The following is a 288,358-nucleotide window of genomic DNA, read 5'->3' as shown; positions in this document are numbered from 1 at the left end:
GGGGGTCTATATATAGATATATTATAAATCGATTATAAATAGGCTTGGTTTTCCTTCCACTCTTTATTCCCAATACTAATTCCCCATTTGCTGACACTCATCAGATGCCCTTTTCTTACAATCTTACATGTTCCTTATTTTGGAGTTCTTCAAGTAGCAGCTCTTAATTGTAAAGGGCCGTATGTGGTAGGATTACTCATGATACAAATATGAGAGGTTAGTAAGAGGATATGGAAGCTGCTCATGTGTCTGGGGTTTTGGACAAGATGTAGTAATGAACATATGTAGTTTGTGCTGCTACATCTAGTTTGTACTCAAGGGTAGCAATCGTGGGACTAGGGCTAGAGTAGCCCCCAGTGGGACTGACTTAGACCTGAAGTTACCAAAGGGTGGTAATTTGTACAGAGGATGTTTCTGTAGTGTTATATGAATGCTGGTAGCAGAGAAGGAACAGATGGTCAAATGGGAATATGACCTGCTATTTGACATGAGGGAAGATGTGAGAAATTGGCTGTGATGTAAGTCTATTTTCCAGTTACTGTTTAAAAAAGAGGGAGACAAAATTATGATGTAAGGGCTAAGAACTGCCTTAGGAGATCAAACCAAGGGTTGGTTTCCGCAGATTCTTTTTGTTAGAGGAGATGCTTTCCCCGACACAAGATGCTCATAAGAATGTCTTCATCAGGGGAAGGATCCTTCCACAGAGGAAGGTGCCTCCAGGAGCGGAATGGATTTGTTTGATCTCACCTGAGACCTGTCAAAATTCAACGATGTTTCCCATGTTGGTGAAAGCAGGCATGGAGGTAATAACTGTCCCTAAGTATTATAACAAACAGGCACTGATACTTGTCCATGAAATTTTGTGATTCTTTTTTTAAAAATCTGAGGGCAATTCATACGTTAGTGACGATTAGTTGGGAAGGTAGTGTTATATCCCCCACCCCGGCCCACAATATGGTTCCTACATCCCAACTTTCCTGAAACCGACCTGCTACAATTGCCAGAGCTGTCCAGAAACCCCCTGTGATGATGACAGAGAAGCCCCCCGCCCATGACAGTGGCATAAGGCAGATCAGCGCAACAGTGGCAATACATTTGGGGCCCTTTAAGGCCCCAACACAGCTGCAGCTGGCAGAGGTTGGGGGTTTAGAAGCATTCTAGGATTCCCCTGAAGTCTTGCAGGACTCCTAGCTCTTGCGAGACTACGGGGAAGCTGACTGGACATACAAGGCCTGCTCCACTGGTCTCAATATGGGCTTTGAACATAAGAAAGGCCATGCTGGATCAGACCAAGGTCCATCAAGTCCAGCAGTCCGTTCACACAGTGGCCAACCAGGTGCCTCTAGGAAGCCCACAAACAAGACAACTGCAGCAGCATTATCCTGCCTGTGTTCCACAGTACCTAATATAATAGGCATGCTCATCTGATCCTGGAGAGAATAGGTATGCATCATGACTAGTATCCATTTTTACAAGTAGCCATGGATACCCCTCTCCTCCATGAACATGTCCACTCCCCTCTTAAAGTCTTCCACGTTGGCACTGGCAGCCTTCACCACATCCTGGGGCAGAGAGTTCCACAATTCAACTATGCGTTGTGTGAAGAAATACTTCCTTTTATCAGTTTTGAATCTCTCACCCTCCAGCTTCAGCAGATGACCCTGCATTGTAGTATTATGAGAGAAGGAGGAAAGCTTCTCCCTGTTTACTCTTTCCATACCATGCATAATTTTATAGACCTCTATCACGTCTCCCTTTAACCACCCTCTTTCCAAGCCAAACAGCCCTAAGCATTTTAACCATTCCTGATAGGGCAGTTGCTCTAGTCCCCTGATCATTTTGGTTGCTCGTTTCTGCACCTGAAGCAGGCCAGGGACAAGGTAGCTTGGCTTACTCCATGCCATGGTGCATGGGAGAAACTTACCAGAGATGAGGAGGGACCAGTTCTGCAAGCTCCCTTCCTTCTCCAGGGCTGACACCTTGCAACGCAGAAAGGGGCACAACAGATAAGGGAGCTTCTGAGGCCAGGGACGCAGACTCCCCTGAACCCCAAAAAACTGTAAAGCTGAGTAGAAAGAGACCACAGGGGAGATGCCATCATACTCTTGCTCGTCACCTATGAGTTGCTTCTAAGCAAGTGCCCATCATGAGTTGTGTGAATGATAACATGTGTGAAAATGTCACTGCCCATTTATAAATACATAATCAGTGTGGTAGCCTGAGGTTCTCAGAGCTCAGAAGCTAGGCAAGGTTGGCCCTGGTTAGTACGTAGATGAGGGACCATCAAGGATGTCCAGGGTTGCTTTGCAGAGGAAGATAATAGCAAGCCACCTTTGCTTATCACTTGCCTAGAAAACCCCATGATGAGTCATCATAACTCAGTTGAGACTTGACGCTTAATTATTATTACTGATCTCCGTCGGGCGGACCTATAAGTCGTCTTCTCAGGCGGGAGGGGTGTGGATGTTTTGAAGTCTTGATCAATTAGAATCCAACTGCCTGAGAAATTTCTGAAATGTTTTTTGACTTCCCTCAGAATTTCTCCTCAGATGTTTTGCCTGAGGGCGGAGAACCCAGGTTCAAAAGACATTTTTCTTCAAGACTCATTGGCAAATCTAGTTCTATGCTTATTCAGGAGAGAAAAAGATACAGGAGATGCAGGATCTGGTTACTTCACTTGTATACCCCGAGAACCATTGAAATGTTTTCCTCCAGTTTAACAGATATTAACAGTTACCAGTAATTTTGGATATTGAGTTAAACTCTATACCAAGATTGAACTCTCCAGTTGGAAATCATCATCACACACAATGTCACAGTAAATGTGAATAAAACCGGCCACAAGAAATGCACTTGATCATTACCGGTAAATGATAGAGCATATATCCTTGAAAGTATTACCATCTCAAGTGTTTCCATAACCAGAATCAGTTTCTGAAAGGTTCAGATTCTGTACTTTCATCCTGGGTTTGAACCAATTAAAACCGGCTTTGCCCTTCACCTGTGAGCTTGTTTCTTGATGGGGTGTTTATATTTCCAACCATAGACCAATTTGCTGAAGATGAAGGAACTGAAGGAATCAGGAATAGGCGAGAGGGAGCTGTGAATCTCTACAATATGCAGGAAGAGTTGTGATTACAACAGTTATTAAAGTAATCAGAAAGCTTTTTGAAGAAGGATAGCTAAAACAGTCGTTTGAAACCTGGCCCTGAAGAGCAATTTTTGTCCTTTGAAAAGAAACTATTTCCTAAGAAGTGTTTTTCAGCCTCCCCCCCCCCCCCAATTTCAAATATTCCTATAGGGAAAAAACATGAACAAATGCCCCCCATTTCTCCATTGTATTTATGTAAATATGTGTATCTCACTGGTCAAGGTCTTAATTAAGGGATCAGGGAGATTAGTTTCTATATCAGATTTGTATTTGGCTGGGCACACTTTTTCCCCACGATTCTGATTCTGAAGATGGAAACATCTTATTCTGAAGACAAAAACAGTCTTGATTCACTCATAAACTATGCATTAGATAATATTGTGGGCCCAATGGTAACTCCTCCAGCAGTAAGATCAGCGGGGGTTCAGACAGACAATGCTAGGCTGATTGCTCAAAGATGTCAAACTAACTTACAGACGGATATCTCTGTGAATAGCAGAATAGCAGAAACTCAAACTATGCCTTATTAGCAACAAAAACACTTTTAGGGGGTTACCGCACTTGTATTCCCAGCGATGTATTAAGAGTTTGAAAACATTACAAAAAATACTGTTCGCACTTTCTATGTATCCCCACCGATGTATTAAGAGTTTGAAAACGTTATAAAAAATACTGTTCGCACTTTGTTTGGCCCCTTTAGCTGTGAAGACGTCTTCCAACCATTTATAAGCCGTGGAATCCAAAAACCCTTTTAAAGCGATGTTTTTTTACAACATTTTCAAACTCTTAATACATCGCTGGGAATACAAAGTGCGGTAACCCCCTTAATTTCTGAAACAGTCCAAACATTTTTTGCGGCTTTGAGGTCAATGGCTGATAGTATCGATAAACTACACTCAACTTGTATAAGGGAGGTAGTAAATCAATGGGCCTCTCTGAAGAAAAAAGCAGGAAATAAACCATTATATATATATATATATATATATATATATATATATATATATATATATATATATATATATATACATATACATATACATACATACATACATACATACATACATATATATATATACATATACATACATACATACATATATATATATATATATATATATATATATATATATATATATATATATATATATATATATATATATATATATATATATCCCTTATTTCCTTATGGCCGAAGATGGCTTTCTAATCACAGTGTAAAATATAAAGAATAAAACCACAACTCCCACCCCCCAAAAAAAGATATCTGCAGTCTATACCTCATTACAAGCCCTGGCAGGCGTCACAGTGCCTCCTAAGAGTTTCTAGAGATGGCAGCCCCCTCATCTCCTCAGGGAGTTTCTTCCGCTGAGTGGGTGTGACAGTAAAAAAGGCACGGGCTTTGGCTGATGCCAGGAAGGCTGCCCTATCCTACAACTAGTTACAAGTAGCAGGTGGTAACCTGAAGGGACATACGAGAAGAGATGGCCCTTGAGTTATGCAGGTCCTAGGCCACAAAGGGCTTTAAAGCTCTGAACTGAGCTTGAGAACAAACCGGCAGCCAATGTAGCTGCTTCAAAATAGGCGACCTGCGTTCCTGTCAGCTTACCCTGACAATAATAGGGCTGCCGCAGTCTGAACCAGCTGCAGTTTCTGGGTTGTCTTCAAGGGCAGCTGAACAGAGATTATTTCTAAGAGTGGCACATACAATGGAGCATAAGGAAGGATAGGAAATGCCTACAATTGAGTCACTATAGGCAACACAGCCCTCTCCACCTGGGGTACAAGGATAATCAATCTGATCCAGAGTAGTGCAGGGTACATATGGAATATAGGCATGATGTTTCAGGTATGCAAAGGCAGGCAGAGGTGCAATCAAGTCACAGCTGATTTATGGAGAGCCCACAGGCTATTCAAGGGAAGAGATGAACAGAGGTGGTTTGCCATTGCCTGCCTCTGTGTAGCAACCCTGGACTTCCTTGGTGGTCTCCCATCCAAGTACTAACCAGGGCAACTCTGCTTAGCTTCCAAGATCTGATGAGATCGGGCTAGCCTGGGCCATCCATGTAAGGGCCCTGATACATTTACAGGCATACCTCGCTTGACTGCGCGTCACAGACACTGTGTTTTCGAGCAAGTAAACGTTTTTTGATCAGCATGTGCTCACTTTGTGTGTGTCACATTTTAGTAATTCTCTCATTATTTCAAACTTTTTCATTATTATCACAGTACATTTTTTTAGACATAATGCTATTGTACATTTAATAGACTACAGTATAGTGTAAGCATAACTTTTATATGCAGCGGGAAACCAAAAAATTAGTGTGACTCGCTTTATTGCAATATTCACTTTATTGCAATATTCACTTTGCAGTGGTCTGGAACCGAACCTGAAATATCTCCAAGGTATGCTTGTAAATGGAGATTAAAGGACCTTCAGGAACTCAGGTAGAAGTCTTTTGTATAACCTTGTACCTGATACTTTTAATTGGAGGTACCAGGGATAGAACCGGAGAATGTGTGTCTATAAAGTGCCGTCAACTTGCAGCCAATTTATGGTGACCCCTCATGGAGATTTCAAGGCGTGAACAGAGGGGGTTTGTCATTGCCTGCCTCTCCACAGTAACCCTGGACTTCCTTGGTGGTCTTCCATCCACCAGCTGCTTAGCTTCCAGATCGGATGAGATCAGACTAGCCTGGACCATCCAGGTCAGGGATTTTTGGATATATTTGGTTTTAGGTATACGAAATGTATTATTCTGGACTCTCTTCATTCCACCCCTCCCCCGGTTGTATAAGGCTTCCAATGATCGTTTCTCCATTTGCACAGCAGCATTTTGGTGTTAATTTGGATGAAAAGCTGCGAATTGGCGCACAGTTTAGTGGATCTATGACAAAACAGTACGCAGGACTAGAATCTTAAAATTTCAGCTTGGATTGAAAGCCTAGATTTGTTTTTTTTTTTAATCAAAAGAAACAACTTTTGGAACAATTTCTGCAGGCAAAAGGACAACTGTTGTTCCAAGAAGTGGGGGTAATGTTTTTTGTTTTTTTTTGTCAGAGAACAAACATTTGTGGCAACCAAACCTAACTTTTATCAAGGTGTGTGTGTGCGCAGGGGAGAGCAGCTCCTGTTGTGGTGCTGACCCTTGGAGCTGGCAGAGACAGCACAAGAGACTCTCCGCCTTCACGGCCTTTCTTCTTGCAAGTTTTCTGGCAGCCGCAGAGGGCAAGGGAGGGGCCCAGGGGCAACCACAAATTATGGTTTGGCTAGCAAGCTAACCTTGCTAATTTGCTCAGCTGTTTCCAACATCCAGCTCATTACAACTCTTTCCCTCCTCAGCAAAACACCTCCCTTGGCCGCAAGTGTGGATTTCCCTCTTCTCCTTCCTATTGCTATCCTTTTCCAGATCCCTTTCCTTTTCAAAGGATTCTTCCGATAGATCTTGGATTCCTCTCCCCCACACACTCCCAGCATTCTTGTACCCTCCTGATAACCCCATCTTCCAGCTCTTCCGTTCCTGGCAGCAGTTGGGTGTGCCTGGGTGTTGACATTTAAGATTTCAGTATCTAGGCCTATCTTTGTTGGGCATCTAATCCATCATCAGTAATGCTGTTGAGGCAACAACATTAGGGGAATCTGGAAAATTAGCATGCCCTTGGTGCTGTTTAGAACTGGGATTGACAATGCTTTGGGAATCCACTCTCGCTTATCATCAGCCTTTGTTTTCTTAGACTGGAGATATCTTTTCTGGTCAATGACCGTAATAACAATAAAAGTGAAGATTGGCGATACCAAGATCTGAAGGGGGAATGAGTCATAGCTCTCACTCTTCTCCCAGCTGGCAATGATTAAACAGGTTTGGCAGGTTTTGTTTAGCGCTTCAAATAACTTCAAAACTTGTTCGGCCAGAGATAGTGAATGGAACGAGTATGCAAATGATGAGTCTGCCTTCATACCTGTGACCTCTTCTACAAAAGAAATGTAATACCTTTCATCAAGACCAAACAAAATAACACGATGCAGTGTGCAAGTTTTCAAGTTCTCCAGGACTCCTTGTCAAGCTGGATGTTGAAAAAAAAGAAGAAAAATGAAGAGGGGAAAAAAAGTTGTTTCAGTCTGCTGCTCTTAAGGCTTTATCAGCATGCTGTGTAGGTTGTTTGGCTGGCTTCAATGGGCACGGGGTGTGGCTGGTATCAAGGGAGCACCCTTGGCATACCAGAACGAGAAGCAAAAAAAGGAGGCCGTTCAGTTGAAAACATAAACAATCAACAGTTGAACAGAGTTCTTTCTGATGACAAATGGACCACCCAGTCCCTTAAGAGGTCAAGAGCAATGGAAAAAACATAGTAATCCTTATGTTAGCAACACTGGAGATCCATTGTAGTTGATGAACTAAGGAAAGCGTCAAAATGGCTGATCAGTCAAGCCAGCAGCAAAGATGCAAAAGCCGCATGGAGCCAAGGTCCATTGGCCATGTGACCCAAAAATAGGCTTGTGCAAAATAGTCAATATTATTCAGAGGAAAAATGTAGAAAGGGTCTTGTTACTTTAACAGACAGACAGTGGCATTAGCCTCTGGGGTAACTTGCACAATGAGAACAGTTCTTTCAAAAGCTACATGAAAAGCATTACCAACACCTCACCCAACTTCACTGTATCTGTGTAGACCTTTTCTATGGTCTTGGGCTGTGAGATGGATTGTCAGCAGATTTCTCCTGAAGCGAAATACAGAGGTGAATCTGAAAATTTCTGCTGTTGAAAAACACCAGAAGAATTTTGATGGACTCTTTAGAGCCAAAAGCAGCAATGCTATCATCAAACATGTTGTCTAAGTGCCTATTTTTATCAGCTACCACTGAATATGGCCATAACAAACATTCAAGATGAATTTGGAGGTTTCTGTTTGATGAAATTCCAGGAATGAATTAATGTGTATGTGTAAAGTGCCGTCAAGTTGCAGCCAATTTATGGTGACCCTGTAGGGTTTTCAAGGCAAGAGATTTACAGAGGTGGTTTGTCATTGCTTTCCTCTGCACAGCTACCCTGGTATTCCTTGGTGGTCTCCCATCCAAGTACTAACCAGGGCCAACCCTGCTTAGCTTCTGAGAACTGACGAGATCAGGCTAGCCTGGGGCAGTGTCCAGGTCCAAATAATCCAGTGGGAAGAGCAGCAAAGACGCACACATGTGTCAAAGTGCTCCATGGCTGCAAATCTGAGCACAATTTGGAGGTAGAGTCTGGTTCTAGTTATAGGAAAAGGTTTGAATTAAAAAATAGTAAAAATGGGGGAGGGGACAGGGTGGGCATTCAAGAGTACTATCTGATTGGCCAAAGTGGAGGAGGGAGGTGTTCTGAGGGCCTGAGAATTACCCCCCCCCCAAAAAAAAGGGAAAAAAGGATAAAAGATGAGAGGTCTCCAAGCAAGGAGAGGGGTGCATGGAAGCAGGCTTGCTTTTCTCATTGAACTGGGGCAATTAAAACTCTCAAACTTACACTACAGGGACCACCTGACCTGTTTCTGAGAAATGTTAATGTGGCAGGATTCTTTTGTGGTTAACAGCATATTAATTAATCATTTGAGAAGCATGAACCTTAAAAAAAAAAGAATGAACCATTTGAGAAGCCTCGTTTAACTGTTTGGTAGCCTGATATTGGCTTTACTCCTGCCCCAAGCTCTTGGTTTTTCAAAGTACTAATGGCTAGAAAACTCTTTTACTTGGCCTGGCCTGCTAATATTACCAGAAAGCAGCTGGTGTCGTGTCGAAATGGAGGGAGGTGAGAAATGTAAACCAAAATGGAGACTTGAAGACACTCAAGGGTTCAAATCCCCACTCCGCCATGAAGCTGACTGGGTGACCTTGGATCAGTCACCTGCTTTCAGCTTAATCTGCTTCACAGGGCTGTTGTAACAAAAAAATGAAGAAGGGAAAATCACATACTGAGCTCCTTGGAAGAAGGGCAGGATAAAAAAGTATTATATCAACAGAACATGGTATGTGCATACAGTTAGTACCTTTGGGAGAAGTGTGCATACATGAGTATTACTAAGCTTGTTCCTTATTTTGGAATAGGAATTGTCTCAGCAATTAAGGAAGTTTTCAGCAGTGAGATCTTTCCATTTGTTTTAAAAAAGGATCCAGTTTTGTTATTGGTAAAGTTGGCTTTTGCCATTTAGTTTCCTGTAAGTGGCTATACACACCATTGGGCAATGCTTTATCCTGAAATGCTTATAGAGAAGTTTGGACCATTAACATCAACCATCTGGAAAGTTATCTCCAGTGGTCTTAATTCATAGGGTTGCCAACCACTAGGCTATTGCAACTGATCTCCCAGTTACAGGGATCAGTTGACCTGGAGAAAATGGCCGCCTTGGAAGATGGACTCTCTGGCATTACATAGGTTCCTTCCCTTCCTTCCCTCCCAAACCCCACCCTCCTCAGGCTCCACCCCCAAAATCTCCAGGAATTTCCCAAACTGGAGCTGGCAACCCTACTAATTAACAACAAAGAGATACCTAGTCCATGTAAAAAAAAATTACATCTGGATGTTCAGTGCTTTGGTCAGGCATGTTATACTTTTAATAAAAACATTGCATGGTGTGCAGTATACACATTTAAATCACTGAGGAAGGCCTCACGCCCCAAACACATTTAGTTTAATTTACGTATTCTATGTTATCTATAATTGTACCTGTCACAAGAAAGATGATAGTAAGAGTATGATATCCCCATATGTACAAGTGCAATTTTACTATAAACGTTTTTGACTCTAGATGAATACATATAAATGTAACTAAAACTGATGTATAATGCACAGTTTTTAATATTTATAATTTACAGTTTTTAATATTTATAATTTGATTAAAGCTTCTGGAATATAATTGTAGCTTTTTTGGAATTGACATTTATATTTCCATATATTTCCACATATTTCCATATTTTATATTTTTCAACCTTTTGGGTTACCTAATCTGTTCTGGGTAAAAAAATTCTCTCCCTTTTGTTTTGTTATATTTACTATAGCTTCAAACAACTCATATCTTGCTTTGGCATTTGCGGTTTCCTGACAATTCTCCTTCATTATCCATGTTTAGGCATTTTTTGGCCTAGTGATTCAGTACAAATTTAGTTTTCCCTTATAAGTCATTCCTCTCACCCTGTTTATCCCGTTGGTTGCTTTTGCTAAGAAATCCTTCCTGTTTGTTCAAATGTGTTACGGTCAGAATTTAAAGATAACATTCACAGTTATCCCTCTTCATTTTCTTCCCAGCCATAGTTGCATTAGGTATAATCCACTGGAGACAGGGTTGCCAACCTCCAGGTAGTAGCTGGAAATCTCCAGCTATTACAGCTGATCTCCAGCCGACAGAGATCAATTCACCTGGAGAAAATGGCCGCTTTGGCAATTGGACTCTATGGCATTGAAGTCCCTCCCTAAACCCCACCCTCCTCAGGCCCCACCCCAAAAATCTCCAGGTATTTCCCAACCTAGAGCTGGCATCTCTAACTGGAGAGGTCTCCTGAAATAAATGGGGAGCAGCATAAGAGGGCAATTTCTGTAGGAGAGTTCTCTCTCTCTTGTTCATATTAAGTAAGGTTGCTAACCTCCAGGTAGTTACAATCCGAAGCCAGAGGCACCTCCGTGCTTGTACCAATATGGTTAGGAAAACAGCACCGAAGACCAAATATACAAAAGTAGCAAAAATCTTATTAGTGCTTAAACATCAATGACAAAACAAAGAGGAATACATAAACAAGAACATGTCAGAAATATATACAACACGCGTTTGATGCAGTCTCTGTGCAACAGAATAATGCAATCTTCTTGGTATATATTTCTTGAATCAATTTTCCAAATTGTCCAATACTTGGTACACAATCAAGAAATCCCAGAAATACAATTAATGGGAGAAGATGGGGGACGGCCGTTTCAAAGTCTTTTCTTCAGCCCCAAATCCAGAGCTACACTTTGGAGTATCCTTCGGGGAACTAGGAATCATTTGGATGATAGAACAGGCAGAAATTTATTTGGAAACATAAAGTTGAATGGATTTGGGGCTGAAGAAAAGACTTTGAAACGGCCGTCCCCCAAAAACCTCCAGGTAGTAGCTGGAAATCTCCCGCTGTTACGATGGATCTCCAGCCAGTAGAGATCAGTTAACCTGGAGAAAATGGCCGCTCTGACAATTGGACTCTATGGCATTGAAGTCCCTCCCCCAATCAAGTTTTAAAATATTAATTTCCTTATTATCTGTCTAACTGTCTAGTTCCTTTTTAATTTTGATTTTAGTGTGACACTGTTCAGGGCCTAATTGGCCATATGAACAGTATCTAGGGTTGCCCTCTTCGCCACCAGCGGGAGGTTTTTGGGGCAGAGCCTGAGGAGGGTGGAGTTTGGGGAGGGGAGGGGCTTCAATGCCATAGTGTCCAGTCGCCAAAGCAGCCATTTTCTCCAGGTGAACTGATCTCTATTGGCTGGAGATCAGTTGTAATAGCAGGAGATCTCCAGCTAGTACCTGGACGTTGGTACCCCTATTGCCAGTGGCAAAGAGGGACCTGGCAACCCTATTGATAGACCAATGGTATTACTCAGTATTACTTTTCTCAGACTTTACCCTTGGTGGAAGGAACTCTGTATTTTACCCTGCTTGGGATATTTGATATTGCAATATTCTAAAAGCTTACCCTACGGGGACTTTACGACATAGGAATTTATGAGACTTTTGTTACGAAGGACTGATGAAGACTTGAATCTTTGACTTCAAAATGATCATATCCTCTTGATGAACTTTTGTCCATTGACATCCTCTCGTCCATACATACCTGCTTCTGTGGATAAAGAAATATAGAAGGATTGTTAACTGATGTGTACTCACTTTATCTATTACTCACCTTTACGTCGGATATAAGTTGCTTTTTGTACATTGATGGTCATTGCGACTAACTTTGTATATTTTGTGCATAGTTGTAATACATTTTCAATAATATTCGCTCCTGTACTGATTTTCTTATCCTCCAGATAATTGTACAGAGGTGTCTTTTTTCTTCTCCCAGTACCTGGAGGTTGGCAACCCTAACAGTATTGTTAAAGTGAAGTCCCTCCTCTCTCCAAACCCCGCCTTCCACAGGCTTCGCCCCAAAAACCTCCCGCCGATAGCGAAGAGGGACCTGGCAACCCTAATATTAAGGGATGTTAAGGGACAATCTGTTAATGTCCATTAGTGGACTCAGGAGTCCATTAGTGGACTCAGGACTTATGAAGGACTTAAAATATTTGGTCGCCCTGACTCTTAGCTTCCTCTGCCCTACATAATGTGTACTCGAACATCGCCAAGCACTCTTATCACAGGCTTTTGGTTTCCTTGCCCTGCTCAGCGTCACTTGCTGTTGACACTGAGGGCAGGCAGCGAAGTGATGTCAGACTCAGAACATGGATAAGTTCTGCTCATGGTGGTCGAGGGGGTGGAGGAGAGCTAGACATAAAGGATTCCACGTTGGCAGCAGCTGTGTATTTAATGCAATGTGTACTTTGGACCACAGTTCCTTTATCCTGCTACTTCCACCTTGCAAATGTATTTCTAATATTCCTTTTCCAGAGTCCTGCCCCAACTCTCTCTCCCTCTCCCTCTCCATACCAAATCCCAGATTTCTCCTGATTATTTAATACTTGTGTTTCACATTAATTCCCCCCAGATGTGTTTGCTTGGAATTTTCCAGCCCGAACCCGTTCAAATGTTGACCATATTTTTTTAACCTTCCTTGATCATTCTGTCTTGTTGTTCTAATTATTAAGGCCCTGTTGTTTGTAAACCGGCCCCGGTTTAATACCGCCTATAAATTAAACTGCGTGCCATTGAGGGTCTCCCCGTCCCCCCACCCAGAGAATTGAGTGTATTGTTAAGGCCGGGGCTGATGCAACCCCAAGGCTTGCAGCCTACCCCCCAACCACTCCCCCTGCCTTGAAACATCATGGCTTTTTATTGTTTCTTAATGTTTTATTGCTGCCCATCCTCTGAGCGTGGAGTGGGTGGGTGCCGTGCAGCGGGGAGAGAGATTGTGTCTGGTGCAGCGTTTGTCTGAAAGCTGCCTCTTATTACTCTAACAGCTTCCATGCACCCACATTTCCTCCCCTTCCGTCCAGACAAATGCTGTTGTAAACTGAGATCATTTTTCTTGCCTACGGCTATGGTCATGTCATTCTCGCTCTTTGAATTCCTCCACTGGCTCCCTGTCCTCCTCCTCCTTCTCCCCTGCCTCCGATTTAAGCTTCATGCCATAGCTGGAAATAACTCAACCTTCTTAGCTTTGGTATGGATGTCGACACTTCTGACCGTCTGTCTGTAAGCTTCTCAGACAAACATAGTTGTGCCCCCAATTACCCTATTGCCCGAATCTCAAACAAGCATGTTGAAATTACTGTCCCGTACAATTCTTCTAAATCAGTGGTTCCCAACCTTTTTTTGACCAGGGACCACTAGGACTTTTTTGTTCGGTGCAGGGACCCCAAGGTTCAAAATAAAAATTCCGAGAATTTGAAAATAAACTTTAATCATAACTGTTAAACATTAAACTTAGAATAATATTTGAATATATTTTTATAATAGAGAACTTTTAATTGAAAATATTAATTTATTATGGGTTTATAACTTTGTTTCGCAGACCTTAATTTAGTTCTCGCGGACCCCTGGGGGTCTGCGGACCCCCAATTGGGAACCAGTGTTCTAAATGTATCCAAATTTCTGATTGTTTCATTTTTTGAAATTTACATCCGCGTTTAAAATTTACACCCTTTTGACCTGATCAGACACTTGAGGTGGCTTTCGGTGATAAGCGGTAGTTGTTTTTCAAATTGTTTATTACGGTCCTTTGACCAAACATCAAATATTTACAGGTGCATTGCCCTACCCAGAGCGGCAGTATAAAACAATACATTTTAATTAAAACACTATACAAAATGTTACCCTCGTTAAAAAAAAAACAACACTGGCCAACAATACAACTTAAGCGATCACGCCACTTTACAACTTTTCAGTCCTGTTTACATTTAGGTTTCCTATGATTAACTACTATTCTACATAACTTGGCCACTAACTTCGTGACCTGAGAAAATTAATCCTTAAGAAGAATGTCAACTCTTAACAACTTCAAGATAACCAGTACTCTTTCTTAAAAGAGGGCCAAGAATCCTCCCTGTCCTCCTTATAGTACCTAAATTAGGAAGACATGTTCCGATGTTTCTAGTTCCCCACTGTTGCAGGGGCAAAGCTTTTGTGAGAGGGGATTTTTTTGGAATTTTCCTTCTAGTACTGTGGAGGGCATAGCTGAGCATCGGGCTAGTGTAAATGCTCTCCTAGTTGTATTTCCTTCTAACGTCGAAAGGTATGTCGCTGGGCAAAGGCTGTACTTGGTTTTGGCAGATGCCCTAAAAAAAGGCGCTCTAGCTAGATCAGATTGCCTTTCGGTGTCTTTAATTCTTTGTTTTACTGCTTGTCTTGCTCTATCTTAACCTAAGGCCCTCCGATTCTCTGGGGGATAAGCGGTTTAAAGAAATTAAGCAGAATTAGAACACACATAAAACTTCCCGGTATCAAAGAGGCTGGATCCACCCAGCACTGGATATTGGTACCATCATTGGACTGACATAACCATTTGCCTCCTGGGTTTTCCTGCATGGTTTCAAGACCACCAAGAGGGGAATAATTATGATAGCAAAGCTGGATCACAATGTCTGCCAGCATGTGGATCCAGCCTAAGACAAAAATTGAAAAACAAAATGTCAACATTACCTATTTGTGGAGCAACACATCTCTCTCTCTCTCTCTCTCTCTCTCTATCATATTTATATCCTGCTTTTCTCACAGCAGCTGACATCAGTTAAGACCAAGCAAAATCTCAATTCACAGAAACACAAGTAAAAAAAAGCAGATGATAACTGCCACTCAGAGCACATTCAGAAAGCTCCGCTTTACAGAGCCTAAGAAACTTTTGCATGGTTGGGACCTTGCTGGGGTTTCCAGGTCCCTCTTCACCACCAGCGGGAAGTTTTTGGGGCGGAGCTTGAGGAGGGCGGGGTTTGGGGAGAGGAGGGACTTCAATACCGTAGAGTCCAATTGCCAAGGTGGCCATTTTCTCCTGGTGAACTGATCTCTAGTGGCTGGAGATCAGTTGTAATAGCAGGAGATCTCCAGCTAGTACCTGGCAGTTGGCAACCCTAGCAGGAATGCATTTCAGCATGTCCCTGAACAGCAGTATGTGAAGAGTGACACACCCCAGTCCTCTCCCTCAGATTCCAGGCTTAGAGTAGGACAGGCTCTGAGTTCATGTGATGTACTTTTGACGCACTCAAAAATGCAGGTCTCCTGCCATTACCTGGAGGTTGGCAATCCTATTTCCATATCTCCAGAGGGTGGGGAAGTTCTGGGGTCTAGAGCTTGGGAGGAAAGTGCTGCCCTCGTGGTCATATGAGTTCACTGCAGGATCGAGATCTGAACTGGGGACTTCCTTTGCTCAGAGCTGAGTGTCTTGGTCGCTCTACTTCATGCGGACTTGAAAGCTTACTTATGGGCGTTGTTGGGGCGACTCTGTGGAGCTTGTGGAAATGGGGGAACTTTCTTGGCTCTGGATTTATTAGAGTGTGTGTTGGAGGATGGGGGGGTCGCTTAATTGTGTCAAAAATGGGAATGTGAATACGTCTTGGAACTTCAGGGATGGAGTAGATGCCATGGGAATGTGTATCCAATTATTTTCAATGAACTGCGCTGTGGTCTGGAATAGGGGGTCCTTTTTTGTGATACAAAACATCTGGCATTCGTAGAGCTTTTTCTTTCTCCCTGTCGCACAGGGACACGCTTGCTTGATTCTTGACTCTATGGAACAAACTGGAAGGCCAGAGATTTCTGTGGGGAAACGATTTGCGGGTGTGTGAGGTGGGAGTTCGGTGGCCTGAAGTGAAGTTATAATGTTTTTTCAGGGGCAGAGAGGGGGAGCTGGGTTTCACACAGAGTAAGGACATTGTTCTCTGTGGCTATGGATGAAGAGTGAGGTACACATGAACACCTGAAGCTGCATTATACTGAATCAGACCCTTGGTCCATCAAAGTCAGTATTGACTACTCCGACCCGCAGCGGCTCTCCAGGGTCTCAGGTAGAGGTCTTTCACATCACCTTCTTGCCTAGTCCTTTTAACTGGAGATGCTGAGAACTGAACCTGGGACCTTCTGCATGCCAAGCAGATGCTCTACCACTGAGCCCTGGCCGCTCCCCAAGTAGGGTAAGTAGGACACCGGAAAGAGAATCAGATGGTTGCAGAGAGGGGGACAATGCTGAAAGGTGGGCTGGCTTTATATCACTCTCCAAAGCCAAAATCCGACTAATTCAGCTCCTGGATTTTCTTGCCTGATGCACACACCTCTCCAGATGCTTCTTACCAGAAATAACTAGATGAGGAAGGCGCTCCAAATGTATTGTGCATTGTGCGTATGCATCCTAAAGAGGCTGCTTTAGAGCACATGTGTTTATTTATTTACCGTACTTACTCGCTTCATTTGTACCCATGTACCCTGCCTTTCCCCTCAATGGGGACCCAAATCAGCTTACATTATCCTCCATTTTATGTTCACAACAACCCTGTGAGGTAGGTCTGTTTGAGTGTGTGTGATTGGCCCAAGGTCACCCAGCAAGCTTTCACCCAGAGTGAGGATTCAAACCTGGGTCTCCCAGATCTAGGGTTGCCAGCTCCAGGTTGGGAGATTTTGAGTGTGGAGCCTGTGGAGGGTGGGGTTTGTGGAGCGAAGGAACGTCAATGGGCTATAATTAGGGTTGCCAGCCTCCAGGTACTAGCTGGAGATCTCCTACTGTTACAACTGATCTCCAGCCGATAGAGATCACCTGGAGAAAATGGCAGCTTTGGCAAGTGGACTCTATGGCATTGAGGTACCTCCCCTCCCCAAACCCCACCCCGAAAACCTCCTGCCGGTGGTGAAGAGGGACCTGGGAACCTAGCTATAATGCCTTCTAAAGTGACCATTTTCTCCAGATGAAATGATCTCTGTCGCCTGAAGGTCAATTGTAATAGCGGGAGATCTCCAACCCCATCTGGAGGTTGGCAACCCTACCCAGATCCCAGTCTGACTCTTGAACTACTGTACCACACTGGCTCTGCAATACACATGTGAATATCCTGAAGATGCCATCCGTGCCCTCTTTACAACTGTCAGTTTTGGAGGACGTGCTCCAAGTTTTGCGCCACTCAAATTGTTCCATGTTCCTCAGCCCCGAGCTCTGTGGTGTCACAGAGGAGCCCCAGGTCTCTAAAGACAGTTTGCACTCCGTATATAGGACCCATGTGCTGGATCAAACACCCGCAGTGGCAGGAATGTATTTCTAGTCAAGGCTGTGGTAGTTAAACTATGGGTTTGGGGAGGGGGTGCAGAATTAGGCTTCAAGAAAAGCTCAGTCTTCACTTACGAAAGTTTCTAGCCCTCATGGTTATGAAGATGGTTGTCTGAAATTGTATGAGGAATCCTTATAGAAACCTCAGCAGGCAGAGGGCATGTGGAATATGATTTCCATTTGTGGGACTTCTCTGGTCCACATTTAAAAACAAAAGGAATTGTACAAATGTCTGCAATTCATAGAGATTACAACTCTTCTTGGTGCAGATTTCCCCCCTCATTATTAAAGCAGCGTGAATGCTGCTGTGCCCATATTATTTGTTGCTTTTGACCATGTAAACACTCAGAGAGGAATTTATTTCTAATGCCACATATGGTAATACGTACTCTAGAGTTACAGGAGCTAATAATACTGGTGCTGAAATAATGTCGGTGGTGGGTAAGCCCTCTTGGCTGTGAGCATTTCCCATTCATGTCCCTTTACCACCTGTGGTGTGTGAAAATATTTGATCACGAAATGGCCCTCCCATACACAACAGCAGCTGTTGCTAATAACTTTCTGTGGTTATTCGTCTTGTAAACAGTCCTAATAGGAGCTAATAACACTTCTGTGTATCAGCACGGTTAGAGAATGTGTTTAAAAAATGTAGGTCCAGGCCAGGCAGTATTAAAAGGCAACCTGTTTATCCCACGCTGTGATGCTGTGGTTCTTTCCGAAAGAGTATGAATGTGAGGCATACTTCGCACGCACACCCCACCTGCCCTCCCGTGACATGCAGTCCAGCCGTATACATTTCTACTGGCAAGTTAAGTCCCACTGAAGTCCAGGCTGTACCTCTTCAGGCATCAGCAGGGGTTTTCATGACTCTGATGCTGTCAGTGAAAAAGCTAGGCTAAAATACTTCTCCCTGACGTCTGGCTTTCTATCTGCAGGGAGTTCTATTGTAGTGAGGAGCATTCTCAGAACATTCTCAGCCCATGTGGAGGCAGGCGATGGCAAACCACCTCCTGTCTTGAAATCCCTACGGGTCACCATTAGGGTTGCAGGGTCCCTCTTTGCAACCGGTGGGAGGTTTTTAGGGTGAAGCCTGAGAAGGGCGGGGTTTGGGGAGGGGAGGGACTTCAATGCCACAGAGTCCATTTGCTAAAGCGGACATTTTCTCCAGGTGAACTGATCTCTATCGGCTGGAGATCACTTGTAATAGCAGGAGATCTCCTGCTACTACCTGGAGGTTGGCAACCCTAGTCACCATAAGTCAGCTGTGACTTGACGGCACACACCTACAAGCCTTGAGTTCAGTGGGGCTTACTCCAAAGGAAGTGTGCATGCAGCTGCAGACTTCAATGCTTAAATTACTTCTGCAGTCATAATTGACTTTCAGTGGAATGCAGGCATAGTTGTGTTTTTGGATTTTGCCCAGTGGCTCAGTGTTTTCAGACTTCCAAACTTCCAAGAATACTTTCCACATTTCTTTGTCCAGACATCTGTCATGGACACCTTGCATGTTGCAAGGGGGTTCTGGTGAGTGTTTTAGGGTGTATGCTCTCTTTATACCACTGGCTATGCAGGCCAGTTGGTGGCTTAAAAATCAATTCATGTGAGCAGTCGGAGCGTGTGCCTCAAGCCCACCCAGCACTCCCTTGAACCCGAAAGATGTAGGGGCAGATGGTAGTGGTCAGTAAACTGCTGTTCTTGAAATCTTTTCTATTATTGCTGCGAGTACTGAAGGTCATCTGATAGGATACTGAGGAACTCAAGATTCTCCGAGGAATAGGGTTGCCAACCTCCAGGTACTAAGTATACAATACCAGAAGGGGAGTGGTACCTGGAACGCACATATACAAAAAGTACCACTGAGACACTGAATATAATGGTTTATATAATTTCAAAAACGTGATTTCCAACAAATAATTCAAGTTATGCAACAAAACAATCTATACAAATTGCAACAAAACAATCTATGCAAGTTTACAAGGTTTCGCGAATCTTATCCTAGTTTTGCTAATTGCATTAGCTTCATCAAAAGTCTGTTGCTGCTGTACAGGAAAATGTTGACTTTCTGATTTTGCTCCTGTTGCTTTAAAACAGAATTTTCAACAAAAATTACACACATGATGCATTAATCCCTTAAAACTTAACATCAGTCCATATAGTTTTACCATAATACAATTTTAACTTACCCAAGCAGATTAATTATATTTATATCGGCAGACCATGCTGTTTTGTGCACAAGCCTCTGTTTCGCTATGTATTCATGTGTGTAATTTTTGTTGAAAATTCTGTTTTAAAGCAACAGAAGCAAAATCAGAAAGTCAAGATTTTCCTGTACAGCAGCAAAGAGACTTCTGATGAGGTTCGTGCAATTAGAGAAACAAGGATAACATTCACGAAACCTTGTAAACTTGCACAGATTGTTTTGTTGCAATTTGTATAGATTGTTTTGTTGCATAACTTGAATTATTTGTTGGAAATCACATTTTTTGAAATTATATAAACTATTATATTCAGTGTATCAGTGGTACTTTTTGTATATGTAACCTCCAAGTACTAGCTGGAGTGAAAGCACAATACCTCTTAATAATCCTAATATCCGTCTTATCATAAATCAAAAGTTTTCTATATTGTACTTCTAAACATCATTTTCAAATTGCACATTATTATACAACCAAATTATTATTAAAGCCAATAATTGGGTGAAAAATAACATATAAAATAAAACCTCACTTCTCAAAATACCGAAGGAACACGATGTTTGATTGAATTTCTTTTTCTTCCGTACAGTCCCAGTCATAACAGAAAAGAGAGAGAGATGTGGGGAAACCTCGGTTAATCAACTCCATCCTCCCACTTGGTAACTGACAAATTAAGATGGGTGACAAACCACTAATGTGGAAAAATTAGATGACAAAAATTTGCTTCAATAGTAAGAACAGAGACGGGGAATTTCAGCAATGCAGAGCGCTTTGAAGAATGTAATGTTTCTGACTGAGGATCCGGTCTCCTCATCCTAACCAGGAGTCCAAAGTAATTACAGGCTATTCCAACCTGATTTTACGAGTGTAACTGAAAACCGGTGTGGTGTCTCTGATAGGCTTCAGAACTGCCTTGCTGGACTGAACCAAAGAAATACCATGTCAGGATTCTATAAATTTTGGGTGGCCTTAGTAGCCAGCCATTATTTGAGGTTGCCACCTACTGTTCCCCTCCCCTGCATTCTCTGGTTATGGTTGTGGTTGAATGATGTATGATTGGTGCATTGTATTATGATTGGTTATTAATTCTGATTTTTATGTTCTCCAGTGTTTGTTTACCTTTTGTTGGAAAGTATTCTTGGAAGTTCTTGGCTTGGAAGTATTCTTGGCTGCCAGCTTGGAGGGCTTTAAGAGGGGAGTGGACATATTCATGGAGGAGAGGAGTATTCATGGCTATTAGTTAGAATGGATACTAGTCATGCTGCATACCTATTCTCTTTAGTATCAGAGGAGCATGCCTATTATTTTGGGTGCGGTGGAACACAGGCAGGATGGTGCTGCTGCACTCGTCTTGTTTGTGGCTTCCTAGAGGCACCTGGTTGGCCACTGTGCGAACAGACTGCTGGACTTGTTGGGCCTTGGTCTGATCCAGCAGGGCCTTTCTTATGTTCTTAAGTTTGGAAGTCTGAAAACACTGAGCCACTGGGCAAAATCCAAAAAAAAAACAAATTCTAGGCTTAGAGTAGGACAGGCTCTGAGTTCATGTGATGTACTTTTGCCGCACTCAAAAATGCCTGCTAAGCTGGGATGATGATGATGATGGTGGGAGACGAGAACTGGAGCCCAAGGCCCAGACTCAGCAGAGAGCACAATTTCTAAGTTCACATGGTGTTTTGGAAGTTCTGAACAAGGTGAAGTAAGGGATTCTTGCCGGAGGGTGAGAAGAAATCATCATAGTAAGCATACCCAGCTCAGCATTCTCTCACCAACAGTTAGTGCGTTAGATGCTTCTGCAAACTCAAGGCGGAACCAGCCACAAAATGATTGCCACAGCTTAACTTCAGTAATATGCTGTAGATCTTTGTGCCGTGGTAGCAGCTGCTGCCAAACCAACGTTGTAAAAAATCTGCACAGCCAATCAAATCTCCAGTAGTCAATCAGAAACCTTGCTGTACAAAACTCCTACCTGGCCCCGACTACTTCCTAAAAACACTTGGTGGGCGTCGGAAAAGGTGTCGGTGGGCGCCACGGCACCTGCCAGCAGGGCTAGTGCCCGTCATTTTTGCGCCCTAGGCAAGGCTAACTACTTGTGCCCCCCATTGTTAATCAATTTTCAAAAACAGATGTCTTGTAGAAAAAAATAAAAGCACAAAACTTTTTATAAGACTTTATAATTAATTATATTCCATAGCACTGTTGTGGTGTGTGTAAAGTGCCGTCAAGTCGCAGCTGACTTAGGGCGACCCCTTTTGGGGTTTTCATGGCAAGAGACTAACAGAGGTGGTTTGCCAGTGCCTTCCTCTGCACAGCAACCCTGGACTTCCTTGGGGGTCTCCCATCCAAATACTAACCAGGGCTGACCCTGCTTAGCTTCTGAGATCTGACGAGATCAGGCTAGCCTGGGCCATCCAGGTCAGGGCACTGTTGTGGTACTTATCTTAAAATAAATAATATAAATTGTCAGTTGCATTTTTTCAAGAAATAAATCTGTTTAAAACTGTGCCCTTCAGGCCAGTTCTGCGCCCCTCTGAGGTCTACGCCCTAGGCGACTGCCTAGTTCGCCTAATGGTAGCACCGGCCCTGCCTGCCAGCACCATGCTGGGACCCCTGACCTAGCACTATTTTAACTGACTGATTGGAACTGGCATAAGCTGGATAATACCAAAAAGGATTTTTTCTAGATAGATGATAAAGGTTTCTAAAACCATTTGTACTTTGGGCTAGGTGCTTGTAAGCAATAGTGGAGGTCCTGTCTGCTAAGGGGAGAGGTTTGTTGTTGTTGTTGTTTAAAGAGCCACCCAACATATGGTGCTTCCCGAAATATGGAGAGTGAATCTCACCTGTGATCGCTTAAAATACACGTTGCAAGGACATGGAGGTTTTTTTTATTTCTCAGCATGTGCAATTGTTGATGTCTGAGCTCTCCTTTTAAGACTACTTCAAATGCATCAAGTGGAAAAAACGAAATACCAAATATATTTTTCATTCTGGTTTTATATCCCTCACTTCTTGGCAACAGACCAGGAAAGTGAAATTCTGGCCAGGCCAATAATAATGAGGAAGCATTTTTGTGCATATTAGTAATTCTATTGTTGTGAAAGGCTTAGATATGTCTGCATGTGGGATCGCCTCTTCTGTTTGATGTGATGAAGAATCACCGTGAGGTGGGAAGAAGATTCTTCTGTTGCTTTCCAAAATAAGTCACAGAGAAATGTCTGTGCTAGGGACAAAGTCATGAGTATTTGGTAGTGTCTGAAACTGTGCTGGGACACCTCAGTGTGCCTTGAGGAAAAAGCTAGTATGCTGCAAGAAATAATGGCCAAAAACGCATGGTCCCTTAACCCACTTTATTCCCCGTTTCAGCCAGGATCAAATTGCCCGGGCTGGGGGGAAGCTGTACATTGCCTTGAAAAGCAGGGACGAAACTGTGTGCAAATCCATCCATGTAAACAGAAAGTGCGGGAGACGTGCACAGATCCTGTTTAGCTTGCAACACCCCCTCCCCTGGTGATTGGTCGTTTCCCGGGTCGGGGAAGGCTCTCATTGGTCAATTTGAAACGACCAATAATCGGGGGCATGGGGTGTGTGACAAACTAAACAAGAACTTCATGTCTCCTGCACTTTCGGTTTACATGGATCGATTGGCACAGTTTCGTCCCTGCTTTTCAAGGTAATGCGTACAGTTTCCCCTCCAGCCCAAGTAAATTTGATTTTGGCTGAAATGGGGAATAAAGTGGGTAAGGGACCATGCATTTTTGGCCAATAAAGCCTATGAGCCCAAAGCTCCCATTTAAAGAAGGGGGTTGCCTTCTCTGTCTATGAATGAGTTGCTGTTCTGGTCTTGCCTCCTTCCTGTTGGCCTCCTCTTGTGCCTCCTTATGCTGGGTGCCTCTTTATGCTGGGTGTGATTGAATAATCAGTCACTCCTGTTGTTTCCTAGTTGAGGGTGCCTGTTAAGTCACTGCATGAGTTACTGTTCTGCTTTCCCTTTGGGAGACATGCCCAGAATCATAAAACAAGGGCTCTACTGTGAGTAAGAAAATCTTACCGTTGGACATGCTCAAAGGAAACCTTTTCAAGTGTGAGAGTTAAGGGTGGCTCCAATTTTATTTTTAATGTGTTCCTCAGATGTTACGTTTGGGAGAATGTTATCGCATGGAGAGACAACAGTACAAAATATGTGAACACTATACTTAGAGTTTCATCAACCAAAAGGGAGAACGTAACCAAGAAATCAGAGGGAGATTGAGACTGGGAAGGGAGGCCATGAAAGAGCTAGAAAAGATTCTTAAGTGTAAGGATGTTGTCACTGGCAACCAAGATCTAGTTAATTCATGCCGTAATATTCCCTATATGTAGGGTTGCCAGGTCCCTCTTCGCCACTGGCGGGAGATTTTTGGGGTGGAGCTTGAAGAGGGCGGGGTTTGGGAGGGGAGGGACTTCAATGCCATAGAGTTCAATTGCCAAAGCGGCCATTTTTCTCCAGGTGATCTGATCTCTATCGGCTGGAGATCAGTTGAATTAGCAGGAGATCTCCTGCTACTACCTGGCAGTTGGCAACCCTACCTATATGTATGGGTGTGAAAGGTGGACAATGAAGAAAGGTGACAGGAAGAAAGATTCCTTCGAAATGTGGTGTTGGAAGAGAGTGTTATGGATATTGTGGACTGCCAAAAAAACAAATAAGCGGGTTCTAGATCACATCAAGCCTGAACTGACCCTAGAAGCTAAAATGACTAAACCGAGGCTATTGTACTTTGGTCATATCATGAGAAGAGTCACTGGAAAAGACAATAATGCAGCTGAAGGCAGCAGGAAAAGAGGAAGACCCAACATGTGATGGATTGACTTTATAAAGGAAGCCAGGACCCTCAGTTTGCGAGACCAGAGCAAGGGTGTTGATAGGCCGTTTTGGAGGACATTGATTCATAGGGTCGCCATGAGTGACTTGACGGCACTTCATACATGCATACCTAGAGTTGACATCCTTCAGGTGGGATCTAGAGTCCTCCTAGAATTACAATTGATCTCCAGATAATTTCGCTGGAAAAAAATGGATGCTTAGGAGAGTGGATTTTGTGTCATCACATTCCTACCGTGCTCCCTCCTTTCCCCAAACTCTCTCCTCCCCAGGCATGTCCCCGAACTCCAGGAACTGAAAATCTGATAATAACATGGGTAAGGGTTCAGTTTTGGAAGGAGTACATTTTAGATGAAAGGGCAGAAATTTAACAGCACAGCCCTTCCATTTTTTTTATTCTATTTTGATCCTGACATTATCATTAAAAAGAAAATATGAAAGGCAGTCTTTTTAAAAACCAGTACTAGCTGCCAATAGTACATTCTCACTTTATTAAATAGTACAGTTTCTCTTGAACACATGGAGCTGCCTTATACTGAGTAATACCATTGGCCTATCAATAGGGTTGCCAGGTCCCTCTTTGCCACTGGCAATAGGGGTACCAACCTCCAGGTACTAGGTGGACATCTCCTGCTATGACAACTGATCTTCAGCCAATTTAATCATTTCCTCTGGAGAAACTGGTCACTTTGGCAATTGGACTCTGTGGCATTGAAGTCCCTCCCCAAGCCCCGCCCTCCTCAGGCTCCACCCCAAAAACCTCCCACCGGTGGCGAACAGGGACCTGGCAACCCTAGTTGGCAGCCTTATCTATCAAGGTCAGCTTTGGCTTCACTGACTGGCAGCAGCTTTCCAGGGTTTCAGGTTGAGTTGTAATAGCTGGAGATCTCCAGCCACCACCTGGAGGTTGGCAACCCTATGGATTAATTGTAATAGGCCATTCAGCTAAATTCTGTTTTCGCTAGGTCAAAGTCTCATTCAAAGACTCCTTCCCAAAATAGTCCTCTTGAGTCGATTTAAGGTTGCCAGTGCTGGCTTGGGAAGCTTCTGGAGTTTTGTGGGGAGAGCCTGGGGTGGGCAAGGTTTGGGGAGGGGGGGAGCTCAGTGGGGAGGGGATGCTACAGAGTCCACCCTCCGAAGCTAAGTGTTTCCTCTAAGGGAACTGATCTCCGTTGTATGGAGGTCAGCTGTAATTCTGGGAGAACTGCAGTCTCACCCGGAGGTTGGCAACCCTAAGACAGCCTGGGAGCATCTTGCATGCGCTGTCTTGAACTCCTTGCAGAAACTGAAGAGTAAAAATGTAATTCCTGATAGACAGATAAAAAGGAATGACCATCTTACTTGTGTGTTTTATGTACTTTAAATTAGGTAGGAAATTAGGAGAATAATTCAGGCCAGAAGAAGCAATAAATGCTGACTGTAAAAAAAAATCATTCCTAAACTGACCTTTATAATGAGGATTAGTTATTGCCAGGTTAATTAAAGTCAGAGGCAATCCCAGTTTTAGAGTAATGGATAACTAAAGTAAGAGAAATCTTGATTATGCCAGAGTTGACCCAGCATCTGAAACTTGTTAGGTGTCAAGGAAAACCTCAGGAATTTCTCGTGATTGGGTTTCTTTTTTACTTCCTTCATAGAGGGTAGCCATCAAGGAGAAACCAAGAAAGATAAAACATTTACTGAATATGTTTTAAGCAATGATCCAGTGCACTGATTACCAGAAAAGTTTGGTTCTGTGGTTTTAATTATTTCATTTAAAAAAAATTGTACCTTTGAGCCATTGGCCCCCTCCCCGTTTTTGTTTGTTGGAGTACGGAATAGGAAGACTCATTCCATGCTCCACTGAGTGAAAAACCGGTGGGTTTCTCTGTAGGAGCAGGTACTAGCTGGAGATCTCCCACTATTACAACTGATCTCCAGCCAATAAAGATCAGTTCACCTGGAGAAAATGACTGCTTTGGCAATTGAACTCTATGGCATTGAAGTCCCCTTCCCTCCCCAAACCCCGCCCTCCACAGGTTCCATCCTAAAAACCTCCCGCCGGTGGTGAAGAGGACCTGGCAACCCTACTCTTCGCCACTGGTGGGAAGTTTTGGGGCAGAGCCTGAGGAGGGTGGGGTTTGGAGAGGGACTTCAATGCCATAGAGTCCAGTTGCCAAAGCGGCTATTATCTACAGGTGAACTAATCTCTATCGGCTGGAGATCAGTTGTAATAGCAGGAGATCTCCAGCTACTACCTGGAGGATGGCAACCCTGTGCAGGAGAGATATAGGGTTGGATGCAGCCAGCTTTTTCACTCAATCTCGCCCATTTCCCCTCTTTCCTACAGTAGTCCCACGTGGCTTTTGTCCACACAGGGTTCACAATGTCCAGCATATGGGGCTGCTGGCGCCCCTCAAATCCCTGGCACTGCTCAGTAGGGCAATGGGAGAAACAATGCATGGAAAATCACCATTGCTCCAACACTGAGATGTCACTCCATTACAGCACCAGTGATTTGCTCCTCACCCCCACCCCCAACTAGTGGCCAACACTTGGCTAGCAGTCCTACCAGCATAGCCTTTTGGGGTGAGCAAAGGAACCCCGTCTTCCCTTTTTCAGCAAAGGAACCCCGTCTTCCCTTTTTCAGCAAGAAGGAGCTTGGTTATATCCAACCAATATGACTGGCTTTCTTAATGACCTCCAATGGCTTGTTAAAAATATGTACATAATATAGCTTTTAATAAGTATTAAATCTGAAGAGTTGTATTTCACATCTATGAGGGCAATCTCATTTGCTGACAGTTTCCCTCCTGATGTAAATTCCGGTCTTAATATGTTTTGTTTTTCCTTCCCTTATATTGTTTACTTGTTCCCATTTCTTTCTCTCTTTTTGTTCTGCATTTTTTAATTCCTTTTCATTTGTTCCCATATGTTTTCAATCAATGCAATTCCCCTTCATTCCCCCACATTTCTTTAATATTCTTTCTCTCTCTCTCAGTCTGGGTTTATTATTTTGCTTTCCAAGATTTTGATTGCAGTCCTCGCTTTAGTATAATGCCACTGAACGCTTATTGTGTGAAACACCTTTTTTTAAAAAAAGTAGGGTGCCAATGGCAAGCCCTGTCCATTGTGACAAGCAAAGTATCACAATCTTCATTTGTGCACAACACTCAAGTTTTGTTCTTTTTAAAGGATCTTTCTTTCTCTATAACCTTTCGGCTTCCAGTGCTGATTGTAGCATTTTTGTAATTTGTTGCAGTTGTGTCACTTTACTAATTTTATGGTAATTGTAGGATAGTGATTAAAATTATACTGGGACATAAATCGCAGGATTTATAATAAATTCAATAATAAATGGAACGAGTCTGCATTGGCCGTGAGTGTCCAGGAAAAAAACATCTGACTTGGGGTCATAGTGTCAACACAGCATCAGTTTTGTACAGTGCAAATGGACCAGGCAAGTTCCAATTTAGAAATGTGTTGTTTTGAAAAGTAGTATACGCTGCCCTACCCAAAGGGCTTGGGGTAAAACAGCATTTTATAGTGTGCTAACAAAATGCCGGCTGTTGTGGTTGGAAATCTTGCATATAGAAATGGGTGGGTATAATACTTGGTTGTGGGCCCTGCCTGTATTTATTTACTTACTTCATTTATACCCCATCTTTCTCCTGAATGGGGACTCAAAGCGGCATACATCGTTCCCCCCTCCCCCTTTTTATCCTCACAGCCCTGTGAGGTAGGTTAGGCTGAAAGTGTGCAACTGGCTCAAGGCCACCCATTAGGGTTGCCAGCTCCAGGTTGGGAAATACCTGGAGATATTGGGGGTGGAGTCTGAGGAGGGTGGAGTTTGGAGAGTGGAGGGACTTCAATGCCATAGAGTCCAATTGCCAAAGTGGCCATTTTCTCCAAGTGTCAGCTGGAGATGTAATAGCGGGAGATCTCCAGCTACCACCTGAATACTGGCAACCCTACGACCCATGGCAGAGTGGGGATGCAAAGCTGGGTCTCCCAGATCCTACTCTGACACTGTAACCATTGGACCTCACTGGCTGTAGATACATCTGTACACGCATCCATAGGGTTGCCAGGTCCCTCTTCACTACCGGCGGGAGGTTTTTGGGGTGGAGCCTGAGGAGGGCGGGGTTTGGGGAGGGGAGGGACTTCAATGCCATAGAGTTCAATTGCCAAAGCGGACATTTTTCTCCAGGTGATCTGATCTCTATCGGCTGGAGATCAGTTGAATTAGCAGGAGATCTCCTGCTACTACCTGGCAGTTGGCAACCCTATGCATCCATCATACAATCCTTTTCTGGGGTGGGAAACATGACAGTAGGTTTTGGTGTTCCCAAGTTCAGTGGATTACAACCATTTACTTATATGGGAGGAAGGCATGGGATGTTTTTGGGGATACTACGTGGATGGAGGCAACCTAGCCTGCTCCTTTCTGCATAGTCCTGCCCCTTCATCTGCATACCCCCTTCCCAGGTTATGTGTCTAACAGTGCAGTGCTAAGTAGTGTAAACCTTCCAAATTCATTGAATTCAACGGGCTTAGATGGATTAACTCTTCTTACAATTGCAATTAAAGCCATGATCACAAGTTGCAGTGAATGCACTAACACTAGATGTACACTTGATTTTTCTTTGTATGCGTGCTGAGTAATTCTCATGTTCAAAGCATGTACAACTGAATGTGTGATTGAAACTCCACGTATATCCAGGGACTGGTTCTCAATTTCATTTGTAAAGTGAATACATGTTGTCTCTTTAGGGTTGCCAACCTCCAGGTAGTAGCTGGAGCTCTCCACTATTTCAACTGATCTCCAGCCGATAGAGATCAGTCGCCTGGAGGAAATGGCCACTTTGGCAATTGGACTCTATGGGATGGAAGTCCTTCCCCTCCCCAAACCCCACCCTCCTCAGGCTCTGCCCCCAGAATCTCCCTGTATTTCCAACCCGGAGCTGGTAACTCTGTGTCTCTTTCTTAAAACAGGTATACACGCATACATGCAAACAGTACATGCATTCACTGTAACATGTGAACGGCATGGATTTTGTTGGAATGCTAAGGACTGGCTTTTAGATACTGAGGCCCATGAATTTTAAAAGGTTTATCAAAAAACAGGCCACATACATGGACCCAGCAAGAAGAGAGGGGAAAAAGAAGAGAACAGGAGGAAAAGCAGCAAGTTATAATACCGATATGCCTCACCAAACTGTTGGAGTTTGAGAATGTCAGAAATTATGACAGGTGTGATACGGTAGATGTTAAAGGGTTGGATTTCCAAAAAGCTCTTGGCAAAGTCCCTCACCAATGGCTCTTGAGTACATTTAGTGCTCATGAACAATATCTTCTGGATTTGGTTCACTGTCAGAATGCAGTTTGGGTTTATTTTTTAGCATGGAACAAGTGTGAAAAAAACCCCAAAAGCTGATTTGCAGCATTGCCCTGTGGCTTACCTGTTTTCGCCAAATGCAAGTCTTTGGTTCAAAAGGAGCCCTGCGGGAGAGGTACTGAATGCAGTGGAAGTCTGAAGTGCAAAGGGATGGTTCCGAAATTAGCATTGGTTGAAGGAGATTTGCCAACATGATCTTGCGTGCAGGTTGTGAGTAAAACACAGCTGAGGAAAATGACACATGTCCGTGGATGAGTCACAAAGGTCACAATTACCCATGCTCAGAGCGGCCGGAACAAGAGGCTTCAGAAAGATTCATTTGTCTTTCTGTCTGTCTTTGCTTTGTTGTTTGCCTTTTAAACAGAGACATCCCCCCCTAAGTGAAATTCCCAAATGCAGATGTTCCAGCTGTGCTTATTCCCCAGGAACTGTCCCTGCTAAAACACTGGGGAAATAATGCAAATGCCTATTAAAAGCTGAGTGGGTTTGCACATCTGCACAAAGGTTCTTCCAAATTTTGGGCCCCATCCTGACTCTCCAAAAGCGATTTATTTATTTAGATTTTACTCGCCCTCCCTGGCCAAGGCCGGGCTCAAGGTGACGAACAACATTGAAATCAATATGCAAGCACAGTCATTCTATTTTTTTTAAACCTACAATCCTTCCTTTAAAACATAACCTAAAATATCGAATGGCGCTAAAATACAGTATTCACCGAGAGGGCAGATACAGACAACCCCACCCTTAATTCATACAACAACAGGAAAGGGAGGAGCAGGGAGGCCAACTCTGATGACATTCATGGCTGTCCTCAGTTGTAGGCCTGGTGGGAAAGTTAACAAGGCAATCCTATGCACACTTACTAAGAAGAGCCATTGGATGCAGTAATGTTCTTAGGATTGTCCAGTGCTTCATGGGAGTGGAGATGAGTAGGGTTGCCAACCTCCAGGAACTAGCTGGAGATCTCCTGCAATTACAACTGATCTCCAGCCAATAGAGATCAGTTCACCTGGAGAAAATGGCCGCTTTGGCCATTGGACTCTATGGCATTGAAGTCCCTCCCCTCCTCAAACCCCGCCCTCCTCAGGCTCTGCCCCAAAAACCTCCCGCTGATGGTGAAGAGGGATCTGGCAACCCTAGAGATGAGGCAATGAAGAAAGGCCTCAGGTCCTCTTCTGGAGTATAACCTTCCAGGGGTGTTGTAACATTACCGACAAACTAATATATGTGCTTTGAAAACTTGTGCTGTACATATGCTAGGTGTTATTATTTTTCATGTGTGAAATGTTGGCAAGTATTCCGTTTGATAAAAAGAGTATCTTTGGGTTGGGCCAGATGAAATAATGCCTTTGCTTTTGCCGATCGGCTTTTGGAATATTTCAGCGAAAACCAATAACTGCACTAGAGGCCGGTATTGTGTGGTCGTTCGTTGTAAGAGCTAAAAGTTGAAACAAATCTGTGAAAATGGCTATATTCGAACTTGCCAAGTTGAACTGCACTGTTACGAAATTTGCAGACTCTTGAAATGAAATGTCAAAGCCTTGAAAACCATATCTGTGTCACCAGAAGCTGAGAAAAAAATCCCTGATGGATCAGGTTGAAGGTTTCTTCTGGTCCAGGACCCTGTTTTATATTAAGGCCACCTGGGAATTTCTGGGATGCTCATGAGCGGGGTCTGAAGTCTGCCCTCACAATGTTTGTCTGTGATTGTTTCTAGCATCCAGGCATTATGTCTGTTGTCTGTCAGAACTAATAACTTTCAGATCCATCCATGGTTATTGATCAGGATAGCTAAATGGAGACCTTAGGCCTCTGAATACCAAGAAATCAGCATTTGTGAATCCCTCTATTTTCTAAGCCAATGGCTATTATCACATCGTATGGCTGGAAAGAAATTGTTCACTGTGTGAAAATGTACTTTCGAAACCTGGGGAGGAGGGGGAACTAGACTTTTCTTTCTTTTTTCTTTTTCTTTTTTGCCAGGGGGCAAAAGTCCTGAGGACGTTTTTGGGGAAAATAGAAAATTTTGGAAAGCACTGGGGAGAAAAATCTCCTTTGATATATTCTGCCTTTTGGAATGAGTTACATGCTTTTAAAGACAAGGTTTTGTAGTGTAATCTTAAGTGAAGTTATCTATATGTCTAATAGCGATGTGTAGTTCCCATCTGCGGATACCTAAATCTGTGGATCAGGGCTACATCGATGCTAAACAGATTTTTCTAAAAACCTGGGTTAACTTGGAGGATTTTGGGGGCAGAGCCTGAGGAGGGCGGGGTTTGGGAAGGGGAGGGACTCCAATGCCACAGAGTCCAATTGCCAAATTGGCCATTTTCTCCAGTTGAACTGATTTCTGTCACCTGGAGATCAGTTGTAATAGCAGGAGATCTCCAGCTAGTACCTAGAGGTTGGCAACCCTAATGGAGAGAATGGACAGAACACAGGGTGATCTGCAGAAGCTGGAGGGTGAGAGATTCAAAACAGATAAAAGGAAGTATTTCTTCACACAACACATAGTTAAATTGTGGAACTCCCTGCCCCAGGATGTGGTGATGGCTGCCAGCTTGGAGGGCTTTAAGAGGGGAGTGGACATGTTCATGGAGGAGAGGGCTATACACGGCTACTAGTAAAAATGGATACTAGTCATGATGCACACTTATTCTCTCCAGGATCAGAGGAGCATCCTTATTATATTAGGTGTGTTGGCCTTTCTTATGTTCTTATGATGCCGATGGAAGCAAATGCGGTGGTGATGCATTCACTTTGAACTCTGTGTGTGCAACTGTATGGTACCATTAGCCAGAACCCTTGAAATTGTGAGATTGGTTGGCGGTCTATCAAGGAGAGTAGTGAAGAGCATCGTCAGCCGGAGACGGGAAATCTGCAAGGAAGTTTGAAGAGTCTTGCTGTGTTATATGTTGACAAGGCTCGGCCCTCCCCCTCCCCCACTGATCTGGAGGCTCTGCGAAATTCACACGTTAAAAAACCCCGTGGGCCTAAGAAAACAGACTCGATCCGGACCTGTTCGGATTTCAACAACGGGGCCGCAGGTTCAAAATCAGAATCCCCCATAACCAAACTGAAACGTACGACCTTGGAAGAGCTTGGCTCGGAGCCAAATGTGGAAGGGGGTGAATTATCCAGTTACCAAAATCTCACAGGAGCAGCTGTTGCCGTTGAGAGCTTTCAGCCCAAGATGGTGGGAATCTTGCTAAGGAAAAAAAAAAAAACCAATCTGGCAAGATTTCAGCCGTTATCAAAGGTGGAATATAAAGTTGAGGGAAAACAAACCCTGTTTAGGAAGCACGCAGAAGATTTAGAGGCTCTTGACAAGCAAAGGCTCTCAGGCATCCAAGTTGCTCTTTGCCTGCGGAGTCCGCAGAGTGGATGCAGATGACAATCTGGTTCTTGTGCAAATGCTTTGAAACGGGTTGCTGAGACGTCCTAGCGAAGCCCGGCTGCAGCGGCGCTGCATGGAATGTCTCCCATGGACTTGTGCGATCTCTCTTCCCCTAACAGACCCCCTACCACACCAGGTGTGACATTCCAACGTGGCCGGGCAAGCCAAGTGGGGGGGGGGGGTCTGCCCTCAAAGTGTCTGACTGCTTTCCCAGGCCTTTGGCGGGTCGACCGCACTCAAGAATAGCAGTGGGACCGCAAATTGGGAGACTTGGGGAGAATGACAGGCGAAGTGTTTCTAAAGCACATGTGGAAGAACCACACTCTATTTGGAATACTAGGCTTTGCCCATTTGTGGTGTTCTTGTCTACAGCGTGGTGTAGTGGTTAAGAGCGGTGGTTCGGAGCGGTGGACTCTGATCTGGAGAACCGGGTTTGATCCCCCACTCCTCCACATGAGCGGCGGAGGCTAATCTGGTGAACTGGACTTGTTTCCCTACTCCTACACATGAGGCCAGCTGGGTGACCTTGGGCTAGTCACAGCTCTCTCAGCCCCACCTACCTCACTGGGTGTCTGTTGTGGGGAGGGGAAGGGAAAGTGATTGTAAGTCGGTTTGATTCTTCCTTAAGTGGTAGAGAAAGTCGGCAAATAAAAACCAACTCCTCCTTCTCCTCCTCCTCCTTCTTTTTCTTCTTTTATTAACAGAACCACCGATTTGCACAGAACTTAAAAGAGTAGCATAAGCATAAAAGACAGTCCACTGTCCCGAAGAACATACAGTCAGTTTTGGATTGTGGAACATACAATCTATATCTCAACAGTGGGGAAGATAACCAATATGTGTTTGATGGTGGAAGAGACAATAGCGCGGCCCCCACTGTTTGAGGCTTGTGGTCTACTTTTAACTAGGTTGTACATCAATCTCCTGTGGGGAGCACATGGAGGGGGAGTAGCCGTAACCCCACATTAATCTATCTCCTTTTGTAGACTCCCGTTGCAGACAACAGCTGGGCTTTGATAATATGTTTCTTGTGCTGGGAACCAGCGACAGATTAGGGATCTAGTTGGGGTCCCATTAGCCCAGCTGCTGAACGGGCTGTCTGACTGAGCTGGTCTTGTGTTTGCTGCTTGAGTTCCTCAGATTTATAACACTTGGGATATAAGGGCTTGGGGATCTCCATTCCTTCTTGTATCTGACGAAGGCAGCTCTGACTCGAAAGCCTATACCCCGAAAATCTTGTCGGTCTCTAGGATGCTAATGGACTCGAATCTAGCGCTTCTATTGTAGACCAACACGGCTACCCTCCCAAAACATCTTGTTGGGGGCGCAGCTGAGAATTTTTTGGCTGCCGGGATGATTAAGCTGTCCTGAGTTGTTATCAGTTATAAGCGTGGGGAAAGTGTGTGCACTGGATTTGGTTTTCTGCAGTAACAAGATCATTGGTGACTTGGTGGTGGTGGACAGGGCTGTCAAATTATGGCAACACCAACTTATGGCAACGTCAAAGGGTTTTCAAGGCAAGAGATGAACCGAGGTGGTTTGCCATTGCCTGCCTCTGTGTAGCAACCATGGACTTCCTTGGTGGTCTCCCATCCAAGTACCAAGCAGGGACATCGCTGCTTGGCTTCCAAGATCTGACAAGATCAGGCTGGCCTGGCCCAAGGGATACTTAAAGAAGAGCATGTGTGTGTTAAGTGCTGTCAAGTAGCTTCCGACTCATGGCGACCCAATGAATGAAAGTCCTCCAAAATGTCCTATCTTTGACAGCCTTGCTCAGATCTTGCAAATTGAAGGCTGTGGCTTCCTTTATTGAGTCAATCCATCTCTTGTTGGGTCTTCCTCTTTTCCTGCTGCCCTCAACTTTTCCTGGCATGACTGTCTTTTCCAGTGACTCTTGTCGTCTCATGATGTGACCAAAATACGATAGCCTCAGTTTAGTCATTTTAGCTTCTAGGGTCAGTTCAGGCTTGATTTGATCTATAACCCACTGATTTGTTTCTTTGGCAGTCCACGGAATCCGTAACACTCTCCTCCAACCCCACATTTCAAAGGAATCTATTTTCTTCCTATCAGCTTTCTTCACTGTCCAGCTTTCACACCCATACATAGTATTAGGGAAAACGATGGCATGAATTAATCTAGTCTTGGTGGCCAGTGACAGAGCATATCTGTTGTAAATCTCCCTCCAAGGTAAGATATCAGCTGGCTCCTGCTCAGTACATACATACTATAGAAGTTAACAAGCAAAGGTGAGTTTTCACCCTCGCTAGGGGTTCCATACTTCCCTTAGCAGCCCTGGAGGGAAAATTCAGGAGTCTCCCAAGAGGCCAGTGGGAGCGCCCCTGTGGGACCAGTGAAATTGAAGATTCTAACCATGTTATTCTTAGGTGTAACTGTTATAAGGACATTAGTCAGAAGTTGATTCATCCACTTGAGGATGGCCAAGCTTACAGATTCTTTACATGGTAAAGATATGGAAGAGTTTAAAAATTTTTGGTTAAAGGCCATCGCATTTTGGGATGAAATGGCAAAAATGAATTTTACAAGTATAGTTAATGAATTATAGATAAAATGTAATTTAGTTTATATAATATTAGTATAAGGTAATTTTTAATACTGTCAGAATACTTCTCCGGAAGTCCAGTGGAGGTGGGAGACACATTTAAGATGGGTGGTAGGTATGGGCACTGTTTATTCCATAATATTATAATAGAAGATATAAAACTGTAGAATAAGTGCTCTTTTTGTATTTTTGTATTTTTCTTTTTAATTATTTGTTTATATGATTTATAATTTGTTATGTAATTTTGTTCTTTTTTTAATTATTTGCAAAAATTAATTTAAAAAATTATATATATATATATAAAAGAAGTTGATTCATCCATTTGTGAACCTAAGGGAGTTTGTCTCAGTAGAAGAGGAAAAAAAAATTCTGCTGCGGGAAGGGGACACTTTTTGTCTTTCCCAAGTCTTTCCCAAATTTGCTCAGTGGCAATTAAGATCCATTCGAGAGAGATCACTAATGGGCACTATTAACTCTTATGAAAATTTTAGGACAACGTTTTAAAATGTAACTATTTTGTTTTTTAATATCCTTCTGTTACAGTAAGTTACGGAGATATTTTTAGATTTCATACCTCTCCTTTTACTATCCTGTCTAAGATTGTAATTGTTCACTTTGTTCTGGCAAAAGCTATAAATAAATTATTCATTCATTTATTATTTGTTGTAAACACATGTGGATATCCCTATACAGGTGGGGAGCAGTTAGTATGGTCCACCCTTGGCATGGTGGCCAACCTCCAGGTTCTGGAGGTCTCCTGGAATTACTATTGATCTCCAGACTATCAAAATCAGTTCCCCGGGAGGAAATTGCAGCTTTGGAGGGTGGACAGTACGGCATCCTATTCCCAGTGGGCTCCCTCCCACACCCAAATGCCCCCCCTCCCTAGACACCGTCCCCAAATTGGAGTTGTTAACTCTTACCCATGGAGGCTTATTAAGCCGCTAGTACTTTGGAATATTCTGAGGGGTTGATTGAAAACATAGCGATGACCCTATGGATGCCTTTGTTAAGTGCAGACTTTTGGATATAGGACTTCCGGATCTAAATAGTGCTGCTAATAAAACATGTTCCCCATTAAATATAGGGGTACCTTTTGATGTTTACCAGCCCAACCCTTACTTATCTCACCTGTGTGATCCTTCCCAATGTAGAGTCATCTCTCTGGCAGGATTACCATCTGCGCTACTCAAAGGCAGATTTCGGAAAACCCCTCTGTCTGACAGGCTTTGCCCTTGTGACAACAATTGTATTGAAACAGTTGCTCATGTCTTATTTCATTGTAGTTTCTATCCAGAATCTCGTAATGAACAATTAAGCCCCTGTTGGTTAACAGACAGAATGTCTCAGATTCCTTTAACGTTTCCTACTTATCGAACAGTCGTTCACCCTAAAAATTGGAGATGGTGGCTTATTTTTTAAGGTTTGTTTTAAAAGCCCGCCAAATAGTTAACTAGATGGCAGTATCAACAAACAGCGTTATTTGATGCAACTGTCTATTAACTATTCTATGAAGGGCACCTTTAATACTTCCATTCCTTTAGTATCCTTTTGTATTATGTTTTTTATGCCAGTGATGATGGATGGCTTTGTTAGTCATTGACTGTTCCTCAGGGTCCTATTCCTCACGTCATGGAGCCTGAGTGGAAGGAAAACTGACAGTGACATCACAGGGCATACTATAGAAACTATTGATGAGGTACCAATCTGAGCTACCAATCTGTTTTCTGAGGCTTCAATGCTGAATTGCATCCAACAGAATTTTTCCATGTGGTTCGTGGACGGTTAACGCTGACGTCTGCTTCCATAGAAGGCGCACCTTCAGCAGCTTGGTGTGACCGTTTCGTTCATTCCTTTGCTGACAAAATCACTTGAATTTGGTCAAGCAAAGTTCACTTTAAATGCCGAGGATATTACCCAAGGTGTGTGAGGCATCCGCTTGTCAACTTTCTATGGATCATTGTGGATTAATTGCCCTCTCTGCAGTAGACAAGGTACTGTGAGGTGTAAAGTAGGGTTGCCAGCTCCGGGAGGGGAAATACTTGGAGATTTTTGGAGTGGAGCCTGAAAAGGACAGAGTTTGGGGAGGGAATCAATGCCATAGAATCCAATTGCCAGAGCCGCCATTTTCTCCAGGTGAACTGATCTCTATCGGCTGGAGATCAGTTGTAATAGCAGATCTCCAGCCACCACCAGGAGGTTGGAAACCCTATACTGGATTCTTGCTCTTTTCTACTACCTGGAGGTTGGCAACCCTAGGTGTAAAGGCTGCCACCAGCAAATTGGATCCTTGGCCTTCATGGCTTGTAAAAATGAGGCAACAGGAATTAGGAGGATGGTTGGTTAAAACAATTAATACCTCATCATCTGAGGATGGATTTCTCTTGGCTTTAAAAGAGGCAGTGATCTGCCCTGCATGGTGGAGTGGTTAAGAGTGGTGGACTCTAACCTGGAGAACCAGGTTTGATTCTTCACTCTTCCACATGAGCGACGAACTCTAATCTGGTAAACCGGGTTGCTTTCCCCACACCTGCACACAAAGCCAGCTGGGTGACCTTGGGCTAGTCACAGTTCTCTCCGAACTCTCTCAGCCCCACCTACTTCACAAGGTGCCTGCTGCGGGGAGAGGAAGGTAAGGCATTTGTAAGACAGTTTGAGTCTCCTTAAAAGGTAGATTGGGGTATAAAAACCAATTCTTCTTCTTCTATTGAAAAAACCAAGTTTGGATAATTGGGAGATGGCCACCTTTAAACTTGTTTTAAATTTTAATTTAGAGAACAAGACAATTGAGCAGATCCTGGACTATCTGAATGAAACCTCTTCCCTTGATCTTTGTCAGCTGGGCTTCAGACTGGTCTGGATCATAGAAGTAATACCCCTATACCTCTTAATATTTTTAAGAAAGACCTGCTGTCTCTGGCTGTCAGCAGTTCCCAGAAGTTGTGGTCCAGTGTGGGCAAATAAGGTGAACCTGAATCCAGACATGTTGTTGAGCAGGGGTCCCCAACCCTTTTGAGCCTGTGGGTACTTTTGGAATTCTGATAGGGGCGGTGGGCTCAACCACACAATGGATGTCACAGGAGGTGGAGCTAAACGCAAAATACCAAGCAGTGAGGTGTTGCATAATTCTAATAGCAAATCTCCAACATTTCAGGCAGAAGCTTTTTTATTTGAGGGGATTTAAACACCCCTATGTTTTTTTTTTTAGTTTTTTTTTTAAGATGTCAATTTTTTCTGCAAACCTGGGGAGGCCCTCAAGTTTGCAGGATAATCTGCTTAGTGTCAGTGTGGCTCCGATCCGTGGATTTAGGTATCCGCAGATTGGGGCCACACTTGAGAAATAGCTATATAGATAGAGATCAGAGGGGCAGCCTTTTGTCAAGTTTCCAAAAGGGTGTAAGATATCCCTTTCTGAACAATCTTTTAATCCACAGGGAGTTCATTGAACCTGGAATTTACATGCTGTGACGCTGAACCCTAATCCAGGAACTTTTGTGGGTAGTTGCTTATTCTGCTTTGCTGGATTTGTTAGTTTCTTTGTTGTTAGTTGCACTGTAGGGCTTTGTACGTTTCATTATGTTGTTGTTATATTCTAGATGTCTTTGTAGGATGCATTAGGAAGGATATTAACTTTCTAAATCAATAAATAGCTCAATCAAATGGATATTGCCCTCCTCAAATCAGTATGGAACTGCTCTGTGAATGAAGTGTATACGTTGACTGTAGCAATAGCATGGACACTAACCAACCGCCATGTGAAAATTTGTATGAGCGGTATTTTTTTTTCCGGGGGAGGAAGGATCAGGTTCTTCCTGATACAGTTTGATGCTTGCCAGAATCTAAGAATCTTGATCACAAATTACAGCCAGATAGAAGAAACATGCACAGAGAGGAAGAGTAGTAATGGGGTTATCCATCAATCAGAAAAGGTTACAGCTGAACACTTCCTTCAGATAAGTTTCTTTTTTTAAAAGTAACTCATGTACACATAGGAGTTCCAGATAGTTTTGTACTTGTATGCTTTCTCCATCATTACAAAGTAATTCAACACACTAAGGAATGCTAGCAGATATTGGGAAGGGGGTCGCTTGCTACTTTTAGCGCAGACTTCAAGGAGGCAACGTTTCTTTGCTTTTGAATTATCCCATCGCTATCGACCATTAGCTTAGTTCCAGTTGTTTTTCCTAGGTTTAGCACATAAAATGTTGGAAGCTTGCCTAGCTTGGGAAATTGCATTTCCATTTCCACACCTGCTGTGCACTAGAATTTTATAAGAGGGATAAAGAGCCTCCCTCCCTGAACATTTCCCATTAAAGGGGAGCTACCTGAGCCCTGTGGCGCAGAGTGGTAAGCTGAGTACTGCAGTCAAAGCTCTGCTCACGACCTGAGTTCGATCCCGACGGAAGTTGGTTTCAGGTAGCCGGCTCAACATTGACTCAGCCTCAACATTGACTCAGCCTCAGTCAAATGAGTACCCAGCTTGCTGGGGGTAAAGGGAAGATGACTGGAGAAGGCTCTGGCAAACCACCCCGTAAACAAAGTCTGCCTAGTAAACGTTGGGATGTGACATCACCCCATGGGTCAAGAATGACCCGGTACTTGCATAGGAGACCTTTACCTTTTTACCTGAGACTCACAGTGCAATCCTAAGAAAAGCTGTATGCTGCTGTGTCCATTGAAGTGAATGGGCTTAGAAGCACATAACTTTGTTTAAGATTACACTGTAAATCGCTGCCTTGCCATCTTGGGCCATTGCAGCCCTTTCTTTTTCAGAATGATGTTTTGCATAATCTGTGCAATTGTTGCCTGAACACATTCTGTGCTGACTTAATGGTATCATCATGCTCTGCATGAAGGAAAGGGGATGGGGGCTCCTTGTTGTACCAGGCACCTAGGAATGTAGCTTTGCAAAAACAGAACACAAATATTATTAAGCCCTAAACCTTTTGCCTTCACATATGTACGACAGTCATTTTGTTGGCCTGTGTGTGTTATGTGCCATCAATAGGGCCGCCAGCTCCTGGTTGGGAAATAGCTGGAGATTTTGGGGGTGGAGCCTGAGGAGGGCTGGGTTTGGAGAGGGGAGGGACTCCAATGCCATAGTCCAGTTGCCAAAATGGCCATTTTCTCCAGGGGAACTTATCTCTGTTGCCTGGAGATCAGTTGTAATATTGGGAGATCTCCAGCCACCACCTTTGGTTGTTTCTCTGGAGCTAAACTGAGGGAATCACAATGTGTGCCGGTTTAGGCATTTACATCATGATTAGGGATCCAGCTCCTGGTTAAGAAATACCTGGAGATTTTGGAGGTGGAGCCTGAGGAGGGCGGAGTTTGAGGACGGGAGGGACTTCAATGGGGTATAGTGCCACAGAGTCCACCTTCCAAAGTGGCCCTTTTCTCCAGATGAACTGATCTCTGTCACCTGGAGATCAGTTTTAATATTGGGAGATCTCCAGCCACCCCCTGGAGGTTGGCAACCATAGCTGTCAAGTAGCTTCCGACTTGTGGCTGCCCTGTGAATGATTGACCTCCCAAATATCCTATCATTGACATCCTTGCTCAGGTCTTGTAAACTGAAGGCCATGGAGTCAACCCATTTCATTTTGGGTCTTCCTCTTTGCCTATTGCCTCCAACTTATCATGTTTGTCTTTTCCAGTGAGTTTATTTATTTATTTTTCAACTTTATAGCCCGCCCTCATTCCCAATCAAACCGGGCTCAGGGCGGGTAACAACCTCTAAAACCACATAAAACCATAAAACATCAAGAATAAAACACAGCAATCATAACAACTATAAAACAAGATGGCATTCGAATAAAAGGGTGATAGCCACTGTGGAATGGGCAAGCAATGACACATCTTGAACTCCCTGTATAAATAGCAGCTACCAGAACATAAGAAGAGCCATGCTCAATCAGACCAAAGGCCCACTAAGTCCAGCATTCTGTTCACTCAGCTGACAACCAGCTGACTAGTAGCCAGCTGACTAGTAGCCACTGATAGCTAGGGTTGCCAATCTCCAGGTACTCATTCTCAAAGAACAGTTATTGCAAATTCAAGCCTTGCAGGCATAGAAAATATTTTGCTTACTAGCTGATTGAATTTGTAAAAATTGAATAATAAGAACTTAACAAAGCGCTTGTGCTTACATGAAAAGTATTTTTGTAAATATGTCATGTTTATTTATGTATTCACATAGGTGGTAGTTTACGCACTTGTATTAGTTAGTGTAACTGTATTTATATAAATTTGTAATTTGCATATATCTTTGAGCCTAGTGCTATTTTTTCATATTAACTATACTATTATAGCATTGGTGTATTTTCCCCATAATTTCCAGGTACTAGCTAGGGTTGCCAATCTCCAGGTACATATTATCAAAGCCCAGCTGTTGTCTGCAACGGAGTCTACAAAAGGAGATAGATTAATGTGGGGTTATGGCTACTCCCCCTCCATGTGCTCCCCACAGGAGATTGATGTACAACCTAGTTAAAAGTAGACCATCGCTATAAGTTTTCAATCAACCCCTCAAAGTGGCCATTTTCTCCAAGGGAACTGATCTCTATCAGCTGGAGATCAGTTGTCATAGCAGGAGATCTCCAGCTATTACCTGGAGTTTGGCAACACTAGTAGAAAGTAGGACAGTTTCCAAAACAAACAAAGAATCTGGCAGTCTCAGTAATTCTCTGACCTGAAGCTATGACCCTTTCAAGACCCTAAAGTGATGCCCTCAATGAAACCTAATCCAGCTTTACCTCATTTTAATTTGGGACCACCTATTCATTTAAAGTTTTAATTTGATTTTAAGAATGCTGGCTCTCTGTGCCTCTGCTACTAAAGTCATGGTCTCTATATGTGGATGGGTGTGTCTCGGCTGGAGGCTGTGGCTGCAACTGCAGGCTTTATTCACTCTTCCCTTTTCTGTTGAACAGAGCAAGGAATGTTTACTTTGGGATCCATCTGCTTGTTCGAATGCAACACCTGGAAATATTAATTTCCTATCCGTCCCTACCATGAAAATGTCGTGTGCATTTGAATTTAAGAAACTGGCGACAAGAAGTCAGTTTTTCAGTAACAGGAAGCCACCATGCGTGAACCCCAGTAGGAACCCAATAATTGCTGAGGTCACAGCCAGGCAGCCCTTAGGTGGAGATGCTGTTTGTGTGAATGGACCAGAACTATCCGGGTATCCATTGTGATTTCGTCTGGGCTGCCCCCAGCAAAAGCCAATCAGACGTAAGAATTAGGACCCAGATGGACGTGATAAAGGGAGCCTTGGTTACTCACCATGAAGGCTTCTTCTGCTCCGAGGGACGAAGGGCATCTTCAGAGTGGGAATAATTGATAATCTTCAGGAATAATTGATTCCTGCCTCCCGAGTTAAGAGGAAACGGAAACACCCACTCTGAAGATGCCCTTCTGGCCCTCTGAGCGAGAATTAATGAATTTCTATCCATCTGTAAAGGGTAAATGGCTTGTGTGGAGCCACAATTTGGGTCGGGGTCACATGGAAACCCTGCTTGGATGTTATAATCAGATTTCCCAAGTTACCAGCGTTCGAAGGGGGGTGGGGAGACAGGTTTTTATTGCACACAAGAAAATAAATAGCCCTAATGAAAACATGGGGTGTTTGAGAAGCTTAAAGAGTTAAATTCCTTTTTGCCTTCCCTCATAGTCCCGATCCAAATCACAGCTGCGTGCACACTCTGTTTGCCTCTTACAGATGGATACAGACCATGATTTCTGTCATGTCTGTTTTGAAATCACTGTTTTTGGTGGTATCATATGCAGCCCAGCTTATAAAAGGTGTGAAAAGAGAAGATCAGTAACAAAAGACCAGCTTGGCTGAAAGATAGTTGGCCTATGAATCTCTTTCAGTCTTTGCTTGCAATACACAGCCTCAAAGGAGTGCTGGATCAGTTTTAGGACAGACTCTAGATCAGGGGTCCCCAGCTTTTTTGAGCCTGCGGGCACCTTGGGACCTCTGATACAGGGTGGTGAACGCAGCCACGAAATGGCTGCTGTGGGAGGTGGAGCCAACCACAAAATGGCCACTGGCGGAGGTAGAGACACACACATGAAGCCCAAAGGCAGGGGTCAAGAAGAGTAATTTTTAGAAATGCACCAGAAAAGAGGAGAGAGAGAATAAAGCTGACACTATGGTGGCAGCTTGTGCTAAAACAACGTCATTTTAATCTGCACAGCCAATCTGATCCCCAGTACTAAACAGAAGCCCTGCTGGGCCATGTGGCCCATGTGGCCCCATGTGGCCACACGCACTTTCTAAAAACACTTGGTGAGCACCACGGGGGTGGGGACCCCTGCTCTAGATTCACATGGACCAACAGTCAGACTCAACAGGACTGGCAGGTAGCTTAGATAGAGTTGCCAACCTCCAGGCACTCGCTGGAGATCCCCTGCTATTACAACTGATCTCCAGCCAATAGAGATCAGTTCCCCTGGAGAAAATGGCCACTTTGGCAATTGGACTCTATGGCGTTGAAGTCCCTCCCCTCCCCAAAGCCTGCCCTCCTCAGGCTCTGCCCAAAAAACATCCCGCTGGTGGCGAAGTGGGACCTGGCAACCCTAAGCTTAGAATATTCCCCACAATCTTATGCAAGGCACTGAGCTCTGCTGGCAAATGTGTAGGGATTCCTCAGAAGACAATTTGATATTGAAAAGGTTCCCTCGATACAGAACCTGGAAATGTCTAGAGTGATTCCTTTTCTCCGAGCACTTCTATGGCCTTGTTGGGAGACATTTTTTATAAATAGGAGTACCTTTGCCTGTAATCCTAGAAGCTGCCCTTATATTGCCAGCTATTATGGCTTGATCCAGGTAGGCTGGAGCGTTGGATAATTCTCACATTACCATTCAATGTATTTTCAAGATGTGTGAGCCGGCACCTCTGTCTGAAAATGTAATACAAGAAGGAACCCTAACTCGATCATTAAGGCATGCTGTTTTCCATGGCCTAGAAGCACATGGCGTGGCTGTAAGCAGCCCGACTTCCACTGGCTTTGATGTCCCCCAACACGGAAGGTCAGGTTTCCAATTTGCAACTCCTGAGGTATGCTTGTCTTCCCCCCTCTTACGGAATAGACCAAAAAGAAGGGTACCAGAAAGGGCCTACAAAAGAAAGTGGCGGTACATAAAAATGGTTAAAGAACTTAAGGAATCCCCTTTCACAAGGTGTTACAATGGCCACTGGCCTCAGTGGCTTTAAAAGGGGATTAGGCAAATTCACAGATGGTGCGGTGGAAACTAAATGGAACCTGTATGGCCACAGGCACCAGAAGCTGGGGAAGCACCACAGAGGACGGCCGTCCCTTTCCTGGCCTGCTTGTAAACACCCAGAAGCCCCTACTTAGCTAGCCCAAGCCTGCAACAAAATTCTGGATTAAACAGACCTGTGCAGTAAAGTCGCTCTTTTGCTTTCAATATTAGGGATACAAAATCCACCTCCCCTCCCCACCCCCCGGTTTTAATGCCTTAGAGTTTTGTTGTGGGCAAGAGGCATTTAAACTTGATAATGTCACCTTTGGGTGCTTCTCTGGAGATAAACTGTAGGATTCGCAACTTGTGTCGGTTCGGGCATTTGCGTCAAAGAACAGCTCAGTTCAGACATAACGCCTGGCTTATTTTAACCATGTTTGGTTTGCAAATCCGGGATTCATCTTTAGATGAGCATACAAACGCTGGTTTGCCTCGAGAAATGCTGGTTTCATCACCTTCAGGGAACAAGCCAGGATTAGGCCACCATGATATGAACTGCAGTTAAGAAAGCAGCTTCAAACCATAGTTTGGTGGACCCTAAGTGGTCATAGTGGAGTGGCCTACACTGCAGCAGATGATAAAGCTCTTACCTCCCCATCCCAGACATTTTCTCATGCTGAAACAGTGCTGATGGGGCGGGGGGGAGTTATGCTTATTTTCTACGCATATAGCATATTCATTTATTAGGGTTGCAAGTTCCGGGTTGAGAAATACCTAGAGATTTTTGGGGCAGAGCTGAGGAGTGCAGGGTTTGGGGAGGGGAGGGACTTCAGTGCCATAGAGTCCAGTTGCCAAAGCAGCCATTTTCTCCAGGTGAATTGATCTCTATCGACTGGAGATCAGTTGTAATAACAGGAGATCTCCAGCTAGTACCTGGAGGTTGGCAACCCTATTATTTATGGAGGAGCATTCAGTGTTGTGGAACGCCCCCTCCCACACACACATACACACTGTGGCCTGAAGCGACACAGACCAGACACTGGTTGCTACCCCCATGAGGCCTCAAATGCCATACAAGTGAAAATGAAAATCAGGAGTTTTTAATTAAAACGAGCAATTAACTTAGTATTGAAATGAAACTTCTACCAGCTGAAATCTGATTTGGTTGGTGGCCTTTCTATTGACATCTTCTGGTCAGCCCCAGAAGATTAAATTAGAAACAGAATCTGAGAAATGGGACGCTACCAGCAAATTTCCACAGAAATCTGCTGAAATGGGATAGGAAATGAATGTTCTCTGCTTGGCTTCTCCCATGTCAGTGCCAGTGCTGAGTGTTAATTGAGCAGCAAAGCGAAAGGAAAGGAAATGTTCCTTGTGAAAGCCATCTCAGATCCCAAAGGAGGCAAATTCAGGCTCTCCTATTCCTAAGTACTGTAGAGAACTTAGCAAAAGACCTCAGGACTGAGGACCAAACCAAAGCACGTAATGGCTTTGTTAGTTTGTTAAAAATAGAAAGTCGGCATGGATAGATTCCGGCTGAGTGGAGCCAGTTTGGGGACATGATCGAGCATGTGACGAGCGTGAGAGTGACATACCTCAGTGACAGATGATTGCTTTTGCGAACAGAAAAGTCTTAGGTTCATTGCCAGCATCATCGGTTGAATGATTCCAGGTAGTAGGACCTGAACCCTTGGAACGTCACTGCCCGTCAGTTCAGATAAAACTGGGCTAGATTTGTTTTTTAAAAAATAAATGTCCAGAGCATTTACAGAACAAAAAATGTTCTTGTACTGAGGGTGATCTGCTTACTCTTAACTCAAGATGCAAGCTTCGTTCTTACGTTTGAAAAGATGCATGTGTATTTTCTTGATCGGCTCCCAGAACCAAGCACAGCTAGGCATCCTTCCTGCAACTACGAGATAGCCCAGATAATTTTGCCTCCATGCTCTGGATGATTTGGACTCAGGCTGCCAAATCCAGGTTTAGAGATTCCTAGAGATTTGGGGGTGGAGCCTGGGGAGGGAGGGGTTTGGGGAGGGGAGGGACCTCAGCCCGCTATAATACTATACATTCCGCCTTCCAAAACAGCCATTTTCTCCAGGGGAATAGAACTCTGCAGTCCGGAGATCAGTTGTAATTCTCGGAGATCTCCACATCCCACCTGGAGGATGACAGCCCTAGATGGGACCCTGTATTCCAGAGAATGATGTTCTTGGATTCCTCCATGCCAGTCAGGTATAATGCCAAGGCTGCATCACAAAGTCTCTTCTTTGGCCCTTTGGGATGATGTCATAGCCCATAGTGATAGAGAAATGAGAAATCAAGACTCATTGGGTCTCCCTATTCCCAATGAGCATGCAATATGGTGGTAGGGTTGCCAACCTCCAGGTACTCAGGAGCGAAGCCAATTTAAACAAAGTGCAAAATACTTTATAAGCTACCACATATAGTTCAAGACAATACATGACAAATTATACATCAAAACCCACAAAAAATTCCATACATACATATGTACAGAAGTTGTCTAACATAATTGTCTCAATTGTGAGTACAAAATCTTCTTTGTTGATGACAAATATCAGGTGAAAAGCCAGAGATCATCAATTTGCTATTTGTCTTGAACTATATGTGGTAGCTTATAAAGTATTTTGCACTTTGTTTAAATTGGCTTTGCTCCTGTACTGATTTCCAAATCCCTTGATACTTGTACAGTGGTGTCTCCTTTGTTTTCTCAACCTCCAGGTACTAGCTGGCGATCTCCTATTACAACTGATCTCCAGCTGACAGAGATCAGTTCACCTGGAGAAAATGGCCGCTTTTCCAATTGGACTCTATGGCATTGAAGTCCCCTTCCCTCCCCAAACCCCTCCCTCCTCAGGCTACGCCCCTAAAACCTCCCGCTGGTGGCGAAGAGGGACCTGGCAACCCTATATGGTGGTCTTTTTTCCAAGGCACACGGCACACTAATGTGCCCTGGAGCACAATCTGGGAATCTCTACCTTATCTGCTCAGTGGTTGTGTTTTGTTTGTTTTGGTCCTCCATTCCCCTTCTTCCATTGTGCCAAGAAACCTGCAAACCTTTTGCTGAGTCTACTTTCTATGGGCCATGTTTGGGGACCCTCTCAGGTTTGCTGGGTCTCCACGTAGCAGCGGCGACAGCAGGCCGGTTGGACAACGGTCAGATTCCTACTCTTTCCCATCATGTTTTCCAACCCAGCTCCAAAGTCGAGACCGGCTCCAGTGCTGCACTTGTTCTTAGCAAACACCAGCTGTGGCCAATGAAATATGACTTGGGCGGCAGTAATGCATGTGGGATGTCTTTGATAATAAGGAGTGAGAAGTAAAGATTTAACAGACTCCCAACGACCACCGTACTTAGAGCTTGATTTACAGCTTTCGGGTCAAGTCCAGATTTTCATGATGGGAGCGCTGTGCTGGATGAACCACAGCGTGGTCTGCATCATCGCTAAAAAATGAAAAACTAAACATTTCTCCCATTGCTTTATGAAGAGCCTAAGTGCTCTATGAATTACTAGGATGTGCTTTCTGTCCAAAAATCAGTCAGAAGAGAAACCGAGAACCCTTGCGGCTTGCGGGACACTCCTTATAAGTCAGGAATCAGTGAGAGTAGCACGTATTTTTTTAGTATCTCGATATAGTTTTGTACGTGAGAGGACGGAATATAAATTATTACAGTACCTCCCCCCACTTTGCTGGGGAAACAACGCTATTTCGGTACTGGAATGGTCTGAATTTCCTCGTCTCCCATGGAAGCCAGATGGAAGTTAAATACTTTTCCGCACTTCGCAGGAATGGGGCTGTTGCTTTTAATGGGAAGGAAGGCAATTCTGCATTGAGGCCAGATGAGAGAAATCTGGAGCTTGGAAGCACCTGACTTGCTAACATGCGGCAGTGAGTGGTAAGCGGAAAGGAAAAGCTATCTAGAAGCATCATCCGTGATCAGAGCTGAGAGCTGTCTGATTCTCATATTTTAAAGGATCACCTCAGTGGTTCCCAAAGTGGGCAGTATCACCCCCTGGTGGGCGGTGGGATTACCTAGGGGGCATTAAGAGGTAAGGGGGCAGCAGGGGGGCACTAGAGGTGGGCCCCTTCAACTGTGCTGTTCACTAATTTACAATAGATCAAGCTATGGCACCATGCTGGCAAATTTGGTGGAAACTGATTTCCCCCCAGACTTTGAGGAGCTGGTACCACGGGATCAAGTGACTTTTCTACCTTAAGGAGTTTCAAAGCAGCTTACAATCACATTCCCTCCCTCTCCCCACAACCCGCATTTTGTGAAGTAGGTGGGGTTGAGAGTTCAAAGAGAACTGTGACTGGGCCAGGGTCACCCAGCAGGCTTCATGTGGAGGATTGGGGAATCAAACCTGGTTCTCCCGATTAGAGTCCACCACTCTAAACCACTACACCACACTGGCTAGATATATATTTGAAGGACCCAACAAACTGAGATCCCAAGTCAACCTTCCATGCTTATTTCTCACTGTCACCAGGAAAGGGTGAGCCTTGGACCACAGAAGAGAGCAAGTCTTTTTGCTTTTGCTGTGGGGGTTGGCAGGAGGAGGCACCTCTATTGGAGGACTCGATGCAAATCTCTTAACCAGAAACCACAAACAAACCTGGCTTTGTCTTGGCCATTCTAACTAAAGCCCTTCCCAATGTGCCTGTTTTGAATTCCGTGACTGCCTGGAGCCCCGAGGGCAGCTTGAGAACTCCTAACTTAATGGACTGTTCCTTTTTTGTGCCATCCTTCCTCAATGGATGTTCCTTTCAGTTCAAAAATATCTAGTAACGTAGATACTAGTGTCTCCATACCAAGAACCAGTGCCCACCTATACACCATGTGATTGCTCCCAAATGTTTGGACTTCCAGCCAAATGTGTGGACTGACTCTATTGGAAAGCTATGCGTTGGAGGTGACATCAGATGATACTGAACTTTGATCTGTGGGTTTATTTATTTATGTATATAGAACCATCAGTGTGCATGTTGCTTTGGCAGAGTGAAAGAAGGGCAGGTCCCTGCCCAAGGTTATGGGCTTCAACCATTGCAGAAGAGAGGGGTAGTGGTAGGGAGAATATTCTCCATTCATAGTGTGTTGTGTGTGTTAAGTGCCGTCAAGTCGCTTCCGACTCATGGTGATCCTATGAATCAATGTCCTCCAAAATGTCCTATCTTTGACAGCCTTGCTCAGATCTTGCAAACTGAGGGCCAGGGCTTCCTTGATAGAGTCAGTCCATCTCTTGTTGGGTCTTCCTCTTTTCCTGCTGCCCTCAGCTTTTCCTAGCATGATTGTCTTTTCCAGTGACTCTTGTCTTCTCATAATGTGACCAAAGTACGACAGCCTCAGTTTAGTCATTTTAGCTTCTAGGGTCAGTTCAGGCTTGATTTGATCTATAACCCACTGATTTGTTTTTTCCGGTTTTTTTGGCAGTCCATGGTATCCGTAACACTCTCCTCCAACACCACATTTCAAAGGACATTCATATTACATGGACTTAATTTAGTTTCAGGAGGGAAGAAGACTAAGGCCATTTTTGCATGGTAATTAGCAGCGGGTTCCAGGCTGAATTGCTTCGCAGATTTTTTTGAATTTTGCACGCTGAACCGTCATTCCGGAGGTGACTGCGAAGCCGGCGCAGACCTGCTTCGCATTACAAAAGAGCCCACTTCATGCGACCTTTTGTGTTTGCTCCGCCGCTGCTGCAAAGAATAACCAGAGGGAACCATGCAAAACAACAGCGGCGCGTTAGCTATGCACATGCTAATGGCTATGCAAACGAACGAAGGAGCAGGCAAGTGGGGGGTGGGTGGAATTTCTCCTTTTGCGTCGGGACCGTGAATAGGCATTTTTAAAGTTGCATTTTAAAAAAGAGCTTTGAATGAGCATCAATATTGACCATGCATAAATGGCCTAAGAGGTGAGACCAAAGTAGGGTTGCCAGGTCTCTCTTCGCCACCGGCGGGAGATTTTTGGGGTGGAGCCTGAGGAAGGCAGGGTTTGGGGAGGGGAGGGACTTCAATGCTATAGAGTTCAATTGCCAAAGCGGCTATTTTTCTCCAGGTGATCTGATCTCTATCGGCTGGAGATCAGTTGAATTGGCAGGAGATCTACTACCTGGCAGTTGGCAACCTTAGACCAAAGACTTAGTGGTAAAGGTAGACTTTGAGGTGGGTTTTGAAAGAAATGAGGGATGTCGTGCAGGTGGTCTGGGAAGTAGCTCCAGGCATACGAAGCAGCAAGGCAGAAATGACAGAATCATCTGAGAGAGCAGGAGATGGCTTCAGATGGCTGAGGACAGTGGAACTGGAGACGTGAAGGACTTGAGTAAGGATGGTCTGTTCTCTGGACAAGGCCACCCAAGTGACTGCTTGATGCAGCACATTTTGGAGGGAGCAGAGGCTCAGCTTGCTGGTAGTCATTAGCGGTATGGAAGGTTGACTGGCATTCCAACCTGACCAGGCCCAAGACAAGGCCCATGTAGCAGAAAGGTAGGTGATAAATACCTTGAACTGGCCCTGTCGGCATCAGTATATGTGCACAGAGAGATGAGGGTGAACAAGACCATGGAGGTCTCTGAAAGTAATAGTGAGAAGAATGTGCTAGAACAGGGTTGCCAGCTCTGGGTTAGGAAATACCTGGAGATTTGGGGGGTGGAGCCTGAGGAGGGTGGTGTTTGGTGAGGGGAGGGAATTCAATAAGATAGAATGTCATAGAGTCCACCTTGCAAAGTAGCCATTTTCTCCAGGCCATTTTCTCCAAGTGTCGCTTGGAGATCAGATGTAATAATGGGAGATCTCCAGCCACCACCTGGAGTCTGGCAACCCTGTGCTAGAGACAGGAACAAAGAGAAAGCTAGTGTAAAGATTTACAGGTGAGGTATCGCGTAGAGCAAGAGAGAAGAAAGGTTTTGGCAAAATAGCACTAGATAGAGGATCAGTGTTTTTGTTCAGGAGAATGGACAAGACTCATTTTTTCCTGTGTTGTAAAAAGAGAACTGCATGAGTTGGTGACTGATTGAATGTGAAGAGTAAGACCGGAATCTAAGCCAAGGCTTCATTCCTTCACTACGGTGAAGTTGTCAGTGGATATGGAGAGCGTACAAGGAAATGAATGCTTGGGAGGAAATCTGAGAAGTTCAGTCTTGAACATGTGGAATTAGGTGATGAGACACTGAAGCAGAAATATCAGACAGGCGACTGGAAATGCAAGATTGGATAGATGGAGAAAGACTGGGGGTTGAAAGGCAGGGCTGACCGTCATCAGCGTATAATTAGGACTGAAAGCCATTAAGTCACCCAAGGTCAGTATGTAGACAGATAATAGAAGAGGACCAAAGACAGTTTTCTGAGGGATTCAAGTGGATAGATGCAAAGTGCAGGAATCGCCAGTGTGGTGTAGCGGTTAAGAGTGATGGTTTGGAGTGGTGGACTCTAATATGGAGAACCGGGTTCGATTCCCCACTCCTCCACATGAGCGGCAGATGCTAATCTGGTGAACCGGGTTGGTTTCCCCACTCCTACACATGAAGCCAGCTGGGTGACCTTGGGCTAGTCACAGCTGTCTTAGAGCTCTCTCAGCCCCATCTACCTCACAGGGTGTCTGTTGTGGGTAGGGGAAGGTGATTGTAAGCCGGTTTGGTTCTTTCTTAACTGGTAGAGACAGTCGGCATATAAAAACCAACTTTTCTTCTTCTTCCCCCTATGGAAGCATTAAAATGAGCTTGGACTAACAGGTTCTCAGATAATTTGGAGAGGGCAAGGAAGCTGCTCTCAGAAGAAAATCCAAGGGTTTCTGTTGACATTGCTAAATTTTGTGCCACCGCATTCAAAATTAGGCGAAAATTGTTGGGATGACTTGTCTTATTATCTATGTACATAGTAGTGTCCTCTTAGGATTTTATGTAGTCTCCAGTGTATTTTATACTTGGAATTTCAGGTTTTAAGATTGATGGGATTTTAGACAAATGTTGACTATTTTTCTTTTGTATATGTCTGGCTATGTGCCGTACCAATAAATGACATGACATGACAAGTGAGCAAGTGGACAAGTAAGAAGAGAGTCGGCTGAAAACAGAGGCCTAGGGTGTGTGGGTGCCTGAGCAGGTTGAGGGAGGGTCTATAGATAGCCTGAAGAGGGGAAGAGGACTTGGGCTGAGAGGCCGGATGTCGTAAGAACCAGTTATCAGAAATCGGGATGCTGGAAATCTTGCCACTACCATCTTCAGCATCTTGAATTGACTTGGTTCGAAGGTGTCGGTCAGATGTAAGCCGATTAAACGGTCTATTCGGTTTGTGCCGATCAGCTGCCAGCTCCTGCCCAGCATGTTTGCATCCGGTTTTTGCAAAACTGTGCATGTGCAAAGATGCTGCAAATCCAGTCAGCAGCCATTAGCTTCACTGCTTGAATGAACACCAAAGACTGGGCCTTTATTTATTTATTTATGACGGACTTATAAGATTTGTAAGTGATTTAATTGTCTGCTGAGCAGAGCAGTTGCTCACTTAACAAATCTAGTGTAACTTCCAGTTTACGGTAAATTCCAGTCAGTGTCAAACTTTCTTAATTACACCTTTTCTCAACAGGCTTTATGAACCCTGGGGGAGCCTTCAGGGTCTGCCCTGCCCTCCCTCCCAGTGACCTGCTTCCTGACATTGCCTGCAACTGCCATCACAGTGACCTCAGAATAGGGTTGCCAACCTCCAGGCACTAGCTGGAGATCTCCTGCTATTACAACTGATCTCCAGCTGATAGAGATCAGTTCCCCTGGAGAAAATGGGAGAAAATCCCCTGACTAGGATCGCCAGCTCCTTGTTGGGAATTACCTGGAAAATTTAGGGGTGGCGCCTGAGGAGGGCGGGTTTCGGACAGGGGAGGGACTTCAACGCCATAGAGTCCAGTGGCCAAAGCGGCCGTTTTCCCCAGGGGAATTGATCCTGTCACCTGGAGAGCAGTTGTAATAGCGGGAGATCTCCAGCCACCACCTGGCTGAAAAATGGTATCCCTGCAGGGAACTTTGGAAAAGCTGTAAGGAAAGGAGTGTTTGATGAAATATGAAACTTGACATTGGGTCTATGAAGTGGAACTGACGAAGAAATTTGAAATGGCCATCTTCCTCTTCAACTCTTTTTTTAAAATAATGTTTTATTGATTTTTAAAGTATAAATTCAACAACAATTTAACAACCATTGAAAGTGTAAATCTTAAACATAAAAAATCTCCATTAGTTGTTCTAAATATAAATTTATTAATATATGTACTGACTTCCCCACCACCTCCGTCTACTTCAAAATAAAGTATTATGTTCTATCGTTTGTAGTTTTGATCCTTATGTAATTCTAAATACCTAATTTACCATTAACTCTTCCATAAAATATCTATTCTAGTTTCTCACCCAATTACAAAAGTAGTACCTTGCGGATCAAGTTAAAGAGTAACTTTCCATTTTCCCAAAATGTAATTCTTGTTCACAATAATTCCTCCAATCCTCCCATTCTCCCAAAAATTGTTCATTGTCTTTTTGGTTTATCGTTGCAGTTAATTTCGCCATCTCCACCAGTTCCAGCATTTTTAATATCCAGTCTTTTTTCTCTGGAGTATCCGTCGATTTCCATTTAGTTGCATATAGCAATCTTGCCTTCCTCTTCAACTCTTGATCTTCCTATTTTGACATTAGCCTACTTACCTGTAATTTGTACCTGCGAATAAGAAAAAGAAGATTAATATAGACTATGCATTTGTGTGCCTAGAGTGAACCATACTGACATTGAAGTTTTGTGTCATGGCTGTAGCACACTACGATCATGGCTCTGCAATTTGATGCAGATGTTTTGTAATAGTTGTCAATACATGTTTCTTTGTGCAGCTATATGGATTGTGTAGCCTTTCTGTGTTAGTTGGTTCTTGTAGGTTATCCGGGCTGTGTGACCGTGGTCTTGGTATTTTCTTTCCTGACGTTTCGCCAGCAGCTGTGGCAGGCATCTTCAGAGGAGTAACACTGAAGGACAGTGTCTCTTGTGTTAGACTTTGCGTAACTACATTTTATACACAGAGGTGTCATTTATTGTCACCACCTGGAGGTTGGCAGCCCCTACCTCTGACCATCCCTGTGCGCTCTTGGGAATTATTCTCCCCATGGGAGGTAGAGAACCAACCAGTCAGTGGCCAAGATTGAGCCTTCCCTTCCTCCAAGGCATGCTGAACTACAGCAAATCAGCTGATGCGGCAGTGTTTCTTTAAAGAGACAAGCTTCCCCGGTATTGACCATCCTCTTTCCCCTGCCCCTAGCAACTCCAGGAGGCTTCTCTGCTCCAGGACATAATGAATTCTGTTGTTTTCATCCCTGTTTACCCTGCATCCGAAACGTGTTCCTGGAAGCAGTCTTTCATAGGGATGGCCATCTCCTAACATCAGTATGATGATCAAAGACAGGTCACTGCCTCCAAGGAGTTTACGATCCATGATAAGCAGCCAGGAGAATGCATTAGAGCAGAAGTTAATGTAGGCAGCTGTTGCGAAAACTATTATGAGTGTGTATTTTACCTGCAGACGTGTTCCTCCATAAAGACTTCTCTATTAAATGGCTGCCATGCTTGTTTGCTGTTCCTATGCCTCGAATTCCCCTCTCCCTTGAACATGTATTTGATCATGCAACCTGCTGCTTTTCTTTCAACCCTCTCCTAAAAAACTGCCTTTTCTGGGAGGCTTTTGGCCTTCATCCCAAATTTAAGAATGCTTACCTCGTAGGGTTGCTAGGTCCCTCTTCGCCACCAGTGGGAGGTTTTTGAGGCAGAGCCTAAGGAGGGCGGAGTTTGGGGAGGGGAGGGACTTCAATGCCATATAGTCCAGTTGCCAAAGGGGCTATTTTCTCCAGGTGAACTGTTCTCTATTGGCTGGAGATCAGTTGTAATAGCAGGAAATCTCCTGCCACCACCTGGAGATTGGCAACCCTATTACTGCATAACTTTTTAACTTGCCTTTGCTTGTTTTGACCTCGCTAGCCTTGGTCCTCTGGCCTCTTGTTTTCCCAATAGCTGGTTTTGGAGGGCTGTAGTAGGGTTGCCCATTTCCAGGCAGGGCCTGGAGATCTCCCAGAATTACTGCTGATCTCTAGACTACAGAGATCATTTCCCCGGGAGGAAACGTCTTCTTTCGATGGTGGATGCTGTGGCATTATACAAGAGTTGCTCACTGTGGCTGAAGGTTTGGGGACAGAGCCTGGGGAGGGCACAATTTGGGCAGAGGAGGGAGCTCAGCAGGAATAGGATTCCATACAGTCTTCCCTCCAAAGCTGCCATTTCGTCCAGGGGAACTGATCTCTGTTGCCTGGAGATCATTTGTAATTCTGGGAGATCTCAAACCACTACCTAGAGGCTGGCAGCCCCACATTACACTCTGCTGAGGTCCCTCCCCTCCCCAGATCCTGCCTTCTCCAGGCTCCGCCACCAAATCTTTAGGAATTTCCCAGCCCCAAGTTGGCAACCCAAGGCTTAAAGATTTAAGGCTTAAATTTGACTGAGGGACTTCAATGCCATAGAACCCAATTGCCAAAGCGCCCATTTTCTCCAGGTGAACTGATCTCTATTGGCTGGAGATCAGTTGTAATAGCGGGAGATCTCCAGCTCGTACCCAAAGGTTAATAAATCACCAAGCTCATGCCAAAATGCAGTTGTGAATGAACAAAAAAATAGCACTGATGACTAAATGGAAGCTATGCAAGCAATATATACATACATGTTGCAATAAATAAATGCTATCTCAAACCACAATTGTGTTGTGTGTGTGTTTTAATCAAAAACCAAAATAGGGTACACTATGTATTTATATTTATATGCCCTACTGCCCAGTGATCAGAGTCTCTCAGATCAGCAGTTGGTGATGTACCTTTTATCTGATAGAAACCACTCTGTCCCCCAACAAGTAGCTAGTTTTCTCCTGTCTGCACAAAGGATTCCCGAGCAGTTTGTTCATATTTCTAAGTAATGTCATTTTAATGTAACCTGGGGGGTTACCGCACTTGTATTCCCACCGATGTATTAAGAGTTTGAAAACGTTATAAAAAATACTGATCACACTTTGTTTGGCCCCTTTAGTTGTGAAGACGTCTTCCAACCATTTATAAGCCATGGTATCCAAAAACCCTTTTAAAGCGGTGTTTTTTATAACATTTTCAAACTCTTAATACATCGCTGGGAATACAAAGTGCGGTAACCCCCTTTTTTTAACCATTTTCGCAACTCTGTTTATTGTATGCTGATGTAAATGCCTAATAAAGGTAATGATGATGATGATATTTATATGCTCTTCAAGAATCATAACTGACGATTCTTGAAGAGCATATAAATATAAATAATGAACCCTATTTTGGGTTTTTGATAAAAAAATACACAACACAATTGTGGTTTGAGATACCATTTATTTATTGTTACATGTATGTATGTATTGCTTGCGTAGCTTCCATTTAGTCATCAGTACCTGTAGGTTGGCAACCTTGCACAAAGCCCATCTGTCCTGGTCAAAGATCTGTTAAGGCATAGCACACTGTGAATCCAAAGGGTCTGGAAAGAGAATCCAGACTTCACCAGAAGTATGGCTGCACATCTATTATTTGTGTTACGTATTCTAGAGCAGCCATCATTTGGGGTTGAAGTCAATTTCAAATTTCCCTACAAGTACAATTGAGGACTGCTAAGGGGTGTAACCTTTTGCTCCATTGTTACTTTTGGATAAATGTCAGATCTTTTGTAAGGGTAAGCCAAGACTGTCTGTTGACATTTGGGGATGGCTTTTGCCCACAGCTGCCTTCTGAACTGCTAGCTTTCCCAGCTGGCATTGATTGAAGTCTCTGCTGAAATTGGCAGTATGTGAACCATTGCTGTCAGTATGTCAGCGCATACTTGGCACCACATGGATCGTGGCAGAGCTCCGGCCATTTTCTCAATAAAGCTCCGTTCCATTCTTGCTAAGATACTTGGCAAATCATGGATGATTTAAGGCTTAGATTTTATAGAAATAATTCCTTCCACAACGGTTGTCCAGTTATCCCTTGCCCAGTACCTCACATGCAAATAGGGTTGCCAACCTCCAGGTGGTGGCTGGAGATCTCCTGCTATTACAACTGATCACCAGCCGACAGAGATCAGTTCACCTGGAGAAAATGGCTGCTTTGGCAATTGGACTCTATGGCATTGACGTCCCTCCCCTCCCCAAACCACGCCCTCCTCAGGTTCCACCCCCAAAACCTCCCGCCAGTGGCCAAGAGGGACCTGGCAACCCTACATGCAAAAGAACTATGGGCGATGCAGTTGAGGCTGTTGGAAATCCAGGTATCCTAGGGCTTCTGGTAGCTGGTGAAGTTGAGGTGTGCTGTGGAAACAAAGCATTAGAGATCGGAGTGTTTACAGGGCAAAAATCTCTACAGCTTATATCTGGATTATGTATTTAGCAACTCCTGGAACTTAATTTTATAAGGGTTGTGATTAATGGTGGTGTTTTATAAGGGTTGGATGAATGGTTTGGCTGGAGTGGAACTGAATGTAGGGCTATAGGCTGGCCAGCTCTGAGTTCTGTTACTGAGCTGTAATTTAAAGGAGGAGGGGGGCTTTGCTGAACGGCATTTGTTTAGAGCTCTGCTTTTTGTACATGTAACAGCCAGCGTGTCTGGGTCTTAAAAAGAAAATCCACCTCTCATGAGACTTCTCGTTGCCTGACACTTTTTTCCACTCAAATAAATACAGGATAAAAGGAAGGGCACCTGAAAACCATGTCCTGGCAGTTACTTTTTTCCCCCATACAGTGCGATTTGTTTAAAGGAAATATAATTTAAACGATAATCACTGGGATGTCATGTAGGAGTGTGCAACTCAGGGTGAAGACAGACGTAACTTTTTGAAGAGAGGTGGTGGCCATTTTGACAATACTTCTGTTCCTGTGTAAATAGATGCACCTTTGTCTCTCACAGAACAAATCATGGCCAAAAAAATATCCAGTACTACAGGATGGCTTGAAGAGGGGAGTGGACATGTTCATGGAGGAGAGGGGTATTCATGGCTACTAGTTAAAATGGATACTAGTCATGATGCATACGTATTCTCTCCAGGATCAGAGGAGCATGCTGAATATATTAGGTGCTGTGGAACGCAGGCAGGATGGTGTTGCTGCAGTTGTCTTGTTTGGGGGCTTCCTAGAGGCAACTGGTTGGCCTCTGTGTGAACGGACTGCTGGACTTGATGGGCCTTGGTCTGATCCAGCAGGGCTTTTCTTATGTTCTTATGACGTCAGAGTGGTCCAGTGAAGTTATTCTGTAGGGTAAGAGGCCTATTTCAATGTGACCACAAGCCTGAACAAACTGAACTTAGGGTGGCTCATTGTGACCTTTTCTGGCTAGGCATGTTGTGAATAAAGTTGCTCCAACCTGCATTCCACATTAGCTTTAGATCCTATGCAGGAGTTGTCTGTGACTTCTGTTTAGGGTTGTCAGGTACCTCTTTGCCACCGGTGGGAGATTTTTAGGGCCATCTTTTGGGTTGAGAGATACCTGGAGATTTTTGGGGCTGAGCCTGAGGAGGGTGGGGTTTGGGGAGGGCAGGGACTTCAATGCCATAGAGTCCAACTGCCAAAGCAGCTATTTTCTCCAGGTGAACTGATCTCTATCGGCTGGTAATCAGTTGTAATAGCAGGAGAGCAACAGCTAGTACCTGGAGGTTGGCAACCCTACCTCTGTTGGTTGTAGTTCCTCAGATGAATTTCAGTTGACTTTCCTTATGAAGTGGACAATGTCCTTGGAATTCTCCAGCCAGCTTCACATGTGCTCAAACTAGTTTAGCAGAGCTGACCATATGAGAAGGAGATTTTCCTTCCTCTCCTCTAAAAGGAGGCAATTGTGAGACCTCTTGGAAACCATCCTTGGATCTTCTGGACCTGAATAATTATTGGCCAGTCTCCAGCCTGTCTTTCTGGGCCACATAGTGGGAGCACAGCTCTAGGGAATTCTTGATAGAACTGATTAGCAAAATCCTGATCACTCTGGCTTTAGGATTGTTGTTGATCGGGTTGTCCTGGTGGATGAGTTACAATGTGGGAGTAAGTTGTAGTTGCTTCACTTGGACTTTCAATGGCTTTCAGTTCCATCAAATGTGATATTCTTCTGATTTATATATTTTAAATACTTATATCCTGCCTTTTTGTCACCTAGTCATCTAACAATTACATACAATGCAACATTTAACAGGGAAGAAACACTTTTTTTAAAGCCAAGGAATCAAATCCAAATAAAAACAAAGGCATAAAATCTTCAAAGTTTCCCCTGGGGGGGTATCTTCAAAATTTTCTAGAAGGTGTGTGTGTGTGTGCGTGCCATCAAGTACCAGCTGACTTATGGTAACTCTGTAGGGTTTTCAAGGCAAGAGACATTCAGAGGTGGTTTGTCATTGCCTGCCTCTGGGTGGGCTGAGAGAGTTCTGAGAGAACTGTGACTAGCCCAAGATCACCCAGCAGACTTCATGTGGAGGAATGGGGAATCGAGCTGAGTTCTGCAGATTAGAGTTCACCGCTCTTAACCACTACATCGCGCTGGCTCTGTAGATATTCAGTAGAGATGGTCAAGTGCAACACAACTCCAGAAGGGGGGAATTCCATAATTTAAGGATGGATGCCAAGAAAGACTTTTCACAAGTCTCCATCAAATTAATATTGAAAAGAGTAGGATTCCCACAGCAGTCCCCTCCCAAAGATCATCTCAGTTCATATGGGTAGAAGCTGTCCCTCAGGTATTTTGAACCCCAGCCATTTAAGACCATCAAGGTCAAAACCAGCATGTTGTAACTGGTCTCTGAAAACAAACCATATGCACATTCCAGCGGCATGTATTTAATGTTCACACCCATTGTATTTTGAACCAGCTGAAGTTCCCAGAAGCATCTTCAAAGCCAGTCCCATGCAGAGAGGGTTAGAATAATCCAAGCTAAGTTTTTTTCAGGAACAGCCACAACTGGAGGTGAATTGAAGGCACTGCATTATGTTGATTCCTTTACTACCTGCAAGGAAGATACCAGAAAGTGGTACTAGGTATTTTGGTGTGGCAGGATTTGCCTTATGGGATTCCACACAGTTCTTTCCCTCTGACCAAATTCATACTGCCTGTTTTCCAGGTCTCTTGGTTCTCATTCAGATTGGCCAGACAAGGTTCACAACCTCTTTGTCAGGATGCTAGGGCTCAGCCTGGGGATGCAAGGGACCAGGTCAAAGCAAGAGTTGGTTTTGTTTTGTGAGTAGTCAGCTGACAATCTGAGGGTCAGAGGCAGGAAATTAAGTCGCAGGCAAGATCAGGGAAGGGCTCTCTTAAACTCAATCTCTTTGCGGCAGACTCAGGAGCCCCATGGCACAGAGTGGTAAGCTGCAGTACTGCAGTCAAAAGCTCTGCTCACGACCTGAGTTTGATCCCAGCGGAAGTCGGTTTCAGGTAGCCGGCTCGAGGTTGACTCAGCCTTCCATCCTTCCGAAGTTGGTAAAATGAGTACCCAGCATGCTGGGGGTAACGGGAAGATGACTGAGGAAGGCACTGGCAAACCACCCCGTAAACAAAGTCTGCCTAGGAAACGTCGGGATGTGACGTCACCCCATGGGTCAGTAATGACCTGGTGCTTGCACAGGGGACTACCTTTACCTTAAGGTCAGAGAAGGGCTCTCTTAAGCTCAATCTCTTTGCAGCAGACTGAAGAGATGGGTTGCAAACCAGGGCTTTATAGTGCTTGAGGTATCCTGATTGGTCCCAGGTGTCATGTGCTGAAATCCAATCAGGTGATGCCTGAGGGTGAAGTGGAGATTACAGCCCAGGAGGTGCTGTTGTGTTGCACAGGCTCCAGATCCTCCATGCCCTCTGTTCTGCAGCAGATCACACGGCCCATGTCATAAGGTGGTAGAGCCCAGAAGACCTGATTTCCATCCCGCTGTTCACTGTTCCCACGGTGCCAGTGGTATCAGACTATCCCGACAGCTGGAGCAGTCAATGAACACATGAACACAAGCTGCCTTATACTGAATCAGACCCCTTGGTCCATCAAAGTCAGTATTGTCTACTCAGCCCGCAGCGGCTCACCAGGGTCTCAGGTAGAGGTCTAGTAGTCACATCACCTACTTGCCTAGTCCCTTTAACTGGAGATGCCGGGGATTGAACCTGGGACCTTCTGCATGCCAAGCAGATGCTCTGCCACAGCCCCTCCCTCTTGATTCTTCAGGATTAGCACTCATTGTTTGTAGCCAAGATGTCATAGCTAAAGGGAGGCTTTGAGGACATCGGGGGGCATATTTCAATGCCACAAAATTATGTAGTTAACACAGTTTTGGGGGTTTCCCCCCTATGTAATAGCATTTGTGCAATTTGGCCAGGATATGACCAATTCCTATTCACCAGTTGAGCTTTTCTTCCAGCCAGGTGGCGTTAAACAAGAGCTTTGCCTTTGTGAACACCACGGAAGCTTGAGATAGGGTAAGAAACTGTGATCTTTGAAAACGATAATACATACAAGGCTCCATTTTATTTGGCTTCTGTGGCTCTCTGATGTTAGCTTTTATACTTCTCTGTACAACACTGATGCAAATGTGAGGTTCCCAAGTTTGTAGAGGAAGTCGGAAGTAAAGATTATGCATTTATTTATTTATTAAGATTGTTTTTGCCACATCTCCAGAGCCCTGTTTGAGGCAGCTTACAATTAAAATAATAAATTATGAATAGTTAAAAAGAAAGAAAGAAACAAGCCATTAAAATGAGCCCAGGGACATAAAAACAGGATTCATTTGTTGCTTAAGGTACTTGGTAAATCATGAATGATTTTAGGCTTGCGTTTGATAGGAATCATTCTATAGCTTCTTTAGAAATGATGCGGTTCAGTCTGAAATGGGACCTGGGCCCAGATTGTTAAAGCTGAGGAACAGAAGGATCATAGCTGAGGAACAGGAGGATCATAGCTATCTTTCTCTTAAAGGCCCGGCTAGTTGTGCTCAAATAAATGTTTTGCTAGGGGATAAGTCCCGAGGCAGGAGGCTCCAGCAGGGAGGAAGGGTAGAAATGGCATCACCAAAACACCTTGGCATCATTTCTGGCCTAAAAACCTGAAGTGATGTTATTACATCCCAGTGATGCTCTAGGAAGCCCATGGATCTCTATGGTTTGACTGTAGAGATCCGGGGGGAGGGGAGGTGCATCTGATTTATTGGCTGGAAAGGATATCAAGGCATAATGCAGTGCCATTTTCTGTTCCCTGTTTCTCCCTGCAGCTCATTCAAGCAGCAGTGGGGACCAGGAAGGATTGGCAGGGGTTGATCCTTCCAATCCCCACTGACCAGAAGGTCGGACCAGAACCAACAGGTTGACATTAAATCAAAAGAGTTTCCGTCTACACATTAGGAAGAATTTTCTAACAGAGAGGTTCCTCAATGGAACAGGCTTCCTTGGGAGGTGGTAAGCTCTCCTTCCCTGGAGGTTTTTAAGCAGATGCTAGATGGCCATCTGTTAGCAAGCTAATTCTATGACCTTAGGCAGATCATGAGAGAGCATCTTGGCCATCTTCTGGACATGGAGTAGGGGGTCACTGGAGGTGTGTGGGGAGAAGGTAGTTGTGAATATCCTGCATTGTGCAGGGGGTTGGACTAGATGACACTGGTGATCCCTTCCAACACTATGATTCTATGGAGTCCTCCTGCTAGACGCTGGTGACATCCCTACAATGTGTGCTCGTTTTTCTTGTGGAGTTCAAGAATCTTGACTACACCTTCCCATGCTTGGAAAAGGATCTGTTCCATCCCCCACCCCCCTATCCAAGGAGACTGAAGAATGATAGTGAACCTTAAAAAATTCCAAATGTTCCAATGCACAGCAGTCACATTCCTGGAGCCAGCTCAGACCTGCTGCTTTCCGGCAGGTTTTCACATTTACTCTGAAATATAGTGAGACCTCCAGAGCAGGCAGATGGAGATGTATTTGTTTCCCATTCCCTGATTCAGATGTCTTGGATCCTCTTGTCTTGGATGGAATGGAGCTGGCATTTGCAGAGCAGGTGAAGAGCTTCGGGGTGCTCATGGATCCATCCTTGCTGTTTGAAAAGCAGGTTGGTGTCGTGGCCGAGGGCGCCTTCTCTCAACTGCATTTGGTTTGCCACCTCTCTCTATCCTTAGTCTTAGCTGATTGGGCCTTGCTGCTTTTGTTACCTCACGCTGTAGGTTGGGCTTAGACTTACCAGGTCCCTCCTCTGCTCTGGCGGGAGGTTTTTTTGGGTGGTGGTGAGGGATGATCGTGTGCGCGCGCCAACGCGATCACATCACTTCCAGTTTACACCCGGAAGCACCGCATCGCAAGGGGCCGTTTACCACTCAAACTCCCCGTTTGAGTGGTAAAAGGCCCCTTGCGATGCGGCCAGAAAGTGGGCTGAACAAGAGTATTACATACATTCAGACTCACACATTGAAGGAAAGAATTTAAAGGTGGTGGACTGAGAGAGTTTTCAGAGAATCGTGGCTGTAATCTTCCCAGGCAGTTAAAGGCAAAGGGGAACCAGCCCCTACACCTGTTTGGTAGATTCAAACCACAGCTTTCAAGAGGAACTGGGAGACGTTTTCCTTTCCTCTTTAACAGTCATCTGTTGGGTGTGACCTGATTGATGGCTGCAGGTCATAAAAGCCTCCAGGAAAAATACCAGTCGAATTTGTAGTCTCTTACTACAAAAAAACACACAAAAAAAAAACACCCAGTCTTTCCAATCTCTTGTTTTATTTAATTCTGTTTCCATATGATATATAGACCATGTATAATTTGCAAATGGAATATCAATAACTGCTTCTGTGGAATATTAAATCAAGTTTTGCAGCGTTTTAACCCTTTCTTTAGCTTGTATGAATAAAGTTTGTTATTTGAGCCACTTGTTCCAGCAGGGAAACAAGCAGGCATCCTTGGTGAGAGGATGTAGGCTGATATCCGCAGTGAAACTATTGGGCCATTGTTGGAAAGATTCCCAGGGAGATCTAATAAAATCAAAATAGGATATCTCCTGTCGGATAAAAACCATCAAACAACACGAAGGGGTTGCCAGGTTTTGTGCCCAGGTCTATAACCTAAAAAACAAAAACAAAGAAGTGTTCTTAAATTAAAGAGTGGTACAGATTTTAAGTTCTTGGGGTGATTTTATTTTTAGTATTCAGTATGGAGTGTTAATATGTTAAACACACTATGTTTATCTGTATTCACGGTTGATGTGTACCATTATTAGTTTTAATTGTTCCCATTTTTTGTATTTTTGCTGTATTTGCTGGTCATGGACCGTAATAAATACTTTTGACTTTGAGGCTGATATCACTTTGGCAGATGGGGCTGGGGAGAACAATTGTGCTCCTACAACCCTTGCCAATTAAAAAGGTTATAAAGTTTCTTTGCCAGGCTGCCAGGAGGTGGCCTTGACTTGCCACAGCTGATGGTCTGCTCACAAGCCAAGCTTGGTCTCTCTTCTCAAAGACCAAGAGAACTGGAGAAAGGAGCAAGTTCTCCCTGCAGGTTCCTTAAGAGAATTTTGATGCAAAAACACACACAAAAAAAAAACGGGTGGTGATATGTATGGACATTTCTTAGGCCACATTTCACTAGTACAGTATGGGGTCAGAGTGGCTGAACATATGAACATATGAATCTGTCTTCTGATTCAGACTATTGGTCCATCAAGGTCACTATTGTCTACTCTGACTGGCAGTGGCTCTCCAGAATCTCAGGCTGAGGTCTTTCACATCACCTACTGCCTGATCTTTTTAATTGGAGGTGTCAGGCATTGAACTTGGGACCTTCTGCATGTCGAGGCACATGCCGCAGCCCCTCCCCTGGCTCCTGGTTCAAATTCTTCCAGGGACACAAACATCTGGGAGACACACTCGACTGGTTATTCAAGCGCAAGAAAGCAGGCCTGGGGCGTTAATCAGTTGACTGCCTGCATTGTCGAATATTTTGTGATGTCAGGAAGAATGCTGTTGTGTAAATGGGAGCCCACCTTTTTGTTGTTGTTGTTGTATCATGATGTTGCCTGACGGCAGGGGCAGGAGCAATTCTCTCTTGCTTCATAGACCTGGCAAGAGTCAAGGAGACAGATGTTCACACCCGGCGTTTCAGTAGCAGGCTTCCTCCCTGCCCTGCAGCTCTGAAGAATTTCTGCCCTCTTGCCTCACGATTCACTTTTCTAGAGACTCACTGAAGGCATCTCTGACAGGAACACAGTTGAGTAGAACGTGGGTGTGCAGAAGACATCGTCATGGTGGCACAGATCAGCTTGGAGTCAGGATTTATGACCTATTCCTTGACATCATAGAGCCAGGGTGGTGTAGTGGTTAAGAGTGGTGGTTTGGAGCAGTGGACTCTGATCTGGAAACCCGGGTTTGATTCCCCACTCCTCCACGTGAGCCTGGTGAACTGGATTTGTTTTCCCACTCCTACACATGAAGCCAGCTGGGTGACCTTGGGCTAGTCACATTCTCAGCCTCACCTACCTCACAGGATGTCTGTTGTGGGGAGGGGAAGGGAAGGTGTTTGTAAGCTGGTTTGATTCTTCCTTAAGGGGTAGAGAAAGTCAGCATATAAAAGCCAACTCTTCTTTTTCCTCTTCCTCTTCTTCCTCTTCTTTTTCTTCTTCTTGTTCTCTATAGCGAGACTAGGGCCCTGTGGGATTTGACATACTTGTAAGTCCAAGATGTTCCACCAGGCCTACGGTTGAGGGCAGCAACGGTGTGTTATCATAGCTGGCCTCCCTCGCCGCTGCCCCGGTCCTTTCTATTCCATCTTATTGAACTCAAGGGGGTGTGTCTTGATTGCTGTCCCCTGGCTTGTTATGGACCGGTGTGCAAATAATAGGTGCAAATTGGTTATTGATAAATTTCAATCTTATGTTGGAGGTTTTTTTTTTTTAATCTGAATTTTATTGGATTTTATGTGTTATGTGCTGTATTTTAACGGCTGTGAGCCAATCTGAGCCTGGCCTTGGTCAGGACAGAGAGCAGGCTAAAAATTTAATCAGTCAATAAATAAACCCAAAGCTGGAACACTCCTAAGAGACAGCTGTCCATCTTCTGCTTGAAGACCTCCCCAAGGGCTCTCCCTGGCTGGAGGCTGGACAGCCATCGGTCAAGAACGTTCAAGCTTTGGATTTCCTGCATGGGGTTGGACCAGATGGCCTGTGACACCCTTTCCAGCTGTAGGACAGAGAGAGAGGCATGTAAACGTAATAACAATTATGGACATATAAATGTAAAACATTGCAGAAAAGACATCGTAATTGATATATGTGGAAGAATAGTAGGTCTATTTTTTTCCTCTTTAACATGAAGTAGTCTTGGGTAAGGAGACTCATGCAATATTCTTTTGCACCTATAGCTGGCTAATCCAGAAACAGATTCTAATAATTTTTTAAAAGCATGGATGGATACGGGGTTAGTCTCTGTAGACTTGCTCAACTCTCCACATAACAGCAAAGACATTAAGGTTTTTTTTATTATTAAAAAATTAATTTTCCACAGGGAGGGTAAGTATTTCAAGCATTCAGCTGCGTTACTCTGCGGACTGGTTATGAAAGCGCCATTGGCTGCAAGTCAAGCAAAGCCAAAGGCCAGTGGTACTACTTATGAGTAAACAGTTTAATCATCCCAGGCATTGTTTGTTTGCTCAAATTGAGCAAGACAGCATCCAGCTGCGGCCCAAACACTGATACTTTAGCTTATAAATAAATGGGTGGACTACTGAGAAAATCGTGTGCGCAAGTGGAATTTTACGATAGGCTGCTAGTGTCCAAAGCTTTTAATCAAATTTTGCAAAAATGCACACAACTGTTCCTCATCTAGCCAGGGTTTCGCATGCAGAAGCTTGTTCCCACATGCCTCTGGCCCCTCGCTTGATGAGGTTTTTTATGTGCAGGTATTTATTTGCATGGAGGAATGCTCTATCGTGGGAGACCCTCATCCGCATTATGAAGCTGTACAGCCTCCATTTGTACAAGCTCAGTGAGAGCGAGAGCTGCCTTTAACATAAATTGTCTCTATTTGAGAAACTGGTACGGTTGAGCGGTTTCCAAAGTTTGAGCCTAAATTTCTTCGTCTTTGAATATTTTGGTACTACGGTTTGCAACATCTTTAGTTCTTAACACAGTTATTTATGACTGTGACGTTGTTTGGGAAAAATCTGTTCCTCTACTTAATTTTTGTTAAAGAAACGTGTGGAAAAAAACAATTCTTTATTTTATAGAAAACATTTTAAAATCGCCTTTCCACCCAACAGGGTCCACCGGGCAGCGAACTTCATGAAACACGTGATCATGAGTTAGTGAAAGTCAGCGAGGATACATCGAACAATACAAAAAACTCCTGTTTACTATTAAGTTATTTAAGTTATTAAAACATTTATGCCCCACCTTTCCTCATGGTTCAAGGCAGGCCTCACCTGCTGGTAGAAGGCAATGTTTGAGGAGGCAGACAAATCCACATGGAGAGGGAATTCTATAGTTTTGGTGCCACGACTGGGAAGGCCCCTTCTCAGGTTGTCGCTAGGGTTGCCAGGTCCCTCTTTGCCACCAGCGGGAGGTTTTTGGGGCAGAGCCCGAGGAGGGCATGGTTTGGGGAGGGGAGGGACTTCAATGCCATCGAGTCCAACTGCCAAAGCGGCCATTGTCTCCAGATGAACTGATGGAGATGGTGAACTGATCAGCTGGAGATCAGTTGTAATAGCAGGAGATCTCCAGCTAGTACCTGGAGGCTGGTAACCCTAGCTACCACCCACCTAGCCTTAGAAAGCAAGGACACCCAAATAAGGGTTGGCAGCCTCCAAGTGGGACCTAGAGATCTCCCAGAATTACAACTGAACTGCAGATGACAGAGATCTGTCTCCCTGGAGAAAATGACTGCTTTGAAAGGCAGACTCTATGGCATTATACCCTGCTGAGGTCTCTCCCTTCCCCAAACCCTGCCCTCCTCAGACTCTACCACAAAATCTCCAGGAATTTCCCAATTTGGAGTGGCAACCCTACTCAGGCATGGCCCCAATCAGTCCTCCCTCAAAGACCAAAATAGGCCTAGAAAGCCCCACCCCCTGCATTGTATCACAGAAACCAAGCTGGGAATACTGTGGTTCCCTAGCAACAGTCTCTTGAGGGAATCTGTTACTTAAAGCTACAGGGTGCTCCTTTTATCATTTTGGGGTTTTAAAATCCCCAATGTATTTTTTTTTAGATTTCAGATTTTTATGCAAACCTGGGGTGTTGTTCAGGATTGTAGAAAGATGTGTCTTGCTCATTCACAGCTCCCATCACTGGATTTAACTATCCTCAGATTTGGCCGACTTCGACAAATGTTAACTGAATGGTAGCAAAACTGGCCTTATCTATGGATAGCATTCTGTATTGAGAAGTAAGCTCCCAATGGAGACTCAAGGGAATCTCCAATCTTCAGTGGCAGTTTTCAAGTAGCAGCTAGAAAAACACTTGTCAGGGATACTTTAGGCTGATCCTGCATTGAGCAAGGGGTGGGACTAGATGGGCTGTATGGCCCCTTCCAGCTCTATGATTTTATGGAGCCATTTTACTTCCCTCTGGAGCCTATTGCATAACTTGCAATGCTTTTAATAGAAGTCAGCTGCATCCATTGTGGAATCTTGCACCTGATAGCTAAGGGAATCTTCAGTGGGGGAGTCTTCGGTGGGGGAGTCTTTGGTGGGGGACAGCCATGCCTACAATTGGATGTTCTGCAAATCAGAAGAAACCCATAGGCTTTGCAGAAAAATAGTAATTGGGAGAAAACAACCTCCCACTGCCCAAACCTTAAGAGCAGTGTGTCTGCCTGCACAGGTATCATGACTAAAGAAAATCACCTAGAGTTCGTTTTGAGTTAGTGTAACACATGTTGTACCAACACAAAGTCACACTGGACAACGTTGCAGCTGCAACCACCTCTGCCTGTCTTCCAGATCCTAGCCCTGCACTCTAACCACCACACTACACTAGCTCTTGTGTCCAGTTTCATCCAGTTCTCCCAGCATTTACAACTGAGACTCGCTCCAGTGGCCATGGTTGAGGGAGAGGCAAAATCAGCCTCCGTCTAGTTGCTTAGGGCTATGTAATGTTGGAAGTCCAGTATCCTGTCCTTGCTCTTCTGGTGCTATCGATTCACTGGCTCATGCCCTTTTGGAATGCCGCTTTTACGAGGAACTTCGATCATATTATATTTTCCCCTTTTTAACTTACAAATCTAATGCCTCTGTGTCTGACATAATGCCTTTTCTACTAAGTGATAGGGATCCCAAGGCTACATTGTCAGTGGTAAGATTTGTTTCAGTCCTTATATCCCTCAAACACTAGTTATATGCTGCTCAAGATCAATGGATCAAGATCAATGGATCAAGGAGCTCAAGATCAGTGATCAAGGAGCTTCTAAGGGATAAAAGGAAAGGAAGTCCAGTAGAATCCTAGGGTTGCCGACTCCAGGATGGGAGATGGGAGATTCCTGGAGATTTGTCAGTGAGGTATAATGACATAGAGTCCACGCCAAAGCAGCCATTTTTTTCCAGTGGAAATGATCTCTGTAGTCTGGAGATCAGTTGTAATCCTGTGAAATTTAAAGGCCACACCTGAAGGTTGGCAGCCATATTATCTGCACCATCAAAGAAAAAGAAGAGTTGTTTTTTATATGCCGACTTTCTCTACCACTTAAGGAAGAATCAAACCAGTTTACAATCACCTTCCCTTCCCCTCCCTACAACAGACACCCTGTGAGGTAGGTGGGGCTTAGAGAGTGTGACTAGCCCATGGTCACCCAGCTGGCTTCATGTGTAGGAGTAGGGAAACAAATCCAGTTGACCAGATTAGGCTCCTCCGCTCATGGGGAGGAGTGGGGTATCAAACCTGGTTCTCCAGATCAGTTGAAGGGGTTGATCCAGATTGGGGCCACAGATCTGGGGGAAGCGGTTTTACTTACTGCCCAGAGTATATTTATTATGGCTACTTTGTTTTTGATTACTGACACTTAAACCTTCTGGGGGAGGGGGCGGTGTTCAGGGAAGTACAGTGGAGGAAAAGAGTTTAGTGCCATGACCCCAATCCAGGTGTGCCCCCCCCTGGGCTGCTTGGAAAAGATTCTTATTTGCCATTCAGAAGTGGCAGTTTTCTGTTAAACAATACTGTGGGTTCCAGAAGTACACCATAGATGCACTGGATTTCCTCTCCCTTTGTGTGAAGGTCAGAAGCGCACCCTTAGGCATCGCTATGCATGCGTTGGGGGAGGGGGCTACAGGCCAATCAGGGCGCCCAGACACATGTATACATATGTTTAAGTGCACACATCTGTTAGTGATATTTTCCGTGTTTGCTGCGGGAAATACGGGTGTCCTTGTTTGAAAACGCAAGCACCGGAGGAAATGTGGAACCACTCTGGGCGATGCACTAAATGCCAAGGAAGATTTGGATGGGATTCTTTGCAGGGGGAAGAGAAATTGTTGTGGTCAGTCAAACATCATTTCCAAAACTAAAAGAGTCTAATCAAACTATTAACCCAAGAAATAAGACAACCTTAGAGCTTAGCGTAAACGAGATCATGCAACGGGAATTCATCATATGGACTTCATTACCCAGAAACATAACAAATGTGATAATGATTTCAAGAGCAAAAAGAACAAGGAACTGAATGTAGAAACTTCAAAACAAAAGGAGCATCAAAGGGATATTAATTAATTTTCTTGCTTAGGGGTAGCAGAGTGCTTTTGGGGCACAGGGGGGGAAATTCACCAGTCTTTTTTCCTGCAGTGACTGAATCCTGTGTTATTTCTCCTCCCCTTCTCTTTTCAGTTTTTTTCCCTTCCACACTATATGGGAGGGATTTTGTCAGCCAACAGTGGCCTTTCATGCATAGCTGTTTCCCTCGTAGTCACCCCGACGACGACTTTGGGTCTTTCTTTTGATCATGCATGCCGTTTCCAACCGTCAGAGGTCACCTCGCTCTCCCCCTGCATTTCCCCGCATTTTGCCCGTGTTTTCAAATTTGAGATAAAACTGGTCCCTGAAAAAGCGGGCGCAAAATGTGGGGAAACGCAGGGGGGAGCAAGGCAACCCTCTGACGGTTGGAAATGGCATGCATAATCAAAACAAAGATCTGACGTTGTCAGAAGGGTGATGGAGAGGGAAACAGCCATGCATAAAAGACCAGGGCACGTAAGCTTTCAAAGCCATGGGACTCCAGCTACAGTGTAAGGAAACCCAGGTTCACATCTCAATTAGGCTTTGTAGATTCGGCAAGTCACCGCCTTTCGGGGCTGTTAGGAGGCTAAAGCCTCCCTGCCTGTGCTGCTTGAATTAAGAAGAAACCCTGGACCAAATCTTTGCTCGGGATCATTCCAACTAGCCTTGTTTGAAATCCCTTTTAAAAAACATTTACAGTGCCTCACTTCTGACCCCCTTGATAGGGATGCCAGCCTCCAAGTGGGACCTGGGGATCTCAAGACTACAGAGATCAGTTCCCCTGGAAAAAACGGATGCTTTGGAGGGCGGCCTCTGTGTTATTGTACCCCACTGAGGTCTCTGTCCTTTCCTGGCTCCTCGCCCAAATCTCCATGAGATGACTTTAAAAGATGGAACTTCTCTAAAATGAGAAACCTGGTAAAGAGGAAGTTGAAAAGAACAGTTAGGAGGGTTAAATCTCTGGAAAAGGCTTGGGGGTTACTGAAGCCCACATTACTGGAGGCTCAGCTAGATTGTATACCACAGGTGAGGAAAGGTGTTAATAAGTCCAAGAGGTCACCACCATGTCTAATAGGTAAGGTGAAGGAAGCTATTAGAGTGCTTTGGAACACAGGCAGGATAATGCTGCTGCAGTTGTCTTCCTAGAGGCACCTGGTTGGCCACAGTGTGGACATATGGTTGGACTTGATGGACCTTGGTCCAGCATGGCCTTTGTTATGTTCCCAACCTGAAGCTGGCAACCCTACTCCACCAGTAGCCTGGGAGAACCTGGCAATGCTACACCTTGAGGATTTTGTCGCCAGCAGAATTGCGAGCAATTTGACTTCTGCTCAGTGGCAGCATTCAGCATGATCCTGCATGCTTAATTACTCTGCCCCAGGTCATCATGGGATGGCTCTTTAAGAAAAGCTAGCCTAGGCTGCATGTGCTACATGGGTCTGCATTCCTCCCTCTCTTACCTTGCTTTCACAGCAAGCCCTTTTACTGCTCTTGGCCGGGGTGGAGGTCTATGTATACAAAAGGTGCACATCTCCTTGGCTAAGAAAGCCTTGGTCGACTTCATTTCTGTTGTCTTCACAGCTGTGCTCTTCCAAAAAGAAATCCCCCAGAGTAGTGAAGATGAAATTGAGCCGTTTGACGAATTGAAGTTTTGGTAAGCGGCGCCTCACCCGCCCACTCCCACAGGAAAGGTTCCTGGCTGTAGAAATTCATCCCTTAATGGAGACAGATATACTGTGTAAATTACATCTTTCCCTGTTGTTGGGAATGACAGACATCTTTCTATTGGGATATTTGGTTAATATAGCAGAGTTTGCCCAGTCAAGGAAGTATGATATTGCGTGCAGAAAATAAATCTCCCAAGCAGTATATTGCAAAAGTAAAACTTACATTTGTTCAAGTAGATTCAGTTCACATTAGGTTGCAGTCAAAAGGAAAGCGAGATGCCTAATCTAAAGAGTACTGTGCCTATCACAAGTGGCCAGCTAAATCTAGCATCACATATGTGGAAGTATGAGGGAATTGTTTCTACAGGAGAGACATGTGACTCTATAATGAGCCATGTGGAGAATGGGAGAGAAGAAAGTGCACACAGAGAGAGGAAGGGGTCAGAGGGCAGCTCCCAGGTTAAGAGAAAGAGAGACATCCCCATTCAAGAAGAAGAGTTGTTTTTTTATATGCCGACTTTCTCTACCACTTAAGGAAGAATCAAATAGGCCTACAATCACCTTCCCTTCCCCTCCCCACAACAGACACCCTGTGCGGTAGGTGGGGCTGAGAGAGTGTGACTAGCCCAAGGTCACCCAGCTGCCTTCATGTGCAGGAGCGGGGAAACAAATCGAGTTCACCAGATTAGCGTCCACCACTCATATGGAGGAGTGGGGAATCAAACCCGGTTCTCCAGATCAGAGTCCACCGCTCCAAACCACTACACCACACTTGGCAGGAAGGCAGGAAAATGGCAATTTGGGAACACCGAATTCGTCCGAATTAATTCGGTGTCCCCCCAAATTCACTGAATTCAGCCCCGCCTTTTCTCTCTTTTTTTCAGTTTGGTTCTATCCGAACTGAAAACAGCCGAATCGGGAAATTCGGCTGTTTTCCAGTTTGGATAGAACCGAATCGACAGCCCTACTCCTGACTGTTCAGACAGGAGAAAGCAATTTTAATAAAAAACAGCTGTGCCCCAGGATGCCAACAGGACACAAATGGTTTTGTCTGAAAAGGGTTAAAAAAATCCATCAACCAAAAATGGTGATGTCTGAAGTGACACACAAAAAAACCATTAGCAACCTGCTGTTCAAATGGATGATAAGGGCAGTTTGAAAGAGGCCTGAGAAAAAAATGGGCAATGCTGCAAGATACTTCTGGGACATTAATTCCCATGATGTGGAACAGCCTGATCCATCAGTGGCTTTTGGTCAGAGGTCAATGCTGAAATAAATATAACTTTTCAAACAAAATTAAAACTTTTTGGATGCAGATGCTCCAATAGGCTATGTTCCAAGCCACAGGACTCCTAATCAAGCCATTGAAAATGGAACTCACAGGCTCTGCTGTCTGCAGAGAGAGACCCAAAGTAATCTTTCCTGGGAGTTAGACTCGTTGAATAGACCTGAATAGGATTCTGAATAGACCTGCTTGGGATTGCATTGCCATACTGCAAGCCTGGATGAGTGGCTATGCATCTTAAATAGGTCAGAGCAGGATTTTACTGTCCTTGCCAATCATGAAAGGATTTATTAATGACACCTGAGAACAGACCTACATCAAAATGATTGGGTAGCATAATTTGCACCAGTAGGAAAACAATAGAGTTATTGAAGTAGTAAAAGATAATAATATAGTACACAGAAGAAGTTTGCAATGGAAAATGTTGTATTAGATTGCAGACAAAGCAATGTATCCTTGCATTATTATTAGTATTAGTATTATTAGTAGTTGTATGTATGGTGGTGAAAAGTGCCATCAAGTCTTATAGCGAGCCCGTAGGGTTTTCAAGTAAAGAGAAGTTCAGACTCAGAGGTGGTTTGCCATTGCCTGCCTCCACATGGGCTGAGAGAGTTCTGAGACAGCGGTGACTGGCCCAAGTCACCCAGCAGGCTTCATGTGGAAGGGTGGGGAATCGAACCCGGTTCTCCAGATTAGAGTCTGCTGCTCTTAACGACTGCACCACACGGACTCCCTGTATGTAGCTATTTCATTTATATCCTGCCTTTCTTCCCAGGGGTGACCTAAAGTGGCTTACATCATCTCCCTCTCCTCCATGTTATCATCACAACAACCCTCTGAGGTAGGTTAGGCTGAGAGTACATGACTGGCCCAGGGTCACCCAGCAGGCTTCTGCAGCGGAGTGGGGATTTATGCTTGGGTCTCTCGAGTATGAGTCCAACCCTCTAACCATTACACCACTCTGAGTCTCTGATACTAAAACAAGATAATTATTTTTCTCTTGTACTGAATGTCTGCATTTTTAATTTGATAATGATAAACAACTGTAGAACTGGAAAAGAAGATGAAACATATTATGAAGGGGGGAAAGGCACAAATGGGTCTCTGGGAAAAGTGGGGCTTCCCCCTCGTGTGACCTGGGAAATTACCTGCCGAGGGAATAGTAATACCTGTACATTCATTGGGTTTTCAGTTGTGTGCCAGCTCCAGATTGGGAAATACCTGGAGATTTTTGGGGTGGAGCCTGAGGAGGGCGGGGTTTGGAGAGGGGAGGGGCTCCAATGGCCAAAGTGGCCATTTTCTCCAGGTGAAGTGATCTCTATCAGCTGGAGATCAGTTGTAATAGCGGGAGATTTCCAGCTACTACCTGGAGGTTGGCAACCCTAGTTGTGTGCTTGTATGAGTGGATGAGTGGTGGCCCACAAATATTTCGGGTGGGTAGAAAAGGAGAGAGAGACGAGGGAGATTTTCTATGTGATCTTTGCCAGCCTCTTCTATCAGCTGCCTCTGTGTTAATTTATGAACTTTTACTTTTTAAAAAATGAACATTCATTCGCATTGTGGCTTCTGTAAGCAATAATATATGTTTTCTGGCCCTGAGTTTCAAAGCCAATCCTGGCTGAGTGGTGGGACCAGTTCATCAATGTCTCACCCTCCCTCCCACCTGGTGAGGATCAGCCCAATGAAATGGCTTTCAGAATTCAGTGGCTCCTCCCCTATTTTATCCCCCTCCCCCCAAAAAAACAACCTGCTCCATAGCTCCACACTGTTGCCTCAACTGCTGGGAGAGGTGAGCTTGCTGCACAGATGTGGGGAGTGCATGCTTGACTGTTTACTCACCCGCAAACCCAGATGTGACCTAGAATTGCATGGGGAGGAGACAGCTGTTCCCAAACCATCTCGTTTAATTCTCTAGCTGCAGAAAGTGATTTCTCCAATGCTGTTGATGCACCTGCCACCCGAAATGGCAGAATCCAAGACACGGATCCCCGCATAAGGTGCTGTTTTCCTTGACCAGGCCTTGCCTTGAGGTTCACTTCGAGCAAATTTGGGTGGTGACTGTATATGTTTTATGATGTCCTCTGGGCACTCTCTTCCATCCATTCATGCTTGTGTGTGTGTGTGTGTGTGTGTGTGTTAGGGTTGCCAACCTCCAAGTGATGGATGGAGTTCTCCTGCTATTACAGCTGATCTCCAGCTAATATAGATCGGTTCACCTGGAGAAAATGGCCGCTTTGGTAACGGGACACTATGGCATTGAGGTGCCTCCCCTCTCCAAACCCTGCCCTCTTCAGGCTCTGTCCCCAAGATCCCTAGGTATTTCCCAACCCAGAGCTGGCAACCATAGTGTGTGTGTGTGTATGTGCGTGCCATCAAGTCACAGCTGACTTATGGCTACCTCATAAGATTTTCAACGCAAGAGACATTCTGAGGTGGCTTGCCTTCCTCTGCATGGGCTGAGAGTGTTCTGAGAGAACTGTGACTGGCCCAAGGTCACCCAGCAGGCTTCACATGGAGGAGTGGGGATTTGAACCCAGTTCTGCAGGTTAGAGTCTGCCGCTCTTAATCACTAAACCACACTGGCTCTCATTCTTGCAGGGATGGGGTTGCCAACCTCCTGTGACGAGCTGGAGATCTCCTGCTATTACAACTGATCTCCAGGCGATAGAGATCCGTTCACCTGCAGAAAATGGCCACTTTGGCAACTGGACTCTATGGCATTGAAGTCCCTCCCCTCCCCAAACCCCACCCTCCTCAGGCTCCATCCCAGAAATCTCCAGGTATTTCCAAACCCTATGCTGGCAACCATATGCAGGAAAGAAGAGCTCCCCTTTCCAATAGTCCTAGACCAGCTTCTCTTTGCTCATTAGAAATGTCAGCTGAACTCCAGAATGAATGAACTTCCTAACACTGTTCGAAGGAAAACAAGACGGCGTTGGATGCGGCAGCAAGCCATATGAACTTTATTGATTCTGTGGCTTGGCAGGCTCACAGCAAGATAGTTTTGTCACTTCCTAATATGCTGATGAAAAGACATTTCCAGTCCCACCAGCTGAAGTTTACCACAGTCTGGAGCTAGAAAGACTTTAAGGAATGCTCCACATTTGGGACTACTTATCTTGGGTATCCCTGGTGGCTGATTGCTTCTCAGTCCCTAGGAATATGGTTGGGACCCCATGTATAGCTTCAGGATGACTGTAGCAGCTCTGACAGCTGCTACAGCCACTCACAGCTTCCTTCTCTAAGTAGCAGTTAGAAAGATGGATGTGTGTGCCTTTATTGTGTAGAATTTAGGGCTTATGCACTAGAATGCCCACCATATCAAGCCAGGCGGCAGGGGGGAACAATGCTTTATAAGATTAACCATTCTAGAGACACCCCCACACACACAAACCATGGGGTGGACCCATCTCTATCCTACCCCTCCACCAAGAACATTGTATTTATTTATTAAAATATTGATACCCTACCTTTCCTTTTGGCTCAAGTTTGATGTCTTCCTCTAATCTAAAGAACCTTCCTCCAATTTAAGTGGCTCTTTTATTGGAGGAAGTTGGAGGAAGCCTCCTTAGGCTGGAGGAAGGCTACTTGGAGGATGTTTGGATCCACCCCCGTGGCATAACTCTACAACCCCAAAGTCCATCTGTACCCCCCAATGTCAATCACAGCCATTTTTTAACATGTTAATGCTAGCAGTTTAGGAAACAGCAAGTAATCATGCTGGGAAGCAGGCAAACCATTAACAAGTCAAGCTTAAGCAGAGTTACACCTTCCTAAGTCCATTGAATTAAATGGGCTCAGAAGAGTGTAACTCTGTTTAGGATTGCATGGTAAGTCAGTCAGTAGCCTGTATTTGAGCGACAAGTTGTTCACACTAAGTAGCCCAGTCAGATTCACCATCTTCATAGGATCAGACGGAACATTTTTGAAACACCTGTCTGCTGCTGAGCTAGTTGTTGCTGTAATACCGCTTTCTGACTATCTCCAGTGGTGGCAATGAAGAGCTGCCAAACAGCTCCCTCCTTCAGCAAGCTCCTGTAGTTGTACAAAGAGTAAGATGCTTTGGTGTTAAGAGTCCCTAGAGTGACATCTTGCCACTTTACAAGAATCCCCCCCCCCCAATAATTCTTTTGTCCACACTGGAATTTTTGGAGTAGAATTTCAGAATCAGAATTTTATTTGAATTATCAACAGAGTTCACTGTAATTTCCGTTTCATCTGTGTTATGACACATGGTGCTGGTTTATCCTAAGTCATGCCTCTTGGTCTATCAGTGTCAGTATTGACACTGATAGACACTGATAGACTGACACTACTCAGACTGGCAGTGGCTCTCCAGGATCTCAGGTTGAGGTCTTTCTCATCACCTATTTCGGAATCCTTATGCCTGGAAATGTCAGGGATTGAACATGGGTCCTTCTGCCTACTAAGCAGATGCTCTACCTGTGAGTCATGACCCCATTCCTGAGCCATGGCCCTACCACCAACCATGAGACAACAGCTAGTGTTGGGGCCAGTGTGGGATATTCACTTTGTGGGTCAGGGTCATAATTACTAGATGTTTCATAATGAGAGGGTATGCTCGTGTCTTGGGAACAGCAACTGCCCTATGACATTGTACCACTGGTGAGTGCATTATAGGAACGAGGCATACTAGACTGAATGCAGGATTTGGACTTGGCCCCAGGGTTCAGACCCTTTCTCAGCCTTGTACAGACACTATCTTATGGCCTAATCACTTTATGGCATTTTGTGAGGTTAAAATAAGATATTCTCATATAGGACCTAAGGTCCTAAAAGAGGCTGGAGGTAGATCAAACAAATGTTGCATTGCTGAAAAGAGCAACCAAAATTATCAGGGGACTAGAGCAACTGCCCTATGAATAGCAGTTAAAACACTTAGGGCTGTTTAGCTTGGAAAAAAGGCGGTTAAGGGGAAACATGATAGAGATCTATAAAATTATGCATGGTATGGAGAAAGAGGACAAGGAGAAGCTTTTCTCCTTCTCATAATACTAGAATACGGGGTCATTTGCTGAAGCTGGAGGGTGAGAGATTCAGTCAAAACAGGTAAAATGAAGTATTTCTTCACACAACACATAGTTAAACTGTGGAACTCCCTGCCCCATGATGTGGCGATTGCCAACTTGGAAGGCTTTAAGAGGGGAGTGAACATGTTCATGGAAGAGAGGGGTATTCATGGCTACTAGGAAAAAATGGTTACTAGTCACGATGCATGCCTATTCTCTCCAGGATCAGAGGAGCATGCCTATTATATTAGGTGCTGTGGAACACAGGCAGGATGGTGCTGCTGCAGTTGTCTTGTTTGTGGACTTCCTAGAGACACCTGGTTGGTCACTGTGTGAACACCTCTGGACTTGATGGACCTTGGTCTGATCCAACGTGGCTTTTCTTATGTTCGTATGCTGCCATAAAAAAAAAGTACTCGTGACTTCCTCTTTTCAACACTGAGTCATATAAAATACCATGTGACCTCACTGAGGTCCCAAGGTTACCTGTCCATCTCCCCTTACATTTGCTGCTATTTGGGGGAAAGCATCTTGGATGCTGGTGGCATCACAGCTTGCATTTTCTGTTACTGGATGTTATGGGAGAAAGAGGAGATGCGGAGCTGTTAAGAACATAAGAAAGGCCCTGCTGGATCAGACCAAGGCCCATCAAGTCCAGCAGTCTGTTCACACAGTGGCCAACCAGGGGCCTCTAGGAAGCCACTAACAAGACAACTGCAGCAGCACCATCCTGCCTGTGTTCCACTGCACCCAAAATAATAGGCATGCTCCTCTGATACTAGAGAGAATAGGTATGCAGCATGACTAGTATCCATTCTAACTAACTGCCATTAATACCCCTCTCCTCCATGAATATGTCCACTCCCCTCTTAAAGCCCTCCAAGCTGGCAGCCATCACCACTTCCTGGGGCAGGGAGTTCCACAATTTAACTATGCGTTGTGTGAAAAAATACTTCATTTTATCTGTTTTGAATCTCTCACCCTCCAGCTATAGCAGATGACCCCGTGTTCTAGTATTATGGGAGAGGGAGAAAAACGTCTCCCTGTCCACTCTCTCCAAACCATGCATAATTTTATAGACCTCTATCATGTCTCCCCTCAGCTGCCTTCTTTCCAAGCTAAACAGCCCTAAGTGTTTTAACCGCTCCCCATAGGACAGTTGCTCTAGTCCCCTAATCATTTTGGTTGCTCTTTTCTGCACCTTCTCAAGCTCTGTAACATCCTTTTTTAGGTGTGGTGACCAGAACTGTACACAGTATTCCAAGTGTGGTCTCACCATAGGTTTGTACAAGGGCAGTATGATATCTGCAGTTTTATTCTCTATTCCTCGTCTGATTATGGCCAGCATGGAATTTGGAATGTTGAGTTTGGTAGCAGACATAAACTGGTTTATATTAAATACTTATATCCCACCTTTCCATTTAATTATGGTTTCCCACCTCCGGGAGGGGCCTAGAGATCTCCTGGAATTACTGCAGAGATCAGTCCCCCTGGATAAAATGGCCATTCTAGAGGGTGGACTCTTTGGCATTAGGGGCATTTAGAACATGGATAACTGTGCCTTGATCAGACCATTCAAGGAAAGATTAAAGCTGCTATGTGCCACAGAGGAGACATGCACCTCCATCTATGGAGCCAAAATCACATGTAAGCTGTGAACCTGCTTCTGAAGGAAGGCTGTGATACATCCACCACAGGCTGTCTCTGCAAAGCTCAACTGGCTCTGCTTTAAGAGCATTTCGGTCTTATCTGGATTGAGTTTCAGCATATTGGTCCTCAGCCTGTTACCATCCCACAGCAAAAGTTCAGGACGTAGAGCTGGTTGTCACCCAAATCTTGTAGACTATACCCCAACCTCCAATTATCTCTTTCGGTAGTTTCGTAGAGATGTTAAACAGCATGTTGGCCTGAATGGGACCGCATTGGATCCTATATTTTATAAGAAAACGGGCTGAACAACTGTTTCCCAGTTAGCCAGTTAGGGGGAATCGAGCTGCCAGAACACAGTGCACCAGCTGTGAGCCAGCGTGGTGTAGTGGTTAAGAGAGGTGGTTAGGAGTGGTGGACTCTAATCTGGAGAACTAGGTTTGATTCCCCACTCCTACACATGAGTGGAGGACTCTAATCTGGTGAACCGGGTTGGTTTCCCCACTCCTACACATGAAGCAAGCTGGGAGACTTTGGGCTAGTCACAGTTCTCTTAGAGCTCTCTCAGCCACAACTACCTCACAGGGTGTCAGTTGTGGGGAGGGGGAGGGAAAGTGATTGTAAGCCAGTTTGATTCTTCCTTAAGTGGTAGAGAAAGTAGGTATATAAAAACTATCTCTTCTTCTTCATCTTCTTCAGTTGCCCACCTCTGCCATATGATCCAGAAGGATATCATGGCTGATAGAATCAAAAGGCCCAGAGAAGTCCAGGAAAGTTCTATTTATTAATTAATTACAATATTTATACCCCACCTTTCCTCTTGGCTCAAATAAGTCCACACTTTGCTGTTTCTCTCTTAGCGAAGGCCAACCTTCAGGGCAACCAAGAAAGTCCCAGCGCCAAAACTACCGTAGTCTTGAAAGTGGTTTGAAATGGCTCCAGATAATCCTCCATAACATCCACTTCCAGCCTCAGGAGTGGCAAAATGCTGACATTAAGGCTTCTCTGGCCTCATCCCATAATTCATCTTGTCTCGTGCACTAATGCCTGTGACAATTGATTATCATGGAAACTCTTTAGCCAAGCATTAATCACGACTGTGAATGGGCTGCTGGCGGCGGTGTGGGCGCTACCTGTATGTCCCATTTCTGTGAGTTATGTCCCGCCTTAGAACGGTCTCTTTCCTCTCCACATCTGCCAGGAAAGTACTTCTTGGTGTGGTTTTAATACAGTTCATAACATGGAATCCTCAATCCACAGTAGCTACAAAGAATTGCCAACGAACATGGCCTCAAAAGAAGAAAAGAGGTCAGAGTTTAATCCAGCTGCAATATATTTAAGTTGACATCCACTCATACCTGACTCTGATGATGTCTGAAAGCTTTTCCCCGTTCTGCTATCTGGTTATCATATGTGGGGCAGCATCTGCTCCTCCAAGTTTTGAACCAAAGCCTTCACAGATATTGGGCAATGAAGAAGATGTCTTTTTGAATCAGCGGATGGCTTTCACTGCCAAGTATTAACAAAAAGCAAAGTATTCAGGGTGGTTTAACAGTGCAATCCTAAAAACACTTCTCTGGAATAGACTGAATAGAGCTGAATAGACCTTAATAGAATAGGGGAGGTGCTGTGGCTCAGTGGTAGAGCATCTGCTTGGCATGCAGAAGGTCCCAGGTTCAATCCCCGGCATCTCCAGATAAAGGGACTAGGCAAGTGGGTGCTGTGAAAGACCTCAGCCTGAGACCCTGGAGAGACGCTGCCGGTCTGAGTAGACAATACTGACTTTGATGGACCAAGGGTCTGATTCAGTATGAGGCAGCTTCACGTGACCAGACCTGAATAGACTGATAGACCTGAAAAGGGTTCTAAGTAGACTTGGATAGGACTTCTGACTTAGACTTGCACAAGTGAAAGCATAATAGTTGTGTCTTTTACATCGAAAGTAACCAAACTATAGCAAGGATAGGATCTCTGGAATGGGACCACCATCCTCAGAAATAGTATACCAGGTGCTTAGGACAAACTAGAAGAGAGGCATTTCTATCCATACTTTGCTTGTTGTGAACTTCCATGACACACTTGGTTGAAAACACAATCTTAAGTCGCATGGACTTTTGGTCTCATCTAGCAGGGCAGTTGTGTGTGTTAAGTGCTATCAAGTCGCTTCCGACTCATGGCGACCCTATGAATGAAAGTCCTCCAAAATGTCCTATCTTTGACAGCCTTGCTCAGATCTTGCAAATTGAGGGCTTTGGCTTCCTTTATTGAGTCCACCCATCTCTTGTTGGGTCTTCCTCTTTTCCTGCTGCCCTCAACTTTTCCTAGCATGACTGTCTTTTACAATGACTCTTGTCGTCTCGTGATGTGACCAAAATACAATAGCCTCAGTTTAGTCATTTTAGCTTCTAGGGTCAGTTCAGGCTTGACTTGATCTATAACCCACTGATTTGTTTTTTTGGCAGTCCACGGTATCCGTAACACTCTCCTCCAACACCACATTTCAGAGGAATCTATTTTCTTCCTATCAGCTTTCTTCAGGGCAGTTACTAGACCAGAAATGAAGTTTAAACACTCACGTGGATGTCTTCTGTGCTGCTTTACTCCCTGCTCCTTGATTGAGTCAGACAAGTGTTCCCTAAAGTGTATCTAGAGAGTGTGATCACATCACAAACAATCCTTAATTTTTAGGGTTGCCAGGTCCCTCTTCGCCACTGGCGGGAGGTTTTTTGGGGGGAGCCTGAGGAGGGCGGGGTTTGGGGAGAGGAGGGACTTCAATGCCAAAGAGTCCAATTACCAAAGCAGCCATTTTCTCCAGGTGAACTGATCTCTATCAACTGTTGTAATAGGAGGAGATCTCCAGCTAGTACCTGGAGGTTGGCAATCCTATTCATTTTAAAAATCCCTGCAACCAAGAAAAGAAGCAGGCCACAGTGAGGCCGGGGAAGAACAACTCTCCCTGACACGCAGTTGTTTTTATGGATGGGAGATTATTTTGTCGGAAAGAGCCTTCAGTGACAGAAGCCCCCATTTGCCATCTGAAAACCAAACACAAAGTTTACCACCTCTGTCAGAACCAGGTTGCATGCATGCTGCCGCGAGCTTTCAACTGCCATTTCCTCATGTTTTCCACTTGACTTGTAACATGCTTGGGGAAAAGTTTGGCCACACTTCTTTACAATGCGATAAAAACCATTTGTTTTCCACTGGCGGAGAGGGACCCACCTGAAGGAAGTACAGCCAGAGCAGTCAATCGTGCAGAGATGCAGTCAGCAGCCTCCTCCAAATGGGTTCAAAGGAGCCATTCATGACAGAGTTTGGGACTTGTGTACATGCAAAGGAATCCTCCTTTCCCATCTTTGTTGTCAACGTATCTGTGCACGCAGAGCCCCCGCCCCCCGTTTTTCTGGCCACCATTTCCTTTTCCAGGGTCATATCCGTTTCCCTCCCGATATTTCTTTCTTTCGCTTTAATAAAATGTGTGCCTGAGCAAAGGTTTTCAATCCCCCCGAGGTCTGGTGAGCTATCATTGCTTCCTAACTTTCTCCCTCCCTTTTAATATTTGGGCTCAGGATAATGATTCTCCAGATGCAACGGCTTTCAGTTGCTGTGTTGACTCTCACTTTGTTTTCTGCCAAAGGTTTTAGCCTCTTCCAGTCTCTTAATATGGTCTCACTGCAGGCTAACTGGCCTATGCAGATGCGCCTTAATCAGCTGCCAATTTGCGGGAGGAGGACACCGTCCTGCTACTAAAGGGGAGGCATCAGAAGAGCTGAGCAATACTTCCTAAACAGCGGACGGTTCCTCCGAGAGGATCTCAGCTCTTCCTGTTTGCAAATTACATTTGACTGCGGGTGAACTGACCGGTGGGTTTGATCTTCAGATGGTGGAGCCCGCCACCAATTCATACAGCAAAGGAAACATTTCTCCAAGCCATCTTTCCTTGCTATCCCAGGAAAGTCAGTGTCCAGGAACCATTTGGGTAGGGGGGGCTTGCTTTCCTCTTGAAGGCTACCCACAGTAGATGTATCATCAGACCAATCCCTCCTTGATAGGGTTGCCAACCTCCAGGTACTAGCTGGAGACCTCCTGCTATTACAACTGATCTCCAGCTGATAGAAATCAGTTCACCTGGAGAAAATGGCCGCTTTGGTAATTGGACTCCCCTCCCCAAACCCCACCCTCCTCAGGCTCTGCCCCAAAATCCTCCCGCTGGTGGCAAAGAGGGACCTGGCAACCCTAAGGATAAATCAGCAGATGGATTTGCAGAACTGTGGAATGCTATAAAATCCAATGCCTTTGCTGAATGTGTCTATGATTCTGTGAGAGGAATTAAGCAAGCCCTTCCCTGCTTCCCACCCCCATCCCCAGTGAATGAATTCTGAGCTTGCCCCAGTTTTAGACTACTGTAATCCTGTTGGGTTTAGCATTACTCACAAAGACCAGGAAGATTGGGACGAGGCCTGCCATATTCATTAAAAAATTCCAGCTAGCTGGAGACCTCCTGCTATTACAACTGATCTCCAGCTGATAGAAATCAGTTCACCTGGAGAAAATGGCCACTTAGGCAATTGGACTCTATGGTACTGAAGTCCCTCCCCAAACCCTGCCCTCCTCAGGCTCTGCCCCAGGAACCTCCCGCCGGTGATGAAGAGGGACCTGGCAACCCTACTCCTTGATTACCTTGCTCTGGTATAGTTATTCATCATTTATTTCACTGTGCATAGGAGAACTTACCGCTTAGTTGTGCTCACACACGCATGAAGTTGCCTTGTACTGCATCAGACCCTTAGTCCATCAAAGCCAGTGTTGTCTACTCAGACTGGCCAGGGCTGTCTGGGGTATCAGGGAGAGGGATTGAACCTGGGACCATCTACATGCCAAGCAGAGGCTCTTCCACCAGGCCATGCCCCCTATCCTCGTTTCCCACAGCTAAATCTAATAAGTATCCATCATTTACGCACGGGCTTCCAGTTCTTGCTCATGGTTAGGGTTGCCAACTTTCAGCTGGTGGCTGGAGATCTCCCGCTATTACAACTGATCCCCAGGTGACAGAGATCAGTTCACCTGGAGAAAATGGCCGCTTTGGCAATTGGACTCCATGGTCACTCCCCTCTCCAAAACCCCGCCTTCTTCAGGCACCACCTGCAAAATCACCCGGTATTTCCCAACCTGGAGCTGGCTACCCTAGCCATGGTACCTCTGGTGCCTTTACTCACATACTACTAAGAGTCGTAAAGGCAGGTGGGCTCCATTGGTCCTTTTGGTGATTCCCTCTGTGTGTGTGTAAAGTGCCGTCAAGTAGCAGCCGACACGTGCATAAACACAAGCTTACCACTTCACTGAGAAACCAGGCCTAGTTCAGATGTAGAGATATTATAGATTTGCATATGGAACAATAAAGTAAATACTAAATCATAACAGCACCAACAAGAGCAACTTGGACAGAACGTATTGTCTTGCATTTCATTAAAGACAGGTGTAAGCTTAGTTGGAGGTCATGTTGGATATTATCTGCCTAGGAGGATCCAGCTGGGATTGCTGGCATATCCGCTTGTGAGGCTCGAAATCTCCGCAGAAGACCTTCAGGGCCCTCCAACTGCAGGGCTACACCGTTCAAATCCCCAAACCCAAATAAAACAGAATTAATTTTGCTTCAGGTATGAGGAGCCGCTGGTGTTCCAAGTTGTAAGCAGAGCACTCAAGGGGGAAGCCGGATGATAGCGTGCTCTGCAGAAACAGATTACAGTATTTGTGAGATGCATTTACTGTATCCACACTTCCATGTACACTGAAAACACTTGGAGTGTATACCTAAAAATGTAAAGTGGCCTGACATTAGGCATAAAAACCCTCACCTTCCCCTTGGGGAGCCCTGAACAGTGGGAAACCTGTGGTGCTCCTGATGACACCAATGGAGGCACCATGACCCCAGCCAGCCCGGCATGCCCCCACACCCTACCTCCACCCACCTTAGGGTTGACAACCTCCAGGTACTAGCTGGAGATCCCCCGCTATTACAACTGATCTCCAGCCGATTAGGTTTGCCAACCTTCAGGTACTAGCTGGAGATCTCCCGCTATTACAACTGACCTCTAGCTGATTAGGTTTGCCAACCTTCAGGTACTAGCTGGAGATCTCCTGCTATTACAACTGATCGCCAGCCGATAGAGATCAGTTCACCTGGAGAAAATGGCCGCTTTGACAGTTGGACTCCCCAAACCCTGCCCTCCTCAGGCTCCACCCCAAAAACCTCCTGCCAGTTGCAAAGAGGGACCTGGTAACCCTACAGCCGATCAGTTTGCCTGGAGAAAATGGCTGCTTTGGCAATTGGACTCTAGGGCATTGGAGTCCCTCCCCTCCCCAAACTCCGCACACTCCACCCCAAAAATCTCCAAGTATTTCTCAACCTGGAGCTGGCAACCCTATCCCATCTACCCCAAGCACCACTTATCTGGCCATAGCTGTTGCAGCAGGCAGGCAGCAACGGGACGTTTGGGTTACCAGGAGCCCTGAGAAATGTAATTTCCAGGGCCACAGCCCCCCGAGGGAATATATTTCCCGTGGCTCCTAGTTCATCAGACACTGCATCAGACAAAGCATCAGACACTGATGAACTAATCGAGAAGGTGGCTCAGGTCACAGTGCTCACTTTGGATGGGAGGCGAGCAGGAAAGTGAATCTTAGCAGCAGTGCTGCTTGGAAACAGGGATGCTTCAGTACTTCTGCTCCTCTGAATTTCTCCACAGATTTGGGGGTTCCAAAATACCTGATTTCTTCTGAGACAGCGGTGGCCCGCCTCCGAGTGGGGCCTGGAGGTCTCCCGGAATTACATCTGAGCTCCAGACTAGAGATCAGTTCCCCTGGAGAAAATGGCAGCTTCAGAGGGCAAACTAGACGGTGTACCCTTAGATTCTAGGTGAAATTCCTGCCCAAATTCTCCCCTCCACATGCACCACCCCAAAGCCTCCAGGAATTTCCTAGGATAGAGCAAGCAACCCTATTTCTAAACAGACTAGGGCTGCCAGCTCTGGGTTGGGAAATACCTGGATATTTTGGGAATAGAGCCTGAGGAGGGGGGCTAGGCGAGGAGATAGGGTTGCCAGGTCCCCCCTCCCAATCGTCGGGAGGTTTTAGGGGGCAAGGCTGGAATGGCTGGGGGTGCGCACACAATGACATCGCTTCCGGTTTTAGCTCTGGAAGTCCTGCATTGCAGCGGCCCATTTAACACTCAACCCCCCCCCCCAGCACCACCCACCGGGCAATCCGAGGAGAAGAGAGACTTCAATGGCGTATAGTGCCATAGTCCACCTTCCAAAGCAGCCCTTTCCTCCAGGTGATCTGTGTTACCTGGAGATCAGATGCAATAGCGGGAGATCTCCAGCTACCACCTGGAAGTTGGCAACCCTGTCCTGCAGCCTGCAAATACTGAGAGCTGGCTGGTAAGAAAAAGGACTACATGTGGTTGTATAAGACCGTGGTGTCTGCATGTGTGCATCAGTAAAATATCTCACTCTGTGTGTGTGTGTGTGTGTGTATGTGTGTGTATGTGTGTGTGTTCATGCCAATAAGTCACAGCTGACTTATGGTGACCCCATAGGGTTTTTAAGGGAAGAGGCCATTGCCTGCCTCCGCATCACAAGGTCTCCCATCTAAATTCTAAGCAGGGCTGATTCTGCTTAGCTTCTGGGATCTGACAAGATCAGGCTAGCCTGGGGCTACCCAGGTCAGGGGAAATGATGGTTTGGCAGGCCTTGTATAAGTGTGTGTGTGTGTGTGTGTGTGTATGTGTGTGTGTGTGTGAAGTGTAGGGTTGCCGGCTCTGGGTTGAGAAATACCTGGACAGTTTTGGGGTGAAGCCTGAGGAGGGCGGGTTTTTGGGAGAGGAGGAACATCAGCAGGGCACCATGCCATAAACTCCATCCTCCAAAGCATCCATTTTCTCCAGGATAACTGCTGTCTGGTCTGTAGATCAATTGTAATAGCAGGAGATCTCCAGGTGCCAACTGGAGGTTGGCAACCCTAGCTCCCCCCTTGGTCCGAAGGGATCTATCCCAAAGCCAAACCATGACCTGATCCATCTATACTTGATTTTAAAATGGGCTTGCTATGCTCTTTCCATCGGAGGGGGGCGCTTCTGAATCCATTTAGTAACAAAAAATATTCATTATTCAATCAAGTCCAGGGTGGAGGGTTATTTTCATTCTGAATTCAGCCTCAGACACACTGGTCACTCTGCTTTAGCCACGACATTCCTCTCTTCTGAGACTGGTGTTACTGTCTCCCAAGCAACTTGGGTTGACAGAACTGTTGTTCCTTTCTGACTCTTAGAAAGTCCTCCTGTTGCATACCTAGGCTTGTGTTATTACGGAACAGCAAGATCTTTCATGACAAATTTAATGCATTTTCTTACATTTTCATTTAGCTGTAAGGAAAAAGTAGTCTAGACTAAGGTGAGCTCATTCGATAACAAAATAGGAGAATGGAGAAAACACATTTCTTGACCATAAAAGGGCAGCTTGCCCATTGACAGAGAGCAACTGGGTTCCCCCTCCCCGTCTGCTGTTGCAGGATGGGGAAGAAGCACTTGTAACTTATCAAGAAATGCATTTTTGCGTAGCTAGTTTGCCTCTTTTGCCAAGTATTGGATGTACTTAAGAGCTGGTCATCCTAAACAGAGTTACACCATTCAAAGCCCATTGACTTCAGTTGACTGAGAAGGGTGTAACTCTGCTCAGGATTTCACATATAATGGACCGTGATCTTTTGTAGGCAACAGACAACTGCGAGCAGTACTGAAATGTACACATAGGCTAGAACAAGCTATGGGATGTATGAAAACATCAGCCCTGTATCTCTTCTCCCAAGTAATCACTGAGATGAGGATGCAATAATCTTGAGGTGATCATTTTTTACCGGAATCTCCATGGTCCACCAATGCACTCTAAATCATAGAATCATAGAGTTGGAAGGGACCACCAGGGTCATCTAGTCCAACCCCCTGCACAATGCAGAAAATTAACAACTACCTCCCCCCACACCCCCAGTGACCCCAACCCTCCCCCTGCCATGCAGGATCCCACAATCAAAGCACTCCCAACAGATGGCCATCTAGCTTCTTCTTAAAGACCCCCAAAGACAGGGACTCCACCACCCTCCGAGGCAGCGCATTCCACTGTCGAGCAGCCCTCACCATGTATGGGCCTGGCCCTATATATAAGGTTCCCATCCTCCAGGTGGTGGCTGGAGATCTCCCACTATTACAACTGATCTCCAGGCGACAGAGATCAGTTCCCCTGGAGAAAACGGCCACTTCGGCTATTGGACTCTATGGCATTGAGGTCCCAGTTGCCAGATCCTGGCTGGCCACCCTAGCTGCTGTAATCAAATTAAGTGAGATCAACTGCATATTCCTTGGTGCCATAGATACATAGTTCAGTGATATTGTTTCTGGAATCTATGGAACATCAACTTTTAGTCCAGATGTGTGCAGCTCTGGAGGCCTCACTTCAAAAAGGGTGTGGACAGAATCAAGCAGGTGCAGAGGAGAGCAGCGAGGATGATCAGGGGCCTGGAGACCAAGCCCTATGAACAAAGGCTGAGGGAGTTGGGAATGTTTAGTGTGGAGAAGAGGAAGTTGAAGGGGGACATGATCGCTCTCTTTAAGTATTTGAAGGGCTATCACTTAGAGGAGGGCAGGGAGCTGTTCCTGTTGGCAGCAGAGGATAGGACTCGCTATAATGGGTTTAAATTGTGGGACGAAAGGTACCAGCTGGATATCAGGAAAAAAGATTTTATAGTAAGAGTTGTTTGACACTGGAATCAGCTACGTGGGGAGGTGGTGAGCTCCCCCTCACTAGCAGTCTTTAAGCAGAGGCTGGACATGCACTTGTCAGGGATGCTCTAGGCTGATCCTGCATTAAGCAGTGGGTTGGTCGGTATGGCCCCTTCCAACTGATTCTATGAAAATTGCAGTAAAAGCCTAATTAACCTGTGTAAGTGGCGCTTGATGTGCCCTCTGAACATAAGAAGCATCTTGCAGGATCTGACCAAAGTCAGCTACATCCACCATTCTTCACTTGCTTCCCAGCAGACAGCAAATGCCCAATAATCCAGCAGATGCTGTTCAGCGCTCCACTGATGGACTGCACATGCCTGGTTTAGGAAGATGGAGCGTGTGGATAACATCTCATCGCCAGGCTAACAGCTTCCACACACTGCTTCATGGGCGGATGTTTGCAGGGACTGAGAAACTCCCAGCATGGTCAAATATCCCATGTTGAGTATCCTTAGATGATGTGGAGCTATTGTTTTCTGCAATAACTATGTATCTGCTGTAGCATTTAATGTGAATGGTTCCTTAGTGGAACAGGCTTCCTTGGGAGGTGGTAAGTGCTCCTTCCCTGGAGGTTTTTAAGCAGAGACTAGATGGCCATCAGAGTCAATCCATCTCTTGTTGGGTCTTCCTCTTTTCCTGCTGCCTTCAACTTTTCCTAGCATGATTGTCTTTTCCAGTGACTCTTGTCTTCTCATAATATGTCCAAAGTATGACAGCCTTGGTTTAGTCAATTCAATTCAATTCAAGACCTTTATTGGCATACAATACAATAAATGATCCATACAAATGATGAATAGCTATAGGGAAATAAGGAATATTGGACACCATCAATCTTTAACCTTATCCAATCTGTTTTTGATTACTAAACTTAAAAAAACAGCCACTGTTCAGTTATTTCGGTTGACAAGTCATTAAGAAGACAATAAACTTTCAGGGCCTGACATATTAGTTAAAATAGGATCGAGTAGATTGTAATGAATAACATCAAACTGAGGACAATAAAGAAGGATATGGGAAACTGACTCAATTGAGTTTGAGTTGCAGGGACCAGTTTAGTCATTTTAGCTTCTAGGGTCAGTTCAGGCTTGATTTGATCTAAAACCCACTGATTTGTTTTTTTGGCGGTCCAGGGTATTTGTAACACTCTTCTCCAACACCACATTTCAAAGGAGTCTACTTTCTTCCTATCAGCTTTCTTCATTGTTCAGCTTTCACACCCATACATAGTAATAGGGAATACGATGACATGAATTAACCTGATCTTGGTGGCCAGTGACACATCCTTAAGAATCTTTTCTAGCTCCTTCATGGCTGCCCTTCCCAGTCTCAATCTCCTTCTGATTTCTTGGCTGCAGTCTCCCTTTTGGTTGATGATGGAACCAAGGAATAGAAAGTCTTCAACAATTTCAATTTCCTCATTGTCAACCTTAAAGTTGTGCAATTATCCTGTTGTCATTACTTTTGTCTTCCTGATGTTCAGCTGCAGTCCTACTTTGGCACTTTCTCTTTTAACTTTCAGCAGTAGTCGTTTCAAGAGATGGACTGACTCTATAAAGGAAGCCACGACCCTCAATTTGCAAGATCTGAGCAAGGCTGTTAAGGATAGGACACTTTGGAGGACATTGATTCATAGGGTCGCCATGAGTCGGAAACGACTTGACGGCACAACACACAACACACACAGATGACCATCTGTCAGCAATGCTGATTCTATGACCTTAGGCAGTTCATGAGAGGCAGTTTATGAGAGGGAGTCAATCCATCTCTTGTTGGGTCTCCCGCTTTTCCTGCTGCCCTCAACTTTTCCTAGCATGACTGTCTTTTCCAGTGACTCTTGTTTTCTCATGTGACCAAAATACGATAGCTTCAGTTTAGTCATTTTAGCTTCTAGGGTCAGATCAGGCTTGATTTGATCTATAACCCACTTATTTGTTTTTTGGTAGTTGTTTAGGAGGCTGAAGTTGGTTCCCTATTCCCAGTTCATTCCCTATTCCCAGTTCCTTATTCACATTTCCTAGTTCCTAAATTATTTTGAGGACAATTCAAAAGCTCTGCACCCCAAAATATGGATTGGACCACCACATATCATACATCCCCACATTCAGGGGACTGTGCCCTTCGAGATGGCATATGCTGGGTCCTGGTCCAAAGTCCGGTTCTTGTGCCAGCTGCTCCCAAGTGGGGTGCCCCCACAACCAATACACATACAGACACTGCACCCCAAAATAATTTTTGGACCACCCCAAATTAAACATCTTAGCCATCTTCTGGGCATAGAGTAGGGGTCACTGGGGGTGTGGAGGGAGGTAGTTGTGAAATTCCTGCATTGAGCAGGGGGTTGGACTAGATGACCCTGGTGGTACCTTCCAACTCTGTGATTCTATGAGCCACAGACCATCTCTGCCTTTCCATGGGGAAACCTGTGAGCTCCCTGGAATAGGGAGATCCTATGCCCCACCTTGCATTCCAAATCACACCCAAGGGGTTCAGTTTTCCCGCAAGCTGCATATGTAAAACTTCTAATGCTATCAGATTGGTGTAACTTGTAGTGAGTAATGCCATGTTGGATTGCAAACCTAACTGTCAGAGCTTTTCAGGGGGTGGGGTGGGTCCTTCTGTGTTTAGCAAGGCAGAGATCCGCACCGCCACTGATGCTGTTATGCATCACAAACCACTTTGAAAACTCAGAAGTTTCAAGTACCGTTTTCCAATATGGGTGTGGGGGGAAGGGCTACAGTGCTGTCTTTACATGTGAAAGATATCACAGCCATGTGCAGTCCTTGGCATCTTTAGTGAAATTAGGGGTGTAAAAGTTCTCTGCCCAACACTCCGGCAAGCAGCTACCAGAGCTTTTTAAAAATGTGCCCCCAGACACAAAATGTACATTTCCAGGAGAAAATGTACCATTCCAGAAGAACATTAGTACAATCAAAAATTAAAGGCTTCTGCTTTATTGTGGTCAAATTCCCAATTCTGAGGATTCCCCCCCCCCAACTCTTTGTAAGCTTCTCTCAATCAAGTAACAAAGTGTGTTCACGCACGCAAGGAAAATGCACAGATGTGTTGCAGTGACGTACACAGTGCATGTGAATCGCAATCACATGCTATTGTGTGATTCCAAATTTTCCATTGAAAAAAGCCCTTGCTGATTCTAGTCAACGCAGGGGATAGTGGGTTAGATGAGCCAGCAGTCTGGCGCAACATAAAACACCTTCATATGTACATACTACCTCTGAACATGGAGGCTCCATTTGGGTAGCAGATGTTACTCGTTGCTAGAACACATGTTTTGCATTCAGAGGTCTCCAGTTCACTCTCTGGCATCTCCAGTTAAGTTTGTCTCAGGAGGGCAGCTTGAGAAGACCTCTGCCTGACATTCTGGAGAGGCAATGTTAGTCAGAGCAGACAGCCTATGAACAGATTGTGTATGACCCTATACATTTGAAATATCCTATACATGTGTGTAGTGTTATGTCCCATATCTCAATTATGATATTTCTTTCTGATATTGCATGGGATAGGCTGTGGCTCAGTAACAGAACATCTGCTTTGCACTTAGGAAGACCCACATGCAATCCCCAGCATCTTAGTTCAAAGGAACAGATAATTGTGTGAAAGACCTCTGCCTAAGTATCTGGAGAACTGTTACTCGTCAAAGTAAATAATACTGATCTTGATAGACCATTGGTCTGACTCAACAAAAGGCAGCTCCATGAGTTCATGTTTGCTCATAGCATGAAAAATATTACATTTGTACCACATTTACAAGCAAACAGATAGGACAAGCCAAGCCATTTTAATTGATAAGCTCATGTGATTGTCTCTAAACTGACTCGCAATTCCTTTTTCTCCCCAGATCTTACACGTGAACAAGGTGATGTCCATCTTGTTTTATGTGATATTTCTTTCTTATCTCCGTGGCATCCAATCTACCAACATGGATCAAAGGAGTTTGCCGGAAGACTCGATAAATTCTCTCATTATAAAACTCATCCAAGCAGACATTTTGAAAAGCAAAGTATCCAAGCAGGTGGTTGATATTAAGGACAACACTGCAGACACAGTGAAGAAAGCCGAGGCCATTGAGCCGGACGTGGACAGTACAGAGAATGTGAAATTGGATTTCCAGCCGGTTATCTCAATGGATACAGAACTCTTGAGACAACAGAGACGCTACAGCTCCCCCCGGGTCCTGTTGAGTGACAACACCCCACTGGAACCCCCACCCTTATATCTAATGGAGGATTACATTGGCAATTCTGTGGTGGGGAACCGAACTTCTCGTCGGAAGAGGTTTGCCGAAAGCAAGAGCCACCGCGGGGAGTACTCCGTGTGCGACAGCGAGAGCCGATGGGTGACGGACAAATCTTCTGCCATTGACATTAAAGGAAATCAGGTCACCGTGCTGGGGGAAATTAAAATGGGGCCTTCCCCGGTCAAACAATATTTTTACGAAACGAGGTGTAAGCAAGCCAAACCTGCGAAAAGCGGCTGCCGAGGCATAGACGATAAGCACTGGAATTCCCAGTGCAAAACGTCCCAAACGTTTGTGCGAGCATTGACTGCAGAAAACAACAAACTCATCGCTTGGCGATGGATTAGAATAGACACCTCTTGTGTGTGTGCTTTGTCCAGGAAAATTGGGCGAACATAGGTCCGGTTCACTCCGCTATATAAATTATTACGTCTAAATTATATGATATGCATGTAGCATATACATGTTTATATTGTTTTATATATTATAAGTTGTCCTTATTTATTAAACTTCAGCCAACCTACGAGATATATAGAAGCTTTCTCAATAAAGTCGAGGAAAGGATGGGTGCGTACCACTGGCAGCGCAACGTTTCCATTACTGCTTGTGACCTTCCGCTTCTCCGCAGCTTTCCATAACCTGCCTGTAAAATCTTTCTGTAACATCAGTATTTTTCGTTCAGTGTTGTCAATCCATTGACTGTCATTGAGTAAAAAAAACAAAAAAAAACCTCTGTTAAAAGAAATTGGATCGAGTTGCCAAGATATATAATTTGTGTTTAATTAAAAGAAATGTAACAATGCCCCCCCCTCATCCCAAAAAACTAAATTCAGCAATGTAGCCCACGGCTAACAAGAGCAGTCCAGCCACTGTCTAGCAATAAAATTCATTTTCTGTACGCATTGCCAGATTTACCATTAGTGTTACAGTCTGTGCTTTTTGTGTTACTCTTCCAGAGTCGCTGCTAATGATCGTGCAATTTAAGTTCAGGTCTTATTTTTTGAAATGTATTTGTTTTGTAACTGGTTTTAATGCTGCCAATTCCCCTTTAGAAGGCTTGGAAAAAATCTAAAATATGCGTAACAGGCTCCTGCCAAAGCCAAGAGCAATCTAAGTGGCTCATTAATATAATATATAAAAGATGGATTTCTTTTTTTTTAAAGCACATTTTTATGATGAGAAGTTTTCATCTCCTTTCCAATAATCTGTGTGATTCCTGATCTATCATTAAACTGATTTTCTCCAAGATACAGTACTGGAGAAATCCTATTCAGATTTTAAGTGTCCCAGAATCCAAGCAAAGAAAATACATTCTTGCAATGGACATTGGAGCCAAACGACATTTTGCAGTGCCTTTAATGGAGAAAGAAATCTAAAATGCTCATCAAAGCCCGTGTTGTGTTGAACCAGAGCCCTGTAAAAATGGAACAGAATGAACGGCTGTTAACAGTAGGATTTCTGACTCACAGTGCAGTTAGATACAAAGATCCCAATCCAGTTTGAATTGCACACAAGTAAGCATGGATCAACGAAGAGCCCCGTGGCGCAGAGTGTTAAGCTGCAGTACTGCAGTCAAAAGCTCTGCTCACGACCTGAGTTTGATCCTGACAGAAGTCGGTTTCAGGTAGCCGGCTCAAGGTTGACTCAGCCTTCCAGCCTTCCGAGGTCAGTAAAATGAGTACCCAGCTTGCTGGGGGTAAAGGGAAGATGACTGGGGAAGGCACTGGCAAACCACCCCATAAACAAAGTCTGCCTTGGAAACGTCGGGATGTGACGTCACCCCATGGGTCAGGAATGACCCAGTGCTTGCAAAGGGGACCTTTACCTTATATAAGCATGGATCAAGTGCATCAATATGCATACAAATGCATATCTGCATCCATGTTCATTGGGCTGAATCCTGCACAAAATGTCTGCTTGTGCTAGAACTAACAAGGCGCAAAAAAGGCCGTGGGGGGCGCTTGCACGAAGTCAAACTTATTGTATTCCCAGTTGATTTCCACTTACACATGATCTTGTGCAACCAGTTTCTGGGTGCTGTAGTATATAGGAAGGAAGTGTTGCAGATTATTTTGTGCCTGCGGAGCTACGCCAAGTCTTTTATATTTCTGTTCGTGCATTGCTGAATTCAAGCCACCATGAGTTTGTGAAGCAGTATTACATTCACAGGACACAGGCAGGAACACAGGCAGGATGGTGCTGCTGCAGTCGTCTTGTTTGTGGCTTCCTAGAGGCATCTGGTTGGCCACTGTGTGAACAGACTGCTGGACTTGATGGGCCTTGGTCTGATCTAGCAGGGCCTTTCTTATGTTCTTATGTTAGAACACAGGTTCCATTGCTAGATTACAGAAGATTACAGTGGGAGTTGAAATGTTTTCTGATCAAATTGTGATCAATGTTTGCTATGTACAGTTTCCAACTATTTCCACCTTTTGAAGTTTGCAGGCCTTCTCCATGCCTACGCGTGTTCACCTTCTGCTCCAGTTTCCCAGGTCAGCGTTCTGTATTTAATTGATTTAACTGCATTGATCTTATGACAACATTATACAATGAGAAGAAGTGAGAAAAAAGGAACAAGGCATGGGTGCTGTATCTAGTCATCTACTTTTGGGTAGGGTTCCATTTCTATACCCTCACATACTGGGATGAGTTGGGCTGCCAGGTCTCCCCTCTCCTCCAGCAGGAGGCTTTTGGTGCAGAGCTGAGGGGACTGTGTGTGCGCAGCTGCGCCAAAACATGTGTGTGTCACTTGCGGTTTACAACCTGAAGTGCCGCATCGCAAGGGGCCCTTTACCACTCAAACTGGGAGTCTAAGTGGTATAAAGCCCTTCGCGATGCAGCACTTCCGGTTATAAACCAGAAGTGACGTGCCGTGGTGTGTATGCGTCTACACCTTTGCGCACCAACCCTCAGCTGGTCGACGCGCAGGGGGGTGGATTGCTGGGGGTTTGCCCGCCACCATCACGCACCTGGCAACCCTAGGGATGAGTTATTCTTTGTTTCCAGGGCAGTGATTGATAAAATCTGAGAAGAGTGGTGTCACGTGTCTCCAGCATTCTCTGCTCGCACAATCCAACAGTTGGATGTGTTTGGTTGTGTTGCAGACCGATTGTGAGAGTTAGAAATGAGAAAACTATGTCTGGCCTGTTCTAGCCTGTATTTTCACAAGGAAACTAGAATTTTCTTTCTCTGCCATTTCTGAAAACATGTTTAATTATTCCAAAATGAAAGAAAGCATTAAAAAATCTATTAGTAGTTCCATACCTGACAATATATTACATGGTTGCTGATCTCTCTCTCCAGGTTGCGTCAAAGGGCATGAAAATCTCATCGGGGTAAAGTATGAGTCGAAGGATATCTGCAATGTTGGCTTCCAAGGATTTAGAATCCAGTCCATGGGATTACCAGCCCTTCATGACCCCAGTTTTGCACAATTTCCCCTATTTAAGTAGAAATAGAAGAGGGAAGTAGAAGAGGTGAAGAGACTTGGAGGGAACATTACACAGCTGTACTGGCCTCTTTCCCCAGACATTTTGACCAGTTAACCCAGATTAGTTCTAATTTGCACTTTGCTCCGATCCTCGGTAAGACTTTCTAATACTGTGCTATTTAATTTCACTAAGAGCAACTTTATACATTGCAGAATTCATGTCGCAGAAGTAGCTATCCATGTATAAGCTGAATATGTGAAACTTCTATGGCCCCACAGCCGGTTACCTCAGGCAGACATCCCAAAATGGACGCCAAAGCGGAAGGAGCTGGGAGTCAACAACTGTTCACCAGGCAATAGATGCTAGTGGACAATGTACGCAAGTTTGCAGAGCCAATTGAACTGATTTGGTTTACATTACATTTCAGTTTGGCAAAAGGGTTAAAAGGGGTCTTTCTCACACCACCAAATCCCATACAAAATTTAAATAATCTGAGCCCGGCCTTTGGCTGGGAAGGGGGGTAGAAATGTAGAGAGCCAGCATGGTGTAGTGGTTAAGAGTGGTGGTTTGGAATGGTGGAGTCTGATCTGGAGAACCAGGTTTGATTCCCTACTCCTCCACATGAAGCCAGCTGGGTGACCTTGGGCTAGTCACACTCAGCCCTGCCTACCTCACAGGGTGTCTGTTGTGGGGAGGGGAAGGGAAGGAGATTGTAAACCGGTTTGAGTCTCCCTTAAGTGGTAGAGAAAGTTGGCATATAAAAACCAACTCTTCTTCTTTTATAAATAAATAAATAACACACTCTTCAAAGTATGCTAGATGTTTCAGCAACCATAATGATTATTCCAGCGCTGAGGTGGAGTGACATAATCCACTTCAGAGAAGTTTCCAAAGACGATCTTATCTAATATTATCCATTCCTTTTCATGCCTACCATTTTAGTCGCATAATCTAGAGGCATAATCTAGTCACAAGCAAATCTGGTGGTTCTTGCCCACTAATTTTTTTCATCCAGTGTTAAAACGAACCATGCGGTCCAACTGTAATAAAGCAAATATTTTAAAATCGCATTCAGTTGGGAAAATCAAGGATTATTGTTTCCACACACACACAGTAGTGAGACTGACTGAGATACTCAACACGAGGCGGCCACAGAAAAGGACAATTTTGTGTCAAGTCTGTTAATTCCATGTTGTGACAATATCAGGATTTTGTGTGTGCCCTCCAATACGTTTTTTTGTTATAGAAAAAAAGTTGTTGGTACTTATATATACAGGTTGCGCTGATTTCCACCAATTTCCCAATAGCCTTGGGAGAACACCCCCAAAAGGTGCTGGTACTCAGTGCTAGTGAGTACCGCCACACACACTCAAAACCCTGAAACATTCCTGACCCTCTCTACTTCAAATCGATGGATCTGAGGGCAGGACAGCCGTTTGAGTAAATTGACCTAAATATTATTGGAAAAGATTAGGATGTGATGAAGGGTTGCTATTTTTGGTGGCTGTCTGTCTCAAGCATGGGGCATATTCCTGCTCATTAATAACACTCTTTCTGCGTTGATAAATGCTGTGGTGTTACTTATCTTTTCGTTATCTTTGCCAAGCAAATGCTTTCTCCGCTTTTTCAACAATCCATCCTAAGTCTTAGAATCTATGCTCCAGAGAGATTTCAGGAAACCATCTGCATTTATTTTATCACCTTTGAACATGTGTTCAGGAACGGAGCCTGTATAGCGGGTTTATAGCTACCAGGAGATTTCGGCTGTCTCACCAGGAGAAAGAAAACACCCTCACAGAATGTGTGTATGTGTGTATGTGCACACTTCGAAACCATTGCTCTGCAGTTAGTTGTGCTGTTGAAAATCTGGACGTTGAGCCAACGTTTATGCAAATGCTCTCCTATTTCAATATTTGTTTTATTTTGAAAGCAGCAGGAGACAATCCCCCTTCCCAAAAGGTCACAGGATATTTGCATTGTTACTGCACTGTTTAGTACCCTTTTGTTCCCCTGGTGACGGCAGCTGCCCGGCCCCATTTCCCTCCCCCCCCCTTTGCCTCCCCAGCTCTCAGCCTCATTTTCCAGTTCATGCAATTGACGGTGGCGCCCCACGATTTCCTTTGCTTGTTTTATGACGGTCTGTGGCATTATCCGGACAGATGCAGGATCATGGCACCTCTGACCAGATCATATGGGTTTCGGACCACAGCCAGCGGGTGTCCAAAAGACCATGGGAGGCCAAAACAAAAAAGCAGCACCCCCAACAACGACAGAATGCACATCCCAGTGCAAATAATCCCCATAAACAGGATGCCCTTTTCAGCACGGGAAAAGTTCCAAAACTTGAAAAAGCTCAGCTGGAACAGTCTGCTATTTATATTTTCGACCTTTCGCTAAATTTACTTTTTTCAAGCGACTGCCTGAAATATCCAGGGCCGTCCATGTCATTCCATTGAAACATGACGGGGCAAAATCAGATCAACAGGATCCTGTGTTCTCTGTCCATTCTTTGTGAACGTAGAGCATCATGGATGGGGCCATGGGCGGGAGGGCGCACAAGAGCCAGCCCTAGAGCTTGAAAGATGAGAAGGAATGGGCCAAGGAGCTGGTTAAAGAATGCGTTGGACAAAAGTCTTTGCCTGTATTTGGTTGCAGCAAGGATCGCCTGTTCCAGGTTGGGAAATTCCTGGAGATTTGGGGGTGGAGCCTGGGGAGGGTGGGGTTTGTGGAGGGACCTCAGCAGGGTTTAATGCCATAGACCCCACTTTCTGAAGCTGGTTTCCCATCTAAGTGCTAACCCTGCCTAGCTTCTAATTTGATGGTCTATGACTGCAAATAAATGATTGGTTGATTGATTCTAATAAAGGCATCTATATGGAGGGTTTTACCCTGACTACCACCACACGGCGTGGCCTCAGCTGCCAGGTGGAACTGATACCAGTCTACATGAAGTCCTTTTTCTTCTTACCAGCCAGCATTCAGTTCTTGCAGGCCGCAAGGGAAGGGTTGCCAGCCTCGAGGTTGTGGCTGGCGATCTCCCGCTATTACATCTGATCTCCAGGTGACAGAGATTAGTTCACCTGGGTAGGTAGATAGATAGATAGATGATAGATAGATAGATAGATAGATAGATAGATAGATAGATAGATAGATAGATAATTTATGGCCCTTGGCCAGATAAAACAAGATACATGGACTAAAATGGTCTTACCGACAAAGGTTTACAGTCCGAGTCTTAAGTCACTTAAAAAAATTAAAATTAAAATAAATAACATCCAAGTTACATCTGCCGTTTGGACTAAGAGACTACTCTGTGGCAATGAATTTTCATTGCAGCCGTACAAAATTTTGCTACCTGAGAGGTGATTGAGGGATTATCTCCTTGTAGGAGCTTTTCTATCTTTTCTCTTTCCCTGTCGGGTCACATTCTCAGTATGAAAGGCTCAATAAACTTACAACGGGGTATAGTGTGAAAGTTACAGTTCAGGAGAACATGCTCAGTGGTTTCTACATCCCCAGATTTGCAGGGGCATAGTCTCTCTGCCCTGGGTATCTTCTTGAATTTCCCCTCTAACATAGCAGAGGGTAAGGCTGTGCACCTAACCAAGGTAAAAGCCCTCCTATATTTGTTTATCTCTAAGTAGTGGAGATAGGCTGCCGGTGCAAGGATAAATTTGGAGTGCAGTTCACCTGGGGAAAATGGCCACTTTGGAAGGTGGACTCTATGACATTATACCCCACTGAAGTCCCTCCCCTCCCCAAACCCCACCCTCCTCAGGCTCCACCCCAAAATCTCCACATATTTTCCAACCTCGAGCTGGCAGCCCTACCACAAAATGAGCACTACTGCACAGAATTGGCGCCTGTCATTGAGTTATCCTTCCTGGGGCCCCATCCCACAAGGTGAACTCCATAAGGAAAGAGGGAGGATAAGGGGCAACCAGTCTTGTTGCATATGTGTGCATGTCCCCTGGGAACAAGGGCATCAGTACCCTTAATTGAAATTTGGCAAATTGTAATTGATTAATCGGTGAAATCAATTGACAACTCTGCAAAGTGATTTAGATCAAGTTGGTTCAAAACATTTCCAAGTTACATTGCTGTTATTTTACTTCTAAACCTTGTCCTAGTGTAGAGTGGCCTTGCAGTGAGATCCTAAGCAGAGTTAGTCCCATTGACTTCCGTGAACTTAGAAAGGTGAGGTGGAGAGAGGGCGATTCTCGAAAACATGTTTAATTTTAAGACTTCATGCAGCTTCTCAAGCTTCTCAAGGCCAGTGGCGAAGAGGGACCTGGCAACCCTACCGCAAGCACTACCTCAAGCAGTGGGTAGTCCCATACATGTAGATGCGAAAGGCAGGTTGTTTTGGACAAGGAGCCAAGCTTAGCAAGTGACAACCGCTGTTGAAAATTCAGCTGAGATTACTTCCACTCTAAGGTGCTCCAGGGTCTTCGTGCAGCAAAGGTACGGAATTGTGAAGGGCAGCCGGAGAGCCTTTTAAAAATCTTTTTAAAGGAAATCAGCTGGGAACTAATATTTGCTGTAGCTTTTATTTGGTTTTCTGCAACTGGCCCGGCCCCTCCCCGATTATGGACTTGTTCAACCTGTTCTTTGGCTTCTTTGGAAAGGTAATTACCCCTACTGATGGTTCTACTGTCAGGGAGATTTTCATGCTTAAGGTGTTCTGCAGGTTTCTGCATATCATCATGACAACACCTTTCCTAGCAAATATCCACACAAACCTGTATTCCCACTCAGGCCGGATGACTGTGGGGGTGGGCTTGTAGGGTCACTTCTTGACGAACATCGATTCCATCTGACTGAAGAGCTGTCTGGGGCTATTCTGAAAGGGATTTCATTTTCCCCATTCCATCTTCCTCGCTGACAAAAACCGAGCTTGAGCCCTCAAAACCCTTAAGCACATCACCACACTGTGAGTGAAGGGCAGCTTTGCTGGAGTCAATGGATGACAATGCGTCCTCTTCCATTAGGCCTATTCCCTAAGCTTTAGGGGAGTCACAAAGGAAACATGTACATTGAAAGTTTTGTTTTTCTTTGAAATGGAAAGGTTTCAAAGGAAAGGTTTTACTCACTGAAAATATTTTAGCATGAAAATATAGGGACATTTCCCCCCCAGGTTTTTTTAATGATAGAAATTTTGGAGAAAATAAACTTCCTATGCATTCCTTTTCTGGTTTGCTAAGAAATGTGCCAAGATAGTACAAGCTGCAGCAGTCTCCAGCTCTTTCTCACTTACACTTCTGCTTGTGGGAAACTAGGACTTTTATACTTTTTAATTCTATGCATTTTTATATGAGAACCAATGTATACAATTATACATGTTATGTTATTAATGCAGCAAAAATAGGTTGAATTTTGCAAGTGAATGTGGCATACATTTCAATTGGCCTCTACATTTATCCCCCCGTTGGAAACAAATTTCCAGGGCTTCAAAATTTCTGGAAATTTGACATCTCTCAGCAGAGGTAGAGCTTTACCTGGGCAGGAATGCAGGCTTGAATGTTTGGCTAGAGCCAGTCAAAGAATTTTCAGAATGGACCTTTCCCCATCTCCCTTTGTCTCCCTTGCAGCTTATTGGCAATATCTGCTTGTAAGCTTCTCCAGCTGAGAACCTTTCTTGCTGTGTTCACGTCCTTCTGTGAAGCACCGTCTACATTGACGGCATTCTTATAGGGGTTCATCATGTATTTCCAGTGTACCTTTATGTATTTAAAAAAACTCCTTTCATTTGAAAAACGGATTTTGTTGACCAAATTTATTTCGGAAAAGGCACATACAAACAATGCAGCAAGGATTAGAAACATATTGAGCAAGGTGACATGTGATGCAGTGAAAGGGGTACAATGTGCCCTTTCTTCAATTCTTCAGTAAGGGGGGACTTGAGAAACAGGCAGTTATTTCCAGTGGCCTGAAGCCAAAGAAGTAGGTGTCTCTGGGATAGTCTACAAGGAGACTCGGTGGCAGATCTGTGGTGGTGGGCAGTCACTCCTCCAAGTGAGAGGAGAAGGACAGGGAACTAGGGTTGCCAAGTCCCCTCTTGCCGCGTAGGGTTGCCAAGTCCCTCTTCGCTCCCAGAAGGAGGTTTTTTGGGGTGGAGCCTGAGGAGGGCAGGGTTTGGGGAAAGGGATTTCAATGCCATAGTGTCCAATTGCCAAAGTGGCCATTTTCTCCAGGTGAACTGATCTCTATTGGCTGGAGATCAGTTGTAATAGCAGGAGATCTCCAGCTAATATTCCCAACCTGGACCTGGCAAACCTACCCCCAAACCTTCCGCCGGTTGCCAGGCATGGCTTGGCAATTCTATAGGGGCCCATTCCACAGAGTGGAAGCCACAAAGTTAATGGCCCGGGCAACGCCAGCTGGGCCACCACATGATGGATTCAAAACCAAAGCCTGATCCACGGTCAATCCGTGAAGGTCAGCTGTATTCACTTTCCAGAAATCGTAGCAGTCGAGGAGTGAAATGACATCTAGAGAATCAGGCAGAAGGGAAGGGAGAGCGAGGCCTGCAAATCGAACGAGAACTCCACCTGCTTCTCTGTGTAGCACAGAAAGCCTTTTGAAATGGCAATTTGATATCATGTATTTGACCATTCCTGTTTTGGGCACCAGGTTTCATAAACTACTAAGCAGATGGAATGATCCAAGCCAATGTGGAGCAGACCACCCGCACAGATGAAGCGGAGGGGAAATGTGATGGAAAATGCATTTGTATGTCAAAAAATACAACACAAGCCTTAATCCAGGGGAAAATAAGACAGAAATGAATAGCTGGAGAATTAGCACAAGAGGTAAGAAAGTTCGACAGCGGCAGTCCTATGCTTGCTTATGAATACTATTTATGGAACCTAGAAGGGCTTACTTCTGAGTAAACATGTTTGAGATTAGGTTACACAGCTTCCTCCGCCCTTTCAAAATGTCAAAAAAAGTCTAACTAGGATTTTAAAAAAGGATCTATTAATTGCTAAGAGAATTATCCCTTCTGCACAAGTGTAAGCCTTCACCATCTCTTCCACACCTGGTGGTGAGCCCCTCTTCTTTCCACTGTACGGTCGCCAACCTCCAGGTACTAGCTGGAGATCTCCTGCTACTACAATTGATCATAAGAGTAACTAGCCTCATTAAGGAAAATTATTTATTAGCAATGCACATTCCTGTTCTGCCATAGCACAGACCAAGAATTACCATAGTTAGACTCGCTATCTTCGGTATTTACTATATTAAATCTTATCTAAATTAATGAACCTTTGCAATTATATTTATGGCTAAGCTGTTGTTAATATTGTGGGGTTTTTTTTAACCATTTTGCCCTTTGACATTTTTAATTTTTTTTCCGTTAATGGATAATTTTTAAACACAGACAGATGGTATATAATACCTACATTTTCTGGTGAAGAAAATGTCTCTCAAAATTTTTTGAAAAAAATTGGGGCAATGTATAATGTTTAGTAGGGCAGATAGGGTTTCCAGGTCCATCTTCACCAACGGCGGGAGGTTTTGGGGGCAGAGCCTGAGGAGGGTGGGGTTTGGGGAGGGGAGGGACTTCAATGCCATTGAGTCCAATTGCCAAAGCGGCTGTTTTCTCCAGGTGAACTGATCTCTGTCGCCTGGAGTTCAGTTGTAATAGCAGGAGATCTCCAGCTAGTACCTGGAGGTTGCAATCCAAAGAAAGGCACCTCTGTGCTATTACCGTAAGGTTAGAAAAAACTGCACAGGAGTCTCTAAGTACAAAGGTATCAAGTTACTTATTGGTGTTTAAACATATAACATCTACAGAACACAGTGGGATACATAAACAAAAATCCTAGAAAATATATACGATATATACACGTATGAGGTTTGATGCAGTCTCTTTGCAAATCAAATTAGGTGTTGAAATCTTCTGGGTATATATCTCTTAAATAATCTTCAACAAGTCCATAAATGGTACAAAGTTCCCCAAAGGGTGCCTTTTTTCTTGGGGAAACGATGGGGAAACCTCATACGTGTATATATTGTATATATTTTCTAGGATTTTTGTTTATGTAGCCCACTGTGTTCTGTAGATGTTATATGTTTAAACACCAATAAGTAACTTGATACCTTTGTACTTGGAGACTCCTGTGCAGTACCTGGAGGTTGGCAACCCTAGGCTGATAACTTCATTGCACCACACATGAATGTAGAATGGCTTCCAGGAACTTCTAGGACTGCAAGATTAGCTGCATTAATAGACTTCCACATGAAGAAGCCAGATGCAAACCAACGTTTCTGAAAGGATTCCAGATCTAAAGTCATCCATTGCAGAAAGCTTGAGTTCACATTTGCTCGAGATGGGGGGGGGGAGTCTGGCCTCTTGCAGTGCTCATTCCATGTGCAACTTAGAGCAGTTTTGCTGTTGCAGCTTGTCCAGCAGCAGCTTCTAGTTTTTTTTTTTTTTTAAGAATATGCCATTTATTTGATTGATGAGGTGTTAATAACATGGTATGAAAAGCAGCCAGACGTTCAGTTAAAGTTGGAATTTTTAATGAATATGGCAGGCCTCATCCCAATCTCCCTGGTCTTTGTGAGTAATGCTAAACCCAACGCGATTACAGACTAGTTTAAAACTGGGGCAAGCTCAGAAGTCATTCACTGGGGATGGGAGTGGGAAGCAGGGAAGGGCTTGCTTAATTGCCCACACAGAATCATAGACACAGTCAACTAAGGCATTTGATTTTATAGCATTCCACACTTCCGCAAACCCATCTGCTGCTTTCTCCTTAGGGTTGCCAGGTCCCTCTTCGACACTGGCAAGAGGTTTTTGGGGCAGAGCCTGAGGAGGGTGGGGGAGGGACTTCAATGCCATAGAGTCCAGTTGCCAAAGCGGCTGTTTCCTCCAGGTGAACTGATCTTTATCGCCTGAAGATCAGTTGTAATAGCAAGAAATTTCCAGCTAGTACCTGGAGGTTGGCAACCCTATTTCTCCTCCTGGACTGGACAAAATAGAGGAGAGGAGAACAACATAATTATCTTTGGTTCCTGACTGGGGAGAGAGGCCGGGTATAAATGAAGTCAATAAATAAATAAGTTGTTGGTCTAGACCAGTGATGGCGAACCTTTTAGAGACCGAGTGCCCAAACTGCAACCAAAAACCCACTTATTTATCGCCGAGTGCCAATGTGGCAATTTAACCTGAATACCACCCCCAGAGGGGGCCCAGAGGGAGAGGCTAGGGTTGTCAAGTTCCTCTTCGCCATGAGTGGGAGGTTTTTGGGGTGGCGCCTGAGGAGGGCGGGGTTTGGGGAAGGACTTCAGTGCCATAGAGTCCAATTGCCAAGGTGGCAATTTTTTCCAGGGGAACTGATCTCTATTGGTTGGAGATCACCTGTAATAGCAGATCTCCAGCTAGTACCTGGAGATTGGCAACTAGTTCCTTAGTGTTTTCTCTCTACATATCAAGACAAATGGAAAGGTGTTTGGAGGATAGCTTGTGGGCACTTCAAAGGTGGAATAGGACTGCACGCCCCTCCGCCCGCACAGACCCAGAGGGTGCCGGAGAAGCCGCTGGAGGGAAAGAAGGAAGGAAGGAAGGAAAGAAGGGAAGGGAGGGGGAAAGGGAAGGAAGGGAGGGAGGGAGAGAAAGAAAGAAAAAGAGAGAGAAAGGGAGAAAGAAATGGAGCAAGGGAGAGAAAGAAAAGGACAGAGGGAGACAGAAAAAGAAAGAGGCCATTTATGCATGGGAGGTTTTGCCTTGGATTTGCCACTCGGTGGGGCGCGGCAGCAGGCTTGTGAGAGGCGAGCAGGGTGGGGCAGAGGGCGCCTCCTTCGCACCCACCGACCAGCCATGCCCCTCCGCTCGCACAGGCCCAGAGGGCGCCGGAGAAGCCGCCGGCCATGCCGAGTGTGAGCGCTCGGCTTCTGTTCCCCGCTCTCCCACCCGCCTGGCTGGCCGCGCACGCTCCAGCGGCGGCAATGGCGGCAGCTTCTGTGGGAGAGTCCGGGGGCCACCGCCAATCATGTCGGAGGTTCCCCACCCCTGGGCTACAGCCTCCCCCATCCGGGGTGGGGCAGAGCCGGAAAGACCAGTGGCTTGGAGGAACCGTGCGTGCCGGCAGAAAGGGCTACGCGTGCCGGAAGTGGCACCCGTGCCATAGGTTCGCCAACACGGGTCTAGACGGAAGAGAAACCACCTGTATGCTAGACAAGCAAATAATATTGCTCTCTTTAATGTAAGTACCTTTTGTGACATCTGCAATCACCCTACCCTCATCTTAGACCTATTTGCATGCCTAGCAACCAACGCACCTCACATGGAAGGACAGACTGCCATGCTTAAGGAACTAAGGGCCAGTTGCCATAGACCATTTCTGGAACTATAATTGGCCTCTTTGTGCAAAAAAAGTAACAATAATACCCATATCAACAAAATCTATTTCTCATAAAAATTGTAGCAAGCAAACAGACAGAAAAGCATTTTCCAAGAGTTCTCACGGAACTGAACGTGGAGTTTTCTTTGGCAAATGCATTAGGACATAAGCCAGAGATATTTTGATGATTTTGAAAAATGTATTACCTTGAATGTGCCCTTTTCTTAAAATTTCTCAAGGCAACCTGGAACGTGTCTGGAAACAACTCCAAAACATTTGCTCTCAGATAAGGTGGTATCTGTTTGGAAGCCATCATTCAGATTAAAGGAGATTGAAAATTCTGTGCAGAAGAGAGTAGACATAGCACAAGGTGGTGGTTTTGAAGTTTTCTTCCCAGGGAAACTTTGGTACAATGACTCTTTTTCCAAGGAATCCTGAGTGTATTGTAGGATGGTGCTGCTGCAGTAATCTTGTTTGTGGGCTTCCTAGAGGCACCTGGTTGGCCACTGTGTGAACAGACTGCTGGACGTGATGGGCCTTTATCTGATCCAGTAGGGCCTTTCTTATGTTTTTATGTAGAAAGTTCAGAAGTGTGTTTTAGGACATATGTTCCATTCATGTTGATCACTGGCCATGGGTCCCATGTGAGTTCCTGTCTGAACTCACAGTGTGACTGAGAACACATTTATCACTCTCCTCGGGCTACATATTTTCAGAAGACGATCCTGAGTGGAAGAGATGGTTTCATGGAAGCTTGTCTGTCATTACTGATCTTCTGCTTGAGTAATCCCTGATTAGGGATATACAGACAGAATTTTACCAACCAAGATACGACCTTCCCCACACCCATTCACAAATATTAGAAATGCTCTGAACGGAAATATACAAATTTCCAAAATTTGGGAGCTCTAAGAAACTTCCAACTAGAAAACTGTTCTATTCCTTTATTGCCTGTTTTCATTTTCCCATGCAGAAGGGGGCAGTGAGAACAGAAAATAACTTCATTGATATGTATCTGATAGGTGCATTGCCCATCCAAAACAGTTAGCTTATCTTCTCACCAAACAGGATTGTGCCAACTAGTGTTTCTGTGTATATTGTTTCTATTTTATATCTTCACTTTCCATCATCTCAGGCTTAGTGAAAACTTTCTGCTTCTATACAGGTCCTGTGCATGCATGAGATATATTTTTTTCCTGGGGCAACATCTGCTAGACAGGAGTGAAGCTCTGCTTCTATCCACTAGTAGCCTGCTTTGGGGGGACCCTTCAGGAAGAACCAGATTGGATTCCCCACTCCTCCACATGCAGCCTGCTGGGTGACCTTGGGCTAGTCACAATTATCTCAGAACTCTCTCAGCCACACCTACCTCACTGGTCTTCTCCAGCAGGGTTCTTCTTACGTTCTTATGGCAATCACAAATCTTCTGATGAATTCCCAGCAAATGTATAGTTCTGAGAGCAAGTTTACCCCCTAAGTACATCGTTGGAAAGACCTATAAGATAGAGACATGGGGAGTTCTAGCAAGGGAATTCCCCTACTTCCTTTGCTGTCTTCTGTCTCCAATTAAATGAATGAATAGCTGAGAGAGTCGGAAAAAACAAATAATAATGTACACATTTTTCTCCAGCAGAGATCATGGTTCATGGTGTTAATTATTTCAGCTGCACATCATGTGTGGAAGTGATTAAAGAAAGGTAGAAAGGCAAAAACACGTACCGTATATACTCGTGTATAAGCCGAGTTTTTCAGCCCAAAAAAAGGGCTGAAAAAGCCAAACTCGGCTTATACACGGGTCAATACTGTAGGAGAGGGGAGGGGGGAGGGGGGAGGAGGGAGGGAGGAACTTACCGCTCACAGCCTCGCCCGGGAGCCTTTCTCCTGCCGGCAGGGGCCTGGAGGGGCCGGCAGGAGGTCTCTGCCGGCTGCTCCGCCGCCGCCCAGGCGTCTGGGCGCCTTTCTTCTGCCGGCAGGGACCTTCCTGGGCCGGCAGAAGGTCCCTGCCCGCCGCTCTGCCGCCGCCCAGGCGGCAGGGAGCCTTTCTCCTGCCGGCAGGGTCCTGGAGGGGCCGGCAGGAGGTCTCTGCCGGCTGCGCCGCCGCCACCCACGCGCCCAAGCGGCTTCCTCCGGCCGGCAGGGGCCTGGAAAGGCCTCCTGCCGGCCCAGGAAGGCCACGCCGCCGATTCGCCACGTCTCCCGGTAAGTAGGGGGTTCAGGGGCTCTTCCCCCTCCCCCCCTTGGATGGCACTGGGGGTGGGGTGGGGTGGGGCGGGAGGGCCTGGGAGGCGGCGGGAGGGCGACCTGGGGCAGGGGCTCTGCGCTCTAAAATGGCGGCCGGCATTTTAGAGCGCAGCATTGCCGGTAAAGGGAATTTCTTATTGACCCTCGGCTTATACGCGGGTCAATAAGAAATTCCCTTTTCTGGCCTCAAATTTGGGGGGTCGGCTTATACTCGGGTCGGCTTATACCCGAGTATATACGGTATTTATTATTTCTTACAAACGAGATATATATATATATATATATATATATATATATATATATATATATATATATATATATATATATATATATATATAAAAACCAAAGGTCTTAGCTGGCTTACTATGTATGCTGAACATAATAAAACATCCAATCGACATTAAACTATAGCACAACCTGCCAATAGATAAGAAAAGTACCAAAATAAAAAGATAAGAACAGCTGCCTCGAGAATTCTATGGATTAGTGGGTGAACTATAAATATTGTGTGTGTGTGTATGTGTGTCATGTAACTAGAGAGATTGGACCCCCAAGCTCCATCTTGTTTGGGATTAGATTTGTCTGTCTTTCTGGGATTCGCAGAGATGATGTCCCATCAAAGTTCCCTAATATCAGAATATTCTGCTCCTCCCCAAAGACTATAGAGGTTTGGGTAAACTATTTAAAGTACCCCAGGTGCACAGTTCTAAGGTACTGTGTCTCAGGGATTTCTGGAAAAGAGGTGGGGTGTAAACCTCAGGAGAAAATAATTTTTTAAGGACCATCAATGTACATTTCAAGAAGAGGGAAGGCAGCATGGTATAGCCCAATCTTGTCAGATCTCGGAAGCTAAGCAGGATCGAAACTTGGAAGGGAGACCACCAAGGAAGACTCTGCAGAGGAAGGCAATGGTAAACCACCTCTGCTTCTCACTTGCCTTGAAATCCCCTTGCTGGGGTCACCATAAGTCAGCTATGTCTTGATGGCACTTTACACATGCAGTGTACATTTTCATGATTCTAACATCTTTGGAAAAAAAGTTTGCAATGATTTACCATGATTCTCTGTTTTGATTGTTGTGATTCCCTAGTGAGAAATTAAGAATAACATCATACAAAGCAATCTATATGTTAAGATTATATCAAGCACATAAGTACATGCCTGTAAAGGGATTTTTCTGCCTCTGTAATGTCCATGATTGACAGACACTGAGGGCGAAAATGCATGGTCACTTCAGCCTCCTTTATTCCCTGTTTCAGCCAGGATTCAGCCAGGATCGAGCGCACGTTCAGAGAAACACATGCATTCAATCCCGACTGAATCCTGGCTGAAACAGGGAATAAAGGAGGCTAAAGAGACCATGCCCTGACCTGGATGGCCCAGGCTAGCCTGCTCTCGTCAGATCTCAGAAGCTAAGCAGGGTCAGCCCTGGTTAGTATTTGGATGGGAGACCACCAAGGAATACCAGGGTTGCTGTGCAGAGGAAGGCACTGGCAAACCACCTCTGTTAGTCTCTTGCCATGAAAACCCCAAAAGGGGTCACCATAAGTCGGCTGCGATTTGACGGCACTTTACACACACACACAAAGCTACCATACGTTTTCGCTCTGAGAAACCTTTCATTCCTCCTTAGGCAATTCCCACCAAACAGGGATCATGCTCTGACTCTCAAGTCAATCAGATCTGCCTATCTGTTGGCTCCACTAAGTGAAGCCCTTTTTTGAATGAGGGCAAAACGGCCTTTGCAGATCACATGCGAAATCCTAACTTTTCAGGGATCGTAGCCAATCAGTGATCACACACACACACACACACACACACACACACACACAGTTTATGAATTGTTTTGAAATAATCTTTCTATAAAAATCATCATACTCTGATGATAAAGATTTTCAAAAAAGCAATATGCCTTCCATTTCAATTCAGCTGCGTCTTCTTTTCTTGGGGACCACACTTGCCAGACTAAAATATCTTGCTGCTTTGTAAAGATCTGTTTCTACTATTTTGTACAATTTCCAAGCTTCAGAGCAGTTCTATAAAAACAGCTGAAATGAAAGTGTATGTGTAATAATGTTTTTTTGGACTCCTCGTTCAAAAGTCATGGCAACTGATTCAGTATATTTTGCAGCTTAATGGAAATTACTCCCCTGTAACTTCATTGTGGTCGAGTTTGTTTATTCAGCATTAACTGAGGGTTTTCAGCTATTTCCTTTACAATCCACTGTCCCATTCCAAAAGCAACAGAGGTCAAAAGCCTATTGATTTGTTTCTGTACTTAATGGAACATTTTCCTTCTATCTCTCATCATCGCTGAGCATCTGATTTGGCGGTCCTCATAGTCAGAGCTGAGCTAAAGGAAATACAGTGCCCAGGCGATCAATTTTTACATGAAAACCAGCTGGTTTCTGCAGCCCATAGAAAGAATCCGTATTGCACTGACATGTTTTTTAATCTTTTAAAAAATTGTATCCTGCAATGTTTTACTATTTTGCACAATTTATTCCATCTTTAAGAAAGATTGGGGACTGCAGGATCCTGTGTATTCTGAACCACTGAGGGTGAATATTAAATGAGTTCTTTAGATATGCCTTAATCTTTCCTGTACAAACAAATAATCTTGTAAAGTCAGTTCTTGTAGGTTATCCGGGCTGTGTGACCATGGTCTTGGTATTTTCTTTCCTGACGTTTCGCCAGCAGCTGTGGCAGGCATCTTCAGAGGAGTAACACTGAGAGAGTGCCTGCCACAGCTGGTGGTGAAACGTCAGGAAAGAAAATACCAAGACCACAGTCACACAGCCCGGATAACCTACAAGAACTGATGAACTCTGACCGTGAAAGCCTTTGACAATAATCTTGTAAAGTGGTTTGAAATGCAAGCTGTACCATTACAACATTGCCAAGCTTGAGGAGCATTCAACAGAACACCCCTCCTGCAAATCCCTTTCTATTGCTTATATAAATATAGTGTTACAGATGTACACATCAGGGCCTCTGATGATGTGAAGTCTAACCCATGAAAGCTCGTGCTGGAATAAATGTTGTTCACCTTTAAAATGGCACTGGCCTCTTATTTAATTTTGTCACAGGAAAATATAATGGCTGCCTCCCCTGGAATTATTGCCAGCAAATATTGGCAGTGTGGAATGGTCAATATTTATGTCAGGGTGCTAACATTCATCAAATTTCAAATGTTCAGTGTATGATCTTTAAAAATTGTGTGTATTTGCTTATAGATGATCCTTCCTTCCCCCTCCTACACTGATGAACATTTTCAAATGAACATTTCAAAAACATTTGCAAAACTGCACTGGGGATTGTGGGGGAGTAAATTGGTGATGTCATGGTTGCGCCCTCGCACTCAGTTTTTCTGCGATGTGCTGAAAACTTTCGGAACTTTTTTTTTTCCTGGAGAGCTCCTTCCACAACAATAAAATATATGCAGGTTTCCAGGGTGATGAAGACACTTTCAAACTATGTTCGCCATACACAAATGTTACTTCTGCCTTACCTTGAGGGCAGAAATGCCCCCCAGGGCTGGTCAGTAACCTTCTTGTCAAAAAACGAACAGTCCCTCTGACCTCGATTGAACCATTAGTTAGTTTAGATTCCTTAATAACTTTCATGTAGAGGGTTGTATGCCCATGGGAGAGACGACAGCAACCTTGTGAGATCAGATTTGCAGAGATATCCAAGTTTAACTAAGGACGTGCTACCAGTCTGAAAATGCTGTTTACCTTGACAAGCTGCCAGAGGTCCATAAGGGTACTTTTTGCTGGAAACAAGTTTTCCCCCCTCTAAAATTTACATTCATTATTTAGTGCTCATAACAGCTGTGGGACTCTCTCTTGCTTTCCTCTTAACATTCCTGTGGGAATTATGGGATGATAACCTTCCTCCTTGTGAATAACAGTGCAAATATTCCAATGCTCTGCACCCAGTTAACTTTGACTCAAGCAGAGGCTTAAAAAACTAAAAGGCCAAGAGACAGTTTCTTGAGCATCTTGGGGAAAGGAATGCAGCTCAAGTAAGTGAGAATGGAGAGACCTACAGTGGCAGAAGATATTGTGCTTCTTCAGATGCCAATAGATGGGTAACATTCCTGGTGTTTTTTCATCCAGAGTTCTTCTGGAACCACAGAGAGTCAGTCACATGGTAAGCCAAAGTTGATAGTTGTCTAGCTTACTGACGAAGACTTGGTTGAGGAGGTAAAAGCTCAGGAAAACGTAACCACATCATGCTGGAATTCTCAGTCTTACGGAAAGCTAAAGGTGAGTACAGTCAACAAAGTGTGTTGTACATTAGGAAAGCCAACTTTAATAAATGTAGAGAAATGCTAGGTAGGATTCAATGGCTAGACTTGCTATAAGAAAAAGGAATTCAAAAGATTAGGACTTCATAAAAAAGGAGTTACCAAAGGCACGATCACAAACAGTACCAATGACAGAAGACAAAGAGGTGAAGAAATGAGATGAAAATGTAATAAGACATGGAAGGAGGGGCAGATTACTAGGATCACAAACCAATTTAGTAGCTTTGGTGTTTCAGTTTGAACCTGTGATTTGTAGGCCGCCATCTGAAATGCAGCTGCCAAACATGTTCTCCTGGACGATAAACATCAAAAGATAAAGAGACGTCCATGTTTACGCTGCTTGTTGATAATTTTGGGATTAAAATCTAAAAGTAGAGTTCCCTCCCCTAACCTGCGGCTCCACTGACCAAGCAAGCCTTAATTATGCTGATGATTCAAAATGGTCAGCCGACGTCTCCCAGTAGGTATTCGCTTTTCAGTATACAAAAGATTTTTGAAAGACAACAGCAAGTCTAAAAAGGAGTTAAAAATTGGTGAATTTAGATTTTTCAAGCAAGAGTCTAGGCAGAAAAGATTTGGACACCTTCTATACACTGTATGAAACCCCAATCCCAATATCGCTTCACTTGGAATCGGGCCAACAATGGATTGAAGCCCGGTTTAGTACAGCAATGCGAAAGAGGAGTTACCAAAACTCTTTTTGCTTCTCTCAAAATCCCTTGAATGTTTCTGAAACACGGGAGCCCTCCACATTTGTGGTGACTCCATTGTAAAAAAAAGCAAATTTAGAAGCAGGCTTTCACATTTCAAAAACACGGGAGAAGAATTCCCACCCAAGGTCTTGACACTGATATAAACCATCAAAGCTCAGCTCTTATCAGTGGGCTTTGGAGCTTGCCAGACCAATTTAAATAAATAAATAAATCACACTTTGTGGCTGCTTGCCGCACCGTAAGTGGACAGGGTCATTGGAGAGATGCTAAATTTGACCGACATGCTTTGCTCTCCCACAGGCCTTGTGGGGGAGAGCTACATGAGGAAATAACCTTGTGTGGCCTTGCACATATTTCCTGCAATTGAGACCTCCACGGTACACCGTCTGGAATGCAGGTGCTTGTCAGTCATGTGGTCGTAAATGGGATTAAGAGCTGCTTTTGGGAAAGCTTCACTACTGGCCTTAGATGGTCATCCTGGAGGTAAAAAAAAAGAAGAGAGAGGCAGATCTGGCCGCTGTGCCATTTACCCAGGAACTTCATCCAAAACCACCTTGCTCAAGGCTTCCTGCTGTTGTGGAGGATATATTATGACAATATTTACATTTTTATTTGCCATTGGAACCAAGGGTGACACTACTATAAAATCAGCTTGCCTGAGTTTTTTGTTTTTTTAAAAAAGATTATTTGGAATGACTTCAGGCTCCTGGTATCTGGGGCCAGGTGACCTTGTTCTCTGGGCGCCTGCCTTAATGGTGGGGCTGAGAGGCAAAACTGGGTGAGAAAACTGGAGACGGAGACTAGTAGGGTTGCCAGGTCCCTCTTCATCACTGGCGGGAGGTTTTTGGGGCAGAGCCTGAGGAGGGCAGGGTTTGGGAGGGGAGGGACTTCAATGCCATAGACACCCCTGGTCAAGAGATTGCAGAGAGCATGTTTTACCCTCATGGCAGTTAGAAACAAAGAAATTGCAGCAGAGCACATGATAGGAAGGATACAGGAATTGTATCCACTCTGGATTTCTGAAGGATAGGGTTGCCAGGTCCCTCTTTGCCACCGGTGGGAGGTTTTTGGGGTGGAGCCTGAGGTGGGTGGGTGGGGTTTGGGGAAGGGAGGAACTTCAGTGCCATGGAGTCCAATTGCCAAAACAGCCATTTTCTCCAGGAGAACTGATCTCTATCGACTGGAGATCAGTTGTAATAGGAGATCTCCAGCTAGTACCTGGAGATTGGCAACCCTACTGAAGGACCTAAATGCTGGTATTTGGGGTTATTCAGGTCTCCTGATACTGTTTCAGGATTCTGTTGTTGTTGTATTTCAGGATTCTGGAATTATTTGGGTTCTGTTATTCCCAATTGGTTCCTTTCTTCAGGGGGTGGAGTGGCTATTTTTCAACCAAATGTCACCAAAAGTGCTGGAGACTTAGTGCTGCCTGTCCGCAAAAGAATCCCAGGTTTCAAGCAAATTGGACAAAGGGATACAATTCTATGGGCCCATGAGATGTTCCCCCAGCTATCATACTTGTCTCTACTGTACATACTACTCTTGCAAGGATGGGTCTCCATTCTCAGCCCCCAGGCATTTGGAGAGCATCAGAAACTCTGGAAACAGGCATCTGACACGAGTGACCTCCTCTGTAATCCTGACAAATTACATGTCCCTCTCTTAATAGTCAGAGAAAGACTCTCAGAAGATGCCTAATATTATCTTCGTCATAGATTATTATTAGCACCTGCTTTAGAAAGCTTTTCATTTTTTTAGCTTCCTCCCCCCCCCCAATAAAACCCTTAATGCTTTCTGCGCCTTCCCCAAGAAAATTTGGCAACTGAGAGGAGAAGACGGGCATGAGCACTGGCAGGCAGACAGGGGCAAATCTCATTGGGCCTCTAGAAGAGGTTGGGCCCAATTACTAATTTGGTTCATATTTTCAGACCAGGGGAGCTCATATTCTGAACTCCGCCAGTTCCAATTATTATTGCTTCCCACTTCCCAGAAATGAATTCTGGCTCTGGAAACAAACCACACAGAAAATAATATTTTTTTTCCAGCTCACAACACAGTTCATTCCCTTGCTTATCCTTACAGCTGATGCTTTTTGTTCACATTTTACAGATGGGAAAAACTAAGGCTGAGAAAAATTTGCCCAAAGCTGCACAAGGAGTCCATGGCAGAGAAAGCTTTTTGTATGCAGAGTGTTTTTCAGACCAAATGTTAATTAAGAACATAAGAATGGCCATGCTGGATCAGACCAAGGTCCATCAAGTCCAGCGTCTGTTCACAAAGTGGCCAACCAGGTGCCTCTGGGAAGTCCACAAACAAGACAACTGCAGCAGCAGCAGCATTGTCAAATCAAATCATTTTTTTTACGGTAATGGACCATCAAATAAAACAAAACCGCAGCATTGTTTGTCAACAGAGGTTCAATTGGAATCCTTCTGCTTGACAGCAAGTGCATAGGTGTTAGAGTGGCAGATTAGAACATAAGAAGAGCTGTGCTTGACCACACTAGTGGTCCATGTAATCCAACATCCTGTCTCTCATGATGGCCAACCAGTTCTTCTGGAGGTCTAACAACCATGGCCTTCCCATGATATGGAAGAAGAGGAAGAGGAAGAGGAAGAGGAAGAGTTGTTTTATATCAATCTCTTTAATACTTTTTTATTTCAGAGAAAGCCTTTGGTTTCCCAAGATCTCTAATCATATCCCATTATATGTCCATCAATGTCAATTTCTCATCAATAAATTTTTGCCATGTGGATCTATACAAGTCATGTTTCAAGAAAACAAGGAATCCCTCAGTGCTAAAAAAAAACAAACCTAAACTGTAGCTTGAAGGCAAACAGCCATTCCCTAGCTTCGAGGGACATTTGGCCAAACTCAGAACAAAAGACAATGCCAGTGATGCACCAAGGGCTATTTAACAGTCTCCTTAAAAACTGGAGTAGGGGGACACTCTATAGACTGATTAAACTTTTACAATAAAAGCTTGAATAGCTCCAAGGATATATTTTCCACCTCTGGTATAAAAATAATTTACAATTGCCCCAACACCAGGTTTGATTTTATTAGACACAGCCTTTTGATGGGAGTACCAGCTAAGATGATAAGAAAAGAGGAAACCAAGATAAGCAAACACCTTAATCTGATAAACATCAATGCCATCTAGTACCCAACGAAAAGAGGGCAGTTTTCTCTTCTTAAAAAAAAAATCATAACCTTTGATTTATGGTGATTTATAGATAGGCCTTCCCTAAAACAATACGCAGAAAAAAATTGTAATGATCTTTGCAATCCAACTCTTGTACGGGACAAAAAAATTACATTGTCAACATAAAGCAAGACTGGAATACTATGGTTTGCTAATTTTGGTAGGTGACACGTGACAAATCTCTGCTAAATCATTCAAATATAAATTAAACAATAAAGGAGCCAGAAGGCAACCTTGTCTAACCCCTCTGACCAAAGCCAAAGGCTCGGTCAATTCCCCTCGGTCGCCACAGAGGACCTAAGCTGTAAAATCCGTATGAAATTGCTGTATGAGCCATAACAATCTTCTATTCATGGTGGAATCTGATCATTTCCTCCAGAGTCTTTCCCTATGGATAGCAATGAAGGCTCCATTGAGGTCCATGAAACCAACATATAGGGCACCATTAGGAAGACTATTTCTCAGCTAAATGTGAAAGTAGTGAACAATGGTCCATAACAGACCATCCCCTTCTAAAACCGATCTGCGCCCAGGCAAGGACTTCATTTTGCTCAATCCAATCAAGTAATTTCACTAGCAAGTATGAAGAATAGAGTTTGCCAAAAGAAGATAATAGGCTGATGGAGCGATTGCTGCTTGGGTCAGAATACTGACCCTTTTTAAAGATTGGAACTATTATGGTATGGCTCCATGATTTTGGAATAGCTCTCGAATCATTGATCTGTGTTAAAACAGGAGCAAGAACATCTGCCCACAAACGAGGGTTCACTCTAAATAGTTCATTTGGGATTAAGTCAAAACCTGGGGCTTTCCCCTGGTGTGGGGACACATCCGGCCATGTGTGCAGTAAACACTCTCAGTGAATTCAATGGCCATTAAAAAAACCCTGCCCATCCCCTGCTAGGTTGACACGCCTCCCACATCTTAGGATCGACAGTGCTACATCAGTGTGCCAGATGAGGGTGCTTGTGTGCAGTTCTGAGGCCTCAGTTTGCCTAGGGACATGCCAATACTTTGTTCCCAAAGCAGTTTAACTGTCATGACTAGCACTCCAACAAGCCCTGGGAATTGTGGTTGTGTGAGTGATTTTTAAAAATAATACAGAATTCTTCATTTCTTGCTTACCCTCTGAACGTCTTGAGTTATGCTGCAACAAACTCATCTAAAAGTTGTCCCCGCTTGGAGCCCAGAGATGTCCCAGCACAATGTTGCCCCTAAGTTCCAAGCCTTACACGGTCTGGGACCGTCGTATCTATGGGACTGCTTTTCCTGGTATGTTCCCCAGAGAAGCTTACGTTCATGCAATACCAACTTGCTGGTGACCCCTGGCCCAAGGAATATCCGGCTGGCCTCGGCCAGGGCCAGGGCTTTTTCGGCCCTGGCCCCTGCCTGGTGGAATAGCCTCCCTAGTGAGATCAGGGCCCTGCGGGATCTTCAGGAGTTCTGCAGGGCCTGCAAGATGGAGCTATTCTGCCAGGCTTATGGTTGAGGCCAGCGAATGGCCTCCCTAGTCCTTCCCCTCCTTTCCCCGCTGCTGAGCACAACCCCTTCTATACCACCTTAGATTAATTTTATTACCTGCAAATTTCTGTCTCTGGAGTTTTTGTGCCATTGAGGGGCATTATTGGGCTATTTTAGATTGTATTTTAAACTATTTTAATGGGTTATTGTTTTATTGTGTTTTAGACTGTGTAAGCCTCTCTGAGCCCAACCTTTGGGTTGGGGAGAGCAGGGTAGAAATGTAATAAATAATAATAATAATAATAAATTAGGCCTGTCATTTGCCTGCCCATTGCAGGCAACCTCCCGACCTTGAACTCAATCCACCACCTTCAAAAAATTGAGGAATGGGACAAAAACTGCCATGCACAATTGATGCCATTACTGTGCTAACCCTGACAGCAACGATACAGTGTCCGGCATTGAGTGAATTTTTAGCATTAAATGTGTGGGACAAAAATGACAGTCTAAATACAACAGTGGGCTCAAACTGCAGTAATTGACTGTCTACACAACTGTGCTGTAAAAGGCTTAGTACGAGTGGTGAACTAAGAAAGGTATAGGCTCCAAAGCATCAGAGCACAGGATTGTTTAGGCCTAAAGTGTCGAGAAAATATCTCAAACCAGGTTATAGATGCTCAGCGCCTATACATCCGCCTGAACTCCGCTGAAGTCACTGACAGATTTATAGCCTCAGCTCCCCTCTCTCCCCGGGCTGCCCTGTATCCTGGTAAATGACCTGAGAAAGTCCAAGGGCGCAAGCTTGTAGTCCTGCTTATTCTTAACAACAGTCCTGCTTTTCAGGAATGCTCCAGCTGTGCTTAGAGGGTCAAAACACATTTCCATTCTTGTATTTCATTTTATATGCCCACCAAGGGAGGATGAAGCATGGCTTGTTTTCTTGCTTGGTTTATAAGAGACAGATGTGTAAAAGTTGGCATTTCTTAAATATTTCAGAAATGGCACTTTTAACGCAGGGAACAAAATGATTTTTGTTGGACATTTCCAGGAAGTTTAGCACCTTTTCTCTCCAGCTGCCTAGCAGGCAGAAATTCAACAGATGCTGTTCCCCATTGTATTGCTGTGGTGTAAATGACATAATATTTGGAGGGAAACATTTTTTTATCAACAAGGCAGTATCAAAATAAATGCAAACCACTGGCGTTTGAAAAATCAGTAGCTTCATAAAATAGTTTTCAGTTAAAATGTCTTTATTTCCTTTTTTTCAGCTCTCTCTCCAGGTTTTGCTGTTCATGAAAATATTTGCATTCTTTGAATGCAATAGCAGTGGAATTTCTGGGCCAACATGTATGGACAGGTTTTGAGTTGGGGCCTCTCATCTCTACAGGCTCCATGTCAGCAGTTTAATTCCTGCTTGACTCCAGGAAAAGATACCAGCGGACATCTCCCTGGAGGATGGCAAATATACAATAAGGGAGGGATTCAGGTATTTACGTCCTCGGTAGTCACTGCTAAGAAACGATTCCTTGTCTTCCGTATATGAATGTTTAAGGCACTTGCTGTTAGTGCTGCAGCAATGAAATCTGTTCTGCTTTAGCAAACCCTCTCACAAGAGCACCAGAATAAATCTGGGATAGGAATGTTCAACCACACACACACAAACACATACACACACACACCTGAAAAAAAAGTCTTCATCCTGTTGCAACTCCGGAGTGGCTATTTTTCAACCAAATAATACCAAAAACTGCGGGAGACTTAGTGCTATCTGTCCACTAAAAACTCCACATTTCAAGCAAATTGGACCAAGGAGTACAATTCTATGGGCCCATGAGATGTTCTCCCAGCTAACTTATGTGTCTCAAAGAAGCCAATAACCAAACACACAAGAGCAACCACTGGCCAAAAACCTCAACATGAAAACAGAACCAACAAGCCCAACAGAACCAACCAGAGAATTGCAGCAGAGCTGTGTGCTAATGTGGCAAGCCCTACACAACCAATATAAAACCAGAGAATCCCAGCAGAACCAACTTAAGAAAGGGGTGCTGTTACAAGCCTAACACAGCCACTGTCAACTGGAGAATCCCAGCAGAACCACGGCCAATGTGGCATGCCCAACAAAACCAACAACCCCCCATCACTGGCACTCCTGTTCCTTCACACTCCTGTAAACAAGAAACACAGCAACAATACTGCATGAATGACCTTCATGGTAGGTGCTTTTGTGGGATCTGCTTGTGCTTGTTTCAAATTGAAATACTAATTTATTTTACTAACTTCTCTTGTTCCAATGATAGTTGTGGAGTTTTGTTCTTTATGAGAGTGGCAAGAACAACATTTTTGGCACTGTGCTTATTTATTTTCTGAACAAGAAGTGCTCCCTCTAACATCCACCCTTTCAGTTGCCTGGGAAACATGTACAATGGAAGGAAAACAGGTCCAAGAGCCTTAAAATATTTTCAGACATTCTTGAACAATTCTGGGATTTTTCAGTTGATATCCGGTATTCCCAAGAATCCCAAATATACCCCCCCAAAAAATTACTAATAAAGTACGGTATTTTTCAGATATATATTCGAACCATAAATATCTGAATGCACATCCCTGGCTGTACATGTACTGTATGTGGAATGGAAGGAAAGGACATTTATCAGAAATAAAGGATGCTTTGACTTATTGTAGCATTGTTTCCCAGAATGTCAACACTGTCCCTTGTTCTGAGCAGGGTAACAATGTTTCTCATGAACATCAAAACAATGGTATGAAAAAAAAAGTTGACACAATTAAAAAGAAGTTTATGGCTATGTTTAAAATGGAAAAAGAAGAAGACCAAAATGCCAAAGAATAGACAGAAGGATGCCAGATGAGAGATCGCAAGGGCTTCCTTCGACCACACATCAATTGTTCCCACTCGACTCTTGTCAAAAGAATGGACTAGTATTCTATGAGGGCGGGAGTACAAGATTCACCCTGCATTTAATTTCTAATGAACATGACTAGACAGTGCTAGTAACCTGGTTTCCACTACTAAGTAGCTGCAGGTGTAATGGTGGTCTGGTCTTGTATAGTTGCATTGAGTTCCATGAATCTATAGTCTTGAGGGACTTCCAGTTCTGGTTGAGCTGAGGACAGCATCGTGGTGGTGCTCCGCTTCACAGACTGTTTTATTTTACTTTATTTTTAGCTTTATTATCTTTTAGTTTTATTATCTGTGTTAGAGTTTAGCTGGCTGGTATCCACTCTATTAAGGGAGTTAATAATAGGCATTTGCTGCTCTGCCTCCCTAAAATTCTTTCACAGCAAGCTTGAGCAAACTTGACGAATCTATAGTTTTGTGCAGTTTCTGTTCCTTTAAGTGGGGCTTGCACAATAGACCTTTCTGCTCAATGTGACTTAAAATATCTGTACGTAAGCTAACATTAGCCCATATGGAAAGTGACTTTAGAACATGTCCCCTCTTTTTAAAAAACAACAACAACACTTCATGCAATATAGTATGAACTATGAAAAGCATTGAAATCAGGGCTGAAAACTATGTTATGCAAGGCATTTAACTGAAGAAGAAAATTCCTACAAGTCACTCTGTTAATGGAGTTGTGCTCCATTAAGAGTAAAGAATAAAGCAGAATTCACATGAAAGGCTGCTTTTTTCCACCATTACAAAACTGTCTAAAAAGAAGCAGGTGTTTTTTAAAAAATATATCATTACAGAATATTGTATTGCTTGTTTTCTTGTTTACTGTAGGACTTTGAGGGGTCCTCTCCAGTCTGTTTTCTGGTTTTCTTTTAGTTGGAGATAGTAGCAATTGCCCCTAGGCCCAGGTGCATTCAAGCTGTGCCCTTGAGCACTGAGGTAGGGACTATTTCCCTCCCCCATACACCAGGGAAAGACTTGGAGGACCTCATTCCTGATTAGTACTTGGGATGGGAGACCACCAAGGAAGTCCAGGGCTGCTATGAAGATGCAGGCAATGGCAAACCACCTCGGTTGTGTCTCTTGCCTTGAACATCCTCTGGGGTGACCATACGTCAACTGCCACTTCAGGGCACTTTCCACCACCACCATAATGGAGATGCATCTTTCCATCGACTTGAAGGCACATATGGCCACCTTTGGCATATGTCCACTGAATACTTGGTGATGAACGTCTCATACTGCCTGCTAATAGCCCAAGCACAATCCTACTAGATGGTCTACCTGGCTAATTCCAGTGAGGTTACCTGTTCAGGCTCCCAAGTTCCTGACAAGAGGGAAAGAGTGGTGTGCTTAACAGAAAGGGAGGAACACAAGAATTGTGGTGCAGTGGGTAGAGTTGGGCTTACATTGGGGAGACTTGGATTTCAGTTCCTGCTCAACTATGATACTCACTGGGTGTCCCTGTATCAGCAATTCTCTGCTTCACTTGCCTCACAGGGTTGTTGGGAAGCTGTATATACCATCCTGAGCTCCTTGGAAGAAAGGCAGAATGTAAAAAGAACAGTACTCATGAACAAGAGCAGATGTGAACTCAGACTGCTGGCTTTACAGCTGGGTTTTGCACACCCATGGCAGTAGGCCCATGAACAGAAGCTGCTTGCTGTTGTGTATGGAACCCTCCTGGCACATCTTACTAGGAAGCACTAGGTTCAAGGTTTCAGTTTCTTTCAGGGTTTCCTCCTGTTGTACATTTGTGGCTACAGTGAGGTTAACAGTTGGTTATTCATCTTCTACGTGGCTTCCCCTTGAACAGTTTCTATACTTGATGCTGCAGTGCATCTGTACATGAAGACCTGATGCAAGGACAGTGGTGAGGTAAATCTTTCAAATGTACATCTACATCATATGATCCTTTCCTAGTTGTAAAGGGTATGGTGTTCCATCAAACCTCAATTAGAGCAATTTTCTTCAGTGCTTAATTTCTGATTCAAGAGAGCTGTCAAATTATGTTCCATCATTCCCAAATGAATGGGTTTCAAGAATTTAAGCAAAGGAGCAGAGCATGATTGGTTCACTAAATCAATACTCTCTGCCTGGATTAATCTCCTCTTCTGACAATCAATTGGAACGATACTGCCCACAGACACTTCACAAAATGCATTACTATGTGACCGCAACATGATCTTGTTCACCCATTCAGAGTTAATTTTTTGGCACCTACCATCCATGCTTTCAGCCACCTGTTGGGTGAATATCAATTATGTTTCAATCAGTAACCCATACCTTTAAATTGTTCTTCGGGATAATTATTTATTGAAATAGTCTCCACTTTTTCACGTTGCTAAGCAAGTTTCACCTAAAGTGTTGGAAAGTTGGGATCATTATACCTATAGATTTGGGGACAAGCAAAAATCCACAACAATCCGGTGAGGTATGCTAGGCTGAATATGTGTGACTGCCCTATGGTCACATAACAAGCTTCCATGGCAGAGAGGGGGTTTGATCCTGGGTCTACCAGTTCCTAGGCCAATACTCTACTATAGTGCACCAAGACTACAAAATCTGTAATGCATTGCAACTGTAAATGAAAATCCTACAGACAAAAGAACTAATATTTATCTTATTTAAAGGTTAAATAATCCATGATGCCAGGGCTCTAAGCAAAGTCCATGCACACGGAAACTCAATAATTTAAGAGATCAATCGGTAGCAGTACTACAACAAGCCCAAATGCTATTTCTTAGAATGAAATGCTAACCAGAAAAAAAAACACATGAAAAATGCCCACATGAAAATTGCGCACAAAAATAACCTCACTGTCATAAATGCGCACAAGAAAAATGCCCCCATGGAAAAAAGCCCCCATGGAAAAATACCCACACAGAAAAATGCCCACCCAGAAAAAAGCCCACCCGGAAAAATGCCCACACAGAAAAATACAAATAGTAATTTTCGCATACAGCAGAAGATGTCTGCCTGACTTCAAGTACTATAGATATTTATAATCGTAGATAACCAAAATTTTTAAAATACTTAATATTAAGTAATATTAAGTGGGTAGCCGTGTTAGTCTGTCTGCAGTAGTAGAAAAGAGCAAGAGTCCAGTAGCACCTTAAAGACTAACAAAAATATTTTCTGGCAGGGAAAGCTCATACCCTGCCAGAAAATATTTTTGTTAGTCTTTAAGGTGCTACTGGACTCTTGCTCTTTTTTAATACTATTTGTCATTTAAAAGTTAAAACCATAACATAACTTTTACAGCTATTAATATTAACAATTATTTAATAATAAGGCTATTACCCATAATGAGAGAGGAGTCCCGCATAGAAGAGAGACAAATGAACTACACCAAACAACGATAACGTATGTCTTTTTATCACCTCTTTTCTTGGTGATCTTCTCACTGGAAGACACCACAATATATAGTTTCTGGTAATAGATGTAATTTTTACACATTCTCTACCTGGAGCTTCTGTCCTGCGGCAGAAGTCCCCGGAGTTCTCCGCTCCAGTCCTTGATTCCATTTTTCTAGTTTTCCACAGGCCAGTTTTTACTCCTTGTACCCCCTTCTAGCCTGCTCCATCCTAACCCCACTGACTGAGTCTCTCCTCTTCCCTCCTCCCCTCTGAAAAGAAGGGGTGATGGAAGATTGACCATGCAATCCTTGTTTCCTTCATTGCCAAATATACAAATGTCTGCCAGTGAGCACCTCCTGCATGAGCTCTAAGCCAGAAAAGTTTATGTGGGAATAAAAACTTGTTGGTTTTCAAGGTGCCTCAAAGCAGGGTGGTGTAGTGGTTAAAAGCGATGGTTTGGAGCGGAAGACTCTGATCTGGAGAACCGGGTTTGATTCCCCACTCCTTCACATGAGTGGCGGAGGCTAATCTGGTGAACTGGATGTGTTTCCCCACTATTACACATGAAGCCAGCTGGGTGACCTTGGGCTAGTCACACTCTCTCAGCCCCACCTACCTCACAGGGTGTCTGTTGTGGGGGAGGGGAAGAGAAGGTGACTGTAAACCAGTTTGATTCTTCCTTAAGTGGTAGAGAAAGTCGGCATATAAAAAACAACTCTTCTTCTTCTTCCTCCAGCCATGGTCTAAAATATCAGTACTGTTCTGGAGAAGTATCAGTTTTTGACCTTTGTTAAGTGCAATAGAGCCGTGGATTAAAGTGGGATTAGGCATGCTTTGCTGCACATTAGATTGTGCCATTTCAGTGTTTTGGATTGGTGTTTAAGAACATCACAGGTGCCTTACTGGGTCAGACCATTGGTCCATCTAGTCTAGTGCCCTAACTCAGCCGTCAACCAGTTGCCCTGGAGGTAGGGTTGCCAGGTCCCTCTTTGCCACTGGCGGGAGGTTTTTGGGGCAGAGCCTGAGGAGAGCAAGTTTTGGGGAGGGGAGGGATTTCAGTGCCACAGAGTCCAATTGCCAAAGCGGCCATTTTCTCCAGGTGAACAGACCTCTATTGGCTGAAGATCAGTTGCAAAAGCAGGAGATCTCCAATTAGTACCTGGAGGTTGGCAACCCTACCTGGAGGGCCAACAACAAGGTATGGAGGCTAAGGCCTTCTCCAGATGTTGCCTCCTAGCATTTGAATTCAGAGCTTTACTGTTTTATGTTGAGATTCTTGTTGAGCATGTTATTTATTGGGGTTATTCTTTTAATGGATTGTGGCAACTTTCCTGTTTGGCAGTGGTTCTGGGGAGAGCAAGAAAGCAAAGCAAAGCAATGCAAGAGGCTTCTCCCCTTCAAAGAGGTGATGTACAGCAGCAAGCACTTTATGGATAGCCTTACAAGTTTCAGGCTGATAACGAAGGATCAGATAAGCCTTGCATTGTGAGAAAAAGATACTTTCGACAATGGAAAGGGATGGGGGGGAACATACAGCAGATCTCTGATTACAGGCTTTTTGTAGGAAGCCTGGGGGCAGAGGGAAGAGTCAAAGGTTGCTGTGGGAACCCTAATCCTCAGAGACTGAATCAATGCTAAGAAGCAGGCCTCCGGGATTTCTATTAAACTGAACTTGCAGGATCAAGATAAAAATAGAAAGTGGAGATACGAATACGGAGGCGAGCCGTCAATCAAGGCGCTGATATCCCTGTAACTCCGCTAAGATTTCCGGCTACCTCGTTCTGTTCCCAGCCTCACTTGAGCTTGTGGGGAGATATGTGAGTCTCCAGAGACACTCCAATAGACTAACATATATTAACATTCACAGGGAAGAGGGAAACCCTATATGTTGGTTAACCACAACCACCTGTGCATTTTCTTTTCTTTTTAAAAAGTTATTCAGCTTTCTCAAACTCCGCAGAACAATGGCTGTATACAATGAAGACACATTACACACCGGGGAACTCTTTTCCTTGTGGTGCTTTGAATGATCTGTGATTAAATGCAAACTTAAGAGGCCCAGACACTCCATAGGCAGCGCTCATTGTAGACTCCTCAATTTGCATGTGGTCTATGCTCCTTTCTGATGTGACCGGTTTGCATAAGATCCATGTCTTCACACACCTGTTTGCATGCCTTGAGAATGGCTCTGATGAGCGGAAGGGGAGTTGACTAATTTACGTGCATAATGATGCCTCTAGATTATACCGTGGTTTAAACTTCTCTGAATCATAAGAACATAAGAAAGGCATGTTGGAACAGACCAAGGTCCATCAAGTCCAGCCGTCTGTTCACACAGTGGCCAACCAGGTGCCTCCAGGAAGCCCACAAACAAGATTACTTCAGCAGCATTGTCCTGCCTGTTTTCCAAAGCAGAACTACAACTTGCAGTGAGCTAAAAATCAGAGCTGCAACTTGCAGTGGGCTGCTCTAGGAAAAAGTAATTCCCACTCTCTTAATGATAGTAGTGATATGGCCAAAGGAACCAAGGATGCTCAACATCTGTAAGCATCTCTATCCACCTGGCCAGTTAAGATCCACCTCTTAAGCCCTGCCCTCAGTGTTGCCACCTTTAGAGGTGAGGCAGGTAGTAACACCTGGCCTTTAGAATGTCCTCCCCTTTGAGGCTCACCTAGCGCCTACTTGCTTTTAGGCACAAGGTCAAAACACAGGCCTTTTAATTATGAGTTTTACCTTAACAGGTTTTTTAATGGTCTGCTTCTGTTTTATGGATAGTTTTCATGCTGTGTTTGTCCAATTACCTGTTTTAGTGGCTTGTTGTTTCATATTATTATACTGTTTTAATTGTCAGTTGCCTCAAACAGGACTCTGAAGCAGCAGCATGGAAATATTCTAAATAAATACACAAATAAACAACTGTAAAGTTGCTTGAGATCACAGTGATGTGTTTACCCAAGGAGCTGCTAAAACAGATACTTTTTTTTTTTTTGCTGACAAGTTGCAGCCGATTGAGGGAAACCCCATGGAGGTTTCAAGGCAAGACATGGTCTAAGGTAGTTTGGCATTGCCTGCCTCTGCATAGCAACCCTATACTTCCCTGGTGGTCTCCCATCCAAGTACTAATGAGGGGCAACCCTGCTTAACTTCTGAGATCTGTTGAGATCGGGCTAGCCAGGTCCATCCAGGTCAGGGCAAAGTAGATACATAGGCAGAGCAGTTCTAGTGTGACTGTAGGGAACCAGCTCTCATAACGGCACATACATTACAACATCTTAGAGAAGATCCGTTTCCTGGTTACTAGCACTGGCAAGCATTGAAAATAGGCACAATTTGTTAAAACAAGTTTTTTTTTAATCTGTAAGAGAATAAAAGTATTCATAAGATGCATTCTGATAAATGCCTAAGTACTGACTCTCTCAATAAAATACAGTTCAGCATAATATCATTTTAATTTACAGAAAATGCACAGCAGCGAGTAATGAGTGCAATCCAGGACAAAATTTCGCACTTTTAAAAGTCCCATCGATTTCAACGGGAGAGAATTAGATACTTAATATTCTGTCCCTTTGAAATCCCCCAGAGCTAAATGTGTTTTAACTTCATCTGAATCATGCCCCCTTAAAAAAAATAGGTAAAACAGTTACCGCTTGGAGTATAGGTTTAGATCTGCCGTTCTTCCGCCTTGGGGACACTATTTGGGCGGAAAGGCAGTCTAGAAATGTTTGAAATAAATAAATAAATTGGTACCTGCAGAACAACAGAAACGTTTGGAATTGATCCTAGTTTATGAGCTGGTTGGTGGTGCTTCTGTACTGGGAACTATTTTCTGAGCTCCATTGGGGAAGTGCAGCCATTTCAAATTGCAGCTTGTGCCAGGAAGAATGTTAGTGAGCCGGCTTGGAGCCAATAGAGCCTTTGCCTGTTGCCCGTGGTGCAGATTTTGAACATCAGCGATTGAAACATCAGTGATTTACACTCTTGTGCACGCGTATATCATTTATTAAAAAACCTATTTTTGTATAAGAGTTTTCAGTTACTTAGCTGTGTATGGTGTAGTGTTTAAGGGCGGTGGTTTGGAGCGGTGGACTCTGATCTGGAGAACGGGGTTTGATTCCCCACTCCTCCACATGAGCGGCGGAGGCTGATCTGGTGAACTGGATTTGTTTCCCTGCTCCTTCACATGAAGCCATCTGGGTGACCTTGGGCTAGTCACACTCGTTCAGCCCCACCTACCTCACAGGGTGTCTGTTGTGGGGAGGGGAAGGGAAGGTGATTGTAAGCAGGTTTGAGTCTCCCTTAAGGGGTAGGGAAAGTCAGCATATAAAAACCAACTCTTCTTTTTCTATGTTAAGTGTTCGGAGTTTGTGTGTGTGTGAGAGTGAGTGTTGTCTGCACATGTCCCTGTTCCTACTTCACAGGTTCTAAACATATTATGCATTATCAGTGCTTTTTTGTTAAAAAAAGGTGCCAGAGTAAGGGTGCCAGATGTGCCTATTCATATACACATGTGAGTGAAGCAAGGGCATTCAGTGGTGGAGAGGATTCCTGTTGAGCACAGGCCGGTTCAGAGACACTGGCTCTTCCTTTTCTGATCACATGATTGTGAAGACACGTAACTTCCTGCCATGAGCTTACTGCTGAAGAGGCCCCATGCTGCAACCTGGTCTGGAGAGGATGGAGACCACTGCCCTAGAGAACTACCTTTTCTGGGGGCTCCTTGTGCCTGGGGCACTGCTTTTGCAGCATGGGTATATATGTCTATATGTGTATATATGTACTAGGGCTGTCGATTCGGTTCGTCGTGAACCGAAAAACTGCCGAATTTCCCCCGATTCGGCGGTTTCCAGTTTGGATGGAACCAAACAAAAAAAAAAGGCGGGAAAAGGACGCGCCGAATTTGGTGAGTTCGGGCGAACGTCGAATAAATTCGTCAGGTTCGGCATTCCCCGAACCTGCCTTTTCCCACCTTTAGACCACCCTGCCCGGTTTTCTGCCCGTGAAGGCGCGCAGGGGGCTCTCCCAGCTGGGAGGCGCAGATCTGTTTCCCCCCCCCCATGCGCCTTCATGGAAGCCCCATGAAGGCCCACAGGGGGGCCGAATTTTCCCCCAAACTCCGGATCTCGCACCGAATTTCACGGATCCGAAGCGGGGGAGTTCGGACTTCGGCAAGTCCCAAATTTAAAAGGGCCGAATTTTGCCGAAGCCGAACTTTACCAAAAAAAATTTCAACACCCTAATATGTACAGCATGGTATACTGGTTAAGAGCGGCAGACTCTAATCTGGAGAACTGGGCTTGATTCCCCACTCCTCCACATGAGTGGCAGACTAATCTGGTGAACCAGGTTTGTTTCCCCACTCCTCCACATGAAGCCTGCTGGGTGACCTGGGGCTAGTCACAGTTCTCTCAGAACTCTCTCAGCCCCACCTACCTCACAAGGTGTCTGTTGTGGGGAGGGGGAAGGCGATTGTAAGCCGCTTTGAGGTTCCTTAAAAATAGAGAAAAAGCAGAGTATAAAAACGAACTCTTCTTCTTCATGCATCTATCTGCTGTGGACAGTGAGTGCTTCATGCATATGATGAAGTGGGCTCTAGTCCCAGGAAAATGTATGCCACAATAATGCTGTCCATGGACCAAAAGGACTTTGTGCTGTTGTTCCTGATATTTTTTAAAACATTGATGGTTGGCAAAGCTGCATCTGGAAGGCACAAGGAATGCTGGTGGAGGAGGGTGGCCAGATGGAAAGAGGAACCCTCTCCTGTATTCTTAATGGCTATGAAAAGAAGGCATTCCCAGCTTTGCATGCAGAGCTGCCGTCACCAAAAATGTCTCCTTCTGTGCAACCCCCTAAAGAAGTAACCGCTCTGCTCTTCATTGTGCCACACTTGTGTATAGACCGCCATACTCAAAAGTGGAGCAAGGAGAGATAAATACCCCTGTAGGAAGGAGGATCTTTCAATCCTAGCCATGAGACAAAAAAAGTACCCAAGAGATTGGCTAGCATGCGGCAGTCCTGCACCCAAAGGGTGATGAGTCTGACACAGAGAGGAGCACACTCAACAGGGGGTTGCAATGAATCCCAGGTCCCTGACCAGATCTCTGTGTTCTGTGGGCCGCTTTGGACACCTGTAGGTAGAAAATTGGAACATAAATGTTTTGGGTATATTAAATCATAAAGTGAGCCTGGCCCCCAGGTGAAACTGTTTTATTTAGGATTGCATTTGATTCATTTACTGGCAGCCCTAAATTGTGGCTTTAAATGTACTTTATTTATGTATTTTATGTATTATGTTTTATGTATTTCATCTACATTGTAAGCCATCTTGAGTTCCACAAGGTAGAAAGGCAGCTGATAAATGTTTTAGATAAATAAAGAAATAAATGTGCCTTGATAAAACTCATGGTCTTGCAAAGTAGTCTCTGTCGCATCCATATGTTACAATGTTAGGTTTCAGGTGGTAGAATGCGTTCATTAAGCGTTCACTTAAAACAACGTAATGGGTGAAGCGGATATCAGAGAACAGCAGAAGCAGTTAACGCATTCCAGGTGAACTCATTCATGTGCACATTCCGGGTCTGGCTGCTAAAAGTGGGGCCCCTTCATTTCAGTGATGGACATTTCTATACCAGTGACTTGAAGTGGTTTCCCACTTCAATTTAAGAAAGATGTAGACAAGCTGGGACGTGTCCAGAGGAGAGCAACAAAGATGGTGAGGTGTCTGGAGACTAAGTCCTATGAGGAAAGGTTGAAGGAGCTGGGTATGTTTAGCCTGAAGAGGAGAAGACTGAGAGGGGATATGATAGCCATCTTCAAGAATTTGAAGGGCTGTCATATAGAGGATGGTGCTGAGTTGTTTTCTGTTGCCCCAGAAGGTTGGACCAGAACCAACAGGTTGAAATTAAATCAAAAGAGTTTCCATCTAGACATTAGGAAGAATTTTCTAATAGTTAGAGCAGTTCCTCAGTGGAACAGGCTTCCTTGGGAGGTGGTCAGCTCTCCTTCCCTGGAGGTTTTTAAGCAGAGGCTAGATGGCCATCTGTCAGCAATGATGATTCTAGGCAGTTCATGAGAGGGAGGGCATCTTGGCCATCTTCTGGGCATGGATTAGGGGTCACTGGGTGTGTGTGTGGGAGGTAGTTGTGAAATTTCTGCATTGTGCAGGGGGTTGGACTAGATTACCCTGGTGGTCCCTTCCAACTCTATGATTCCTCACCTCAAGGAGTTTTGGGAAATGTAGTTATGGGCAGGGTTAGAGATGTCTAGCGGAGAATTCTTACCTCTCTCACCAAGTTTTGACTTCCAAGATTTTTGGGGAAAGCCATGATGTTTAAAAAGTGGCAGATAAATTTTACAAGTTGGTTGGAAAATATTTCCTGTATATATTGTTCATTGCAGTAAAGATAATGCACGGTGGAGAAATGCACAACTGAAGTTCCTGAAAATCAGCCTAATCCTCGCCTCTAGAATTTGTACCAACTCTGTCCCCACCGTCTGTCCCTGCTGCTTTCTCCCTCGCTCCTGTTTTGAGATCTCATCATCACATAAGTATATGCTTCAGAAAGATAGTTTTTCCTCTAAGGTCACATCTGGATTACAAATGTATATATGTTTAACTGTCATGGTTCCCCCAAACACACACCAATAATCCTAAGAATTTAAATTTGTTGCGAGGGTTCATCATCCCTGTTAAAGATGGCTAGTCACTTTCCTCCCCACCTGAGCTAGGGCTCTCTAGGGAGAAGGTTATTAAACCATTTAAGTGTTGTGGTGCAGGTAAGCCTATAAGGCAGTGGGTCATGACCCCCAAGTGGGTCAACACCTCTCGAGTCTCCTTAGCCAAGGCTTTTCCTAGCAGTGAGAAAAGGAGAAGAGAGAGCAAAGCTACCACATTCTTTTCTCCTGCCCTCCACGGCCTCATTCATTTTCAAGGACTGGGTTCACTCCCAGCCACTGATGTGCTGGTGGTGACAGGCGTGGCTACACTCCCTGCCATCTGATCCCGTGTCACCTGCCACCTGTGGCGCTGCCACAGCAGGTTCCAAAAGTAGAGCAATTTTAGAAGCGGGTCCCTCTTTGGAAAGCTTGAGAACTGCTGCCCTAAGGGATCACACGTCTGTGTGATGTGAGCTAAAGGATGTGAAGCTTCCTCGTTGACTTCGGCTGAACTGGCAGAAACTTGCCGCCCGGTTTCTCCGTCCTTTCGTCTCACTCCTGCTCTTGGGCTTATCCCGCATGATAAAGTTTTCTATCAGTTTGAGTTTCTCGTGCTCTTCCTTCAAGAAGAAATCGACCAGCACGCTCTTCTCCTTCTTGATCTGTTCGCTGATGTCCTTGGGGATGTCCGGGATCATCCAGTCAACCAGCACACTGAGAAACATTACCAGGTTCTGCCATAAAAAAATATATATATCAGGAGATTACTGCAGTGGTGAGAGCTATAAAGCACCAGATGCAGAAATGGACAACTCCATCTCTTTCACTGAGTCAGACCATTGCTTGGTCTATCAAGATCAGTATTGTCTACTCTGACTGGTAGCAGCTCTTCAGGTCTTAGGCTGAGGTCTTTCAAACCACTTACTGATTCTTTTACCTGAAGATGCCAGGGAATTGATCTTGGGACCTTCTGCATGCCTAGCAGATGCTCTACAAACTGAGTCAGAAGCCCTCCCTCTGTAAGATGGATGGCAGACAGTAAACCATCTAGAGGGAAGGAGTTCTCAGCAATGATGAAAATAGTTGCTACATCGTCAACATACAAGATACCTATTATTTTCATTGGCAGGGAAGCAGAGGGAAAGGGCCTGACAAAGAAGATATATATTGTTGTTTTTCTCTGATCCACACTTTTGTGTATCTCATAGACTTGAGAAAGTTATATTGTCCATTTACCACGCAGACCAATTTCAGAATATGGGCCCTAACTCAAAATGGCAGTTTGAAATGTTCCCCTGTCCACTTCTGAGGCCTATAATTTGGAGAAGAACAATGACAGAGCCTCAAACAGAAACTGCACAAACAAAGAGGTCTGTTGGAATATTTCCGGGATACAGTCATGGAGAATGCTGCCATCATAGTTTAATTTCCCTTCAGTCAAAAAACAGATCCCCTCCCTCAAATTCTGGATCAAGTAATTTTGCCAGTGCTTGAAAATAACAATACTGTCCCGGGATGAGCCTCCCGGCTATCTCCCGGGCCTTGGTCAGCCCCGCACCCAACCCCCCTGCCCCAGGCTCACTCACGGCGGAGACGGAGGGGGCTCGCCGCGTCACCCGGCCCTCCAGGGAAAACCGGGAGATGCCAAATCCTGTCCTTCTCTCCTCCCAGGCTGCCGGAAAGACGGGACCCACCGACTGAGGGACGCCGCGGCTGGGCGAGGAGTCCCGATGCCTGGCACGGCCGGAATGACACGCGCCTCAGGACCCCGCCCCGCTCAACAGCTGATCGTCGGGAGAGCGAGGGTGGGGCGGGGAAGGGCCGGCAGGCCAGCTGCAACGTGTCCCGGAGGGGAGCACGCTCTACCGGCCTGCTACTGGCTTATGGGGGGAGGGACGGGGGCGGGGAGGGGAGGAGCCTCTCTGGCCTGGAGAGGATATGAGGCGAGAGAGGAGCCTTGGCCAAGGAGGAAGCAATAAGAGGTTGGGAAGGCTGAACGGCTGACAACCTGGCTGCGTCCGAGGGAGGAGAAAGCTCTGACTCTCCCTCAGACTGGTCTGAGGCCGAGGAGGCTCCTCCGCCCCAACCCTTCTCCAAAACGGAGACCCCGGTGGTCGCTGAGGTACAGGGGCGGCGCGACAAATACAAAACCCAGAATTCCTCAGCCATGGCAGATGTTCACTATCTTAGCAAAACTATGGAAATTGTGTTATTACCACTGTGATTGTGAACGGTCTCTGTACTTTTTCATTACACATATTACACGTTTTACATAATTATTTATACTCAATGGTATCTCACCTTATATTTCCTTCATTTCATGGCCCGTGGACCCTGCTGATTTTAACCACACATATAAGTGTCTGCCTAGGAAGGTCCTACTACACGGAGTGGCCTGTAGCCCATAAAAATTTATGCTAGAATAAAAATGTTGGTCTTTAAGATGCCACAAGACTCCAGTTTATCTTGAAACCCAGGGGGTTACCGCATTATGTATTCCCAGCGATGTATTAAGAGTTTGAAAATGTTATAAAAAACATTGCTTTAAAAGGGTTTTTGGATGCCACAGCTAAAAAATGGTTGGAAGACGACTTCACAGCTAAAGGGGCCAAACAAAGTGCGAACAGTATTTTTTATAACAGTTTCAAACTCTTAATACATCGCTGGGTATACATAGAAAGGGCAAACAGTATTTTTTATAACATTTTCAAACTCTTAATACATCGCTGGGAATACATAATGCGGTAACCCCCCCAAGATTTCCAAACTGCTACTGTTGGAATCCTTCCCTTCCTGAACCCAGAATGGCCGTAAAACCTTATCTCTCGGCCATCAAGGGATGCTCACTGAGCAAGAGCATCCTAATCGCACCTACCAGGTAGTTTACTTTGAAATTCTTCATTTTTTCTGCTAGTAAGTTCTTGAACTGTTTTTTTTTTTTTTTTTTTTTTAAGAAACTGGAAGATGTGTTTCCAGCTTGAATTTCCATTAAAAAGATTACTACTTCAACCACATCAAACTTCGGCTAGCAATTTATTTGCACTTATGTCTTTATTTGCCACCAGAGAAAAAACAGCTGTGTCCGTTAACACTTTGATTCAGTTGCATTAGCAAAACGATTAGGTCTAAAATTTGTGTGCTGTTCCGATTTTGACTGGAAAAGAAATAATCTTCTGCCATGATTTTCCGGTTTAAACTTTGCCTGTTCTTATTTGGTGGCTAGGCATTTCTGTGCCATTAAAATGGCATCTGTGAGAGTATTTGTTTTTATTCAGTCTTTGTTTCAAGGCTCTGTCACAATCATTTCTTGAGATACTGGCTTCAAAAGTGGGGAAGGGAAAGTTTTTGCTGTCGTTTTGAATTAGGGCTACCCCCTTGAAATCAGGCTATAAAGTAAACTGACAAAATCGGTTTCACAAGTATATAGGATTCATAAAAAACAAATCGGGAAACAAAAACCAGCTCTAGTATAATTTTTATGCACTTCCAATGCCAGTCCTGTGTAAACATTGCCAAGTTTGATTATAGAAGAGGAACCATCTTAAAAATGGGATTAGTCAAAAGGAAAGGAAGAATAGAGGGGGCGAAATCTCTTCTAGATGCTTGAAATTATTTAAACCCACAGTAAGTGAAGCTCACATATATACCTCTCTCCTGGGGGACCGCCTCTCCTGGTATGCCCCCCAGAGAACTTTACGATCTGTGAACAGTATTTACTTGTGGTCCCTGGCCCGAAGAATGTGCGGCTGTCCTCAACAAGGGCCAGGGCTTTCTTAGTCCTGGCCCCAGCCTAGTGGAATAGTCTTCCTGGTAACATCAGGGCCCTGAGGGACCTTAAGGAGTTCTGCAGGGCCTGTAAAACGGAGCTGTTCCACCTAGTTTATAACTGAGGACAGCAGCAAAAAGATCCATCTTTACTGGCCTCCCCATCTTGCCCCCCACTCTTGAAGTCTGAGGGGCTGATCTGCTGACATTTATTTGCTGTGGCACCTAGGTATAGTTATGGCCATCTGATTAGGGTTTTAATGGTTTTAATGATTATGGTTTTAGGATGTCCTTGATTTATATATCGGATATATTTATGTTTTAATTATCGTTATCCGCCCTGAGCCTGGCTTGCTGGGGATGAGGGTGGGTTCTACATTTGAAAAATAAAATAAATAAAATAAAATACCACAGATTAGGAAAGATACCATCACAGCTAAGAAGATACCAATGTGGTGTTGTTGTCTGACTGATGCCGTATCAATAAACATTTACATTTTACCAGTGTGGTGATAAGCAAAGTTAAGGAAGCCATTAAATACAAAGAGGCTTCCTTTAAAAAGTGGAAATCTTGCCAAGAAGGTTCTGACAACACAGCTTTTAGAGAATGGTAATAAAACCAAAATTGAAAATTTATGGAGCATATTGCTAAAAACATTAAGAAAAACAATGCAAATATCTTTACGTCAGCAGGAAACCAGCCTGAGAGTTGGTTGGTCCACCTGACAACAAAGGATTGCTAAAGGAAGATAGGGAGATTGCAGAGAAGCTGACTGTATTCTTTGCATTAGTCTACAGTGTGTTAGAGGTAGAGCAGTTAGCTGTGCCAGAACTGCTACCTGAGGGTGTCTGAAGAACTGAGTCAAATACAGATGACATGACATGAAGGTCCAGGGCTGAACGACCAATTAAAAACCAACAGTTCTCAAGATCTGGATGGCAAATGCAGACAACCCAAGGGCTGGTTCATGCTTACATGTTCATCCCTTCATGACTGCAGCATATAATGACATGCACGTAGGTTCGAGCCATAACAGACCAAAATTTCAGATGAACTTGTGAAGCTGCCTTATACTAAATCTAACCACTATTCCATCTTGCCTTGTGTTGCATGTCTTACAGGGCACTTTCAAACAAAGACATCCCATTTTGAATCAGGTCATGTGAGGTGGGATTGTTTCAAAGGGGGTACTTTCAGAAAGGTTCTTTAAACAGTATGCACAGGGCAATTGAATGGGATTTTGAATTTCAGATAGTGCCATGTTTTCCCACAGCACCTGCTATTTTTGGGTTCTTCTTTCTCAGTTTTGTGCCATATCTCTATATCGTTATATAAAAAAACTGGTTCAGTTTAAAAATAAATGGGTGGGAAAATAAAGCAACTCATCATGAAGCACTAAAAACAGCTCCAATAGCATCTCAAAAACACAACCTTACTACAAAACCTGAAGAAAAGATGGTGAAATGAAAAAAAAAAAAAAAAAACCACTGCCATCAGAATTGGCAATGGTTTAAAATTTTTATGTATGTATTTATTTTATTAAATTTATAGCCCTCCCTCCCCAGCAAAGCTGGGCTCAGGGCAGCACACAACACATTTCAAAACATCATTTCATCAATAAAACATTCTTAATAAAAATTTGCCCCATAAAATCTCATTTTGGCTCACTTATTGTGACGTATAATTACAGCAGAGATAACAAGTCAGCACCCCCTCAACAGTAGTCTACATAAGAAAAGGGGAGTTTGGGAGGCCAGCGATTGATGGAAAAACCATAGCTGTCTTCAACCATAGGCCTGGCAGAATGGCTCAGTCTTACAGGCCCCGCAGAATTCCCTAAGGTCCCGCAGGGCCCTGGTCTTATTAGAGAGGCTATTCCACCAGGGAGGGGCCAGGGCAGAGAAGAGCCTGCCTGCCTGAGATGTAATCCCCCCCCATTCTCTATCAGATACCAAACTGGATTGAAGAGCCTGTCTGAAAATGATCATAGTGTCGGCACTATCTTGAATTGTAAACTGCCTTGAATGCAATGAGAGAATAATCAAATAATAATTCTTCATTCTGTTCACCAGGAACAACTAAATGTGATATTTAAGACTATAAGGGGGGAAAGGATTTACAGAATATTTGTATTTCCCAGAATTATATTTCCCGGATCCAGGCAAATGTTGACGTTGCAAAGAAGAAGCTGGCAGGACCATCCAAAATGGAGTTACAAACTTATAAACTGACTGACTCCATTTAGAAGGCATGATTCTGTTTATCATTGCCCAGTGAATGTTGTGCCCTCAGTACTGAGACTGTAGAGATCTAGACACCTGGACATTTCCAGAGTTCTCTAATCATTCTGGATAACTTGAAGGCAAGTGTGTGTGTGTGTTAAGTGCCGTCAAGTCGCTTTCGAGTCATGGCGACCCTATGAATCAATGTCCTCCCAAATGTCCTATCTTTGACAGCCTTGCTCAGATATTGCAAACTGAGGGCTGTGGCTTTCTTTTTTGAGTCAATCCATCTTTTGTTGGTTCTTCCTCTTTTCCTGCTGCCCTCAACTTTTCCTAGCATGATTGTCTTTGCCAGTGACTCTTGTCTTCTCATAATGTGACCAAAATACGATAGCCTCAGTTTAGTCATTTTAGCTTCTAGGGTCAATTCAGGCTTGATTTGATCTATAACCCACTGATTTGTTTTTCTGGCGGTCCACGGAATCCGTAACACTCTCCTCCAACACCACATTTCCAAGGAATCTATTTTCTTCCTATCAGCTTTCTTCAATGTTCAGCTTTCACACCCATACATGGTAATAGGGAATACGATGGCAAGAAGTGAGCTCATTTCTATCTTTTTAAATCAATCCCTTTTCATATTTCCACATTCAGCAATATAACTTCTACTGCTAGATGAAAAAATGAACAAACAATTTCTCTCTCTCTCTCTCTCTCTCTCTCTCTCTCTCTCTCTCTCTCTCTCTCTCTCTCTCTCTCTCTCTCTTTTTAGGTGGGACCTGCATCCTACTTTCCTGAGGCAACAGAGGCTAGGGACTCTTTAAAAACCATAGGTCAAACATGATTATATACATGTGTTGCAGGCAGCAAGAAATGAATGAGTTTATTCAATGCAATTGTAACATCAAATAAAACAGAACATACCTGAAAAATAATGACAAAAGCCAAACGAGCAGATAAAACAGCCCAGTATTGCTTTGAAACCTCATACTGATTTTCAGACCATGGTGGTTCTCTGTAATCTTTGAATCTGTAAAAAGAAAGCCATTGAGTTATAGGCATGTTAGACAGCAACAACTTCCCTGCATTATGCAGAGCAGAGGGAAAGTTACAGTGTTCTAACCACTAGATCACTTCTCAACAATGCAATTATTTATGCAAGTAGCATAATGCATTTTTAGCACCAATGGCTGAGTTTTGTCCCAACATAACGATAACAAAGAATATTCTTTGCTTAAGGTGATTTACAATCTGTGGGCATGATCCAACCAATGTGAAGCACTTTCATCCTGTTGACTTCAGTAGAAGCCGTGGCTCAGTGGTAGACCATCTGCTTGGCATGCAGAAGGTCCCAGGTCCAATCCCTGGCATCTCCAGTTAAAGGGACTAGGCAAGTAGGTGATGTGAAAGACCCCGGCCTGAGACCCTGGAGAGCTGCTGCCAGTCTGAGTAGACAATACTGACTTTGATGGACCAAGGGTCTGACTCAGTATAAGGCAGCTTCCTGTGTTTATGTGTATAACTGCAGGAAGTCAATGGGAGATAACAGTGCTCCCCATTGGCCAGATTTTTTCCCCATTCACCCCAGTATGGAAGCCATGGTTACACCCTGAATGCTGATTCTCGCATTATGGGAAAGATCTATTCCAAGTCAAGAACATTTAAGTCTTATTTATTCCAACAAGAAAGACTGGAATCAATGCAACTTAACTGTTTAATTTAGCTTTAATTTAGCTCCATGTTTTCCATGCAGCCTAAAAAACCCTAATGTATTGAAGAAACACACGCACGGGTGTCTCGCACAGGACTGGCTGAGACTCTCCCTCGAGCATATGCTTGGTGGTGATCCCAGGATGGTTGCTGCATCAGTAGCCAACTTGATTTTAACTCCCAGGTCTAAATCTAGTAAACTGATCTACAGCACGCACACACTGGAGCAGGGTTTGTCTGAGAAGGGAATTCATTTTCAATTTAACTTCAGCTAAATAAAAAAGTAATTTTTTTTGCTCTGAAAAAACCATTATGCCTAATTATATGCCTCAGATCAGTCCTGTTGCAATGTTTATTTAGAACAAGTGCCAGAGAGTTCAGAGGAGTGCATAAAATGTGGCCTGACCGATTCCAGGAATCCATCACTGGGGAGTGTTTGAGCTTTGTTAAGGATTCTATTTAAGATACCTTAATCTCTGGCAAGGCCTGCACAGGGCAAATTCAGTCTGATTGTTGTACCATCGTTGATCTGAAGAGGCTACAAAAGTCTAAGAATAAAAGGGGTCAGCTTTTTCCCAGCATATTTTCCAGGGACAGAAATAAGTATTATTTTATTAATTCAGGAAGGGACATTCCATGATCGAGCACTTCTAAGAGAAGGGCCAAGCTAGATGTGATGCAAGCAACACATGGAGATTTTCCCAACTTTTTTCTTGTTACTTTCATGTTGCTGCAGGGAGGGAAAGCCAAGACTGCAGAATCCTTTCTCCATGGGCTCTTTCGCCAATCAGTATCTTCCAACCTGCTTTCCTACCCCACCCCAGGGGATAGATACCCTGGGTCCACATACCTTTTCTTTGGCAGCAACAAAAGCAACTGGGGGGAGGGCTTTAACAGACCAGTGATTAACTCAGGAATTATCATAATTAAATGTTGCAATCAAAGTCAAAAATTATTTAATGGAAGCTAAATAATCAGTATGCACTCCATCTTTGGGGAATGTCATCTCATTGTATCCAGTAACATTTCACAAATGAAAATGGGGGCACTTGTAAAATGAACAATTCTTGTCTGAGATCTCTTACTTTCTTCCCCATATGCTCAAATGCACACACTTCCATACACTGTTAAATGCTCAACTCCAACTACTATATATCAGTTTCACCTTGTCTTCAGTAGCCTGCCTTGTGCTGGTTTATTACCAAAGAGAATGGCTATTATTTCTGCTAACGATTAACTAGAAAAACACAACTGTCCTATAATACATTGTCAAGTCCAACAGCTCAACAAGAGTGTCACCAACTGCAGAATGTGAAAAGATGGGCAATCTGAGTCAAATAGACACCCCACTGTCAGAGACTTAACATCTAGAGACTTGGGGAAAGGGTGAAGGAAAGCAGACGCTCTACCAATCTCTCCCGAAACTCTATGGTTTTCGTAGAGTTTCGGCAAAGATGGCTAGAGCGTCTGTGTTGCATGTTGCATAAGTTGCACACCTCCCCCTCCACCTGGCCCTCTTTTCCCTGCCGACCAGCTGAGGGCTGGCAGGCAGCCCAGTGGATTGGCAGGCTTTTGCCCACCCCCACCAGGCGATTAGCAAGCCTATCTCTAGAAAAGCTAGACGTTTGAGGAGTTGATGTGACAAGCAAAGATAAAATGTGTCATTCCCTAGAAATATGAGACAGATACAAAAAATTGGGCCTGAATGAGTGAGGGATCTTTCCTTTCCTTGCTCCCTTAGAAGCACCTTGATTCATAAATCTTGAGCAGCATAATTCTAAATCTATTGTTTAAGGGCTATAAGGACTGAGATAACTTTTGCCACTGCCAATATAACCTTAGGATTGCTGTCACTTAGTAAGCAGGGATCTTTCAGAAAAAGTAAAATGGTGCAGGAGAACGTATGTCAGAAGACAGCCCTATGTCTTTTAGTGAGCAGTCCTCCAAACAGGTCTACTCAGAAGTAATCCCCAAGTATGACTGCAGCCTTACTCACTTAAGTAACCTTAAGATACTGAAATCATTGTGACGGCTAATATCATTATAAGTCATAAATTCATCAGTTGGTGCTTGTTAAAGCGGCTTTACCTGCAAAAAGATACCTCCTGTTCAAAAGGTGAGTTCTCTGGCTGGGTTCCAGCCTTGAAATGGCTGACGTTGAAGTATGAGAGCGTGTGATTGATGAAGCCATGCATGGTCCCATTGTTACTGTATGCATACTGATAGACAAGGCGTGGAATGAAATCAGAAGTGACAGAAATGACAAAGGCCTGGGAGAAAAAGAAAATCTTTACCACTGTGAACCTGCAAATATCTGCAGTGAGCTTTCAAGTCACTTTACTGATGCAGAGGATGACGATGAGAAAGCTCTCCTCCCCAGCAGAGAAGCTGCTTTGTGGCTGGAAGACAGAGTGAACCAAGTATGGAGTCTCTCTAATTCTTGCAATGTGGGAACACTTTTTTTTTCTTTTTGAGTTAAACTGTAAGCAACCTTTTTTTAAAATTAAAATTTGATCTGGGTCACCAGAAGCCACATTAATTTGTCTTGGGGCTAGATTTGGCTTGCAGGCTACCAGTTGGCGATCCCTCCTCTAGATCACAAGCAGCTTATAATCAATATTAAACCTTCCACTGGCCAAACTGTTTAATCTTAGAATCTCGTCAGGACCTGCAATAAACCTCACTGAAAACTGGACTGGAGTACCCAAGACTTGTGGGGGGTACAAACAGATTTCTGGGTAAAACAGGTTGTGGAATGAAGCCCATTATTTTAGTAGATTCTAGACAACGCATTAGATGAAGACTGAGAAAATAGACACAGTGGGATGGATTCCTTAGAGGAACTTGACAAACAGAAGCGGAGGTGATTTTCAGTATTTCCCCCCTCCCACAGCAGACTTCCAGCTCCTCCGTCATGCTGTTCCTGGGAATCTGTGTCCACCAGGGGAAGCATTTGGGGAAAATTTTATGCTGCAGCAGAATCAGGGGAGGCAGGGAAGTCCTGCTTACAGAAACCTTGTCCATCAGCAGAAATCACCACTGGATACAAGCCAACTGGCAACATTAACTAACTAATACAAACACTCTTCCTATATAATATATGCACAATAAATTTATGCCAGCTTGATGCTTGGTTACTTCTACTACATTTCCAACCTAGCCAAGAACCTGAGTTTCTTGGCAATTTGAGAGACTTGGATTAGCTGAATCAACTCTCCTATTTCATGCCATGTCAATACTCACATTAATTATGACTGAAAACTTTCCAATGCCGCTCAAGATGTTATACCAAATTCCTGCAACAGAGGAGAAGTCTTTGATAAGTTGCTTTGCTTCCCGTTCTCTTAGATCGCTCAATTCCAGGCACCCTCCCGCCTCCCCTTTTTTTTGTTCTGCAGGGCTTAAAATAACCTCTCTTTCCCTACCATCACTCCAAATCAACATGCATACCAATATCTTTTGCTCTAACCGCATCTGGCCTTCTTAGTTCAGAGACAAACTTTTTGGCATCCAGCCGAACTTCGATGACGTTGTTGAGCAGAGCAAATACGGGGGCCAACGGAAAAGAGGCAACGAAGAGTGTGACGAAGCCAAACTGGATTACTGGAAGACAGAAAAGGGTTGCTCTTAAGATCTTTTGGCAAGTCAAAGACTAGGGAAAAAAGTCTGCGAAGGGCGAAAACGCACAGAAGGTTTTGACTTGGATTTGCCACTCTCTAGATACACATTTTCCCCTTCCGAATTCTTAAAACTCTACATGGGGGTTTATTTTTGAGAATTTGGCTGGGGAAAATGTGCATTTAGAGACCGGCAAATCCAAGGCAAAACCTCCCGTGTGTTTTTGCCCGTATATTGCTACGTTGGTATAGATTGTGTCTATTCAGTACTTAATATCATTGCAAAACCCTTTCTTGAGAAATAATTGGTTATCGTTACAGTAAGATCAAATTGTAATATTTAGCCATCTTCTTGTGAAGAGTTCTAACAAAACAATAACGAAGGAACTCAGATGTGAAGTCGCCCATGCCGCAAGTCAGTATGCTTCTCCCACTTTGCAGAGGAAATGTAAAAGGCCTCATATCAATGTGCAGAGAGCATAGCAATGGCACCGGAGCAATACCAACCCCACCACAACCCACCAATCACCACCCAGTGTGCCAACTATGTCCTTGTGAGAAGCTAACAATAAGTATAAAGTGGCTCCAGCATCATACCTGTATCAGTTAGACCAGGGGTGGGGAATGTCAGGCCCGGGGGCCGTATAAGGCCCGCGAAATCATTTGGTCTGGCCCTTCGTGGGTCCTGGCAGATCTCTAGCTCAGAAGGATCTAGGACTGGTGCTCCGCACCCTCCCATGGACAGGAATAGTCTCTATTCAAGGCAGATGTGAGTTTGTTTTACCAAGAAAAGGAACCTTTTTTCCCCCTTGCAGAAGAGTTGTTAGCTATGGAGCTGCTAGGACCACCCAAGAAACTGTGTTAACCCTTTCCCACCCGGGCCATGGAGAAACGTATAGTCTGCTAATTTTTAAGTTGATAATTTTGTACGGCCCGTGAATGATGTTATAAATATCCAAATGGCCCTTGGCAGAAAAAAGGTTCCCCACCCCTGAGTTAGACTGTCCAAGTTTAAGGAGAGCTTTTACACTGACCCGCTTTCAAGCTCTCCCCTCAGCAATGGTAGAGGGGCGTTTTAAAAGGATTCCCACTAGTGAAAGACTTTGCCCGTGTGAAACTGGAGAAATGGAAACAGCGGCTCATGTGTTATTAAGATGTCCTTGGTATGAAGAAGCGCGTTCCAAGCACATCCTCCCCTCATTAAAGGGCCCCAGGGAGCTCACAGAATCAGCAATATTGCAGACACTTTTGGAGGGGGAAAAAGAACAGGTTACATTAGCCACAGCTGGGTTTTGTGCAATAGCGCTTAAAGTCCGCCCTTCAAAGGTTTCCGCAAAGATGAGTTCAATTTTAAATTAGGGAGGAAAGTAAAACTCAACTTGATGGATTTGTACTGTATTTTGTACTTGTTTTTAAATTAATTTATAATTGTGAAATGTAAATAGTTTTACTAAGTTTTTTTAGAATGGCAATGCCGCAATAAAAACGTGTCTGTCCTTGTGAGAAGCAGAGCGGGAAAGAGCCAACCTGTTGGTTAGAGAATGCATAAACAGCAGGAAGTACAGCACAGACCAAAGGGAAGAGTATTCCATAGAGACATACAGGGATCCATATTCAGATGAGTGCTATTTAATTTGTTCATCAGTAATCTGGAGTGAGCAATGAAGTGGCCAAATTACACCAGATTGTGAAGGATGATGAAAACCAAAGTGAATTCTGAAGTTCTCCAAGAGGATCTCTCTATTAGCTGAGTGAGTGAGTGACAACGTGACAAATAATGTTTAATATAAATAAGTGCAAGTTGATGCACATTGGAGCAAAAACCTTAACACAGATGAAGTTTGGCAGTGGCTGAACAGGAAGGAGATCTTTGTGGCATGGAATGTTGACCCAGTGGTGGAAAAGGCAACTTCTATGCTTGGGAGTATTAGGAAAGGGATTACAAGCCAAACAGCCAATATCATAATACCTGACGGTGAATCCATTAGTGGAATACAGTTTACAGTTCTAGTCTCAAACATGAGTATGATAGAACTGCAAAAGTCAACTAAAATGATTATGGGGATGGAGCACCTCTCTCTGGAGAAAGGCTAATGACTTAGGGGCTTCTGAGTTTAGAGAGAAGACATCTAAGGGAAGAACATGACAGAGGTTTGTAAAATTATGCATGGGGTGGGGAAAGTGGATAGAGGGACACCCCCCTATACACACCCTGTGAGATTAGTATCATTTTTGGCAATTTTTCACACCTCTGTGAAAGTCAGTGAAACTGATTGGAGAGGGGCAGAGGACACGCAGGAAGTCGCCGAGGCAACTGGATTGATGCTTCCTTGCATTCAAATAAGTATCCTAACATACACTCGAAAGCAAAGCGCATTAAAAGGAACGCAATGCATGGGCACAGCATCTCCAGCCATGCGTGAATTTAGAGGTGCACCCAAGTGTGCATCTCGTTCAACAGAGAATTACTTTGAACAGGAAACATGTAAAAGCATGGCGTCATCTGCCTGGCTGCCTCAGCCCAGAGAACATGAATTTGAACAGGGGTGAAAAATGTGACAAAGAGTGGAATGAAAACAGGGGTGCATGGGAGCATTTTCAGCCCCCTGCAACAAGGCTATGTTGACAGTGAAAAGTGACTTCCCCGAAAAGTCAGCATGGCACTAGAAGGACCCTAATTATTCTTTTTTTCCACTGGCATAGCCATTTATGGTTTCTCCAGTAACTCTCCATGGCAATTAATATATACAACATGCCTGTACATGATGCCCCAAGATGACACTTTCAAATCCTGCCACATCACGGAGATTATGGAGGAATGTGGCTCTCCCTTTAGCAAGCCTTCTACTGTTGATGCATGAAAGGTTTTTGATGGATTCTCCTGCCTCAGGCAAAATTCTTCCAAATCTCCAGAAGTAATCCCAAAAGGCTTAGAGTCAGAGACTCTGAACCTAATTCTGCCTCTGTTTATCTGGACGCTCATCTTTTCACTGCCTCCGGCAGGAACAAGATTAAATTCGGTTACACTGGCTTCTCAGAAGCTCTCCAATGACTTCCTTGGGCCATTTATGCGGGATGCCAGCGAGGAACAATGGAAAGCCAAGCCAAGCTAGGCTTGCTGCAGTGTATACAGAAGCCCAATGTCGGAAACGCAGGGGAGACAAATCACTTCAAGGGTCCCGTTTGCTTCCCGCAGCATGCACAGATGAGATGCCACTCTCCTGACGTTTGTCTTTATGATGTTTGGCTTTGCTTTTCTGGGTAGGAACGGACCACCAGCCCTGACGGCTGCCGCTTGGCAAGTACGCTGTAAACATGCTACTAGCTGGCTGTCAGCCTCAAAATCTGTCCGGCACACTCGCTCGGGAATGGCGTTCCCATGATGACAGACATAAGCAAGGTCTACTTTCATAGCCCGGCTCTGGCTTCTTTTCAAGGCTCACAAAGTTTTCAGCTAATTACAAGAGCTCATAATTTATTCTTGAGGGCAGACGACATCGCGGCTTCCAAAGAGCTGACCGAAGTTATGGCAACGGTTAAGCTCAGGAAAAGAATTAAGGTAATGTTATTCGTGGCTGGCTCTCCAGTGAGGTGAGATAATGCAGTAGCCAATTTGGGGGTGAGGGTGACAGTCTCGGCTGCTACCACTGTGCCTCAGTTGCCCTTGCTGCTGTTGCCTCTGCCATCTTTTCCACAACACCACCCCCTGCCTAGGAGCCAGATCACCTGATGCTCCTTCCTTCCTTGTTCCTCAGATGTCTTTAAACAGCACGGCAAGCTGTGTACACCCAACAGGGATTCCTAAACTCTTACTCTGCAAGACGCAAGTGTTCAAGATTCCCTATTGGGCAAACACAATTTGCTGCACTGTGTCTAAAGATGCCTGGGGAATGAGGAGGGTTCCTGGACATGGGTGTTTATAGGTAGTGGGGCCACAGTAGATGGCTCCCTCAGCCAGCGTGGTGTAGTGGTTAAGAGCGGTGGTTTGGAGCAGTGGACTCTGATCTGGTGAACCGGGTTTGATTCCCCAGTCCTCCCCATGAGCATCAGACGCTAATCTGGTGAACTGGGTTGGTTTCCCCACCCCTACACATGAAGCCAACTGGGTGACCTTGGGCTAGTCACACTCTCTCAATCCCACCTACCTCACAGGGTGTCCTTGTGGGGAGGGGAGGGGAAGGTGATTGTAAGCTGGTTTGAATCTTCCTTAAGTGGTGGAGAAAGTTGGCATATAAAAACCAACTTTTCTTCTTCAAGAAGCCCTGCTGGGCAAACACAGTTTGCTGCACTGTGTAAAGATGCCTGGGGAATGAGGAGGGTTCCTGGGCATGGGTGTTTATAGGTAGTGGGGCTACAGCAGATGGCTCCCTCAGGCAGCTCTCCTTGGTTAGCCCCCACTGGTGCTTATTTATTTATTTATTTTGATATTTATGCCCTGCTTTTCTCTCCACTGGGGATTCAAAATGGCTTACAACATCATTCTCTCCCGCCCTCCATTTTATCCTTACAACAACAACCCTGTGAAGTAGGTTAGGCTGGAAGTGTGTGACCCAAAGCCACCCAGCAAGATTCCATGGCCCCTTAAGAGGATACCCAGTGGGTCTGCCAGCACATGAGAGCCAGTGTGTTGTACTGGTATGAGTGTCAAACTAGAGGGTCCCATGTGCTGTTTCAGCGTATCCAGTCCCTCAAGGACATGCAAGAAGGGTGCTTCAGAATGGTCTCTCCTTCTCACAAAGTAATATTAACTTTAACACAGAAGAAACTGATATTTTGACTTTGATAACCACAGAAGTATACTGTTTGTACCTTAGCTTCAGGTCGGTAGCCGTGTTCGTCTGCAATCGAACAGCAAGATCTAAGTCCAGTAGCACCCTGAAACACCAACCAGGTTTCCAGAGTATAAACATTTAAGACTCAAATCTCCATCTCAAAAGCTTATACCCTGGAAATCTGGCTTCCAGCTCTTTAAGGTGCTACCGGATTCAAATCTTGCTTTTCTGCACCTTATCACAAAACACTGCTCTACAATAGTCTTATTTCTGGGAATTAAAACCCCTGTTTCTAAGGCCAGGACCCTCCTTTCTGCTTGATGCCTTTCACCCCATTTTTCAAGGAGGTAAACACGCCCCACTGAAGAGCACCTTTAATCTCCACTTCTGCTTGATGCCCTTTCAGGACAATCTCAACCGACAAGTTCAATGCCGCGCACCTCCAAGGGCTTGCTGCCTGTGTGGGTGGTCCCTGTCACTCAGCAATGAATCTGGCAGCTGAATTTAGAGATAGGGGCTCCACATAGCAGGCAGGTCAGGGGAGGAGCAGGTTGAATTTCACTCGTTTCCCGTCTTTCTTAAATCCCAGAGACAGGACTCAGCATGGCAAAATTAACAAGGATGGAGAGCCATTAGTGTTACAGAGAACAGATCCTCCTGTTGGAAATACCATTCTGAAACCAAATCCAGGAGCTGGAGCTCCTGATCCATTAACCTTTATATAGAAAAGGGAAATTGGCCTTACACAGGTTTGCAGGCATGCCGAGAGAAAGTCGCTCAATATATTTGTTTGGATTACATGACAATTTATATTCAGCTTCTCTGTATGTTCGAGGTGCTTAACAAACTCAAACCGGCACTGTAGTCAGTTAACTTGCCAATTAAACTAAAAGAAGTTTTCAGTCCAAATTGTGTCATTTTTGTAGGATATGAACTTTGGTGTTAACGTCACCATTAGTAAAACAGGAAAAAAACAAAGTTTCCCGACAGAACAAATCAAAGGCCATTTTTGCATGGTAATTAGCAGCTCGTTCCAGGCTGAATTGCCCCACATTTTTTTTTAATTTTGCACGTAGAACCATCATTCCGGAAGTGACTGCGAAGCCGCCACATACCTGCTTCACATTACTAAAGAGCCCATTTAGTAGAGCCCATTCTTTGTGGTGTTTACTGCGAAGAATCCCCCTCAAGGAACTATGCAAAACAACAGCATTATGCAAAACAACAGCGTTAGCTATGCACATGCTAATGGCTATGCAAACAGGAACAAAGGAGCAGGTGAGTGGGAGGGTGGAATTTCTCCTTTTGCATCAGGACCGTGAATAGGCATTTTTAAAATCGCATTTTAAAAAAGAGCTTTGATCGAGCATCAAAACTGACCATGCAAAAATGGCCAAATAGTTCTTTAACCAGGGGATTGGCCCATTAGTGCAAGAATACGAGTTCACAAGTAATGATTTCAAGAGATCCACCATTCTTGTTCACATAAGTCAATGCAAGAGTAAACTAGAATGCTTTACAAAAATTCTACAAGATGGCTTCTGAGACAAATATTTATTAATTTTTATTTTACTTAATTTATACCTTGCCTTTCTCCCCAGTGGAGACCCAAAGCACCTTACGTCATTATCTTCTCCATTTTATCCTCAAAACAACTCTGTGAAGTTAGTTAGGCTGAGAGTATATGACTGGGCCAAGGTGATCGAGCAAGCTTCCATGACAGAGCGGGGATTTGAACCTGGATCTCCCAGATACGACTGATAATATGACTGATACAAGCAGACTGGAAGAGGTGTTCAAAGACCTTACTCATTTCCATGTATTCTGGAGTCAACCCAGTGAAAGGTTCCAAGACATAATCCAGCTCCCATTGCTGTGGAGGTTTGGATGGGTTAGAATCACTTTCCTTCGTCTCGGTTCGCTCGTCCTTTAGCTTCCGGAAAAGCTTCTTTAATTTTCTGGGGAACAATGAGAACAGGCAGTTAATGTGGTTAAAAAAACATGCACGTTAACTTTAAGAAGTTCCTCTTTATGCTATAGAAAGTCAACAAGATTTCACATTGTTGGAGGACCTATCTAAATCACAGCCTTCCGTTGGTTTAATACTCATTTCCTCTCCCCAGAAGAATCCTGGGAATTATAATTCTATGGGTGGAATTAGGGATCTCTACAGAAAGTCTCTGCAGCTTCATCAAATACTCTGGATGAGGGAGGGAAATTCTGCGCTGTTCATTTCCTAAATCATTTTCTAAATCAATTAAAAAAACAATAAAATCAAGCCAGTCTATTTATCTATTTGTCATCTTTATGTAAAAAACATAATGAAACTGCCCTATAACTAACCTCTGGTCAATCAAGGTCAGTATTGTCTACACCTAGGGTTGCCAGGAGCTTGGTGGTTGCCATCATTAACTGGGTTGCCAACTTCCAGCCATTTTCTCCAGGGGAACTGATCTCTCTAGTCTGAAGATGGTTCTAATTGTGGGAGATCTTCAGGCATCACCCGGAGGTTGGCAACCCTAATCAATGAATTGACTGTCTTTGTAGGACTTTACTGTCCCTTGCACAGACTAGTTTAAAGTCATGACTGGGGGGAAAATGAGAAAGGAGTACCAGAAGCAAGAATTCTTCAGTCATGAATTATTATACCAGAAAAAATAGCATAAAGATATGTGGGCTAAAACATCCTCATGAAGTAGAGGCAAATACAGATATACATATACAGCATGTTTGTGAGCAAAAAGCCAAGTCAATCCGCAGGGCTACGAGAAACATTTTCCCCACAGCCTGCAATAACTCCCTTGAACACAAACAATGCCTGCCAGAAACAGAGATTATGAAGGAGTGATGTGTCTACTTATTAGCTTCCTGTTTAAACAAAAACTTCTCTTTTAAAACCAGTCAAAAGAGGGCTTAATAGTAGTTATTTATAATGAAAATGTCTCCCTGGTTGTGCTCTTCGGTTGCGGGAGGCTTGATTCAGTTTCAACTGTGTTCTTAGTTTAGCTACGAAAGGAAGCAAGAAGGGTGAAGCTCAGGTCAGTGCCATGCGGAAGAATTATTAAATTGAAGAGTGATGGCCAACACATTTTGAAAATTGGCCTTTTTCAAGGTCTATGGCTCTATATGTTCCCCTGTTCAATAAAGTACTCTGTCTCAATTCTAGTTTTCAAAAGAAGCCTTTCACGTATTGCTTGTTTAACTGGAGATCTTTCTGAAGAAGATATATTTCTAAAAATATTCAGCATTTTAACGCAGTCTAATGATTTTTCCATCCATCACTTGTTCGAAGTTCCAGCGTGGTGTAGTGGTTAAGAATGGTGGTAGTGGTAAAGAGTGGTGGTTTGGAGCAGTGGACTCTGATCCAGAGAACTGGGTTTAATTCCCCACTCCTCCACATGAAGCCAGCTGGGTGACCTTGGGCTAGTCACAGCTCTCTTAGAGCTCTCTCAGCCCCACCTACCTCACAGGGTGTCTGTTGGGGGGGGAAGGGAAGGTGATTGTAAGTCAGTTTGATTCTCCATTAAGTAGCAGAGAAAGTCGGCATATAAAAACCAACTCTTCTTCTTCTTCTTCATTTCCCTGTTTTCTTTATCCTGGCCAGTATTTATTTGTTTGCTAAAAATTTCTGTACTTCCTGTCACTTGACACAGGACCCAAGTACGGTTGCCAAGTCTGGATTGGGAAATTCCTGGAGATTTGGGAACAGTGCCTGGAGAGGGTGATGTTTGGGGAAAGGAGGGAGCTCAGCATAGATGTGATGCCATACAGTCCGCCCTCCAAAGCAGCTCTTTTCTCCAGGAAAATGGATCTCTGTAGCCAGGAAATCAGTTGAAATTCTGAAAGATCTCCAGACTCCACCTGGAGGTTGGTGACCCTAGACTCAAGGGGCTTATAAAAAATGAAGCAATACATTAAAAGCCAGCTCAAACTTAAAATATCAACAATTGAAGAGGAGGTTAAAAATTAAGCCAAGAGTAGCACAACAGCCAGACAACCTGGAGAGGGGGATGGGCAGCCACAGGAAAGAAGGAAGGAGAAGGAATCAGCATACAAACACTGTACACTGCAAAAGCCTGGACAGAGAAGACAGAGTTTGCCTGACACCCATAAGAAAAGATGTTAAGCAGATCTTTCTTGGGAGGAAGTTCCAGCCCACAAAGGTGGCTCTGCCCCAGGTTGCCAGCCACCTGCTTTCAAAAGAAGAGAAGAAGAGATGATCCTAGTAGAAAAAAAGAAGAGCCTCCCAAGATGACCCCAGTAGAAGAAGAAGAAGAGCCTCCCAAGATGATCCCAATAGAAAAAGAAGAGCTTCCCAAGACGATCCCGGAAGAAGAAGAAGAAGAAGAAGAAGAAGAAGAAGAGGAGGAGGAGGAGGAGGAGGAGGAGGAGGAGTTGATTTTTACATGCCGACTTTCTATACCACTTAAGGAAGAATCAAACCGGCTTCAATCACCTCCCTTCCCTTCCCCTCCCCCCAACAGACACCCTGTGAGGTAGGTGAGGCTGAGAGAGTGTGACTAGCCCAAGGTCACCCAGCTGGCTTCATGTGTAGGAATGGGGAAACCAACCTGGGGCGAAGGCAGGGCCAGGTGTCTTTACTGACTGTGCTCATTCCAGAAGTCCACACTCCCTTGAGGAGTGGATTCCCATTGTCCCACTGCCCAGGGCAAGGCATGACCCAGATTTTCTTGGGTAAGTCCAGGAAAGCAGAAGAAGCCTTTGGGCAGATTTATGACAGGAAAAGGTGCGCTTGAGGTTGAAATACTTACGGGACTCCAATTTCAAAGATGTTGTTTTGAATCAGCTGCTTCCCCAGCATTATGATGCTCAGCTGAATGCAAAGCTCCATCAGGCATCCTCCGGGAGCACACTAAACGGAAGAGGAAAAACTACATGGGTAAGAGGGCAAACAAGCAGGAAATACAAAGCTAGCACCCACGCATTGGCCATTGCTTCAGAAGGAAACTAAAAAGATCAGTTTCTCTGGAGAAAGTGGCAGCTTTGGAGGCTGGACTCTATGGCATCACATCCCTATTGATCTCCTTCCCCTCCCCATACCCCACCCTCCCCAGGCTCCACCCCCAAATCCCCAAGAATTTCCCAATACAGAGTTGCCAACCTTCTGATCATGGAAGGGTCACACATCAGTATTAGAAATATCAGATTGGACACCCCATGTGTATTTGGTGAATTAATCCAGTTTTTTTCCCCAAATTACATTAAGTGTAGAGTCAGGCCTGAATAAGGGGAACTTGCTTATTATTAGTACCTGGTTTTGAAAGAGAGGTAGGTAGGTAGGAAGGAAGACCCCAAATCTCCTTGTTCAACCAGAAGAAAGTGGGGCATCTGTGTCTCCCAACCTAGTCGACAGCTCTCCCTGTTAAGACACCATGCCTTGCTCTGTTGGGCATTTTTTGTGGTGCTGGAGTTAGAAATTTCTAGTTCGTTCTGCCAGCTGCAGGGGAACACTCTCACTGAGGGAAGTGCTCTGCATTTCCAGCTGGGACCTGAAATGTAGGCTAAGGCCTTTTATGCAGGGTCATTTCCACGGGTCACCCCTGCCAACTTTGGGGCTTCCTTTAGATTATGCATGCCTTTTTCGCCCGTCAGAGGTCGCCTTGCTCTCCCTGCACGTTTTGCCCGCATTTTCCAGTTCCTGGCTAAAACAGCATCTGGAAACACAGGCAAAATGCGTGGGGAGAGCGAGGCAACCTCTGATGGGCAGAAGAGGCATGCATAATCAAAAGGAATCCCCGAAGCAGTCAGCAGAGGTTACAGCAGGGAAACGTCCCTGCATAAAAGACCCAAGGAAGCCAAGCAACTGGGCAAGTAAGAAAGAGCAAGTAAGAAAGAGTACTGGGCAAGTAAGAAAGAGTAGGATTCTTTCCATAACTCTCAAAAAATATAAAGCAGAAAGCTACATCTAGACTATTGACCGGTGATTTGTCCACTCAGAGTTGGGGGGGGGGGGAGCAGATGTTTAAATTCTTGGGAAAATAGCTGCATTTTTGTTTGCTTCACTTGTTACAATAGATATAAACTTCACTTCTATCTGATTTATTCCAGTTTATGCTGCTGGAGAACATTTGGTATGGCAACCGAAACGGAGAGCACCCTTTTCTTGTCTCTTGCCAATCGAGTTCACCATTTGCCAATAACATGCACATATGCAGATGTCACAAAAACATCCAATTTGCCAACAAGAATTAGAATAGTACATATTTTCTGGGAGCCAAATGGATCAGTGAAGTATTTATTTCTAATTGTTCAAGGCAAGTGAAAACATGTTAAGAGTGGGAGTTTAAAATGTGCTTACTTACCTCTTCCATGCGATAGCCATCAAAGACATACACGTAACGGCCAGGTCGACCAACAAACCTGAAGACAACATACATTTATAGGAGGGTTAAACCAATATCAGGAAGTCCTGCATTAGCTTATTTTGTGTATCCAAAGATTAAATTTAAATAGTGTCATGATTCTGAAATGCTTCAGATTACAGCTTCAGTACAGCTTCAGGTAATGTATCGTTTGAAATTGTAAAAGTCTGCTTTTTAAAAAATGGGTTCCTTCTCTGAATTATTAATGCTTTCAGCATCTATGTTCATCCTTAAGAAAACTAGGAAATGAGTTTATAGAACCATGCAAGTGAAAATAGCTGTATCGTGACCAGCAGCTTTACATCAACCATCTTAATTTCTTTCTGTCAATAAAAAGGAAAGGTGGAACTTTCAATCTGCAAAATCGTGAAATAATTTTAAAAATGGAAATGTGACACTTATTATTCTTCCTGTGGAAGTTTGGACACGTGAATTCAATAGGCTCTTGAAAACTGTGTTTTGTTGGTCTTCAGGAACAAAATAACAGAACCTACACTTCAGAGGAGGAGGAGGAGGAAGAGGAAGGATATCACAATTTGTGCCGAGAATGAGAAACAAACACCCCCTCCCAACCCTTAAGACATGCAAGACGTTGGGGGGGAGGGCGGTTCTCCTGTTTCACTTCCTGCTGGGCTTTGGAGCCGTCCAGAAGCAACATGACACTCTCTGTCTGCTTCCAACCTTCCCAAGCTCCTGGTGGGAAGTGAGAGATCAGTCAGGAGAACATCTGCTACACCTCTGCCATTAGACATTTGCAACATGGATACATTATTAGCTTCATGCCAAAGAAGCACATTCAACTTACCTCCCTTTAAAAAAGGCCACATAGAAAATTGATGCATAGGAGTTCACAAATTTCAGCAGGAAAGCCTTCATAATTAACCTCTCCTCAAAAGATTTCTCTGTTTTGGGTATTTCTGCAAACAAAAAGAAATCAGAAAGAGAGGCAGTTCACCAGCGCTGTAAAACCTGAATGATGTCTAGCTAACCAATCCCAGCCCATTCCACACATGGAAGAAATTCTGAACCCAGAAAGCTAAATTCAGTGATCCAAAGGGGATTGCGCTAATTTTGCAAAATTTTCATTTTACTTTTCTCAAACGCAGAGGGAAACTGGTTGCGGTGGTTTCAGGAAAACTATCCGTGCATTCCTGAGCCACACCGGCGGTCAGGATGACGGCAAAGGCCCACGGTGCTGGCATCCGGGCACCGTACACTGGCGTTTGTGGCCCCAACGCCGGCGTGAAGGCCCGGATGCCGGTCACTGGCTGCTACTGCAGCAGTGCCAGGCCGGGACACTGACGGAGACTTACGCTGGGGTCTGTACGCCAGCAAAGGCCGCAGTGGCGTCCCAGGAGATGTTCCTGGGGCATCATGGCATCCCGGGAGGCATTCCCGAGGCCTCACAGCGCCAGCCTGGGGACGGGGCCATTAGGCGGCCTCCTAAGCTGTTACGGCTTGGGAACGCCCCCTATTTTTAGGCCTTTTCGGTGGCGTATCTCCTGTGCGACCCTATGAGGGTTGCACGGATTTTTGGTGCTGGGTGGAGGTTTCAGCAGGGCCGAAACCTCCTTAGGAGGCAGCGCCTCTGCGTTGCCTCCTAAGCCCAATGCAGGCATTCCTCAAAGAACATTACTGAATTTCTCACTGAGGTGGAAACTCAGGTTTTGAGAAGCCCCTGAGAAACCCCCAGTGTCCCTGCTTGATGCATTTAAAGGGAGGCATAAATGGTGTAGTTTTCTCAGAGAAAGAAACGTATATGCTATTCGCATTACCCATTTCTGTCAGCCACTTGGCAACCACTCCATAAATCTCATCTAGGATAAGTATCACAACAAGATTAATGATGACCGCAGTGGCGGTCACTGTCACACGGACGTTTGACTTGGTGGACTCGTTGGTACTCATCGACAGAGCTGCCGCTGTGGTTATCCGGTACACAATCACACCGAAGACTAGTGAAAATGTCAGTGAAATCTGAAAAAAGAAACATACATAAATTCATTGAAAAATTGTCTTAAATGCTCCTTGGCCACAGCTTAATAACTCATGGCATATAAGAACATAAGAAGAGCCATGCTGAATCAGACCAAAGGTCCATCAAGTTAAGCATTCTGTTTACACAGCAGCTAACCAGCTGCCTTTCGGAAGCCCAAAAGCAGGACGACTGTAACAGCATCCTCCCACCCGTGCTCCCCAGCTTCTCATATAAAGAGGCACCCTGCCTCTGGTACTGGAGGGAGTAGATGCCCATCATGACTAATAACTCAGTCCAGCCCAGACTGTCTCTCCCGGTATGCCTCCCAGAGAGCTTTACGTTCATCTAACAACAACCTATTAGTGGTCCCCGGCCCAAGAAGTATCTGGGTGTCCTCAACGCTAGAGTGCTATCTTCCTTCCAGTCTAGGGTTGCCAACTGCCAGATACTAGTAACAAAGGACTCACTATCACTGTTAATCCAACAATTGAAGTAAAGAAACAGTGCAGGCTCAATTGTATCAAATTCTACATTCAAAATACTACATAAAAGTGCAACACGATGACATTACAAGTGGTACATATATTATATACAAAATCTATACAACAGCTGTCAGCAATATGACAAACAACAATACATCTAGCACTACAAGTATACTTAAAACTTAAAAATATGACTATGGATAAAAAAGCATGAATCTCCCAGGCAAACTTGAAAAATCATGGGCTTTATCCTTTACTTTTGAGGCTGATGAAGCTTTGTTTATGGTGAAAGCGCTACAAGTATCCGGAATAGCGTTTCCTCCTTTTTCCTCCGCTTTTTGCCAATTAGCATTTTTGGAGCAGCGAACCTTACATCCCAGATGCTGGTTTAAAGAACCTCTACCATTGATTTGGACTTCCTTGTCTTCGTCTTCTTGGAGACAGCCATTGTGCTAGAAGTACTGTTTGTCATATTGCTGACAGCTGTTGTATGGATTTTGTATATAATATATGTACCACTTGTAATGTCGTCGTGTTGCACTTTTATGTAGTATTTTGAATATAGAATATGATACCATTGAGCCTGCACTGTTTCTTTACTGCAACTGCCAGGTACTAGCTGGAGATCTCCTGCTATTACAACGGATCTCCAGCCGATAGAGATCAGTTCACCTGGAGAAAATGGCCACTTTGGCACTTGGACTCTATGGCATTGAAGTCCCTCCCCTCCCCAAACCCCACTCTTATCAGGCTCCGCCCAAAAAACCTCCTGCCAGTGGCGAAGAGGGACCTGGAAACCCTATTCCAGTCACAATGAACTCTTCAGTGAGGCATGCCAGCTGCAACAAATAATTCAGTGAAGCTTGCCTTTTTGCCATTTTGGTGTTTGGACTTTAAATACTTCAGTGTCCTTCATTGCAATTAGACTTTATTTCACTGGAAGTTGATTAATGTACATTACATGGATGCTTAATAGTTATTTTGTATGCTTTGCAGTTCATTGGTAGCAGTTCTATGGTATTGTATTGTATTGGTTAAATATATTATAGTGAGTATTCTATGTGTGATTGACAATTGGAATTTATCTTAATTTTGGCCACATGCTGTGATTTTTCTCTCTTGGCTGTCCTCAACCAGGGCCAGGACCTTTTTGGCTCTGGCCTGGTAGAACCCTCTGTCCAGTGAGAACCGGGCCCTGCAGGATTTCGTGCAGTTCTGCAGGGCCTGTAAAACTGAGATGGTCCCCCAGGCCTATGACTGAGGGAAGCAATGGTTTCCATTAGCTGGCCTCCCTTTCCCTACTTTATGTGTTACTCTAAGTGATTTGGGTGTTCCTGATTACCTCTCCTCCAGGATGGCTGCTGACCCTTGCGGCAACGTAATGGGCACCATCGGTTTTTAGAGTCAACTTTTAGAATCTGTGGGTTTTAACTGTTAAACTATATTTATTGCATTTTAGTATAATTGGGAATTGTATCGTAATTTGATACAAGCTCCTCTGAGCCCGACTTTGGCTAGGATAGTGATATAAATCCAATAAATAAATATGCCTGCTCCCCTTTTAAAAGTCTTCCAAGTTTGCGGCCATCACTGCATCATTTGGCCGCAAGATCCACAATTTAACTATGTGCTGTGTGTGTTTGTCTATCCTGAATCTTCCTCCCTTCAGTTTCAGTGGATGATTTCACATTCTAGTATTATGAGAGCGGGAGAAAATCTCTCCTTGTCTTCCCTCTCCATACCATGTATAATTTTATAGACCTCTATCATGTCTCTCCTTACTCAACTTCTTTCTAAGCTAAACAGCCCTAAGTGTTATAACCAATCCTCATAGGGCAGTTATTCCAACCCCCTGATCATTTTGTTTGCTCTTTTCTCCACTTTTTCAAGCTCTACAACACCCTTTTTCAGGTGCAGTGACCAGAACTGTACAGTCTTTCACCATTGATTTGTTTAAGGGCGGTATGACAGCAGCAGTTTTATTTTCTGTTCCTTTTCTAATTATGGCCAGCATGGAATTTGCCTTTTTTACAGCAGCCCCACACTGGGTCGACGTTTTCATCAAGCTATCCACTACCACCCCAAAAAATCTCTTTCTTGGTCTGTCGCTGCCAGCTCAGATTCCATCACTGTATATGTGAAGTTGGGATTTTTTGCCCCAGTATGTATCACTTTACACTTGCCCACACTGAATCTTATTTGCCATTTTAATGTCCGTTCCCCAGTTTGGAGACATCCAAACTCTGCCCTCCTCGAGCTCCACCCCTAAAATATCCAGGTATTTCCCAACCCTGACTTGGCAACCCTACCCAGCAGGCTTCATGTGTAGGAGTGGGGAAACTAACCCGGTTTTCCAAATCAGAGTCCGCCGCTCTTAAGCACTACACCATGCTGGCCCCTCTGAGCAGGTGTCCATGCTGTGTGGGTGCAATGGTGCAACAAAGCTGGGTGAGGCACCTGGGTCAGGCCTCCTTCCATTAGAGAGGTGAGGAGGGAGGGGGCAGGACCCTCTCTAGAGCTGTTTTGGCCTCTCAGCCCACCCCTGTTTAAATCTAATCTCAGTTGCAAATTTACTAGGTGGCAGCAGGCAAGCAGGCAAGCAGTCAAATTTACTAGGTGGCAGCAGGCAAGCACTGTCAACCCCATCTTTAGGGTTGCCAGGTCCCTCTTCTCAAGCAACGGGAGATTTTTGGGGGCGGAGCCTGAAGAGGGCGGAGTTTGGGGAGGGGAGGGACTTCAATGCCATAGAGTTCAATTGCTGAAGCGGCCATTTTTCTCCAGGTGATCTGATCTCTATCAGCTGGAGATCAGTTGAATTAGCAAGAGATCTCCTGCTACTACTTGGCAGTTGGCAACCCTACCCATCTTCGATATGAGGGCAATAATTTTAGCCTTCTTTAAGAGCAGTAATGCTGAGATAATGTTTGTTAAGCTCTTTGAAACCTTGGAAATGCTATATTAATGCTCAGCAGTACTATTCCTTTTTGTGGTGTGTTAGAAAAGCCTGCAGGGGAAATTATGCCTACAATGACATTACATAAGGACAGAAGAAGGGAAACTAATATATTTTGTTTTGGGGGGTAAATTTGGAGATTCCTTTTCCAACAAAATACATAAGGAATTTGGGGGAAGGTAAAAGAATTGCATTAAGGCCAGCAAAATTTCTCATGAGAGCTTTTCAAGTCCCCACATTCTTCTCGTTTGGGGGTTTAACAAGGAAACAGACTCAAGCCCTCCTCACATAACATGTTGCGTATGGTTGAGATTTGTGCGTAGAAAGAGCGACTGATGTCAACAGATTTTCCCACAGATTTTGTTCTAGGCTATACGTTGCAGGGGCTGTCGTTTCACTATGTGAAATCTTTGAGACTTTGCAACTATCTGCAAACGATGGGAACAAACCATTGCTGTTTCAGACCATGTGTGAACATTCGGAGTGTGAACAGAGAGAGCTCCTTTCTAAAGAATTATCCCCAAAGTCACAGAGTATTGAATTGCTGCCGAGGATATGACGTTAACTCACAGATATAAGCCATGTCAGTCATACCACTCAAAGGCTGGGTTCCCACAGCAAGAAGGCTACGTGGTGGGATTGTTTCCCCCCCAATTTCTTTCTTTTTTAAAAAAAGCAAAGCAAAAATGAAATCTCATTTGGAAATCTCTCTGTGAGGACTGGGGAGAGATATAATTTTTTTGGTCTTATTTTTCTCCCTCACAAGAACGTCAATTTAAAGTGATTGTTGTTTGTAAGGGCAAATCACCAGAGGGCAAGAATTGCACTACTACAGCTTGTAAGATAGCAATCACTGCAGTTGAGTAAGATCTATATATCTGAAGGTTGATAAAGGTTTTTAATGGCACTGTTTCCATAATTAATTTTTTGGCATAAAACTCTTTTGAAAACGGCAAACAAAATGTGACTTCCAGCCGTGGATAAACCTACTTAATAATTCCAATGATTCCGTTATATTGTCTATGAGCCTTTCACGGGAGTGTACATATTATTGTCACTGATTTCAGGTTGTAGGTATCCTTGTTTAGATATGTTGTAAACCACTTTGGATGTATTTTTACACACAATATTTATTAATTAAATAGATATTAACAAGCTCTTATCGCAAAATCCATTTTACACATTAATTCCATCTCATCAATCAAAGCATACCCAAGAACACACATGGTCATACTCCATTTTGAAATTTAGAGTTCCAATGTATTAAAAAATAGACCATCATACACAGAATTTAGGGTTGCCAGCTCAGGGTTGGGAAATACCTGGAGGTTTTTGGGGTGGAGCCTGAGGAAGGTGGGGTTTGGGGAGGGGACTTCAATGCCATAGAAACCAATTGCCAAAGTGGCCATTTTCTCCAGGTGAACTGATCTCTATTGGCTGGAGATCAGTTGTAATAGCGGGAGATCTCCAGCAAGTACCTGGAGGTTGGCAACCCTAACAGAATTTGTTGGGGGCAATTCAACATACTGTGGACCAAACTACAAATGTTTTTTTTTTTTTTTAATGGGGGTTCCCTGCAGCCCCAGAGTAACTGCAGAGAACTGGAGCTCTGTATCACAGAGGAATATGGTGGACATGCAGGGCAGGTTCTTCAGTAGGGTTGCCAGGTCCCTCTTTGCTATTGGCGGGAGATTTTTGGGGCGGAGCCTGAGGAAGGCGGGGTTTGAGAGGGGAGGGACTGCAATGCCATAGAGTTCAATGGCCGAAGCGGCCATTTTTCTCCAGGTGAACTGATCTCTATCGGCTGGAGATCAGTTGAATTAGCAGATCTTCTGATATTACCTGGCAGTTGGAAAAGCAAGATTGACTATTAGAATAATAATTGTAATTTTTCAAACAATTAGCAAATGCAACACCAAAGGGAAACAAACTATATATAGTTTGTTTCCCTTTGGTGTTGCGTTTGCTAATTGTTTGAAAAATTACAATTATTATTCTAATAGTCAATCTTGCTTTTCCATTTGCATATTTGAGCTTCGTGCTGCTTCTTTCATTAGTCTACACTATCTCAGCATAGGTTTCTTGTTTCCTTAATTACCTGGCAGTTGGCAACCCTATTCTTCAGCCAAGCCACTGAAGTGACTGCTTGAGGTAACACAGTGAGGAAGGTGCTAATGCACCACAGGAGATCAGTTCACTTCCACTCATCGGTGGCCTGGGAAGTAGCCAGCATCCCCTCCTGGACTTGCACCACTACCCAACCAGGTCCCAGCCAAGCACTGCCACAGGGACATGGCTCGAACCTTCTGGCAGTGAGGCAGGCCCAGAATGGGATGTGTGTACCTTTCACTGTGCAACAAAATACCTGGAACTGGCCCTGTGGATACAGCATCTTTCGGGAATTCTGTTTTCACGAGCATCAAAATGGTGAGATGCTATAAAATGTAGGCAGGCCCTCGGGAAATCTTGAATGACAGCAACCTCAAAAGCCTGTAGCTTCATTATTGACAGCCCACTTCTTTTCAGACCCCCTTTTCTCACTGGAATATGGAGTTTTAAAGTACAGCCACTATTCATCTTCTTCAGACCGCTTAACCTAGTTTTCTTCCATTTTGTTAGCCCACTGGCTAGTCCCGTGTCATGCCCTTCGGCTTCTGGCATTCATGCCCGAAAGGCCTTCATTCATCTGTTTCGGAACCCATCGCTTGTTCATTTCTAAGGGTAAGTTAAGTGGACAGAAAGTAACAACAGTAACGAGTTCTTTTCATCACTGATTTGGTCTAGGAAAAGCAGGCAGGCTGAAGCAAATTCCAGTGAGAAAAGGGGGTCTGAAAAGAAGTGGGCTGTCAATAATGAAGCTACAGGCTTTTGAGGTTGCTGTCATTCAAGATTTCCCGAGGGCCTGCCTACATTTTATAGCATCTCACCATTTTGATGCTCGTGAAAACAGAATTCCCGAAAGATGCCGCAGAACCACGTGAAGGAATACAATTAAATGCAAGCAAAATTACCATAAATAAGATTGATGCAAAGTTCACTAGGTAGCCAGGGGTACGATCTTTCCAGGTCAGTTTGTCTTTTTCATCCTGTTGGAAAACGACAACGAACATAGAAAAGAATTAGAAAGCAGCTCTCTTGAAACTACTATAGTGTAGTAGTTAGAGCTTCCAATTTGGCCTATGGAAAGAGGGGTTCAGATCCTATCCTTCTTGTATCACCCCACCTCATCTTGGTATGTTATGCTATTTGTAGCATAAATGGTATATATTTAGGGGACTGAATAAGAACATAAGAAATAAGAAAAGCCATGCTGGATCAGACCAAGGCCCATCAAGTCCAGCAGTTTGTTCACACAGTGGCCAACCAGGGGCCTCTAGGAAGCCCACCAACAAGACGACTGCAGCAGCACCATCCTGCCTGTGTTCCAGAGCACCTAATATAATAGGCATGCTCCTCTGATCCTGGAGAAAATAGGTATGCATCATGACTAGTATTCATTTTGACTAGTAGCCATGGATAGCCCTCTCCTCCATGAACATGTCCACTCCCCTCTTCAACCCTTCCGAGTTGGCAGCCATCACCACATCCTGGGGCAGGGAGTTCCACAGTTTGAGATAGGAGGGGCAGGGCTCCCGGCCTGGGCCTCCTGTACCCCATCACCACCGACAGGCTGGTAGGGGAACTCTTCGCTGAAACCCTCTAAAAAAATCCTTAAAAGTAAATTCGTTGTGATTATCATTTGAAAAATGAAAATTTGTTACTGCACATTTGTTTGTGCCTAAAACACAAAAGCAACAAAGCATCACCTCCATATGCTATTTAATTGGGGAAAAAAGCATTTTAATTAGGTCGATAAACATTACAATAAACAGATGCCCTGGAGACAGAGTTGGTTTTTAAAAAGATGATTTAATTTTAATTATTGTAAATCAATTGCAGGCTTTAATCTGACAGTTGTTAAAGTTACTCTTGTTAATAAACTGCTTTAAGTTTGCTGAGCTGGTGCCTACATCCTCTTCAATAAACCATCAAACAGAATCACAAGCGCTCAATGACTCTCATTCTACTTTCCACACTAAAATCAGAGAACCTGCTAAATTGCTTCCACCTGTGAAAGCTTTTAAGTCTCTCCAAACAGATAATATTTTATCTCAGAATTATCTCAAAAGTCACCCATTCAACCAACATTATTTGCTTTAATATAAGCAACTTTGGCCTAATGGAAATAGGCCAGTTGGCAAATTTACTTTGCAATTTGTACTGCTCAAATTATGATGTTATGCTGAAGTCTCTTAGCAACAGTTAACAGCCCTGCTGCCTGGACAGATTACAGATATGATTCTCAGCAGTGTCACAAGAGAAAGCCATTATGCCAAACAGAAGAACCAAAGACAACCTCCAGTAACAGAGTGTCAGTGTGTTAAGACTCTAATTGAATCCTTCCCTTTCCATGCCAAAAGCTGTACCTGCATATGGAATTTCCCCTACTAACTACCCTCCAGTACATAGTATACATTTACCAGAGGTCTGTGCATATCAAACAGTGTAGACACAGAACAGATCACACACACACACACACCCTGCATTCAAGCTGATGAAGACAAGTACAGGGAAGATTTAGAAATACAAGTTAAGTAACTCCTTTATTAAGACAAACTTGCAGTGCATTCCTGAGCTGCTGGCGTGCGGGGACAGCGGGGAAGAGGCGCAGCCATGCCGCCTCCTAACCCATTCCCCACACACCGCCAGGACCAAAAAAAGCCTTTTAAAGCTAAAAAGTAGGTGCAGCAACGCCATTCTGGCTGCCGGCATCCGGGGCCGAAAGGGCACAGGGAGCTGCCTAACCGCAGCTCCGCCCTCCAGTATGCCCCGGGAATGCCTCCTGGGATGCCGGAACACCTCCTGGGATGCCGGAGTGGGCGGGGTAGCGTGGCCGCGACAGCGGCTGAAGACCAGCATCGGGCCCTCGATCCCAGCGTTGGGGCCACTAACGGCAGCGTAAGTGGCCCGGGCGCCGGCACAGGAGGCCCGGATGCCAGCAGCACAGCACCTTCCTGGTTTCCTAAGGGCTTTCTCCCTGGAGGCTCAGGAATGCGCTGTCGGACAACGTACATGTTGTGCAGCCTTTCCAGTTCTCCATCAGGTTGGGCATAGCCTGAAAAACAGAGTTCTGGAGAATGTGAAAGCTTACACAGAGTGTTGTGTTGTCTTGGTAGGTCTTAACAAAAGATATGACATGGCTTCTCTTTTGGGGATCTGCTATGCACCAACGTGCCTAGCGACTTTTTCATCTAGCAAGATTTAGGATCATGTCGGAGTTGGGACATCGGTAAATTGGCTGGGATCCAAATAATATTCTCACTGGCAAAAAACATTTCTGCTAACAGAAGAGATGAGCAATCTTTTGTAGGTCCTTAATTGTCCCCCGGGACAGCAATTTAAAGAGTTCAGTGGGGTGCAGTGATAGGGGGAAGGCAGGAAAGTTCCACTCCCATTAGTGGACCTCCACTGGTGGTGCTTTGGATTCAACCCATTGTCGATTGTCTGCCTGTTATCTTACGAAAGCCTTCATGTATAATAAAACAACAAAGAGGCTTGTGGCATATTAAAGGCTAACAAACCGTGGAGTGACTGCTGCGGTCAAGACTCTGCTCTACTGAACTGCACCATGGCATCATCTGAGAAAAAATCAGGAGTAAGGACTGCTTGTTCCACAGCTTTGCATAAGTCTGTGAAGTCAGGTTTTGCCAGCTCCAACTTGGGAAATTCCTGGAGATTAGAGGGTAGTGTTTGGGGTGGGGAGGGAGCTTAGCAGGGATATAATGCCATACAGTCTACCCTCTGAAGCTACCATTTCCTTTAGGGCAACTTATCTTTGTGGTGTGAAGATTCATGGTAATGCTGGGAGAGCTCCATGCCCCACCTGGAGGCTGGAAACCCTCCTGTTAAGATATGAATTCCCCCCCCCCCAAAAAAAAACCATACATGGTCTGATTCAGTGTAAGGAATTTTCCCCATGAGTTCATGTGGCTGCTCAACTATGCAATAGTTGTAATATTGTATTTGTTTATTTTAAGCATTTATATCCTGAGGATCTCACCCCAAATTGCAGTAAAGTAAAACCCAATTGCACAGTGAAGGCAATAAAAATATTAATCTATATGAAACAAGCCACCAAGTTATAAAAATCATATAATATACTTAAAATACTTGTATAAACAGCAATAGACAAACAGTAAAATCAAAGAGAATAGCATTTCAAAATTTCTTTAAAATCAGCCAGTTGGTAAAAAATTACTGTAAAAAAGTAGAAAATTACATACATACAACAGAATCTAATGATTAACAGAAGGCTTGGAAAAATTACAAGTACCCAGTGGATGGATATGAGGAGAACCTTCCATAATCAGAATGCTGACAAGGCCCTAACCTTTGTCTCTTCCTACCTCAGTGGAAACTGATGGAGCAAGAGTTCCAAAGAAGAACTCAACTGATGGACTGGCTTGTTTGAGAGCAGATCGTCCTTTATAGAATCATAGAATCATAGAGTTGGAAGGGACCACCAGGGTCATCTAGTCCAACCCCCTGCACAATGCAGGAAATTCACAACTACCTCCCTTCCCCACACCCCCAGTGACCAGAAGATGGCCAAGATGCCCTCCCTCTCATCATCTGCCTAAGGTCAAATTACCATATATAGCCCATTATAGCCCATTATCAAGTCACTTAGGGCTTTTAAATAACTATCACACTAAATTGGTCCTGGGAATGACAAAACAGTCAATGCAAATGACTTGAAACTGGCAAGATTTATTTTCTATAATCAGCACCAGTCACCCATCTGGCTACTGCAGTTTTGACCTATCTGGAGCTTCTGGACTGTCTTCAAAGGCAGCTCCAGGTAAAGTTTACAACAGTAGTCTAAACAGAATCAGAGCATGGATAACAATGGCAGAACTGGGATACAGATGAAGATTGTTAAACAAACCAACCCCCATAAAAGAGATCTGGTGTCCAGCTCAAGACATAGACCTAAAAGCACCCCTCAAGGGGCAAATTTGCTCCTACAGGTGGATTGGACTTCCCCCAATAGATGCAGAACATTCATAGCTTGCTATGACATTTTTACAAGATAAAATTGTAGATAACTTTGTTCTCATTCACCACAATTTAGACTCCTATAAGAAGGTGGCATGATACAGCCCTGATTTCTTCAGATTTCAGAAGCTATGCATGGTCAATACTTGGATGGGAGACCACCAAGGATGACGTGGCAGAGGAAGGCAATGGCAAACCTCCTCTGCTTCTCACTTGCCTTGAAAGCCCCTTGCTTGTGACTTGACAGCATTACACAAATGTAACAGATTCACAGTTGCTTACATGATTTTCTTCTTTTTTTTTAATAAATTTTTATTGATTTTTTAAAACTATAAATTCTCCATAATTTTGACAACAATGTAAAAATAATATCACAATCACAATTATATTGATTGTTGTCTTAATTACCATTAAACATAAAAATATAACGACTTCCCCATCACCTCCATCTACCTCTTAATAAAGTATTATTATCCTTCGTTAACATATACTGATCCTAGCATTAATTTCATTCTAAAGTTTCATGTTTTATAAAGTTTTACATTCTGGATCAGAATAAAAAGTAACCTTCCATTATTCCCAGATCTTGTACATTATCACAATGATTCCTTCAATTCTCCCCTTTTCCCTAGTTTCTCCAACTCCACCAGTTCTAACATTAAAATGATTTAATCCCTTTATTCTGAAACCTTTGTCCCTTTCCATTTGGCTGCATCAAATTGCAGCCATTATAACATAAATTTAATCATACTAAACAACATTCTCTCCAGTATTTTAGGGATATTTCCTGTTTAATCAATCTTATTTCAGTGTAAATCATATCCCAGATCCATATCAAAAGTCCACCCATTCCAGTATACCTTTATATCAATTGATAATCTATATAAGGAGGACTTATTTATATAATCCCAAAGTGATGTCTTAATCTTAATTCCACTACTTCATTAATAGCCATGCCACCCGTCCACACTGTCAAAGCCTTCCAATCCAGCAATCATATTTAAGTCAATCCTTTAACCATGGTCTAATACTTCCTTCTGTAACTGAAATAAGCCAGTCAGGTATGGGAACAGGATTTCTTTGTTCTCTCTCATTTCCTCAGGCAAGGTGCGTATCCAAAAATAATTCTTTCTGGGCTTCATCTCCATCGTGGCTTCAATCTGTGTTCCTTGACCTGCTCTCTTCTTCCTTATATCCACACGTCCTTCCATGACATTTTTAGATGAAAGGTCCATTTCTTGTATGTCTGATCTCTTTGTCGCCGGCTGGTTACTTTCTTGAACTTCTGTCTTCTTCTTTATATCCTTGTGTTCTTCCGTGACTTTTTGGGCAGAAGAGTCCATTGCTTGTATGTCTGTATTTGTAGTCATCGTTTGAATTTTCAAGACTTTTATGTCTTCTGTAACCAGATTCAACTTCTGATTACATACCTGTGATGATTGGTCAAGAGTCATCATCATTGAAATCAATTGAGCCATCTGTGTTGAAATCTGTTTTAATTGTTTAATTGTCGCCTCAGAATGTTTAGCAAGCATGTCCTGTACTTTTTTTTCCATGGTTGAATTCTGTAAAATTCCCTTTGATTTCATAAGAGCAGGGCTATGTATTTAGCCAGATCAGGGAGAGGTTCCAGAGTATATAACTTAATTAAATTTGATGGTCATCTAGCAGGAGTCCATTGCATGTAGTTGATAGAGAATACTTCATTGACCAACTTAATATCTTTTTCGGGTTGAAAAAATAAGTATTTAAACTTAAAAAACTTTTTTTTTAAATTGAAAATACCAACGAGTTTTACCAGACGCTCTAGATCGGCTGAGCCAGGAAGTATTCCAGGGGTTGCCTCATCGTGGACCTTCTATTGTCTCTTCTCTATGGTTATTACCTTCAGGAATGGTTTTGGTGTAACACGAGTAAGACGAATTTCCGGTCCTACGACCTTCTTCCTGTTGATTTTGTAGAGCAGTGGAGAGGTAAAGCACAGAGTCTTCCGGTCAAAGAGTCCTCTTTGTTGCAAAACGTGACTGGAGGATCTTTTTTACCCCATGCAAATTCTCAAAGATTTCTCCCTCCCCTTCCTTTAAGAACGCGTCGGATTGGCAGATCTTACGTCAATCATTCAAGCTCGTTGTTTTAGTTTAAGTTGATCAGTTTGATAAGGCTCCTACTGCTTTGTCTGATGGATCTCATGCAGCAAAATCATCCAGTTCAATTAAGGGAGAAAGACGGTTACCAGGAATGTTTTCTTCAACCCCCTGTTATTCGATAACGCCAGTGAAAGACGAAGGTTTCTTATCTACTCACTTGGGCGCCCGGAGGTGAGGTTTTAATCTTAATGTAGTCCTTATGATGTTTATAAGGTGCTGGAGGGTAGAGTCTAAAGCCGAAGTTGCGCGCTGGCGATTTCAATCCCTTCGTGCCCACGGGACCAAACGTCTGAAACTCCAGGGGACTTAATAAAGCTCCCTCGGAGTATTCAGGAGGTCAAACCGCATATATGGCTGCAGGGAATTCCTGCCTCTTAGCCCACTTGCAAGGGCTGGGTTGGGGTGCGATAAAACACCCCAAATTACACGCAAACTTGGATACTCCCCAGGAGCCCCTGGGAAGACGCAGCACTCAGCCCAGCTCAGCACCGGAAGTCCCGCTTACATGATTTTCAATTACTGCATCCCGAGGATGTGGACAGATTGCATGGAGGCGAACAGACCACTTCATCTGTTCTGTTCTGTCCTTGCCCAGTCCAGTTTATTGAATCTGGCTAGATGAAATTGCCTGGGTGTGTCCTGGATACAGTGGAATGGTTCTCTAAAGGAGGGGATAGTGCCAATTGCCCTGAAGGAGGTAGTTGTGAAGGAACCATCCTGGCATCAGAAATGTGTTGCCTCCTGGCAAACAGACCATTCTGTGGAAAGGTGGTGGCTGGCCAGCTCCGGGTTTTCCTGAAGAGAAAGATTATCTAGACCAGTGATGGCGAAACTTTTAGAGACCGAGTGCCCAAACTGCAACCCAAAACCCACTTATTTATCGCAAAGTGCCAACAGCTGGGCGGCGGGCAGTCCAGGGAAGGGGGGGCTTTGAAGATGGGTGGCCTCCATGGGGGTGGGGGGAGTCCCCATTGGGAAGCTTCCCCCGTCATGGAGGCCAAGTCTACCCATTGGTTTCTATAGAAGAGGGGCGGCGGCGGGGGAAAGCGAGCCTGGCCCTCTCTGGGGCCAGGATCGCTCGGGAGGGGGGGCGGTGGGGGGGCAGGCAGTGTGGCGCAGTTCAAAGCCCCCGCCGCCCAGCTGGGCAGTCCCTTGGGCTTTGAACCGCGCCGCGCTGCCTGCAAGCAGCGCCGCGCGGTTCAAAGCCCCCGCCGCCGCATGTGCCCGCAGAGAGAGCTCCGCATGCCGGACTTGGCACGCGTGCCGTAGGTTCGCCAACACAGATCTAGACCCATTGTGACCTTGCTTCAGGGCTTGTTTCAGAAATGAACCTTGTTTGGTCAATCTGAGTTACAGTCCTCACAAGAAGAAATACGGGGGGGGGGTGACCTCCTTAGTTCTTCTGTACCTCTCATTGGCTTTCAGTATCATAGACTCTTGTATCCTTCTGGATTTGTTGTCTGAAACTTCTTAGTTTGGGACTGCCTGGCCTCCAGGCAGCAGCTCTAGTTGCCTGCCACTGTGGCAGCAGGAGATTTAAAAAAAAACGGTGTGGTTGTCTGCACTACTGTGTCACATCTGGGGAAAACCTAGAATGTGATGTCGGGTGGCTCTTGGAATCACCAGGAACACTATGATTTTACAATAGAGTTTCTGGCAATTCCTAGAGCTATCCTACTTCGCATCTTGGTTTTCCCCAGAAGTGATGCAGCAGCACAGATTGTGGGGGTTACCGCACTTTGTATTCCCAGTGATGTATTAAGAGTTTGAAAATGTTATAAAAAACATCGCTTTAAAAGGGTTTTTGGATACCACGGCTAATAAATGGTTGGAAGACGTCTTCACAGCTAAAGGGGCCAAACAAAGTGCGAACAGTATTTTTTATAACATTTTCAAACTCTTAATACATCGCTGGGAATACAAAGTGTGGTAACCCCCGATGTCCCCCCCTGCCCCAATGCTCCAGTGGTTCCATTCCTACCTGGATGAAGGTAGTGCTGGAATATAATTGCTCAGTCCCAAGACAAAGGAGATATGTGATTCTCTAGGGTTCTGTTTTATTCATCATGATAGTTAACATTTGCATGAAATCTCTGGGAGAGAGCTTGCAGGGATTTGGAGTAAGCTGTCCTCAACATGTGGATACATTCAGTTTGACTTTGTTTTTTTAAAAAATCAAATGAGACGATGAATACTCTGAACTGCTACCTGGAGGCAGTAATCAGTTGAATAAACTTCGAAGAAGAAGAAGAATTCATTTATTTGTTTAGCCATAGGCCGTTACAAAATATCCTTACATATGTACAAAAAGCCGAAAATGGTATCTAAAAAGGATAAAATTGCATCAATATACATTGCCTGGATAAAAACTACTTAAAAACTGAAAAAACTAGAGCTCAGAGTGGGTGAAATTAATTTCTGTTTGTCAAAAATACAACCAATTAATTATTCTGCTCTAAAGGGGGGCTTCCTCATATTATTAATAATATTACATTTAATTTAATATTTAAATAAGTGTTTAAAAAGTTATATGCCGCCTCCCAACTTAAAACATAAGACTAGCTTTAGTTATCCATCACCCTCACCCCCAGGTAGCATTGTTATAGGGAGTGGGATTTCTTTTCCCAAAATTCATTTTTTAAGGATATAGGTATTGATTCATCTGCCCTGACCTGGATGACCCAGACTAGCCTGATCTCATCAGATCTTGGAAGGTAAGCAGGGTTGACCCTGGTTAGTACTTGGCTGGGAGACCACGAAGGAAGTCCAGGGTTGCTACACAGAGGCAGGCAATGGCAAACTACCTCTGTTCATCTCTTGCCTTGAAAACCCTACAGGGTCACCATAAGTCAGGTGTGACTTAACAGCACTTTCCACCACCATTCTCTTATTCTCCGTTTCTCTTTCAAAAGAAGCTTTTCTTTGATTTTTCTTTGAGGCTTGAGTTTTACCTCTGTGCACCCTTCTGTAACTTCAATCCCTCTACTTTACTCTTGATGATACACACCACAAGGTGCTCCAGCAGAAGAATACAAAGGGTTGAGAAGACACTGCCTGCCTCTGAGCATCTGCAGAGTGAAATTCTCAAATTTTGCAAACTCTCCCTGCCCCTCTTCCCCTTGAATTTCTCTTTTTGATCAAAACAGATTTGATTCAAAACAAATTCCTAAAAAAAAAGAGGGAAAGAAATGGACTGTTGGGTTGAGAAGGTGCAGAAAAGAGCAACCAAAATGATTAGGGGATTAGAGCAACTGCCCTATGAGGAGCGGTTAAAACACTTAGAGCTGTTTAGCTTGGAAAGAAGGCGGCTGAGGGGAGACATGATAGAGGTCTGTAAAATTATGCATGGTTTGGAGAGAGTGGACAGGGAGAGGTTTTTCTCCCTCTCCCATAATACTAGAACGCGGGGGTCATCTGCTGAAGCTGGAGGCTGAGAGATTCAAAACAGATAAAAGGAAGTATTTCTTCACACAACACATAGTTAATTTGTGGAACTCCCTGCCCCAAAATGTGGTGATGGCTGCCAACTTGGAAGGCTTTAAGAGGGGAGTGGACATTTTCATGGATGAAAGGGGTACTAGTCATGATGCATACCTATTTTTTCCAAGATCAGAGGAGCATGCCTATTTATTATCTTAGGTGCTGTGGAACACAGGCAGGATGGTGCTGCTGCAGTTGTCTTGTTTGTGGGCTTCCTAGAGGCACCTGGTTGGCCACCGTGTGAACAGACTGCTTGACTTGATGGGCCTTGGTCTGATCCAGCAGGGCTGGTGTTATGTTCTTATTATTTCAGGGAGAAACTGGGTAAAGAGGAAGTAAGAAAATGTCTCTTAACAATGCTACCCTCAAACCTAATCCTAGACCTCCTGTGGAGTTTGAAATTGGGCCGTAAGCTATTATTTTGAGTCCTATATTTTTAGTATTTGTCCTGCATGTTAGAGGTCTAAAAATAATGATGTCCTGGATACCCTTTTACATTGGTGCAATTCTTTAATCATCAGTAGTGCTTCACCAGCCTTCCAGCCTCTGAAAAACGTGCAGCTCTGTGACTGCAAAATGGAGTCATTCCTTCACTACTAATAAAATTTCATTCGTGTCCAAGTAAGGGTGAACAAATTAGCAACAGATTAGGCATCTGGAAACTTTTAAGCAATTTTAACAAAATGTGCATTGTTATTAGGAAAAGATGTGTTTTTCTTTGGCTGGGGCATTATTCCTTAAAATGCTGCTCACCGCAGATGAGCTTGATCAAATGAGAGAAAATTAAACAAGAGAGCAGTTTGCCTTTTTGTGGGAGAGCTTGGACTATTTGCTCTGAATATTAGAAAAGGTGCAACCCAGAAGGGCACCAGAACTGCTTCAAGGCACAACTTGCATGCGGCTAGCCAAGTGAGTCCTGAACTGGGTTTCCCTGAGGGCTGAAAATGATCTGCTCCCCACAGGTGCACATGGAGGGTAGAGTTCAAGTCACGCTACACTGCTGCTGTCTCTAAGGACCGTTTGCTTTCTCAAGACCTGTCCAAACCTTGGGATCTTCAATGCTTTATTTGGAAATCTTGAAGGGAAAACATGACCATCAATTTAAATAGAAGCTTTCAAGATACAAAGATGTATTTTATGGACAAATCTGCACTGACATGATATGGTTTTAAATGGTGTGTTTACTTTTATAGCCCTGAACAGGGTTTGGGATATTCTATATGAATCGCCATTACTAGCGCATTCTGTATTTCATAGGTGCTCAGTGGCTTGGTGAAATACTGCCACAAATATTCCACTACCCATTAACAATGCAGAAGGTTTCGAAATCAAGGCCACATGTATCTGAATTATTCTTATCACAATGTTAATGTGGAATAAAAGTCATCCACCTGTATTTTTACATAGAAGAAGAAGAGTTGGTTTTTATATGCTGACTTTCTCTGCCACTTAAGGGAGAATCAAACTGGCTTACAAACACCTTCCCTCCCCCTCCCCACAACAGACACCCTGTGAGGTAGGTGAGGCTGGTAGAGAATGACTTGCCCAAGGTCACTCAGCTGGATTCATGTGGAGGAGAGGGGAATCAAACCCGGTTCTCCAGATCAGACTTTACCGCTCCAAACCACCCATCTTAACCACTACACCACGCTGGCTCTAGGTACTAGCTGGAGCTCTCCTGCTATTACAACTGATCTCCAGCTGATCGAGATCAGTTCACCTGGAGAAAACGGCCGCTTTGGCAATTGGACTCTATGGCATTGAAATCCCTCCCCTCCCCAACCCCACCCTTCTCAGGCTCTGCCCCAAAAACCTCCCACCAGTGGCAAAGAGGGACCTGGCAAACCTACATATTACACAGTTATTTGTTCTTGTACAGAGAGAAAGGCAGCCTCCAGCCATTGGATTCAGTTCCATTTTGTTCTCGATCAAAGAAGTATCTGGTTCAAACCACAGTGTGGTTGTTAACTAAGTACTAGCTGGCCTTCGGTAAGCCATTACCACTTTCCGTGGATACAAAACATTTTTGCAAATCTTAGGAGCCAACCAGATTTTCTAGAAGCCAGCATGGTAGGGTTGCCAACCTCCAGGTAGTAGCTGGAGATCTGCCACCACCTGGAAGTTGGCAACCCTAAGCTAAGCACACCCTTCCCTTCCTGGGCCTGTGTCACCACTGGCCATTGGATGGAAGCATGCCCAGCATCAGTGCCCTTCTGACTGGCCATCCAAATCTTATCACAGTATACCTATATACTTGGTGCCTTCCTTTTAATTTTGCACATCGTTTCATGAATTAACGCCTCATGGAACTGACTTCAGAATCTGACCAGGGCTGCTTTTTGTGATGTGTCAAAGGGCACATTACGGCTCATCCCCGACAAGCGAAAAACCAAAACCTTCCCTGAGCACAGCCGCTCAATCCGGCCTGTATATCACAAGCACTGGGTTAATAGTGTTCATTTAAATGCTCCTCTTTCATTTTCCCTATATCATTAGGAGTTAGCGGACGACATAGCCAAGAGGAACAATTAACCTGCAGAGGAACCTCTGCTGAAGATCTTAAGCACCTCGCAATATTTTATCTGCGACTTGCCCTTTGAGAGAGGTGTCCTAGGGAACTATGATGTCATCCCTTATCTACTGCAAAAGCCCTTCTTGTGGTTTATTGTTTGATATTTTCATTAATAAAAAAGGCACACCCTCCGCTTAATGCTTGACACAGGAAAAAGGGGTAACGTCAGCAAAATGTTAATAGAGAAGAGAAGAGAGTTCTCGAGCACCTCCCTGTATACTTGCCCATCAATCTGCCTAACCGTTACCTTTTCGTCTTCTGAATTAAGGACTTCTTCCTGCCGGCTCTGAGTATTGCAGCAGAAACTCTGAAGGGGTAAAATCACCAGCACCCTAGACAACTATTAGTTTTGCTTAAAAAAAAAACCCCATCCTCCGCCAGCAGTCCCGTGGCCACTTGGGTTGCCAGCCTCTGGGTGGTGGCTGGAGATCTCCCGCTATTACAACTGATCTCCAGGCGACCCAGATCAGTTCACCTGGAGAAAATGGCCACTCTGGAAGATGAACTCTATGGCGTTATACCCCATTGGAGTCCCTCCGCCCCCCAAACCCCACCCTCTGCGCCCCAAATCTCCAGATATTTCCCAACCCTGAGCTGGCAATCCTAATGGCCACTGATGCCTCTCCTAACAGATGCACCCACCTGCCTTTGGGCTGGCAACTGAAGGAAGGCTAGTATTCCCAAGGGGGCAGATTTCTCTACCACTTGCTGGCCCCTAAGCTAGCATTGCTTTCTGTTGGTATTTACAAGATTCTCCAAACCTTTGCACACACAAAGTTCAGCAGTTAAAGGCTCACTTTGCATCCTCATGGAATGTAGCTTAACATCCATGCGGTTTCCCTGTTTTTCTCGCCGGTGAAACTCAAGGTGAACTTGAGCGGCTCCTGCCTCGTCAAGACATGAATTGCGTGCCAGGAATATTGCAGTAAAACAACACCTGAGACGTATATATTTTTTAAAAATTCTATAACACAACTTTATGTGGATATGGATGGGTGGGGGGACCAAACCTACAATTTCCACAAAGCAGTGCAAAAAAAATTTTTTTTTTAAATTGCACATGCAGAAATGTCTACAAATCTTGTCAACCATTAACAAACCCTGAGTTATGCTGCTATAAAGAACACAGTAAGACTGTGTGGAACATTTTTTTTAAAGGCAGCAGTAGCTGTGGGAGGGGAAGCAGGTGTCACAAAACTGCGTGGGATCACCCATGGGTCCCTATCTTAGGGTTGCCAACGTCCAGGTACTAGCTGGAGATCTCCTGCTATTACAACTGATCTCCAGCCGATAGAGTTCAATTCACCAGGAGAAAATGGCCCCTTTGGCAATTGGATACTATGGCATTGAAGTCCCTCCCCAAACCCCGCCCTCCTCAGGCTCCCCCCCCCCAAACCTCCCACCAGTGGCGAAGAGGGACCTAGCAACCCTACCCTGTCTTCTTTTAAGAAACTGAACATGTCTTGGCTTTTTGGACGCATCTGAAGAGTATGTCAAATGTTCAGCTTCAAGGAAGGAAACCAACAGCTTGTGAGCCAAAGCAGTGGCTGACTGGCCAGCACAGAACACAAAGGATCTTTTTCAATGGAGTGCTCTTTTTTTTTTTATTTGCAAGGGGCTGTTATATTGAGAAGTATTTAAAACATGGTGCCCCTCAACCATCTGAAGTAGCACTCTCCTTCCTGTCATCATCAAAGCTGATCGCACACTCCGCTGCTGCATTTGTAGATCAGACCTCAAACTTATCCCACCTCAGATGTTAATATTTTAGGAAGTCAGGCAGAGGCAAGGCAGGGTAGATAAAATCTGATGATTTTCAAAACTCTGACGAAAATCAGATTATTATTTTTTAATTCAACTGGATTTTAAAAAACATTTCTGCTCTAAATTTCTGTTTTTCTAATAACCTGGTTTAAAAAGAAATATGAATTTTGGATTAAGTTTTAAGAGATTATATGTTTGCAGTATGATCCTCTTATGAAAGTCTGCTTTTCTTTATAAAGAAAGAAGTGTAGGGGAAAATATTTATGGCAGCTCTTGCACTGCACAACAGTTAATGTACTTATAGCTTGATACTGGGTTATGGAAAAATGCCACACCATTTTAAATCAATATGATTTTGTGGCTATTGTAATAAATTAGTATGTACTTGTGTTTAGGAAGTATCCAGATGATACTGGAAAAGTGAATTAAAATCACTGATTTAAATCATCCTTTTTCCTTGGTTATTTACATCACTGATTTAAATTACCTTGATTTAAACTATCTTGATGTAATCCATCTAGTTGATCATGGCAGTAAGTAAACTGAAGAATGTTATATATGCCAGGGGCACAATGCTCAGAAATACAGGAAAATTCTCATTCTGTTCTAGTGGTTCATGTAACCACCCAACAGCTCCAAATATTTTAAAACCATTTTTTTAATCGCCGTGTTATTACCTGAACCAACCACTTAACTCAAGTTTGCTGGGCTGCTTATACTCTCTAACAGCTGGATCCAGACCAATATGTTCTGCAGATGCAAAGATCCCCAGAAATTCTGCTCCTGGGAGACTCCCAGGAACACAGTTTTGAAGGGCATTTTGGGCCATGGCTGGAAGTTTTGTTTTGTTTTGGGTTTTTTGCCACCACAGCTGACTTCTGGCAACCCCATAGGGTTTTCAAGGCACAAGACATTCAGAGGTCTTTTGTGTCATGACCCTGATATTCCTTGGAGGTTTCCCTTCCAAATATTAGCCAGGGCTGACCCTGCTTAGCTTCTGAGATCTGAATTGATCAGGCTAGCCTGGGGCTATCCAGGTCAGGCCACTGCAGGAAGTAGGATGAGAGAAAATCACACTCCCCTTTAATGGACTAAAATGGCTGCCCCTTCACAGTCAAACAGTCCTTAGGATGGGGATTAGACAGGTCAAAAGGGAACCCCAATCTGAATAAATCATCCCTCAAAACAACCCCCGAGTCACCAATGGCATGACCCAGCTTAGGGCCAATGGGATGCGTTGGCTTGGCCAATAGCGCGAGCAGGGTTTAGGAGCATTTGCCCGGGACTCAAGCTCCTAGGTACGATCCTAGCTACTCACATACATTACACTAAGCTCTGACATGAGACAACCTACATCAAGAAAGGGGATGGGAGATTTCTTCCCTTTCATGTTGCTACTAACTGGTCCTCAGCATGCTGACGTGCCTACTATGCAAAAACATTGGCATCACTTCATTGATGTTTGCAAATTGATAAATGCCTGCTGTTTTCCTAGGGGGTCAACAAGCTCTACAATTATCTTTATTGTTGCACCTTGAAATTCACACTGATCATAAGCCTACGGATCTTTGCTAAAGATAAATGTGCACTCTTTATTTGCCACCATGCACAATTCCCTGGAATCATTCTGCTTCATATATTGTAGTGGTTAAGAGCAGTGGTTTGTAAGCCAGTTTGATTCTTCCTTAAGTGGTAGAGGAAGTCAGCATATAAAAAGCAACTCCAACTCATCCTCCTCCTCCTCAAGGGAAAGACCCAGCCCTGCATTTCTTCCACCCCACTAGAGAAGGAGATATTTTAGAAGAGCTTAAGAAGCATCTCTTTTGTGTCTGCAGGGAGCATGCATTCAGAAACTTGCTTGTCTCATAGGAGGATGCTTGGCTTTGAACCTCCCCAATTTTTTTCACTGGGCCCAACCCCTATGGCAATCATTTTGTGGTTGGCCATGCCCCTCCCAAGGCAGCTATTTTATAGTGGTCCCTAGGGTTGCCAACCTCCAGGTGGTGGCTGGAGTTCTCCTGCTATTACAACGGATCTCCAGCCGATAGAGATCAGTTCACCTGGAGAAAATGGCTGCTTTGGCAATTGGAGTCTACAGCATTTAAGTCCTTCCCCTCTCCAAACCCTGACCTCCTCAGGCTCTGCCCCCAAATTGTCCAGGTATTTCCCAGCCCGGAGCTGGCAACATTATGGTGCCCACAGTCCCAACAAGGTTGAGGAACCCTGTCTAGTGAGACCACTGCCTGACAATCCATTTACAAAACAGAGTCCAATTAACTGACTTAACAGTTTTTGCACTTTCCTGCAATAAAACCATAATCTAGTAGTAGTAGTAATGTTTCACCCAGAAACATGGTAGACAACTGAGACTAACATTTTACTTACGCTTACCTCTGAGTAAGCCCCACTGGATTTTGTGAGGCTGTTTTCTGAGTAAGCATGCATAGGATTGTGCTGCGAGAGGACTCTCAGCACAATTGGAGGAATGACAACAACGTAAAGCAGAAATGTACAATCCTGAACGCCTTTGCAAATGGAGCATCTGAGCAGAGCTCCAGTTTTCAGCTTGGGGGCAGCCCCAGCCCCAGAGGTCCATGTGGTAAACCAGAGAATATCATCACAATATACTTTCTGCAGTCTGTGCAATGCTGTGAGTCTTCTTTGGGAATTGTATCTCACATTTTGCTAGTGGTTTCTTAACTTTTTGAATGCTTAAAAAAAGCACTTCCATAAGAGTATAGTGAGTGCCTTTGATGTCTGAGAAGGAAATCTACATGTAGTATGGATACCACAAAAGATCCAGAGAAAATCAAACTCTCGGCTCTTCCTCAGTTTAACTCACATTCCTCGCACATATTTATAATCTTGGCATTTAGAGCCAGTCAAGTGTATCTATGTTATCCCAAATACCTTCTTTCTTTTGAGAGAGGTAATAGAGTTTAAAGGCTATCTGAATATTCTGTCCCTTCTCCGTAGTGCAAGGTTCTGGGGTTAAATATTAACTGAGCATTGAAACTCTTCAGTTCTTTAGCCCTAATCCCATATTTTGAGGACAATGAAGACTTGACCATGTCACCTATGGTTGCCAGCATCTAGGTGGTGCTTGGAGATCTTCTGGAATTACAACTGATCTCCAGTCTACATAGAAAACGGCTGCTTTGGAAGGTGGCCCCTATGGCATTATATGCCATTGAGGTCCTTCCCCTCCCCTCCCCTCCCCAAACCCTGCCTTCCTCAGGCTCCACCCCCAAATCACCAGTAATTTCACAACCTAGAGTTGGCAACCCAAGTGTTACCTTTGAGTAAAAGGCATTCTGCACATGTTCACAGGTACACAATCTTAAAAACAAGTACCAGGTAGTGTGAGAATGGGCACTCATTTTTCTCCTCCTGCCCTGCTCCAAGGCCCCAGCTATGGCAAATTCCTGGCTGCAGAGGAAGCCTCTTAAAAACAGTATAAATCACAGATTTTTCTGCTGTTGGTCTCCCATGCCACTGTTGATAAGCAAGCAAGCAAGCAAGCAAGCAAGCAAGCAAGGAAAGAAAGAAAGAAAGGAAAGAAAGAAAGAAAGAAAGAAAGAAAGAAAGAAAGAAAGAAAGAAAGAAAGAAAGAAAGAAAGAAACGAAATGGTATGGTATGGTATGGTATGGTATGGTATGGTATGGTATGGTATGGTATGGTATGGTATGGTATGGTATGGTATGGAATGGAACAAGGTTGCTAAGAAACTCAGTTGATGACTGACTCAGCTGAAGACCTCCAGAGCATTGTTGCAGCTAGGGTTTCCAAAGCCCACGTAGGGCCTGGGGATCTCCCAAAATTACAGCTGATCTCTAGAGATCTCCAGAGATCAGCTCCCCTGGGAAAATGGCTGCTTTGGAGGGGTGGATTTTATGGTATTATACCCTGCTGAGGTCCCTCCCTTCTCCAAACCCCTCCTCAAACTTCACTGTAAAAATCTCCAGGAATTTCCCAACCTGGAATTGGCAACCCTAGTTCGCAGCTCCCCATTCATTCTGAGGCAATCTGAGCACAAACTACTTGCACATTTTCCCCTTTTACACCTGTAAGGAAAAGTACTACAGAGTTTACTTTGAAAAACCAAGAAAGCTAGACATTAAATGAAGGGTCCAGGTGCCTTTGTAAGGAGGCCCTCCATGTGCCCCGATAGAGAAATGTCTGCAAATCCTTTTTTTAAAAAAAAAACACCTATTTGCCCAAAAGTCAGCACTACAACAGAAGAACGACTCTCCAGACTCCCTAATATTTCTTACAGCATACAGTTGCACGCTGCGATTTCTCAGACAACCGTACAGACATTTTCTATGCATATCAAAAGGAAAACGCATTAGGCAGTTGTTCAATATCTGGAAATGCGACAAAGAACAACTATGTATTCATAAGAATTTCATGCATTCAATGGCCCTCTCCTTTAAAATCACTTATGCATATATCTTTAATCATGTGCGAAATCCCTCTGGGATTAATTGGAATACTCAAGGTTTCAAAAAAAGGAGAAGAAGGGAAAATGCGTTTCAAAGACTAGGGTCACATGCTCTTTTTGCCACTCATTTTTGGCTCGTCGTTCGGGTTCCATTTTCAATAAATCCCTTATTGTCCGGCGGAAGGATATGATGAAATCCCAGAGAGCTTTTTAAATCTGTGTTTGCAAATCATGATTTGGGGGCTTGTCTTAAGCGCTTGATGTGGCGACAGCCCGGTGGTGCTGGACACACCGTCTCACGTTAACACGCTTCACTTTTTCATCTGTGCAGTCTCTCAAGCAACTCATGGGATGCAAATGGAAAAGGAGACTTGGATTTAAGATACTGGGGCGGGGGATAGCATTTATGTCTTCATATCCTGTATGAGGGACTGAACTGAGCATTCTACCCGGTTGTTGACTGGGAGTTCCTAAAAACAAGGCAAGGAGCTGGAAACTTGTGGCTGTTTTAAGAACATAAGAAAGGCCCTGCTGGATCAGACCCAGGCCCATCAAGTCCAGCAGTCTGTTCACACAGTGGCCAACCAGGTGCCTCTAGGAAGCCCCCAAACAAGACGACTGCAGCAGCACCATCCTGCCTGTGTTCCACAGCACCCAAGATAATAGGCATGCTCCTCTGATACTAGAGAGAATAGGTATGCAGCATGACTAATCTCCATTCTAACAAACAGCCATGAATACCCCTCTCCTCCATGAATATGTCCACTCCCCTCTTAAAGCCCTCCAAGTTGGCATCCATCACCACTTCCTGGGGCAGGGAGTTCCACAATCTAACTATGCGTTATGTGAAAAAAAACTTCCTTTTATCTGTTTTGAATGTCTCACCCTCCAGCTTTAGCAGATGACCCCGAGTTCTAGTATTATGGGAGAGGGAGAAAAACTTCTCCCGGTCCACTCTCTCCAAACCATGCATAATTTTATAGACCTCTATCATGTCTCCCCTTAGCCACCTCCTTTCCAAGCTAAACAGCCCTAAGCATCCTAACCGCTCCCCATAGGAGAGTTGCTCTAGTCCCCTAATCATTTTGGTTGCTCTTTTCTGCACCTTCTCAAGCTCTGTAATATCCTTTTTTAGGTGTTTTTTTTTTTTTTTGGTCATAAAATTCACAAGGCCTGTTTAGGAGTAATAAAATCTTTTGCCCTGCAACACACAACTACATGGAAACTTCCACACACTACCCAAATCAGTGGTATTTGTATGTCCAATTCAGCAACTTGCTAAAGTACCTTAGTATGCAACTGGATTGCCAACCTCCGGGTGGGGCTCAGAATTACAACTGATCTCAAGACTACGGCGATCAGTTCCCTTGGAGAAAATGGCTGCTTTGGAGGGTAGACATTATACCACAGTGAGGGCTAGGGTTGTCAGGTCCCTCTTCGCCACTGGTAGTAGGTTTTTGGGGCGGAGCCTGAGGAAGGTGGGGTTTGGGGAAGGGAGGGATTTCAATGCCATACAGTCCAATTGCCAAAGCGGCCATTTTCTCCAGGTGAACTAATCTCTATCGGCTGGAGATTGCTACACTTTCTTTACCCTTTGCGGAAGTTGTAACCTGCAATAATAGAGTGTTACAGTATGGATTGCTACACATTTTACCCTCCATGGGATTTGTAACCTGCAACCTTTTGATGGTGAATATGTAGAATTATAAGAAGATTACTGGTTGAAGGACTGATGAAGAATTTATAATTAAGAATTTGAAACGGCCGTATCCTCACCGTGACCTGGGCTTCTTTCAAAAACTACATGGCATTAGCTTACTCCATTATGACATATGTACTCTACCATTGAGACTTGTTCTGAGACTTTTCTCTTGATTTTGATATTATTGTACATTCTTTCACCTGTTTTTGTATTGTGTATTGTGAGTTGTGTTGCTGCGTTTGTACTTGTTGTATATATTGGTATGTTTACAGTAATAGCTCACTGATAAACTTTTTGCACTTTTGATAATACATCTAGTACCTGTAGGTTGGCAGCCCTATAGTACCTGGAGGTTGGCAACCCTAGTGAGGGCCCTCCCCTCCCTAAACCCCACCCTCCCCAGGCTCCACCCCCAAATCTCCAGGAATTTTCCAATCTGGAGGTGGCACTGCTAAAAGCACACATGAAGCAGCCATATATTGAATCAGAACATTGCTCCATCAAAGTCAGAATTGTCTACTCAGACTGGCAGTAGCTCTCCAGGGTCTCAGGCAGAGATCTTTTACATTACTTACCACCTGATCCTTTTAGCTGGAGATGCTGGAGATTTTTTTAAATTTCTTTTATTACAGCCAAAGGCCAGCATGAAATATAAAATATGCATCCTATGATAGAATTATACAGCTCCAACTTACAGAATGCTAGGGATTGAATCTGTGACCTTGTGAATGCTAAGCAGATGCTCTACCACTGAGCCACAGCCCCTCTCCTTAAGCCTTGACTATGGAAATTGTCTCTAGGCCTAGTATACTACTGTCCTAAAAGGGTTCTAGAGTGACTTTTTTTTGATGATTTGACACTTGGGGTACATATTCAGTCACACGGCCATTACTTTTAATTGTCGTCATGCCCTCTAAGATGTGACTGTTTAGCCAGTGTTGTCACATTACCCAATTCACAGTGTGACCTAGGGCTGTTGGAAAAAAATTCGGAAAAGTTCGGCTTCGGCAAAATTCGGCCCGTTTAAATTCGGGACGTTCCAAAGTCCGAACTCCCCCGCTTCGGATCCGCGAACTTTGGTGCGAGATCCGGAGTTCGGGGGGAAATTTGCCCCCCCCCGGCGGGCCTGTTTAAAGGGCCCCCTGAAGGCGCACGGGGGGGGGGAACAGATCTGCGCCTCCCAGCTGGAAGGCGCAGATCTCTTTAAAGAACCCCCCGCGCGCCTTCAGGGAAGCCCCATGAAGGCGCGAGGGGGGCGAACCCTGAATTTGCCGAATTTATTTGCCGAACACCCTGAAGTCGGCAAATTCGGCTCCCCCGTTTCCTGCCTCTTTTTGAGTTCGGTTCGTCCAGAACGAAAAACCGCCGAATCGGGGGAAATTCAGCTGTTTTTCGGTTCAGGATGAACCAGATCGACAGCCCTAATGTGACCCTTGAATGGGGTTGCACAAGCTGATGTGTGTATGAACGAACTGTGCACAGGAGGCACAAGAATGACTCAGATCAGATAGGGTTGCCAACTCCAGGAAGGAGCCTAGAGAGGGCAGGGTTTGGGGACTGGAGGGACTTCAGCAGGGTACAATGCCATAGAGTTCATCCTCCAAAGCTGCCATTTTTTCCAGGGGAACTGAACTCTGCAGTCTGGAAATCAGGTGTCATTTCGAGGGATCTCCAGGCTCCACCTGGAGGTTGGCAACCTCGTGCATTTTGCTGCTTAGAGAGACTCTAATTGTGGATAATAATATGACTGTAACACACAATATGGATTTCAGATCTGCATTGAGTTATGACTGTGCTTTGGAATGAGGAACATGATGCGCACTTTTAAGCCAGTTGTGGATAATCGTGTGCATGTCATCTTCAACAACAGTTATGAATCTGAACTACTAAAGTACCATATTTGGTTCCATCACTGTGTCCCCAACTACCAGGATGAAGAAAAGCAGAAATAAACATATAAAGAAATGGACAGAGTTTACTCATGCCTACTCATATGATACCATAGTGAAGTAGGAGCTGCTTTTCAGCTGATACCCCACCAAACTAGTAGCCTATTCCCCCCACTCCACCCCAAAATTGCGTCTTGACCATCAGCCAATTCTGTCAAGGTCATTAGCAATAAAAATAATCATGAAAATACAATAAAATATAATAATCAATAAACTAAATTATGTCATAAGACATCAATCCATCAAACGCCACATATCTGACAAAGACAGTGAAAAAACACGTCAGAAGCATAAATTCAATATTCAAGCTAGAGCTGAAACAGTTAGTCAATGAATCAGTTAGATTAATTGCGCAAAATCCTTTTAATCTATTAAAATGGTGCCCAGGATCATAATTTTGAGCACAGCGTAATGGGGAGGGGGAGATAAAAATGCTTACAAAAATGTGGATAACAGCCACAGTCTTAGAAAACACTTTCTTTCTTCTTTCCCATAAGAGCATCTTCAAAAACAAGGCCTAATATGAGCATCGTCTTTTAAAAAACAGACCCTTTTCTCCAATGTTAATGTGTGCTCATATGCAAATTTATGCAGCAGTAATCAAATAACTGAATAATCTATTTAATGTATATGTTCAATCAACTAAAATGTCTCTAAACAGGTGGCAGCCAGTCTTCAAACCCAAATCAACAACCAGAGAACTTCAGTGTTTTTACTCTGTTAGTAATGTTTCTTCATTTCAGGCAGAAGCTCTGAATTATTATAAAATTATTATTTATAAAACATTTTCTTGCATATACAAAGCTTACGTTCAGACACGCAGTGAAGATTTTTGTGCTTTGGTGGCAGCTGCCGCCAAAGCAGCTTATTTTGAATCGGCTCAGCCAATTGGAATTCCAACTGCCAATCGGAAGCCCTGCTCGGCAAAAGTCCCACCTGGCCCCTCCCACTTTCTAAAATCCTTGGAGGGTACCAGGAAATGTATCCGCAGGTGCCATGGCACCAATGGGCACCACATTGGGGACTCCTGGTGTAAAGAAAGACATTCTAGACCAGGGCTTCTTAAAAATTTTCCACTCACGACCCCTTTTTGCCCAAGAAATTTTTACGCAACCTATATATAGGTTTATAAAATAGGCCTACAAATCAAACATTTACTGATAATAAATCATTAAAAATATTTTTAACAATGCTTTTGTATACATATAATTTTACCATTTACTGTTGCCAATTTTTTCATGACCCCCACATTCAGTTATGTGACCCCAGTTATGTATTTTAATGTCAATTGACATTGTATTTATTGTTGTTGGAAGTCACCCTGAACCCATCTGTGCTGGGTAGGGCGGAGTATACATCTAATAAATAAATACTCTATGGCTATTTTCCATTAAGTAGTAGATATATGCAAAAATGTATTTTTGAAGTCTAGATCTCTTTTTAGCTGAAACTCTGGACGGAGGAATTATTATTCTAAGAGAACTAACAAGCATCCCTCAAGAGATAATTTTAAGGCCCTATAATGGGCTGGGCCATGGGTGGAGAGAAGTTGTGTTATTCAGGACTAGTAACTCCTTGTGAATGAATATGAACTGGACCTCTCCTGCATCCCTTTCCTGGTAATTTTTTTAAGCAGACTCTTCCTACGCACTCCTGGCCGAGCACAAGAGCAATTCCAGTCAGACTTTCAATCTTTGTAGGCAAGAACTTGATGATATACAGTCCAATTAAGGAATGGCTCCTCATTCCATAAGAGCTTTTTACATTCTCTATAAAACATCTTCTTCCTCCCCACATAAAATGTACAATATGTATCAGTGTCAGTACGAAATAGTGACATAAGAGAAATGAAAATGGGTGCAATTAATTCTAGGCACTATTGCTGTTTTAACAAGGAAAAGATATTGTTAATTAGTCCTGGGAATTCTCTGTCAATTATCCACAGCGTAGGAACCAGAGAAGTCTTCTAGCTTTGCATATGCAAGTGAAGAATTGTTCATTCCCACTTAAATATGGTGGTGGTGGGGGGGACAGTACCTGCCTCAAAAGGAGTATTTTTACTTCTGTTCTATGGTGGTGCAAACCTTTCACATATGGTAGCAGATAAGAATAATGTGTCGAGTGTGTTGTTTCCACATTTCCCTGTACTGAATCTTATGGAATGCCATCCTTTCATCTTTCATACAAGGGTTAATGGATGTGCTATATATTAGATTTCTCTGACAACGAATCCCCGGTGTTTTCAAGCAGAGAATTATATTTGGGAATATCATTGAACTTCAATATCCAACAGTTTTTCTTGTGTTTGAAATGGGTAAATGACACCTACTAAAGTGATGTTTCTACACACCTACTAAAGTGATGTTTCTCCTTGAACTTCAGGAGAACATGTGTCCGCACAAAGCTGTTTTGATCTTTTTCTCACACTCTGTTTTTATCATATAAGCAGACTATGAAACAATTGCTACGGGTCTTTTGTTTTGTCTGTGTTGGCTTTGTTTTGTTTTGTTTTTTTCTAAATGTGTCCCCCGTAAGACAAGACCTACTCCAAAATTAGAAGTTAGCAGGGATGGACAGACTTCCCCCCATTCCATTCCATTATTGTTCTGGAATTTCGCTCTGCACTCCATTCCACTCTTCCTTAATTCTGGTTTTAGTAGGAGAATTTCTAAAATTACTTCCAGAGCTGGAACATGTGAGGCATGCTGCAGTTTTCAGTCCCTGTAGTTTGTATCTGCAGCCCCCCAACGTTACCATGTGCACGTGCGTATTAATAAAACAGTCAAAATGAATCTTGATATAATTGTACGAATGGTTCCATCAAACACTGGGTTTGGTTCTTTACAGATATGCAACTTCACCCATCTGCATTGATAGAAAGGCCACACAAAAAGAATCTCGGATACAACCAAACATGCAGCAAACTGCACATATACAGAACTCTGGAGGGGGAAAACAACCAAAACAAGACAGAAGAATGGAGGATTCCTTATGGTTTGGCTGCAGTTCAGAGGAACTCCAAACCCTTGCAAAAAGTTCACATGAGAATTACAGAAGCATCCCTAGATTTTGCAGGAAACTGAGGACTGCTGCCAAAAATGGCAAATCAGTCTCAATTAAATAGGATTTTTATCCCACCCTCCCAAGCTTTCAAGGTGGGTTAAAATTTTAAAGATAACAAAACAACAACTAAACTATCAAGTCAAGAGTAGCATTATAAAACTGCAGCATAGCCAAGATCTGAAACCAGAAAGAAGAAGAGGAAGAGGAAGAAGAAGAAGAAGAGTTGGTTTTTATATGCCAACTTTCTCTACCACTTAAGGGAGACTCAAACCAGCTTACAATCACCTTCCCTTCTCCTCCCCACAACAGACACCCTGTGAGGTAGGTGGGGATGAGAGAGCTCTAATAGAGCTGTGACTTGCCCAAGGTCACCCAGCTGGCTTCGTGTGTAGCAGTGGGGAAACAAATCCAATTCACCAGATTATCCTCCACCGCTCATGTGGAGGAGTGGGGAATCGAACCCTGTCTCCAGATCAGACTCCACCACTCCAAACCACTGCTCTTAGCCACTACAAACAAGTCTCATACCCAGACCACTGAATATTAATGCTTGCTCAAGCATTCTACTGTGCAGCCAATTGTTTAACTTTCTTGAGTCCTGGAAACCCTTCAAGGTGGCCCTCACTTTGGTTTCCCACCTAGGGTTGCCAACCTCCAGGTTCTAGCTGGATATCTCCTGCTATTACAGCTGATCTCCAGCCGATAGAGTTCAGTTCACTTGGAGAAAATGGCTGCTTTGGCAATTGAACTCTATGGCATTGAAGTCCCTCCCCTCTCCAAACCCCGCCCTCTTTAGGCTTCGACCCAAAAACCTCCCTGCCGGTTGCGAAGAGGGACCTGGCAGTGGCAGCCCTACTCCGACCACCAAGCTTCACCGCTAACTAGTCCCCTTTGGCTCACTCCAAGGAAGCCAAGTGGGGAAGAGTTGAGCATGTGTTTTCAAGCCCCTTCCTCAACCTCCTCCATTTGTAATAACTGACAGTCATCCAAGTAACTGTGACGTCAATAGGCTTATGTTGACAACCTGAGGCTGGACAGGGGGATCTAATTTTTGCGGAAGGAGGCAATTTCATCAGCAGCATGGGTTGTGCAAATGTGAATAGAAGCCACCAAATTATCCAGGTTTACACAATTAGAGGTTTTGTTAAAGAAGCTCCACCTCTCAATTCAGACAGGTTTTGCTGGACAGATACACGCAAACACAGGAGTGGCAGAAAAACGGATATTTTGTCGCAATCTCCACCAGAAGCCCAGTTCTGAGACAGTCCCATGGTTGCCACAGGGATCATAAAGCCCTGAGTTTCCCGAGAGAAGGAGGTTTCTGCAAGAACGCTGAAGTCTCCAGGGACCTCTTTCCTAGAGGTGAGTCCATCTCTACCAACTCAAATAAGGAGTACCACTGGGATGGCTCTAGTTCCACAGATAAAAAAGCCCAAATGTTCATGATTTCAGGAAGACCTTGGCAAAATTCACAAATATTCATTTCCAAGATCCTTATTAAAATAACCATCCAGCACCAGGCACCAATTGCTTCCAACTGTCTGTACCTAATAACGTTGGCGTATTTAATAGATGGCTTTGTATTCTATAAGCAAATATATTTTTTCTCCCTAGAACAACAGATGACATCCGGTTTCAAACGGTAATCTGAAAGGGGCCTTTTTTGATTAACAGTTTGGTAAGATTCTAGCTTCGCTTCAAACATGCAATCCCTCCCTCCAGCCCCAGCTTCTTGGGGGTGTGCATGAGTGATGTCCGGCCACACTTTTACAAGGAAAATGGAAAACAAATTTATCTGAGTTTCCCTTGTGCCAGCAATTTTAGCCAAACTTTTCGAAACAAAGATAAAGCAACACACTGTATTTTACCCAGTTCATTGCAAAAATATAATCTTCACACAGCATCAATGTATCACTGCCAGTTTTATTCATGAGAGACGTTAAAAGCCTGTTTGTTCACTCCACTTCTCTTATTAATTAATAAACCAAAGTAGACCGGTGCCCTTCTTAACATCATGCAGTATCCTCAAACATTGTTACTCAGGCGTAAATACAGAGTTCACTAGGACTTCTGCATGACTGTTGGGCAACATGCAGAACATTTTATACTCTTTCATTTTCTTCCCAGGGAATTGTAATTTGCATGGAGGTTTAGAGGCCATCTAAATAACAGAGAATTCTCAGCAGCTTTGCAGAAATCAATTCCCAGGATTCTTTGGGGAAGCCCTGACAATTCACATTAATACAATGTAAATTCATTGACACCTGGAGGGGCATGGTACTGGAGAAATGGATGGGGTTGTCAACTTTAAGTTGGGAAATTCTTGGAGATTTTGGGACAGTGCCTTGGGAAGGCAGAGATTGGGGAGGGAGTTCAATAGGGATGTAATGCCATACAGTCCACCCTCCAAAGCTGCCATTTTCTCCAGGAGAACTAACTTCTGTCGCCCGGAGATCAGTTGTAATTCTGCAATAACTCCACCACCCACCTGGAGGTTGGCAGTCCTAGGGACAATATTTCCCTTTGTGCCATTTAACTGGTGCAAATCCCCTCACAACTGAGGCAAATGGGTGGGTGGGGGCAATCTGAAACAAGAAAATGATACAAAGGGACAGGGCTAAACTTCACCTCTACCAGCACCATGGCACCCACCTAAATTGCATTAATGGCTGCTTTTAGCTGCTTTAAAAAAACAACTCCAAGACAGCCTAGCCATGCATCTTTTGGGTTATGCCTGCTTCGCTCCTTAATTTCAACAAAATGAAATAGTTTGTACCTAGAAGTTATACTTGTACTGTAGCCTTAATACAAAATGCTAATAAATCACCACACAGTAGGCAAATGTCTCTGTCTCTCTGTCTCTGTCTCTCTCTGTCTCTCTCTCTCTCTGGGCACTTTTACACATGCCGAATAATGCACTTTCAATTCACTTTCAATGCACTATCGTTTGCAAGTGGATTTTGCCATTTCATATAGTAAAATCCACCTTCAAAGTGAATTGAAAGTGGATTGAAAGTGCATTATTCAGCATTTGCAAAAGTGCCCCGTCTCTCTCTCTCTCTCTCTCTCTCTCTCTCTCACACACACACACACACACACACACACACAATCCAAATAATAACAATATATATTGACACACACTATAACAAAAAGTACATAAACATATATTGCAGATATACATCTGAAGGCACTACAAGAATCTGGTCTTCATCGTGTTTTGATATATACATATTTCTAATTCATGACATTTATTAACAAATACTTTCTTAACACCTAACATATTCTAAACTCTGGGCAAAATTATACAGCTGTACCCCAGAGCATCGGAGCACATAATATGTACACTGGTCTTTTGCTTCATGGAGTGTGTTGCTCTTTTGTTTTGTTTTTTTAAACAATGTTTCGTGTCACCCACACTTGTGGGTGTCAGAAAAACAAGCTGCCGAGGCAGGGCTGTTTTTCCTTCTGCACTGCTGGCCCCGAGAGATGGGGTGCGTCAAGACAACAGTGCTCTCTAGAGGAGCAAATATAATGCCGTTTACAGCTGTTTTATTAATTCTCAGTGCTGCGCATTCAGCTCCATTTTTAAATTCCAACTATATTGATGTTGGCGTTCACTTTTTAAATGGTTGCTAATGGTATTTTTAAGTGTTGGGAAACTACGAAACCCTCCAAAAAATGTCAACTCCCCTCCTTTTTTTGTACTGTAGCACTGTACAGTTCTTCTCTCCCGTTTGTTTCAAAGCGACTGCTCCGAGACCGAAGCTAATGCCCTCCCTAAAATTTGTGTTCACTTTCCCAATCTGCTTTATCAGTGGCGTAGTGGTTAAGAGCGGTGGTTTGCAGCGGTGGACTTTAATCTGGAGAACCGGGTTTGACTCCCCACTCCTCCACATGAGTGGCGGAGGCTAATCTGGTGAACCAGGTTGGTTTCCCCACTCCTACAAATGAAGCCAGCTGGGTGACCTTGGACTCTATGGCATTGAAGTCCCTCCCCTCCCCAACCCTGCCCTCCTCAGGCTCCACCCCTAAAACCTCCCGCCAGCTGCGAAGTGTTGGGGAGACACTGTCCTTCAGTGTTAATCCTCTGAAGATGCCTGCCACAGCTGCTGGCGAAACGTCAGGAAAGAAAATACCAAGACCACGGTCACACAGCCCGGATAACCTACAAGAACCAGGGACCTGGCAACTTACAAGCCAGCGTCCCAGGGCCGTACTGCCATGGCAGCGCAGGGAAGCTGGCATGAGCGCCCGAACGCCAGCATCTGTGCCAGTCTTGGCAGCGCAAGTGGCATGGGCACTGCCACAAGTGGCATGGACCCCGGCATGGGCCCCTGCTCGCCTCCTAAGACCTTTCGGCCTCACAGCTCAGGAATGGGCTGTAAGGTTGCACACACTTGCCTGAAATGCAACTTGCCCAACTGCTACTTTCAATAGGACCTGTAGCTGCAGGTTCTCGGGAACATGCTTGGCTGACCTGGGGCAACTGTGAAGTCCAACAGGCCTGGTAGTTACTCCAAAGGAAGTGCACCTGAGAACGCACCCCAGAACTCTTTGCAGCGCATAAGCGTTCCATGACAAATGCCCGGTAGTTTCCCAGCAGAGAAGCCAGTGGGGAAAGGGTTCTCCAAAGGACAAAAAGCTTTGCAAAATGCACCAACATACGCTGTTTGTGTCATGGGCCGGATAGTGATACAAAATACAGACTGCTGAAAATATTTAGGTTCTGCTAAGCATTTCTCAGAGCTTAAGAGCAGGGAATACAGTTCACACAGGACCCAGTTTTCCTAGATCCTGTGTCAGGGCATTTCCAGGAAAATTCACAACAATTATAGTCAGACAATTTCTCAATGTATTTTGGCAGGCTCTCTGTCCCAGCAGCACCAGATGTTTGGTCCAGAGCTGGTGATATGTCTTATTTTGCCCTAAATAACATACTTATCTTGAATTAAAGACTGTTAGTTTATTTTTTTTCCCAGAAGAGCAGCTTTCTTTTGTATATTGTACAGGGCTGCGCAAAACAATCTTCAGATTTGATTTTTTTTAGTTTGAAAAAAAGAGTTTTCAGAAAAGTATAAACACTTTCCTGATAGTGCCATTGTTTTCACTGACTGCTGCTACCATATGCTTCCAGGATTACTCACAATGATCCTAACCAGTCAGGGAGAGTATAACATCAGGGATCCAATCAGGATTGGCTATGTGATTAAGCAACGCAGGGCAAATGAGAGCGATCGCGAGTGAAGGCAATGCTTTGGGGATTAATCATATGACAAATTCCCAGCCAATCCAAGAACAATCAGTATTATTCAATCAATAGGGTTGCCAACCACCAAGTCATAGCTGGAGATCTCCTGCTATTACAACTGATCTCCAGCCGATAGAGATCAGTTCCCCTGGAGAAAATGGACGCTTTGGCTATTGGACTCTATGGTATTGAAGTCCCTCCCCTCCCCATACCTCGCCCTCCTCAGGCTCTACCCCAAAAACCTAACACCGGTAGCGAAGAGGGACCGGGCAACCCTAGGTCAGCAATAGGCTGTCCCAGTTACTTGGGCTTTGGCTTCTGCCAGGAAGAGTCAACCACCAGTATTATCTGACTACATATATATATTTATGCCACACTTTTCTCCCCAAATGGGACCCAAAGCACCTTACATAATTCTCTTCTCTATTTTATCCCCTAAAAAACCTGTGAGGTAGGTTAGGGTGAGAAAGAGAGTGACTAGCCCAAGGTCACCCAACAAACTCTTATGCCAGATCAGGGATTCAAACCTGGGTTTCCCAGAACCTAGTCGAGTACTCCTCCAGCCACTATATCACACTTGCTCTTGGTTCTACAGTGACTACAGTTGGAATATTATGACAGTGGGAGGAAAATGTTATTATCTCTCCATTAATAATTTTATAAGCCTCTACGCTTACAGTGCTTTCCAGAGAGGGCCCCCCCCCCCCCGAAACCTCTTAGGAGGCGGCGTGACCCCTACACCTGTGTCCGTGCCACTTACGCTATGCATACTGCCACGGATGCCGGTGTAGTGCCACTTATGCCGGCCTACCCTAGGACAGCGGCATCAGCATGGCCCTCCGATGCCAGCGTGGCCTCCCACGGGCATTCTTCCAGCGCATGTCCCCATACCAGCATCCTGGGAGGTGTTCCCAGGGCATTCCAGGGGGGCAGGGCTGCCTTTAGGCAGTTTCCTAACCCTTTTCATGCCAGGAAACACCCCCTCCCCTTTCACAACAGCATTGCTGCACCACTTTTTTAGGTGGCATAGCATTGCTTTTCACTATGGGGCCATTACTTCCATTTTCTATTTTTTGAACAATGAAATGCCTTTTCCCTCCTGCACCACTTGAGAAACCTCATTGGAGGTGGCGCCGCAGTGCCGCAGCCACACTGTATCCGGCTGCTGCGGCTCTCAGGAATGGGCTGTTAGTTATCTTGTTGTGGTGGTGGTTAACTAAAAAGTCCCAAATATTCCAACTTTTCTTTATAGGGGCAGACGCTTCCAACTCCTTGTCATTTCGGTTTCCCTGTTTTCTGGATCAATTCCCATTCTGTAATATCCGTTTAGAGCTGGGACAATTGCAGTTGTACGCATAGTTCTATTCTTTCCCCGTGTCTGATATAGAAGCTGCAGCAACAGTAACAAGATCTTGTAAATGAAATATTTTGGGATTTGACTCTAGCTGTTGAACTGTAAATTACAAACTTCAGCTTCCAGCACAGACATCCTAGGTGCAGTTGGAAGGGCCATGTGCAGTGCAGATGGGCTGTTCCCATCATTTCTCATGATATGGGGGGCGGGGAGCAAGTTTCCAGCCCTATTAAAAGACTAGCTGAAAGAAGGGAGGAATCTGAAAGGAGTTTCCAAACAGATTTTTCACACTCCATCACAGAGCTAGGGGATCTGGAACGGAGAATTCTTAGTACCCAGAAGTTACAATTCTGAGAACTTCTGAAGAAAGCCTTGACAATCCATTGACATAAAACTAATACAACACTGTAGTGTAGACGTGCCCACTGAAATATGGGCAGAGTTGAGCTTAGGGTTGCCAGGTCCGTCTTTACCACCTGCGGGAGGTTTTTGGGGCGGAGCCTGAGAAGGGCCGGGTTTGGGGAGGGGAGGGACTTCAATGCCATAGAGTTCAATTGTCAAAGCAGCTATTTTCTCCAGGGGAACTGATCTCTATCGGCTGGAGATCAGTTGTAATAGCAGGAGATCTCCAGCTAGTACCTGGAGGTTGGCAACCCTAGTTGAGCTGCTTGCCAAGCTTAAACTGCAGAGTCTGAGGAGGACTCCCCATTGTTCTCTGATGATCAGAGAGAAAGAGCAACAGAGTGGAAAAGTTGGGGGTACAGAGAGGGAGAAGAAGAGCTGGATGCTGTTAATTCGCTGATGCCATTGGATTTTATAACTCCACGGTTTCAACTTGAAAAATTCGCTTCAATTTTGGTTTCACCTCTTGTGAATTGAGTAGACGAGTTATTAATTTTGCACCTTTTTTCGTAAACTGGTGCTGAATTTTTCCTGATAAGTTTATGCCGTGGTTTTTAAGGTGAAATTGGTAAAATGGCATGCAAAACTGCAGATAAAAAGGCTCCCAAGCACAACATCTGTAAGCCAAAAGAGAGGCAAATAGCTATATTCTTATTTCCCTCAAACATCTTCCTCTCTGGTCCGAGACACACCTTTGGAAGAAGTGGGATGGACTCTTGTGGCAGACAGGGAGATTTGATGGGAACGTTCTGTCAGGGCCACCTCCCCCTGCCCCCCAATCTTTGTAGAGCTTCATCTAGGAGACCTTGAGAAATACTAAACCAAGTAATTCAATATACTAGCTCCATGTTGGAAATTAATTTAGAAATAGCAAGTTTTATTATTCCCAGTGTTTTTCCAAGAACACTAGCCAAGGGACAAGTTTTGCTTTACTGTAAAAAAAAAAATTATTGAGAGAGAAAAATGTGGAATCAGTTATTTGGGTTGCTGCCAACCGGGCAAGGTACAAATCAGTATCACTTATTTCCTTATCAGAGCAGCCCAATCATACAGTGAGGGGGAAAAGTATTTGATCCCCTGCTGAATTTGCCCGTTTGCCCTCTGACGAAGAAATGACCAGTCCATAATTTTAATGGTAGGTTTATTGTAGCTGTGAGAGACAGAATAACAACAGGAAAAACCCCAGAAACCCAGAAGACAAAAGTCAGAGATTGATGTGCATTATAATGAGTGAAATAAGTATTTGATCCCTTTGCAAAAGATGACTTAGTACTTGGTGGCAAAACCCTTGTTGGCAATTACAGAGGTCAGACGTTTCTTGTAGGTGGCCACCAGGTTTGCACACATCTCAGGAGGCATTTTGTCCCACTCCTCTTTGCAGATCCTCTCCAAGTCAGTAAGATTTCGAGGCTGATGTGTAGCTACTCGAACCTTCAGCTACCTCCACAGATTTTCGATGGGATTAAGGTCTGGAGACTGGCTAGGCCACTCCAGGACCTTAATGTGCTTCTTCTTGAGCCACTCCTTTGTTGCCTTGGCCGTGTGTTTTGGGTCATTGTCATGCTGGAATACCCATCCTCGACCCATTTTCAATGCTGTGGCTGAGGGAAGGAGGTGCTCACCCAACATTTGACGATACATGGTCCCGTCCATCGTCCCTTCGATGCGGTGAAGGTGTCCTGTCCCCTTAGCAGAAAAACACCCCCAAAGCATAATATGTCCCCCTCCATGTTTGACGGTGGGGATGGTGTTCTTGGGGTCGTAGGCAGCATTCCTCCTCCTCCAAACACGGCGAGTTGAGTTGATGCCAAAGAGCTCGATTTTGGTCTCATCTGACCACAACACTTTCACCCAGTTCTCCTCTGGGTCATTCAGATGTGCATTGGCAAACTGCAGACGGGCCTGTACATGTGCTGTCTTGAGCAAGGGGACCTTGCGGGCTCTGCAAGATCTCAGTCCTTCACGGCATAGTGTGTTACCAACTGTTTTCAGGGTTAGGGTTGTCACCTTCTCACCAAGCTGCTTGGCAATAGTCTTGTAGCCCAGTCCAGCCTTGTGCAGGTCTACAATCTTGTCCCTGACATCTTTGGACAGCTCTTTGGTCTTGGTCATGGTGGCTAGTTTGGAATCTGATGGATTGACTGCTCCTGTCGACAGCAGAACCCTAACTCTAACCCTAACCCTAATCTGGCTGGTTGATAGGGGATCAAATACTTATTTCACTCATTATAATGCACATCAATCTCTGACTTTTGTCTTCTGGGTTTCTGGGGTTTTTCCTGTTGTTATTCTGTCTCTCACAGCTACAATAAACCTACCATTAAAATTATGGACTGGTCATTTCTTCGTCAGAGGGCAAATGGGCAAATTTAGCAGGGGATCAAGTACTTTTTTTCCTCACTGTATGTGTCAGTAAAGATGTCAAACATGACAGAGAGTTGATGTCATTGTAACCAGCTTATGTCCTATGCTTACTCAGCAAAAGCACATGCCTAGCAATGGGGAGGGGGCGCTAATACAGCTATTCCCACACAGACCTCCCCCAGCAACTATGGTATCAGCTACAATGATCCTCACTAAACATTTGCCCCCAGATTACCCTTAGGTGGAAGCCGCCAATTAACACATGGGAATGGAATGAACATGTGTATAACATTTCAGAACCAAGGATATATTAGGGATATTAATCTTCCCTAAGGCAGGGAGCCTTAACTCAGCCCCAACGGGGGCCAGCGTGGTGCAGTGATTAAGAGCAGCGGTTTGGAGCGGTGGACTCTGATCTGGAGAACTGGGTTTGATTCCCCCACTCCTCCACAGGAGCGGCGGAGGCTAATCTGGTGAACTGGATTTGTTTCCCCACTCCTCCACATGAAGCCAGCTGGGTGACCTTGGGCTAGTCACACTCTCTCAACCCCACCTACCTTACAGGGTGTCTGTTGTGGGAAGGGAAGGTGATTGTAAGCTGGTTTGATACTTCCTCAAGTGGTAGAGAAAGTCAGCCTATAAAAACCAATTCCTCCTCCTCCTCCGGCAAGCCCATTAGCAGAATGTAGACCTAACCATTGACAAAGTGTGAAGGTGAACCACCTGACCCTCCCATTGCACTCCCCACAGTAAAGACATCTCTGGTAAGTACCAAGTGACAGTCCCTATCCAATAATCATTAGGAGAACAGAGGGATAGTTTAAGCAGGCACTGCCCCCCATAAAATTGACTAACCCCCCATTTAAAACCATCTAAATTCATGTCCACCATTGCTAATTTTATTTCCCTATAAGGTTAGGAGAAGGATACACATAATCATAGAGTTGGGACCACCAGGGTCATCTAGTCCAACCCCCTGCACAATGCAGGAAATTCACAACTACCTCCCCCACACACACCCAGTGACCCCTACATGCCCATAAGATGGCCAAGATGATCTCCCTCTCATGATCTGCCTAAGATCATAGAATCAGCAGTGTTGACAGATGGCCATCTAGCCTCTGCTTAAAAACCTCCAGGGAAGGAGAGCTCACCACCTCCCGAGGAAGCCTGTTCCACTGAGGAACCGCTCTAACTGTTAGAAAGTTCTTCCTAAGAAGAACTTTTGATCTAATTTCAACCCGTATATTAATGCTTATGTCTTGTTTACTGCATTGTAATTTTGTACATCCAAACAAATGTTCTGCATTTGTTAAGCCATTATGACAATAATCCCCCTTCCCATCCCGATTAAGATAAGGGTGCTCAGCAAAGCCTTTTCAGGCTCCATCCCTTAGAACTTTTCATTGTCTCTGTTCAGGTGCACATAATTATTCATAATTATTCCCTGTTTGTTCTGCTGCTTCACCCCAGGCATCCGCCGTAAATGTTTCAGGCCCTTCAAAAAGCTTTCCTTTGAAATACTGGCACCTGCAGGGCATCGCTGCAGCGATAAATCAACACCGACCTTTTGTTTAAGCTCTGCTCCTGACAAGCTCTTTCCCTTGTGCTGAATGGAGCAGATAAAATATTTACTGCTTGATGGAGAACAGTTACCTTGATGGGCAAACATGTTACGCAGTGAAACCGTGGTACAATAAATACTGCAACAGGTCCTTTACCAAAATCCCATTTACCACAACATAATGCCCCGTGGGAATTTTTTAAAAAGTTTTTACATAATGCACCTCTGTAAAGCCATAAAGAGCAAATGACACCTGCTCAGGTCACCATGTTTTCTTTGCAAGCGCAAAGGCGCCATTCTGTACACAAAGAGCCACATTTTGGTTTATGGGAAATGGCATGCTTCCTAATAATGCATAAACAGTAGACAAGGGGATGATCTCTTTCCTCATTTATTTCCCCTTATTAGCTTCTATAGCAATTTTATTTCCTCCCCTTGCTGATGTCTGCTGTACCACCTCTCTTTACCTGCATGGTGAAACATTAACAGCACAATCCAAAGTGGGGGACAGCCTCCTGAGCAGCTTGCTTGCCCAGTGCAGCAAGCTGAAAATTCCCCCCAAACCCTGTGAAACCTCTCCATGCAGTTCCACGGGGCTGTGCCACCATTTTTGCAGACGGAAGTCTGTGCTGGTGAAAGGGGGCATTTTGGGGGCGAAAGGGATCATCCCCTCCCCCAGGAATGCCCCCTTTGGCTCTGGCGCGAGGTCCTGCAATGAAAATATGCTGCTGCTGAGGCTGCGCCGAGGTCCATGCGTGGCACTTACATGCAGCCCTTCCCCATGTGAGAGCAATCTCAGGTCATTAGGGAGTTTCACACAGCACTGTAAATGATGAGCACCTGGTGATGGGGGAAAAAGGTTAGTTTTCACTCTGTTAAAAGAAGGGGAGGGCTTCAGATAAGCCAGCCAGGAGGAGGGTGTCTGGACGGCTGCCAGAGAAGAAGCGGTTTGCTTGCCTCCCAGGAGACAACTTCCCATCCTTATTTCGGATTCAGCCTGGATAAAGGGTATTTTTTGTTACAAGATTACTTAGCCTGGGTAAAAGGGTGCATTTTTTGTTTAATAAAACTGTGTACTTTGTTTTTCCCCAACACTTGCCTGTTGGAATCATTTCTTTACCTAACCATGGGTAATACAATTGGCGCTGTGAGCAGGATTCCAGAGGCAATATGGGGACAAAGGACTGCAGGGAATGTGCAAAGCTGTGTCCCAGGATGGTTGTGTACCAGTGCATGGGCCCCAGCTGCACACATGTTAAACTCAATAACCCCACCTACCAAATGGGATACTGAGCTGGAAAAAGCAGGACGTCGCACACCCAGGGCAATAAGTAAATGCTTTAAAAAGATAGGAATAAGGGAAGGTGCAGGTGTAGAGGAATGTGGCAAAGTGGGTTGGCTACTTCTAACTGCACTAAGAATGGTCTGGGAGTTGTTGGAAGCCTCTTGCAATCAAGTGGAAGAGCAGGCTGAAGAAATAAGTGCCTTAAAAGAACAGCAACTAATTCTGAAGGAAGCCTTGAAGAAGGCAAGAGAAGGCAGGAATGCTGCTGGGGAACAGGCAGGGGCTATAGCTGTTCGTGTCACGAAGATTAAATGGAACTGGCAGCAGAAGAAAGACCCCTACAAAATCAGAGCACTCAACATCTCTAAAGACTGGAGTTCCACAGGTTCAGGGGATTCCAATGAAGCAGAGTGGACTGAGGGGGAAGGTAGTAGCGAGGAGAAAGTGCAAGTAAGACCTCTGATTACCAACAAGGCTAAAGGGCCACCTGGAGGGCAAGCACAGGTTACTCGCACTGTGAGGGATTTCAGCCAGCAGGAGCTGACTGAAATCACCAAAAATACTAAACAGCAGCTGGGGGAGTATTTAAGCCACTGGTTGGTACGGCTTTGGGACCAAGGCTATTCAGGTGTGCATATGAGCCCCCAGGAGCTATTGAAATTAGGTGCTTTATCTAATGACGTGCTCATTAATGGGTATTTGAGGGGGGCTACTGGTCAAACACAGACCCTCTTTGATTGGGTTTGCCTGGGCATCAGACAATGGTACCCTGCCCCCATGGACTGGGAGGAACATCTGCCACCCTGGAACACCATTGCTGAGGCAACAGCACAACTTAGGGGGATGGCAATGCAGACTGGGATATATATCCAGGGATTCCCAGGTCCTGACCCTATGCCCCTAACGGCAGGTATGAGAGCACGGCTACTTAGGGGAGCCCCGCCCAGTTTGCATGGTGCTCTATTAGCCCTGCTGGGACCTGCTCAAGGGCGAGCAGTGGGGGATGTGGTAATCCTTCTGGGACAGCTGGGGGATGTTCCCAGGGAAAATAAGCCCAGAGCACAAACTGCTGTGGGAAATAAGCAAGAGTGGTCCAAGGATAGAACAAAAGGGCCTAAAATAACTCGAAGGCAGATGTTTTTTGAGCTCCTTAGGCAAGGAGTGGAAAAGGAGAAGATTGATGGCCTTCCAACACCTGACCTGTTCCAGCTGTGGAGACGCAAATGTACTACTCAGGAGCAGAAGGGGAAGGTACTGCAGACCAAAGGAGTCGAGGTGAGAGGAGTAACACCAACTGCTCCACCTGAGGAGGAGGACTTCTGTTATCCACTTGTACCCAGTGTATCAAAGGGGTGGGAGATGCCCATACCTTTGGATTAGGGGTGTGGCAAGGCTCCAGTGAGTAGGCTAATGAAGACAGCCATTCCTGGAGACCCAAGCCCACATATACCCCTCACAGGAGCGGTGGCTTCAATCCATGGGAACCCCACAGTGTGTATTGATGCCTATGGGAACAGGGGGGAGCATCAGCAGGCAGCCCTGGCAGAGGCCAAGGCTGCTGTAGTATCTGCTAGGCCCCTGGGTCCCTTTGAAAAAGGACTTCCATGTGAGCTGCTGTCTGCTACCATAGAGGTGACTGTATGGAGTCTTTGGCAGAAAGGGCAGGAAGGGAAATGTGTGCCATTGGGCTTCTGGTCGCGGAGGTTGCCAGACGCCATGTCAAACCATTCTCCCTTTAAAGACCCACTGCTAGCATGCTACTGGGCTCTGGTCGAGACCAAAAGATGGACTGGCCAGGAGCTAGTGATAATGAGCCTGAACTGGGTGGAACGTGACTCAGTCAGTCCTCTGGTAGGCAGAGCTCAACCCCCATCTGAGCAAGTTCACCCTGGCCCCCAAGGAGTGAGTGCTTTGCAGGAAGAGTTGCCTGTCAAAAAGGCTCCCCCTTATTCAGAAGTGGCTCATGAAACTATTTGGTGCACAGATGGTTCAGCCAAGTATGAGGGGGGAGAACGAGTGTGGTGTGCAGTTGCAACTAATTTTAATCATATTGGCTTGGGCTGGGAAAGGACAATCCAGCAGCCACTGTGCTGAACTGGTGCCTGTGGTGAACAACTTCAGATTTTGGGAGGGGTGGTATACTTGATTCATAGAGGTAACTGGAAATGTAAATAGTTGAACCCTGAGTTGCCAAAAGGAACACATGGATGAAGGGTGTATTGATCACCAAGGGGTGGAATGTAGTGGAAACTGCGGAAGACCATTGTACTACGAGGAGGTAGATGGTGGTCAATGCAGCTTTTCCCCATGTGAGAGCAATCTCAGGTCATTAGGGAGTTTCACACAGCACTGTAAATGATGAGCACCTGGTGATGGGGGAAAAAGGTTAGTTTTCACTCTGTTAAAAGAAGGGGAGGGCTTCAGATAAGCCAGCCAGGAGGAGGGCGTCTGGACGGCTGCCAGAGAAGAAGCGGCTTGCTTGCCTCCCAGGAGACAACTTCCCATCCTTATTTCGGATTCAGCCTGGATAAAGGGTATTTTTTGTTACAAGATTACTTAGCCTGGGTAAAAGGGTGCATTTTTTGTTTAATAAAACTGTGTACTTTGTTTTTCCCCAACACTTGCCTGTTGAAATCATTTCTTTACCTAACCATGGGTAATACAAAGCAGCCTTGTGCCGGTGTTAGTGCCCACTTGCACAGTGCAAGTGGCACTAATGCCAGCGCAGGGGTCATGCTGACTCCTAAGGCCATTCACCCCCTCCTTCAGGATTGCACTGGAGGAGTTCTAAGTTTGGATGTTGGAAGGATTCTCCTGACCCCGCTGAGATCTCTGTCAAACATTGAAGGGAAGGTATATACCATGTTTTAAAATGTGTTGCAGAGCTCAGATAACATTGGCAAAATTTCTTCCGAGGAAGAGGGGGTTTATTTGTTTATTTAAATGACTTGAACCCTGCGCTCACCAGAATCTATCCAAGATGGCTCATACATCCCTGGGAAAGTCTGTGAGTGAAAGCAAGGTCCCTTTCATATGGACTTTCTAACCCAATTTGGCTTCTGAAGGCAAACAGATGTGTTTTAAGGTTTTACACCTTAAAGGTTTTAAGGGTAAAACTGTTGGGTTTTGGATAGCGAGTTTCATTGTATTTCAGTCATTCAAGGGTTAAACTGTTTGTAACCAAGCTGACCAGATCAAAGGTGATGTAACCTACAGTATGTGTCAAGTAGCCATTGGTTAAACAGGACAGTTGTAAAAGTATTTGCATACTAGGAGCTTCTTCTTTGTTTAGCAAGAAGAAGCCATCGCCATTATAGTTTAGATTTTACCATGCGAAGATGTCAGCTATAGAACTCCCAGCTTCTGGGACGTGATAGGAAACTTAGAATGTAGTACGAGGTTTGTTATTTTACATCCAAGTTACCCTTCCCTGAAGTTAGTAAGTAAAGGTGATTTTTACGAAGAGAAGAGACTGCGAGTCTTTATTGTGTGCGTGCAACCTTAATTAGCTTCTAACGCTGATTCCATTAATATCCAATGATCCATTTCCTCTGACAAGGGTATAATTCTCATCAAAAACTCCGTCCTTCCATAGTTAATGAAGCTCTAAACCGAATTTTCCAAAGCCTGTTATGATCTGATGTTTTCTTGCTGTTGTGAGTTTTATTCTGAAGGGGTGTTTTTAAAAAAACTAGTTTCCCTTCAGAAGTCAAATGGGGTTAAAGAGCCCATGGGAACGGGAATTAAGCTTCCTTTGCCTTTAGGTTTGACTCTAGGTCAGGAATGAGGTATGGGGCTGGCTGGCTACCATGCACTGGGAGAGGGAAGCTTCCCTCAGAGCCACTGAGGCCCTATATAGAGAATCTAGCCCTGGGCCTCAACCTCTCTTGGCCTCTGATTGACCCACTAGTCCCACCCCATCTACCTAACCAGCTTCTTCTTCAATCTGTCAACCATCTTTTTGGTATGGATTTTCTAGCATTCAACCTTTATTGGGTCCAGGAGGGAATTTTATTTTGCCACTAATTGGACCTCAGCAGGCATTCCTCATAACAAAAAGACTTCTTCTCCCCAATGTACCAATTATCTTTGCTTGATACTCTCAAAACTAAGCAGGTATCTTGGGATCTAAGTAGGGCCGCACTGAACGGCCAAACTCCTCAAATATGGGGGTCCCCTTAAGGGTTTGAAATAATGAGACTTATGGTTTCACCACCATGGGAAAGAACATCATACATAACCCCCAGGGCATGGGTGGCTGGAGGATAGAGTTGCCAACTCTAGGCTGGGAAATTCCTCGAGATTTGGGGGGTGGAGCCTGTGAAGGGCAGGGTTTAGGGAGGGGAGGGGCTTCAGTGGGGTATAATACCACAGAGAACACCCTCCAAAGCTGCCATTTTCTTCAGGGGAACTGATTTCTGTGGTCTCAAGATCAGCTGTTTTTCAAGAAGATATTCCATTTAAACCATCCTTCCTCCTCCAAGACCCAGGCCAAAGAAGAGATTATATTTGCATATGGCCACTACACTTGTTCATCTTAATTGGAACCCATGGAAATAAAACTGTAACCTTCTTAATACTCAAATAGAGTGTGCCATTTTTAATGTTGCCTTCCCCTCACCTTATCCCTGAGGCTGGGTCCATGTGTGGACCCAAGACATGCAAGCTTTTCAAGGGGGTATGATTGCTTACAGTTCTCTGTCATCCATTCAGTTACAAACCCATTGTAACAGTTGTGGGAATATTATCCTCCACGCTTTGGAAGAAGGGCATAAGAGAAATATAATTGGGGGGGGGGTAAAAAAGTTACTTTGTTCAGATATCACTACCTCTGCCCTGCATATTGCCGCAGTCATCATGGCCAATGGCCATTTAGTGACTAAGAGATCAATGGCTACAGCTGCCTAGCAAAATGGTTGGTCTGAAAAAAGCAGATGTTTCAGTAAGAGGCAGGGGTGGAGGCTTCCTTGCAACACGCCCAGCCGGTTTTCTCTGAGACTGAGAGGGGCTTAACTGCAGAAGAGGGAACGGTCTCCTCTTCAGCTGCAGGAAGAAGAGTTTTGATGCTTACTCTCAGCCTGGATTACCAGGAGTGGGAATCACTGAGAGGAAACATAATTGATAGGGAGGAAATTTACTAGCAGCTCTACTCTGCTATTCAAGGATGGTTCTAGGTATATCAATGGGATTAGGAAGCATTCCGCCTATTAATCCGCCTTCCAATTAAGAGAGCCAGTGTGGTGTAGTGGTTAAGAGCGGTGGTTTAGAGAGGTGGACTTTGATCTGGAGAACTGGGTTTGATTCCCCACTCCTCCATATGAGTGGCATAGGCTAATCTGGTGATCTAGATTTGTTTCCCCACTCCTACACATGAAGCCAGCTGGGTGACCTTGGGCTAGTCACACTCTCTCGGCCCCACCTACCTCACAGGGTGTCTGTTGTGGAGAGGGGAAGGGAAGGTGATTGTAAGCTGGTTTAATTCTTAAGTGGTAGAGGAAGTCAGCATATAAAAACCAACTCTTCTTCTTCATCATCATCATCATAACGGTGCATCTAGATTTCATAAGGAGAGGTTTCTCCAAGTCCATGATCTTGAGCTATGATAAGGAGTGTCTATTGACAACTTAAGAATTTAAGTTTAATTAAATTAAGTTTCCCGTGCATCCTGGTTAAATAGTACTAGGACTTCCATAAACAAATTGTGGCACCTTAAAGGCAAACAAGTTTGTTTTCATTCTAACCTAAATTTTTGCAGGCCAAAGCCCACTATTTCTTTCTGTAACATACATACAAGTACACATATAAGGTTACAGGGAAAGAAAAATTGTAAACAGTCGGGTGAAAGGGTCATGAAATGCATAAAATACAGGGCAAGACATAATGATGTAAAATTCAAATGTCATCAAGGCCCTTCATAAGAGCCATAATTGGCAATAATGAAATCTCTCTAGTTTGCTACTTTGGTTAACACCTAGATTCTGGTCAAGTTCATCTTTAAAATCAAAGTTGTTGAATTTCAGTTCAGCAATTGCTTGCTGGAGTCTTCCTGTGAAGTTCTTCTGCTGGACAATGATAACATTTAGATCAGTACCTGCGTGTACTGGAAGACTAATAGTGCAATCCTAAAGAAAGCTATTCCAGTCTAAGCCCATTCATGTCAATGAGCTTAGACTAGAGTAACTTTGCATAGGATAACACTGTAACAGTACAATGATAGAATTATAGAGTTGGAAGGGGCCATACAGGCCAACCCCCTGCTTAATGCAGGATAAGCCTAGAGCATCCCTGACAAGTGTTTGTCCAGCCTCTGCTTAAAGACTGCCAGTGAAGGGGAGCTCATCGCCTCCCTAGGTAGCTGATTCCACTGTCGAACAACTCTTACTGTAAAAAAAATAATAGGGCTAGCTGGTACCTCTCCACCCGCAATTTAAACCCATTATTGCGAGTCCTATCCTCTGCTGCCAACAAGAACATCTCCCTGACCTCCTCTAAGTGACAGCCCTTCAAATACTTAAAGAGAGCAATCATGTCCCCCCCTCAACCTCCTCTCCTCCAGACAAAACATTCTTAACTCCCTCAGCCTTTCCTCATAGGGCCTTTCCTCAGTCTTATCACTAGCTACTCCAGCCTAAATCCCTCTTAATATCAATGGACTGGAGTAGCTATTAATAGGATTGCACTGTAAAATGTTTTCCCTCCTGGTTTCTGCATATTGCCATGTTTAGTGTTAATGCCTTCAGGATGACATCTGGAAAGTGTCTGATATCTAGGGTTGCCAGCTCCAGGTTAGGAAAAAGCTGGAGATTTTTGGGGCGGAGCCTGAGGAGGGCGGGGTTTGCGGAGGGGCGGGATTTCAATGCCATAGAGTTCAATTGCTAAAGCAGCCATTTTCTGCAGGTGAACTGATCTCTATTGGTTGGCGATCAGTTGTAATAGTGGGAGTTCTCCAGCTAGTACCTGGAGGTTAACAGCCCTACTGATGTCACCAACCAATTCTCCCTTCTGCCAGTCACCTTCGTAAAGGTAAATTTCTACAGGAAAGAGGTAACCAAGCAGCAAAGACTGACAGGTATCTCCCAAGAATAAGAAGTGGAACGTTTCCAAGCATTGTCAGAGAAAGCGCAGAAAACCCAGGCAAATTATAAGGCAAGCTGGTGGGAGGGTTTACGGGGGATTTCTCAAATCTTTCCTTGTTTATGTGGGTTTTCTTATGATAGTTACACCGCCGAACAAGCCCAAACACACCTTCTCAACCTAAGCCAGGTCCACCTCAAAAGTTAACAGGATGTGTAAACCTGCTCTACAACTTTCCAACAAATTCCTATATAACAAGGTGGAAACCTGCTTTGTGCAAACCCAGTCTCCGTAGAATATGGATATTGTTAAATAGACTTTCCTGACTTGGCAGCTTTATCGAAAGGGCAAAACATCCGCTCCGTAGAAGTAAATAAAGCTTAACCGTATCCTCCTCCCCAGAACTCCTTGCCAGGGTTTTATACATCCGTGACAGCCATTGATATTAATGGAGACCATTATCTCAATGAGCGCATTTTAATGCACCGTGACAGTCTGGGCAAGAGAAAAGCAAATATTATGGTCTATGGCTTTTGCTCACTTTCAGCTTCCTTGCCTTTTATGGGGAAACCTCAACCTGGCATTCATCCTTGGAGGGAAACTGCACTTCCACAGTACGGAGGTGCATTACTGCAAAATAGTTATAAAACACACCATGACGGCTTATTAATTCACTGTGCTATAAACTACATCACGATGTCTAAATCCCCTCCGGAGAAATGACACTTGACTTTTCAAAATTGTTTTCACTTCTCTCCAAATTCCGCAGATGGTTTTCCTGTCTCAGCAACTGAAGACAAATTTCCCAACATTTGCATTACTAGAAAGGATACCTGTGGTAAACAAAGGACAGTTAAGCATAGGGTTGCCAATCTCCAGGTACTAGCTGGAGATCTCCTGCTATTACAACTGATCTCCAGCCGACAGAGATCAGTTCACCTGGAGAAAATGGCCACTTTGGCAATTGGAGTCTATGGAATTGAAGACCCTCCCCTTCCCACACCCCGCCCTCCTCAGGCTCTGCCCCAAAAACCTTCTGCTGGTGGCGAAGAAAGACCTGGCAACCCTAGCTAAGCGAGTTTCATTTCAGATAAAGACAGGTCATGGCAATGAAGAGAAGTGATGGGGGGAGGAACCAGAAGTGGGGAGAAAAGAGGGGATGAAAGGAAAGTCCACAGGGGCAGCAGGTAGGGGAAGGAGATTCCACCTTCTCTCTTCAGACTCAAGCTGGCGAACAGTTTAGCAACGAGTTTGCAAGGACACCAATTATAACAGTCCAGTTAACAAAATTAAAACACTGATTATAAGACACATATTAGACCTTGAAGTAAGAATTGCGCGCAACATCAGTGGTGCAGAAATTAAAAGAAAAGCACACTGCTGACACTGAGAAACCAATGCAAAAAGGCATCATCTCTATGTAGGGTTGCCAGCTCCAGGTTAGGAAATTCCTGGATATTTTGGGGGCAGAGCCCGAGGAGGGCAGGGTGTGGGGGAGGGAAGGACTCCCTAATCTCCAAGTGGAAAAGGAGTCCTTTCATGGGTTGCAGGTCAAATAGATCTGGCTGGGCATGAGATTCAGCTTCTTTTCAAAAATGCAAAAGTTTGCTCTGACCTCAAAATCGAAGACATCTCTAATTATTTTGGCTGGGACGCCAGATGTGGCAACTCCAAGGGTAGCATTTATTTGGCCAAAACAAGTGCAAGAAAACCAGAAAACCTACAAAAACCAGAAAATTAGTTCCCAAACAAACATTTACTAGACCTTTACTCTTAGATCCAATGCAGTGACAGAAAACAAGAACGCAACTAATTTTTCTTCCAAGAGAAACACACACTTGTTTTTGTGGGCATATACACTAAAAAGCAACAACATGGGGGGCAATTCCTTACCAGTTTGCCCACTTGAACCCAGCAAAGCTCATTAGCAGCTGTTAATTTTTATCTAGCAACCACCTCTATTTTAACCAACCAATCAGCTTCAAATTAATGTAAATATATTTTATAGTGACATATAAACACCACCTTTCTGAGCTACTAAATGGGTCAGATAGATTATAATTTTTAAAAGATGAGATACTGATCTTTAAAAAAGCCTCTTCAGTTGAAGTAGAGTCACACATTCAGTGTAGAGCTAGCTATTTTGGCAGTGTCTAACTATCTTTAATAAAAAAGGCTTCAACACCAAGCAAACAGGCCTCCAGGTACATATTTTCTCGCTGATCTGCAACCTGAAGGTTGCAACGCAAACAAAAACACAATGTTGGAAAGAAAGGGATGAGAAAAAGACAGTAAACCAGGTGTCCTACCTCATCTTCGCTTACTGGTTTGCTGCTTTCAGTTCTGGGTTTCTTCTGTAGAACTTTGATTTCATATTCTGGTCTGGGATGTTCCTGTGGCAGGGAAAGATTTTACTGCTTAAGATTTGTAGATCACCCAAACACATGAAAATACATCTACACACAAGACATATTTGGTTGTGCGCAATTAATACACACAAGTATCTGACAGGAAATACTGGTGTGTGGTTATCTAAAACAGAAAAAAAAAAAACAAATCAAACCTGTATACACTCCTTGGTGAATTTCAGCAGTGAAAAGGGAGGGAGAACATATTTAAAGAGACCTTAAAATATGTACTTTGTCAATAATCATATAACAAAGCCATAGAAACCACCGAAACATTGTCAGCATTACTTTGAAATCTAAAAGGTAATATTTAATTCTTAACAATTTTATTAAACAGACATTTTGTGACTATTAATCAAACTGGCATAAAGCTATAACTACTCACTAATCTTTTATAATGGGTGAAAATGCATGGTCGCTTTAGCCTCTTTTATTCCCTGTTACAGCCAGGATTCAGCCAGGATTGACCGCACATTCGGCAAAACGCATGTTTTCGATCCTGGCTGAAACAGGGAATAAAGGAGGCTAAAGCGACGATGCGTTTTCGCCCAAAAAGGACTGGCAAATTAGGGATAAAAACAAGTATAAGAAGAGCACCCAACATTATACTCCACTTTTTAGGAAAACTGCATACTGCAAAGTTAAAAAAAAGGGTAAAGGTCCCCTGTACAAGCACCAGGTCATTCCTGACCCATGGGGTGATGTCACATCCTGACGTTTACTAGGCAGACTTCGTTTACGGGGTGGTTTGCCAGTGCCTTCCCCAGTCATCTTCCCTTTACCCCCAGCAAGCTGGGTGCTCAATTTACCGACCTCGGAGGCTGAGTCAACCTTGAGCTGGCTACCTGAAACCGACTTCCGTCGGGAACGAACTCAGGTCGTGAGCAGAGCTTGGACTGCAGTACTGAAGCTTACCACTCTGTGTCACGGGGATCATTGTACAGTTAGAGAACATCAGATTAAGTGGAAACTGACCATGTATAAAAGACCTATGAGGAGTGTGGCTAGGGTTGCCAACCTCCAGGTACTTATACAAAAAAATCAGCACGTATGACCAACTTAGATATTTGCATTATTCCTCTTAATAAACTTTATTTCTGCTTCCACTGTATCCACATCTCAGTATTCCTTCCAAGTTTGTAGTGGTACCTTCTCTCTCTGTCACAGACCCTTTAAAACGGTGCATGCGTCACTGCTTACATTTGAGGGTTTTTAAAGCCCAGGTTAAACCTCAGCCTATCAGTTCCTAGGTATGAAATTGAAAGAAAATATCTTCCTTATATTTATGTTATTTTACTGTGTATTTGGGCACAAATTTGCAAGTGAGCCAAATTCTCACTGACACACATCAAGGGTACATGTGTATCTTGACCACAAATCATAACATCATACAGCACAAAAAGAAGGGAAGCATCCTACCAGCCAGTGTGGTGTAGTGGTTAAGAGCGGTGGTTTGGAGCGGTGGACTCTGATCTGGAGAACTGAGTTTGATTCCCCACTCCTCCACATGAGCGGTGGAGGCTAATCTAGTGAACTGGGTCTGTTTCCCCACTAGTACACACAAAGTCAACTGGGTGACCTTGGGCTAGTCACAGCTCTTAGAGCTCTCTCAGTCCCACCTACCCCACTGCGTGTCTGCTGTGGGAGGGGAAGGGAAGGTGATTGTTAGCCGGTTTGATTCTGCCTTAACTGGCAAAGAAAGTTGACATATAAAAACCAATTCTTCTTCTTAATGCTTGGGTGGGGGAATAAAAACCTGACCGCAGTTTAAAACTTCAATGTGCACACATTTCCCCTTATTGTAAATGAAGAGACACTGTTTCAAAGTTGCCATGAGGCCCTGAAGACTTGAATTTGTGTTTTTGAAAAATTATAGTAAACACCACAATATATTATTTGTGTTTATGCATATATGATGGGTCTGACAATACAGGTCACAATTGGATGCAGAGTTAAGCACGCTTACATCTGTGTGGGATTGTGGACTTTCCATCCAACTCTGAACTCATTTTCACCAGAATAGTTCCACAGAGGTTACTGGAGTCCCACCACAGCCAAGACCAGCATGATCATGACTTTTGCTTAGGAGAGGCAAGGCCGTTTGACTTAGGGCAGTATCAGCAGTAGTTCTGATGAGCTGAAGGCAGTAACTATGTACAGATATCTATGTTTGTGTCTGTGTGTGTGTGTGTGAATCCTGTAATGCTGGAAGGGGGCCAGTCCAGCTGCCAGACTCTTATTGAAAACCAAGTCAGCCAAGGTACTATAAAAACCAAATAACTGCTCCAAATGGAAACTGAGAATTCCCATCTTGGAAACAAAAAGCCAAATCCTACATTTTGTACTCAGGCAGAAGTCTCCTTGTTGTTGACGTCAATGGGAAATTTCTGCGACCAAGGAATTGACACAGATATACAATCCGCTATTACGCTCGGCAAGTTACCGAAGGGAATTTAAAAATAACTTGGATATCTGTTTTTCCAACAACTCTTTCATTTGTTCTGTATTGTGTTCTGTTTGAAGAATTCAAACTACTTTTCTGCTTAACAGTGATACCTGAAGCTTGAATGAAGTAAAGGCTTGTAAGGGCATTGTTATACCCTTCTAAAACCATTGAAATTGAAATTGTTGAAGAGTTTCTATTCCTTGGCTCCATCGTCAACCAAAAGGGAGACTGCAGCCAAGAAATCAGAAGGACATTGAGACTGGGAAGGGCAGCCATGGAGGAGCTAGAAAAGATTCTGAAGTGTAAGGATGTGTCACTGGCCACCAAGATTAGGTTAATTCATGCCATCGTATTCCCTACTACTATGTATGGGTGTGAGAGCTGGACAATGAAGAAAGCTGACAGGAAGAAAGTAGACTCCTTTGAAATGTGGTGTTGGAGGAGAGTGTTACGGATACCATGGACTGCCAAAAAACCAGATCAGTGGGATATAGATCAAATCAAGCCTAAACTGACCCTAGAAGCTAAAATGACTAAACTGAGACGATTGTATTTTGGTCACATTATGAAAAGACAAGAGTCACTAGAAAAGACAGTCATGCTAGGAAAAGTTGAGGGCAGCAGGAAAAGAAGAAGACCCAACAAGAGGTGGATTGACTCTCTCAAGGAAGCCACAGCCCTCAGTTTACAAGATCTGAGCAAGGCTGTCAAAGATAGGACATTTTGGAGGACATTGATTCATAGGGTCGCCATGAGTCGGAAGCAACTTGACGGCACTTAACACACACACAGTCACATACAGCTCTCAGCTCAAATTGATTCAATGCATCATTAATGACTGACAACCGACTTCCGGGTCGGGCGACCCCCCCCCCGTTGCAAGCGCGAAGCAGCGCTCCTGCCGTTCGCTGCCTTGGGGCATACAAACAGCCCCGTTAAGAACCGGCAAGTGGCACCCCTCGGTGGAAGAGGGGATATGGACTCGGGCGCCGGTGGTGGAACTGCCATGGGAGCGATAGCCGCCGAGAAATCGGCGGCAGTTGCTCTGGCAGACTTCACTGAAGAGCCGGCGCCATCTTCAAGAGACGGCAGGAGAGAGCGAGGTGGGACCCGATTTTTTTCTTTCTTTTAAATTGGATTAAATAAAGGTTACTGATTTGTGGAGCACTAATTTGGGGTGTGTGGCAGTATTTTTTTTTTTTTTTTGCTAAGAGACAACTCTGAACTATCTATAATTCAGTTACGCTCTGTTTTTTTGTCTTTTGGCTTTTTGCCAGTTGAGTGACGCACTTAAAAGAAAAACTTTTTTGCAAACAAGATCTTTGGCTCAAAGGAAAGAAGTTGGAGAATAATCAAGTGACATGGCATAAAATATCTCAGTGGTCATAGTGATTGTTTCTCCTAACTGATTTTTTCCATCTGAATGAGTTTTACAATGATCTAAAAAGAACTCTCTGCCCCCCCCCACTCTCCTCTGGATTACAATTGCTAGCTGTTTTTTCCCCCCTAGCCTATCAATGGCTGAGAAGCATACTAAAGATATACTTAAGGATACAAAGTTGGTGGTACAGCCTCCTCTTAGACGGTCCTCTGTAACTCAAATAGCTCAAATATCCAAACAGACGACTTCTCCAACAGCAACAACATCTATTAGCACCAAGATGCCCTTAAAAACTAAACCTGATGTTAAACCTGAAGTGACTTTGAACTCTGTGTTTGAACTGTTAACCAAGACTCACCAGGACGTTACAGAAATGAAGCAGGAATTATCCCAGAATACAGTTACCACGTCTCAGAATTCAGCTGCAATAGCTGCTTTGCAGATACAATTTCATCTCTGGCTGTCAGACAAGATAAGGTTGAAACCAAGCTCAAAAAAAATACACAGGAGACTAAAGAAATCAAGAAGAAGGTGGATACCTTGGAGATGTCATTAGCATCCGTAGTTGACAGAGAGGAGGGGCAAAATGATCAACTGGCGATGGTTGAGCTTAAGATAAAGGAATCTTCCCTACGTATACGTGGTTTGAGAGAGAAAATTGAGGATCGGGACCTACGTGGATACCTGACAGCTCTTTTGATGGATTTCTTACAAAAATCTGAAGAAGTTATTGCAGGGATGATAGTGACAGCGTATAGAATAAACTCAGCATATGCAACAAGGAATAAAGTACCGAGGGATTGCCTGCTTCAATTGTTTTCTAGAAGTCACAGAGACCTAATACTTAATACTCACTACAAGACACCATTGAAGATTGGGGATGAGCCTTTGAGACTGATGAAAGAAATACCTGCAAGATTGCTGAGGAAAAGGAAGGATTTTATGGAGATTGCTCAACGCTTAAGACTCAGTGGAATACAATTTAGATGGGAATTCCCGCAGGGCCTGTCTTTTATTTTCAAGGCTAAAAGGTTCAAGTTTACAGAAGTTGATAAGGCAGACCAGTTTTTGAGAAGATATGACACTGATCTGGTTAAACCTTCCAAATCAACTAAACAAGTTCCAACCAGAGAATCCACAGAGGAAGAAAAGGCATCTGAGGCTTCTGGAGGTGGAGACATCCCAGCAACATCAGAGGACTCTTCAATTGAAGATACAGAAGGCTGAACAGAAATATGGGGGGTAGGGGGGTGGCAGTAGTAGGTGGCAAGCATGTTGAAATTGATTGTGGAAATAAATGGGATCTAATTGAAATTTGATATGTTACAGGTTTTATCCTGGAATGTGAATGGATTGAATTCTCCCAACAAAAGGAGGAAAATATTTCATCATCTACAAAAAACTAATGCTAACATTATTTGTTTACAGGAAACACATATACTCCCAAAGGATGCATTTAGGTTGGAACAAACAAGGTTGGGTACCCTATTTACAGCATGTAATGATAGTAAGAAAACCAATGGAATAGCTATGTATATACCTGTTTCATTGCAACCAAAAGTTATTTATCAAGATATAGAGGGAAGAGTTTTGATGCTGGAAGTAATGTATGGTTTTCAAAGAATATTGCTCATGGGAATATATGCACCTAATATAAATCAAAGGTCTTTTTATGAAAAATTAGCATCACTATTAGCTGAACATGCTACTGAAAAAATGATTTGGATGGGGGATTTTAATGGAGTTAAGGTACCTAAGATTGACAGATCAGGGAAAAAGAAAAAAGCAGTTAATGAAGGAAAATTACCAGGGAATTTTGATGCCCTTATAGATCAGTGGGATATGTTTGATGTCTGGAGGTTGACACATGGTAACAAGAAGGGATATACCTTTTTTTCACAGAGACATCTTACGTATTCCAGGATAGATATGATATGGATGTCAAAGGGTCTGGTAGAGAAATCAGAGAACTCAGAGATTTTGCCTAGGGTGTTATCAGATCATAATGCGGTTTTAGTTAAAATTAAAATGGAAAATAGAGGTTACAAGCCCTGGAGAATTAATGATTTTCTTTTAAAAAATAATAAAATAGTTAACAAATTGAAGGTGGAAATATCCAATTATTTTAAAGAAAATATAAATAAAGGTACCAGTGAAGATATAGTTTGGGATGCCAGTAAGGCAGTAATTAGGGGACATTTGATTCAACAAAATACAAGATATTATAGGGAAAGGGAGAAAAGGGAAAAATGTATATTAGATGAAATAAAACAGGCGGAACGATATTTATCTAGAATGCAGGATAAAGGGGCTAAACAGGAACAACAAAATAAAATTAGAAATTGGCAACAACAATATGAATTTTTAATTGCTGAAGAGATTGAAAGAAAAGTTATATATAACAAACAAAGATTTTTTGAACACGCGAGTAAACCGGGTAAAATGTTAGCTTGGCAACTTAAACAAAAAGGAAAAAAAATTCCAATAACCCAGATTAGAAGGAATGGTAAGATAACAAGAATTAAAGAGGAGATAGTTGATACGTTTGTGAAATTTTATACAGATTTATACAAAAAAATTTTAGTTTCAGAGATAGAGATGGAAGCCTATCTTACTAAATCGGTCTGGGGGAAAATAACAATTGAAAATAAAGAATTCTTAGATTCTCCAATATCTACGGAGGAACTGGAACAAGCAATAAGTAAAAGTAAACTCAATAAGTCCCCTGGACCAGATGGCTTTACAGCATATTATTATAAAACATTTAAAGAGCAATTAATTCCTTATCTTCTGGAAGTGATGAATATAGGCATGACAAAAGGTACTATCCCTCAAACATGGAAACAAGCAAACATAGCATTAATACCAAAGGATAACTCTGATATTTTGGAAGTTAAAAATTATAGACCGATTTCATTATTAAACATTGATTATAAATTATATGTAGCAATTTTAGCTAATAGGTTAAAAAGAGTATTGAATCAATTAATATATGATGATCAGGCTGGATTTTTACCCGGGAGGTTGATTAGTCAGAATGTAAGGGTGGTAATAGATCTTTTAGAATATGCGGAACAAGACACAACACCAATAGCCTTGATATTTTTGGATGCTGAAAAAGCTTTTGATAATGTTAATTGGCAGTTTATGATTAAGGTATTGGAGGTTATGGATTTTGGTGAGAGTTTTAAAACTGCTATAAAAGGTATATATACACAACAAACAGCTAATTTGATTGTAAACGGACTATTATCACCAAAGATTGAAATTCAAAGGGGAACGAGACAGGGTTGTCCTCTTTCCCCTTTACTTTTTATTTTAGTTTTAGAGATATTATTGAATAATTTTAGAAAGTCTAATGATGTAGTAGGGGTACGAATAGGGAGAAATCATTATAAACTTAAAGCATATGCTGATGATTTAGTATGTTTTTTGACTGATCCAATTGAACAGTTTGATAGATGGAATAACATTTTGGAGGTTTATGGAAAGCTTTCAGGTTTTAAAATTAATAAAGCTAAAACAAAAATCTTAGTGAAAAATATGACTCGTAACAGCAACAAATATTAAGTAAAAAGACGGGACTCAACATTGAAAATAAAGTTAAATATTTGGGTATATGGATATCGAATAATAATCTCAATCTATTTCAGAATAATTATGTAAACCAATGGAAACAAATAAAAAAAGACTTGATAAATTGGGAAAAAGTACCCCTATCATTATGGGGAAGAATAGCAGTAATTAAAATGATGCTATTACCCAAAATGCTTTTTTTGTTCCAAAATTTGCCAATAGTGACAGGTGCACACATATTTGAAGATTGGAAAAAAGATGTTATGAGATTTCTTTGGGGTAAAGAAAAACACAGGATAGCATATAATAATTGAATAGAATTGAAGGAAACGGGAGGTTTGGGTTTACCAGATTTAAAAATGTACTACCATGCGGCCTGCTTTACCTGGATCAAAAATTGGATCCTCTTAGAGAATCCAAAGTTATTAGAATTAGAAGGATATAAGCTAAGGTTCGGGTGGCATGCTTATTTATGGTATGAAAAACAGAAGGTGAATAAAGAATTCAATTCTCATATTATAAGGAAAAATTTATTACAGATATGGAATAAATATAAAGATGCTTTAGAAAGTAAAACCCCTGGGTGGTTAAATCCTATAGAAGCATTTATTAGAAGAGGTTCACATTTAAATTTGGACTGTGATATTTATAGAGAAATGATAGATTACAGAGATGGGATATGGGTTTTGAAAACACGTGAAGAACTACAGATAAAAGATTGGTTTATGTATTATAAATTAAAAGATATTTTTGTTAAGGATAATAGATTGGGATTTAACCGATCCAAATCTAAACTTGAGATAATATTATCAAAGGGTAATAAAGGTTTGATAGGAAGGATTTATAAAGTACTTATAGAAATGAAATTAGAACAGGAAAGGGTCAAACCAGTTATGCTGAAATGGATGAGAGACTTAGGATATAATATAGAGTTGGAGATTTGGGAAAAATTATGGAAAAATGAATTTAGGTTTACAATCTCGAATGAAATAAGAGAAAACTTATATAAAATGTTTTATAGATGGTACATAACTCCAGCATTATTAAATAAAATGAAAAAAGATTATAAAGCTTTTTGCTGGAAATGTGGTACCGATATAGGCACATTTATGCATAGCTGGTGGTATTGTAAAAAAATTAGGAGATTTTGGCAATTAGTTTTGAATGAGACTAATAATTTGATTAAAATAAAAATTAAGAGAGATCCCGCCTTTTGCTTATTGGGCATTCCAAAAAAAGAATTGGATAAAGCTGACAGAGTCATATGTCAATGTAGTTTTGCAGCTGCAAGGATTACAATTGCTAAAAAATGGAAGCAAACAAATAAACCTTTAATTAAAGAATGGAGAGAGAAATTATGGATGTATATGCGGATGGCCAAAATTACAGCATCTTTACATGGTAAAGACATGGAGGAATTTAAAATTACATGGTCAAAGGCCACTGCATATTGGGATAAATCGGCAAAAACGGATCTTAAGAATTTAGTTAACGAATTATAGTATAAAGTGATTTTAACTAATCTATAACAATGTGATTTATTAATCTTTGTCATGACACCTCATTGGAAGTCCATTGGTGATGGGCACAGTGGTGGGGGGAGGGTTTTTGACCTAGGGCGTAATATTTAGTTTTATATGAATAACAATGTATAATAGAAACTTACGCTCTATATATGTATATGTATTTTTTCTTTTTTTTTCTTTTTACATGTATACTTGTTTTTTTTTTTTGGTTTTGATTTATTATAAAAATGCAATAAAAAATTTATAAAAAAAAAATTAATGACTGACAACCTATGATGGACAACGATACTCCTTTCTCACAGGTGCTGGGAGACAAACCTTTTCTTGCCCATCAGTCAGCCTCCTAACCTTAAACAACTTCTCACCCACAGCAATACCCTTCCTAACATGGACACGGACTCTGGGACCAGGGCCTGCAACAAACCAAGATGCCAGCCCTGCTCCCATATCCACTCTGACAACACAATAACTGGACCTAACAACACCTGCCATACCATCTCGGGTTCATTCACTTGTTCATCTTTTAATGTTATATATGCCACCAAACGTCAACAAATCAGTACGCATGCAAAAGAATAAATGGGCATAGATCTGACATTTTGGAGAACTTTGATTCGTAGGGTCGCCATGAGTCGGAAGCGACTTGACAGCATTTAACACACACAACACCATTGAAGTCAACAGGCTCAGAAGCCTGTAACTCTGTTTAGGATTGCACCGCTAGCTACTCATTCTACCTTATGGCAGAAATAATTGGAGAACGTTATTTTCTGCTGCACTGGAGAGGGAGATGTCATAGTTTGCCCTCCCGATTTTGAATGCTGCACAAGATTCCTATTAGGACAATGTGGTCCAGATGACAGGAAAAGGTGCTGGAGCAGCTATATAATCTGGCTCTACCTCTTCGGAGCAAGCATTTGCTGCCTGCTTGCTAAGAGTATCTGAGATGACTACAAGAGTCTTCAGGCTTGAGCCTTTGGCAAAGAGAGAAGAGCAAGAAGTGGAGTAGGGTTGCCAGGTCCCTCTTCGCCACCAGTGGGAGGATTTTGGAGCGGAGCCTGAGGAGGGCAGGGTTTGGGGCGGGGAGGGACTTCAATGTCATAGAGTCCAATTGGCAAAGTGGCCACTTTCTCTGGGTGAACTGATCTCTATTGGATGGAGATCAGTTGTAATAGCAGGAGATCTTCAGCCAGTACCTGGAAGTTGGCAACTCTAGTTGCCAGGTCCCTCTGCTCCATCAGCAGGAGCTATGCGGGGTGTGGCTGAGGGTGCACAATGCACCAATGTCACTTCCAGGTTTATTTGGAAGTGACGCAGATGCTCTAGCAATCTCAGCTGGAACTCTATGGTTTCCATAGAGTTTTGGTGGAGATTTCTAGAGCATCAAGGTCATTTTTGGGTAAACCTAGAAGCAACATCGATACGTTCCATGGATCACATGTGCGTGCCTCCCCCTCTGCCTGGCCCTCTTTTGCCCGCTGACCAGCTGAGGGTCAGCGGGCAGCCCAGTGGATTGGCGGGCTTTTGCATGCCCCCATCGAGCAATTGGCAAGCCTAAAGTAGAGGAGCCTCCTACATATCTTAAAACTGCTGTACATTTTTTCACTAAAAGCAAATAACATGTAGTTGATCCATTTAAACTTACTTCTTCTTCCTCCAAGCCAGTTAAATCCCAGAAATAACTCAGTCTCATCTGCAAACGCTTCCAGTTTTCAAGAAACATGGTGGCTGAAGAGAAAGAAAACCCAATTTTAATCACAAGAGAGCTTCAAGATGCAAGATACTCAGCAGCAATTATATGCTTTACCAGAACATTATGTATAGTATAGTATAGTATAGTATAGTATAGTATAGTATAGTACAATACAATACAATACAATACAATACAATACAATACAATATAATGCCCTGACCTGGATGGCCCAGGCTAGCCTGATCTCATCAGATCTCAGAAGCTAAGCAGGGTCGGCCTTGGTTAGTAGTTGGATGGGAGACCACCAAGGACTACCAGGGTTGCTGTGCAGAGGAAGGCACTGGCAAACCACCTCTGTTAGTCTCTTGCCATGAAAACCCCAAAAGGGGTCGCCATAAGTTGGCTGCGACTTGAAGGCACTTTACACATACAATACAATACAATACAATACAATATAAATACACACACACATTCTTCTAATATAAGCATGTGACAAATCTGAGACAGAGAAAGAAGCTTGTATGCAACAGTATGTGAGGCTTTACATGGGACTGCCATTGAAATGTGTTCAGAACCTATAATTAGTCCAGTTAGATTTCTAGTATTAGCTATATGATGCCAGTTTTGTATGAGCTCTGCTGGTCAGTAATATGATTTTGGGCTAAATTCAAGACGCTGGCTCTTGCCTTTAATGCTCTTTATGACCTTGCCTTGGGATCATTACACATGCATTTTATTTACATTATCCACAACAGTTTTCAGTTACAGGCAAAGTGAAGGACTCAAAGCAACAAAGGGGAAGGCTTGTTTCAGGATTACCAAAGACCAGTGGGAAGAAGTCAGCAAGCTGAGGGAGCCAGCGTGGTGTAGAGGTTAAGAACGGTGGTTTGGGGTGGTGGACTCTGATCTGGAGAACTAGGTTTGATTCCATATTCCTCCACATGAGTGGTGGGTGCTAATCTGGTAAACTGGATTTGTTTCCCCACTCCTCCACATGAAGCCAGCTGGGTGACCTTGGGCTATTCACAGCTCTATTAGAGCTCTCTACCTCACAGGGTGTCTGTTCTGGGGAGCGGAAGGGAAAGTGATTGTAAGGTGGTTTGATTCTTCCTTCAGTGATAGAGAAAGTCAGCATATAAAAACCAACTCTTCTTCTTCTACCAAGAAGAAGTTTGCACTAGGATGCTACTGTATGCACAGAATGTGGCAGGGGCAAAATCCACTGCTGTCACTTCAGAAGACACACATATATAAATACAATGCATTGCCTTCACACACCTCATGCTCATGAAGAGCTGCACAAGTTTTACTGGCCTACGGTTGAGGACAGCTACGGTTTTTCCATCTAAGCTGGCCTCCCTACCCCTTCCCCCTACTGTATTTATATCATGGATTTCAATCATATGGGGGCCCTGGCCACTTGAAAGCTGCAGTGGCTCTTTTCTTTATGTGCACCATCTGTTATTTACTTGCTGATCTTTTATAGAATTTTGTATAGATTTATGGTTTTATCTATGATGATTTCTCTGCAAAGATGTCAGAGAGTACATCCAGCACTTCACCTGTCAAACGTCTGTTGCACCTACGCAAACTAGTTCCGTAGATGAGACAGCATGAACTTCTTGTACCCAGATAGCAGACATAGAAATGAGTCAACTTTCATGTATACGTTCTGGGCCAATATCCAAGCAGGCACTAGGAGATGCTGTCTACAAATCCAAATGCAGTTAAGCCCAAAAGTCGGCCATCAATTTCCGTCATTCATCGGCATTCTTAGCACAGATTGGATGTGTGAACTAGAGTTGTGCATATTGATAAACCCGAACCGAATATAAACCTGAAAAAGGCCTTTTCATATTCTTTCAGGTTTAATTAAAGCTGAATATTCAAACTGGGAATAAAGCTGAAGCCGGATAGCTGATCTCCAAATCAGCCGAATAGGAATTCAGCTTTTTTGGCTTTGGTTTTCCCCAGGCTTTTCCCTAAGGGAATTTTTTTAATGAGCTCTGGGGGAGGCATTTTTGGAGGCAGAGTTCTCAAATTTTCAGGGTAGCTTCAAGGGACTCTCCTTGCATGAACCCCGAAGTTTGGTAAAGTTTGGGACAGGGGGTCCAATTTTATGGGGTCCCAAAGGGGTCAACCCCCTCCTCCATAGAGAAGCATAGTAAAGTTTTCCTACACCTTGCTTTGAAAGGACTGCTTTCTGAAACGCAAGTCGGAAAGTTTCTAACCAAACAAAGGAGGAAAAAGTAATCACACAAACTAAAATTCTGACATGGATGCTTCTGCTGCAAGAAATTCCTGCCAGCAAAAGGCAATTATCTAAAACTCCACAACATATTTCCTTTGAAAGTAAAACAGATCCATTTTAATCTGATAGCTTGTTTTTGTTTGTAGGCTTTTTTTGTTTATAGGAGTTCATGATGTCATTGCATCACATGTAGCGTAATGACTTCATTAACAAAAGTCGCATGTTGCCACAGCCCATCAGATTAAACCATAATGAAGCCACATGATATTGTGGACATTGAGGGTAAAAAAAAAAAAAGTAAAACGGTACTGAAGTAAAATGGTACTGAATGGGACCTCCATGGACAAAAGCCATGTGGGACGGGGGCTGTAGTAAGGAGGGGAATTGGTTGACATTGCTTGAAAAAGCTGGCTGGATCCAGCCCCCTGTTTGCCCCCAAACAATTCACCTTTGAAGTAAGTCTAACAGCGCATTCCTGAAAGGAATGCCTGCGCCAGGCTTAGGAGGCAACGCCGCTAGTTTGCTTCCTAAGCCCGGCGTAGGCATTCCTTTCAGGGTCTGTCCAGGGTCCTCTGCCCAGGGTCAAAAACCTGTGCAATCCTCATAGGGTTGCATGGGAAATACGCCAGCTAAAAGCTAAAAGCTGTCATATCCTTAACAAAAATAAAAAAGGGGCGTTCCCAAACCGAAAGTGCTTGGGAGGCCGACTAACGTCAGCCCTGCCCCGTGGCTGCCGCCATTACGCCCCAGGAACGTCTCCCGGGGTGCCGGAACACCTCCTGGCTCGTCGCCGCAGCCTGTGCCAGCGGCCAGGGGCTGATGGGAGGCGGCAGCGGTCGGAGAGCAGCGCCCGGCCCTGCACGCCAGCGCTGGAGCCACTCACGCCAGCGTGTGCCTTCCGGGCGCTAGCGGTGTGGGCCCCTGCGCCCGCCGTAGTCGGCCTCCTAAGCGCTTTGGGCCCATTTTTCAGGAATGGGCTGTAACAATTCCAATGTTACTAACTGTTGAAATATCAAGGCTTTCATTGACATAGAACAAGAATGTTGACCATTTTTCAATGAATTAATCGCACTGTCACGTACTGTAAAAGAAACATCAAATTCTCCATCAGTGTTTCACCCCACATTGTCTTTTGCCAGGATTCAGCACAAAGACTTGTGGTTTGTTTTTCATTCCCTAGCAAGTTCTAATCTTGCGGCAGAGATTAGGGAGTGTGCGAGATTTTTACGCAACAAATTTTTATTTTGTCCTTGGAAGACCTCAAACCGATCCAGGATAACATTCTGTATCCTCACCTTACCAAGCTGTACATAATCACATAACTACACATGATTCATTCTCTTCTAACAATATGGGGAAGAGGTGAACAAAATGTATGGTAGCACAAAGTTCCAGCATCCTCACCCCTTTAGCCTTTTAACAGGGGATTTCCTCCCCTCCTTTACTGAGCCATTGCTCAACGGTGAGCTATGGCTCAACTGTTGGGAGGAGGGGGATTGCCAAGGTGAAGGGTCCAGCAAGATTCTCATCAGGTTGGTGCTTTTGTGCCAATGCCACAAGAAGGAAGGAAGGGGGTGGGGAAGGATGGAGCCAGCAGCAAGTGAAGTGGGGGAGATGCTATCCCACTCACTGCTCTTCCACAGTAGGGGCAGTTTTGCCCACCCCCATATGGAACTAGATAATGTCTGCCTGTCTGTCCATAGATAAGTTCCGTTGGGACTCTGCCTAGGCTGGATGCAAGCTGCAGGACCTCAGAGAACTCCAAGTTGGACAACATTGTTCAAAGGACGACAGAACCAGGCAGCTCTCCTCCATGCTGCAGCAGGTCCAGAAAGATCCAACCAAGCCCCAGCCTCCTACAGCAAGGTCTGTCTCTTAAAGCACCCATGCTTGCATTTGGCTTTGCACTCTAGCAGCACCCTGTGATCTCCTGGAGGGTCCCTTCTGGCCTCTCCAGCAACTGGAACTTGGTGAAGACAACTTCAGAGGAAATTGACAATGAGCCTACAGAGGGTTCTGGCTGCCTTCGTAGAGGGGCTGAACCACTACCACTGGTGTCCAGATCTAGAAGAGCTGTTCCCCCTGCCCAAGATTGTTCTTTCCGAGACATTAGCTGCAGGCTCCACCAGCCTCCATGGGCCTTCCATATTAATATCAGGGCCTGAATAAATGCTGGACATGGAAGCTCTCCATCCAAGTTTGGACCAGCCTTGCAAGGCATTCCATCCACAGAAGCCACAATGTGTTTGTTAGTCTATAGGGTACCACAGGATTCTTGGTTGCTATGTTCATAACATGAGCAGTCACACGCTGAAATAATTTTTGACTAATTAGCCTTTTAGCCAATGAATGGAGTACATTTAAATAAAACTGGGCATTACCAAAACCCTATATGTATGTTCTCTTTCTGAGGCTACTGAAGAAAATGTGAAATGATTGATGATTGATGGATTGACTGAAATAATTTACAAGTTAACAAAACAAAAACAAAAGAACAAGCACTGTCTCAGAAGGAAGTCTTGTTTTATTTAATCCCCTACCTTATTATATTATCAGTTAATCAAGCTATTGTATAAAAAATGTATAACCTTACCTTTGATTATAACTAGGGTTGCCAGCTCCAGGTTGGGAAACACCTGGAGATTTTGGGGGTGGCGTCTGAGGAGGGCGGGGTTTGGAGAGGGGAGGGACTTCAATGCCATAGAGTCCAATTGCTGAAGTGGCCATTTTCTCCAGGGGAACTGATCTCTATTGGCTAGAGATCAGTTGTAATGGCAGGAGATCTCCAGCCACCACCGGGAGGTTGGCAACCCTAATTATAACTTTCTTTCACAAATTAACAATGGCCTCTCCTGCTTTATCAGCTAAATGTTTAGTTACCTAATCTACTGGTTAAAATGACAGCTGTAATCAAAACACTTCTGTAAAGGTAAAGGTAGTCCCCTGTGCAAGCACCGGGTCATTCCTGACCCATGGGGTGATGTCACATCCCGATGTTTACTAAGCAGACTTCGTTTGCGGGGTGGTTTGCCAGTGCCTTCCCCAGTCATCTTCCCTTTACCCCCAGCAAGCTGGGTACTCATTTCACCTACCTCGGAAGGATGGAAGGCAGAGTCAACCTTGAGCCGGCTACCTGAAACCAACTTCTGTCGGGATCGAACTCAGGTCATGAGCAGAGCTTTTGACTGCAGTACTGCAGCTTAACACTCTGCGCTACGGGGCCCAAAAACACTTCTGTAGCTCTCCACAAATCTTGGGCAAACACTTAGTTCTGCAATTCACATCTTGTAGGCAATTTTGCCCTGTCTATTATTAGCACATTCATCTTTTCCAGTCTGGGTTTTGACTAAGCCGTATGAACATTCAGAAAGAAGCTTACCCCAGAGAGCCATGAAAATGGAGAAGAAGACGGTGGCGGGGTTGTCAAATAAGTGGCTGGCCCGTGCCGTGCCACAAGCAGTGCTGAGGTTCCAGTAGTCACACGTCTTGTCACAGAGAGGGCACATGGTGAAGGCATTATGTTGGTCACACATCTCCTTGCTACACAAAGCAAAATTCAACAGGTCAGAAAGATGTAGAATCCATCGGGGAAACGGCCTTCTCGATGTTCATTTCACTTTTTCAAACTTCCAAAATTGCCTCGGGCTCAACAAAGTTGGGGGCCCCTGGCCAAGGTGGAAGCTGGTAAGTAGAATATTCTATTTATTTATTAATAACATTTCTTCACTGCATCTCCAGTAAACCAGCTCGAGGTGGCTTACAAGTAAAGCATATTTTTACTGGATACATTTCACTCATGGCAGTTTATAAGCAAGAGCAGCATATTGAAACCATTGAGTATTTTCTTTCTTGTAAATATTTGGGTCCTGACCTGGATGGCCCAGGCTAGCCCAATTTCGATAGATCTGGAAGCTAACCAGAGTTGGCCCTGGTTAGTACTTGGACGAGAGACCACCAAGGAAGTCCAGGGTTGCTACACAGAGGCAGGCAATGGCAAACCATCTCTGTTCATCTCTTCCCATGAGAACCCTATGTGGTCACTGTAAGTCAATTGTGACTTGATGGGATATATGTATCTATGTATTCATGCATATTTGGGGCCCATCTAGCTGTTCAGTGGAAGAACAAGGAGCCCAAAAATCTAAAAAGCAACAAGGAAGAAGCTTTTTCAATGGGAGAAGCAGTGGATGGGAAAGGAGCTATTCCTGATTATTGTAGTCTCCATGGGTGCACTGGGGGAGAGAGAAAGAAGCAATGGAGAACAACTATATGTGTCCAAGAGGCATGTGGGAAAGGGACTAGAGGGGAAAGGCAGAGGAGAGACTGCAAGAACAAAAGGTAGGTTTGTAAGAAAGCATTTCAACTCATCACTGGAAGGAACCAGACAGATGCCAGCAGGCAAAGCTTCCCAATGGTAGGGAGCAGCAAAGATATAGTTGGAAGACAAAACAGAGGTCTATTTCAGTGGGTGCTCTGCTCTGACTCAACCACATGTTCTGGTCGTAATGTTATCTGTCCCATAAAGTTAACCCAATCAGTACACATGAAGTCCCTGAGGACATATCCCACACACCATCTTACCTGGGAACATCACTTTCAATGGTCATACATCCATACAGGAAGACTATGATCCCAACTAAAGAAGACGGCATAAGGAACTCTGTGTATAAGCCCAACCAGGCAAAATACATTCCAATTTTTTCTCCAAAATACTTTCTAAAAAATAAGAAAGAAAAAGATAAAAACAAAAGTTCAACAGATAAGTGCAAGTCCAGTAGAGTTTCTTCAATCAATTGTCATGTATTTTACATGTAGCATTACAAAAGATTAATAGTTTTATCGATCTTATTCGTGAAAATATTTTCTGACATGTACCCAGTATTGAGGACTGAAAAGACAGTATGTACCCAGTATTGAGGACTGAAAAGACAGTAAGCTTCAAAGACAAGCTAGTACAATTTTACACTGTTGACCGCCCAGCCTTTCATTTTAAACTACACACACACACACACACACACACACACACACACACACCTATACACATTCCAGCATGGATGTGCCCATCAACTGTTCCTTCCCATGCCAGCATCCCTGCCCCAATATTTGGGTTCAATGGCATAGGAAGTCACATGGTAACAGTGAACTACATGATAAGATCTTCCATATATGGTTGCCAGCCTCCAGGTGGTGGCTGGAGATCTCCCACTATTACAACTGATCTCTAGGCAACAGCGATCAGTTCCCCTAGAGAAAACAGCTGCTTTGGCAATTGGACTCTATGGCATTGAAGTCCCTCCCCTCTCCAAACCCCACCCTTCTCAGGCTCCATCCTCAAAATCTCCAGGTATTTCCCAACCCGGAGAAAGGTTAGAAGTTAGAACCCAAAATGTTTCCTGCCTTAAATTGTCTACAAAACAGAGAGACTTTTGCCTATCTGCCCAAAGTTTGGTCATTTTCGTCCGGCTTCGAAGAAAATTTTTAAATGTTATAGTCAGAAATGTGTGTTGCACTGAATCCAATGCAAATGCATAATGAATAGAACAAAGAAAAAGAACATCTGTAATAACACAAACATATTAAATTAATACATTTATTTGGAGTAGGAGACAAAAAAGAACAGAAAAACAAATATGAATCATTTTTCTGAATGCCTCAAGATCAGTTTACCAGGAGAGTGTATGGGAGAAAACACACACAAACAATTAATAAGTTTCAGCTACCTGGAATAAGAGTATGGAATTATGATGCATGACGTACACTGGAAAGAATTTTACCCTTTAGGAGAAAGGCTAAAACAAACAAAAGACACCAAACTCTGCTGAGTCACCTAGCTGAAAAGCCTATTCAGTTGGTTCGTACCCATGTCCCATCCTATCGCTAAACCATTTCCATGTTCGCCCAGCCATGAGTCATAGAATGTGCAGATAATTATCAATGTTACCCAACAGCATTCTAAACAGAAGTCATCGCTGTGGTGAGGCCTGGCAAAGGGAGAGCACAAAACCACCCCAGAAGTGCTGCTTTAGTATAAGAAGAGACATCTGCGTACTGCCTCCTTACCTCATTCCATCCAGATGCCATCTTGGTGCCAAGCTCATCCTTGTACAGGAGTTGTCAAAGTTTTCAAACTTCCTACTCTTTCCACAGTATTGCTTGTAAAGTGGCCTGCTCATTTGCCACACAAGACTTGTTCATTAAATAAGATTCTGTGGAATATTGTCAAAGGCTTTCACGGTCAGAGTTCATTGGTTCTGGTGGGTTATCCGGGCTGTGTAACCGTGGTCTCGGTATTTTCTTTCCTGACGTTTCGCCAGCAGCTGTGGCAGGCATCTTCAGATGCCTCTGAAGATGCCGGCCACAGCTGCTGGCAAAACGTCAGGAAAGAAAATACCAAGACCACGGTTACACAGCCCAGATAACCCACAAGAACCAATTCTGTGGAATGTTCTAGACCTGGGGTGTCAAACATATGGCCTGTGGGCTTGAGCCGGCCCGTTGGTATGTATAATTTAATGATAAATGCATTAATAACCATGAAACCCAATTTATCAGTCAGGCAAACAGGATTCCTGTTCGACTCTGTAACTTTCCTATTTGACTCTGGGTTGGGAAATTCCTGCAGATTTTGGGGTGGAGCCTGGGGAGGGAGAGGTTTAGAGATGGGTATAATGCCATGGAGTCCCCAGCCACTGCTTTCCTCTCTGGGGCCCGGCAGTGGCTTCTACCCGGCGGGGAAAGCAGCCAAATTTGTTTGCTCCTGGATTATGTCCCTGTGCATTCAATTTTTTGAATGCGGGGACATAAAACGTGAGATTGGCCAGGGACAAACAAATTCGATTGGCCATGCGTTAATGGCCCAACTCTTCTTCTTCTTTCCCCCCACCCCACAATCCTGCTATTCAGTGGCATCAGCATCCTGGCATGAACTGCTTACTATTCCCTCCTACAGCCCCAGGGCATTGGGACTTGAAGCTTGACCCACAAATCTCCTTCTTCAAGCACCTTACAACTGAATAATTTGTCACCCTGCAGAACCACCCACCACCTTCTTCCTTTTCATTGTTTGTGGTGTTGGTCTGACTAATGTGCATTATAGTGGTTTGAATGGTGGGTGGAAAATGGTGTCAGGAAGTGGAAACCCCAAGCAACCATAGGATGTCTCAGCAAGCACAGAAATGCAGATGGAATCTCTTCATTAATCACTAGACTTTGGTTCTTTCTTCTGCAAAGCAATACTAATACGGGCCCACAAGCACTATTAGGTAAAGGCAAATCACCTTCAACTTGAATGAAATGCTTAAGTTCTTCTGCTGCAAGTCTGCGATTTTATATAATGTAAAGAGAGGGGGGAGGCAAATTACCTTTCTCTGTTATCTAAGGTGGATAGCTAGATTCTTCATATGGTGCAAATCAAACACAACTTTGCCTCTACGCAAAGCAAAAATCCCATTACGTGAAGTTTATTACCTTACAAGATCAATCGGCTGAAACTTATAAAACGCTCCATATCGCGCCCATTCTCGATACAGCAACTGAGGAGGAAAAACAGATAACATGTGATATATTGCATCTAAATTATATTTAAAAAGGAAGTTGTCTTTGCTTAAGCGGAGCCAGGACTCTACCCTGGAAGATATGAACTCAGCCCTGGAATTTGTGAAATAATAATCAAATGATACATCTGAGCATATGAAGGATCCCTCTCTTATAAATCATTACAGCCCATCACACACACCTGGAATTAAAAAGGCAAGGATTCTGGATAAAATGGTGAAAATTTCACATGGGAACAAAGCCTAGCACTTTTTTAAAAAATGAACCAATTAATGTTGCACATGATTTCAGGTGGGTAGCCATGTTAGCGTGTAGCAGTAGAACAAAAATGTGAGTCGGGTAAAACCTTAAAGACCAACAAAATTTTCCAGGGGATAAGCTTTAGTGTGTCAAAGCCCAGTCTGTAAAATATGAACATTCCTGGACAGAAGTAGCCCATTAACCAAAATGTCTACCAAAACATCATCCACTGGGACTGACTGCTACCTGACTTGCTTAAAGTCATTTAAATATACACTGAACATGCTTTGATTTTATTCTAAATTAAACAACGTAGACTTAAGCACAAAAGGGCATTAGAGAAGGTCTATAGTACAAAACAACTAAGCAGTTGTTGAAGAAATTAACACATTTATAGTGGCACAAGAAAGTGTGGACCTTAGCCTACCACATTGGGTGGCACAGCCAGTTCTATCAGATTCATTAAGCTAACAACATGCAGAAGGGCAATGAAGATACAGAGGGCGGAGGGCCCAGCGATCCAACAGATGTATGCTACATTTTGGTGTAATACTGGGGGTGTGGGGGGTGTCTTTCAACCTCCTTGGATAGTGATAGAATTAAACACTACCATACCATCCACAAAAAACAGTTCAAACGGAGACTCCAGGGTGATTCTTCTGAGTCTTAAAATTCACATGCCGATTTGACAAAATCCTTTGTATTGGGAGTGGTTGGCTAGCTCCTTACAGATAGTAACTGCCTTCTTTAGAGCTTTTATGTACACTATTCAACTTGTGTTACAAGTTTGTCACCTGCTAGGAGTGGTCCCCTCCAATTCTTTTGACTGGATCTTGGTTTAATCTTGCTCTGTATAAGTAATGCAACCTCACAGAATGTTGGGCCTTCGGGGCTCACTCCATAATACCTTCCCTTTATCTCCTTTTCTTGGTATTATTAATTACCTAGTCCATTTTTATCCCTCTCCTTCCTCCAAGGAATTCAGATGGAATACACTATTCTCCCCTCCTCCACGATACAGTTAATCTCCAAAGTGCCTCCGTATCATCACTGACCTCAGTGCAACTTTTTTCTCCGCCCCCAACTAAACTGTCATGGAGTCAATAAAAATAGAACAAGCAGGGGACTCGTGAGGGGGAATCTTATCCCTCTCTCTGGTTGGCCCTCCTCCACTTTCCTTCCTCCCAGTTGCAGCCCTCACACCTTCTCCCCTTTCCCTGCTTCCTTCCTTGCCTCAGGCCCCCTTCCCCTTCCCACTCCCTTTTCTCCATTTTTATTTCCTCCCTGCCTCCACACTAGTGTTGCTTCCTCCCTCCCACCACCTTCCTTCTTGTGTTTCCTGACTGCCCACTCCTCCCCACTTTAAACACATCCGAATTATCTGTTTCCTGCAGCCCTATGGTGCCCCCCCGGAATCCTAGGCCCCCTCAACTTTTGGAGACGGGCTCAGTTTACTATTTCATACAAGTTACATAATGATGGGGTTCATTTTAAATACTTTCGTCTGATAACATACTACAAGACAATTATGTTTTATTTCTTTTACCCAAGTCACAAACATTCTTTCTTATCAGAAAATCTCGAATAAAATGCTTCCTGTTATCCTTCTGAGTAATCTTGAATCAAGACAACAGATGTTGCTGAAGATGATTAGGAGCTCATGCTCTGTTTCAGATTCCTGTAATCATAGTCCTATTACATTGCTTATTAGATGCCTCATCCTATTGACTGCATTGACTTGCTCTATGCAATCCTCCTTGAGTCTCAGCTCAGAAAGGCGAATGATTGAGTAAATAAATAAATAATGGGTACCATCAGATCTGTTGGGGGTATTGCTGAGCTGAAACAATTCATGAATTCGGGGAGCTATTTTCAGACAATGGCAAAATGCCCCCCATAAAACTTTCAGCATAAGTACTTGCTCGTTCGTTTAAGTTGCCTCTCTTTCCCAACTGGCTTTGTTCACCTTCAGTAATGTCATCATATAGCCAAAACTATTTGGCTATATAGGCAAGTGATGTCGTCCCATAACCAGAATTACGTTTGAAAACATCAAGTTTGGGTGTACGGGTGGTAATTCACGTTTATGCCTTTATCATAGAGTGATGTTTCTGAAACGATTTGTATGAGGAGAGACTTGACAAAGCCACGTGAAACGAGAAGATAGTGCCTTCCGTTGTCTTTCCCATTCGACTTTGGAAGCTTCTATGTTTATTATAACATTGTATCTCCTGAATTTAGTTTTATATGTTATAACGACTCGTATGTTTGTGTAGATTTCTCTCTTATGGAAGACCTACTATTTATGTAACTCACCCCGCAGATTTGAGATATGTACCTTTGATATATTTACATGGTTAAAGATACAATAACATACTTTATCATCCTCTGGCAATTTACTTCTCTGTGCCCATTACACAGTTCTTGATAGTTTGTTCTTAACATTCGTTACTGTGAAACCCTTTTGTTGGTCATCGCATTCTCTGTATGATGCCTTATTAACTGAGATTGTCCAATCAATGAATCCAGGAAATATTGCCCTTTCTACCCTCAGAGACATCAACCTATAGCTAAATCTTCTTGACTACAATTGCTCATCGGACTAACCCAGAAAAAAGAAGTGTGTGAATGTATGTGTGCTGCTGACAATGAAGCAGAATCAGATGGGGGTGGGTGGGCAATGGTCCCAAAAAGGTTTGAGAAAAATATTATCACTATCAAATACTTTCTTAGGAAACATTTTTATCCCTCTGAAGTCACTGCTTCCAGGCTGAAAACAAGACAGCACAACATCTGACAAAGCCCTAAGTGCAAAAAATATTTATTTACTTCATTTACTTTTCTCCCCAACGTGGCTTACAACTTTCTCCCTTTTCTATTTTATCCTCACTGATATTAAACCAAGGGTGCACAGCGTGGTCCACAGGGTAGATTCGGCCCATGGGGGCATGCATTGCAACCCACAGCCCCAGCATCAACCATCTGTCCCATTAGACATCCAGGCCTCTTTCCGTACCCAGATGTCCCCTGTAGTTCCTGTGGTCAATGTAATGCCTTGGCATAAGAACATAAAAAAAGCCCTGCTGGATCAGACCAAGGCCCATCAAGTCCAGCAGTCTGTTCACACAGTGGCCAACCAGGTGCCTCTAGGAAGCCCACAAACAAGACAACTGGGGCAGAATGATTATGTAAGCACTAACTCAGGAGTAGGCATCCCGAGGCACATGGATCCAGGTGGCAAGACTGGTCCAAGTCATGGTAGAGGGCCGCTTCCAGGCTAAATAGAGTTGGAATAGGTTTTTGCAGCTGTATTACCTTGCTTCTCCAGCAGTAATGGTTACATAAGAACATAAGAAAAGCCCTGTTGGATCAGACCAAGGCCCATCAAGTCCAGCAATCTGTTCACACAGTGGCCAACCACGTGCCTCTAGGAAGCCCCCAAACAAGACGACTGCAGCAGCACCATCCTGCCTGTGTTCCATGGCACCTAAGATAATAGGCATGTTCCTCTGATCCTGGAGAGAATCAGTATGCATCATGACTAGTATCCATTTTTACTAATAGCCATGAATAGCCCTCTCCTCCATGAACTTGTCCACTCCCCTCTTAAAGCCTTCCAAGTTGGCAGCCATCACCACATGGCACCAACTTCTCCCAAGCATTCTTAACATGCCTGCTTTGGTGTAGAGTGGTAAGATGCAGCGCTACAGTCAAAAGCTCTGTGCACAACCTGAGTTCGATCCTGATGGAAGTCGGTTTCAGGTAGCCGGCTCAAGGTTGACTCAGCCTTCCATCCTTCCGAGTTCAGTAAAATGAGCTAGCCAGCTTGCAGGGGGTAAAATGTAGACAACTAGGGAAGACAATGGCAAACCCCCCCCCCACCCCGTAAACATAGCCTGTCTAGTAAATGTTGTGATGTGATGTCACTCCATGGGTCAGTAAGGTAGTATTTAGAGGAGCGAACACAGTGTAGAGCAGGTGGAGAACAGGACTGGAATAATGGGCTAGGAGAGTAGGTGCAGACAGTGATGCTTGGTGTGAGAAGAAGTGTTTCACTGCAGAAAAGTGCTTTCATCTGTTAAATGTTGGCAGGTGTCTGTGTGAGCAACGTCAGCAGTGCCAAAGGGAATGGGAGAACTGTTTATTTTTTAAGGTTTCAAAAGGTTAGCGTGCTTGATGCACATTTCCCAGAGTACCTTAAAAATCCGTGGTTCTAAATGTTGCATCCATTGCCCTATGGGGATATTGCAACTGGAGGAGACCTCTCAGTGAGCTCGGGCAATTCCTTGGCTCATTGTGAACAGTCTTAGAGAATGCGTGTGCTCTACCTAATGCTTCTTTCTTTCTGGGCATGCACAAAAGTATGTGTTTCACAGGGGCCTTCCCCGCAAGGAGAGAGCTTGAAGAGGGTTAATTAGGATTACCTTTTGCTTTATGAGCTGGTACATAAATCTTTATCAACAGACCTTCCTTATATGGAAATACAAGCCAGACGGTATGAGTCCACCTTTGTCTGGGGGGCCACACACTGCCGGCAAGGGAATGGAAGTGGCACAGATACCTTAAAGGGGACACCACCCAAAAAGGAGTGAGCGGGCTTAGAAAATAGGTTTTTAAAAATGTCAACCTTCCCTTTAAATCTGATCAGGGCTTTTCAGGAAATTAAACACTGAAACTATTTAGGTTCAGATAGAAAACAGATGATGTTATACGTAGAAATCCTACAGTTGAGTCTTATGGCTGGGCAGAAGAAACATATGTGAGTAATCAATGCAGTATTTCTGGAAAGAACCTTTTATGTTTTCAATACTTAACACTTCATAACAGGGCCTAAATGGGCAGGATAAAAAGAAGGACAGCCCAAAATGTAGGGTGAATATTTTTCCAGGCACTAATACTCTTAAAGCGGTGTTTTCCTCCTTTGCCATGTTATCCAGCGAGTCCTTGCAGATGAGCTGCTGTTTTTGCATTTCACCTTCAGGAAGAAAGTTGCAGCTACTTCTCAGTTAGATGCATTCTGCATGTCACTTTGCAGATAATAAAAAAGATGCTCCCTTCACTCTGGCCTTACCTATTCATATGCATCTTTGGTTATATGTTACCCATTAGTGGATTTTCAGCACCCCTTAGTGGTCAGATGTTGTGTTTGTCTAATTCTTTACATGGAAACGAGACATCAGCAAATTCTTCTGTACGAGGCTCAGCTGAATTTAACGAGAGTGCTTTTGTGGCACTTCCATTCATTTCAATTGTATCTTGGGCAGGGCACTTCCCACTGGATTGGGTCCAAAGCGTTTCCATGAGTATTTATTACTTTACTTTTTATAGATACATATAGATACCTTCAGTTTTCAAAAAGGAACCTGACGACTTTCCACTAGAACCACTGAAGACAGGAGAAAAATGGGGAGGGGTGCTTATAGCTTGGTGATACCCCACTAGAGTTGCCAGCTCTGGGTTGGGAAATTCCTGGAGGGGCCATGGCTCAGTGGTAGAGCATCTGCTTGGCATGCAGAAGGTCCCAGGTTCAATCCCCGGCATCTCCAGTTAAAGGGAGTAGGCAGGTAGGTGATGTGAAAGACCTCTGCCTGAGACCCTGGAGAGCCGCTGCCTGTTTGAGTAGACAATAGTGACTTTGATAGACCAAGAGTCTGATTCAGTATAAGGCAGCTTCATGTGCTCATATGGAGATAGCAATGTTTGGAGAGGGGAGGGCATGGTATAATGCCATCAAGTCCACCTTCCGAAGCAGCCATTTTCTCCAGCAGATCCAATATCTATAGTCTGGAGCACAGTTTAATTCTGGGAGATCTCCAGGCCTCACCGAGAAGCTGGCAAACATACAACTGCACATGCCCATGACCCCTGGCATTCCCACTTAAAAAGATCTCTGATAACCAGGCTAGGAGAAAGCATTGGAGAACATATTACAGAGTCCACAGTGCAGGAAAGCAGCTTCATGTGTGATAGCAGTCTAAACTACAGGAACCAGTTTCTGCTCATAGGGCAAAGTGGAATAATTAAGTGGATGATTAGGAAAGGCAACATGTAAAATAGCAAGTATGCTATATTTTATGAACTTATAAGTGCACCTATATTTAAGAAACATTATGCAGCTGCAGTTTTCCCAGTTCAAATGAAATGTCCTGGACTAGTAAAAAATAATATAGGCCTGGAGGACATCTTCCTTATGATGAAAAGCTTAAGAATGTGGGGATTTTTCACTTGGGAAAAGAAGATGGTTGAAGAAGGGTTTATAAAAGCTCATGAATGGTATGGAGAGAGGGAATACACGGAAATCATGCTCATTCTGTTTCATAAAAGAGGAATTTGCTGCCACCCAATGAAAGTGAAAGCCCTGACCTGGATGGCCCAGGCTAGCCTGATCTCGTCAGATCTCAGAAGCTAATCAGGGTCAGCCCTGGTAAGTATTTGGATGGGAGACCACCAAGGAATACCAGGGTTGCTGTGCAGAGGAAGGCACTGGCAAACCACCTCTCTTAGTCTCTTGCCATGAAAACCCCAAAAGGGGGTCGCCATAAGTCGGCTGCGACTTGAAGGCACTTTACACACACAATGAAAGTGAAAAGCAGAGGGAATGCGGCAGAAAAATGAAGTACATCTCCAAGCTGTGGATCATTATGGAATACGTTGCCACAGGTTATTGGGATGCTTATGAATGGAGATAAGGGATATAGAAGATGAATGGAGAAAATATCTACATATAAATAGCTAAGGAAGCAGATGATAGTTAGGACTGGAAGCTCCAAGTTCAAAGACATCTGGTTATTAGACACCTTGGTGTGGGGTAGGGAGGAATTAGAAGATCTGTTTCCATGGTGCCCTTCTTACAAGCTTTCTCAGGCTATCTGGCTGGCAGATATTATGTCCCCTCATGGGAATAGGGTCGCCAGCTCCGGGTTGGGAAATATCTGGAGATTTGGGGGGCGGAACCTGAGGAGGGCTTGGAGAGAAGTAGGACAATGCCATAGAGTAAAAGCGGCCATTTTCTCCGGGTGATCTGATCTCTATCGGCTGGAGATCAGTTGCAATAGCAGGAGATCTCCAGCCACCACCTGGAGGTTGGTAACCCTACATGGGAACTAACAACTCTTATTCTTATAGGGCATTTTGTCCTGAGCCAGGGAGCTGATCTGGTATCCATGAGAGGATTTCATATCCTTTTCTACAATTCAAATTATCAGGCATCTAATAGACAAGTAAAAAAAAAAAAAGCTGCAAGAGGGAGCCACACAGGGCTAATGCAGATATTTTTGCTAACCCAGAGAAAAACCATAGATTTGAGGCATCTGCTGTTGTGAGGGGTTGCTTTGCCAAGATGTGTCTGCATCAGCAACAAAAATGATAAGGAGGAGGAGGAGGAGGTTGTGAATGAGGAGAGGGAAAGTGGGAACAGAGATAGAGTTAATGGGGGGAATTGGAAGAGAGAACTCTCAAAAGTCCCTGCATGGGGAAGGAAGGAAGGTGTGTGGGTGGTTGTGTAAGCAGGGCTGGGTGGGGAGAGAACAAGCAGGAGGGAAGAAGAACCAGTGCAGACAGAGGGAGGGAAGCTGGGGGAAGAAGGGGCTGATGGGAGCTTATGATGTCCTCTCTCCTGGGAATTCTCTCAGGTGCTTCTCTTGCAAGCTTCAAAAGATGAAGTTATTCACTCATGAAATTCCACAGATTTCCACTGCCTTCCTTTGCTTCCCACCCACTTTGATCCAGCTCTTCTGCCCACCCCCAAGCAGTACCCCCCCATTCCACAACTTCACCACGTGAGCCTTTGTCGTGAGCAGGAGCTGGCTTAGGGCCAAAATACATGTTAGGTGTGACTAGGGGTTGCCAACTGCCAGGTAGTACAGGAGCAATGCTGATAACAATGCCAATATATTATAGGTACATATACACTTTACAGTATGTGGTAATGAAACCACCAACCACACATTCAGTACAACAGTGGATGTGCAAAATTTCCAAAATTAATTTGAAATATAAATTCTATCAGGTAAGTATCAAGTAAGTCCTTTGTAATAACTATCTTTCAAAGGACTTACTTGATACTTACCTGATAGAATTTATATTTCAAATTAATTGTGGAATTTTTGCACGTCCACTGTTGTACTGAATGTATGTGTGGTTGGTGGTTTCATTACCACATACTGTAAAGTGTATATGTAGCTATAATATATTGGCATTGTTATCACCATTGCTCCTGTACTGGTTTTCTCATCCTCCTGATAATAGTACAGAGGTGTCTTTTTTTCTCCTTAACTGCCAGGTAGTAGCAGGAGATCTCCTGCTAATACAACTGATCTCCAGCCGACACAGATCAGTTCACCTGGAGAAAAATGGCTGCTTTGGCAATTGGACTCTATGGCATTGAAGTCCCTCCCCTCCCCAAACCCCGCCCTCCTCAGGCTCCGCCCCAAAAATGTCCCACCGGTGGGGAAGAGGGACCTGGCAACCCTATTTGTGACACAAGACAGGTCGCAGGCACCCGACCTGACTCAGTCACAGGCTCACATGGAGACTTACCTTTAAGAACCTCTCCGTGGCTCCACGCAGCTCCAAATGTTATGAGGGAGAATGAGGGTTTCAGGATAGACATGGGATAGGTACATGGAGCCTGAGGAATGGGCCAAATAAGTCTTCCTGCGGCCATTTCTCCTGGCAAAAATGGTATGGGAGGGGAAGCCGGAAGCCTCTCCTTCTCCCTCACAGTGCATGGAGCTATGTGGGGCAACTGAGAGGGATTCAAAGGCGAGTCCTCACATGAACATATGACTGAGAGTTAGGTTGGGCACCCGAGACCTAATTTGTGTCACATGTAACTTGTGTTTTGGCCCTTATGGAGAAAGTGAATTTGAAGATCCTCAAACACAAATTTACTGATGGTCCCCAGCCCAAAGAGTGTCTGGCTGGCCTCAACCAGGGCCAGGGCTTTCTCAGCCCTAGCCCCTGCCTAGTGGAATAGCCTTTCTAGTGAGACCAAGGCCCTGCAGGGCCTTATGGAGTTCCACAGGGCCTGTAAGACAGAGTTATTCCACCAGGCTTATGGTTGAGGCCAGCTAAGGTTTTCTATATCTTTCCCTAGATTTAACAGCCACTGGCTATCCATCAACCACTTCACACTTTAAGAAAAAGGGGGAAATGAAATTTAATTTTTCCTTGACACTATAAAGAGAAAAGTTGCCACATCTCTCATGCAACTGACGGATCTATTCAACAGCAGATAACGCAGCATCCACTTCTCAGAAAGTGTCTTTAGCTGTTTTATCCAGGGAATGATCTATTTATTTCATGCAATATTATTTTGTGGACATGCTAAAACAATGTGGGCTAGGGAGGGAGTCTATTTGATCTGGACAAAATGGGCATTTTCGTTCTTCTGCAGTAATTTTATTGTATCGCCCTTGTGTCTTGGCTGAGTTTAGGGCATTACATCTCGCCAATAAGAAAGCTTGTCTGGACTTACGAATTTCTAACTAGCGGAAATAGTCTGGCAGGGAGGTTTTTTATATCCATGCTGGCCTCCCTACCTTACTCCACCCTGCCTGATTGTTTTATTTTATCTGCAGGCTCTGCATTTTATTTTATTTACCAGCAGAGCAGACCTTGCTGTGACCTTCCCCACTCCTACTGCTGTTGGTTTCCAAACTCCTACACATGAAGTAGCTGGGTGACCTTGGGATAGTCACAACTCTCTTAGAGCTTTCTCAGCCTCACCTACCTCACAAGGTGTCTGTTGTGGGGAGAGGAAGGGAAGGAGATTGTAAGCCAGTTTGATTCTTCCTTAAGTGGTAGAGAAAGTCGGCATATAAAAACCAACTCTTCTTCTACCTGGGATGTATGTGTAACTGGCCTAGACTTGCCAAAATCTTCTGAGAGCATTCTTGTAAACATCAATGAGTTATATTCAGGACAAATGTATGTAAAAAATAATATAAAGTGCACCACAATATAGGCCTTCTCTAATAGGAAATTCTGTGCCAATCCCATAGAAATGTATGGAAATCGTATAGCTGCAGAAACGTTTCGGAGTGGATTGTATCTAACATTCATGATAAATTTTCTTTCACTAACATATCAACACATACAAATCCAAGAATTAGTTGAGGATACAAAATATTTTACCTTTCTTTCATTCGTCTCGTCTTTTTCACCATCATATTCACCCTGAAAATACAATGCCAATGGTAAGAAACATTGCAAGAAGAAACGGGTGGGATCCCTATTGAAAGGTATAATATATTTTAATGTTAGAGAAGCATGAATCAAACATTTTAAGCTAAACTTTGGTGACCAAATCTGCTCTTTGGTCCACAGCTATTCTTTTCATGCAGTTCAGATGAAATATCATTCTGTGTGCTCATTCTGGTATCAGAACCATTGAATTGAATCGAATGGAAAATTTCCATGGTTAGAAGAGGGGCATTTTTTGGTCAGTTCCCGCCTTCCACTGCAAACCCCTGATTCCTCCCACGCTTTTTCCTGGGGAGGGGTTCCCTGTCCTCCAGTAACAGCATTAGAGGGATTTTTAGGGTTGCAGCAGGAGGGGTGAGAAGGGGGAGTTGTGTTCCTCAGACTGAAGTCCCTTCCATGGGTGGAAATTTCCCATCGACCCAAGACATTGCATCATTAGATACTTGCCTAGCAAAGTAGACCATTCGGGTCTGTATAAAGGAGGAGGAAATTGCCAAGGAGTCACCACTGGAATTTTCTAGAAGATAGATTTTTTTGAAGATAGATTTTTTTTTAAAGCATTGACACAATTCTTAATGCCCTTCTTTGTTCTGTGCTTTTGATTCGCCTATTCCCTGGACATTACATCCACTCATGAAGGATGTCCAAACGTCTTAGATGTGGCTGCTTCAGTAGTGTTAGAGTCAAAAACAGGAGGAAGCTTCTTAACATCCTCCTGCATCTCTTATTCTAAAAAGCAATTAAGTTCTTATGCAAATAATGTTTCAACAAGGTATACTTACATCATGAAGGGGATAGGCAGTTTCGTAGACATTTTTTGCTATTAACGAGTTAATACCTAAAAAAGCAAATAAAAATTGTTCAATGCCAATAATTATTTAAAAACACATACTATTTTACATTATTATGTATATGTACTGTTTATAATTCTCTTTTCTACCCTGAAAAGAGCTTTCACAGCGCATTCCCGAGATGCTCCAGCGTCTGCGCCCAAAGGACTTTGGAGGCTGCCGAAGGCGTTTGCCGGTGCAAGGGCCCACAGCGCCAGCGTCTGGGTGGCGCACGCTGGTGGTTGTGGCCCCAGCGCCGGCATGCAGGGTAGGACGGCGGACGGCGGTCGCTGGCCACAGGCGCAGTAGCACCGGGCCCAGATGCCGACAAAGCCTGCCGCTGGCGTCCAAACATCGGCAAAGGCCGCAGCAGTGTCCCGGGAGGCATTCCCAGGGCATCATGGCATCCAGGGAGGTGTTCCCAGGGTATCATGGTGCCAGCTGGAGGTTGGGGCTATTGTTAGACGGCCTCCTAAGCCATTCCAGCTTGGGAATGCCCCCTTTTATTTTGGCCAAGATACACCACCTTTTAGTATTTTCTACTTATTGGAAAAGGGTGCAAGATTGCCCACTGAGGTGCACAGCCCCAGATTAGGGTTGCCAACCTCCAAGTATCGGTTGGAGATCTCCTGCTATTACAACTGATCTCCAGCTGATAGAGATCCGTTCACCTGGAGAAAATGGCCGCTTTGGCAATTGGACTCTATGACATTGAAGTCCCTCCCCTCCCTAAACCCCACCCTCCACAGGCTCCGCCCCAAAAACCTTCCACTGGTGGCAAAGAGGGACCTGGCCACCCTATCCCAGATGCCTTTGAAAAGCAACATGAATAAGCTCCCATAGCTCATTATTTAATGGCTGCCTTGGAGATGCGTCCAAAGGTATAATCCACTTATGCCTAAATGCTCATTCGCATACAGGCACTCATTTTGCACTGGAATTGGAATAAGCCCCCTTCACCCTCCTCCTTGAGCTCGGAGTTGAGAAGAAGGATCAATGCTGAACTTGTGCCGTGCTTTGGCTCTCAGAGCACCTCCAAAGCTCATCCTCAAACGTGAGACTCCATCTCTCCCCTGAGTCAGGAGAGGGGTCAAGGTTGTGCCAATCACCAATTTTAGTGGTCTCAAGGGGTATCAAGACTAGCCAAAACGTGTGGACTCCTGGCCACAGACACAAGCAAACAAGATACTCCTGCTTCCATCCCAGCAGCTCTGTAAATCATATCTCACAACTTTAACTACTGATTATCCAGATGTTTGGGATTGGTCCCAGGCTATCTGGACAGAGCAGAATGCACTGCGAATGCAATTTTATATGCTTGCCAGATGCATAATTTAAATTAATTCTTCAAACATATTCACAAGAAAGCGACTTTAAACATAATGTATTTTGAAAATAAGTAAATTCTTACCCATACTGTTTTTGGCTTTTGTACTATATGTACGCTTCAAAATTTCATGTACCTATATTTGAAAAAGCAACATAACAAAACTGTATGGATTATATATTCTAGCATAAATCAGAAACCAATAGCTACATAAAGAAGATGATCTACTATGACAATTTTTACTATAAAGAGAAATAAGAATAAGAATAATAAACTTTTATTTGTACCTCACCCTCCCCTGGCCAGGCCAGGCTCAGGGCAGCTACCACCATAGTTAATATACATAAACATTTGATTACAATGCAGTATTTCATTACTGATCTCCCCATATAATACACATTTCCCCCAGAAATACCAGGGCTGCTTCTAAATTCTGCATCTAGCTCTCACTGTAGCTCTTTTTGCTGCAACGGAGCATCCATACAGAAGTCTTCCCCTCACTTTCTTTGCCTCAGACCTCCACGGCCATCAGTCAGTAATAGATATAATGTTATAGCAATATACCAGTATAATAATAAACTATTGCAAGAATGTACTAGTTCCCATCTTCCATTAACAATATTTCTCTTTTGGTTGCGGTGTTATGAGGGTATTTGCGCCACCAGTACCTTTCCCCTGATAACTCCACCAGGAAAAGGGCTAGCTAGAACCTTACCTTTTAAAATAAATAAATAAAGCTGCAAACCAGTACATTGTTGAAATAGATTTTCTAACATCATAACATTATAGCAAAATAACCTCTGCTTTTTTTTAAACCCCCAAGAAAGCCCTGGGAGCATGCCTTCCCTAGAGACTGAGGTAGAAAAAATGATGCCATGGTGGGTGGGACCCTCTCATGCTGCAGCCCAAAATGGTCCCCAACTTGCATCTATGGAGCAAGAGATGCCTGGGAACATTATCACGTGGGGCAAAGACCAAAATCCTGCTGTGCTTTTCATTGACCAATTTTGTCCAATACATTAATTAAAAACACCAAAGCTTTGATACAATTCACTCACAGCAATCACTGAAGCCCATGTAAAAACAATTAAAACAATATTTAACTTCTGACCCCTTCTGTCACTATACATCAGATCAATATACTCTGCTCATTATCCCTCACTGTTTCCTATTGTTGTAACTCTCTCCCAGAACACCTACCATGAGAGCCACTATTATCTTTCTGTTCCTTCACATCCTCCCTCTTCCATTAAACCAGTGATCCCCAGCATGATACCCATTGGAACCGTGGTGCCTTCCAGTGTGTTTCCTGGTGTTTAGTTGCTTCTTCCCCCAAATCCCTTGCTCCCCCAAAGCAAAGAGCCAATCCTTACTACCTTCTATCTCATTCGAGCAAGAGGTGCTTCAAGACGACTCCAGGAAGCATCAGCTTTGGGTAAGTAGGGAGTGCCATTTCAGAAAGAGCAATATCTATCCATCACAGGACAGCTGCCAACCTAGTGTAATTGCCCCCGCCCAAGGCAGCCATTTTGTGGTGGCACCCATTGGCTTTTCTCAGTATACCAAAGTTGCCCCCAGGCTCTACAAGGTTGAGGGGTCCCACATTTACCTCTGATTTAACTCATTAGTCCTTTCTGTAGAGCAAAACTATGTCTGGATGTGCATCACTACTTCTGCAACATATCCATCCTGCTACCATTGATCCTTTCCTCCCTCCATCCTCCCCCTTTAATTTTTCCCTCCCATTGTCAACATTTCAACTGGAAGCATAGTAGGGTATGGACGTTGTGGGTTACGTTACTCTGTACTGAGCCGGGCACTTTTATGGTGTGGTGTAGAACTTTTACTAACAATGACAAAGTCCAGAAAGACTAGAGAGTTCCTCAAGGGTCACATCCCCCCAGTACTGACTTACTATTCGACTGCGTGTAGCATTGTCAAAAAATGCATCTTTGTCCTGAACGTTGTACCTGCAGAAACAATGAGAAACTGGATCAGATATATGGTCCTCATATCCCCCCCCCATTTTATCCCAACAAAAGGTAGATTCAGCAGAGACAGAATGGCTAAGCCAAGGCCACCCAGCAAGCCTCATGTACAATTGCCAACTCTAGGTTGGGAAATTCCTGGAGATCTGTGAATGAAGCTTGGGGAGTGAGGGGGGTGGGAAGCAAAGGAACCTCCTGTCAGCCCTTGGCCCACAGAACCAGAAATCACCACAAAGTCATATAGAGTCCAAACAGATGGCTTTTACTGATCAAATAGGCATACAGTGCAAACGAATAAAATGACAGCTATGAGAGACTCACTAGCTGGGAGGTATTATAAGGCAGGAAAGGCGGGAGATTACACGCATAAGCTGAATACAGTTTCCCAGGAGCTGAGTTCCCAGGCCTAGGTATGCGACCTTGGGGGGCAGACAATACAGCGCAGACACAGAGGCAATAACGAAACCGAGATAGCAGCCTGACATTCTGCTCCCCTCAAGGCCCCCTCCCAGTTCGCAAGGGGGCTGGCCTGTCCGGGTAAGCAATGTGAAAGGCGTCGACGAGGTCGGGGGCGGAGACATCCCGTGCGCGCACCCATTCGTCATAGGCAGGGGGGAAATGTTTCCAACGGACTAAATATTGCAGATTGCCATGGTGAACACGGGAGTCAAGGATCTTGGAGACTTCGAAGTGTTCTTCCCCCCCCACCATGATGGGTTGCGCAGGCGGTGGGTCCGGATGCCACTGTGGAGAAGCAACATGGGGTTTGAGGAGGCTTATGTGGAAAACAGGATGCACACGCCTCAAGGATTTGGGGAGAGCCAGTTCCACTGTGACAGGGTTTATGACCCGAGTGATGGGGAAAGGGCCAATGAATTTGGCGCTGAGCTTATGGCACGGTTGGGTGGAACGGAGATTTTTGGTGGAAAGGTAAACCAAAGCACCCACTTGCAGATCACCCCCGGGGGAGCGATGTTTGTCAGCTTGCGCTTTGTATTTACGTTTGGCCCGGTCGAGGTTGCTAACGAGCCAGGGCCAAGTGGTACGGAGGGCGTGTGCCCAGGAGGCAATGTCGGGGTTCCCCTCCCCCTCTACATCATCTGCAGGAGCGATGGGACTGAAATCTTGTCCATACACAGCAAAAAACGGGCTAAAACCTGTGGATTGATGCATGGCATTATTGTAGGCATATTCTGCTAAAGGTAACAGTTCCACCCAGTTATCCTGGTGGTAGTTAACATAACAGCGTAAATAACATTCAAGTACAGCATTGACACGTTCAGTTTGACCATCAGTTTGAGGATGGTATGCACTAGATAACCCCTGTTCCACCCCCACCAGCTTGAGGAAAGCTTTCCAAAACTTAGAAACGAAACCACTTCCGCGGTCACAAATTATCTTACGCGGAAACGAATGTAAACGAAAGATATGCGTCACGAAGAGGCGGGCCAGTTTCTGAGCAGAGGGGATCCCTGCGCATGGAATCAAATGTATTTGCTTAGAAAACAAATCAGTAACAACCCACAACACAGTTTTACCCCCACTGAGAGGGAGATCAGTCATGAAGTCCATAGCAATCACTTCCCAAGGTCTGCTGGGCGTTTCAAGAGGTTGTAGCAGTCCCGGGGGTTTGCCCTGCGATCGTTTCGCAGCGGCACAAACGGGACAGCTGCGGATGAAGGAGTCAATGTCGGAACGCATTCCCCCCCACCAGAACTGTCTGCGCAATAAGTGAAGGGTCTTCAGAAACCCAAAGTGCCCAGCTGTTTTGGCTCCATGAGCTAAATGTAAAACGTCCTTTCGGAGAGCTTTGGGTACATACAATTTTGAGTCCTTGTACCAGGACCCCCCTTGTTCCAAAACACCAGGAGGTAGGGTATGAGCGGAACGTTCTAAAAGGCACTGGTCCCGAAGGACAGCTAAAAAGGACTCGGAGATGGGGATTTTGGAGGGGGCCCCCCCGTCGGTCATGGAGATCTGAGAAACAGTTTTAGGGCTAGTGCTTACGTGCGGCGGCGCGCAGACTGCAGGCGGCTGGGCGATCGGAGGGGTAGGAGGGGCGGGAACTCCGGTCTGTTGCGGTGGCGGCTGGGCAGCCGGTTGGGCTGGCGGAGCTTGCGAGTTAGGGAAGGTGTGCTGATGCTGGGATCGGGTTTGCACAGCCAGCATAGGTAGGGCCCCACGTTGCATAGGGGTGAACAGAGAGTTGGTGGGTCTTTCGAGTTTTACCGGGTATTGTGGTAAACGGGAGAGGGCATCAGCGAGAACGTTCTGCTTCCCAGGGACGTGCTTCAGGGTGAAACGGAACTGAGCAAAGAACTCCGCCCACCGTTGTTGTTTCGCCGATAGCTTATGGGACCCCGTGAGGGCAGCTAGATTTTTGTGATCGGTCCAAACCTCAAAGGGGACTTTAGACCCTTCCAAGAATTGCCGCCATAGAGTCAGTGCATGATGAACTGCAGAGGCCTCTTTCTCCCAGATGGGCCAGTTTAATTGAGCGTGCGCAAATTTTTTTGAAAAGTAAGCGCAAGGGTGAAGAAGACCGTCCGGTCCTTGCTGGAGGAGAGCCCCTCCCATGGCTACATCGGAAGCATCGACTTGCACAATGAACATTTGATTTGGGTCTGGGTGCCGTAGCACCGGCTCCGAAGTGAAGAGGCGTTTGAGGGCCAGAAAGGCGGCTTGGCATTGCTCAGTCCATAGGATTTTTGCGGAGGGCAAGGCAGCCGAGCTTACTTTTCCTTTAGTTTTCAGCAGGTCCGTAATGGGTAGAGCCACTTGGGCGAAGTTAGGGATGAATCCCCGATAGAAGTTTGCAAATCCCAGAAATTGCTGTACTTGCTTACGGTTGGTGGGGGGAGTCCAATCGAGGACGGCTTGGACTTTGGCGGGGTCCATGCGAAGACCTTGGTGGGAGATGATGTATCCCAAAAACGTGAGTTTGCTTTGGTGAAATTCACATTTAGCTAGTTTAGTGAAAAGTTGATGGTTACGCAGGCGTTGTAGAACTTCCCTGACCAGAGTCACATGCTCGTCCATAGTTTTCGAATAAATGAGAATGTCATCTAAGTAGACCACCACCCCACGATATAGAAGGTCATGTAGGATTTCATTGATGAGTTGCATGAAGACCCCCGGGGCCCCTTTTAATCCGAATGGCATTACAAGGAATTCATACATTCCGAAACAGCTAGAGAAGGCAGTGAGGTGTTCATCCCCTTCGCGGATACGGACTCGGTAGTAGGCTTCCACCAAGTCTAATTTAGAGAACACACGGCCTTCCTGTAATTGTCCCAAAATATCCGATATTAATGGGATAGGATAGGCGTTGGTCTGGGTAACCGCATTGAGCTTTCGGAAGTCAATGCACAGGCGAAGGTCGCCCTCTTTTTTCCGGACGAAAAACGCGGGGGCCGAGTTTGGGGCATTCGAAGGGCGAATGAACCCTCTGGCGAGGTTTTTGTCCAAAAAGTCCCGGAGGACAGTGCGCTCGGAAGCGCTCATAGGGTAAATCTTACTTTTGGTTAATGTGCAGTCCTTTACTACTTCAATCGCACAGTCTGAGGCCCGGTGGGGGGGTAAGGCATCACATTCCCTAAGGTCGAAGACATCTTCAAAGTCCCGGTATACAGCGGGTAGAGCCGGTGGTGCTGGGGCAGTAGAGGTTAATGCTGGAACGGGCGGAAATGGCAGAGCAAAGTTTTGCCGATGCTGGCCGCAGGTGGGACTAGCGAAGGAGATAGTATTTGTTTCCCAATCAATACTGGGACTATGTCCTTTAATCCAGTTAATTCCCAAGACCACTTCAAATCGAATAGGGGCTATGGTGAAGTCTATTTGTTCCCAATGGGAACCAATTCCCATTGCCACCCCTATGGTGCGGTGATCAACTGGACCCCCCTGGAATTGGCTCCCGTCCATTTGAGCGAATTGGACGGGGGCGGGTAAAGCCTCTGAGTCGGCTCTGAGTGCAGCAAACGTGGCTTCGCTTATGAGAGTGCGACAGCAACCTGAGTCAATTAGTGCTTTGACGGGGATTTGCGGGCCTCCGTTAAGTTGTTGTAAAACTGCATCCACGTAGACGGTGGAGTCCACTTCTTTGATTTTGGTAGGAGCATTCGGTTTGATAGGAAGATCCTGAGAGGTCTGTGGAGATGCTCCATTCACCACAGACCGGAGCCGTTTTTTGACAAGTCGAGGGGAGATTCCAGGTTTAAGGCTGGAGAAATCCAAGGATTTTCCTCATCCGAAGAGGGAAAGCTGTCCCCCAATGGGGCACTTGTAATCCGAGACCCGGCGGGGTCGTTGGAAGCAGGCAGGGAGGCTGGGTCCCCGGCATGGAGTGCAGAGGGTGTGGGCCTTCCCGGAGCTGCGCTGCGGGTGGCCGCGGTGCCTCTGCGTGGTGGACGACCTCGGGCGCGGGTTGTCGTGCTGGGACGAAATAATTCCTGGCGGCGTGGGCAAACGGCTGCAAAGTGGCCCATATCTCCGCAAGTAAGACAGGCACCCCTCTGAAATCGGGCTTCACGTTCCTGGAGCGGACGTGGGGGATTTCGTGGGACGAGCAGCGGTGCCTTGGGTTGAGGCTTTTGGGTGCCCTTCTCCTTGTGCTTTTGACGGACGAGAGAAATAAAACGGCGGCGGCTTTCCACTTCCTCGGCTAATAGGATCCAGCCTTCGAGGGTATCGGGATCGCCCCGCATGTAAGACCAGTTCAGAATGTCAGGATGCAAGGCTTCCCTGAAATGATGGATCAGGGTGGTCTCGGGCCAACCTACAATTTTACTTGCCAGTCGTTGGAATTCATCGGCAAATTCCCGAACTGTAGCAGAGCCTTGTTTTAATTGGAAGAGTTCCGTTTTGGCTCTTTCCCCCAGGAAGGGGTCCTCAAACCTCCTTCTCAGGGCAGTCATGAAGTTGTTGAGGGAACGAATCGCACGAGAGCGGGTGTCAAACTGGAGGACCATCCAGTCAGCCGCTTTGCCTGTCAGGAGGGAAGCTACGTACCGCACCCGGCTATCTTCCGTGGGGAAAAGTTGACCTTGTTCTCGCATATAACTGTCCACTTGATGCAAGAAACAAGGCAAAGTCTCGAGGGATCCGTCATACGTAGTCCTCAATTTGAGTTGCTTCCAAGGGCCGGGCGCGGGTTGACCCGGTTGCACGGGTGGTCCGGGCGGAGGAGCAACAGGAGCTCCAGGAGGCAAGGGTGGAGCAGGCACATTAGCGGGTGGTTGCACGGGTGGTCCGGGCGGAGGAGCAACAGGAGCTCCAGGAGGCAAGGGTGGAGCAGGCACATTAGCGGGTGGCTGTACGGGTACCCCCTGACCCGGTATCGGAACGGGCTGTCTCTGAGCTATCAGGGTTTGTTGTAATTGCCTGTTCTCTTGAAGCATAAGTTCCATTACTTCCTGGAGTTGATCAACACGGTCGGAGAGCTCCCGATTCTGGGCTCGTAAAAGATGAACCTCCTCACTTGGGCCACCAGTAAGATGAGGCTTACTGGTTCGGAAGCTCGTGGCCCATTGAGAGCTATCCCCATATAAATCCTCGTCTTCAGACTCATCTGAGTCTCGACGTCGGTCAGCCAAACGGCGTGCGCGTTGGGTCGCGCGCGACGGGACAAACGCCGGGGAAAAAGATAGACCTGACAGTCCCAGTACATAGTCCTTGGGGCGCGTGTCCACGTTCGCCTGATTCCTAATCCTTGCTGCAGCCGCCCTGGCTGCTTCCGCAGCCTCTCTCTCTCTTGCGACCTTAGCCGCTTCGGCGGCTTGCTGATCCGCAAGAACTTTGGCGTTTTCAAGTCTTAGGGCAGTCTCTGCCGTAATGCGCGGCAAAAGTTCTGTCTCGAGGAGCGAGAGTATGGGGTCAGGTTCCCCGCCCAGCAGAGGTTGTACTCGAACCGCCAGTGCGGATGCCTCGGCTCCAAACGTCGGGGTCAAAACTTGAGCCAAGGTGGCTACCGGGGTGTCCTTTGTACATTCCACAAGGAGAAGAGCGGTGCTAATAGCGACTCGCTTGGCCTCAGCCTGACAGCTGGCTGCATCCGGGATCAGGGAAAAACCCTCCGGCGGGGCTCCCGCCATGGTAGAAAGAGTTTGTCGAGAAATAAGATTATCCAAAAGTCCAGTTAATATTTGTAAATCCTCAGTCGCCAATCGGGCATCGTCCAGTAATTGATCCAAGTCCTGAAGATCTAAACGAGCATCAGTATCCTCCGATGTTAACATCCAGAGACGTCCTGTAAGAGATTGCCACTGCGCCTGTACCAGTCCCCTCAAGCGGCAAACCTCTCGGGTCGTCCGGAAAAGTTCAGCGATTAAGTCTTGTAACAGAGTAGGGTCCTCTGAGAGGGGCTCCAGGGTAGTAGATCACCTGGAGAGCTACACAGCTCCCATCCAAGTGGCAGGCGAACCCCCCTGGGCTCCAGCCTGGCTAGTAGAACGGTGAAGATGAGAGATAGCTGTCATAATGTCAGCCCTTGGCCCACAGAACCAGAAATCACCACAAAGTCATATAGAGTCCAAACAGATGGCTTTTACTGATCAAATAGGCATACAGTGCAAACGAATAAAATGACAGCTATGAGAGACTCACTAGCTGGGAGGTATTATAAGGCAGGAAAGGCGGGAGATTACACGCATAAGCTGAATACAGTTTCCCAGGAGCTGAGTTCCCAGGCCTAGGTATGCGACCTTGGGGGGCAGACAATACAGCGCAGACACAGAGGCAATAACGAAACCGAGATAGCAGCCTGACACCTCCATGCTATACAGTCCACTCTCCAAAGCAGCCATTCTCTCCAGGGGAAGGGATCTTTGTCACCTGGAGATTAGTTGTAATTCCAGGAGATCTCCAGACCCCGCCTGCAAGTTGGCAACCCTAGATTCACATGGCAGATTTAAAGAAAGGTCTCCTATCCCATGCTGTCCTGAGACTCTAGCCACTACAGCAAAGGGGCTATGTGAGATTACAATAATCTTATGACCATTTTGTTTTGGAATCCCCCCTGAAAAGTCCACAGAGAACCTCTTCTTGAGCTATTTCCAAAGTGAGGGCAGGACCCCTTGTCTAAATAATAATGTGATGGAAGTATGGAAGAATTTTGCTAAATAAAGCTTCTGACTCATATGATTTTGACAGACTCAGCAATGCTGATTCTATGAACTTGGCCATCTTCTGGGCACTGGATGTGTGGGGGGGAGGTAGTTGTGAGTTTCCTGCATTGTGCAGGGGGTTGGACTAGATGACCCTTCCAACTCTATGATTCTATGACTTCACAGAGACTTAAGAACATAAGAACATAAGAAAGGCCCTGCTGGATCAGACCAAGACCCATCAAGTCCAGCAGTCTGTTCACACAGTGGCCAACCAGGTGCCTTTAGGAAGCCACAAACAAGACGACTGCAGCAGCACCATCCTGCCTGTGTTCCACCGCACCCAAAATAATAGGCATGCTCCTCTGATACTAGAGTGAATAGGTATGCAATATGACCAGTATCCATTCTAACTAATAGCCATGAATACCCCTCTCCTCCATGAATATGTCCACTCCCCTCTTAAAGCCCTCCAAGCTGGCAGCCATCACCACATCCTGGGGCAGGGAGTTCCACAATTTCCTTTTATCTGTTTTGAATCTCTCACTCTCCAGCTTTAACAGATGACCCCGTGTTCTAGTATTAAGGGAGAGGGAGAAAAACTTCTCCCTGTCCACTCTCTCCAAACCATGCATAATTTTATAGACCTCTTTCATGCCTCCCCTTAGCCGCCTCCTTTCCAAGCTAAACAGCCCTAAGCATCCCAACCGCTCCCCATAGGATAGTTGCTCTAGTCCCTTAATCATTTTGATTGCTCTTTTCTGCACCTTCTTAAGCTCTGTAATATCCTTTTTTAGGTGCAAAGAGTTAAGCAGGAATTGCAGCCCCCCCTCCACACACACTCTTTCTCCCTGTCATGCTCTTTATACTTAAAAACAAAATAACAGGACATAACAGAAAACAAAATATGGAATTCTTTATCTTTAAGAAGTTATCAGAAGGTTTTAGCTCATGGCATCTGAAAAGCTGGATTTTTATCTCCCCAGCCAAAAGCTGGATTTTTATCTCCCCAGCCAAAAGTCTGAAGGAAGGGTAATGAAATTTAGTAACAGTTAAAGAAAATATATAATGTATATTAGAATATCAATCAAAATCTCACTCCACCCCTGCCGCTTCTTAGCCACGCATGCTTCGCAGGAATACAAGAAACTGTTTTATACTGGATCAGGCCCTTGGTCCATCAAAGTCAGTATTGCCTACTCAGACTGGCTGCAGTTTTGCAAGATCTTCGGTAAAGGTCTTTAACATCATTAACGATTGTATCCTTTAAACTGGAAATGCCGGGGATTGAAACTGGGACCTTCTGCATGCCAAGAAGATGCTCTACCACTGAGCCGCTGCCCCTTCCAATGCTTTTTCTGGAATGCACTCAGGCACAGAAATTACTCCGGATGGAAGCAATTGAGAGGACACTAAACTTTAGGTGCTCCCCAGTCCCAGTACACTATGGGAGTCAACCAGAAGTAAGGAGCAACACTACCCATATGGGCAAGGTATCAACTGGGCTTCAGGCTTGGGTTTTGACAGGCTAGACCCAGGAACCTGGTAGAGGAGGCACCTGTGGACCGGGAGAAGAAAGGAGAATGTATTTTCCTTCTCAATTCCTTGCTGTGTCTCAAGGGGCAAAACTGAGGAAGGAGAAGGGCCATTTCCTTTCTTTCCTTGATTCCACATCTCAAAATGCCCGGACAGTGCAAACTGAAGGAAGTCACTTTCTCTTTGCACTGCCACCTCCTTCAGGGTTGCCAGGTCCCCCCTAGCCACTGACGGGGGTAGGCTTGCCAGATCCAGGTTGGGAAACTCCTGGAGATTTGGGGATGGAGCCTGGGGAGGACAGGGACCACAGTGGGGTACAATGTCATAGAGCCCACCCTCCAAAGCCTCCATTTTCTCCAGGGGAACTGATCTCTGTAGGCTAGAGATGAGCTGTAATTTTGGGGATCTCCAGGCCCCACCTGGAGGCTGGCATCCCTAACCTCCCCACTGCACCATTTTCCAGGTCCCTTCCCCATGTGGTTTATTTCTTTCCCACAGGATAAGCCCATGCAAAGCCATCATCTTTGTCTAAATGAGCCTAAAACTGCTCTCCCAGGTCTCAGAGGAGGCTAGGTCCTTCCAGCTGAAGAGAGCAAAGGTGGAGCAGAATGATGTGGGTGTGATATGATAGAATCCTGTGGTGGCAGAGTGGGGTACACCATTTCAGACTACAGGTGGGGAAATCACATTTTTTATCTATGTTCTCCTATGGGTTGGGAGGGGAACCACTCTGTCAATAGGCAACCAGCACAGCAGAGAACAGACTCAGCTACAATCTTTCTCCCCCATGGGAGTTTTTTTAAAACATAGTAGAAAAGGGCAAGAGTCCAGTAGCATCTTAAAGACTAACAAAAATATTTTCTGGTAGGGTATGAGCTTTCGTGAGCCACAGAAGAAGTGAGCTGTGGCTCACGAAAGCTCATACCCTACCAGAAAATATTTTTGTTAGTCTTTAAGGTGCTACTGGACTCTTGCCCTTTTCTACTACTGCAGACAGACTAACAAAGCTACCCATTGTGAATTTTTTAAACATGTGAGAGTATTGGAAAATGACATCCAGCCCCTGCAGTGTGGAGGGGTACCTCCCTCTGTGTTCTAAAATCTCATTCTTTTACATGTTCGGAGCAGGCCAAGGACTGAACTCAGAACGTGTAGAGACAAAGGCAGTGACCTGAATCCCCTGAACCATGCTCCATTTCTGCTGGGGTTGCTGGCACTCGCCTACAACATCCTGTAAGGAAGCACTGCCAAAACTGCCTCATGAATTCCAGCTGAGGTCAAGAGGCAGAGCACCAAGACTGAGAGCAATCCCGGACCGCACACACTCCCCGGGATCCTTAGTGAATTTTATTTACTTCATTAATTGAAATGATTATACCTGGCCTTTTCCACAGCTCAAGGAAGCTTACAAATTCAAATTAAACAAAATAAAACATAATACAACCCCACGTAATTCCCCCCTCCAATAATGCTTGCCACCTATACCCCATTAAAAGCCCTAGCCAGGCACAGCCCCTTAATACTGCTAGAGAACACTTCCCCCTCACCTCCGCAGGAGCCTGTTTCCATAGGGTGGGAGATGTGATTAGAAAAAGCGGGACTGGACATGTTCATATGGTGGAGAGGGGTATTCATGGCTACTAGTAAAAATGGATATTAGCCATGATGCATACATATTCTCTCCAGGATCAGATGAGAATTTAGGGAAGGGGATGTGGCTCAGCGATAGAGCATTTGCTTGGCATGCAGAAGATTCCAGGTTCAATCCCTGGCATCTCCAGTTAAAGGGACTAGGCAGGTAGGTGATGTGAAAGACCCCTGCCTGAGACCCTGGAGAGCCGCTGCTGGTCTGAGTAGACAATACTGACTTTAATGGACCAAGAGTCTGATTCAGTATAAGGCAGCTTCATGTGTTCATGCCTATTATATTAGGTGCTTTGGAGCACAGGCGGGATGGTGCTGCTGCAGTTGACTTGTTTGTGGGCTTCCTAGAGGCACCTGATGGCCACTGTGTGAACAGACTGCTGGATTTGATGGACCTTGGTCTGATCCAGCATGGCCTTTCTTATGTTCTTAAGCATGGGTTCTAATTGAAGCCAGGTGGGCTACATTAAGTGAGAGAGTAAATAGCAGGCATCACCCTGAGGACAGCAACTGATTTACATGTCTCACCTCTCCTGCACCATAAACGACCCCATCTACATATATTTCCAAGCACTGAAACATTTTAAAGGCACCAAAAACAGGATTTAGGATGGGGCTGAACAGAAAAAGGAGAAGGCTAGATGACTGGGGTCACCAGAAGCCCCCACTCAAGCGGTCCCTCTATACTTTTATTGTATTAGCAAATCGTTATCATTAGTGTAAGGTTATCCTTGGGACCATGGTCTTAACAAGATCAAATGCTGCCTGTTCAGCCATGATACTGAGTAGCCAAGCCTGCACTAACATTGGATACTGAGGGATGCACCATTCACCACTCTCCCGAGAGACCCGCAATATACAACCCACGGCAACAACAGGGGGATTTTGCTAGTACAAACTAATGGCAGAGTTCTAGGATTCCTCGAATAAAAGGAGGCTATCGAGTTTCACCTCTCCTTAAGGCAAATGTTTATGACTGTTGAAGCACCCATTTACTTTCCTGCATTCATTCCAGCATGGTTATGTAAGGGCAATAGTATTTCATAAATCACTATTCCCCAAGCTCAGGCATCATTGATGAAAAGTAACTTTGCCATTTCACTCCCTCTAGCTGTCCTGACATGCAGTTCAGCATTAATGAAAACTGTCAGAAAGAGAAACACACAATCTGCCCAAGGACTCCATTTACGATAAAAAAGCTTATTCATCAGGCAGTAGAGTGGGGACCCACCCATTAATGAGACAGTCAGAAGAAATATTAAGCATTATCTGGAACTGCCAAATATTATTTTGGGCAGAAAACCAGATGGCAAGAATACTTTGATTGCCTATTGTTGGCTACCATGTTAATTGCTTTCATAAATTGAACTACAGAGGAATACTAAAAAGAGCTGCAACCCACCCATTCATGCAGCTGTGAATGTCTTGGTTTGGCTGGTTCAGCAGAGAACCCTGGGGAGCAGATAGGTCATCCAGTAGGGTCTATGTAGGTTCTGAAACTTTGGCCAAACTAGGCATGACATTCAACACGCCCCAAACAGCCAACACCCATCCAGTTTCTCCTTCTCCTTCCATAATGTTTAGCAGAACTTACCTTAGAGCCAGCATGGTGTAGTGGTTAAGAGCAGTGGTTTGGAGCAGTGGAGTCTGATCTGGAGAACTGGGTTTGATTTCCTACACCTCCATATGAGCGCTGGATGCTAATCTGTTGAACTGGATTTCTTTCCCCACTCCTACACATGAAGCCAGCTGGATGACCTTGGGCTAGTCACACTCTCCCAGCCCCACCTACCTCACAGGGTGTCTGTTGTGGCGAGGGGAAGAGAAGCTGATTGTAAGCCGGTTTGATTCTTCCTTAAGTGGCAGAGAAAGTTGGCATATAAAAACCAACTCTTCTTCTACCTTGTGCTGTGATGTTGTGAGGTTCTGTGTTTCCCCCACCCCCAGGAAGATGGGTGGAAAGATGTAGAACACCTTGATATCATAACACAAGGTAAAAGCAGGGCATCATACCAAGACAGTGGAAAAGGGAAATGAGGTACATTTACTGTCTCATCAAATTTGGACAACTCAAATTAGACATGATGTTTTCATTTTCATTTTAGCACAAGCCATGGGAAGTTGCAAAATGACTGAGGAAGCAACAACATGTTGTGTGGTGGGTGGGCGGTTAACACTTCCCCTTGTGCTGTTTTCCTGATCCTAGTCACTCCTATTACGTTAGTGTTAGCCCCGCCCATAACAATGCACAGGTGCTTGTTTGCTTTCCCCTGCAGGGCTAACAGAAGTTTCAGCAGGAGCAACTGGATCAGGAAAACAGCACCGGGAAAGATCAGGAAAGCACTGGGAATGGCCACCCCAGCATTCCTTCCCTGATCAAATTGGCAGCCTCCATAAAATTCAGGGAGCTGTCCAGCATAGCTACTGGAGCTGTCCACTCCCAGGCTCTGGGTACTGATGCTGGGGGACTTTCCTCAGTGCTGGACAGTTAGAATGTTGCACCAACACTGGTCAGATCCTGTGCCTATCTGCAAGAGGTCTCCCTAGCCCTAAAGCATCTTGTGAGCATGGGAATGCAACTACTCCAGGCCTTGCCTTCTCTAGAGACACACTCTTTGAGAGTTTCCAAGTACACCTGGATGACACCTTGACCTGACCCCTCTACTGTCAGTATTCCTGGCACTGTGGATTCTGCTTCCATTAAGAATGAAATATGTGACTCGTATAAAAGAACAAGTGGTAATTTTAGCATCAACATGTCACCTCTTTAAACAAGTAAGTTGTGGCAAGAAAGTTAAATCAATGGGGGAGGGGGGAGGGGAACCAATGTAACTGAAATCAACCTAGAAGCAGATTCCTAGTATTCAGTTTTTCTTCACAGTGAGGCTGAATTTTTTTTTGTAGTGGAACTCCTTGAGAGATCCAGTGTTCATTGGGCTTATGGCCCTGGTACGACCTTGAGTAGCATTTGCTTAATTCATGCAAACTTGTAATTCCAACATAACACGTATAGGGTACTTTCCATGACCTAGTTCAACATGGGAAACCACTATTAGGTCATGTTTTAGTAGAAAAGTGTACACGTGAAATGATGGTGAATTTCAATGAGAGCTGTTTGGCCTGCAGGCATCTACTCTTGATATGACTCTTGTGAAGTCACCAGTATTTTATCAAGAAGAAGAAGAAGAAGAAGAAGAAGAGTTGGTTTTTATATGCCGAGTTTCTCTACCACGTAAGGAAGACTCAAACCAGCTTACAATCACCTTCCCTTCCCCTCCCCACAACAGACACCCTGTGAGGTAGGTGGGGCTGAGAGAGTGTGACTAGCCCAAGGTCACCCAGCTGGCTTCATGTGGAGGAGTGGGGAAACAAACCCGGTTGTGCAGATTAGAGTCCACCACTCCAAACCACCGCTCTTAACCACTAAACCACACTGGCTGATGATCTTGGAGACAACTCATTCAGACCTTTGGCTAAGTATCAATTGACTCACGTCCCGAGTCTCAATTTCAGTGCCACACCTATTCCTGATTCCCTGTGAACTTAAAATCACGTGATCTCTTACTTGAACTTAAAATCAGCATATCTCAGCCACCCTGAGCCTGTCTTGGTTGGGAAAGGACAGATAGAAGTTGAAAGAATAAATACATAAATAAACTCCCGTCTTTAGAATTCTATTAAATCTGTTTGGAACTGGCTCACTCTTTTCACATCAGCTGAACGAACTCAGCCCCAATTCAACCATTCAAGAAAAAAGCACACACAGTGCTCCTCTTGGAACTTTACCTCTTCAGAATGCAAACAGGGAAATCACAAATCTGAACGATCCTACTTGGAAATGATCAAATCAGGGAAAGCGTTTCTGGCCTAACATTATGTTCAATGCATTGTTAATTTCATGCACAGGAAGTGTTTGATGTGTTGGAGGTAAAACGGTTCCCATCAGACAGGTAGTGGAGCAGGATAGAAGGTGAGTGAGGGGAGATGGACAATCTCAAAGCAGCTTTGTTCTAAGAATTTAGAACAGCCCTGCTGGTGCAGACCAGTGGTCCATCTAGTCCAGCATCCTGCTTCACACAATAGCCAACCAATTGCCCTGGAGGGCCAACAAACAAGACACAAAGACCAAGGCCTTCTGATGTTGCTCTCCCCCTCAGCAATAGTATTCAGCGGTTTACCACCAGTTCTGTGCCTGAGCAATGAGTTGCTTAGTCTGAAGTTGGAGCCAGACCAGAGTCTGCAGTTTTATAGGTCACAGATCAGTGGTTGAGCATGTGCTTTGCATGCAGAAGGGCACATAGGTCTGGATAAGACCTTAGAGAACTCTCACCAGAATAAGAAAATATTGGACTAGATGTACCGGTGGTCAACTATCAGCGTGCAATCCTGAGAGGGGGAGACCACACAGGAACCAGCGTGACCCTGATGCCGGCATCCGTGCCATTTGTGCCGTGCAAACTGGCATGGATGCCGGCGTAGGGCAACTTACACTGACCCTGGGTGCTATGCAGCAGTGGGCACCTCCTGTGCCCATGCTGCCTTCCTGGTGGTGTATGTCCAACACAAGTGCTAGCGCCAGCGTCCTAGGGGGCGTTCTCGGGGTGTGCCCTAGGGAGGAGCTGCCTTTAGGAAAGGAGCCATTTTACAGGAGTTGAGATATGCCTGCAAAATCATGGCGCAGTCCCGTGGAACTCTATGGGGAGTTCCACTGGGTTTCCCCCCAAAAATACTTTTTCATTTATTTTTCGGGTTGCTGCGCCACCTCCACCCCCCCACCTATTTGCCCCTCCCTTTCAGGAACAGGCTGTAAGGCAGCTCCACATTTTCCATGGGAGTGCCAAAGCTCAACAGAAAAGCAGAAGCTTTGCGTGCAGAGGGCCGCAGATTCAATATCCAGCATCTCCGATAGAGCCTTTCACAGCTTGAAATACTGACGAGCCAGTTGAAGCAGATGATACTGGTCTAGATGGACCACTTGCCTGACTCAGTCTAAGGGGATTTCATACATTCAGTAAAAGAAGCAGAACCCTGTTGACTTCATGGGCTGACCCTTGTGTCCTTCTGCCGTGGTTACTGAAATACAGTAGGAAAGAGGCCAGCAGTTACCTCCAATTAGCACTATAGTCTTCCAGATATCTCTCTCCTCACAGGCGTGAACATTCAAACATGCAATTCTCTCATCTGAAATGGTACAGTTCCCCATGGAGTGCAAAGAAAGGGAAACTGCAGGGCTTCGCACTATGCAGTTCACCAGATTGTTTCTCACTGAATTATATACTTCATTGAATCACACTGTGGATTTTGTTAAGTACTCACAAGTAGATTTTTTCTCTAGAAAAGGGATAAGACAAATGCTTCATCTTGGTGGTGTTTTGCTGTGGCACTTTGGGCTGCAACGGTTCTGTAAATTTGCGCCATATTTCAGACAGTTTCTTGGCAATTCCCCCTTGCTCTTTTATTTCGTATGTCTGAGGAAGCAAAAGAGTATGAATTAACAGGGGATTACTCTGGAAGCAGCTAGCCAGTTGCCATAATGAGCCAAGGGCAGATTTGCACAAGCCATTGTCCCTAGGGGACATTCTGGTGAGAACAGGTACAGTTTGCGCGTATTCCAGAGTAGAATTACTGCTCCATTTCTAGGTTGGCTTAAGAAAACTGAGTTCAGTTTTAAGGAGAAGTATCACACACCCCCGTGGTGTTCCTCTGCAATGCCTGAAAATATTCTGGTGGCTGGGATTCAGCGCTAGCAGATCTACTCATAAGTAAGCATTCCAGAGTGTTTCGCAACCAGCCCACCATTGGCCAGAGAATCTGCTGTTTGTTGTACACAGGCTGCTTGGTGGGGAAGGCATCCACATCAATGACATGACACAGGCTAAAGTCCTTCTTCAAGCCAAGGAAGGGAATTGTCGGCAACGTACATCAAACTTTGCTGAGGAAACTCCTGTTTCAAACAGCAGGTCTGTCTACATGAGTTTCTTCTCTTTCTATGTCCCCATACCCTTTCCAACATAGCTGGGTATGTTTAGCCTGAAAAGGAGAAGTCTGAGAGGGGATATGATAGCCATCTTCAAGTATTTGAAGGGCTGTCATATAGAGGAGGGTGTCGAGTTGTTTTCTGTTGCCCCAGAAGGTCGGACCAGAACCAACGGGTTGAAATTAAATCAGAAGAGTTTCCATCTAGACGTTAGAAAATTCTTCCTAACAGTTAGAGCAGTTCCTCAGTGGAACAGGCTTCCTTGGGAAGTGGTGAGCTCTCCTTCCCTGGAGGTTTTAAAGCAGAGGCTAGATGGCCATCTGTCAGCAATGCTGATTCTATGAACTTAGGCAGTTCATGGGAGAGGGGGCATCTTGGCCATCTTCTGGGCCCTGTGTGTGTGTGAGGGGGAGGTAGTTCTGAGTTTCCTGCATTATGCAGGGGGTTGGACTAGATGACCCTGGTGGTCCCTTCCAATTCTATGATCCACATCATTCAAAAGAATAAAAAAAGAACCGGGTACTTACCTTTTTAGTGGGCATTTTTATTTTAAGGAGTTCTGCTTCTCGGGTCAGTATATTCCATGGTGCATGTATCCGGACAAAGCTCAGTCCCTGGCTCTTATTCTGAGAGATGAGGTAAGGGGGGAAATGGAAAACCACATCAGCTACATTTCCATTAAGAAGTAGTATCTCTGGCTTCAGTGGAAGATCTGTTATGAGTCCAAATTTTATCATTTCTGTGATTTTGTCCCAAAACTCTTTTGCACATGGACACCACCACCACATATAGTTGAAACCAGTGTTGGGATTTTTAAAGAAACACCATTGACCTGTACCTGATTTGTAAATCTTAACGAATTTGTGGGGGTGAGGTGCCACTGATGAATCATTTTCATAATATTTTCTTTGAATAGCAGACACAGTGAGAAGAAAACAAGAAAAGATATACTTCCATAAGCCACAAGAAAAGATATACTTCCAAACTTCATCTGGAATTACATAGCTTAGAGCCTTGTTCCACTTCTATTAAAAGGTAGGTTAGAGCTAAGATTGGTTCGCATCAATAAGTTCTTCAATCTAGATAAGAAATGCTTGCCCCCCTGCATCAGTGGTTTTTCCAACTCAGAACAATCTCTCACAATTCTACTGCTTGTAATTAGAACAGACAAAAGAATTTCAGCTGAACCATTACTTGTTAAGGAGACCTGTTGAAATGTAATCATGCGATTGTCATTGATTAGGGACACATACCTATCCATGCTTAGTTTCTCCCACTTAGATAAAGCCCCTAGCTGATAATATCGAAGAGGATGAAGATTCCTTGCAGCTGAGGCTAATGGTGAAATATCAGGGTGGGGGGAGTTCCATACAGTACAACATATTATTTATGATAAAGTTGCTGAAGTTGTAGACCTTTTTCCTATCAGATTTTAAGCCCGCTGCAGGTACCGAAGGATCACCGTTTACTAACATCCACCCAGAGGCCCAAGATAATAGTGCTGCATCAGGACACATTTGTAAGAGTCTTAGTTGGATGACTTTTCATTGCTGTTCTGACAGGAAAATTATTAGCTACACCAGAGGCACCAGAGATCACCGGCGGCAAAAGTCAGCAAGATTCCTTACAGTTCTTTAAAGAATAAAGCATAATTGATGCTTGGGACATAGATGTTCACAATGGATTTCTTGTTAATAAGTAAGCCTTTAAGTAATAAATATCTTCCTTTTGGATCTGAGCATGATAAAATTATCTTAATTTCGGGATGGTTAATATAAACAGCAACCCCTGTGTTTCTATGTATATCAGATGCTGTAAACAGTGTATTAAGCTTTGGCTGTGTTAATAAAGGTGTCTGGTTCTCTTTGATATGTGTTTCTTCTACCAATATTATATCGCCTTTTCTTTTCTTTTTTCAATTTAAAAAAGACTTTTGTTTTTTTGCAGGTTCATTTAAACCATTAACATTAAAAGCCTATTGGTAGACCTGGCCTCCGGCTGAGTCCCATTGGGAGGCCATGTCTACCCACTGGCTTTCTTGGCGGTAGACCTGGACTCCGAGGAGGGGAAAAAGTCCCCCTTCAGAGGCCAGGTCTACCAATTGGCTTCTATGGGCCTCCGGAGGCCAGGTCTACTGCCAAGAAAGCCAATGGGTAGACCTGGCCTCCCAATGGGACTCAGCCAGAGGCCAGGTCTACCAATAGGCTTTTATGGCGGTAGACCAGACCTCCAGACAAGGACTCTGGACGGGGAGGGGAAAATGGCAGGGACTTACAATTTATTTTTTATCAATAAATAAGATCACTATTAAGTATGATATCAAGTTTTATTAAGTGTACCTATAGTTTAATTAAGACTTAAAACTTTAATTAAAGTTTATTAAGTTAATAAACAGTGTACCTACCTATATAGTTTAAGTTTAAGAAATTTGGCTCTCAAAAGAAATCTCAATCGTTGTACTGTTGATATTTGGCTCTTTTGACTAATGAGTTTGCCGACCCCTGGGCTAGTACAAAGACTATCATGTTTTTCTTTACAAAGAGCTTGTTGCTCCAAGCAGTGCTAGAGACAGATCTGAAAGCTTTCATTTAACTTGACATCTTTTTTGCACCAGGCATAAACTAATTTGGCTGGGGACTGAGGGTGGGATACAAATCTAATTAATAAAATAAAGAAATAACTTATTCTAGGAGAATTATTTTAGGATAGTGACATACTGCACTCTGCCCTTTTTCTCACGACCCCATCCCACTTTTAACAGGGCCCTGAACCGCTGACGTTAGCTCACGGCTACTCTGTGACTTTTAGCTGATCCTAGGAAAAGTATTTAATAATACTGATGTTTGGATTTGATTCTAACGGGCCAACTAGACTGCCTACAGTCTGTCCTGAAAAATTCCCTGCACACTTACTAAGCTTGGCCTCACTCACAGGCCATGATGTTCCTGGTTCAAGCCCCCAAATCCCTGCGACTGTTGCTCAGAACGTCACTTTGATTCAGTGGGGGAAAACGTGCTCCCCAATTGCATGCTCAGAAGCCCAAAGATAAAAAAAAGAAGGGGGAAAACAGTCATACATTACAAAGAAACATGAAGTAAGTGATGAAAATAAAGGGACATCCTACACAAATCAGCCTTTCCAAAAGAGGACGGGAGGAGTCTTTCTGCCCCACCAGCGCTCGGACTTGGCAGAACTGACGGAAAAACACATAATCAACCAGCCTGGTTCTTCTTAATGCCAAATTAGCTAACAGCAAAAGCCAGATTTCTGTAAAAATGTACACACATGCACACACCCTCCCCACAAACCATTGCATGTCTTGATCTCATCAACAACAGAATCAACAATTTGGGGGCAAACAGGGTGACATTTAAAAATAAATGCAGAGGATAATTTCTCCGGGTGGCGGTGGGGGAGGCACAGTCATCTTCAGAAGTTTCCTAATGGAAGCAGTATTTGTTGCAGGGGGGAAAATGGCACCAGCATCCATTTAATTTTAAAAAGGTCACAGAGCATGAGAAGTTAGGAAAGTTGCTCCTGTATTACTAGGCTTGCCAGGTTCCTCTTTGCAACTGGCAGGAGGTTTTTGGGGCGCAGCCTGAGGAGGGCAAGGTTTGGGGAGGGGAAGGACTTCAATGCCATAGAGTCCAATTGCCAAAGCGGCCCTTTTCTCCAGGTGAACTGATCTCTAGTGGCTGGAGAACAGTTGTAATAAAGAGTTCTGCCCCTTCAGTCAATCTGGTCTATGGCAGGAGAGAGAAGGCCTAGAGTATAGAGGTTAAATTCAAGGCTAATGTTTTTAAATTTGTATTTTAAGTGCACTGTACAATTAATTGGTTTATTGTAAATTCATTTTTACATTGTTTCTGCTCAACCTAAAGGAATATTTTTGTCACATAGCTTAATAAAGACTTGACAGAATGCACAATGAAACCTAATCACTGTGTGTTGGTAATAATGTTACCAGAATACAGTTGTGCATGCACTAGCAACTGAATAAGATTTAATATAATAACAAAAATACTTTGTTCTATTTCTGAATTATGCAGAATAATTAATGCTTTTAGCAAAGCTTGAAGTTGAACACATGAAGCTGCTTTAAACTGAATCAGACCCTTGGTCCATTGAAGTCAGTATTATCTACTTAGACCGGCCGGCAGCGGCTCTCCAGGGTCTACATCACCTGCCTGCCTAGTCCCTTTAACTGGAGATGCCAGTGATTGAACCTGGGACCTTCTGGATGCCAAGCAGATGCTCTACTACTGAGCCACAGCCCCTCCCTTGGAAGTTTTAATTGGTTAAATGGATAAGGGTTTAACTCTTTTTGGGATTGCCCTGTAAATTATATGTTTTCTCAGAAAAAGTCCCTTTGAATTCAGTGGCACTTACTCCCAGGCAAATGTGCATAACACTGCAGCCTAAAACACTAAAAGATCAGTTGGTACTGTCCAATTTTAATCAGGGAAGGTAAATTTGGATTAGCGGAAATAAAATTAAGGACATACTTTTAATGTTTTTGAGGGTATTTTATGGTGCATTAGGAAATTTAAAAGAAAATGTTAAATATAACCTTTTAAAACTGTGTAGTATCATTGTTCTTATTAAACTGTAAATTATCTCATGCTTATGTCACTATTTTTAAAAAGGCATCTATACTGAGATTTTTATTCTTCAAAAGCAATCAGCTTAAAGGTAAATTATTACTTACCTGACATCCTTTAATCAGCTGACAGATTTAATATTAATATTAATAATATTAATCTAGAAAAAGAACTGTATTTAACAAAGCCTTATTATGCTATTGAATGATGCAGAATTAAACGTATGTGGTTTTCAGCATGATGACAATTTCTGCTTTTCAGATAGATCCTTAAAACAGCTTTCTACAAACCCATTTTTCAACAAGGGCCAAAAGTTCAGAGATGAATTGATATCTTGGGAAAAAATGCTCTCCTCTCCATGATCAGGCTGCGCTTATCATTAATCGTGTCTCTGTGCAGATTAACTCATGATCTCAAGAACTACTTGGTTCCACCTGTTAGTTGCTACTAAGGCATTTCATGCTCTGGGATTATGTCTCCCACATGCTGTGACAACTCTATATAATAATGGGGAAGAGTATCACGGTCCCTTGCATTTCAGCTGTTCCCAGCTGTTGGAACCGACAGTTTCCGTGGGTCACGTTCAACTGGGCTAAGCTCAGATCACTAGTCTCCTGTTCTTTTCCTTCAAAGCGAAGTTTGCACTGAATACATGACAGCCAACTTTGGTTGTTTTTAACTGGCTCTGCTTTTGTGACTTTAATGGCAACCTGACAAGTTAACATTTAGCAGATGACTCTTTCCCCCATCACCTTTATCTTCATACTGGGAGGACCGATCACGATGGGTAGCCATGTTAGTCTGGGTGTAGCGGTAGGAAAGAGCAAGAGTCCAGTAGCACCTTAAAGACTCACAAAATTTCTGGCAGGGTATGAGCTTTCATGAGTCACAGCTCACTTTTTCAGATACTGTATCTGAAGAATCTGAAGAAGTGAGCTGTGATTCACGAATGCTCATTCTCTGCCAGGAATTTTGTTAGTCTTTAATGTGCTACTGGACTCTTGCTCTTTTCTACTGGGAGGAGTTTCAGCTGCATAGTTTATGCTCAGCAGACGGCTGTGAAAGATGCCTTGAGCTACGAGGAAAGACAGGGTATAGCTAGGGTTGCCAGGTACCTCTTCGCCATCGGTGGGAGGTTTTTGGGGCGGGGCCTGAGGAGGGTGGGGTTTGGGAGGGGAGGGACTTAAATGCCATAGAGTCCAATTGGCAAAGCGGCCATTTTCTCCAGGTGAACTGATCTCTATCAGTAGGCTTGTCAGGCCCCGTAGCTCCACCGGCAGGAACTTTCTTGGGGCCTGGCAATGCGGAAGCTCTAGCAATCTTGGCCAAAACTCTATGTTTTCAATAGAGTTTTAGCTGAGGTTGCCAGAGCGTCCGAGTCGCTTCCGGGTAAACCGTGTGTATAGTGTTGGCCGCCGGCCCTCAGCTGGTTGGTGGGTGGTCCGATGGTTTGGCGGGATTTTACCTACCACCACCGGGCACTTGGCAACCCTATCTATCAGCTGGAGATCAGTTGTAATAGCAGGAGATCTCCAGCTAGTACCTGGAGGTTATTCAAAATATACAGCTGCTATTGCTATGTGTTACAATAAATTGTTATATTCGTACAAAACAAAACAAGGTGCAGTTGCCTTAAGTATAACAATTTTTATACTTGTAAATTCTAACACAAACAAAAATAAATGCACTTCCAATTTCTATAGCGCTGCTAATTTATACAGTTCCTTTCACATGCATCAAGTCCATATTTAGCAGTAAGTGGATACTTGATGTATGTGAAAAGAACTCTATGTATAAATTAGCAGCAACTATAGAAATTGGAAGTGCATTTATTTTTGTTTGTGTTAGAATTTACAAGTATAAACATTGTTCTACTTAAGGCAACAGCACCTTGTTTCGTTTTGTATGAATATAACAATTTATTGTAACACATAGCCATAGCAGCTGTATATTTTGAATAACCTGTTTGAGCAGCTCTGTTTTTCTATTGAGTACCTGGAGGTTGGCAACCCTAGGTACAACTATCAATCAATCAATCAATCAATCAACCAATAAAGCTGCAGTGGCATTATTTTTTCTTAAAGTTAGCAACTCTAATAATTGCCAGTGACAATCCTGCCTGTGCATTAAATGAAAGTTGCTGGCTTGTAAATACAATTTGGCAAGAGCCGCTTCTGTTACTCTTAGCACTATCACTGAACAGTTGCCAACTTCTTAATGTCTCCCTGCTCCTGTGTCTTCAACAACAGTTTCCTTTGCATTCATTAGCACATGACAAATGGTGAAAAGCTTCACCTGCAGATGTAGCTGCTTTTGCAGACCAAGGAGCTGGCCAGGCTCGGTCACTTGGAACAGTTACTCCTACTAAACATCTGCCTCTCCCAAAGTCATCAAAAGCCAAGGTCTCCTAAGACCCAGAGCCTAAGATTTAAGGAGCTGGGCCTGGAAGCTGCAAGGAGGGGCCTGTTGTAGCAGCTGCAGAACCTCAAGACTCCTTAGGTCATCTCCCTAATGACCCCCTTCTTCACTCTTCCAGAGACAGAATTATATTGATAATGGCAAAATGTTTTGGAAGGGGGCGGATAGTTCTTCCTCTTCTTTGCTGGGTGCTCGCACTGAGGTTTCACATATAACCAGGACAGCCTGAGAAGCTAAAGCCCTGGAATTGCAAGTCAAATCCTGAGGCCTGTCTACCCTAGAATTCTAGGACCAGGAAAAGCAAATGGGTAAATATGTCTTTGCTTCCCTGGTCATATTCAAATATATATCTTCCTTTATCTGTGGATTCTTGCGTGCCTTCTCCCCCACGCACATTCCTACTGCTATTTAATGTAGCCCTGAAAACAGGGGCATCTTTTAAGGAGGGAAGAGTGAGCTGGCCTTCATAGAGTTTTCAAGGCAAGGGATGAGCAGAGGTGGGTTTGCCATTGCCTTCCTCTGCAGAGCAACCCCAGTCTTCCTTGGTGGTTTCCCATCCAAGTTCTAACCATGGCTGACCTTGCTTAGCTTCTAAGGTGTGACAACCACAGCCTAGTCTGGGCTAGTCACTCAGGCTAACAGCTTTGTAGCCAGCACTGGAGCTACCCTAGCTACAATCCATCCACAGTTAAGCATTTTAACCACTCAGGTGGTCTCCTTCATTCAGGCACAATGCAACTGAAATAATGTATTCAAAGGAATGTGATTGTCATATAGCCGAATTGTTCAGCCGTACGGAGGTTTCCAAATCAATAGAAATACTATCAAGGATTTTGGAGCTTTTCAAGCCAGTATGCACCTGAACAGTTGCAGCTCTTAACTATGTAAACTATCATGATCTGTCAGCAATGCTGATTGAACACATGAACACATGAAGATGCCTTATACTGAATCAGACCCTTGGTCCATTGAAGTCAGTATTGTCTACTCAGACTGGCAGCGGCTCTCCAGGGTCTCAGGCAGGGGTCTTTCACATCACCTACCTGCCCAGTCCCTTTAACTGAAGATGCTGGGGATTGAACCTGGGACCTTCTGCATGCCAAGCAGATGCTCTACCACTGAGCCACAGCCCCTCCCCATTCTATGACCTTAGGCAGTTCATGAGAGGGAGGGCACCTTGGCCCTCTTCTGGGCATGGAGTAGGGGTCACTGGGGGAGGTAGTTGGGAATTTCCTGCATTGTGCAGGGGGCTGGACTAGATGACCCTGGTGGTCCCTTCCAACTCTATGATTCAATGTTTCTATGAATGCAGAGAACATATTAGAAAGATCAGAGCAATGCAGCACTTTTCCAAATGCCAGTGTGGTGTAGTGGTTAAGAGCAGCGGACTCTAATATGGAGAACCAGGTTTGATTCCTCACTCCTTCACATGAGCGGAGGACACTAATCTGCTGACCCCCCCCCAAAAAAAAATGTGAACAACTTGTTGTAATTTTATCAATTATATATACTAATATATCTAACATTAATGAAAATTATAACAAATCTATGTGCAATATAATTGTTTAACAACGATATGTACAGCCGTAGGTAGAGAGAATGATCACTCAAAGTCCATAGCAGGGGGGAAATCCTTGATGAGGACAAGCTTGGCAGATGCACACTTCTAATGAAAAAGGGATGCCTGAGTACAAAGCTCAGGTTGATAAGCATCTGAATAGTATGTAACAACCCTAATTCCGTCCCTCAAACTTTGCAGACTGAGAGACAGTTTTGTCCAACTGCAGCGATATCCCAGATTGTACACAGTTTACTTTGTATGTGGCATTGTGGATCTTTCTTCGCAGATTATTAAACAGGGACTTCAGCTTCCATGCATGCAAATATTTACATGCCAGAGATTCATAGGCCTGGCAGGGATGGCACAGGGACTGAGGGCCAACTTCAAACAAGGCAAGCAATGCCACCTGCAGGAGCTCTTGCCTGCCTGCATCACGTTTTAATCAGATGTTTGGAAGAGCACAATGGAATGTTTGGAGCAGCCTTGATATAGAGACACTATTAATTATTATTGTATCATTTAGAGCAGAGCTCAGCATCCTTTAGTCCTTAAAGAGCTAAACAGTCAAAATTCAGAGCCAGAGATCAAGAGAGAGCCAGTAAAAGAAAGCTATTTGCATAACTGAAAATATACAATTTAATTTTTCTAATAATTGATTAATAATAAATAAAAATTTCTGCAGCCCAAACACTGGTCATTGTGAGTCCCTTATTAGGAAGAGGCACACATGAGGTCTCTCAATGAATACACACAGATTATTTTAGTGTACTGGCATAAATCTTCATATGGATTTGCACTTGGATTTGCACTGGCTTGCACTGGGATAAAACTCTGTTCCGCTTGTATTCTTTTCTCTGAGGTGTAGTTGCTCTGGGAACTTTCTGGCAATGTTACTGTACACGTTAGCTATTTAGGGTGGCCAAACTCCAGGCGAGGCCTGGAAATCTCCTGGAATTACAACTGATCTGCAGAGTACAGTGATCAATTCCTCTGGAGGAAAAGGCAGCTTCAGAGGTGAATTCTATGGCACTATAACCTGCTAAATTTATTCTCCTCCCAAACCCTGCCCTCCCCAGGATTCACCCCCAAATCTCTAGGAATTTCCCAACCTAGAGTTGGCAGCCCCACCTATATTCATCTTTAACTGACATGCATCTATGAGACTAGATTGTATCTTACTGTTTAAGAACTATGATTCCAATAAAGTACATTCTATAGTATGTTCTTATAATGGACCTGTGAAGAAATAGATGATTCGTCCAATGTGTACTGGTTTCTGGCTCCTGGGATGTCAATGTATTCTCTACTTTTCTCAGATGCTAAATTAGTACTGACTTTCCAGATCTTGTTTTTAATGTGTGAGTGTGTTTTCTAAGGATGTGTGTGTCTACTATTTTTGAGACTTATCTATATTTATATATATTTTACAGATTCCGCCCCCCCCCCAACAAAATTTAGGCAAAAAACATAGGGATCATCAAGTCTAATAAAATATTTTTCCCACTGCACCAATTACTTTGTTATCTCTTCTTGTTCTGTGCACTAGTGCAGCCTTCTTTTCTGGACTACTCTGGCATCCCAACTCTCCCTCCAACAGGCCTTGCTTAAAGCTTTTATTATTCATTAAACAGCCAGATTTGGATTTGGCTCTGGAGCCACCGGGTTGCTTTCTCCTGATCCATACAGCGCCCTTCATGAACCTGGTGCTTTAAAGTATAAGTAAAAACCAAGACAGATCCTTGCTTTAAGGAGCTTAGCCCCACAAAATGAAGAGAAAAGACGGAATGTGTGTGAGAGCATAAGTGGGAGGAAGGCAAAGGTAACAAGGGATGAAATCAAACAAAACAATGGTGCTCATCACTTGGTTATGATGAAGTCCTAACTTTGTCAACAGCTCCCACGGAAAAAAGTTGAGGCCAGGGTGGGAGGGGTGAATGGACTGTGCTTTTCTGCTTAGGAACCCTTCCGTTTAAACCTGTCTTTGCACACTTTCCACCCGCACCCCTTTTCCACAACAAACCTCACTGCTTGCAAGAATACCTGTCACGGCAAAACATATTGTTTGTGCAGGGACTTCATGACGATGTCACTGCCACTTTGGGAATAGCACCTGTTTATTAGCAGCTGCAAGAATGAGAAAGAGTGGGGAAACCCACATGCACACACATAGAAGTGTTTTGATAAGGTGCCTTTTTAAAAGGAGGGGGGTCTTTCAAATATGGCTCATTTCTCCTCCTACCACCAGTTCCTTTAGTGACAGGGAAACGGGCTTTAGTTCTTTATGCTTCACTAAAAAGATGCCTGGTTTAGGATTCTGACCAGTTACCCTTTGTCATACCATCTGAGAACCAAAAAAAAAAAAAAGTATCTTAATTACTGGACCCTCCCCTCTTTCTTCCTCTTGTAAAGCAGAATATCCCTTGTACTGAAATGGAGAGTTCTGAGAGAACTGTGACTGGCCCAAGGTTACCCAGCAGGCTTAATGTGGAGGAGTGGGGAACCAAACCCGGTTCTCCAGATTAGTGTCCACTGTTCTTAACCTCTACATCATGCTGGAGTAGAGTGGACAAGGAAGAAGACTACATGGGTCAGAAGAAGTGGCAGTTCAAGGTATTTCATCAGCCCAAGCAAAATGCACTCATCATTTCTTTGTTCCATGCCAGAGCAGGCCCAGAAGGGGATGCCATGAGCGAAGCCCCTGTGCAACACCAGCCCCCTCCTCTTTGTACCGTACGGTTGCCAGCCTTCAGGTGGGCCTTGAAGATTTCCTGAAATTACAACTAATACTACAGAGTTCTGTTCCTCTGGAGAAAATGTTTGCTCTTGAGAGTGGGCTTCATTTCATTACATTCCTGCTGAGATCCCCCTAGGATTGCCAGGTCCCTCTTCACCACTGGTGGGATGTTTTGGGGGCGGAGCCTGAGGAGGGCAGGGTTTGGGGAGGGGAGGGACTTCAATGCCACAGAGTCCAATTGCCAAAGTGGCCATTTTATCCAGGTGAACTGACCTCTATCAGCTGGTGATCAGTTGTAATAGCAGGAGATCTCCAGCTAGTACCTGGAGGTTGGCAACCCTAGGTCCCATCCCCAGGAATGGGGATGCATCCAGGAATTTCCCAACCCAGAGTTGGCAACCCTATGTGCCACTATAAGCAGTTGCTTGGGTGACTTGCCTGGAGATCCAGCTGGCCTAGGGTTGCCAGGTCCCTCTTCGTCAACGGCAGGAGGTTTTTGGGGTTGAGCCTGAGGAGGGCGGGGTTTGGGGAGGGGAGTGACTTCAATGCCATAGAGTCCAATTGCCAAAGTGGCCATTTTCTCCAGGTGAACTGTTCTCTGTCGGCTGGAGATTAGCAGTAATAGCAGGAGATCTCCTGCTATTACCTAGAGGTTGGCAACCCTAAACTGGCCCCAATTCAAAGGCATTCTAACCAAGATGGGTCTTCTTTCTTTTCCTGTCTCTCGTTTAATGGCAATGCAGTGAAATGAATGAAAGATCCCTGCTATGAAAACTGTCATTTCTCTAGGGTGGAGAAAACGTAAATCAGTATTTCAAAAGACAATACTGAAGCCCCAACACTAGAGAATGATTGTTCCTGTGTAAACTATAGACATATAAAACACATTTTCAAAGCTACGCTTACTGTTAAAATGTGAATAATTTGATCCACAATTAAAATACTATAATGTGTATGATGATAATACATCTATTGATGAGGTCAGTATTTTCAGTGATACAAAGTTGAACTCAATATTTAGGCCTGTTATCACTATATGAGACTGTTTGATCGAAATAACATCCTTTCTTTACTACAATTTTTTTTCTAACATCACCTCCTACCCCCCCACCTAGGGCTCCCAGACATGACTTGGCAACAGGTGGAAGATGTGAGAGGGAGAGACATGTGATCAGTGTCCCTGGCATAATGATATCACTTCCGGCACAACCCAGAAGTGATATCTTCATGCCAGGGGTGATGCTATAGCATTCGCCCAACCACTTTTATGGTTTAACCATAGAGTTTTGGGCAGATGCTAGAACGTCACCCAACAGTGATGGTGTGGCCCAGAAGTGACATCATTATGCCAGGGATGCCAATTGCACCCCCCTCATTATGCCCGCCATTTTTCTCCTGCCACAAAGCTGAGTGGCAGCAGGGGCAAGAGGTCTCCCACACAACCCCCTTCAGACAGATGGCAATACTACCCCTGCCTCTCAGATGGCAAAAGTTAAGATACACGTGCTAAAGTAGTATAAGGAACAGCACTCTGCTGCTCTCCTTCTCAAGCAGTGAGTATATCTGCAGTTTTACTTGTACAAAACACAGGCATTTATACTTCAAAATTCTGTAAATATGCCAGTAGAATTTTATATGCTAACTAAGTTATATTTGATGTGTTAAGAACATAAGAACATAAGAAAAGCCATGCTGGATCAGACCAAGTACTATAAAGTCCAGCAGTCTGTTCACAGAGTGGCCAACCAGGTGCCTCTAGGAAGCCCACAAGCAAGACGACTGCAGCACCATCCTGTCTGTGTTCCACAGCACCTAACATAATAGGCATGCTCCTCTGATACTATAGAGAATAGGGATGCATCATGACGAGTATCCGGTTTTTACTAGTGTTCAACCAGAAAAATATGTTTAGGCTATATAGGAAAGTTACTGTATATCTTTTAATTTTCCCTTCAATTTCCACCACCACTACACCAATTTCCACCACTACTTTGGAAAAAGGGCTTTCCCCCAGGAAATTTTACATCTGTAATAGGGAGCTAAGGTTGAGAGAGAAATGGCTGGCCTACAACAACCTACAGAATTGGGCTGCACTGTACCACATCAGAGTGCTGGTGGGGGCTCAGTTTTTTAAAATTTATGTATTTAGAACGTTTTAACACACCTCTCCAGGGAACCTGCCCAAGGCAGCTTACAAAATGAAATATACGGTAATAAAAACATAAAAAATATTAAAAGTTATTCATCACAATCCAGATTAAACACTAGCCAGACCATAAAAACAGATAATTGATCACTAAGAAAAAGTTTTCAGACTAAAAGGTTTAGGCTGCAATCCTGAAGGGGGGCAAAGCTGCTTAAGAGCCAGTGTGACCCTAATCCCTTTGGACCTGGGAATGCCCTTCTTGCAGTGGTGTGTCTATGCCACCTTTTTTGGTGGCGTAGCCCCATTGTTTTCAATGGGCTAATTTTGGGTTTTTTTAATTTTCTTTCGGTTTATTTTCCTTTTTTGTGGCCAGGAAGCCTCTGTGGAGGCAGCATGGCTGTGCCACTCCCAGGTGCTGCCTAACTACCCCCCCTTCAGGAATGGACTGTTAGCCTAGTTAGCCAGCGTGGTATAGTTGTTAAGAGCGGTGGTTTGGACCAGTGGACTCTAATCTGAAGAATCGGGTTTGATTTCCCACTCCTCCACATGAGTCGCGGAGGCTGATCTGGTGAACCAGGTTGGTTTCTCCACTCCTACATATGAAGCCAGCTGGGTGACCTTGGCCTAGTCACAGCTCTCTTAGAACTCTCTCAGCCCCACCTATCTCACAGGGTGTCTGCTGTGGGGAGGGGAAGGGAAGGTGATTGTAAGCTGGTTTGAGTCTTCCTTAAGTGGTAGAGGAAGTCAGCATATAAAAAACAGCTCTTCTTCTTCTTCCTCCTCCTCCATATAGTTGGGCATCCTTCCAATTTCCTCCATGGAGAAAACTAGCATATCGAAGTTCTAGCTGAGCTTTCTCCCCAACATCCCGATTTCCTGTGTGAAAGGTTTCTTTTTTTAATGAAGGCACAGCCGTCAGCCCTTCCCTCCAATAGTCTGTACAGCCCATGTTATCATTCCATAAGAAATGGCATTGTGCCATCTTTCAATGGGAAAAAATGCTGTATCTTTCCTTTTCCTTTTTTTCCAGGTGCTTTTCCCCATTAACTATTCAACTTTTCTCCATCAAGCCTGCACAACTTGTGAGTCTCCAAGGTGAACACACCACACACACACTGAGGGAGTTTTGGGGACCGTCAGGTTCTTGATTCCCCTTTCCTCCTCATTTGCAGTCCAGAAGGGAAATTACAACTTCCACAGAAATGTAACAATTCCCAGTGCCATTTTTCTTTGAAGGTGGCAGGGGGAGGTTTGGGGTGAAGTGCAGTTGAGAGCACAGACCGGGAAGCTGGGCACCTAATCCTTTCCCAACCGGCTGCTTTTCTGCTCCAAACCCTCCTCCCCCCCCCCACACACACACCACTCCTGCGGGATTCCAGGCGTGTTTCTTGCAATGTCATATCTGCCGCTAAGCCTCCTCTAGAGGCGTCCACCGCCGTTCCCTTCCTTGTCCCCCTGGATTCAATTTGCAGATTAATTTCTGCTGAAAACAAAGCCATTGATAATTAAAAAGTGTTTTCAGGAACTCAGTGATGAGCATCCTCTGCTGGGCCTTGTTAACTTTCTTTTCCTGCAGCAACACGGAAAACAAAAGAGTGGAGGCGCTTTTCCTTGGCTTCTGTCTGCTAGCAAAGTTTGCAGTCGTTCATGATTCTCTACTTTCACACATGCTGAATAACGCACATGCTGAACAACGCACTGGGTTGGGAAATACCTGGAGATTTGGGGAGGGGTGTCTGAGGAGGATGGGGTTTGGAGAGGGGAGGCAGAGAAAAAAAATGTGCAAAAAATTGCACATTTCCCCCTGTCTCTTATCACGGGTTTCTCCCCCCTCTTTTTCTCTTGGGGAGGGGAGGGATTTCAATGCCATAGAGCCCAATTGCCAAAGTGGCCATTTTCTCTAGGGGAACTGATTTCTATTGCCTGGAGATCAGTTGTACCGTAATAGTGGGAGATCTCCAGCCACCACCTGGAGGTTGGCAACCCTACTGCTTTCCCAAATGACAGTCACGGTTCACTTCCTACAACCTAGGCAAAATGTAATTGCACTGTACTTTGCAGTATGCAGTTTTCCTAAAAAGTGGAGTATAACGTGTGCTCCTCTTACACAGGCGACTCACAATGACATCCATTTGAATATGTGAAGTACATTTTCAATATTTGGATAAGCACCTAGTCCTGCAGCCACCCAAGGATTTCTGGGATTGATGAAGCCTGAATAGGCGAAATGGGTAGAAAATACCGGAAACCCATCTTTTGGAATTCAGTGGCAATTCTGGTGCAATGAGCAACTATCTGAACTTTTGATTCATATTTAAAATTGTGTAAATATTTGCAATTGAAACTCCACTGTCAATATTGTTTCCTGCTATTGTACTCTTGTACTCATGCAATTATAAATTGGAATCATATATGTTGTTGAAACCAGTTATATAAAAAATTCTTATTTGAATCCTCATAACTGGTACATTATTATTGTTGTTGTTGTTATTATTATTATTTACTTATTAGACCATAAGTGCTGGGGTTTTTTAGTAGTTTCCATTTTTCAGCACATAGCGTATTTTGAATACTTACCACCTGGAGGTTGGCAACCCCACCTCCCACCATAGTGAGAACCTGGGAGCCCTATCTGAGACTGAAACAAGCGTACCGTACTGTAGACACAAGCTTGAAGCCCTGCTATAGGAGTTTAAGAGTTCAGAAGGGAGCAAGAGCAGTCTCCGAGACCAGTAGGAAGCACTAGGCTTCTGCATTGACCAAGCCTGGTATAAATACAGTCACTGCCTGGCCCACAGGTTTCTACCGCCTGCTGCGCTTCAGGGGCCAGGTTCTGAAACTTCTGCAGCTTACACCACTGAGGAGCAGGGCTAGGGTTGCCCACCTCCAGGTACTTGCTGGAGATCTCCTGCTGTTACAGCTGATCTCCAGCTGCTTTGACAACTGGACTCTCTGGCATTGAAGCCCCTCTCCTCTCCAAACCCCGCCCTCCTCTGGCTCCACCCCGAAAACCTCCCACCAGTGGTGAAGAGGAACCTGGCAACCCTAACCAGCGCCCTTTCCTGGAGAACATGCCTTCAATACCTACCACTGGTATAGCTATCCATGGCCCCAGCCTGGTCTTACAACAGACAATCTGCCTCTCAAGAAATCCCTCCAAAAGGAGAACACAACAATCTTTGGTAAAGTCTGGGATCTTTCAACCTTCCATGGATCAATTTTCTTGAATAGATGAACCAAAAATAGGGGAGGGAAATCATTTACGATAAATGTAGTAAGGTTAAGTAAGAGTAATTCTGCCTTCCATAAGGAAATATAAGCTGATTCTCGACCGAGGCAACTACAGGGCGCCTCTTTACCTCTGCATTTCAGCAGGGATCTAGTGTACTATGTTCTCTTGGAAAGATTCCTGGGGTGCATGCAAAATGTGGCTGTTTTTATTAGGTGGGGAGGTATTGTGATATTTCTCATTACTAAAATCCCTAATAACTAAATAAGAGAGAGAAGGTGTCACTGGAAAAAGCAGTAAGAAGACTTTAAAAAAAAAAAAAAACACCCTACTCCCATCTTCTAACTGCTCCATCTCTCCCGATATGCATTTCATTCACACAGGCTGTAAGTGAATCTTTTTTGAGTAGGTGCCAAAACCCATCTCAAATGTCTTCCCTATTATGCCTTCGCCATACACTATAATGATTGAATACAGCAAAGCATCCATTTGTGGTTATTAAAGAACAGTGCAATTCAAGTTTAACTTAACTACTGATGGTCCCTGTAGAGTAGCATGAATTGAGGTGCAGCTCTGAAGTTAGCAGAGCGAGTGCAGTATAGTGGTTAGAGTGTCAGACTAGGATCCGGGAGACCCAGGTTCGAATCCCCACTCATGCCATGGAAGCTGACTGGGTGACCTTGGGCCAGTCACCCTCTCTCAGTCTAACCAACCTCTCGGGGTTGTTGTGAGGATAAAATGGAGGACAAGAGAATGATGCTTTGGGTCCCCATTGGGGAGAAAGGCAGGGTACAAATAAAAGAAATAAAGACCAAAAAGTTAAGATGTACAGTGTGCACTGAGGTAAGTGCAAAGAGGTTATAGGGGCTCAGAAAGCTGGGAAAGCAGAACAGAGGGCACTCTATCTGTAGACTAATTCCCGCTGGCTCAACTTGTCCCTCCTGCTAAGATTCTTGCAAAGAATGTATTTATTAAGCTATTTGTACTCAGCCTTTCCTCTTGGCTCAATGTGGCTTACAGGTAATAATTAAATTAAACGTTAGAGATTAAGAACCAGGAAAATAAAAACCCCAAATATCTCCCCTCTCACACTTGAACACACATGAAGCTGCCTTAAACTGAATCAGACTCTTGGTCCATCAAAGTCAGTATTGTCTCCTCAGACTGGCAGTGTCTCTCCAGCGTCTCAGGCAGAGGTCTTTCACATTACCTACTCACCTAGTCCCTTTAACTGGAGATGCCGGGGATTGAACCTGGGACCTTCTGCATGCAAAGCAGATGCTCTACCATTGAGCCACAGCCCCTCTCCAAAAGATGCCTGCTGTTTATAACCCACCAAAAGCCTTGGCAATCAAACAAACCTTGCAGCTCCTTCTAAAGATATGCAACGGATATGGGGCTGATTCAAGGTATTTTGTTGCCTCCAGAAGTTAATAGTCACCCCCACCTGGTCCTCTGCTTCCACTGGCTGGGAGAGAGTGTGCGAGCAGAGACCCTGAGGATCAGCAGCACCCTCTTCAACATACCTCTCCAACCAATTCTTTGGGTGGTTTGGACAGGAAACCATCAGTCATGAAAGACTGAAGTGACATGCCACTGATGTAGAGAACGGTGTGTGTATTAACAGTGCAAACATTTTTGATGACTCTGTGGGGGAGCCAAGGCTCAGAGGTAAACAGGGTTGTCAATCTCCAGGAGATCTCCTGGAATTACAATTGGTCTCCATACTAAAGAGATCAGTTCCCCTGGACATCTTCTGGGCATGGAGTAGGGGTCACTGGGGGTGTGTGGGGGAGGAAGTTTGGAATTTCCTGCATTGTGCAGGGGGTTGAACTAGATGACCCTGGTAGCCCCTTCCAACTCTAGGATTCTATGATTCTATGAATGCTCCACCTATTGTACAGTAAGAATAGAGCAACAGATGCTTGTATACTTTAATGGAAAATATCTATCAGTAAAAGAAGCTTTTTATGAGATAGGAGCAGAGACCTCCTGACAATTACCCTAGAATCACAGAATCATAGCATTGGAAGGGACCACCAGGGTCATCTAGTCCAACCCTCTGCACAGTGCAGGAATTTCACAACTACCTCCCCCACACACCCCCAGTGACCCCTACTTCATGCCCAGAAGATGGCCAAGATGCCCTCCCTCTCATGAACTTCCTAAATTCATAGTATCAGCATTGCTGACAGATGGCCATCTAACCTCTTCTTAAAAACCTCCAGGGAAGGAGAGCTCACCACCTCCCGAGGAAGCCTGTTCCACTGAAGAACCGCTCTAACTGCTAGAAAATTCTTCCTAATGTCTAGATGGAAACTCTTTTGATTTAATTTCAACCCGTTGGTTCTGGTCTGACCTTCTGGGGCAACAGAAAACAACTTGGCACCCTCCTCTATATGACAGGCCTTCAAGTACTAGAAGATGGTTATCATATCCCCTCTCAGTCTTCTCTTCTTCAGGCTAAACATACGTGTTCCTCATTGGCACTTCACAGGTTTGGGGGGGGGAGTATGGGGGGGGGAAGGGTGGCTCATGACCATCACACTGGTGTGAAAAATCACTTCCGGCAAAAAAAAAAATGGAAATGATGGCATTACATCGCGGCTCAGTTAGGCAAATCCTAGAGAGTCACCCTGAGGAAATGCTATCGCTTCCATACTTTGCCAGAAGTGTCATCACATGCCAGCGTGATGCTGACTCCCCTGTCCCCATCTGGCTTTGGCTGGCAGCCCTATTACATGACTCAGGCCAACTCGGAATGTATCAAGGAAATTCATATATGTCCTAATATGGAGCTTAGCGCCTCCTCCTGAGTTACTCAGGTGAATTGTGGCAAAACTGAAACTAGTCCATAGCTTCAATCACACAGCACAACAAACGCTAATTAAACTGAGATTTTCCCAAATGGATAGGAAAGCCGTTTGCCCCACCTCCACACCCACCATCCCAACCCTCATTCCCACAAGCACAAAACTCAGTTAAGCCTTCTGAGTTGGAAAGGCCTCAAAACAAACTCCAGTACCCTATGACATGTGAATACAGATTGCTAGGCGAACTGGAGTGTGTTTGTCCACAACAAACAAGCATTCTAGACCTCAGTCTAATAAATCCCAGTTAAATATCACCACAGGAGCCCCGTGGCGCAGAGTGGTAAGCTGTAGTATTGCAGTCCAAGCTCTGCTCACGACCTGAGTTCAATCCTGACGGAAGTCGGTTTCAGGTAGCCGGCTCAAGGTTGACTCAGCCTTCCATCCTTCCGAGGTTGGTCAAACGAGTACCCAGCTTGCTGGGGGTAAAGGGAAGACGACTGGAGAAGGCACTGGAAAACCACCCCGTAAACAAAGTCTGCCTAGAAAACGTCTGGATGTGACGTCACTCCATGTGTCAGGAATGACCCGATGCTTGCACAGGGGACCTTTACCTTTACCTTTTTAAATATCACCACTGTGTCACTGTTAGGGTTGTTAATCTCCCAGTGCAGCTGGGAGATTTCCCAGAATTACAACTGACCTCTAGGGTCCAGAGATCAATTCCCCTGGAGAAAAAGACTGCTTTGGAGGGTAGACTCTACGCCATTATATCTTGCTGAGGTCTGTCTCCTCCCCAGGCTCCACCCCCAAATCTCCAGGAATTTCCCAACCTGGAGCTGGCAACCAGTGCCCAAGTTGCAAAGCTGCCACAAAAGAACTGATGAAATTGCATCCAGACACAACACTACCTGCCTCATCCACAGACACAACCACCCTTAGAACCACTACCTTAAGATACATCTACACCACAGACTAAAACTGGTTGAATTATTATAATTTCCTCTCCCCCTAAGGTTCCCAACTCCGGGTTGAGAAATTCCTGGAGATTTGCGTGGGAGCCTGGAGAGGATGGGGTTTGAGTAGGGGAGGGACCTCAGTGGGGCATAATGTTTAAAGTGTACCCTTCAAGGCAGCCATTTTCTGCAGGGGAATTGTCTGCAGATCAGAACTGTAGTTCTGGGAGATCTCCAGGTTACACCTGGAAGCTGACAACTCTTCCCCAGGGCATCCTGTAAATTACATTTCTGTTATGGTACAGGGAATCAGGATTGCTAACAAGATTCTTACCCGTGCCCTCACCAATCTTCAATTCCTTGCAATAAGCTACAAGTTGAAAGAGTCATCAAAATATATTTTGTAGCATAGACATGTCTCTTGCTGCTCGGCAGAGAAACACTGTTTTCTAGAGAAGGAGTGGAATGAAAAATAAGCAAGCATTTTCTCTTCTGCAACAGAATGGCTAGTATGTTCAGACAAGACTTCAGATAAACTGGAGCTAAAGGCCTCAGATGTTCACAGAATTAAAGTTCAAGGCAAAATGTACTGAAAGGGCAACTATGCTAACTTGTATTACTGTGAAATATGGTACTTTATACTCAGAATGAATTTAATGGGATATCTCCCAGTTATGAGGAATTGAGGAGACCTGGGCCTTTTATGCACGGTCTGTTTCCGCTGGATCTGCTGCTCTCTAACTGCACAGTATTTGCAGTCGAATTCTCAAAACACTATGCACAGGGGCTTTTTGCCCCGAATAAATTCCAGGAGTACCCTGTGATCAATTATGCACCCCCAGAGAAAATGTGGAGCTTCTGAACCACACGTGAGTCCCTCCCCGCTGAAAACGCTGCTTTGTAATTGGCTGTGGTGTACTTTTTTGAAATACGTCACCAGCCCCGGCCAGCCCCACAGAAGTATTATTTCATTTGATCTGACCCTAGTGGCCATTTTACAGCCAAAGCAGAGAAGGGTCCAGACACACACACCCCCAACCAATTTGTTTCTGCATAACTCACTGCAGGGGTCATAAGAACATAAGAACACTTGCACGGTCATTTATGACGTCCATCATTCCATCAGTAGTCTTCCACTCACAAAAATAAAAAAGCCTTTCATGCCTATAAGAGGATGCATGTAAGAGGAGGGTGGCAAACCAGCCCAGCTCTGTTCCACCCCGCCAAGAACTGAAATTGACCCATACTCGCTGTGAAATTGACCAAGTAAGCAGCTGCATAGGTGTTTGGAATTATTTCAGCATTCTCTCAACTGTTCGATCTGAAACTGACCCGTACTCCCTGTGAAACTGACCAAATAAGCAGCCTCGTGGTATTCCAGTATTATTCTCTTGTTAGTGCACTCTATAATGGCTTTGAGGGAAGGGGTTGGATGAGGAAGACAGACACATGGGAGGGAGAAGTGAGAAAGGGCATTGGGAGAAAAACCTGAAGTGACAAGTATGCACAGGACCGGCTTTCGATTTGAAATCAAGGCAGACTTTAAACTCAGGGTAAAACAGCATATTGAAATAGCAGTGAAAACATGAGGGGAGAGTGGAGCAGCTTCTGAAGGTTGGAAAATACATGCATCATTAAAACAAAGCCCCAAAGTAGCAGGGGGTGGGTGACCACGATAGGAACAACCCATGCATAAAAGGCCATGGTTAAATCAGGCCAGACAGCTTTGTTTTGACCCAGTGTAATGAACCAGCTCTCCACTTAGAGATAGGTTTGTTGATTATCATCTTCCCCTGTGAGAAAGTGAAATTGGAACCAGTGACCTCTGTATCACCGCATCTTTATCATCAGCTTCTATAATAATGTTCCAGACTTCTGCAAAAGACCAAGTCTGTCTGTCCAAATATTGAGTCTCATGGTCAGATTCTGAGACCTAGCAATTGATTGAAAACCTTCTCCTCTCAAACCACTTCAGATACCATCAGAGAAGTGGGAAGTAGGTGAAGTCAACTAACCGCGCTTGGGGAAGCAGTTTCCTTTTACTCAGGAGCCAGCCTCTGAAAAACACAAATCCCTTCCAGGAACCATTCTCATTGCAAAGTTAAGGTCCCTCCGGACATTAGGAAGGACATCTTCTCTCTCTGGTCTCTCTCTCTCTGATTTTCATATTTGAATATTGTAATCCCTAAATGGCAAACTGGGCTATCTATGAATCTGAATCAACAGGAAAACAACACCATGGATGCTAAACGCACAAACACACCAGAATAATTTCCACATTCACTTCTCCTCCATTGGAGGCCTACACAATACACAGGGAGCAAATGCCAAAGCCACAAGAGAGGTACAGTATGCGCCCTGGTTCTATAGATGTGCCCTGGCACAATGCTCCCTTCCAGAGAGTAGAGGGACGGGGTCTCCCACTCCTTCCTACCATGATGATGATCAGGGGACTGGGTGCCAACACCACGGTGCAAGAAGTAAAGTGCAAGTGATCCCCCCCTTTTTTGACAGAGAGACACATCACATGATTTGGCATTGTTGTGAATTGCCTGCTCATAGACTACTTTTTCTAATCTGGATGCAACAATGAGGTCACTCTGCTCAGACAATTGTATAGGTGTGAACTGGGCCATGGATTCCACCTTACTCTTAAGACCATGACAACACCTTGCAAGCGAAGACGGGGTGCTGTTTGCACTGGACAGCTGGCTGCTTACCTCCACATCTTTCTCGATCTCCAGACCGGCTTCCCTCAGGTTGCGCTCAAACTCCTCTCTCTGTTCCCGTTTTGCCTCCTCCAGAGCATCCAACGGACTCATATCAATCACCAGTGCATCTGGATTGGGTACATCCTGGCCCTGAGCCTCCTCCTGTTGCTGTTCGGGGTAGCTTTTGGCTGTCTCCCCATTGGAAATAATAGCCAAAGAAGCAGGTCTGTGCAGGGGGCCTGGGGAGCCACTGCCATGGTGTGCAGTTCGTTTTCGGTAGTGATAAACTAAAACATAGTCCACTTTCCTCTTGCTGTCCCGGAAGTGCATCCCTCCGGGTGAGGTCCTTTCTGTGGGTCCCATTTGAGCTGCGTCCAGGAAGTTGTTAATAATCTGGAAGTAAATTGGAATAAGTTTAGTGGAAGAAATGTTTCAAGGCCAGGCAATCAGAGGGCTCAGGGTCTTCCTTCCCACAAACTGACATGGTATGCAGAGTAAACATAGAAGAAGATTAAGTTCTGTTCAAGTACAAGAATGAGGCAGATGGGATTGAAATTATGTACGGTTGCCAACCTCCAGGTACAAGCCGGAGATCTCCCGCTATTACCACTGATCTCCAGCTGATAGAGATCAGTTCATCTGGAGAAAATGGCCACTTTGGCAATTGGATTCTATGGCATTTACGTCCCTCCCTTCCCCAAACCCCGCCCTCCTCAGGCTGCACCCCAAAAACCTCCCACCGGTAGCAAAGAGGGACCTGGCAACCCATCCCCCACCCAAAGCTGGCAACCCTGCACTGTTGTTCAAACAGTGGTGGGAAACTGGAGCTGGGGTGGGCCCCACCACT

The 288,358-nt window shown here is 44.3% G+C and overlaps 2 protein-coding genes across 5 annotated transcripts in view; one reads left to right on the top strand and one right to left on the bottom strand.

The window, feature by feature from the left end:
• The window catches only part of NTF3 (neurotrophin 3), a 104,914-nt gene extending 8,547 nt beyond the window's left edge, over nucleotides 1-96,367 (top strand). For 2 of the 4 annotated variants that reach the window (XM_056862475.1, XM_056862476.1), the window contains exons 2-3: nucleotides 62,601-62,658; nucleotides 95,229-96,367. In XM_056862475.1, the coding sequence (XP_056718453.1) occupies nucleotides 95,250-96,026 (777 nt within the window). In that variant the 5' untranslated portion in view covers nucleotides 62,601-62,658; nucleotides 95,229-95,249 and the 3' untranslated portion in view covers nucleotides 96,027-96,367. Of the gene's footprint in view, nucleotides 1-62,600; nucleotides 62,659-64,171; nucleotides 64,226-95,228 lie in introns of those variants that run through there. The other 2 variants (XM_056862473.1, XM_056862474.1) reach the window with 2 other exon arrangements.
• A 39,353-nt stretch (nucleotides 96,368-135,720) lies between these two features.
• On the bottom strand, nucleotides 135,721-287,841 carry ANO2 (anoctamin 2). Its single transcript, XM_056862313.1, has 23 exons — nucleotides 287,521-287,841; nucleotides 264,873-264,971; nucleotides 263,685-263,836; nucleotides 248,016-248,070; nucleotides 246,185-246,236; nucleotides 244,726-244,781; nucleotides 243,875-243,916; nucleotides 233,411-233,475; nucleotides 230,525-230,659; nucleotides 229,323-229,483; nucleotides 223,645-223,727; nucleotides 212,972-213,055; nucleotides 166,163-166,237; nucleotides 159,514-159,715; nucleotides 158,544-158,655; nucleotides 157,679-157,736; nucleotides 156,128-156,228; nucleotides 153,165-153,313; nucleotides 146,417-146,569; nucleotides 146,210-146,262; nucleotides 145,055-145,236; nucleotides 142,181-142,286; nucleotides 135,721-136,002 (listed from the first exon to the last, which is right to left on the bottom strand). Exons 1-23 carry the CDS (start codon nucleotides 287,839-287,841, stop codon nucleotides 135,721-135,723), a joined length of 2,778 nt encoding a protein of 925 aa, XP_056718291.1.
• Between the last annotated feature and the right edge of the window lie 517 nt (nucleotides 287,842-288,358).

The sequence above is a fragment of the Euleptes europaea genome, chromosome 17 (assembly GCF_029931775.1).
Source record: "Euleptes europaea isolate rEulEur1 chromosome 17, rEulEur1.hap1, whole genome shotgun sequence".
NCBI classification, from domain to species: domain Eukaryota; kingdom Metazoa; phylum Chordata; class Lepidosauria; order Squamata; family Sphaerodactylidae; genus Euleptes; species Euleptes europaea.
This window is presented reverse-complemented; position numbering and strand designations above follow the sequence as displayed.

Bases quoted from the DNA above. Each gene is read 5' to 3' on its own strand.
- ANO2 (XM_056862313.1), bottom strand. From the start codon at position 287,841: ATGCACTTCCGGGACAGCAAGAGGAAAGTGGACTATGTTTTAGTTTAT. The intron at 248,071-263,684 runs GTGAGTACTTAA...TTGTTTCTGCAG, and splicing joins TCTAGAGAAAAAATCTACTT to GTACAACGTTCAGGACAAAG. The intron at 142,287-145,054 runs GTAAAGCCGCTT...TTCTTTTTACAG, and splicing joins CAGGAGGTATCTTTTTGCAG to ATTCAAAGATTACAGAGAAC.